The sequence below is a fragment of the Schistosoma haematobium genome, chromosome 1, assembly GCF_000699445.3.
Source record: "Schistosoma haematobium chromosome 1, whole genome shotgun sequence".
Lineage (NCBI taxonomy): Eukaryota > Metazoa > Platyhelminthes > Trematoda > Strigeidida > Schistosomatidae > Schistosoma > Schistosoma haematobium.
The window spans coordinates 76,031,405-76,303,925 of NC_067196.1; the positions used below are offsets into that span (position 1 = coordinate 76,031,405).

General features: G+C 35.0%; 3 protein-coding genes across 6 annotated transcripts; 1 reads left to right on the forward strand and 2 right to left on the reverse strand.

The window, feature by feature from the left end:
• Positions 1–54,263: 54,263 nt before the first annotated feature.
• DHX8_1 (ATP-dependent RNA helicase dhx8) lies at positions 54,264–102,156 on the reverse strand (the record flags this gene model as incomplete). 4 transcript variants are annotated; one of them, XM_051209709.1, is made up of 22 exons in its annotated part: positions 102,123–102,156; positions 96,693–96,827; positions 96,561–96,646; positions 96,317–96,511; positions 96,065–96,267; positions 95,977–96,030; positions 90,528–90,641; positions 89,159–89,525; positions 88,065–88,345; positions 87,718–87,901; positions 86,698–86,908; positions 85,813–85,994; positions 84,176–84,334; positions 82,887–83,195; positions 78,813–78,936; positions 76,965–77,287; positions 71,025–71,237; positions 70,100–70,180; positions 65,873–66,001; positions 64,377–64,573; positions 62,572–62,751; positions 57,669–59,546 (listed from the first exon to the last, which is right to left on the reverse strand). In XM_051209709.1, the coding sequence occupies exons 2-22, from the start codon at positions 96,802–96,804 to the stop codon at positions 59,309–59,311; spliced, it is 3,942 nt and encodes a 1,313-aa protein (XP_051075169.1). In that variant the 5' UTR covers positions 96,805–96,827; positions 102,123–102,156. The 4 variants fall into 4 exon arrangements, with proteins under 4 accessions (XP_051075167.1, XP_051075169.1, XP_051075168.1 ...); XM_035731168.2 differs by lacking the exon at positions 102,123–102,156 and adding an exon at positions 101,223–102,122 and having other exon boundaries at positions 59,309–59,546; XM_051209710.1 differs by lacking the exons at positions 70,100–70,180; positions 71,025–71,237; positions 76,965–77,287; ... (13 more) ...; positions 96,693–96,827; positions 102,123–102,156 and adding an exon at positions 67,853–68,288.
• Positions 102,157–124,343: 22,187 nt separating this feature from the next.
• MS3_00002139 (uncharacterized protein) lies at positions 124,344–168,478 on the forward strand. The gene is made up of 12 exons (XM_051209711.1): positions 124,344–124,537; positions 124,577–124,643; positions 124,679–124,735; positions 124,987–125,030; positions 125,095–125,158; positions 125,195–125,302; positions 125,340–125,468; positions 125,500–125,655; positions 126,816–127,051; positions 161,112–161,181; positions 161,259–161,428; positions 164,437–168,478. The coding sequence occupies exons 2-12, from the start codon at positions 124,590–124,592 to the stop codon at positions 164,462–164,464; spliced, it is 1,116 nt and encodes a 371-aa protein (XP_051075170.1). The 5' UTR covers positions 124,344–124,537; positions 124,577–124,589; the 3' UTR covers positions 164,465–168,478.
• A 114-nt stretch (positions 168,479–168,592) lies between these two features.
• HIVEP3 (HIV type I enhancer binding protein 3) lies at positions 168,593–220,167 on the reverse strand (the record flags this gene model as incomplete). The annotated part of the gene is made up of 14 exons (XM_012944481.3): positions 217,809–220,167; positions 215,977–216,379; positions 215,177–215,390; positions 212,777–212,835; positions 206,076–206,113; positions 193,810–194,143; positions 190,330–190,668; positions 185,737–186,216; positions 184,585–185,354; positions 184,077–184,218; positions 176,277–176,991; positions 172,333–172,828; positions 170,304–170,574; positions 168,593–169,215 (listed from the first exon to the last, which is right to left on the reverse strand). The coding sequence occupies exons 2-14, from the start codon at positions 216,365–216,367 to the stop codon at positions 168,593–168,595; spliced, it is 4,872 nt and encodes a 1,623-aa protein (XP_012799935.1). The 5' UTR covers positions 216,368–216,379; positions 217,809–220,167.
• Between the last annotated feature and the right edge of the window lie 52,354 nt (positions 220,168–272,521).

Below are 272,521 nucleotides of genomic sequence, written 5' to 3' on the forward strand. Positions count from 1 at the left end.
ATTTATGGGGTTAGAGTGTTATACCACCAAGTGACTATTGAACATCCAAGTCACTTCAAAGTCACGGCGCCTTTATCAAAATAGGTTTATGAATTAGTGTTTGGAATCGGGATAAGGAGTTATCGTTAACTAACACCTCTATAATGCAAGCATCCCATACTGGATTCTTAAGTCACAGTCTTAAGTGTATTAAGCAATTTACCAATCATTACCGTCCTTTGGATTAGCTTAACGAGTTAGTATCTCATGATTATTCAGTAGCATAGATCAGATTTACTACTGAGTACCTGATTTAATGATAAACTGATTGAAAAATGAATTGATAACTAAGAATAAAACAAAGAAGTTACATGATGTTACTTGACTTTTCAATGGTTCACAAATTGCTCTTAGTCCATGCGAAGAACTATTGTCGTAAAATGATAATATCCATCGTCTTGTCAACTCCTAATATCTAGCTATTTCTTGTTATAATAACTATCGCTACTTTCGAATATCATCATTTGATTTCTAATTTTAGATAATTCTATATGATATAAGTTTAATGCAACTAAAAAATTATGACGCAATACAACCTGCGACACACGTATGTTGTAGCAGATTAGAAAAACGATGATTCAATCATACATAAACTGTATAAATTTGTGTACAGTTGCATACATTATGGTATTATGACGTTTCGAATGCACACATATATAGTTATGGATTGGTGAAATTAGGTAGTTGGACAGACACGTAGAAGGATGTCAGGATCTGAGGGAAATCGTTATAAATCGCAAGTGATTTTTTATTGACATCAGTGTTTGTTTTCTAGTTCATATATCCTCTAGTTTTATGAGAATAATTATATGTATATGCCAAGCCTTCCTAAAACGTTTTACGTCATACACAGAACTGCCTTAGTTTGACTTTCCCGATTGGTCTTCTTTATTGATTATTTATATATTTTACTTTATCCATATATTTTTCTCCTATTTAGATTTCCACTAGGTTGTATGTTCTTGTAAATTATTAATACCGATTACAGACGGAATGTTTGTAAATGATTCTATTTTCTTCTTGATATTTTCCAGTCTGTCTGAGAGTCCAAATCGGTCAACTGATCAATCCTAGGACACTTTATAAACTGCGATTATGTAAATGTATTTGAATTATCGTTTGGAATTTCCTACAAAGTTAAATAAATATGCTTGAAAACATTGATGATATCAAATTTATATGCAATAAAAGCTTTAAGCTTGATGAAATCTTAAAATTCCGCATTCAAAGTTGATCTTTAGTCATAAGTTAGAGTATAATTTTTTGAACTTGATGGCTAGTTATTAACATCACTTTTCAGTGTGTAAGTTCCGTCTATTCTGAAATCTAGTTTTCATCAGATTACTATGTGTATATGGTGAATTGAACTACAATTGTACAGTATTATTAAATAACATTCGTCCCGAGTTAAATATATTCTAGATTACGTTTTTTGAATAGATACTGTGTATCATCATAAAAATCATGAATACTCGAATGAATTCGTGATTTTTTTGTTGATCGAATGAAGATTTTCACCTAGATATGATATTAGTTATGAAAAAAACACACTTAAAATTACCGAAGATTAAAAAAAAAATAGTTTTAAATATCTGAATGGTATCTACTGACAATCTCAAACAGATTGAAATAATGAAACTTACAATCCACTTAACAATAGTATTCAACCACTGAATAGTTATAATTAATTTGAATCATAACCCTATAAAATAAAGTTCATAATGGATATCTTCTTTAAATGACTTAATAAAACGATAAGAATCATACGACTATCATTAAGAATGAAATCAAGCTATATGAACTTTTTTCTTTCATTAAAACATCAAAATGTATACAGATTCATGAATAACAATAAAAAAAATTTAGTAAATAATAACAGATACTAACTGATAATTATAATCAGTAGTAATATTCATTATAAGTAGTACAAATTGTAGAAAACTTGAAAACATTTTTTTACAGAAGCGAATGTATACCAATACACAACGTAGATAAATTAACATTATATAATAATTAAATATATCGTAACAATAACAGGAATCTATATATTATGTGTGAATAATACAAATTAACTAAATGTTATTATTAGTACAATGGGATATAAGTAATAATAATAATAGTTTCTCCCCTTTTCCCAATAAAAAAAAACTGATGAAAAAGAAAGAATCCAATTCATGAATTGGAACAGTTTTACTAGAAATATGATTAACAATGAAGATCTATTTATGTTCATTAAAATTAAAAAAAACTGAGTTCATTATGTTTTCTAGAATTTTTTCTCTTTTCAATAACTACTTATTATAGTATTATAAGGTTTATGTAAAAACGGTAAGATTTTTTCTTAAAAAGGAATTATAATCAGAACAAATGTATAATGTGAGATAATAATTAAGATTGTTCATGATTAAATAAATAAATATACTTTAGTAGTTGTTTAAATACAATCCTCTATTTATTTTAAAAATAGAAGACGAGATCACAGTGAAGCAATCACAGCGTGTAAAGGGCTGTTATTAAGATGAATTTCTTTTCTCTTTTTCAGTAGTCAATCTATACATGGAAATATGCATAAATATACAAATGCACAAAAATAAGCAACTTTTCATTATATAACACAATAAAGTAATTTTGTCACACCTTACATTTTAAATTATCAATTAGTTAAGAAGAAAACAAGAAAGAAGTGAATTGATCAATTATCAGCTTTCATTTTGGATTATAACTTTTCTTTTCGTTGTTGGTGTTCTGTCTCTTTTTTCGTTTCTTGAATTTACATTGATGCATGGAAGTTGATAATCATTTTTGTAATTTATGATGATGATCAACTCTATGCATGTAGATCTATGCGGTTACATGTAATCAATTAAGTCTTTGTATCCGAATCCGCGTACAAATGATCATTATCAGTTGTTTGGTTAAGAAGACATTATAATACGGTGATAATAATAATATATAAATCCTATATTATATATTATCCATGGTAAAAGAAATTTTTTCAATATTCATTCGATTTCAACAAACTGAAATATAGAATAAAATAAATGCTTTTATGTGTATGCACATATTATAGTGTTAGTATTTCAATCTTAACAAAATAGTAAATTAGTAATCTGGAATCAAGAATCAATTTACAATAAGTATGCAGTTGATTAAGGTGAAATATCCTGCGAATGAATGTCTACCCGGTGGCCTCATTTCTTTAACAATAATTTAATGGCTAACCGGGTCGGCACTCTTCACAAGATATACCAAATTTCTTTTCATACTAATATCTTATTTGGAAAAGATTTAATGAAACACAATAGAATATGATAGTTTGACAAAAAAATATTTGCTTACGTGTATGTTGATCCTTAAGACCATGATTACAAATTAAGATAAATTTTGGAGTAAATATTACATAGTCTCCGAATTTACAGAATTGTCTAAGCAATTTATACAAAATTGTTAGCCGTGACCTGAAATTCACCTGAAACAGTAATATTAACCAATCATATGAAACCTTGACTTTTGATTGGCTAATTGCTTGTTTGATTTTAATTGGACTGCTGTTGGAGACACGCCTACTCTGAAGGACATTGACGATAGAAAGAAAGATCCATTCATCTGTCTATCCATTCATTTATCCACCTATCCATCTCTACATCTGCCTGTATACAAATTTTCAATGCTATTATTGAAAAACAAAACGGGTCAAATTCAGTTCAACACAACGATAATTTTATATTATTTAAATGATGATAGATTCACTGACTTCCTTTAAAGACAACCTAGAATTATCCATTGATAATGTAGGCTTTTCTATCTAAATATTTGGTAAAATATTTGTCATAAAATTGCAATTTAAGGCAATCCACCTACTACATTTGACTCTTTAACCTGAGAGTCAACAGTATAAGAAAGATGTGAGTGATTATATGAGTAAAGACGCGAGAATATGAAACATACTGTTGCAGAAGAGTTGTATCTATAATAAATGAACATAAAAATAAATATATTTTAGTAGAGATTGGCAATGAGTAAGATTAATCGAAACTATAGAACAATGAAAGTAAGACGACTAATTATTCAAGTTAAGAAATTTTAATTCTCAATATTGTGGTAAAAATAAAAGTAAAAAACATTCCGAACATTAATTAGCGCCAGCTAGTCTCGAAGAGACCAAATATTGGCGATTAGAAACTCTAATAGATAACTCTAGATAGACTTAATAGGTGATTACTACAAGTAATTTGTTAGCATAATATATACTGAAGATAGTCGGGTGCAAGTTTTTCAATCAGAATAGTAACATTTAAATACCTACTTAGTTGGACTATCTTAAATAGTACAAAGAACATAGTATGAATTTTCTTCTATCTACTGATAATCATAGGAAGTTTTCATATTAGTTCCTAGTTTAATTCTCTAATGATAATGTTTACATGATTTCGCTGAAATTGTTTCAATAATTCTTAAGTTGGTTTTTTAAAAATTTGTTGCACCATCTTAATGCCATATGAAACGTTCTCCTGTCAATTTGTACACTATGTACAATACGTTTAAAAAAGATTTTAGAATCGGATTTGTTTTGTTTCCAACACGTTTGATTACAGATTAAATAATTTTTGGGTGATTACATCACATTCTTGATTGTATTGACTTTTGTTATTGATAGTCTTTTAAATAGAGCATAGTTTTGTCCAAAAACAAATTAACACTTACGTTACATTCTGCTATAGATTTAAACTGAACGATTTATTTAATAAATGATTCGTCAGAAAATTCTATAGGATTTGGGTTTTATATATATCCTATCATTCATCATTTATACGTATCAAAACATCCACAAAGACTAAAAACGGATTAGGATGCCTACAACTAAGATCATTTAATACTAGTGTTAAAAGAAACACGTTAAGAAACATAATTTTACGACTAGTAAAATAGAATTGTTATTCAGTGGTTTTACATTCATTCCAACAATCTGTATCTGTCAATCTTCTTGACATTCAATGTTTTTATACATAATCAAGTCATTCTGATAAAAAAAAATTAGTAAAAATTGAAGAAACCAAAACATAAGGTGGTTTTTGTCATCATGATTATTTCATGGGAATCACATGATACAAGAGCTAAAATAAACTAATCAATATGGTGAATTAGATGAAGCTTGTATGTAGCTAATTGAAGCAAAGATTTATCTCATTGATGCTATTCTCAGACAGTAAACAAAACAAAGTATCAAAAAAATGATCTTATGTTTGCTATTATATATATATATATATATATATATATATATATATATATATATATATATTAGGAAGTTAGAAGTGGTTGACAGGAAACGCTGGGTATCCTTGTACATAATTCCTGTTAGTTTAGTCTGTCGAGCTCTAACTAGGATCAAACTTAAATCTACGATTTCTTCCTGTCTACCTTCAACCGCTTAATATCAAAATATAGTGCACGCGATGTCAACTCACTCCGACTAGTGGCTAGATCACAACTTGATAAGTAAAATTTGTCAATTCTAAAATACTAGGTAAACATGATATTGGTCATTAATCAACGAGCGGTCATTTGTAAATTTATGTATGTACATAGTGTATGCTTTAAAATATAAGTGAAAAATATTCTGACGACGTAAACTAGACATATCTAGCAAATAATTCGATTACTTTAGTCTAATATATTAGTAATGTTATGTCTTTATCACGCATGAACATTAACTGAGAAATCACTAAAAACTAGACAGAAGTGGATAGTTGGTCGGTCCTAATTAAAAGAAATCCTTATTAATGAAAACTATCGACCACATACTAGTTCAAACTTAATACTTGGTTGGAGATATGGTTGCAAATTGATGAAGCGTTCCAAAATAGGAACAAGCAAAGACTGTTTAATCATGACTTGTAATATATAATTATTCCCCAGTTGATTTTACACCATAATTACAACAAAAATCAATTTATGTAGCCTTCATAAATCCCTCATTTGAACATCAATATAAGGAAAAGAATACATAATTAAATTATTAGAGAGTATTATATTATGTATGTGCAACAGCACTTTATTATCTTATATTAAGCCATTATAATAACAGGTTCACTTGATAGTGACAAAGGAAATAGTTAAACACCAGTCGCCAACAGACCATCATAAAGTTGATCAATTGTGTGTTTGATTCTATACATGTTGCAAATAACTACTAAATCTATCTATCTATTTATTCATCCATTCACACAGGTATTGAACATGTTGACGCCTCTCTTTCATGTATATGTAAAGTCTTACAGAAAAGATGGATTTGAATGTTTGTTTACAAGTCAGACTGAGTAGGAATTTTAAATAACTTGAAATTCAGTAAAACTGAGAATATACATAAGTCCCTAAGTTTGATTAGGTATATTGGATTTAGTAAATTGAATAAATACAATTTTAGTAGTTTAATCCCATTTTACATCCAGATACTAAAGATAAATATTGAGAAAAGGAAACAAGTTAACTGTAACTCAATTAACGATTTATATGTGAAATTGAAATCATGTACGATCATATCCTTTATGTTCATTTTCATTGAATGTCCTAATATAAATTACATTTTACAACAATCCTAAACATGTATAATGTTAATAATGTAAAAGTTTATGTCGTCAAGTTTTTAGTTAGTTTTCGTAGCATTACGACATAAGAACATTTCAGTGCTTGTTTTATTGAATAAAGAAAGAAAAATACAAAATGCTAAGTAATACAATGAATTATTATTATTACTTTTAATTGTCTTGAATAAGGTCATTTGTATTCAGGTGAATGATTGAATGGTTCAACACAACATCGTTTGAAATATGTCGTTTTCTTTTGCATAAACAACAAATGATCATATGTAAATTATAATGTTGTGTTAATTTCACTATTTTGACCTTAAGTTTAAAAGTAGAGAGAAACGTTGATAATAATAATAATAATAACAAACAAAGGGAAAAACAAGATATTATTTTCAGTTCGTTGTTGTTATTACGTTTACTATAGTTTAGGAAGATAGATGAACAACTAGTCTACTAGCAGAATTCTTAAAACTTATAATCATGGGATAAATTCTTGTTACCTTCTTTTCTCTTGTTTTATTTATCGTAGTGCCTTGTTGTTTTCGTATTAATTCATAAGGTTACTTGTTTGCTTGCTTGTTTACTAGTTTTTATTTGTCCTTATAAGGTCGCTGTAAGGACATTTCAAGGTCATGTTACCATGGTTCGTATTGTTCATCAATGATAATAGGAGAAAAAAAAGTAAACGGAAGAAAAGGAGAAAAGGGGACTTTCAGAATGAAGAATAGTCGTTGTTGGAGAAAATTAACAAAATTATATAATTCCAATCTTATATTATCTATGAAATATAAATTTTAGAGTAGTTCGACAACCTTAGAAGTTAAAAAATTGAATTCACATCACAAAATGAGTTTTCGAATATCTATTTATTCAGTAAGATATTTATTCATAGATGATACTCAAGGAATTTTTTCATCACTAAAGAAGTCAGAAGGTCAATAGAAGATGTGAGAATCAGGAGCGGATATGACATAGTGTCAAATGACCACCTGCTTGTGGCCAAGATGAAACTGAAGCATAACAAACACTGGACATCTGGGGAAACAGCAGTACAACGCTTCAATACAGCCTTCCGATCCGATACTAAAAAACTCAAATTCAAAAAAGATCTCAACAACAGCGTCAAAGCCTAACAACATCTACTCGAAGAAGAGAATAATACATTGGAAGACAACTGCAAACGGATTAAAGAAGCACCAACTTCAACGTACCAGCAGATACTGAGCCTCAATCAACAGCATCAGAATGGATGGATCACTACCAAAACACGTGGAAGACTTAGCAATGACAGAGGAAAAAGATGCAACAGAAGGAAGTATGAGACGACTATATGACACAACGAAGAAACTAGCAGGAAAATATATAGTGAACCAGAGAGATCAGTCAAGGATACAGAAGTCAGGTCAATCACCAAGATTCAAGGATAGAGGAACAGATGGGTAAAACAATTTGAGGAACACTTGAATAGACCGGTTCCACAGGATATCGAAGTAGCACACACAGATATTCCTACAGATACCACTGCACCAACGATTACAGAAATCAGGATGGTCATCAGACAAATGAGGTATGGGGAAGCAGCAGTGCATGGAAATATACGAAGACTTCCACATCGGAGGAGAAGTACGGAGTACAACAGATGCAACTAGACAACTTGGATTTCACAGATCAACCAGCTCTCCTATCCCATTCACTCGAACAAATGCAAGTGAAAACAGTCAGTGTATCAGCGATCTCTGAATCAGTAGGTCTCAACACACACAACTGGAAATGCAAGATCATCAAATACAACACGAAGAACGCAAACCCAATCACACTTCATGTAGAAGCTTGTGAGGAGGTGGGGGCGTTCGCATATTTGAGTAGTATCATCGATGAACAGGGATAATCTGATGCAGTTGTGAACGTAAAAATTGACAAGTGTATTAAGTGCAGAATTTCTACAAGTGAACAACATATGAAACTCAAAACAAGTGTCTGAAAGCCAACATCAAAGTCACAAACTGTAAAAACAACATCAACACAATTAGTTCGACTGTGTGAAACTGAAACTTCGACAACTACAACAAACATCATCAGAAATGTACTAGTAGTTATGAACATTCGTCTACGTAAGATACTCAATGTCCGTTGGTCAGATTCCATCAGCAACAACCCACTATGGGAGAGAACAAGTTAAGTTCTATAGGAATAGGAAATTAGGGAAAGACAGTGGTAGTGGATAGGACATACATTGAGGAAATCACTAAATTGTATGATAAAGCAAGAGCTAACTTGTAGTTCTGAAGAGAAAAGGAAAAGAGGAAGACCAAAGAACACATTGTGTTGAGAAGTGTAGGCAGACATAAAAGGAATAAATAACAATTTTAAACAACTGGAAGGTGAGCAGAGGACAGATTTGAATAGAGAATGCTAGTGGGTGGCCTATGATCCTCGATGAGGGATAACAGGCATAATTAAGTATACTCAATAATCTTAAAACTTAAGATTATTGAAAATTTGTCATTTTGTCATTTTTAACTACTGATTTACAAACGTTTATAGTGGTTGCTATTTAGAAAAAAATTAGTATGCTTGTGAGGCAACGCATGTTAGATCGGTTGTACAAAGATATGTTAAACACATATTCTTCCCCAGTTATATCATGTTTTTAATAACGTAAAGTTATACAGTTTTGGACACTTAATAATTCTATATGTAGTATAAAGTGATGTTAATCTTAATTTCTGTGGATATATGAGTACCTCAAAAAATACAGATACTTATTGTTGATCGGCGTCAAATTATGTGACACCCGAATTCAAGTTTTCTTTCTACTCCTATTCAATTATACGCCATAAAACAGTTTAATTGGTCAGATAACTATTGTCTACCACTGAGTATGTATAACTGTGTTGATCATGATGTTACTAATTATAAGTTCAGTGTGTTTGCAGTTGGTGAGAAGCCTTGAAATATAATGAATTCATTTAATTTATAAATTTTGTTCTCAATTTGTCCAAGTATATCAAGTGAACATTGTTGTATGTCAATGATTTTATGCAATCTTATTCACCAGTCTGCCAATATTATTACATTTATACTCATTGAATAGACTTAATTACCTTCCAACTTCTTTTAATAAAACAAAAAAACCATCTCTTGAATTCTCTCCTTAGCCAATGCCATACTGAAAGAAAATGTGAAACCATATGTAAAATTATCTTACTTGCTAAAACAGGTTAGTCATTTTACTTCTGAAAAATAAACAATAACGGTAAAAATCAGGCTTCGCTAACAAATGCTCTTCACCTGATTAGCGACAACTATCGTAAGATGATCTTATGTCTCAATCTAAACTTCAACAAGTTGTTACAAATACACCAAACTAAAATTTCCGAACTATTCTGTATTCTACTATATGTTTTCATGATTCCTAAACAAAATGAATAGAATACAGTTATTATTTGATTGGAACTAGTCAATATACTTGAGTTGATGTCAATTTATGTTCGACAGTCAAAGAATAACAAGGGCTGAACTTGTGAAGGGACGTGTTGAAAAGCGAATTTGTTGTGAACAGGAGGACAAGAAGCCCTGACAAACTACTAAAGCTATTTTTCGGGACGTTATTCCATTTTATTCAGAGCTTGTAAAACACTGACATTTAATTTTGTCCCTTATCTATTCTACAGAACATAAGCTTTCGTTCGATGTATGATTCATTGCCATACCCTTTTTTGTTCCGAAGCTATTGTAATTTAAACTTAATATTTTGCACCCTATTTTCTACTCTAATTCCTCGCTTTGGACATAATCGTATTTTTCCTAATTATTGTACGTTGTGGTCGGGTTATTCACTTATTTATTCATGTACATTTTTAAACTGAACTGAACTGAACGGAAATCAGGAATAGATCGAGTAGTGTTCCAGTTGTCTTGTCTTCTCTCATTCACGTGCTTGTCAGCCAGTCAGGTGATAGAATAGTTTTCTCTCTACCCCACTTCGAACTCACGCGTACTAACCTCAAAGTTAGATCGGTCAGCCTATCCCGCCAAGGTCTTATTATGAATTAGATAAGTATCCTCAGCACTAAGAGTGGGTAGACAAACCCAAGGACATAACAGTATTCTTAACTCATATATTTAATAGTTTGGATAAGTTAGTTGATTGAACCTTCATATTTCAAGAATTTGTCCATGAAATTTCAATATTACTCATAATGATAGACGTATTAGGTTAGTAAAGATACCCAGACTCTTCGGTTACAGTTGGTATGATTATATTAATCTATAATTGGAGTGTAGTGATCAGAACACCAGTGGGGACAATCGAGTGTATTTGACACGAAATTACAAAGCATCTCCCTAAAATCTGAGAACCATATAGTAAATCGTTAATTTGCAAAATATCAATCCATCATCTCAAACTTGACTGTTCCTGTTGCAAACATCAATCCATTGTCTCAGATTTCATTGTTCATGAGTTTTCATACCAACTGCGTTCCGTTCCCGTTCTTTCCTCATTGACTTCCTACTAAAATACATTCTATGCACCACAGGAAATATTAGGTTGTAAATAAAAATATCAATTACAATACTGCATACGTATTCACTTTACATCTTGAGTTTTAATGAAATTTAACAGTTTATAACCCTTGAATTTTCCTTATCCTTACTCTGTATTTGTCAAAACGGATAATGCTATTATTTCGTCTACTTGATTACACATTTTATGAAATTTCCCCTCAATTTCGTGATATAATGTGAAAACTTGGTCCTATGTACATTCGTACCAGATCTTACATGTTGCTAACTGGGATTTAAACAGATAGGCATTTAAGTTGTTTGATTTAATCAATTAGAAATTCTTCGTACACAACAAGATCACATCAGGATTGTTTGTTCATTGTAGGTTATTGACTCTTTTCAAATGAATTTCAATGTTTTATCACTTCATTTCATAAACTTATCACTAATATAAAATGTGGCTTCGTATGATATATTCACCAGATAAATATGAGATTTTCATAATGCTATTTCTTCGATCATGTATACAGAAATCAGTTACAGAATTATGACTTTGAAGAGAAATCGCAAATAACATTACAATGTATGAGGACGGCTCATGGACGAACTCGAAGAAGCATTCCTCTCACCTTTCCTCTGCCTTCTCATTTGCGATTTAATGGGTTCTAGAGTTCAAGTGCTTAAGTTATACGCGGTATATTAAGAATCTAAGCTCTAGATATAACACAATTCCAAATACATATTATACACGACCAAACCATCCAGCTCAGAGAACAAAACTTCATCAAAATCAGCCACCTGAGTTACAAATCATCTCAACCATCTCAAAATCATATGAGCGTAGTACGCTTCTCGTTGTTTGAAAATGGGAGAATTTCTCCAAAAGGCAGGCTCCCACTAGAGAACAACTTTATTTTCCCCACGAGTGTCTTCGTCAGCATCAACAAGTGTAAGATACATACCTCATACATTCACATGCATAATGGGATAGAGAATAGCTGAGCAAAGTGGAAGAAAAATTGTATACCTAATGATAACTGATTTACATTACAGGATCCACAAATACCAACACGTCATAGAAGACCAAAAGATTAAGCTACAAAGGATACTCATGTCAGAACATTTGGAAATCTTGATAACAGCCATCGGGATACCAAAGAAGAAACACCCTAAGGAAGAAACTAATCAGGATCTTAAAATCATCCATGGAAGAAAACACAAACAACTGCGTGGTCAACTTGTCTAAGCAACCACTAATAAACATACAAGAACACCTATTCCGAAAGGGATTAAACTACAATACAAGTGACGCCTCAAAACTAGAATTCTTTCTCAATACTAAAATCATCACTCAAAACTTCCGGAATAAGTGAAGAAACATGATCAAACCATTCAGTTCAGACAATGAAACTCCATCAAAATCATCCACCTGAGCTACAAATCTTCTCCATCACATATTATTCTAAATACGATTAAACAAATCTGCTTTGCTACACATGACTTATATCGAACTGATAGCCATTAAGGAAGATCAACTAAGGTTAATTTTATAAATATATCTGTATATCTAAAAACAAAGTGTTGATAAAAATCTATATTTATGTATCTAAGACAGTTATATAATGAGACTTAATATTCATAGTGATATTATAATTAAACTTACAATATTATTATCAAAACTATTAAAAATATGAAGATAAGGACAGTATTATTTTATATACTGTATAGAATTATTAAATATCATTAACACTAGACATTGAAGAACATCATATTGATCATTCTTAAAATAAGGCATAAGAAAATATGTACACACAAAAGAAAAATTTTAAAGATAGTTTTACATTATTTGCTAAAATATTATCAAATATAAGGAAGTAATTTAGTTTAATGGGAATGTATTGAATAATCCAATACAAATAAATGAGATTTTGATGGAGTTTTGTTCACTGAGATGGATGGTTTGATCATTGAACTTTCATTGTCCTACTGAAAGACATCATTAGCACAAACTTCAGGTAGAAGTAAAGTGTTCGAATTTCTCCATATGTGTTGATAATATCGTTCAGAAGAATAATTAAAGCTCTACAACTAAATCATCTAGCTCAGAGAACAAAACTTCATCAAAATTATCCACCTGAGCTACAAATCTTCTATGCCATCAAAAATAAATAAGAGTTAATCATTAATTCTTATCTTTCATATTTCATTATTAACTAGTTAAAAGTGTAGATATTATTCATGAAAATACTACAATTGAATTTAAAGTATGAATTATTCACTAAGATTCTCTAAGATTTCAAATTTCAACTTAGGAAGATTAGAGAAGTATAATACTTAAAATTAGTAAAGTCAAATAATTATTCATGCTTTATGAAACTCAGTTGATAAAGGTTTATAATAGAAATGACATTTCAATTATCCTTTAACTTTTGTGTGAGTTTTGTATGTAAATTTCATACTACTACTAATATTTGGTTCGAATCCCAGATAAAGGAGGGTTGGACAAGAGGTCAGAAACTTTATTCAGTAGAAAACAACCTTGCTGAAAATACGCTAACCAAAAAAACTAATATTAAATAACTATTTGATAAGTTTGCTACTGAAATTCTTCTTGTTGACTTCCTAACTAATTCCTATAACCCCAGATTACTTCTCCACTTCAAATTGAACAATAAAGAAAGTGCACTATTTGTAAGCAAGAACTCTACTCTAAGGTTAACTGTACATAAAAAGTTGAGTATATTCAGAGTTCAACTTGACTTTTGTTTTGCAGAAACTTCTGGAAATTAGATTAACACTCCAATCAGTAACATGAAGCCACTCTTACTGTGGTTATTTCTTTCATTCTCAAGGAACAGCTACATCAACTAAAAAGTTTGTTGGAATAGGGTTAGTATGAACATCAGTAATACTGTGGTGTATGCTACTTATGCTGGCAGATATAAGTAGTATGTAGGACCAATTAAAAGGGGTTTTCCCTACTCGAGTTCTCGTTCGCTACAGTACTTCTGGCCACATGTATTTAGATTGTATCACACAAGAAAATTTCGTTGAGTCATGGCGAAAATATAGCTAAGTAACCAATGGAAATGGGTAATAACTAATAAAGAAAGTCAGTAATTTTATAAGTATTATACAGAAACTACCTACTAATTTTGAAAATTTATCATCCTTTGAAAAATTCTTTGTAAAACTGGTCAATTAAATTATAATTATCGTGATAACATTGAATAAATGCCAAAAATGGAAAGTAGAACGCAGACATTCATCAGATTTACTTCGATATCAGTGGATAAAATTCTCAGTAACTATATCTATTTGTGTTCTTTACTTGAATACCACTAACTAATCGCTGGATGATAAAGAAAAAAAGGTGAGATCCAAGAATTGCGCATTGTTTTAATCGAAACTCGTTTATCTAGGTTACGAGTTGCTTTTCACAATAATTAACGATCGTTTTAAACCAGCAAATCGATAATATCATTGAAATCATGAACCGATCAACGTTAAGCCACCATTGAAAATCTGGAAGCACTGGACGGTCGTTTCGTCTTAATATGGAACTCCTCACCGGTGCCCATTTACGATCTCGGACACGACACTCAAACCTATGATCATCGGCCACGCGCAATTTCAATGAAATTAAACGATCTCCATAACCCTTTACTGAGAAATAGATATTTCATAATTAACGTCTGATGTAATTAGCCAGTATGTAAAACTAACAAATACATCACTACTTTCCACAAAATGCTTCAAAACGAAAGTGAACTCTTAAGTGATTATCCTTCATAATGTGTCGGTTTATTTGATTTAATATTCTGATCTACAATATCACTTAGAAAAGCGAGTTCCTTTTAAACCTACCCAACGATTCTATTATGATTATGTTTTAAATTTGAAATAATGATTAACCAACTAAATCTATCCAACATAATAGCCAGTTAGTTTGTTTCCGTCCATTGCTGGTACTTAATCTACAATATTTACATAAAATATTATGTAATGCATTTGAAATTTTAATTGATCAACTACTGGTTTTGTACGTTAGCTCGTTCCAATTCTACATTTCTGTCATTGTCAATTACTGTCGATCGCTTTTATTATTAAACGTAAACACATCTTATGTTCTGAGTCTTTGGCTTCTTTTTCTCATCCTCTTCGCTTTAGCAGATTTTCAGAGACATTACTTTGAACGACCTCCCCGTCATACAATGTAATTCTGGTGTAGACATAAACCTATTGAAAAGTGAACGTTCCAAATATACTTGAAGGTGTAAAGATCGTTTAATGAAAAGAAAGGTACCAAATGAAAAATAAACAAAAATATGGGACGCTAAATACCTGTTTTATCAGAATTTTCGATTCTTTAGGGTTTTTAAGTCTCGTAGCAGACATACTGAACGGTTCACGTCTCAAACTTCAATCAATTTCCTCATAAAACATGATAATCATTCAAACTCGTCAATGATATCTATTCCACCGTCAATTTGTTTGTTTGCTAATGATCATAACTTCTTTCTAAATTATTGTCAATTCGTTTGGAAATTATCTACTATTAGGCTCACCATTACTATTTACTTATGCAGTTTATGAAAATTATAAGACTGCATCAGTTGAAAAATTTCCATTTATAAATTAAAATGGTAACATATTTGGTCAAAGTTGACTTAAGAACTTGAGATATTCTGACAAAGTAATAAATAGACTTCTGAACTTGTTATTAGTGTAAGAGAACCAATATATCAAAATCAATAAATATCGTGTGCATAATACAATAATATCAGAGTCAAAAAACAGAAAATATTGGCGAATAATGCATATAACTTAAAAATATTCACGTTTTATTGTTCAATTCACGTCATTTTATTTGAACTTAACCTTAATGATCAGTTTTCACAAATTACATTTTAAATGAGTAGAATAGTTTAATGTATTCTATTTTCTAACTAGAAATAGATCCCAATAATTATGTTCTAAACAAATTGATGGTCAATTTCTTAAAAATTTTAGCCATTCAGTTATCAGTGGAATCCAGGACAAGCGTTTTGTTCTATTCGGAATTCATCAGCTAATTCTATGTATGCCCCAGTCTTAATGTTCATACTGAGACTCAAACCAAGTACTATTCAACACCCAGCCACATATCAAATATACCGAAATCTGTGACTAAAGTCTATTAAGAAACAATCTGCTCAGGTTATTCATACATCAGTATAGAGTGAACAATTACATACCTAAATATCAAGAAACAGGAAATTAAAAAAATCTTTACTAACTTTTAACTTTTATTGATTAATTCACTTGGTATTGTTTACTTGAATCTTTCTATCGATATTTAGGACTGCAATTGACCAGCCTCTTATTGGCATATGTACATACTGTGCGCATTGCCTCGATATTGCCTTAATTCTCAAGCATTATAAGCAAAGATGGATGGTGGTTAGCAGATAGCAAATAGAATGAAACGAGCGTCCTGGATTCTACTGCTAGCCATTATCCACCCTTTTATTGACTAAGCTGAGGAAATGGTTTGAATAAACTGATTATGACTCTATAAAGAAGATCAGTATTCAATGTCAAACATTTCTATTAATTCACTAAAAAGGCTTATTTATATCTATAAAGATTGACTGATATCGGTGTGTTTCACTCTCTAATAATATAACTAATGAATTTGATTAAAGCCATTCTTTTTTTATTACAAAATAAAAACTATAAAGGGATACTAAATATATTTTGTAATCTAATAACTATTTATGTATTATGAAAAAATTTAATTGACCTAAATCATGAACTGATTAGCGATTATAATGAAGTTCATGCGATCGTATGATCTGTAAGCATGATTACATAGAACAATATCATTATTATAAGCAATCTATATGGAATAGAAAAAATAATGTCACATTATCATTTTGTGTGATATTTAGACTATCTTTTATGATTGTTATGTGGTTGAAGGTAACCGACAGAATATCCTACTTGATCACATTTTTGTGCTAGTTGGCACTCATTAATGGAGCGTGCTTGTAACTATCAATGAACTAACACTTTCTGTAGGATTTAAATCTATATAATCTAATTCCATATTCTAAGATATTAATATTGAGCTTTTCAGGTAGTGACTAACCTCCCATAGGACAGATATATTTTATTGATTAGTTTATGATTAAAACAATATTCATCAAGTATGAAATAAATCACTTTCCAAGGAAAATTTCATAGCGAATGAAAACGTTATATCCAACACTGAAACATTTAATGTTTCTAACATAAATCACTTTTCTTCCACGGAAATCTTATAACCTATGTAGATGTATGCATACATTACATTTATTGCATTAAATAAGCTCATAATCCAGATATCTTGCACATTACTGATTTTTGTTGTTGTCAATAATTGCACTGTATAGAGATTTTTGCATTTCAAATAGTTTATATATATATATATATATATATATATATATATATATATATATATATATAAAGTAAATATATTTGATCATAACTGTTCCAGTGATTTTAATCAGATTCTACGTTGTTTCTGATTGACTGATTGACTGAAATCACATTCACTTAGTTAACAAATGCTTCTACTTTTTGTATGAATGGCCATATATTATTCAGTTCTATCAATAGTATTCTCAAATTTCTAAATAACTTCTTTTATAATAAGAAACCGATATAATTTTTGTAAAATGTTTTTAATAAACGACATCATTTAGTGATCTCATTTACAGTTTCTAATACAGAATAATTTCCATTAGGGTTTGGTAATCATCGATTCCAATGAATATACAGCGAAGTGCATCAGGCTATCGTTACGTAAGGCTGCTTTCGCTTGACCCCAATTATTCAACAATTTGAAATGATAACGGCTTACATCACAAACTAATATTATTTAAAATATCACTGAAAACCAGGAGGCGCTAGACACCGTTTGCTTTTTAGTATGAGACTGACCAGTAATATGGACCCACGACTCCGTTTCCGAAAATCGAATACAAGACCTCTGGTTTAGCGCTCAAACGTTTAACTTTCGGGCCACTGGACTCGAACCCTGTGGTGTACTTGTTTAACTTCAGTCAGTTCACAATGTTGCGCAACCATTACATACAATGGATAGTTGTCTCACATCTAACATGTTTAAAAACCACTAGTCACAGCTTCTCCTCAGAACTCCTGGAATATCATCTTAAATTTAGTCCAGCCCTTGGTTTTCAGTGGTGGTCTAAATGTAACCAATCTGTGATATGAAGTCATCCATAAGGTTATTGCGAACTCGAACTGCTGACCAACACTTCATTGGATTTTCTATATAAATTTTTGGAGTTCAGATACAAACCCTGAGATTTTCACAAATATCCACATTCGCGCGAGAGACTAAAGGTCCTGGGTTCGAGTCCCGCGTCCGGAGTCGCTAATTCGCCGTTACGAAGAGTCCCATACTGGTGTGAAACGGCCATCCAATGCTACCAGCTTTTCAATAGTGGTCTAACATTGGTCGTTTCATGATTTCAATTAAACGACTACAACAACCTAAGAATTGAAAGCTAAAATCCAATTAAGAATAAACATTTCAATTCTGTTGACAAATAATTTCCTAGACAACTCCTTCAATGAATATCAGTTCATAGTGAACACCATCTACAAACTATTTCTGAACCAAACAAATCAGAATACAAAATGAAATCTTTATATGAATCCAATCCATTTTATTGATTTATATTGATCATTACCTACCTTTGTCATATTGATAAAATAAAATTGGCATTCCTGTCATTAAAAAAAAGAAGATAATTATAACCAAAAGAAAAAGATTTCTTACTATTAGATATCGTTAAAAACGACGTGTATTTTATCATACAAAATTAACTGTTATGCATCAAGAAATAATAATCATAATAATGTATTACTGAATCTAATTCCTTTAATCAGTTCACAATCAATACGGATATATTATGATTATGAATGAAAATGACATAAGATTATTAAATATTCATTTTATAGAATACGATTGTGAATAACTGTATATGATTACTTATTTGTCTACCTATGACTTTATTCATTATCTAAGATTAAAATGGAGTATGTTTGTAATCGTTAAGGAACTGATACATTCTATAGGATTTAATTCTATATCATCTAATTCCATATTTTAAGGCATTAACACGGAGCTTTTCAGGTAGCAACTAACCACCTATAGGACAGATATATTTTATGAATAGTTAATAACTAAAACAATATGCACTAAGTACAACTGGAATATTCCTGCAATAATACAACATTATCAATTTTAACAATCTATGATGACTGTGAATTGCACATACATGTTGTATTTATATCTATAGTCAAAAATTTCTTCCTAATATCAAACAATCTAAAGTTTTTTAAGCAAAGATAAATAGTGGGACCTTGGACGCGCGTTGCGAGGCAATCTCCATATGATGTACATATGCCAACAAAAGATTGATCAATTGTAGTCCTAAATAACAATGGGATGATACAAGCAAACAACGCCAAGTGAATTTCATCTAAAGTTAATTATATTTGTGATATAATGAGCATAATAAAGCTACATTAGATATGAATAAACTTTATTCTACCTTGTGTACACATAAGTTTTAAAATATCTACCATATCTACTTGTTTATATTACTAAACAATCATAATAAAAAGGTAATTAAAACCTACTTTAACATATCTCATCTGTTAAATTTAAATTGAATTAAAAGTGATTAATAACTTATACAAGTAATGAAAGAAGACTAAAACTCATGTTCTTTTTTAACACTAAGTATATTTTTCTGTGTTGCTATCTTGGCTTACCAATAAAAATGGAAACAATGTAATTAACAAAAGTTTAAAAATTGTTAACATATATATGAATGTTAATAGAATAGGGATTTGTGGAGACTGAAGTAATTTGAATAGCTGAATTCATGATTCGATCTAAGCTAGATTATCAGTGAAAACCTGGAAGCACTAAACAACCGTTTCGTCTTGGTATACGGCTCTTCGGCAATACGTATCCAAGGTATCTCACGCGGGGCTCAAACCCAGGACCTTTTGTCCCGCGCGAAAACGCTTAAACTTTAGATCACTGAGCTGGTATCCAACGGTGTTAATGTCTAACGTCAATTGATTTATGACATATGAATCCTAAAGATTTATAAAGATTATTACTTTTGAAAGCAGTTAACATTTTAAAATGTTTGAAAAGTGGGTATTTTAACACCGTTGTATTCTAAGAACCGGCTGATACATATAAGAAGTTTTCCTTATTGTTCTGGACACCATCATTAGTACCAAATTCAAGACGTTTTCATCAAAAAGTGATATCAACTAATGAATCTTTAAGACCGGTCGGGTATTAGATAGCTTGTTTGTATTAATTTTATACATTGCAATAATACGTATCCACGGGCCTACAGTGTACTGTATTCACAATCGTACTATCTCGTACATAGTATTATATACTTAAACCAATGGGTCAGAATCTAACAGCTTACTCACTGAACTTCTGTCAATCAGATTATGGAATATGATGATCACCGTTTTAGATCACTAAGTGATGAAAACAAAAAAACTTTGAACTCATCGGTATCATATTCGCTGCAAAAAAACAAATTTCCTTAGAACTGTTGATTGTAGAGTGATGAACGTGAACTATTAGTGAATGAAAACTAGTATAAAACATTTGTCCATTAATATCTAGTCTTCAGAATGTTTTCCAGATGATGTTTCTATCCGTGATGAAGAAAACTAAGCTGAAATGTAAAAACACATTCGTTCAGATAATACCATTATGAAATGAAATTTATCTGACCTATGTTGTACATATATTAAGCATAAAACATTTTCGATAATCTCAATAATCATCTATCAGAATCTGTAAAATGTATTAGGATAATGTATCATATAGCTGTGGTAAACGTCTTCTCATTGCATTATCTAAATGTTTCTGAAGAAATTAACTATTTTACACTTTTCACCTTAACTTATATGATTAGCATTTATGGAAGTAAGAATTTTAAAGTTGTGTTTGTATTTTCACTAATTTGATCATGAATTGTAAAACAATCTTAACTAAGTCTAAGACAATCTGTTCAAAATAAATATATGCTAAAAACGATTGACTAATAAGAGTCTTTAACATCAAGAATCAGAAAATCCAAAATCTTACAAATAAAAATTATATTCATTGTATAAACTGGTAGCTATCTGAACTGTGTAACTCAATGGATAGATAACGCTTTAAGAGATTGAAGAGATAAATACTAAGTTCGAGTATCCATGTGAGTACCAACACTCGGTTCCAGGTAAATCCAGCTTATGAGCACTAAAAATGAGAGGTATATGCTGATTTCCACTGAAAGCCTTTGTATAACCTCATTAAAAACACTATAAACTATATTCAAAGATCAGTTACACTGCATACTAGAGAACACACTAAATAAGCTGAATGATTATTCTGTACTATATGGTTTTAAGAGACTGATATTTATTTTTCCGAGTAACGCATATATAATATTGACAGCTTGTTTATTTTCGATAATATTGTCTACCTCTTTGTGACGAAATATCCTTTAATAGAACAAGTAACTTTTAAAAGATTGTATACAGTAAAGTGTAGTAACAAACTGGTGAATATAATCAATGATTTTTAAATTCAACAGTTTTCACAATTTGAATTGAGAACTGATCTTAGCTAAACCTCCATCGGCAACATGGAAGCACCAGACGTACATTCCATCGTACTATGGGACCCCGGAATAATGCACACACATGATCCCACTTTTGGGGGTCAAACCCAGGACCTTCAGTTTAGCTCACGATCTCCAGACTACTGATTTAACGTAAAACGTTGTTAAGGTCAAATATGAATTATTTAAGAGCAGAAATGTTTGTATTTATTACAGTTTTAAACAGAAATGGATAATTACTAGTATAGGGGTTGTGAAGATTACTAAGTTTTTGATTGAGATCATGAACCGATTAATGTTAAACCACCGTTGGAAACCTGGAAGCACTGGACGGCTGTCTCGTCCTATTGTGGGACTCCTCAGCAGTGCGCATCCACGATCCCACTCGCCGGATTCAAACCCAGGGCCTTCGGTCTCGCGCGCGAACGCTTAACCTACTGGACCACTGAACCGGTATCCAATGGTCATAGTGTCTAACATCAACCAATCCACGAAGTTCCGCGACCATCTTTCATTGTACTGGAATGGATAATCTCTGAGTTATCTGATTTCTATTATTATTATTATTATTATTATTATTATTATTATTATTATTAGTGAAAGAGTGAACAGTTAAATGTGTAAATACAATAGAACGTTCACCATTTAGATGGGCCAACCGGTTGATGGTTAGTGATTGATGCACTTAAGCTCACTTTGTGACCTAATAAGGTTAAGTTTACAAAGAGAATAATATCTAACAAAAACAATTATTCATTAATAGTTCTTTGAGAAAAAAACAACAAACAAACAAACAAACAAAAGGACAATAATAAGAGAAGTTTGATTTTCTTTTTTTCGTAAACAAATAAAGTGTCTATCAAAGTTAGATTATGAATAAAGTACACGTTTATGATTCATTAATTTTCATTTTTAGATTAAAAAAAATGAAAGTTTAGGAGAAGAAAATCAAAAGTAATAGTACTAGCCAGTAGTAATAATGAATAGTAGAATGAAGGATGGAGACTATTAAACAATGATAAACATAACTGTGCCATACATATGTACACACATTAGATTTGTAATATAAAATAATTAATAGTAAACAATATGAAACTTAAAAATTATTTTTAATTTTTCTTAAAATGTAAATAAAGTGTTAGTATAAAATCATAAATAGTTGTGCAAGAGTTTATCATATACAAATAACTTGAAATAAACAAGATAACTTAATGTATACTTTAATATATACATATAGTTACATATACTAAATGTGCTGATGTATTAGTTCATTGTTTTATCATAATTCAATTCACATGCTTTATTACAAGAAGAAAAACTCAAAAGATTTACTAAGACAAAATGAAAGTGAAACAAACAGCGACTACATTCACTGATAATAATGATAACAACGGTAACAGTAACGATAATAATAGAAAGAAAAAATTGAAGAAGAGAATGATGAATTATAATAATACTCACATGTAGATGACCTGAAAATGAAAACAACCAAAAAAACAATTTGAGGTCATCAACACTCACATACACATATTGATAGTTATATGAAAACTATTTACTATCAATAATAACAGAATACACTGTAAGATTTTTACAAAAGATTACTGAATGAATCAATAATATGAAGGTGTCCACAGGAAAATTTCAAAATAAGACTTATACACTGTTCTTTTTTTTGTAGAAAAAAACATTAAATAAATCAACCTAATTCATTCTAAGGTAGTCGATTAAGGATTTATCTTAAACAACCATTCAATTCATAATTTACTTATGATCATTATCAGAAAGGATTCTAATTTTTTTATTACTGATAATCTTGAATGAAACTCGAGCATTCTGTTCAGGTTGCTTCGATAAAGCCATTTATCACAAGTGTTCAAAGAATAGATAGTTCTATGATTAGTAATGCAATCGAAGATGTTATTCGTTCTATTCGAGACTCTTCTAATAAATGTATTTGAATTTCTGTGTTAATATTGATGCCGAGACTTCAGCCCGATACCTTTTGCTTAAAATATCTAACGCGTTATCCACTGAATTACTGAGTCTATATAACCCTTTACATGTTCAACAATTAAGATTAGCTATAACCTGATAAGTTAAATACTTCATAGCTGTGATATTTACATCATGCTCGTCTCATAAGTAAGTGGCTATCTGAATTTAGTAATTCAGTGGATAGTACATCAGTAGTTTGAAGGGAAATATACTGGGTTAAATTACTGTTATGAATCTCAGCAATGGGACCCAGGTACATCCAGTTGATGAGTCCAAAACAGGAATAATTAACACACTCCATCTCCTCACAGTTGCTTTTCTCTGGCTGATATAAATTTGGTGGATGAATTCCAATAAACATGAAATAACGAACTGAAGAGTCTTCTTCACACATTTCAGTCAACTAATGAACCTCAGCTTTGGTGTAGATATTTCTCATCCAAGTACTGAAATTCCTCGTATAATGCTGCCATTGCATCATCATAACACTACGTCGTGAAATAAATGAAGTTGGAAGCTTCGAACACTGTACTCTGAGACTGTGATCATATTTGTCCTTAGACCCAGGGTTTTCGTGCTGAATACTGTTTAAGGGTGTCAGCACGAATTGCCGATGAATCAAACGGGGACGAAACAGTTGTTCCATACACCCTTGGATGAAACCCGAAAACAATCACCTTTTAACGACGAATTTGGGCATGGAGTCGGCAACCCCTTGCTAAAAATCGCCAACCAGGATAGACAAATCAAACCATTTAAACTCTGCTCTGCGATTTGAGGGAAGAATTATGACATCTCATGATGAAAGCCAATCTTTTTCGGAAGTCACGATACTGATGCCCCTTTAACAACCAGAGAAACAATTTTTATAGGTACATGGAACGCTCGGGCAATGTGGGAGACAGGAAGGACCAGTCAAACAGCTGAGTAAATCTGGAGATATAACTTGACAGTTCTTGGAATTAGTGAAAACCATTGGACCCAAACTGGACAGGAAAGGGTAGATTTAAGAGAGATAGTGCTGTAATCTCGTCACGAAGAAGAAAATACCCCACACCCTCAGAGAGTTGCTATGATGCTGACCAAAGTAGCACGAAATTCACTTATAGGATGGGAATCTCATGGATCCAATATCATCAAAACATCTTTCAAAACAAAGAATGAGGGAATCACATTGAATGTCATCCATTGTTATGCACCCACTATCGATAGTAGTGACGATAATAAAAGTCAGTTTAACGGGAGGCTGCAGTCGATCTCAGATAAGTATCTAGGAGGGGACCTGAACAACTTGATGAAGGACTTGGACGCCAAAGTCGAAATGGACGACATCAGGTATCAAGATATCATGGGACGACATGGATTTACTGGGATAAAGGAACGAGGGTGGCAACAAAGTTGCAAATTTATGCGTAATCAAAAAAATGGTTATACGCGGCACAATATTCCCCCACAAGTCCATACACAAGGCTACGAGGGTCTAAACGTATCACATTACACAGAAAAAGATCGATCATGTTTGCATCACTAAAAGTTCATAAAGTCAATGGAAGAGATAAGGTAATGACATAGTGTCAAATCACCACCTGCTTGTGGCCAAGATGAAACTGAAGCATAACAAACACTGGACATCTGGGGAAACAGCAGTACAACGCTTCAATACAGCCTTCCGATACGACACTAAAAAACTCAACAAATTCAAAAAAGATCTCAACAACAGCGTCAAAGCCTAACAACATCTACTCGAAGAAGAGAATAATACATTGGAAGACAACTGCAAACGGATTAAAGAAGCACCAACTTCAACGTATCGGGAGATTCTGAGCCTCAATCAACATCATCATAACGGATGGATCACTACGAAAATCCTGGACAAGATTCAAGAAAGGAAGAAGAACAAGAAGACAGCAACAAACAACAGTCAAACAAGAACAGAGATAGTCAAGGCACGAACTGAATACACAGGAGTAAACAAACGAGTGAAAAGAGCATCATAGATGACAAGCTGAAATACGAGGAACACTTAGCAATGACGGAGGAAAAAGCTGTATGAGAACGAAGTTTAAAACGACTATATGACACAACGAAGAAACTAGTAGGGAAATATGGTAAGCCAGAGAGATCAATCAAGGATACAGAAGTCAGGTCAACCACCGAGATTCAAGGATAGAGGAACAGATGGGTAAAGCAATTTGAGGAACACTTGAATAGACCGGTTCCACAGGATATCGAAGTAGCACACACAGATATTCCTACAGATATCACTGCACCAACGATTACAGAAATCAGGATGGTCATCAGACAGATGAGGTATGGGGAAGCAGCAGTACATGGAAATATACCAGTTGAAGCACTGAAGTAACACACAGAAATAAATATAAACATGCTTCATGTTCTATTAAGTAAGATTTGGGATGAAGAACACGTGCCACCAACAGACTGAAAAGAGGGATGTTTCACCAAGAGACTAAAGAAAGATCTGAACAAATGTGAGATCTACATAGACATCACACTACTATCAGTACCAGAAAACGTTTTCAGCAGAGTGTTACTGAACCAGATTAAAAATTTAGTGGAAACACAACTTCCAGATCAACTGACCGGATTCCGTAAAGATCATGGGATCGAATCGTGACACTACTAATAATTGCTGAACAATCAGTTGAATGAAACTCGTCACCATACATCAACTTCCTTGAATATGAGAAGGCGTTGGATAGTGTGGATAGGAGAATATTATGGAAACTCCCTTGACACTACGGAGTATCTGAGAAAATCACCAATACTATTCGGAATTCGTACTATGAACTACAATGCAGGGTGATGTATGGACGACAGCTGAGAGATGCATTCTAAATGAGAATCGGAGTCAGACAAGCGTGCTCAATCTTACCCCTTCTCTTCCTTCTAGTGGTTGATTAGATTATGAAGACCTTCATATCGGAGGAAAAGCACCGAATACAATGGATAACTTAGATGCAGCTAAACGACTTGGATTTCACAAATCACCTAGCTCTCTTATTCCATTCGCTCGAATAAATGCAAGTGAAAACATTCAGTGTAGCAGCGATCTCTGAATCAGTAAGCCTCAACACACACGAGGGAAAATGCAAGATCATCAAATACAACAAGAAGAACGCAAACCCAATCATACTTCATGTAGAACCTCATGAGGAGATGGGGGCGTTCGCATATCTGAGTAGTATCATCGATGAACAGGGAAAATCTGATGCAGCTGTGAACGTAAAAATTGAAAAGTGCATTAAGTGCAGCATTTCTACAATTGAACGACATGCTACAAGTTATGCGTCATTCAAAACAAATTATACTGAATACTGGGATGTCGAGATTTAAACAATTAAAACAGTTAACAAAGTTATCAACAAGTCTACAACATTTAATTCTAGATAATTAAAATAATTCGTGTCACTGAATAAAATTAGGCAGAATTCAGGGAAGAAAATTTTCCTTACGACGAAATGAGTTACTTAAGCTGTACATCCGTATTTATAGTTTTATGCTAAATATACATCGGTAGAAGGATAGAAAACACTGCATCATAAAGTGATTCGTGACTAAAATTTAAATGAGGTTGCGTAATAACCAAAGGGCTAGAGAAGAATAAAAGGATGAACATAATATACAGGTCAGAACTATGAAAGATAATTGTCCACTTGACAGATATATTAAGTATGTAACTAGCGTTGGAAACCAGGACGAAAGTTCCGTCCTATTTAAGGCTTATCAGCCGGACTTATATGGATCTAAGTATTATTATTATTCATATCGGAATTGTAACCCGATACCTTTCGTTTTAAACACTTGACGTATTGTCCATTGATCTACTAAGTCAGAATATAAATAGTAAAATACTTTCAACTATGTTCTTGCCCATTGGTCATTCATACTGTTAATCAGTTTCTTGTTTGCTTATTAATTGCCTTTTGTTTATACATTTCAATGTTTTCGTTTATTTATGTACAAGTTGAAAAATAAGCCGAAAAAAATACAAAGTTAACAATCCCATCTTTATTTATTGTTTATTTTAACCTCATTTTCATCATCTTGTTTATACCTTCATTTCAATTATCATATGTACACATACATATATATATGAACAAGTGTATACGTGTGTATGATTGTATGCTAATTAGTTTATTTCTTAAACAATTGAAATATTTATCAACTATATAATCACTTTTGATGTTTTACGGTTAAAATACACATAGATATACAAGATATTGAGTATAATTTCTTTAACTAGTTAGCGGATACTCTCATTTTAGCCATTCACTAACTTTCACTAATTCGATATTCTTTATTTCTTAAATCTAATTTATGTCAATGTAATTCTTTCTCTTTTTTTCTTTTTTTCAAATGTTCTTAAATCGGTTCAGTTTATTAATAAATTTATTTATTTATTTATTTATTGTAAATAGTAATTATTAATTATAAAAATGAGGATAGTAAGGATCAACTCCAAGTATACAATTAATTAATTCAATAAATAATAACATTAATGAACAAATAATAATAATAATGACAATGATCATAGTAATAGTTATGATAATAATGATATTACAGAAAGAAATTAAAAGTTGAACAATATTAAGTGATAACAATACTGATAACGATAGTTGAACAATTGTTTATTTGATCTAAAAAGAAAAACAAAACAATAAGATGATATTGTTATAATTAATGAAATGTATTCATAAAATAACGGTCAACAATTAGGTTGGGTATTCATAATAGTAATAATAATAATAATAATATCATTTGGGAACAAGAATTTATTATTGGATTGTAACACCCAGATAAAGATATTTTATCGGTTGTTTGTAATATTTTTGAAACAAAAGAAATGAGAATAAATGGTATTTTTAGTAGGTTTACTTAGTTATATACAACTGTTACCCCTCTTAGAGGAAGATAGGCCAACTACTAGTATTCTCCATTCAAATCTGTCCTCTGCTCACCTTCCAGTTGTTTACAATTGTTATTTATCCCTTTTATGTCTGCCTACACTTCTCAACACAATGTGTTCTTTGGTCTCCCTCTTTTCCTTTTCCCTTCAGAACTATAAGTTAGCACTTGCTTTATCATACAGTTTAATGATTTCCTCAATGTATGTCCTATCCACTACCACTGTCTTTCCCTAATTTCCTATTCCTATAGAACTTAACTTGTTCTCTCCCATAGTGGGTTGTTGCTGATGGAATCTGACCAACGGACATTGAGTATCTTACGTAGACGAATGTTCATAACTACTTGTACATTTCTGATGATGTTTGTTGTAGTTGTGGAAGTTTCAATTCCACACAGTCAAACTAATTGTGTTGACGTTGTCTTTACAGATTGTGACTTTGATGTTGGCTTTCAGACAGTTGTTTCAAGTTTCATATGTTCTTTTTTTATAGCAATGCAGTTCCTGCTTTGCTAATCCTTGCCCTTAATTTTAATATCCTATCCTTAATAATAAAGAGTGTTGATGGTAATTTGTATCATTAAGTAGGTTTTAGTAATCTGGTGTATGTTTAATACAATGGTTGGATAATTTATTCTGATCATGTTTATTGTGTCTCGTTTCTTCAAACAGGAATCATCTGTATAAAGATTGTTTTACTTTTCGTAGTGTTTTTTTCTCTTTAATTGTTTAACAACCTAGAAACAAGACATGATTAATTCATAACAGATCTATTATTTTATAGGTTAATTGAAATTCCTGAATTTGTACTTGATATTATAAGGTGATTTACGGAAATTTTTTAAAAATTCACTTTGTATTGGTTCTTTGAATTTTCCCACTGATGTTCAGGACTACAATTGATCATTCTCTTACTGATATATACGTATTCTATGCGGATTGCCTCGATAATGTCATAAGTCATAAACATTATAAGCAAAGATGGATAATGGCTAACGGTAGAATCCAGGACGCATGTTTCGTTTCCTTTGGGACTCGGCAGCTTGATATACATGCATCCTACAGTTTACATTCACTCCAGGACTAGAACCCAATATTCTTTCTGGCATGATAAATAAAAATAATGCCTTTGTCGGTAATTTAATAACATTGATTTTTATTGTTAAATTATCAATCGTTTATTCAACGAATAGCTACTTATGATTTGAATGTAAATAAAAAGATTTAAATATTTTAATAAAATTATGATTATTCATCTATTTGACTAATATTTCAAATTGTCTAGAATGTGTTCGGTTAACTCAATCAGCGAATTAACATTTTTACTAAACTCACCATTGATACAATACAGTCAACATGATTGAATATACTGAAATATTAGAAATGACCAAATTGTTAATTTATTAATGAAACTTATTTCTAGATGTCAACTGTGAATAGATTTTCAAAAAAGAAAGAAAGATTACTTCACATCCTCTTTTTAAAGAAACAAAATGTATAACTTACTTTATATTACCTCATTAAGAAAAAAAAGGTATTAATACTAGTGACTGGCTTCAAGAGGTATTTCCTGGAGTTTTAGTGGGAAGTTCAACCGGGTCTATTGTGAGGTAGTAACTCACTGAAGACAATGTTAGACGTGTGGCTAAATTTTGTGGATTGTTTAAAATTAGACGTTAACACCGTTGGATAACAGCCAGCTTAGTGGTCTAAATGTTAAGCGTTCGCGCGTGAGACCGATAAGTCCTGGGTTCAAATTCGGCGGGGCGGGATCATGGATGTGCACTGTTGAGGAGTTCCATAAAAGGATGAAACCGCCATCCAGTGCTTCCAGGTTTTCCATAATGGTCTAGCTTCAAATGACTCATGACCACAACCATTGAGATTACTATAATATCCACAAAAACCTTTCTGATAATATTTATTTGTTTGTTTAAAATGATAAATATTTACATTAGTTGATTTTAAAAGGAATATTGAATAGACATAGTTTTTTAAAGACTATTCTTATTGTTACAATGTTCAAATTATGTTCAGTATGTATTAAGTAGCGATTATAATCTGCTAATATTAAAACTGAATAAGATGAGAAATTTTTTTTATGGATGATGATCAATTCATTACTTGTGTACATACTACTGCTTTTACCTGTTTATTGAGGTACGTTATTTTTAGTTGAATACAAGTACACTGGAACAAATTCAATGAATGGATTTTACAAGATATATTACTAAATTATTGTATCACTTAATATTTGTTTGAGTTACATACAAAATAACTGTCTACAGAGTTTAGTCAACAGATTAAAATTCAATCTTAGATAAAGTTATTCTTTATTACTAATGGTAAAGGTTTGAATTCTCTTGATATTATTATACAGTAAAGATATGACAATTATTATTTAGTATTGAAACTCTGTACAACCAGGAGATGTATTTCAATTCACTTAAAACGTACATCTTGATATTGAGGCTTCCATTGAAACTAAAACGCAAGACTAATCATTTTGAAAGTCACAAAACTATCTTCCAATCTAATAAATTAATTCAATCATTAACTAGTACAACAAGAATAATATTTATCAGTATAGGGTTGTGGAGATTGTTAAGTTTTTGATTGAGATCATGAATCGATTGATGTTAGACCACCACTGAAAACCTGGAAGCACTGAACGGTCATTTCTCCCTAGTATGAGACTCCTCAAAAGTGTGCATCTACGATTCTACACACAGAATTCAAGCCCAGAACCTCGGATCTCGCATGCGAACGCTTTTGATTACTACTCTTAATAGTAGAAACAATACTTGAATGTTGATCTATCTCATACAGAATAATGTATGATAGACAACTCATACCATTGTTATTTATCAACACTAAAAGTATTCATTTTTCATTTCACTATGCATTTTTAGTGTTCCAATTAACGAACCTTCCTCTTCGTATTTATTGTCATCATCACCAACTTCATCATTATGATTATCAATGTCGTCTTCATATTTTTCTCCTTCTCATTACTAATCTTTAATGTAAAAAAAGGACTGGCATACATTACACAAAATAAAACAAATAAATACACCTTTCTTCAGATAATAACAATTCTGTTATCACTTATTCCCCATGCTATGCTACTCCTTTTGAATCTGATAATGTTGGGAGTGATCTTACACCACACCTGCTGCTGGATGACTCTGTCTCTAACTTAATAGTGAGTTCCACCTCAAGATCAAAAGGTATCGATAATATCAAGAGTGAATTAACCACTATCTTTAAGCAACTAAACGACATGCGTTCTAAAGTTGAGTCACTTGCTAGCTCTTTATCAAAACATGATGATCTAAAACAGGAAATAAAGACACTATCACGACTAAACTGCTTTTGTCAAAAGGTATCGTTCCTGCGGAACTTGATGACATTATAAAAGCAGAATATGTTATCGACTTTATCGCTAATAAAGTTACCAAGCGAATAGTTTCTCGTAATAACGTGATTGTCTATAATATACATGACAAAATCCCCATTAAAACTGTAAGGATTTCGATATTAAAAGCATCTAACCTTCAAGACAGTCCATGCTAATGCATTCGACTTAATAAAAAGCACCAGAAATACTCGTGCCCAGTGTTGTTCAGATTCGACTCTCATATATTAGCTGAATAGTTAAAAGAATCCGAACGGCTAACCTGCATGCTTACGAAGTTTAGAAACGCTCATATAGTCTCAGATAAGACCACCAATCAAAGACTTACGCAAAAACGTACCTTGAACGAAAATAAAGGTGTTGAGATCACAACAAACCACGATGCATCAGCTGCTAGATCCACTGAAGCAGCTACCCTATCTCACGTTCTTCAGTACTCTGATTTATCAATGAAGAGTGATAATTTGCCTGTTATGCCTGTAGTGACATCTGATAACCAATGTACATCTAATGATGACACTAATCAGATATTACCCAGTTTACCATTAGAAGCCCATAAGCAAGTACTTAGTTCTAATGCTACAACTCATAAAAACACTGCCAAGATTAAAAAACCTATGCTACGTAAAAAGAATGTAAGTACAGAACCTTCTGGTTCTAGACCCAATAACAAAAATATTACGATGACCCTACCAAATAAAAATAAGACTATACTTCCTGACACCATGCTTTACCCTACGCATCGTAGGGGAGGTTATAAGGGCAGACTTGATTCAAATGTCTCACAAGACGGCCACTGCAATCATTATGTAAGCAGGCCTAATATTGGACAGACCACAGTAAACCAACGTGCCCCACTGTTACCCTCGAACGTTTTAAATAATAAACCTGTAAGACGTAACTCTTCTCAACACTTTTCCATTGGGCAAGATGGATTACTAGGTTACTCGCCATCAACCCAACACCAACTAGCAGGTGCTTGTCTTAACTGTCCGTCTAGTCAAGTTCAACAAATTAATCCACTTCATCAAAATAATGATTTTGTTGGCCTTCAGAAATCCCTGGTCCCACTAGCAATACAGTTTGTTCAAACGATTGCCTATATAATCAGTCAAACATAATAAACCACAACATCAATAAGGAAGCTCTCGGTTTTTTTGCACCCCATACTCCCTTTCTAAACTTATTACTTATCAATGCACGTTCACTTCTGAACAAAATTTCAGCCTTGAGAACATTAGCTTTTCTAGCCAAACCTTCTTTCATACTTATCACTGAAACATGGTGCTCTCAAGCAGTATCTGATTCAGAATTAAATATCCAGAACTATCGACTCTATCGCTGTGACAGAGAAACGAAGCGAGGAGGTGGTTGCATTATATATGCTTTAGATACCCTAACAACTAATAAAGTTGAAGATATTGTCCTGAATAATTTACCAGAATCAGTCTGGATATCAGTCAACACCCTGAATCATAGTCTACTCTTTGGATGTATATACAGAGCTCCTGATAGTTCGAATAATGGGAACGATCTTATTACCAATGCATTCATACATCCATCTGCTCTAAACTTTAATGCTAAGGTTATCACTGGGGAATTCAATTGTTCTGGGATTAACTGGAGTACCGGTAGTTGTCAGTCATGTAATGATAAGTTCTCGGCAACCATTAACATGCACTGCTGTTCATAGTGAGTTCGTACCCCAACTAGAGGCAATAGTATACTCGATCTAATATTTAGTAGAGATTTTATCCCACTATCTGTAAAAGTATACGATGAATTTGAAAGCAGTGACCATCAGATAGTAGTTTGCGCTCTCCCTATCTATCCCTCTTATAACCGACCCATTAAAAAAACCTGTCAATATAGAGACTAAAAGCATGCTGACTGGGATCTCCTGCATTCACTGATCGAACCTTCAGACTGAGATAACTTTTTTTATGTAATAATCTCATGGATGCTATCGACGAACTTTATCTGATCGTTAACCCTTGTTTATATTCCTGTGTACCTCTTGAAACGTACAGGTTTAGTAAACCTTACAAATTATATATACCAGCTAAATATCGTAATAAACTAAGACGCCTACAGAAACGTTATTTCAAGTCAAACAACTTCACGGCAGCTACACAAATCACAATAATTTTTAATCAAATTAGACAGAAGCACAGGTTAAAAGCCATTAATGAGGAGATACTAGCACTTAATACTAACTCAAAGGTACAAAACTTAACTCTCCTTTTCAATACACTCGTTAAAGCAACTCAAAATGTTGACATACCATGCATTCGGCATAATAGCACTTTTATATACGACTCTAAAACTATACCAGACCTTTTCAGTGGTATTTTTGCGAACGGTGTAGGAATCATAAGTGGCTCTGCTTCAAGAGTTATGTGCGTGACTAGCGACTCAATAAAATCTATCTCCTTCACGTGCATGAAAATAAATGCCCTTAAGCTTTCTAGAGGTTATGGAGCAGATGGGATTTCATCCTTTCTCAACAAATAAGGTGGTCCAGATATTCCACTTCTTCTAAGGCTGTTTACTCTCTCTATGGAAACTGGTTCTTATCTTTACTGTTGGAAAACCGCGTACATCATACCATGTTACAAATCTGGAGATAAGACTGACATGAACAATTATCGGCCGATAAATATTACTCCAGTTATTTCTAGGATTATGGAAAAAATAAGTGATGAAGTTTCCGACTATTTACTCGCTGGGAAATTTACCAATGATACTCAACATGGATTTCTTAAAAATCGATCTTGCATGACATGTTACTTTTACTTCTTTAATTTAGTCTATTCTCTACGTAGCCAAGGATATCTAGTCTTAGTGATATATCTGGACATTTATAAAGCCTCTGACATAGTTAACCACCAACTTCTTATAGGTAAACTCGAATCTTATGGGGTTCAAAATCCTTTGCTAGCTTGGTTTGATTCCTTTCTCAGCAATCGACATCAAGTAGTTAAAATTAACTCTTCACTGTCTAACGCTGTCCCTGTTAGAAGTGGTGTAATACAAGGTAGTGTCTAAGGCCCTCTGCTATTTTTAGTGTTTATCAATGATATTTGTGAAAGTTTTTGTGTGGGTAAGCCCCTTCTATATGCAGACGATCTTAAAGTAGTATATTCATTTTCTCCACATGAGCTGAAAAATATGCAAAATTGCATCAGCATGGAGCTCAACAAGGTAGCACAGTGGTGCTTAAAATGGCAACTGGAGCTTAATACGGCTAAATGTGGATGGATATGCTTCGGCGATACATCACTCAACCTAGACCTTACCACAAGTGGAGAAGTGTTATCTAGGTTACATACAGTAGTAGACTTAGGACTTAGATACTCCTAAGACTTGTCGTTTACAAAACAGATATTGAAACAGACCTCTAAGTCTCAATGTCTAGTAGGCTACATAACTCGAAACCTTTATAACAATGAGTCATGTATTTTAATGTACAAAGTTTGTGTTCGACCTCTTCTAGAATATTGCATGTTTATTCTTAGCAGTGCGTGCATAAGGGATAAATTAAGGCTGGAATCAGTACAGAGACGATTTACACTTCGTATTCTTGGAGCTGATTGTACCATACCAGGATTGAATTTGGTTAAAATCATAATTTGCATTGTTTCTTTTGTACTATTTAAACTGGTTTTAATTCTGGTTATTTATTTACTCTGAAGAAGTGGCTTACATTGAGTTACGAAACGTCAGAAATACAATTTTTCTACTCATTGGGAATATAACAAAAAATATATTTATTATTAAGAAATTTTTAATTAACATCAATCTTATATTGTGCTGACTAGTTTTCAACAAAATTGAAAGAAGCTACTTTAATTCAAAATGCATTGCTTATGGTGAAATTTCGATTATTATTATTAAGCCAATTCACTTACATATATACAATACTTAATAAACAATTAACAATGTAATGTTATACTTAGTAGTATCGAAACGGGTATTCTTGTCAGTATATAGATAATGATCGATAAATAATAAGTTCACTAGGAGACAATATATTTCACTAATTATTAATAATTCCAATGTTTAAGATCATGAGTCAGTTGAAGCTAGGCCATCATGGAAAACCTGGAAGCATTGGAAGGCCGTTTAGTCCTATTGTGGGAATCCTCACTAGTGCGCATCCACGACCTCGCGAGATTCCAACCCAGGACCTACTGGTTTCGCGCGCGAGTACATGACTACTAGACCACTGAGCTGGCATCCAATGGTGTTAATGTCTAACTTCAACTAATCCACGAAACTGAGCAACACATCCACCATTGTCTTCAGTGAGTTACTATCGAAACGGTCGTCCAGTGCTTCCAGGTTTTCCATAGTGGTCTAGCTTCAACTGACTCATGATCTTAAACATTGAAATTACTATAATATCCACAAAACCTATCTAATTATTAATGTCAGTAATACGATAAAGAATAGGATATTTTCGAAATAGTTAAATCTTTTATCTCGCTAGCCAACTTCCGGTTATATTTGAAAGAAACATTGGTCACTACTTCACATTTTGTGATGACGTTTATATATATTTTTTAAAAATTGTTTCCATCACAATGAGATATCAATTGGAGGATTATTCAAAACCAAAGAGAACTAGATGACTAAATGGAGTTGTGATTATAAATTGTTGCTGAGTTCAATTTGAAGAAGAAACATTCATTCAATGTTCCTTACTTCTTTAGTGGTTCTCTGGCAAAAAACCATTTATAATGAAAATTACTTTCAAAAATGATCAAACTAATCATTAAACATTTCATTAGTTGATGTTAACTTGTTATTACCTAGTCGATTATAAAATAATACAAAAATAAGTAGTATGCATTGATAGATATCAGTGTACAAGAACGCTTTTTCTATACATCAAATAATAAAACAAGATTAGAATGACCCAACTATGGAACAACAATATCTAGATCATTAGTCCTTTTATTCGAATCAATAACGTTGTCCTAGATTCGGGAAGGTGAAGTAGTTAGATACATACGTGGAGAGAGAGAGAGAGTAGGAGAGAGATTGAGGTCGAACTGACACGAATAAAAGATATTTTAGATTATATTTACAAAACACAGTGATAAACATATAAGTATTGCATATATTAGTAAGAATAGAAGTATACACTAAATACTTTCAAGTTAGATAATCATAGTGTACTAGATAATGATAAATAATCAAGTTATTTATTAAACTCAAGTAGTTAAATAAAGTGATGTGATATCATTTAATTTTTACCTACATTAATGATTTGTAAAGACTTTATTGTTAAACTCAACGGACTGATATCAGTTAATGGATCATGGAAAACTCGAAATCATTGAGCAAGTAATTCCACTCTACTTCTAAAATCTCAGAACTACAGAGATTTAATGCCACACAAGTTAAAAGCCACAATTTGAGTAATGAAATTTATTTTCAGCTGTTACTTAAATTGATGTGGGATAGATGGTATGTCGCTAGCAATAGAATCTAAGAGGCATGTTTCATCCTATTTGGGACTTGTCAGCTTGATGTACTGGCATTCCAGAGTTGAAATCTATCACAGGATTCGAACCTTGTATCGTTTGCTCCAAATATCATAGCGTTATTCATTTACTTACTGGGTCCATATAGCCATACAATTTTGCAATGTGTATGAGATTTAATTCAATTTGAAATGGTTCGAATAATCCTATTGTTAATGTTTTGACCGAAATTTGACCAGTCTTGGTTGACGTAAGTCCATCCTATATAGACTGCCTCAATACTACCATTATGATACGAGTTAACAAAAATGCACATGTGCTAACCAAAACTGACCAAATATCAATCAAAATATCAACAACGGGATAATATAAACTATTTTAAATCGATACTGAAATCTTTTGAAATAAAAATTAACATTGTTTGTTATGTAAACTTATCAATGTATAATACATACATTCTAAAAGGCCGCGTTTAGTGAAAAATAACTAACCGTTAATCAAACCACCAATAAGTTACAATAGGTGTTACTGTGAAGAAATTAGTAATCTATAACTGTAAAACCTCACTTGTAATTAGTCAACTAAGGAAAACCGCATTCGAGCATATATGTGTAACATTGTTTGCAACTAAGCTCACATGCAGATGCAACAGAATATTGTGTTGTGATAGCCATTTTTTTCATTTAGCAGTACGTTCACTTGTAGTAGGAAGCCGAATAGGATATCTCTTTATTTTATTATTTGTATCGTCTCGTTATTGATGCTAAGGTCAGCAGTTGATCAGTCACTTTTGGCATACATGTTCAGTGGACGAGACCAATTTATTATTCAATCCAAAACTACACAATGGTTTAGTAAAATGTGAAAATCATACATTAAGTGCATTGTTTGCACATCTTTGAAGTTTTTTTTGCAAAGTTCATTGTTCATTCATTCTCGTTATTATCTTGATGGTTTTCAGTTTTCTACTCTCTCGTCTCTACTTCGCTCTTCTCAGTCTTCTGCTTGCAGGCATTCCGATCGGTGCTACATACAACTTATATCAGTCAACATAAATAACACACACCACATATCCATTCTTTGCAGATTGTCTTGATATTGTCTTTAGGTCACAAGTTTTGATTACAGTCGAACAGTGACTAGCATTGTACTCATCAGCTAAATGACCATTTATATTCAGATACTTTAGAATAAAAGAGAACATAAACAAATTAAATATACTACAGTAAACATACAAACAAATTTGTGTTCCTAGTAGTGAACTATAAACTCATTTTATTGGGATCATAGACTGATTGAAGCTAGACGACCATTAAAACCCGAAAGATCTGGGCGGTCGTTTTCTAATAGTATTAGATCCATCAGAAGTGCATGTTCATGACCGCGCAATCAGGAATCACACCTAGGACCTTCAGACTCGCCAGTGACTAGCTTCTAGAGGAAATTTCCGGATATCTAGTGAAAAGCTGTGGCTAGTGGAACTGAAACGTGTTGCGTGTGAGATAGTTATCTACTGCAGGTAATGGGATGTGGTCGGGTAGTGCTGTGAATTACTTAAAATTGGACATGCACGCCACTGGATTCCGGCTTATTGTTATAGAATTTAGGCGCCCGTGAGAGATCGCAGATGCTCATTTCTGAGGAGTCCTCTGCTAGCACGAAATGGCCGTCCAGTGCTTCCAGGCTTTCAATGGTGATCCAACATTGATCGGTTCATGATCGTAATAAAAACTCAACTATCCCCACAACCCTACACTGATATGCACTAAATGTTTGAAATCTAAGTGAATAACTTCAGCCAATAAGTTAAGCTTGTAGACAAAATGTTAGACGTGAAAATTATCATATTTAATATATTTTTTACTACTCAGAATAAATGTCATTAACAAATTTATATTCTTAGAACTTTCATTTCAGATTGATCTTGTCAACGTGATGGTTGGAAGGGATAAAGAGCGTAAAATAAAGTCATACAAATTAATAGATATTCATTATTTTCATGTCTGATTCCAATTCCCGACGTAGTGTGTTCTTCGGCCTTCCTATTTTCCACTTCCCTTCAGGATTCCAAGTTAGTGCTTGTCTCGTCATGAAGTTTGGTGATTTCCTTAATGTATGTCCTATCCACTTCCAACGTCTTTTCCTAATTTCCCCTTCAGCTGAAAACTGGGTTGTTCTCTCCTGCAGTAGGTTGTCGCTGATGATATCCGCCCAACGGATATAGAGTATCTCGCGTAGGCCACTGTTTATAAATACTTGTACCTTCCTGATGATGGTTATAGTAATTCTCCAGGTTTCAGCTCCACACAGTAGAAATATCTCGACGTTCGTATTGAAGATTCTGAATTTGATATTGACTTGCAGACTGCTTTTTGAGTCCCATATCTTCTTCAGTTGTAGAAATCCTGCCCTTAACTTGTCAATCCTTGCCTTCACGTCTGCGTCATGTCCTCCTTGTTCATCGATGACGATTCCTAGATACGTGAAAGATTCCACATCTTCCGAAGCTTATCCATCAAGTTTGATTGGGTTGGTATTCTCCGTGTTGTGTTTGACGATCTTGCTTTTTCCTTTGCGTATGTTGATACTCACTGATAAAGAGGATTCTGCTACACTAGTTGTCTTCATCTGCATTTGTTCGTGTGTATATAAAGTTTTTTAAACTGAAATTAACGATTGTTCACATTTATCCGTAAAGGTTTATCAATTTTCTTGCTCCTATGAATTTCTTCTTAAGTTGTTGGATATATTTGATACATGGGCTATGTAATCATTGAATCTTATTTTTAAAAAGGATCAGAGGAAGAACTAAAACAAATTCAAAGCCGGAAAATTTACAGCAGTAAACGGACGCTTGATAAAACTAAGTTTCAGAAAGTCTAGATTTATTGCTGTGTATCGTGTCTGATACGTGAAATGCTCGCAGAATTTGGTTTGTGAGGTTGAAAATATTTAACAAGAAGTCTTGTTCAACAATAGATTTGTGCTGACTTCTACCGATCAGGGCAGTGTACATGAAATTTCTAAAGAAGTAATGCTATGCGATACAGTTGACATATTCTGATTCCAGTTGGAAAATGACTGTAATATAAAGTGCCAAGGTAATTAGACTTGTGGTCTGTGGAACTATGATGATAAATATTGGTACAAGGAGGCACTGGATATACCTGCGCCACACTTTATCATTCGATTTCTGTGACGTTTGGGATACTGTCCTGGCACCCAAACCGAAGCAGGTGGTTCTCTTACAGGCCACTTCTCGAGCCTTTGACCTACAGGTCTAATCCACAAGGCAGTGGGAGCAACATAGGGAGATACAGTCCCAAGGTAGCCGGTGACCAACATTAGGTTCGTACGTCATCTGTCTCCTCAGGACCTTAGAGCTCATGTACACCACTGGTTTCGAATGAGGGTTTTCCACCTCCCCTTGATGGGTCCTCCATATCCATCAACCCGGTTAAAGCTTAAGACATCCTTTCAATTTCGTAAGCAACACGCTTTTGGAGCAACATCAGTTGTGTATACCTTTGCTCATGTAACAAACAAGCTCACTTGTCTTGCAAATCAAGTTTATTCTGGAGTAAATTGAAAGAATTAATGAAGGATGTCCATACCAAAAATGTAGTTTCATTCCATGAAGTTGTTGACTGTTAATTGAAGGTATACATAGGTTCCCGTCTCAAAATCATACATTTTGATCCTTGTTTTTATAAATTAGTTATTAATTTGTTATAGCTAAAATCATTTACTAAGAATATATATATGAGTTTATTTTTGTTACGAAACTAAACTTGAGGAATTTGGAATTTTACACATATAAACTAATTAAGTAAACCGGTTAACAAACATTTACATTTGCCTGAATAGAAACTATGAGAAAATCTTTCTTATCAATTTAGTAGGTTCTGTAACACATTTGTAATAATAATCAATAATGATAATGTGCCTATTAAATAAACAAAATTGTAAATTATATATTAATTGCGACAACATTTGATGTTAATTCCATTATGTAAGACTAATGGACTAAAATTGATGAGTTATTGAATTTAAATTAAATGGGATAACTGTATCGTATCCCTCATAACACTTGAAGCTCTAAGATTAAATCGTATTTGTTTACTGTTAACTAGTCTCATAATAGCACAAAACAGTTGTTTAATACAATCTTACTTACTCGTAAAGGAGCATAGACCATCCACCAGCATTATCCATCCAACACTTTATTGAGAAATTCTGTCCATTTGTTTCCACTTGCTATTCATTAGTTTCATGTCTGCCTACGTTTGCCAACACAATGTGTTCCTTGGTCTTCCTCCTTTCCGTTACCTTCAGGATTCCAAGTTGGGGATTGTCTCGTGATACAGTTTGATCATTTCCATAATGTGTGATCTATCCACCTCCAACGTCTTTTCCTAATTTTCTCTACAAATGGAAGCTAATTTGTTCTCTCCCACAGTAGGCTGTTTTTGACCGAGATCATGAATACTTCGAGGTTTTCAATAATAGTATAACATCGAGTCATTTAGAGAAATTAAAATTTTGACCCAGAATTTAACAAGTAAACATGTAACAACCTTAATCAGTATAAGAATATCCATAAAAATTTCAACATATATTAGTCACTCTTGTTCATGAGAAAAGTGTAAAGATAATTTGACTGTAAATCAATAGTAAATTAAAGAAACTCGTATCGAAGAGACAGTTTGTTTCCACTATTGTTTTTTTACCCAGGAAAAAGCACTCTGAAAATGTCTGGCAACTAAAGATACGAAATATTATTGTACATTTAATTTTTAATAAAAAAATATGAAAAGAATTTCTTCCTTATGCTTTGATTCAATATTCAATTATTTAACATGAACTGAATTCATTCAACTTATAACTGAAAATACTACGTTAATATATTGATCAGTCAGTCAGTCAGTAACAACGTAGAACTTCGTACATACGTACATGCATCAGTTCGACTTGCCATACCACATTAGCACAGAGATGCAGTTGTCGATTCAAATCCCATAGTGGTAGAGGTAGTAAGAGTTTAAGCAGTAATCGGAAAGATTATGGTTTGAAGATATTATTCAAGGAGTATAATCCAGTACATTAATATGTTGAATAATAACTAAAAGATTTAAACAATGTATAATCATAAAAACAATCTGTATTTTAAATTGATTACTTTAGTTAGTTTCAAATAATGCTTAAGATAAACTATCTGGATGCATTAGATATTGAAATGCTTATTTTCTTAAGTTGTATATTTGTTTTTAAGCTTGGGTATCAAGATAAGTGTCACATACAGAACAATCAAACTGGCTTTAGTTATTTATCAAACCTTATGTTTATGTACTTAGTTTCGGGCTATACTGTTTGGATTCAGCTTAGTGAAACTAATCGCCTACCTAAACAGTAGTATTTTTTAAAGTAGACTTTAGACTAGCAACCTTCCTGTTAAAAATCTAATCATTCATTCAGTGAACAATCATGCACACATTATGGTTAGGATGATATAGAAAAGATAGAATTTCCAAAATACAATGTAGGATATTTAAAAGACAAAAAATGATCATAAAAGTTAAACTTCAAAAGAATTCAAGACGTTTTAAACATAAAACTGTCAATATATGTGACAGGAAAATTAAAACAAGGTTCTTATTTCTGTCACTTATAAGCTATAACTAAAAAATTTCCAAGATATTTAGTTGTACAACCTTAATGAATATATTTAAAGAGTTGGGACAAATTAACTGATATCGGTCCAGTAAAATATTTCGTTGGGTTGATTATAAACTCATATTTATACACCTCCCTCCATTTAATTCCAAATACAATAAATGATGATCAATGTTATAACTGTTGATATGAAGTAGGATACGTAACACACCTTCGAATAGCAAAGACAAATGTGTGAGGATGACATTTATTACCTAAAACAATGATCATTGAATCAAAGTATACAATCCATTATCTCAACATGAAATTCATATTTTTGCCACTTTTTGAAAAATCTTAAGTAACTTATATTATTCTTAAATAGAAAGTGTCCATTTTCATAGGCGGATTGTAGAATAGTACATAACGAAATTCGTTCGTCAGTTGTATTCAGTGTAGTATCTGATATATATATATATATATATATATATATATATATATATATATCAGAACAAGGTACTACATCACCTCAGGACATGAAGATGAAGTTAGCAAATCAATTACTAGAGGAATCGGAACAATAAGGTATCAATGTATAGTAGGACCAAAAATAGAAAATATGGCTTGAAAAACAGGAATGAAATAAAAGAATAAAAATTAAGAAATAATATTTAGATTCAACGCTTAGGAAAATATAAAAGACGAATTCACCCACTTCATCGTGACGTTTTGAACCATGTCACATAACATCGCTAGTCGTTGATTATGACGAACGCGCCGACGTCAATCAGTTGGTCTGCAATTATTAAAACAGCCTAGATACATGATTAATAATGAGTCGTTACAGATCATTTGTCTTTACATTAGAGATAACTTCATTTGAAATGTGATTTACTAGTTTTCACAATACAAAGAAAGATTCGGTTCACTAAAATTAAATTAAAAATCTAGGCTTATAATCACATCTAAGCATGTCTTCCATTGAAATATAAACCACACCTATTTTGTATCGGTTATTTATACTAAACAAGTGTTGAGATTATAATGACTAGTGACTAGTTGAATAATATCTATGCTATTGACTCATAATAATATGATCCTGTCAACATCTAATAAAGGAGTATATTCATTCTTAGTACATTTTTATGGGTCATATAGTCATTAGTTAAAATCAACCTGAAGTTTTTAAATAAAACCAATGTCCTAACAAATCTAAATAATATTGGATTTTGTATAAATCTCAAGTGAAAATGATTTCTAAATATCATAGATAACAAGAATAATTAAATCTCTTCATGAAGAAAACGACAACTTCAGTTATAAGAAAAAAATTAACCATCCTGTCATCTTGACTTCATTTATCATGCAACGAGATTACTTGAATTACGATCGTATTTGTTGATTTTAGTACACAGATTTCTCTATCAGCTAATAATCACTAACCAATAGACATTAACAGATGTTAAACAACAAGTTACTTTCTTTCCAATACTAATATTAACTATGTTGACTCTGAAGACAAGCTGAATCGACTGTGTAAGATGATTAATAAAGATTAGATTTCATTTCATTTTTGATCCCACATCAGTAATCAAGATGTTTATTTATCACAGACCAATCAGTAAGTAATGTTTTCTAAAGAGAATCTAAGGAATTGGATTATCTACACTATTGTACAGTTGTTAAAATCAAAATAGATGGAAAGATAATCATAACTCTAGCCTAATGCTTAAATGTAGAATATCTAAATCAACAAATAGTACACTTACACATATATCAGCAATGTAAAACAAACAGTTGTTAGTAATTTGATGAATGAAATAAAGATTTTAACATTTGTTATCTTTTCTCAAATAACTGTTGTACTTCTGAATCTTTTTCGTTTCAAGTAATGACAACTTGTACAAATAAGAAGATAAACATACTGGGCAACAACATACGAGAAAATTAGTTTTAAAACAACTGAATGAGAATAAAGAGATTTAACTTAATATCTAATTATTGATATTTAGATATCTTTGAAAAAAAACCTGAATGATGATTCCGAGCTGTTCCTATGTTAACTCTAACTATATTGTAATATACATGTTGAGTCATATCAGGATAAATTGTGTAGCAGTGAAGTTGAGTAAATCAAATTTTAATCTACATATCTATACTTTGATACATTCAATTAATGTAAAACGTGATTGTAAATAATAATTTCTAAGCAAAGATGGATTATGGTTAGAATTAGAATCCAGGAAGAGCTTTGGGAATCGTCAACTTGATGTACTTATATTTCGGAGTTGATCTCCAGTCTGAGACTCGAACACAGTAGCGTTCGCTCCAAATACCATCAAGTTATCCACTTAGCTACTGAATTATTATTATTAGCTTTATTCAATATTATATTTTTAATGCAATATAGAATTCTCAGCTCAAACTATTTCAACAAGTCTCCGTTTCTTACTTCTTCATCAATCCTGACAAGAAATATTGAGTGATCTCCAGTTAGAAGTTAGCAGTTCAGTCATCAATCGACATCTAAATAATGTACATTCTTCTCGCTGCAAATTGCCAGCAATCACAATATCTCTAACTGGGTCTTTTGTAACGTGTACAACGAAAGGTTGTACAGTTTTCAGAAATGCACCTGAATAGGTTATGCGATGAACGGCCATAATGGTGTATGAAAACAAGCAGAATTCGATAACATGTTGAAATATCAAGATGTTCAAGCAGGCCACCATTGTCTTGAGCAATATGGTGAATTTTAATTTATATGTTTTGGTTATTTAAATAACTACTTTTATCCAAATAGTGACTAATTTAGTCTAAGATTTATAAATTCAACCAATTCATTCCTACTCTATATACTTCGACTTGCCTGGAGAAATCAATAAACTTCGATCTCTTCAACAGTCTTATCTCTTAATTCACAGGACATTTCATTAGATTTCGAACTAGAGTAAACTACTGTTATTATCATTATGATAAAATCAATTAAAACATAAATGATGAATTGGTCAATTTACATCATTCTAGGTATTCATATTACTGAACTGAATACAAACAATTATTGTGTTTTGTTCGTAAACATTTCATTGAATGATGAATTACTCACAATATAATTGAATGATTACAGCCTTACTTTACAATCTGATTGAGCACATGTTTAAAAATAAAATGAATGTAATAAGAACATCTAAATACCTGCTGTTACACCAATTAATCATTTTAATATATTTCGATTTCTTACCTACAAATAGACAACTTAGTAAGAAAAAACAGGGAGTATTTAATACACTTCAGTCAATAAGGTAATAAGTGGATACAGTTACATAAATTATAAAATATAAAAACTTCCGTCTACAAAGAGGTTTACAGCAAGACTTCTGCGGATGAATGTCTACCCGGTGGTGTACTGAAAAATAGTTACATTATTAAGTAGTACTTAACAAGTAACCAAGATAACACAAACCGAACAGACATTCCCTTCAGATGCTGCTTTTATTTAGAACTATACACAGAATAAATATAAGTATTTGAAACTTACGGCAAAAATTATCAATGTAAAGTTTACCGTCATTTAGAATAGTCTTCAGAAAAAAACTTGCTTATATATCAACTTATAAGTGTCTGCTCATTCGCCATTCAATGACCTTAAAATAAAACGTTTAAATACACATATGTACACATACAGCTATAAGCGTGGGCGCAAGCTTGGTTAATGCGCTAACAGTAATAGCTAGGCAACGATAGAGAGACAACTACATTAGCACCGATACAAATAGAATCGCCAAACAAGTTAGCTAGTTGTACAGTTAGATGAACGGACAGACAATTATGAATGGCCTTAAAATAACACATAACATAATGTGCGTATATTTATGTACATATATGTAAAGTCGACATCGCAGTGGCGAGAACATCTCATTACCGATTTAAGGTCAAGGTGCAATGAAACAAAATAGAAATTGTCCTCAAAAGCTATTCAATCATAATAATTTAAAAACATATGTGTACAAGTCAATTCACTGTAAATTAAGGATAATTTTCCGTCCTGCTGGGTATACTTAAATAACAACTGACCTGATAAGGTCATGCTTCAGTGGGCAGAAAAAACTCAAGTTTTCTGGGGAAGCAAATGAAGAATAAGGCAATTAGAAATGAAGTTATTATAGCTGGAGAAGGACAAATATTATTAATTACATACTTTACTAGTTATTCTTTAAGGGGTTTCAACATTAGTATTTAACCCATTATAATGTTTATTTGTAATGATCTCTAGAAAACTCAAATCTGATTCATTTCAGTTATATAGCTTATAATACCAAGCTGATGCTATGCACATTGTTCGTAATTGGTATCAGAGACCAAAAAAAGAAAACCGAAACTAATGTGTCATATTAAAATGTGATAAATAACTTCAGAAAGTCAAACACTTAAAGTTTAAAGTTAACCACGTAATTATTCCGCTAATCAATATACGAAATGTTTCTTCTAGGTTGGTTTTCACTGATGAAATTGTTGTTCAATTCGTTCAAACAAATCCATATAGGAAACATTTTTTAAACATTCATGATCACAGAAGATAATTCTAAATTAAACCGTACTAACCAGAAAACAAACACACTCTCAGCTGAAGAATAAATTAGGAAATGACACTGAAGGTGGACAGGACATACATCAAACTGCATCACGAACCAAGCGCTAACTTGGGATCCTAAAGGGAAAAGGAAAAGAGAAAGACCAAGGAACACACTGCATCGAGAATTGGAAACAGACATGAAAATAATGAATAGGTACTGAAAACAAGTGGAAAGCATTGTTCAGTACAGAGCTGGATGGAGAATACTGGTGGATGGCCTATGCTCCTTCATGAGTGATATCAGGCGTAAGTAAGTAAGTAACCAGAAAACACGAAGGACAACTAATACCAGTTAAATAATACATCATACAAACTGTATTATTCAAGATCGGTATCTCTTTCTCTATCAGTTAAACAGCACTTACTTACTTACTTACTTACTTACGCCTGTTACTCCCAATGGAGCATAGGCCACCAACCAGCATTCTCCAACCCACTCTGTCCCAATATTCCTTCCTTTCCAGTTCTATCCAATTCTTGTTCATTTGTCTCATGTCTATCTCCATTTGCCGGCGTAATGTATTCTTTGGTCTTCCTCTCCTCCTTTGGCCTTGAGGATTCCATGTGAGGGCTTGTCTTGTGACGCAGTTGGGTGCTTCCCTCAATGTGTGTCCTATCCACTTCCAGTGCTTCTTCCTGATTTCTTCCTCCACTGGGATCTGGTTTGTTCTCTCCCACAGTACGTTGTTGCCAATAGTGTCCGGCCAACGAATCTGAAGTATTTTGCGTAGACAACTGTTAATAAACACCTGTATTTTCTGGATGATGGCTTTCGTAGTTCTCCAGGTTTCTGCCCCAGTAGACAGTAGAACTGTCTTGACATTTGTATTGAAAATCCTGACTTTGGTGTTGGTTGACAGTTGCTTTGAGTTCCAGATGTTCTTCAATTGTAAATATGCTGCTCTGGCTTTTCCGATCCGCGCCTTCACATCTGCATCAGACCCACCATGTTCATCAATGATGCTGCCCAAATATGTAAAGGTTTGTACATCCTCCAAATCTTCTCCGTCAGTTGTGATTGGATTGGTGCATTCTGTGTTGTATCGGAGAATCCTGCTTTTCCCTTTGTGTATATTGAGACCTACTGCTTCTGAGGCTTCTGCCACACTAGTTGTTTTCTCTTGCATCTGTTGTTGCGTTTGGGATAGAAGGGCCAGATCGTCTGCGAAGTCTAGATCATCCAACTGCATCTTAGATGTCGATTGTATCCCGCGCTTCCCTTCAGATGTCGACGTCTTCATGATCCAGTCGATCACCAGGAGAAAGGGAAAGGGTGAGAGTAAGCAACCTTGCCTGGCACCGGTCTTCACTTCGAACGACTTTGTCAACTGTCCTCCATGCACGATTTTGTAGTGTAATCCACCATATGAATTCTGTATGATATTGACTATCTTCTGGGGCACGCCGTAGTGTCGAAGAAGTTTCCATAGTGTTGTTCCGTCCACGCTATCAAACGCCTTTTCGTAGTCAATGAAGTTGATGTAGAGTGATGAATTCCATTCAATTGATTGTTCCACAACGATCCGTAGAGTTGCGATTTGGTCTGTACACGATCTATCCTTACGGAATCCTGCCTGTTGGTCACGAAGTTGGACGTCTACGCAGTCCACCATCCTGTTTAACAATACCCTGTTGAAGACTTTTCCCGGTATTGAGAGAAATGTGATGCCCCTGTAGTTATCAAAGTTGCTGAGATAGCCTTTCTTTGGTATTTTGACCAGACGTCCTTCTTTCCAGTCTGTTGGTACTTGTTCCTCATCCCAAATCTTATTGAAGAGAATGTGGAGTATCCTTGCAGTTGCCGCTACGTCTGCTTTTAGTGCCTCTGCTGGAATGTTGTCTGATCCTGCTGCTTTGCCACTCTTGATTTGCCTGACGGCCATGCTGATTCCTTCAATCGTTAAAGTAATAATGATAGAAATCAGCAAGAGCTATATTGTACAACCAATAATAATATGCAACTAATCTACCAAGAATAATACTCTGATGTCACTAACAATCAAGAAATTCTAGAAATGTGACATTTCTTCAAATGTTCTAGTAATAATTCAATTCAATGTTAATATTAGCAATAACAAACCTTTGAAATTAAACTATTCACTTTAAAAAAATAAAACACTGAAGGAATTTCTGAGCTATACTTGGATTTATTTTATTTATAGGTCATACATAAAAGTTGTAAATATATTCAGATCAGAAGAAATCATAGAATTGAAAATGAATGATTAACAAATTTTCTTGAGTTGATGAAATTATACAGTTGAGAAGTAGATAGTTAATCAGAAGAATATAACACATACATATATGATATTTAAACACTTTATCTAAGATTGATACATATTTCTATTTTATAGTTGACATTATGTAAAGATCATTGTTAGGCAACCACTGAGAACTAGGAGATACTGGACAGCTGTTTCTTTCTAGTATGAGACTCCTCACATCCGAATATAGGACACCGGGCCCTTAGTATCGCGAAAGAATCCCCAACCTGTGTAACACTCAGCCAGAATCTAGTGGTGTACATATCTAACTCCAATCAATTCACAATATCGTGCGAACGCCGTCCATTGTTTTTTGGTGGGCACTTTCTCACTCGAAATATCTAGATCACAATGGTTTTGACTTCTAACTAGAACTTCGGAAATTTTAACTCGAAACTAGTCATCTGTGATCAGTATTTCAAAATAACTAAGGTTAAACATGTGAGCCATTGCAGATCTAAAGGTCTTGAGTTCGATCCTCCAGTGAAGTTTGGATGATTAGTTCTGAGTAGTCTCACACTATGATGAAAAAGCCATCCAGTGTTTTTTGATTTACAATTCATCTAATAACTGAAATATCCTAAACTATTTAGTTTACTTATCACTTTACTTAGTTATTTTAGAAATATTTATTCCACAGGAAAGTTTACATAAATATTTATTATCATACTTAAACTTAAATCATTGGACTAAGCATTGACTTTCCTATTGAACATTATTTTGTCTACAAATTTGTCAACTGATATCTTGAGAATTACTTTTAATTCATGTCAACATTAGAATATTTCACTTGAACCTCAAAATAATCCCGTTGAAAATATCCATTTAGATTAAAATAGACTTATTGTGTAGTGAGCGAGAACATAAATGGGAACAATCGAATGCACTTGAATATGGAATTACAGAACATTTTAGTAAACCATACAGTAAATACTTCATTTGCAAAATGTCAGTCAATCGTCTCAGACTTCATTGTTCTTTCATTTTCACACCAGTTATTCTCTGTTCTCATTCTCTTTCCTTTAATTTTCTTAATGTTCTGCAGCCAGATATTTCACTTTCAGTTTATGACACATACTACTTATATGTGTCGACATCAGTAGCACATTTCAAGATTGATTTAACTTTACTAATAAGCAAAGATAACATTAATTAAATATTTTTATCAATCGTGATTTCCATGTTAATGATGTCCGTCAAAAAATTAAAAAGTAGGTACTTTTCGGTTAGAAAAAATTCATTTCAATAATCTAGTATTATTCAAATCTTTGTGTTTTTTTAGCTCATCTGAGGACTGTTAATAAACAGGTAGTTTGGAAATGATTCATAACTTCATCAAATCAATTGTGTAGTCACAACTATGACGCTAAACCTTTAATCAAGCTTTTCATAGTCGATTTCAAATACAATCTCTAATGAAATCATCTAGTATTTTAAAAGTCGACCGAATCCTATTTGTCACAATCCCCACAAGCATTATGAGTTTGTACAGTTGAACAGACTGTAGATTACTATGAAACCACCATCCAGTTCATGTTACTTGGTTACACCAGTTAATAAGATATAACTAATTGATTCACATGAAAAAAAAATCACAAAAGTCTATTTTTTATTGTTGAAAAAAATCATTATTATTACTAGATACAATCACAATATTAATCACAATTACCATCAATATTATCATCATTATAGATAATGTCACCTCAAAGTTTAAACATTCTATGTAGAATTTCATAAAGTTTTAAATGATTGGCAACAATCGGTAATAGTAACTGCACAAGTAATATTAATGATACTATTCTTGTATTCTAATAGTACGTGTTTATGTATGTATCTTTGTATATATTTGACAATCAGTCACTTCCGTTTTATAAACTCTTCCATCCTAGTTCATTTACTGAATCATTTATTATTGTTTTTATAGTTGCGGTTATCATAGTTGGTATTAGTATAATTCTAGCTGACTGTATATTCCTTTACAAAATTTATATACACAAATCCAAAATGATACACTGTATTTATTACTTTAACATTGTCTTATAATCATTCATGATATTATGGTTGATGTATATATATACACATTAAAACTTGGTTACTGTACACATCATTACATGATTACAAAATAAATAGAAATTTCATCTTATGAATGACTCACAATGAGACTGAATTAAGTTTTAATGCCTTGAGCAAAACTCAGAATAGTAATAACATTAATCTTTTGTACTTTAAGGTCTATTAATTTTATAATGATTTCTATCAGAATAATAATTATTGGTGTAAATAAAGAAATAATAACTTTTCAATTGATAATCTTTAGTCCCTGGAGTTCAACAGTCCTGTAAAGTTATATCTTGATTGATATATTGAGCAGGTTTTCTGGAGATTGTTTTAATTTGAAAATGGTATCACTCATCATTTAAAACTATGAAATGATGGATAGCTTATTTTTTTATAATCTTAATCTTAGACTTCTATATAGTATATACTCACGATTCAGATAAAGATTGAAATCAGAACTTTCAGATTTGTTTGATGTGAAAAGTGGTCACAGATATCATAAAACAATGAATGCCTCAAACTACGAATTGATCGCCTACTATCAACCCTGAAAATTTTGGGTTCGACCCCTGACAAGGTCATGAGTTTTTATTGATCAGGACTTCCACATTATGATATAATAGCCGTCTAGTGTTTCCTGGCTCTCAACAATACCTAAACTGATGAAATCAGTCAATAATGTTAATCAACTAAAATGTGTCCCCAAATAGAAGGCCAAAAACATGTGACCTTGCTGAAATCCACAGAAGTCAAAGGTAGACATCGTAATGACTTACAGTAAGAAAGTTTATATAATAAGTGTTCCTGAAATAATATGTCATGGTCATAAATTTCTAATAGAAAGACTGAATGTATTTCAATTCCTCATATTGACTGGTACGGTTTCAGAAGATCTCGTCAGGATAGTTTTCAAAATACAGATAAATTTTATTGAATGTCTGTTATTAAAATGTCATCATAAGCATTTAAACAAACATAATTTTCGCACTGTTGCGAAAAATATCTATTAACCAATGAATTTACTAAGTTTCCCCTTAATGTTCCGAAAGAACTATATTTCAATTCAATCAACATTAAACAGATATTTTCCCCTAGTATGAAATTACTTAGTAATACACGCTCATAATTAAATCAAGAGTAGGGTCGACAAATTTCTATTTTCATCACAAGAGCTGAATTTTAATGAAACAGTTTATATTTTCAGACTTAATCAATTTGTAATAAATTACAATTTAATAGTTGAATTCATGAGTCAATTAAAGTTAGACCAATATGGAAAACCTGAGAGCACTGAACGGCCATTTCGATCTCATATGGGATTCTCCGGCAGTGCTCATCCATAGTCTCTCACGCAGGATTCGAACCCAGGGTCTGTCGGTCTCGTGCGCGAACGCATAGCCTCTAGACCACTGAACCGGCATGTCTAATTTCAATTCAAATACAATTATCAAAAAATTATCATTATTTGACTGAACCGAGTCAATTTTATTTTATGCTTTATAAATCATACAGTCTATTGAATATAGAAACCATTCTAGATTTCATGAATATTTTGTAGTATATTGATTGAAATGTATTTCACAGATTGAAATCATGAGTCAGTTGAAGCTAAACCACCATGGAAAACCTGGAAGCACTGGACGGCCGTTTCGTCCTAATATGGGACTCCTCAGCAGTGCGCATCCACGATCCCGCACCCCGCTTTTCCATGGTGGTCTAGCTTCAATCGACTCATGACTTCAATCTGCGAAATTTCTAAAATCTCCACAAACCCCTTCTGAAATGTATTTATTAAATATCTGTGTCAATCTATGCATAATACAATCATTCGTTAGCCGAAATGATGATCAAATATTTTATTATCTTAGTTAAATATCTTAATTGAAATAAAATCAACTAATTTTCCTATGCTTTATGATACCAGAAAAGAATCAACTGTTTGATCTAATTTATTATTAAGAAGATTTTATTCAATATGTGCTCTTGTAAAATGTAAAAAGTATTCTAGGAATTCAAGAATGTAAAACAGACTATTATAATTAAGTTTACCATGATATTTCAGCCATGTGTTATGTCTGAAAAAGAAAAAAAGTTATTCAGTTTAATCTTTAAACTTTTAGTTTATTGTATATAAAACAAGTGAGCAATGGTAATAAAAAGAGAGCATTAAATTAATAAATGTATACATAGTAAGGTTAATCATATATGATTGATAAAGGCTAAAAGATCCTGGAACAGGTACCAGAGTTAAAAACAATTTTTTTTAAAAATTTAATCACATTAGAAGGGTTTCTGTGGATATTATAGTAATTTCAATGGTTGAGATCATGAGTCAATTGAAACTAGACCACCATGGAAAAGCTGGAAACATTGGACGGTCGTTTCCTCCTAGTATGAGACTCTTCAGTAATGCGTTTCCACGATCCCATCTATTTGATAGATTTAAGGATGTATATAAATCATTGAATAATGTGAATAGAGTAATACCAAAAACATGATGATTTAAAAAAGATATCACAATAATATCATTCATTGTAGTCATTAATATTAAATATTTTGATTGAATATCATAACTGTTACATGAATTGAATGTAGATTATCTTTATTATTATTTTGAAAAGAACAACATTGTACTTCATTATTTGGCATTATATTTAAATAACATTTAGATGGTCTAATAAACATATACCTATCTAGTACAAATCATTCTATAAAAAGAGAAAACATTGAAGAAAAAAACAATAACTATGAGTCATTGAAATATATATATTTCCCATTTTATTTACACCCAACGTTTTATAACTTATATATATAGTTTTTCCCAACAGAATGCCAAATTCTGATGACGTCAAATATATTATAAATTGCGTGTAATGAATAGATACGTGTACTGAATCACATATTGATAGATGAACAATTATGCTTGCTATATATTCACTAGTTGAACAGTGAATAATAATAATAATCATTCAAATGACCTAGCAGTTCTTTTAAAATTAACTACTTAAAATTGACACTAAAAACAATACTATTAATTGATATTGCAATTTATTGGTTTTCATATCATTTGTAATGGTAAATTCAAACTTTTGAAGATTTACCCATCAACAACAGTAATTCTTAGTTATATAACATTTAAGATGATAACATCATCTGGCTTGTCACTTATTCCTTGTTTATGAGTTTATCTATTAACTAGACATACTCTTGTTACATACTATGAATTAATAAGATAAAAAGATTATGTCTTTCTCATTTTGAATATTCTCTTTTCATCGTATTATTTAGCTTAATCTATAAAACAGGGTAATAACACTTACTTAAACTGGATAAATACAAGCAATCATACATTCTATTCACTTGATACAGCTAAAAACATCATAAACATGTGAAAACATTAAATTAAATAGTTCTACGAAAAACAAATTTCAATTCAAGTATATCTTATGGGAGGTTAGTCGCTACTCGAAATACCGAGATCGTAACATCACTGACTGACACTGTGAGTTTAAATCTAAATAGCGGTATAATTCTACTAAGGATTGTAAATACCTCTTTCTGACAAGTACCAAGAAGCATGAAACCTAGGTTGAGTTCCTTACAGATTAGCTTTAATTGTCTAACATTTAATAAAAATAGTCTATTTGTAGATAAATATCTTGTACACCTATAAAATATGTGCAACGCATCTAATGAATATGTTTATATATTCGACTGTGTACCACTGTTTGTGATATGCTTATTAGTATAAACTAGTTGCCCAAACCAAAGTAAATGAAGTGAGATGCGAGCTCACGATCTATCAGTTGAAAGTCAAATGCATTGAATACCATATCGCCGATTTCCTTTCACAAACAAACTTCTTGTTGAAACTGTCGAGAGAAGTGAATAACCTCTCTATTTATTATTGAGTAACTATGATGCAATCCAATCACTCTTGATGGCGAAACTCTGGAAGATTTAGAATCCTTCACATAACTGGGAAGTATTATCAATGAACAAGGAGGTTCAGATGCAGAAGTAAAGGCAACGATTGGAAAAACAAGGGCTGCATTCCTACAAGTGAAGAACATATGGAACTCAAAACAACTGTCTGTCAACCTATATCAAAGTGAGAATCTTCAATACGAACGTCAAGGCAGTTCTACTGTATGGAGCTGAAACGTGGAGAACTACTACAACCACCATCAAGAAGGCACAAGTACTTATAAATGGTTGTGTACGCAACATACTCAACATCCATTGGCCGGATACGATCATCAACAGCCTTTTGTGGGAGAGAACAAACCACCTTCCAGCTGAAGAGGAAATTAGGAAAAGACGATGGAGTTGGTGGTTAGGACATACATTACTCAAATCATCAAACTGGATCAAGAGGCAAGCCTTAACTTGGAATCCCGAAGGGAAGCGGGAAAGAGGAAGGCCAAAGAAGTAGATATGAAAAGGATGAATAGGAACTGGAAAGGATTGTCCAGGACAGGGTTGGATGGAGAATGCTGGTGAGCGGTCCATGCTCCATCACGAGAAGTAACAGGCGTAAGTAATGATGCTGCATCAGTCAACGTAAATCAAATCCAGTCAGTAACAATGTAGAACTTCGTGCGTACGTACATCAGTTCGAGTTGCCATAACACATTAGCACAGAGATGAAGTAAATCAAAATGCAAAGTAAATAAATCCTCTGATGTTAAATCACACCTAGTCACTTCATGATTTCCGCCTTCAATAAGCTAGGATATGAATTTCGATTTAATGTTCTTAAAATAATTTATTTTTCTTATCATAGCGAGGGATTGCTTCGCTATTTTACAATCAGGAACAATCGATAAGACAGAGTAGTAAAATACGACGGACTTAATCTTATTACCCGCTTTTGATTTGAACTTGCACTGAAGTAGTCTAATGTTTACGATTTGTTCTTAGCTATCGATTTGATGATTGCATTCATTGTAGAAATCAAATGTCATTCTATTACTTAACTACTAAATGTTATGAAGTGAATATCTATGATTCTGCAAAAGCTCTAAACGCCTTTACCCTACACTTTTTTCCAATGTTAAACTGCCTACTGCATATTTTCTAGAAAAACAATTTTTTTTCTAAATGTATGGATTTGTAAAACTAGAGTTCATAGAAAATCTATAATCAATCGCATAATTACGTTTTCAGTAAACTGATGATACGTGAACTATCAAAACATTGTGGTTATCACAATTTAATATAATGTTTAATAATCATTATGAGTATATATGATTAGCTACAAGCTACGGTGTTCAAAACACGTTGAGAGAATTCAATAACTTAAAATTTTGCTAATCAATGAGTTTTGTGCCAAATTTACAGATTTTAAACAAGAAAACTGAGAATTTTTTCAATAAACTCTTTGTCATTACTGAGTTACAACTAAATATAAAATTACCAGTGCATCCTATGAAACCAGCACCATTTTTGTTTGTAGGCCAGAATGTGAGTAACATATTTTATAAAAACCAATAACATCGTGTACATATCATTACATTTATAGACGGGTTAGTGATTCCGTAGCTAAATGATCGTGCGTTAAGTAGCTAAGCCAACAACCCTCCTGAAATCAAGGAACGAATCGAGGGAAATTTCTCCTAAAATTACTAGTTTTCCACCCGTTTTAAGGTATGATCTCTAACCAGAAGGTCCACTTATCGATTTAAAATATGTAGATAACATAGTCCTATATGGCGAAGAGATTGCCATAGGCTATAGTGCATGTGTTGCAATGTTGTGTTCAGGACTGGTCTGTGTCAACGCCTAAACTAATGATGGGCAGTGAAGTAGTTAAGCGCGCTGACTACTTCACGTACCTTGGAATTTCCATCAACCCTGGTGGATTGGTGTCTGATGAAAGCCCGACTAACTTTGGACAACTTGCATCGCTGACGGTATAGGAGAGGCGGGAGTGTAAACAGCCTAAAACTACCTTTATTATCTTATAGCTGTGAAAGTAGAAGATATGTGTAAGCTGTAAGCTTTCAGTAATAGGTTTCTTGAGGTACCGTTCACGTTTCGTAGAGCGATTGGATGAAAAAATGTTACGGTTAAACAAAAGATACTAGGCAAAAGTGCTAAATCAATTGATGAGGTCACCAATTCTTATTGACTGTGATGGTTCTAGTACAAGTTACGTACGTCTAATCATTGTTCAACTCGAAAGACAATTTTTCTGGTAGAGAAGATGGAAGAGAGCTAGGGATGATCGAACCAATACATAGCATCAGTCTATGAAGTCACTGTTCGTAGATGAAGATAGAATCCATCATAAAGACGTAGATCTATCCACACTTTATCTTTAGATCTTAATTTCTATTATTCTTTGGCACATACTTTTTCAAATCGTATTCTTAATGTTCAGCCTCTAATTGTCTACTTTACGATTTCAATTACTTCACTGTCCATCTTGTTAATTGCATCTAGTCGTGCTACTGTGATGTTATATTGGGCCAATGAATATTTGTGTTAAACCTATGTTGATTATGACTGAAAGCACATTACTAAATAAACTAAACCCTGTAATTATGTCAATAAAATTCAACTTCTTAAATTTGTGTTGAATAGCGACACTATTCACAACAAGATAAACAAAAGACAACAAAGAACTATGTGAGAATACACAAAGTTCATGCCCATATAACTAAGACAAAACTTTGGCACAGAGTATGATCACTAAAACACCAAAATATGAAACCAACGAAAAACTATACATATTTTTACTACAAATTCAAGTCGATTACATAGGTAAAATAATAAAATACAAATAGTATACGGATCCTTCTGTAAAAAAAGGAAAGAAGCAGTATTAAAAGAGAAAAAAACAGGACAACGACGCTGTTACATTTCACAATCATTCCCATTAAGGATTTAAATAGTAAATTATGTGAATTCTTAAAAATACACTTGACATCTGTACAAAATAAATAAATATTTGCTTAAGAGAAAAACAAAATACTACATTGAAACAGAAGTTGAACAACAATAAGTTAGTTAAATAAATATTAAAATGTAACTTTAACATGAAATTTCCTTGGAACACGTGAAATACGCCATGAATCTTTCTCTTCAAATTTACTGAACAATGGTTCAATTCGCATTGACTTTTTAGTACGTGATAATTTAGTTGGATCGCCAAATTTGAAGAAATTCGGTGCAAATTCTACTAACCATCTTGGATCGATTGTGGTTACTTCACGCATATACTCTTTAGTAGTCATAACTAGTTCATGATAAACAACCCTAAATGAAATGATTTAACAAAGAGAGTGTGTGTGTGTGTGAAAAAGTGTAATTCATATATATACGATGATATGAAGCATTTTAATAAATTAAATATTATTCTATAAGTAATTATTAGTATAAGGTGATTAAGATCTAAAAAATACTTAGGTTTTAATAAGCCTAATCTAATTGTAAATATCACGAATTAATGATTATTATTTCTTTTCTTTTTCTAATTATTATTAAAATTCATTTATACTATGAATTAGAGTGATATAAACCTATTATTTATAAGAATTATCATATTCGATTATATTTCCCACCTTGAAATTTAGTTACCTACCGACAGTAAACTAAGAGAGGTATCTCTAAAAAAACAAAACGTTTATAATCTAAATCAGTGGATGATAACTAACAAAACATGAGAATATTTAAATTATATTTCTTATTAGTTACGTGTAATGATTAAATCACAGATAAAAACAGAAGTAATTGATCATAATGATGTTTGGATCTAATTAAAGAAATAGAAACCTCTGAGTAAATCAATAATTGAATATTAATGCTTAGAATATATGAGAAGCTTAAGTCGTCATCACCATCGAAAAGTAGATTGGTGTCTATACCACCACATACAATCTACTATCTGGTTGTTAATGATTACCTTGTTAACATCACAGTATGTGGTTAAAAATACCTTGGACTAATATAAAATTTACAGGGAATTTCAAAAGTAAACAGACAATCCGCTAATTTAACTAAGATTTTTACAGATAATTGGTTGTAGGCAGTCAACAGAAACCCATAGACCTAGGTTTCGGAGCAATTGGAACTCGTCAACAAGACGTGCTTGTAGTCTCGAGGAAATTAGTGCTTCTTGTGGGATTCGAACCCGCGCCAGTCCCGTCTCGTACAGCTCATTGGTAAGGCCTCTCAGACTACGAAACTTGATGACTAGTGGCGACATTGCAAATTAATTAATAGAATTCGATTAGGACTTGAAGGACTACACCAATATGGTCACCACTCAGTAACCAATCAATTGTAAGGTATGTACCATGTGACAACTCTTAATTACCATGAGTTCAATTTTAGAAAACATACAGAATCCTATCATCGCCATACCATTTGAATCTATATGATATCAACTACGTATGAAAACAGCTTTTAACCGTAATTTACATGACATAATTATACATATTTTATATAATCATATGTACAATAAAAAAAATCATAAAATTAATTTTCTCTTAGTGATCGATAATTTATTCATCCTCTTTTAAGCAGTCCTATTTTGTTAACAAAACGTTGGTAATAATAATAATAATATTTCATGATATATGTATATAAAGAAAAATTTAATCTCCCCTCAAATAAACTCAAGAATTATTCTCATTAAAAGGAAATATACATACACAGAATTAAGTGATTACTTAATAATTCTACTACAAAGACCATCACTGTTACTTCACAAGTTGGTGTGTGTATCAGTACATAGTAGAACACAAAACATTGTTTATTTATTTACTTATTTATTCGCTTTTTACTCTTCTTGATGCTCTAGTTTACTCTTTCCTCATGAGTAGTAAAAAAAGAGGAGGGGAAGAGAGTAAACAATTTAATGTCAACAAATCGGGATAAGATTTCTCCAATTTACATTGTACTCTGCACCTTTGTGTTTTATTGTTTTGTTGAATAGATTTATTAATTTCCAACCTAAACATATTTATATAGATTTATTAAAACTAGTTCTACACATCCGATGTTATTGGTATCGATGGTTACGCGGAAATAAGTAGGACAAAAAAAGGAGAGAAAAATAATTTAAAATATGGATATTTAGTAGGTCATACATTTATAACCTGAATTAAAGGGTGCCTTATATATTTCATTCATTTATACATTAAGGCAAGAAATTTTATGATATGCCTTACATGTTTTTTCTGCATGCATTTAAGTAAAATACATGACGGTTGAATTCATGAGTCGATCTAGGCTAGACCACCAGTGAAAACCTGGAAGCACTGGACGGCCGTTTTGTCTTAGTATGGGACTTCTCAGTAGTGGGCACCCACGATTCCGCACGTGGGATATATACATATATATGAAGTTAAAATATGCACACGTTTGATTTATATGGTTTTCTCTAGGACTTAAAAAGGAAACCTTTAGAATACATTATTGTAGAAAAAGTTAAATAGATGCATTAGTCCAGGTTTTATTTTGAGAAATTAACAATAAGAATAAATTGTTAACAGTATCATCAAAGAAATATTCAGTTAATTTTAAGTAAGATATAGTAGCAAAGAGTGAATCTACAAAACTAAACGAATTTTATCTCAAGCTAACAATCACATTTATCAAGAACAAATCCAAAAAGTCTCGAATCAGATCAAAATCATTAATTATGTTTAGCTTTTCTTTTTTGATAAAAATACAATTCTGTATCAAACTACTACTAGATATAAGCTAGGTAATATGTTACCCAGTGTGAAATGATAATTAGATTAAGTAACAGTAGATTTAATAATCTGAAACCCTAAAGTTTGATTTCAATATTTCTAAAAATTTAATTGTTTCACTATACATGACTACTGCGCATCAAAGATACGTACAATTGAATACCTGAGATTTTCTTAAATTATTACTAAATAGTAGTTGACTATAGAAGTCGAATACTGTTGTGTAATTTACGCATTTTTCTAGCTAAGCATTTCACTAAATTGTCAGTGTTGCGAATGGCACAGAAAGAGTGATTTTCAACTGCCTTTCTGTATACAATAACAAGATTCTATATCATTAATGGAACAAAGGCATTAAATCAACTTAATTTCTGTTAACTGGAATGTGAATGTCTACTCCATACATTTTTTCAAAAGATGTAGATGGAAATGTTTAGGAAAATTCAACAGAATACATTCAATTTTTATCTAAGAGATAGCATTGATGTCTTAACAATGCATCACACATTTGTATAGACAAAATCAGTAATCGAATAGCTGCAATACAACATAGAGAAACACTGATGGAAGAATGAACTTACCAATCTGGTTGTCTATTAAATAATGCAGATGATGGATGAATATAAACAACTTGTTGGTCAACCAGCGTACGATAACCTTCTTGTGGATCTTTCTTTGCAGCATTACGAAAGAATCCAGACAAAATTGCTTTCTGTGCTAATGCAGTCTTTTTACCGCATGAAACTACATCAAGCTTATGTCTGAAATAAGCAAAAAAAATATGACGTATATTACATAAGAATCTCAATTTCGTATACGACACCCCCGCAGCGAGAAGGACTTTCCTGGCAGCGGCTGTATACGCGGTGGGCATGAGAGAGCACTTCAAGAACAGTGGACTCTCCCCACTTTCGGTTGTACAAGAACATTTGGGGGCGAATGTCCGGCACTTTAACCGGGTTGGTGGATATGGAGATCCTTTCTAGGAAAGTTGGAAAACCCTCATTCCAAACCAATGGTGCACATGGGCTCCAGGATCCTGAATAAACAAATGACGTATGAATCCATTGTTGGTCACCCGCTACCATGGGACTGCATCTCCTTGAGGATTAGACATGTAGGTCAAAGGATCAAGAAGTTGCCCCTTAAGAAAACCCCGTGCTTAAGTCTGAGCAACAGGGCAGTATCCCGGCCCTCACACAAATCAAATGACCAGGTGTGGCACATAAATATTTGGTGCCTCCTTTTACCAATATTTATGTGTTTAAAGAAATACGACTGAAACAACAAAAATCATAGCTGAAAATAAAGTTGATGCTTACAACTTAATAAAATCATCAGTAGATGGTTATGGAAATTGAGTTTAAATTGATATCGTGAATGGATGAATGTAAGACCACGTGTGGGACCGCGGATGCCCACTGCTGAGGAGACCCATATTAAGACGAAACAGCCAACCAGTGCTTCCATGTTTTCAGTGGTGGTCTAGCATTTATCGATTCATGATGTCAATTTAAAATTTAAAAAATGATACAATATGTGAGAAATGTTAACTAAAACATAGAATATGCTCCCTGAAATTCTAAGTATTATTTATAAACGTTTTTTCCTTGACGAATAAAGTTTTACATAATTAACTTTCTTGTGTTTTTCCTAAGCGGATTATTGAATTCACTATAATATTTTGTCAATTTCCTACATAGAATTTATTTTAGTCAATGTTAAATCGGTTTCAACCTGTATTGATATGTCTTTCAATACAAACCTTTTCGATTCCAAACGAGATCAGAAACAGAAAATAATATTTAGGTAGTTAAATAATGTCGACCTTACTCTGGGGATTATTTGCCATAAGTTTTCACGAACTAAAAAAATAAAACTTAATCCAGAAAAATAACAACAGCAGTTTGAATTAAATCCCTATTCAGATAAACCGTAAATGTAACAAAGAAATACATGATAATGTCTTCAAATAACTGAAACATTTCTAAACAATACGAAACAAAACAAGAATAGGATTGAAAGAACAAGATTTATGGTATATCAAAAATATGTGGAAAAAACCATGAATTGAAACGAAAACCAAGAGGAAAATGGACTAATATTAGGTACACAGTAAACCTGATGAACAAATGTTGTTCGACATTGAGCACTGCTATGCAACACAACATTGATTATGTTTCAACAACTACCGATCAGTTCGTGATAATCGAATCTATGGGACGAAATTCCATAATCTTCACAAAACCCTAATCCTATGCTAATAACTACTGACTTTCACAGTAGAATCTTCACAAATTCCCATACTGGCAATATTGACTTACTAATAACAATATGTTATAGTAGGATTAATCCAATACTAAAACAATAAACAGTAAATACCTACCTGTCCATAATACCAAGCAATTGTTTGCGTACATCTTGAGCACGTTTTAATGTTCTTGCTTGCAGAAAATTGTCGTAACACCATGGTGCAGAGAATTTATTATTCTTCCATGCATTGTATACAGCCAATAGAGTAAGGTGATCACCTTCAGGTTGATGAAATTTCGCTTTACGTTGATCAGCCAATTCAGTTTTCTCCTAAATTATTTTTTTAGTATTAAAAGAAATAGCTTATATATTTTGGGGACAGAAGAAAAACATTTTTGAAGTCAGTTTAAATTAGATACTTTAAGCGAGTAGCGAATATGATGTGTTATATATATACAAGGGTTTAACATTTCATCTGGTTTTACCAGTCAAGCATAAGCAACGTAGAACGTGGCACATATGTGCAGTGACCCAAGCTGTCACATCAAAATAGCATAATGGCTAGATGAAATTATTAATACAACTTTCAGAGTAGCAAAAGTAATGACATTATCAGAATTGACGGGGAACGTCAGACATAGGCAAACTAATTCGACAAGGTATAATGAGTTCACAGAAGAAAAAGTATAAGATAAATTTAAAATGAAAAGTGAATACATCTGGCATATTATATTCGGCTACATGTCACGTAACTTCCTCAACTATTGGTTACGATAATCGCAAGGACTTTTTATAAGCAGATAATATGTAACTAATAACACAGCTTAATCTAATAGTCAATTACTTCATAAACTAATGTAAAGTATTAGCCTAAACACTAATGCTGAGGTAATTATGGAAATATACATAAATATTACCAACTAGATGGAACAACTCTGAATCATCACACGATATACAAATTGATTAGAATCTCAAGGAATGTCAAAATTAATTAAATTAGTCAATCCATTCTCTTTATTTCACAATAATATTTAAAAAGAAATGCCCTGGTATGACCGAGAGTGGGGTGGGCCCGCCCTTCTCGAAATGCTCTCACACGGCCACGCGTATACAGCCTCTACCAGGGAAGTCCTACTCACTGCCCTCTCGTGGCGGGGTGTTGTTTACGAAAATGAGAGGACCAATGTCCGGCGCTTTAACCGGATTCTAAACCAATGGTGCACATGGGCTCCAGTATCCTGAAGGAACAAATGGCGTATGTACCAATCGTTGGTCACCGGCTACCATGTAACTGCATCTCCTCACGATGCTCCATTGCCCTGTGGATCAGACCTTTAGGTCAAGGGCTCGAGGAGTAGCCTCCTTAGAAAACCACCTACTCCGGTCTGGGCACCCGGGCAGTATCACAGCCCTCACACGAATCTAATTATTTATGTGGCGCATATCTACTTGGTGCCTCCTTGTACCAATGTTTATGTGTCTAAATAATAAATAATAAATACATAACTAGTGGTTGATACATCCAAAACCAAGAATCGGTTTACACAATAAAACTAGAAAAAATGTTTCATTGATTTCTAATTCATTTTAATACAAACTACCGAAACGAGAAAAAAAGATTATACTAACCTTAGGACGATAGAAAACATTTTGAACAGATAACATTGAAACGACAGTTAATACTTCTTCAGAACATTGTAAATGCACTGACATAATTAACATTTTAGAAAGCATTGGTTCAAGAGGAAATTCAGCCATCTGAATTTAACAAAATGATGAAGAAAAAAATAGTGAAAAAAAAACTGAAGAATAAATTCTTATAGTCTGTCAGCCAGTTCAGTCTTAGACAAAGTAGATCTTGCGAAAATGTATAACCGGTCAAGATGCCACAACAATATAGCCAAAACATGTGTAAAACATAGGGGGGAGAAGTAATATTCACTGTCATGTAAAGCTGAACATGAAAAAGTGTGGTTGAACAACGAATGAGACTGAAGGATAGGAAACTATAGACTAACTTCTCGCTATGTCACTCAATAGTTACAAATATTGATACCAAGTATCAATCAAAAAGTTCAAACTTTCTCGTATAACTCGGAGTGATAGTTAGCGATTATATTTTTCAGTTACGCTGCCTTCAAATTTCTTTCATCCCACCTTAGATGCCAGTTTATTTAGCGATTCGAGATGTATCGCCTAAGCACGCGTAGCACATGTCCCAACAATCTAATCTGATCCAGAGTTATCAACCAACTTATAGACCCTACGAAGTAATCTTATTATTGTCCACCCGGTGCCTCCACCAAGCATGTGGAAGAATTAGAATACACCCACGTTCAAAGAATTTCAGTCTTCTTATATGATATAGTTGTGTAGGTTGTTGAAGTAATATAGTAATATAGTGAACTGCTATACAACAGACTCGCCATTTAAAAAGTACACATATATTTCACCTGCGCTGCAGGTAACAGAAGTTGGTAAAAGCCGAAAAAACTTTATCTATGCCAAGACTACGACAACGAACAAATCACCAGGATGGACATGGTGTGGTACGAACAACCAAACTGCATGGATAAAAGATTGAATGATAGATTAAATTGTGAACAATAGAAAATTCATAACTCAAGTTGATAAGGGAGAAAAACCTTGGATGCAAAAATATTTGAAGCAACGGTTTGAAGAATTGAATAATAACTTGGACATATAATTAGAATATTTCCCGTATATTTATGGTCAATCGATAGAAAGAATGATAGACAATCGAATTCTCTTAGTGTACTATATTCGAAAATAAATGTAATGGTCATTTTATTTGTTCAGTAAAGTACGTTAAATGGTTAGTCCTTGTTACAATTGATCAATCATTGAGAAATCGCCAATACTAAGTTTAGCTAGATATTAGCGTTGATTGAGTCCTACCACCCAATTTGGTGGTACGTCTGGTCTAAGTGATTCGACATCGTATGCACTATCTTTTTCTGTCAAACAATTGGAGAAGTTTATTAGAAAGCTCTGGACCAATTTTTTGCGTTAACTCAACACTAGTCAGCAATTTCGTGGGGATAAACTGCCCCTGAGCCATTCGGTGTCACCGACAGAGAAATTACCACTGAATTATCCAGGTCACAACAGATCTATAGTAGTATTGACTGAGTAGTAGTGTTATGTTCTTTTCTTTAGAAATGCTAGAAAAACAATTCTACAAAAATAAATTTTGACATCATTTACATTACTTATATATAATGCTGAGACAGTAAATTATTCGTAGACAGAGATTCAAGGTTGTGATTTAATAGTTGGCATTTCGAAAATTTACCACATAAACTAATGGTTAACATTTTGGTGCTAACAAAGCAAACCGCATCGCACAAAAAAAGCAACAGACATCGAAGATGAAGTGTTTAAGATGAAAATAACTGTTAATTCAACGATTAAGATATGACTTCGTGTATATACATATATTTGTTTGACACCTTAGACGATACTTAGCTGAGGTAAACTTAAGAACTATTAGTAATAAATAGTTCAATACAAATAACAAATAATCTGAAGTTATTATTCAGGGAGATAAAAAAATTTCATTGCATAATGTACACAAATACTACAAACTTTATAACAAAGAAATGGATGAATTGTAGCTAGCGATGAGAAAAAAGGAGCCCTTTTCATCCTATTTTGGACACGTCAGCCGAATGTGCCTGCGGTTGACACAAAATGTGTTCAGTTTGAGTCCACGTGTAAACGTCGGTATTAGGATGCAGACAAACTCAGCGTATGAGTTCCAAACAAGACGAAATGAGCGTCCTGAATTCTCCTCCTAGACATAGTCCATCCGTTTGATAAAACTTGTAGCAAAGTAGCCATATTGAGACAAGCCATACAGAATGCACATATGCCAACAACGACTGATCAAAATTAAGTCCTTAAAGCCAACAATGGGTTAATTTTAACCCTTTACTAACAAATAAATAAACAACTAATATGAAAGTTGTATAAAAGCATTACGATCTAACAAAAAAAAATTTAAAATTTGTGCACATGCTACACTGAAAGGTTCAATTTCACAAAAAATGATCACATCAAATAATTCTGATAATGAGAAGTAATGTAGTGCACATGCACGATTTTATTTCTTATGTGATATTCATATCAGTAGTTAATGATGTGATGATTTATTTATTTATTTAAACACCAAATATATGTGCACCACACTTCATTATTCGATTTGTGTGACGGTTGGGATACTGTCCTAGCACCCAAAACGAAGCAGGTGGTTTTTTAAGGAGGCTACTCCTCGAGCCTTTGACCTAGAGATCTAATCCACAAGGCAGTGGGGCAACGTAAAGAGATGCAGTCCCATGGTAGCCGGTGACCAACAATAGGTTCATACGTCATTTGTTTATTCAGGATCCTGGATCCCATGTGCACCATTGGTTTGGAATGAGAGTTTTCCAGCTCCCTTAGGCGGGTCCTCCTTACCTACCAACCTGGTTTAAGCGCCAGACATTCGCCTTTTGTCTTCTCAATCTCGTAAACAACATCTTCTCTCCAAGAAGGTAGTGAGTAGGACTTCCTTGGAGGTGGATATATACTCGTGACCATATTAGAGAATTTCGAGAGGGAGAACGGACTCTCCCGCCCTCGGCTGAGATAATTCCTTCCTTAAGTAAGTAACAGGAACCCGCAAAAATAACAACAAAATATTCACAAAAACAATATTTCATCAAAATTATTATTATCCATAATAGACCATTAATAAAAATGTATTGACTTTTTATTATTCTATATCCTAACAATAAAGTGTTTACTAAACAAATTCGCCTAGATTAAGACAATAGTCCAAATCTAGGGCATAATGATGTAGAAAACTAGATCGACAACATAATACTTATCATCTAAAATGGTAACTAATGCTAATACATACACAACGGAGCATTCACCCACTTGTGTTTAAGTGTTCATATGTATATGTTTATGTGCGTGTGTATGGGTTCAAACATACAAGAACTTCCATAAACTAGATTTCATAAACAGAAAAATTCAACAACAAGTAATTGATAAACAAATAAAAGAAAAAAAATGGGCATAAAACGAGAGCAATGGTAGAGAGTGACATTGGTACAGCTTACAAAAATTAGTTCGTCAAAATTAGGGGTTATATTAAAAAGAAGTTATAACTGGATAATATTAAAATTATTTTCATCCACCGTGCTTAATCTAATAATCAGCCTCATTATCAATAGATATTGTATATGTATGAAAAGAATGATGATGATTTTCAATTTTACACAAAAAAAAATATCGAAGGGATTAGAATAATAATGGCAATAATGATAATAATAACCCTGATCTTGAAAGCAGACTGTGATTACTATTGAATGATTAAAATACCAGATTTCCAAGAGGTGAAAAACACTAGAATAGCGAGTACCAATGGAATTATTAATCTTCGGTCTCGCGCGTAAACGCTTAACATTGATCGGTTTGTTATCTCAATTGAGAAAAAAATCAACAATCTTTACAATCATAAATAGGTCTTAAATTGTATAATAGAAAACAGTCTATTTTAACTAATCATGCAATGTTATAGATAACTGTGAGACGTAAAATTTAAAATCCATTGGTTTTATTAGCCGACTATAAATGAGGAGGCTAGAAATTTATTTGATTGTCTTGTAGAAGAAATAGATTTTCACATTTGTTACAAATGAATACATGGCAGTGATAAATACACTTGACCTCATAAACGACAAAACAATATCCATATAAAAAACGTGTTGTATATATTTGAAAATAAAAACCGTAGGAATGAAGAATAAACATCTTAAAGTGTAAAATTAACCATTAAAAATATACCCTTCTTCCAAGACGTGTCAACAATCCTTCATCATCCAGAGCAGATAAACCATGTAAAGTTTCCATAGCAGCGACAAGTGTCTGAAGGATAAAATAACAATAACGCAATAATAATGTATAGTTTTAAGTAATAAAGGTTATTAGAACATATAAAAATATATAATCAATTCATTCAGACTCAAAATCGTTCGCAATGGTACAAGTTCATTCACTCTTTATGTTCCCGTAGATCTAAGTTTCTAAATTCCTCACGAATTTTTTTCGTATAATTTTACCAATATATATTTTCTTCACGAAGTGTATTGTAGATGCCTAGTCTTTCCCATTACCATCAATACTGTTACAACCTCTACTACTTTGCGATTTACTCCAAGAATGTCATCTCGTTGTACTACTGGGGTGTGGCAACATGAACCAATGCATATATTTGCCAGGTTCTAAATTGTATTTGACTGACTGATAACACAAAGGTACGCCATAGACACTTATTAGGCGCGTATAATCAATCAGGTCGATAAAGGCACACAACCTCTAGTGTGCTCTACAAATTACGTTACCGTTGTTCATTAGATGCGGATTCTTGTCTAAAAATATATGACAGAATATTTGCAAACTACGTAGTATATCTTCTATAAGTAACAACTTGATCAAAAAGTAGGTGATGTGAAGGTTTTGACGTCCTAGACGATGAAATAAATGTCAAATGAAAGGGAAAAGCCATTCAGTGTTATAAAGCGTCTCGACACCGTTTGTATGTATGCTAATTGATACATCAAAGTTAACCATCAAGTATTCTAAGTAATCATAATATTGGCTCACAGAACGTAAAAGATAAATAATAGGGTAGACTAATTCAAAAAAAAATTAGAAAACGTTATTATTATTAAGACAATCAAAAAGATTAGGATTCAATTTAATTATTTACCTGTAATGGGGGAGGATCCATAAAGTCAAATGACAATAAATCATTTATACCCATGGCTTTCAACTGTAAAACTGTACTTGCTAGATTTGTTCTTTGAATCTCTGGTACATTGGTCGCTAACATTTCATCTCTGTAGGCTCTTTCAGTATACAAACGATAACATTTTCCAGGACCTGTACGACCTGCACGTCCAGCACGTTGTTTAGCTTGAGCCTGAAGTAAATAAAAAAGGGAATATTATTAATCTCTACTCCACAATATGTTATTTTTACATCAATACGTAATGTAAACTTGAAAACTACAACTCTGCATCCACTGTAAAATGAATTATAAAGCAGATCTCTCGGATGAAAACGTTTAGTTTGTTCTGTTGGAACAAGAACATAAAACAAAACAAAAGTTGGCTGTCTTAGAAAGTGAATTTTGAACCACAACCAGGGGACCAGTGTAACATTTAATTTTATCCTAAACGCAATACGAAACAAGATTGGCAAGAAGCTGTAATTTTCATAATTGTCATTATTGTAATAACACAAAATATCTCTATTCAAATATTCTCGCCATAATTCACATCTGTATATTTTGGTCTGTGTGAAAAAGCAATATTAATGAATTATTTAGGTAACAAGAAGCGCAGTCATTTAAACAAAAAACAACTTTATGTAGCAAGGAGATCACGACCGTTATTGCTACCTTGACGTGGTGGCTGAGCTTGCCTATCATGATGAAGCAACCGAGCTATACTGGCTGGAACAACCGTTCCTCAAAGTCCTACCATGTCAGACAGGTCGGTTGAAGAGCGGTAAGACTAAAGGCAACAAACCCAAGGTCCGAAGGCGAAGTCGTACTGCTGACTGTACAGAGGTGTGACAGCAGTAAGGTGTTTCTTTCAGACAACAAGCATGACAGTGATGCTGCTTTCCCACAAGGAGTGGTGGGTTAGAAAAGGTCGACCCTAAAAATGCACACCTTGCCTTATCCCACGGATATCCGTCTCCGGCGGTAAGGTCTCAACAAGTACGGAGCTAACACAAAAACTACTCATAAAAAGGTCGTGTGTGACCGACCTCAAGCATCTGTCCCTTGAGCACTGCGGTCACTCTCTCAGGTCACTAAGACCGCCTCTAACCCAATTTCCTTTTCAGGTACCTCCAGAAGAACCCCTCCACCGTGTGGGCAACCAGGAAGTGATAACTGCCCTCATACCTCTAACAACACTCAAGATCATTGTATTCATAATCAATCTCCCACTTCAATTCCTATTATTCCCCCTACCTCGACTTTCACCTCTAAACTTCCTTTTTCGGCTTCCCCCTCAAGTGTCACCATAGCCAACGATTCTAGTGCTCAAAACACTGTCCCAGGTCTACTGAAACCTCGCTCCACACTACACATTGGAGCCTTCAATGTACGCACCCTATGTCAAATCGGTCAACAGGCTTCCTTGGCTAGAACCCTACAATCTCGTACCATTGATGTACGCTGTGTCTCCGAAACACGCATACAGGATCCCAGTGTGGTCATTCAGTTGATCTCACCTCGGCAAAATGGACAGCCGACGAAATACACCCTCCATGTACCTGGAGACTCGATAGTCAGTTCTCGTGAACTGGTAGGTGTAGGCATAGCACTAAGCATGAGGGCGGGACAAGTACTGTTAGAGTGGATCCCCGTTAACAGTCGTTTATGTGCTGTTCGGCTAAACGGCTCCGTGAAAACTCAGAAGGATAGGGACACACGTCGTTGCCTTTTTGTCGTTTCTTCCTACGCTCCCATCGACTGTAGCCCGGATGAAGTGAAAGATGAATTTTACAGAAAGCTATCTGAACTTCTTCAGAAAGCTAAACGCTTAGACATAGTACACGTAGGGGGTGACTTTAATGTCCAGATAGGTAGTTTAAACCAAACAGAAAGGCATTTAGGTGGGTATTTTAGTATTCCGGCACAGCAAACAGATAATGGTGGTCGTCTGCTGCAGCTGTACTCAGACAATCGTTTATTTTTAGCAAACACAAATTTTAAGCATAAGGAGAGACATCGTCTGACATGGAGATCCCCTACACCAAACTAACGATGGACTCAGATAAACCATATTGCCATCAGTCATCGTTGGAGAGGCTCGGTACAAGATTGTCGCTCATTCTGGAGTACCTGCTTGGACTCCGACCACGCCCTAATACGAGCACGCATCTGCTTGCGCCTCACTTGACGCAAAAAAGCCACATTAAAAAGACACATTAGAACTGAGTTGAGTAACGAGAAAACCAAAAATAGGTTCCAAGAACAACTGAGGTCACAATTAGGTAGTTCTGAAAACGAGGCTGACCCAGATGTTGCTTGGAAAGATATGCAAGCAACTGTGGGAACAGCAGTGACATCTATTAGTTATTTGAACCAGAGTTACTAAGATCCAATGGATTTCTTCAAGGTCTATTGCACTGATGGATTCTCGTAAACTCATCCCATCAGGCTCTGAACACGATGAAGAGCGACAACAAATCAGATCTAGGTTAAGCAAAAGTCTAAGAAACCACCGTGAGCAGTGGTGGGCAATGAAAGCAAAAGAGATGGAAAAGGTGGTAGCTATAAGGAACACAAGACAGCTCTAAAGACTAATAAAAGAAACTGGAATTAATAAGTCAAGTGTAAGTCAGACTATTTCGGAAAAAGACGATACTCTCATCTGCTCCCAGTCCAGACGTTTAGAACGATGGGCGGAACATTTTAGGGAACAGTTCAGCTGGCCTTCAGCGACTCTACAACTACCCTCCATTCCCAGACAGTGTGAATGGAACATTGAAGTAGGTCCTCCAACTCTAGCAGAAGTTCAAAAGGCTATAGCTAATCTGAAACGAGGAAGGGCAGCTGGTCCAGATGGATTGGCTCCAGAGGTCTTTAAGGATGGTGGTCCAATTTTAGCGATTAGGTTGACTAATATTTTAGCTAAGATCTGGGAGTTAGACGTTATTCCATCTGACTGGTCACAATCACTTATCGTCCCAATATATAAGAAAGGGTCAAAATCATCCTGTGACAACCACAGAGGGATTAGTTTAACTAATATAATATCTAAAATACTAGCCTCGATAATTATCAGACGCCTAACTAAGACTCGTGAACTGCAAACACGAGAGAACCAAGCTGGCTTCAGATCTGGTCGTGGCTGCATCGACCACATATTCACCATTCGTCAGATTCTAGAACACAGGCATACTTATCGACGTCCGACAATCGTGGTCTTTCTTGACTTAAAAGCAGCATTTGACTCGGTAGACCGCGAGATTCTGTGGCAGTGTCTGTCATTGAAAGGCGAACCCCAGAAGTACATAAACCTTGTGAAGGCTCTTTACTCGAACACTACTAGCCGAGTCAGAGCTTATGGAGAACTGTCATCTACTTTTGCAACCTCAAGTGGTGTTCGTCAAGGCTGTCCACTTTCCCCATTTTTGTTTAACTTCATCATAGACCCATTGATGGAAATGACATTCTCGTCGACTGAATTCTCGGGTATTGATCTCCTTCCAGGAGGTCCACTTATCGACTTAGAATATGCAGATGATATAGTCCTGATCGGAGAAGATGCTGACAAAATGCAGAGTCTTCTGGTAGCACTAAGCAACAATGCCAGAATGTTTGGAATGCGCTTCTCTCCCTCTAAATGCAAGTTGTTGCTTCAGGACTGGTCTGCCTCAACACCTGAACTAAGGATAGGGAGTGAAGTAGTCGAACGCGTTGACAACTTCACTTATCTTGGAAGTCTGATCAGCCCTAATGGGTTGGTGTCTGACGAAATCTCAGCACAGATTCGAAAAGCTCGTTTGGCTTTTGCCAACTTATGTCACCTGTGGCAAAGGCGAGACATCCGTCTATCAATAAAAGGACGAGTATACCGCGCGGCGGTTCGTTCTGTTTTAATTTACGGCAGCGAAACATAGCCATTAAGAATCGAAGATACTCGTAAGCTACTAGTATTTGACCACAGATGCCTTAGAAATATTGCTGGCGTCTGTTGGGATCACCGGGTAAGTAATAGTGAGGTTAGACGCAGGGTATTAGGGAATGATGGTAAATCAGTTGATGAGGTTGTGAATCTTCATCGACTGAGATGGTTGGGCCACGTGTTACGTATGCCTGAACACCGATTACCACGACGTGCAATGCTATCCTGTATTGGAGATGGTTGGAAGAAAGTTAGGGAATGCCAAACCAAAACGTGACATCAGTGCTTGAAGACACTAACCTCTAGTCTGAGCCATGTTGGTAGATGCAGACTACTTGGTTGGGGTCCGCGTGACTGTCGTAACCAATGGTTGGAGACTCTTGGTGACATGGCTCAGAATCGATCACAATGGCGTAGGTGTATACACTCTCTGTCTTCCCTTAAACTAAGGTATTAAAATCGCTTCATATCTTTCTTTCTACATACTAATTCTTTCTTCCTGTACTATATCCTTATATGCAATCTTTCTTTTATATATTACCACCACTGACTTAACTACTCCTATGAATCCGGTGTTCATCTTCTGCTAATGCGGTATGGACCGATGCATATATGTGCCTGGTCCTACGTTGTAGCTGAGTGACTGACTGACCAAAGAGATCACTTTTGGGTGATTTTATTCTCAGAGACATAAAATCTCTGAAGACAGACCTCTTCCATGAACCACGTTCATGTTCTCATCATTCAGCTACTTATTTCTAAGTAGTACAAAACACAATTAAAACAACAGAATTATATTGACCAGTATGTGGTAACTATGGAAAATATTCAATCCAGAAGTGAAAAACTCTAGATTTACATAATTCAAGAGTACAGACGAATTATATGACAACAGATTCCAACTTTGTACACAGGCTTCTATTATGCCTGGTAGAATAATGAAACCACAGACCAATATTTCTAATCAATTATGAGTGGATTTTCTACAGTTTTACGAAGTATACATATTCCAATAACAATGGAAGCACATACACACATAAATATTAATTTAAAAGCAGAATTCGTTGACTAGATGAGTTTCAAGCCTAGAAAGGGACTTACTGATCTAAATAGCGAGATTTTCCAATATTAGTAGATAAATCTAGCAAAAATACTTGCCACAACTACCATCAAATCAAAAACAGTAAATTATCATGATTAGATGGGGAAAAATAGGAGGAAATAATACGCAAAAAATTAAGTCAATGAAACCTACATACACTACTTACGAACATAACTTTTAAGTATAATGGTATTTCGAAAAACAGACACCGGGATGTTCTATAGTGTTTATGTTTTCACCTCAATTCCGAAAGCTCTATTCACCTTGTTGATCTATTTTTTCTGCAATAGTACGAATGTACATGTGTGCAGTAAGCTGAATCGATTGTTGGTTGTGCTAAATGCTCCTGGTCAACATGTTAGGAACACAAACCTTATAACAATCCACTAGGTAATTTTATAGAACTTCTAGAAAAAGTTTGAAAAACTAAAAATATTTAAATATAAATTTATTATCAGTTTGGGGTTGTGGAGATTGTTAAGTTTTTGATTGAGATCATGAATAGGTCGACATGCTAACTAGTGACTAGCTCCATGAGGGGATTTTCGAAGTCCTAGTGACAAGCCGTGACCAGTGGAGCTAATCCGTGCCAGGTAGAGACACATATCTAACTCAGATAATGGGTGAATGATTTCATAAGGTCATGGACCGATTGAAGTTAGGAATTAACACTGTTGGATGCTGGCTCAGTGGTTTAGAGATTAAGGGTTCGCGCTCGAAACCAAAGGTCCTGAATTCGGATCCCACGTGCGAGGTTGCAGGTACGCACTGCTGAGGAGTCCCATGCTAGGACGAAACAGCCGTCTAGTGTTTCCAGATTTTCAATGGTGGTCTAACATCGATCAATTTATGATCTCAATCAAAAACAAATTTATAAATTGTAATAACTTAAACTGACCTGTGAAATTGGTGTGACAATAAGTTGATCCATACCAGATTTACTACTGTACACTTTTTGTTTTACAAAACCTGGATCAATAACATAATAAATTCCATCAATTGTTAAAGATGTTTCAGCAATATTTGTAGCAATCACTACTTTACGGGAGCCTGGAGGTGCAGGATCAAAAATTCTCGATTGCATTTCAGATGGTAAAGCTGCATAAACTGGTAAAATGATTAATTCAGGTACTTCAGAGCCTAAAGCTTTCATACGTTCATAAAGAAGTTCACAACCAGAGTCGATTTCTTCTTGACCAGTTAAAAATACTAATATATCTCCTTAAAAAATGAAGGTAATTATAGATTTAAATTAAATAGCATAAAAAGGACATAATATATGTGAGAAAGTATTAAAAATGTATTATTATGTACAACAATAACTGAATAATAGTAAGAACTATGATTCATAGGTGTATTATCATACGAAAGTTACTATTCAGTGAGATTCTAAAGTTAACTGATTTCTGATACACATCATCACCATCATTACACGAAGTCAGACTATTATCTTAAAGGAATTTTGGTGAATATGCTGACAACAGTCATAATAGAATGAGACAATGTTGGAATAAGACGTTGACTCGAATAAACACTTGAAATGTTTTCTAACAAATCAAGTCAGTCAGTTACAACGTAGGACCAGGCACATATATGCATCGGTTCAAGTTGCCATACCTCATTAGCACAGCAAGACGAACACCGGATTCATAAGAGCAGTTACCTCAATGGTGTAATATGTTTCCTAACAAATCAACTGACGATATTTAAACAGATAAACAATAGTTTACTGACTTGACCAATATGCAATAATACTACTATTAGAGTAGGCAAGACATCAATGTGTTTATAACATTGATTATTAGTTAACTGCAATAAGCTAACACACATGGGAGTTTATACATAAAAAGTTAGATTTAGAACAAAATGATGTGCTGAGATCATTTGGGCATTTGTATATTCAACAGATTCCTTATGACCGGAAATTTCATTTTCAACTCAAAACAATGCTTAAACAGAAACTAGAGTCAATAGAAAGGTACCCGTATGAATAGTAACAATGAAACTTAGAACTAGATAAAAAGTAATTTGACATTTTTCTATCATAAGAATCAGTTTATAAACAGTAACTCTGTTTTCAGTCACATAGACCAAGGCGACTACTACTACTCTATACTTTATGCTTAATATTCGATTGTTGATCGATTACGATAGATAGATTTGTTATTGTAATTCTGAAAAGTTGTACAAAGTTTAAATGGCTTTTGAAAAACCTAATTATACATTTGATCAGCATGTATTCCAGCCTATAAACAGCATATCAACTTCAAAAGTATTACCGATAATCGAAAACTGACATTACCATTATTATTTTTAAAGACATTAACAAACTACTTGCAATTGACTAGTAGCTAAAAAATAAAAATTGTAGCTAATCAAATTAATAAATAACAGGGTTCTAAATACTAAAATGAAATTTTACTACAATACTACGACATATTCAAATAATTCACGATCATTTTTTAAACTGAGTAGTGTTAAATGTATGAATTCAGTACATAAAATAAACGCCTGTCCGAACTGTTTTCAATTATACAAGCAAAGAAAAAAACATAAATTCCTCATGAAAATAAACTTCGGTTAGCAATAGGCTGTAAAACAAAAAAATAATTTAAGGTTTTAATAATAATGTTTGAATAGTTTCATGCAATGTTAAGTGTCAATGAATCTATTGATTCAACTGGATTAAACGGGTATATACATGTATGTATCATACTGCTGTGTACAAAGTAAAAAGATCAAATACCTGGAGGTTCAGTTAAATGAATTTGCATAACTGTATTGAGTGCAGCGTCTAGATAATCATTTTCTGGTTCTAAACTATACAATATTTCAACAGGATATGTACGACCAGGTATAGTGAATATAGGCTAAATATATATTTTAATAGAGAAAGAAAACAAAGGATTATTTGCAATAAATAATAATAGTCAATGAGCTCATCAATAGTCTTCAGCAACGTGTAAAACTAGAGTAATTTAAATATTGAAAATATTTATATCTTAACTGTCAGGCTACGAATTAGAACCTTTCTACTTACTATAATTTAACTAACCAGTTAATATTATTACTATCCTTCATATAATATGCATGGATGAGTGTATGAAAATGTATTTGGTTTGTGTAGTCAATGATTATTTTTAGCCAACTTAAGCAAATATTTACAAAATTAACAATCCAAGTTCGTCTATTAATTCAGTTTATTTTATACATATGATGAATGCTTACACCTAGTGATTTAGAGATAACCTACTAACCATTGTAAAAGAAACACTAGTCGAAGTATAAACATGCTAGAAAGTAAAAAATGGTAGGAACACAAAGGTCTCATAGGGTTCATTTACATTGGGATTACTGTCAACTGGTCTAATCACACTCACGAAAGGTTCTGTCAGGAAACAACCTTAATGAACTGTTATATATTAGCAAGAAAGTGGTGAATTGATGGTTTAAAACTACTTTAAATACGCTTGTCTTACTAACTGTCAAGTATTACAAGCCCAAAGAGACATAATACATAAATTAGCACATAATTATATAGTTCATAAGTGAGTATGTGAGTATGTAGTTTACCCAACTACAACTAACAGCTTACAATGTTATCTTTGTACATGAGCCTATGTCTAGTTAGTGAACTGTTTAAAATGGTGTGCTATAAGAGTAAAACACCTGTTATACATTTAGACGTGTTGACAGAAAGGTACAGTCAAATATCTATTATATTGAATCGTTTTCTTACTATAAACTAATCATCTATTTAAAACTAAGTAATTATTTTACTCAATGTTATCGGAATAGAGGATCTTGGTTTTATTATTTACTAGAATCAAGATCAAGTCAGGGTACGTTGATTTGTCTGTTTCCAACCAATCAACGCGAAGGGATGGGTTGAGAAGACATTAAGAGTCTTCTGTAAATTTTATATAAGAGCCAATGATTTTTTCTATTACTATCCTCTATTGCTTTAATTTTAGGAAGATGTTTTCATTCACTTCCAATTTATGTTCTAATTTTGAGACCAATGAAGTGAAGAATTGAATCTAAGGAATACTAAGTAGTAGAGTTATAGTGAATGAGAACACGATTGGGGACAATCGAACGTATTTGAACACAAACTTACAGAACATTTTAGTAAAATATGAGGACCATACAGTAAATACTTCACTTGCAAAATGTCATTCAACTGTCTCAAACTTGACTGTTCCTTTTGCAAATATCATTCAATCGTCTCAGACTTCATTGTTCCTACATTTACATACCAAATGCTTTCTGTTCCCGTTCTTTCCCCCTCGATCTTCATGGCCTTCTGATGCCAGACATTCTATTCCTGACTAGCGTTATATACTACTTATGTCGATATAAGTAGCACACCACAGAATTACAACACTTAATTACCGCGTTAAGCATTTATCATTCGAGCGTTAGTCGTATTACACTTGTAATATAAATTATCACGTATAGACACTATTATTCAGTTGATATGAGTTATTTATTAACTAATTATTACTGTTCAAAATATTTCATGAATTCATAGTCACACAAAGATATTTTAAGCATTGTATTGTGTTTTACAATAAGTTCATTAAATTAACAACTAACTTAATATGTTTATTTATTTATATTTTGTTTCAACACATAGATATTGGTACAAAGAGGCACAAATACATATGCGCCACACAAATCTCATTTGATATGTGTGAGGGCTGTGATACTGCCCGGGTGCACAAACCGAAGCAAGTGGTTTTCCTAGGGGGCCACTCCCCGAGCCTTCGACCTGAAGGTCTGATCCACAAGGGAGTGGAGCATCGTGAGGAGATGCAGTCCCATGGTAGCCGGTGACCAACGATTGGTACATACGCCATTTGTTCCTTCAGGATACTAGAGCCCATGTGCACCATTGGTTTGGAATCCGGTTAAAGCGCCGGACACTCCCTTTTCGTCCTCTCATTTTCGTAAACAACACCCCCGCCACGAGAGGGCAGTCAGTAGGACTTCCCCGGAAGAGGATATATACGCGTGGCCATGTGAGAGCATTTCGAGAGGGAGGAGGGACTCTCCCCACTCTCGGCAGTACCAGGGCATTTGGGGGCAACTTAATATGTATTCAAATATTTGATAATCAAACAGCTCCAATGTTATTTATAAGTCATTATCATCATTAAGATTATTTTACAGATCAATTGAATATAGATAAATCAAAAAATTTTCTCAAGTGATAAATAATTTTGGAAACCGAGTCTCAAACTTATATGGATATATTAATATGTCTACACTTTTAGTCTATTCGCACATAAAGTGTACATCTTCTCTTCATTAAGAACTATGCATTACCTGATAAATTCATGGATATTAGAAGTATATGTGATAGTATCAGATAATCAAATTCATGAATCGTTTTCAAGCTTATTTACATGTTCAGATTTCATTGAAGATAAAATTTACGACCCACTGCTTTATATCCTAGTATTGTTGAATAAGTTATCTTTTTAATAGTTAGATTCATGGGTCAACCTAAGCTAGAACACCATTGAAAACCTGGAAGCGCTGGACAACTGTTTCATCCTAGCGTGGGACTCCTCAGCAGTGCACATCAACGATCCCGCGTGCGGGATCTGAACCCAAGATCTCCGATCTCGAGCGCGGACGCTTAACCTCTAGACCACTGAAACGGCATCTAACAGTGTTAATGTTTAACTCCAATCGATCCATGATCCTGAGGTGGATACCTATCTCCATCCAACACGGTCGTTCTGTGCTTCCAGGTTTTCAATGGTGGTTTAGCATAGATCGACCCATGAATTCAACTATTAAGAAAATCTACTACAATCTCCACAAACCTACATTCTGACATATTAGTTATTGTAGCAAGTTATTACATCGAATACCCCCAAATGCCTTGGTATGGTAGGGAATGGGGAGAGTTCGTTCTCCCTCTCGAAATTCTCTAATATGGTCACGAGTATACATCCACCTCCAAGGAAGTCCTACTCACTACCTTCTTGGAGAGAGGATGTTGTTTACGAGATTGAGAAGACAAAAAGCGAATGTCTGGCGCTTAAACCAGGTTGGTAGGTAAGGAGGACCCGCCTAAGGGAGCTGGAAAACTCTCATTCCAAACCAATGGTGCATATGGGATCCAGGATCCTGAATAAACAAATGACGTATGAACCTATTGTTGGTCACCGGCTACCATGGGACTGCATCTCTTTACGTTGCCCCACTGCCTTGTGGATTAGATCTCTAGGTCAAAGGCTCGAAGAGTAGCCTCCTTAGAAAACCACCTGATTCAGATTGGGCAACCAGGAGGAATCCCAGCCGTTACACAATTTTGCGTGGTGCATACACATTTTGGTGCCCCTTTGTACCAATGTTTTTGTGTCTAACTAACTAACTAAATCATACTAAAAAGAAACAAACTCAAAAATATTCTAGGATAAAGTGTGGTTTGATTGGTCAAAACTTAATCAAACAAATGCAAGTGATAATCAAGTAAACACTGAACAAAACACAATTTGCTTAACTGCATTTATTTAGCTTTCAATGTCGTTCGATTCAGCACTTTTGAGTGCTATTATTTCACTGAATGTTGTACTGCTTCAAAATTACCTTTGATACAGTAGTTTCATCAAGAAATCAAGAAGGTATTAGAGTTACGCACACGTAACAATAACTGCGTTAAGGCAATCAATCACCATATAAATGACATGAGGTTACGTTATCACTTTCAATCGCGTATTAATTATCCATGCATAAATTCTCATAGATTACTGTCTCGAAAAAATGATTTGAATCAAAATAAATTTAGTGCCTTAACACTTACAGCTTCAAAAAAGTACTGAGAAAATTTGACTGAATCAAGAGTAGCTGAAGTGACAATTAACTTCATATCATCTCGTTTTTGAATAGCTTTTTTCAATAAACCAAATAATACATCTGTATGTATTGTTCGTTCATGTGCTTCATCCAACATAATTACTGAATATTGGCGTAAATCCGGATCAATAAGGCATTCACGTAACAGCATACCATCTGTCATGTATTTGATTTTTGTCTCTGGTGCAGTACAATCTTCAAAACGTATTGTATAACCAACTTCTTGCCCTAGACGACAACCAAATTCTTCAGATACCTAGAAAAATACAAAAGAGTGAATGTTGTGTAAAATATGGCGGATGGACAAAGACAATTAAATCAATAAATCCTTTTTTGCAAAATAAAACATCTATGAAAGTTTGTTTCATGTAACTATAGAATAGAGCAGAGCAGGGTAGAGGAAAGTAAAGTAACATAAAACAGAGATGTGTCATCCGATTCGAGCACCTACAACGTAGTAACATCATGTTGTAAACAAATATCAACGATAAAAACGGAAACTTTAGAAAGACGGAAATGAATAATCGGAAATGATATTTTTATATTATGAAGAAAAATCGATAGTGAAGGTACCGTTGACCAACATTTCAAGTCAATGATTTGAATTCGCTTAAAAATTTCAAAAAAACTTAGTTTACCAAACAAAAGATTTCGTTTTTACGCTATTTTTCCTTCCAAATACCAAAAACAACTTTTAAAACCGACTATGAAATCAACAACATTGGACATTGACGTAAACGGTAATTAAAGATACAAGAAAAAATCATAATAAGTTTAGTTAACAAAAGTTTACAACTAGACTAAAATTATATCCTGAACATCTTGTATCGAACTTCCACAATGTTTGTTTTATAATCCAATTTTAATCAGTAATATTGGGATATTATTAGTGTTTAAATGAATGTAATGTTCCTTGTGAACTGATGCCTAAGAGCTCAATTCTTTACTACTAGGATAAAGATTCTTACTAAATCTAAACATTCAATTCTACCCAGACCATATAACTCAATATGTTATACATCAACATTTATAGCAAATAAATCTGTATTGAATAACATAAATACAACTCGCTAACCAAATATAAGTTCATGTAATAGGTTTTTAAGCACACTTCTTTATGTTTAAGCTCTAGTAGTATTACCATCTGTCTGTGTTGGGCTAAGTACAGTATGGTTCGAACTTGCAAACAAACTTAAAGTAAATCATACTAAATGAACAAGAAACTGGAAAACGTACGCGTTTAGCTACAGACATAGCTGCTACTCGACGTGGTTGAGTGCATCCAATGCGACCAGTGTTGACATAACCTGCTTCAGCTAGATATTGTGTTATTTGGGTAGTCTTCCCACTACCAGTTTCTCCAATAACAATCAATACTTTATTATCATTCACTGCCTGTATTTATTAAAAGAAAAACATCACATTATTGATTGCGTGCAAACGATATGAATATGTAACATTAAAATTAAGGAAGCAATTTCGGGACAAAATTTCATGAATAAGTTCAGTACTAATTATTCAATAAAAATGTAATATTATCGCCTCACAGTTGTTTAATAAGTCATAATTAATGGTACTAGAGGGAAAATACTTAAACTCGAGGTATTGAACAGCTGACTAGTCCCCATTTTATCCCGAACGTAGAAAACAAATTACTCAATAAGATTAATAAAGCTGCATAGGTAGTATACAATACGCACATTACTTCAGCTATTGGCTCAGTCAAAAGACAAAAAACTGGAAAGTTCTACCTATAATCAAACAATGCTTTTATGCATTTTTTGTCCATCTGAAAGACTGAACAAACTACAGTTTCCTAACTAAAACTTATGGAAAAACAATGTATTCCCTAAGTAAGTTACGAAAAATAGTGATTACCTCTATATTATTCATTAACCATTCGCTTGAATGAGATGAGTTACAATTAAAAATACGTAAGAATGAAAATGAAGTTCATCTTATGCTACTATAATTTAGCATATGACTTGAATATGAATTTGAGAATTCATTCCGACAGTCATAACCAAATATGCATTAAAGTCTGTTGAATTTGTAATTGCATGTGTTTGTAAAAATACGCAAACGGAAAAAGACTAATTTTGTATCAATTACAAATTTATTTATTTTTATAGAAAGAAAATAATAATAAAACTTATAATAAGCATTCAGAGAACAGTTCTGAGATCAACATCAAATTTTTATGGCTTTGTGAATGCCTTGTTATAAGATTCAAATAATTTCATCTCCACCAATCACACTGAAACCCATAAATTTTCTGGTTCAGTATTACGTATTCTATATTTTAAATCACGGGCTGACCTTAGTTAGATAGTCACCGTAAACCGTGAAGCACTGGGTAGCTGTTTCGTCCTAGCATGGGAATCCTCAGCAGTGCATATCCGTGATCCCTATCAGGGATCGAATCCAGGGCTTTTACGTTTCACGTTGAGTGCCTAACCTTTAGACTATTGAGTCGGCGTCTAATTCGTTACCTTTCTAGCTTCAATCAGTTCGTAATATTCAACAACCACATGTCAGTGTCATTGGTGGGTGAACTCCACTGGTTACAGTTCCTCATTGAAGCTCCTGAAATTGCTCAAAATTAGCCACTAATAAGCAAATAATTATCAGTATTATATGAGGGGTTTGCGAATGTGAACTATAAAATTCTATCTTTACGAATTCCCTACACTCCTACATATTTATTTGGTCTTTTCTGAATAAAATTACATTCACTTGTCATATCTTGTCAAGCACTGAAGGCACTTAGAACGATTTATTTACACAACACTTGGCACTTAACAGCTAACAAATAAGATTGAGTACCTGTTTAATTCGATCGGCATAATGGTATTGAAACTTGGGAAACTAACCTTCATTAGCTCATCTTTTAGTCTGAATATGGGTAAGGCTTGACGCTGTTCAAGAATAGATCGTACAATCTTTTTACCAACAGCTCCAGTTCTTGTACCCCCTTGAACAGCACGTTTCCATTCCGGTACATCTTTAAACTGGTCAGTTGAACGTGAACCTGAAAACTGTGGTTCATTGTCCACTGAAATATATCAGATACATAGAATAATGTGATACAAAAAGATGTCGCAAGTATGTTATCAAAATGTTTACATTTGACTAATAACAAGTATTAATATGAATGCAGTAAAATCAGAATTCGTCAAATGTAATTGATTATAATTTATACTCCGATGAAATTGAAGAATTATAATTATAAAATTTATATGACCGAGTGAAATGATTTTATAATAAGCATGTCATGCACTGATGAAACGCAAACCAGCAACAAAGACGACTGCTTCTTCGAGTACCTTTTGCCTCACTGAGCAGTAGTAATATCAAGAGATAACACCTGAATTGTGACCGCGAATATTTTTTATTTAATAAACAATTAACTCCTATGATATATCTTTAAACAACTTAAACCCCAAAGATAATAAATTGTCCGATAAAATTATTCGAAAATAGTAACTGAAAGAATCAAACTCGGAAGTAGATAGATTTCTACCTCATTGTCCAACAGCCTAGAATGGGGATCTTTAATTTAGCTAGATCTTATTGTTTCCCTGTCCTGACAAAGTCGTGTGGGCATTTTTTAGAGTCGATCTAAAAAATCATAATAAGTCCAAAAATAAAGATCTAATGGTAGACAGGGATTAAAGCCATCTGCTGCATTGTAACCAACACTGAGCTACATAAAATTCAGTAAAGAAATAATTGCATCCTAAAAAGAAATTACTTACAAGTAAACCCCATTGGATCATGCCAATCTTTACCCATCCGTTCAGGAGCAGTCTCTCGTTCAGCTGTTACTTGGTTTTGTCTTTCTTGTTGTTTCATTTCACGTCTTTCCTTTTGTAGAGCTTGTCTCATCATGGCAGCTTGTTGCAATGATCCGTCTGGATTCTTGACTATTCTAACTGGAGACAAATCCATCGCATGTCGACCATGACCCTGGAAAGTATGATTAATATAAGATTAATAAACATAATATTAAACTGAAATATAAAAACTACTTAGATATGAATCAAATAATTACATATATCTATGTCGACCTGTAACAATACTAATGATAATAATATGCCCGTTGTAAAAACAGAATATCTTATTTTACTATAAAAGTAAGCTATTTGGGAATAACTCTGATCAAGTGTTTATATCCATAGAGGATCGGAGAGTAGTGAACGTCATTTTCATCTGATCCTTGAAAACATTGGTATCATATATTTATATCATATTTATTAAGGATCCTCAAGAATTTTATGGGGATTAGCAACCGGGCTGAAGATTCGAACTCTACTCCATCTATTTAGGTTTGGGTAACCATATAGTATTACTTACCTTTACATATAAAATGTGACTTGAAGAAAGACACAAATCTGTACTAGGTAACTAAGTTATACCAGTGATCAAATTACGAAAAGAAATCAAGACTATAAAGTCAATTGTTGATAATCTAAAGCAGTGTGTAAGAGGGACTGTAAGCCACCTAGTTTCTGTCCTTCAGATGGGAAAAATAAATAATTTTTGATGCCAGCTGATATGGATAAAATCATATTGCAAATTCTATACATTTTTCTACCCAACAATTGTTCACCTTTTATTCTCACATCGTATCCAGTTAAATTTCATTTAAATAAAAAAGATTATATTGCTTTCTGTTGAAAAATAAATTTGACAAACTGAAAAACCACAACTGTTGATTATACTTCAATCAGTTATTATAATCGTCAAAAAAAGAGTTTATTGGTTTGTAGACAAACCTTAAGAAATGGTGGTTCATCTTCAACAAGTTCGATTTCAATATCTTCGTCAGATTCTTCATCTTCACGTGGTAAAAGTCCAGTCTCTTCATCGAAATCAGGTAATTCTGTCTTTTCAATTACACCAGCTGACATCATTTGTTTTAATTCCCAGCGTTCTGGACTACTAATTCGTTGAACCTTTCTAAAAATATATAAATGTACACATTATCACCATATTATTATAGTTACTGAGAATAAAAAATAGTAAGTACACTGTACAAGTGGTTTATTCCAAACTAAAACTGATAACCTTATTAACAATAACAAAAACAACATTCATTAATAGAAAGAAATATCAAGCATACCGTTTGGGACCAGATTCAATGTCTTCCTCAAATCCCATTTCTTTGCGTCTACCGAAAAATCCTGGTCCAGAGTTAGCTGCAGGACGATCAGGATTCCGAACACCATCGATATCCTCTTCATCTACGAGACGTATTTTATCTTTATCTAACGATTCACTAGAATTATTGGATTTCTTCTCAGGTAAGCGTGAAGCATTCAAATCAGCACCCGTCTCTTGGTCCACCTCACGCATACTAAGACCAGTTCGAGTACCTGTGAACGAGATAACTTTTACCCAGACCTTCAAGAAAGAGAAGATTTTTGGTTAGAATACAGAATGAATCCATGTTCTTTTTGCAATAAGAACAATGAGGACAATATTGGACATACAACACTCAGTGAACGTAAAGCATGTCGTCAGGTGAGAAGGCTAATATACATGCAAAAGACATAACAAATCAGCAAGATGGTCTTTGACCAAGTGTTATGACAGAAAACGTTGAAACAGCCTGTAAGGTAAGCCTTTAATTAGTACTGGGTTTAGTATTAAATAATTTGGGAAGACTGTGACCCAGTGGTCCAAGGATTTGACTTTTAACTGCAAGGTTAGCTAGTTAAATAACGCTTTAACGAAACACTATCGACAATTCGTAAACAGTAAATGTGGTTCATAGTTTGGTATATAAACATATTAGTCACAGATTTGGATATTATCCCTCAAAATGATTGCTAGAAGGTTGAATCAACTTGAGCAGTGTGAAAGTTACTGTCTGAAAAAAATAATTACCAACACGTGGTACAGTCGAAAAGTCTTCCAATGGTAACAGGACATCACAACTAAGTATATTTTTTAGCAGGCCTTTATACTGCCATGGCTATTAAAATTAAACAAAAGATCTTGGGTTAGATTATGTATGGCGTTATAACAGTATACTATGCGGAATTCCACTGTTCTTTATCTCCTCATGATTTCAGAATAAATCTCAGTTCATGGTTAAGAATATCTCGAAATTAATAATATTGTCGATTTTGTCATCATTATTATTATTAATACTATAGTTTATAAGCAGAGTCAAAGGAGCACTAACTGTTAAGTCGAAAATGTATAAGTTACCTTTTGATTGCGATTAACAACATCGCCAACACTGGCCACACGACCTTCTTGACGTAGCTGAGAAATATGCACCAGACCTTCCCATCTCTTACGAAGTCCATCTAACTGAACAACAGCTCCAAATGCTAGCACATTTGTAACTCTACCACGATAGATATCGCCCACAATAGGTTCTGAAGGAAGATCTTTTAGTCGTTTACTTTCGTAATTTGGACTACTTGAACTATGAGAATACCTTTTAGGTGAAATATGATCAGCTCGTGATCGGTCTCTATGATAAGACGATTTGTTAGCTGGAGAATGATCCTTAGATCGATGTCTGGAGGAGTGGGGCGACGGCGATCTGGATTCTTTCCCATGAGGTGATCTAGTATTTATAAATTAAAATGTAAGTGATAATACTTCCACTTCCAAACAAAATTCAAGTGGGTTTTACAATAAATAGAAATCACGTTAAAGCAAAGAAATATACAGAATAAGTGACGGATAAGATGTTTTTTGATTTTATTTACTCCTGATTCAAGAAGAAGTCATATTGATTTTATGAAAAGACGGTTTAAACAGAATAGTTGAGGATCTCTTTGCAGAAATCAGATTGTTAGAATCTAAAGTCTTACTATTCTTGAAGTAAGATTAAAAGTAAAGAATTTAGGACCTCATCAATTTGGCGAACACGTAACAAAGGTTCATAGTTTATCGATAAGACGTAACTCACTTTCCATTTGAGTCAGTAGTTGGTAAAACAGAGAAACCAGATGAGAAATGTAAATCCTAAGAATGACAATAATAAGACTGGAACTAGTCAGCTGATCCTGCGAAATTGCATCAAAATGTCTTGATTGCCTACTTTACATAGATGTGTTCATAATTGGTATTTTCTAGAAACTAATAGTAATAGTTAAACTCACACATCAAATACCCAAAAAATGAGTGCAAAAGTTTACGACAGTGAACGAGTTTCACTGTCAGTTAAAAACTTTAGAAAAGTGGAGACAATGTGTAAGCTAAACACCTCAAATATCCACAATATGCAGTTGCTTAAATGACAGAATTTTTCACAGCAGTGCAATCAAATATTTATAATTGAAAATTATGGTGAAAACAATTCAACCAGTAGTTACCATATTCTGATTATAGTGTAAGAAAATGGGAATAAGGTTTACTGAAAAACCTGTCTAATAATCTGATATCATAATACGTAATATTTAGTGGATGATGAAAAATAACAATAGTAATAATAAACCGAAATCTTATTAAACAGGAAAATACATAAGACTGATAAGATCAGCTTTAAAGCTCCTCGGAAATCAAATACATAAAAAAAATAGTAAAACTATGAAAATAAATACCAGAAAAATAACTAACTCACCTGGACTTTTTACGATGACCACGATAATCACTAGATGCATCAGGATTTCTTTGATGAGCCCTTCGATTTGAATGTCGTGAACGATGAGGAGATTTAGAATGTGAACGACGAGCACTATTATTATAAAGAGAAGTACAAGTTAAGAATTGAACTTTTTTTTATATACAGTAAATGATTAAAAGATTTATATGTAAAATATAGCCATGAAACAGGAAATGAAAGTTTGAACAAATTTTTGATCGCGTCAACGAAAATTGAACAGAACTAGTTACCAACTTCAGTGGCCTCTAAAAAGAATTTCCTTCGGAAATAAATATCAGAAAAATCAGTATGCAAAATACCCTCCCAAATACTAATTATCCTGGCAGCAAGTACTTTTCTTCAAAAGCAAGGAAAAGTCTGTCAAAATAATTTAGTGCAACAAATCTCTTAATACTAGTCAGTGACTACATTCTAGTTTCCACTCCAGAGTTTGATAAAGCCCCCAACTGTCCTGGTACGGCCGAGAGTGGCGATAGTCAACTCCCCCTCTCGAAATGCTCTCACATGGCCACGAGTATACAGCCACTTCCAAGGAAGTCCTATTCACTGCCTTCTTGAAGAGGGGATGTTTACGAAATTGAGAAGACAAAAAGCGAATGTCTGGCGTTTTGACCGGATTGATGACAAAGGAGGACCCAATTAGAGGAGCTGAAAAACTCTCATTCCAAACCAATGATGCACATGGGCTCCAGGATACTGAAGGAACAAAAGGAGTACGAACCTGGTGTCGTTTGCCGGTTACCATGAGACTGCATCTCCTTACGTTGCCCCACTGCCTTGTGGATTAGACCTGTAGGTCGGGGGCTCGAGAAGTAGCCACCTAAGGAAACCACCTGCTTCGATTTGGGCTGCCGGGCAGTATCCCAGACCCAACACAAACCATTTGATTTGTGTGGCGCATATATATTTGGTGCCTCCTTGTACCAACGTCAATATGTTTAAATATAATAAATCGAGTTTGATGGTACTGAAAAATCCGAGTCAAGCAGACACACTGAAATGATCGACAACATGAGGTAGTAGCTCTATGCTATGAACAATTAAACTGTTTTCAGCTTAAAGAATATATTGTACGACCAACACTCAGTACTGCAGAGTTAAAGTCTTCGATCGTGGATCTGAATGATGTAAATTCATTAGTTAGTTAGAGTCAACATAGAGGCATGTTCGAATTCATATAGGCGAACACTAGCTTTGCTAAAATTGTAGAATCCCATTATTACCGATCGAAAGTAAATACAACCAGATTAACCAAGGGTTTACATCAATCATCTCTAATCATTCAGAATCAGGTTTGCTAAATGTAACATTACAGATAGGAATATATAGAGTATATGACAGTCTTAAACTTGAGAGTATTAATTTCTAAATATGATATGCATTCGATAGTGAAACGCTCGAACATATGGTAATATCACATACTGGTTTGTGAGTCAAACTCCATCTTTCATCAACGAAAATTAAAAAGTTTGGTAAAAAAAGATATGGTTGAGATCATGAGTCAATTGAAGCTAGACTACCATTGAAAACCTGGAAGCAGTGGACGGCCGTTTCATCCTATTGTGGACTCCTCAGCAGTGCGCATCCACGACCTCATGATCTCAACTATTGAAATTACTATAATATCCATAAAACCCTTCTGACATGAATCAACATATACTCACTAGTGACTGGCTTCAAGAGGTATTTCCTGGAGTTCTAGTGAGAAGCAGTGGCCAGTGGAGTTCAACCGGGTCTGTTGTGAGATAGTAACTCACTGAAGACATTGGTGGATGTGTCGCTCAATTTCGTGGATTGGTTGGAGTTGGACATTAACACCGTTGAATGTCGACTCAGCGGACTAGTGGTTAAGCGCTCGAGCGCGAGACTGATAGGTCCTGGATTGCAATCTCGCAAGGCGATGTCGTGGATGCACACTGCTGAGGAGTCCACAATAGGACGAAACGGCCGTTCACTGCTTCCAGGTTTTTCATGGTGGTCTAGATTCAATTCACTCATGATCTCAACCATTGTAATTACTATAATATCCACAAAACCCTTCTGATATAAAAAAGATATGTTGAGTGAACCAGAACATTTATTAATGTATAAGTCCCAAAAATTCTGTAACAACCCATTCCGCAAAAAATGTTTTGACCAAGACAAGCAAACTCGAAAGGTATAACATCAAACAGCCGATAGAAAATTAAGTATAAACGATGAAATTCCACAGAGAAGGCTCCAAGTAGTTTCACTTATATGAAAGACAACAAATCTCCATCATGAAAACTACGAAAGAATAGTCCCGGAATTCGATAAACAGTGCTAAATATATACTTTGTCCCTGCACTTCGAGCTTGAACTGCTAGAGGGAAAAAACATCAAGTATTTATATAAAATTGAGTACAATGTAACTATTTCACGGAGGAATAGAAACAACTTGTTGCCACGTAAGATCGAAAGACAAAGCAATGCAGTACGGGGTATATATCATACCATAGTTCTAAATATAATCTTGCAATCTCACAATAACTTAAATTTCAATCGTTATTAAGAATATCAAATGAACTCAAATTAGGACACAAATATCGGATCTAAAGAAATAATTGAATTCTTTACATTTAGAACTCAGCCCCACTGTATATAAATTATTCAACTACTTAGCACCGTGTACTAAAATCAGCTCTCTAGAGTATGGAACAAATATCTAAATCAGATTTAATGGAAGACATTATAGGAATAATTATGCTACTTAGTTGAAGCAGTGCATATGTTGACTGGTAAGTTGCTAGTATTTGATCACAGATGTGTTAGAAATATTGCTCACATCTGCTGGGATCACCGGGTAAGTAATGGTGAGGTTAGACGCAGGGTACTAGGGAATGATAGTAAATCAATTGATGAGGTTGTAAATCTTCATCGACTAAATGGTTGGATCACGTGTAAGTGTAAGTGAGACTATTTCGGAAAAAGACGATACTCTCATCTGCTCCCAGTCCAGACGTTTAGAACGATGGGCGGAACATTTTAGGGAACAGTTCAGCTGGCCTTCAGCGACTCTACAACTACCCTCCATTCCCAGACAGTGTGAATGGAACATTGAAGTAGGTCCTCCAACTCTAGCAGAAGTTCAAAAGGCTATAGCTAATCTGAAACGAGGAAGGGCAGCTGGTCCAGATGGATTGGCTCCAGAGGTCTTTAAGGATGGTGGTCCAATTTTAGCGATTAGGTTGACTAATATTTTAGCTAAGATCTGGGAGTTAGACGTTATTCCATCTGACTGGTCACAATCACTTATCGTCCCAATATATAAGAAAGGGTCAAAATCATCCTGTGACAACCACAGAGGGATTAGTTTAACTAATATAATATCTAAAATACTAGCCTCGATAATTATCAGACGCCTAACTAAGACTCGTGAACTGCAAACACGAGAGAACCAAGCTGGCTTCAGATCTGGTCGTGGCTGCATCGACCACATATTCACCATTCGTCAGATTCTAGAACACAGGCATACTTATCGACGTCCGACAATCGTGGTCTTTCTTGACTTAAAAGCAGCATTTGATTCGGTAGACCGCGAGATTCTGTGGCAGTGTCTGTCATTGAAAGGCGAACCCCAGAAGTACATAAACCTTGTGAAGGCTCTTTACTCGAACACTACTAGCCGAGTCAGAGCTTATGGAGAACTGTCATCTACTTTTGCAACCTCAAGTGGTGTTCGTCAAGGCTGTCCACTTTCCCCATTTTTGTTTAACTTCATCATAGACCCATTGATGGAAATGACATTCTCGTCGACTGAATTCTCGGGTATTGATCTCCTTCCAGGAGGTCCACTTATCGACTTAGAATATGCAGATGATATAGTCCTGATCGGAGAAGATGCTGACAAAATGCAGAGTCTTCTGGTAGCACTAAGCAACAATGCCAGAATGTTTGGAATGCGCTTCTCTCCCTCTAAATGCAAGTTGTTGCTTCAGGACTGGTCTGCCTCAACACCTGAACTAAGGATAGGGAGTGAAGTAGTCGAACGCGTTGACAACTTCACTTATCTTGGAAGTCTGATCAGCCCTAATGGGTTGGTGTCTGACGAAATCTCAGCACAGATTCGAAAAGCTCGTTTGGCTTTTGCCAACTTATGTCACCTGTGGCAAAGGCGAGACATCCGTCTATCAATAAAAGGACGAGTATACCGCGCGGCGGTTCGTTCTGTTTTAATTTACGGCAGCGAAACATAGCCATTAAGAATCGAAGATACTCGTAAGCTACTAGTATTTGACCACAGATGCCTTAGAAATATTGCTGGCGTCTGTTGGGATCACCGGGTAAGTAATAGTGAGGTTAGACGCAGGGTATTAGGGAATGATGGTAAATCAGTTGATGAGGTTGTGAATCTTCATCGACTGAGATGGTTGGGCCACGTGTTACGTATGCCTGAACACCGATTACCACGACGTGCAATGCTATCCTGTATTGGAGATGGTTGGAAGAAAGTTAGGGAATGCCAAACCAAAACGTGACATCAGTGCTTGAAGACACTAACCTCTAGTCTGAGCCATGTTGGTAGATGCAGACTACTTGGTTGGGGTCCGCGTGACTGTCGTAACCAATGGTTGGAGACTCTTGGTGACATGGCTCAGAATCGAACACAATGGCGTAGGTGTATACACTCCCCGTCTCCCCTTAAACTAAGAGATTAAAATCACTTCATATCTTTCTTTCTACGAACTAATTCTTTCTTCCTGTACTGTATCCTTATATGCAATCTTTCTCCTATATATTACCACCTTTGACCTAACCACTCCTATGAATCCGGTGTTCATCTTGTTGTGCTGATGCGGTATGGCAACCTGGACCGATGCATATATGTGCCTGGTCCTACGTTGTGGCTGACTGACTGTATGCCTGAACACCGACTACCACAACGCGCAATGCTGAGGATGGTTGGAAGAAGGTTAGGGAATGCCAAACCAAAAACGTGGCATCAGTGCTTGAAGTCACTAACTTCTGATCTGAGCCATGTTGATAGATGCAGACTACTTGGTTGGGGTTCGCGCGATCATCGTAACCAATGGTTGTAGACTCTGAACGACACAACTCAGAATCGATTACAATCACGTAGGTGTATATAATTGTCTGCCTTTAAACGGTGAGATTAAAATACTTCTTTCTGTATTATATATTTATACACAATCTTTGTTTTATATATTACTACTATTTATGTAACTACTATGAATTTGGTGCTCATCGTGCTGTACTAATGAGGTGCGGCAACTTGGACCGATGCATATATGTGCCTGGACATACGTTGTAGCTGACTGACTGACTGATTCATATGTTGAAGTCACTGTCCACGAAAATGTCAAATATCAATGGGAAAATATAACATACAACTAGATTCAAACAAGCAAATAAGGAAACTACTAACCGTCTATCTTCACTTTTCTTTTCGTCACGTGGCTTTGACTTAGATAATGATGCTCTAAGAAAATATTTTTATAAACATGAAAATTTACTCCTTAGCACCGGATAACAATAATTCCAAGTCTTTAATCATAGCCAAAGCTTCGACGTCATCTACACAATCTTTTTTATTATTGATATTATCACTATGGAATTCCTCTTCCAGTTCATCAGGATGAACGAATTTGTTACGAATCCCATCCTTTTTATCAGTATCACTGCACGGTTCTACATTTTCAGATTCCACATTCAATCGCTGGATGGAAAATAAACAAGACATTAATGACAGTGAGAAAACAGAATACCTCGTCGTTTGGATCTTCATTTGGCATACACAAAGCAGGTAAAAGTCGCTTTCTCAATTCTAGTTTGTTTTTGACAACATCTAACTCAGAATCTTTCTTGTTAGATGAAGATGTTAATGCCTTCTTTTTAGTAACTTTCTCCTTCTTTGGAAGCATTTTCTCAACTAGGCGTAAAATACTGGCTATTAATGGGTCCTGTGGACAAGAAAACAAATATCAAAGGTAATCTAATAAATGCCCTTACCGTAAACTCCGCGCCTTTCTTTTCCAAAGCACTTTTGAATTTTTCAAAAGTCGGATTTTTCTTAGCCAAATGAATAACAAATTCAGCTGTGAAAGAGTTGATATGATCAAAAAATCCAAACAATCAACTTACCCAGGACTTTGTCATCTAAACCCAAATGATTTGTTAATTCTGTGCAAACTTTTGAAACTAAAGAGAAGTATTCCAGTTGGCGAAAACCAGAGTCGTCTGATTCGACAACCATTACGGTGTTTGATTTACTAAACTCTGAATAAGAAGTAGGAAATCCACTTAATAAAATCTGGTATAAAACTAAGGTAATCTGCACTAATCACAGAATTTAAACAAATATGAAGAGATCTTGCTGGGTCTTTGACTCGCCAGTTTAAACACGTGACCCCATGCAAAATAAAACTGGGCTGCATTAACTCCTTATTACCTTGTGGGGTTGTGAACCAGATTACATATATAATGATTAAATCTGACACAAAGCATTACATGAATGATATTAAGAGATCATTAAAAAATCCTTTACTAGCCAATAAACTATATACCAACTGCTAAATAATTTCTTGCTAGGTAATGTAGCTTTGACTGAAGAAATACATGGCTAGCCTAACGAAAGATTACAAGAGATATAACTTTTATCAGATAACTATACATATTTTATAATAAATAAATATTCGCTCTCCAAAATGAGATTGATATGAAGAAACTTTTCCAAAATTAAAGACGGTATAAACGAGGGAAAATGTCAATCCTCACTAAAATTAGGACAGATAAGTGAATTGGGCCGAAAAAAAAATCTACACAAACAGTTAATTGTCCCAAGCACATAACAAAGACCTTCCCAGAATGAATATCAAAACAGACTACATCGACCTCTGTGTAAAAAAAAGCAAGGTCAACATGACAGCAGGAAAAGAACCTCGGTGGTCAAATTAGACCGTTTCTTGAGGTTGGTTATTAAGGAAGTAAAGTGGCAAATGATCAGTGAACCCTTTCACCAGTATAAACGAATCCGGATTTCGCTTAATTTATGCAACTGACAAGTAAGCTGAAGCCTAGTTTTAGTCTGGAAAAAAGTCCTAGACCTTGGCTCCATTTTAAGTGCAATTTTTGAAAACAAACAGTTGAATTCCACTTTGCGCTTAAAACATCAACAGCCTCAGTAAAGTTGTGAACAAAATCATTTCACTCTGGATTTCGACCTCGGAAAGAGAAAATTGCGATCATTTTTAAAAGTAGGTATGCCCTTCACCATCTTTACGACTGAACTGCTACAACATAGTAGGTCGATAACACAACCTGAAAGTCATAAACTCATGAACACTAGCAGCAAACAACTATCAGTTCAGAAGTTGAGCTACCACGCCAATGACCATGGATACTCAAAACCATCTAGGATATAAAAGTGCACAGTAATAAAATGATACGTTTTATTCAGGTACGAGGAGATTTTCTCGACCTCATTTTTACCTGACCGTGATAGAATTCAGTAATACTACCAATACATATGAATGGTTATCAAAAAGTGTTTTAGTATGTGAATAGTGACAAGTATGTGAAATTCGGACGGGTAGCTAACAGCAATTAGTTAAGCATCAGTGTATTCGTAAAATACATGCTCGAGACTCAATGTCTTGATTTGCCATAGACTATTTATTTATATATATACCTACCGGCTGATGGTGCATACAAGTCAGCTGCAAGTATGCAGTTTAGTATAAGACGGGAAACGATTTAATTGAGATATAGTGATTATAAGTTGTAGGGATCAACTAAGCTTATATGTCGCAACATTAGATGATGTGGTGCAGCAAGATGACTTTTGCTAAATAGGTTTCAACGAAATAATTAACAGTGAGTGGTGCTCATGTGATTACCAGTGAGAACATAGAGGGCATAAACTCTGCAGTGTCGGCTGACACTTGGATGCTTTACAAGGGGGGCATCAGTAGAAAAGGCAGACATACAACCGGGTAACTCAACCATACACACCCTGGATAGTCCCAAAGAAGAAAAAGAAGCACGGCCATCCCTGGATAGGCCGGGATATTCAACGTTTACTAAGATAAAAGAAGAAATGTTGGAGCGTTGTCATCAGCCTTGAACGCTGCAAATACGATGGAACTCTACAGGTCGATACGAAATAAGTGTATAATTAAAATTCCGGAAGCCAAGAGAAAATATGAAATGCATTTAGCATAATCTGCAATCAAGTAGCCTAAGAGATTATTCTCGTACATAAATTACAGAACAAGGATGCACCATTGGATCCCCAGCCTGATTGAAGCAGGGAGTGAATCTGAAATAATGGAGGATGATCGGGAAAACGCGGAGGCAATGGCTAACTATTTTGAGGCAGTTTTCACTCAGGAACTTCTTCTAGACAAAGGACCAGACCCAAATACAAAGTCAAAAACCGTCTGCTCACCGTGGACTTTGATCAAGACGATGTACTTAAGACTCTTAGTACCTTGGACATGGACAAGTCAAAAGGACCAGATGAACTATACCCCAAAATCCTGAAACAAACTGAACAATATATCGTAGCCCCACTAACTGTGATATTCAGTATGTCAATTGGCCACGGTGTGTTACCTGTGGACTGAAAGGATGCAATCGTCACTCCAATACACAAAACAGGACAACGTCCATCGAACTACAGACCTGTCAGCCTCACCAATGTCGTAGTTAAGATACGGGAAAGAATAGTCAAAAAGACCATAATGACATTTGTGGAAGCCAACTTGTTAAACAGCACACAACATGGTTTCAAAAAGGGTTATCTTGCACAACAAATCTCATTATAGCAAGGGAGCAATGGATAAAGGCTCTAGACAATGGGAAACCAGTGGATGTTGTCTACATAGACTTCAGTAAGGCTTTTGACAAGGTGTCAACTAATAGACTGCTATCGAAGTCGGAAAACCTTGGTATTGCCGGACCTTTTTCAAAATGGCCTAAGGATTTCCCAGAAGGTCGTATACAGAAAGTAAGAGTAAACTCCAAGTGCTCCACCTGAAGACCCGTACTTAGTGGAGTACCTCAAGGTTCTGTCCTAGGTCCTTTACTTTTAATACTGTATATAATTGATCTCCCAAGTATAGTACAGTCCCCAATGTTATTATACGCTGACGATGTGAAAATCTGACGAGTAATAACGGGAGACGCAGATGCATGCGCACTTCAGGCATACTTAAATAATGTGACTAACTGGTCTAAAGAGAGGCTGATGCCTATCAACGCGGCAAAGTGTGTCTACATCCGATTTGGGGATACAAAGGTTGATAGGTACAGAATAGAGGAAGTGCCTGTACCCATAGTCCAGTCTCATAAGGATCTTGGGGTGATAGTGAGTCATGATCTCAAGACCACGGCTCGTTGCACGGAGGTCGCAGCTAAGGGGTTTAGAACTCCTTGGGCTTTAAGACGGACATTCACTAAGTTAAATACTACCGTGTTCACTACAGTATACAAAACCTTAGTGAGAATTAAGCTTGAGAACTGCGTTCATGCTGCAAGCCCCTATTTAAAAGGTGACTCGGGTATCCTGGAAAAAGTATAGAGGGCAGCTACTTGTACAATTCCAGAACTGCGGGGTTTACCATACAAAGAGCGGCTTGAAAAGCTAGACCCCTTTACTCCGTCCTATCGCAGGCTAAGGGGATATCTAATTTTGATGTATATAATACTAAGAAATGATTTTGGACCTAACGCATTCTATCTTTTGCTTCCCACTAGATCGGGACATCTCAGAGGACATAGCAGGCGAGTAGAAAGGCCAAGAATGAACAAAATACACGTGGCATACAAGTTTTCACATCGAACCATCAGTTTTTGGAACCTGTTACCCGAAGCACTGGTGTCCACACCTTCAATTGACTCATTCAAGAGAAGACTATACACTCACAGTGGCATAATAGAAAAGGAATAACATAGGCCTTAGGCCCTCTGTCCTTACTACACAAATCTGAACCTGAACAATAACTAGGGACTTAATATTCGGTCGAACAACAGTAGAATGTGAATGTTTCTGGCCTTCGACAGATTTCTACTTTGTACCAAAATATAATATTGAATAAAGCCATTAATAATAATAATATATTTCACGGTCACGTATCAAAACAGAATAAACTGGAAGGTGATAAGCTCATCTGATAAATAATCGAACATCTGTTCTGCCTTACAAGGGGCAAGGAATACATATCTGAGAAGTGTCAAAGAATACTGTCTTAGGACTGCTCTTAAAAGAGAAGCGTGGGAGTTTATTTCGATCGTAACCCTGATGCCTAGGTGTCCAGAACATACAACTGTAAGTATTAAGCCGTTTCGGAAGGGTTCCATTGTCAAAGAATAATCTGTGCGAGTTGAAACGTCCCAATATCCTGATTTCGGGGAAGCAACAACAGAAAACTTTGGGGAAATTGTATGAAAACCCCTAAATTTCCCTAAAATCTAGAGACTGGGATGTCATTGAATGCAGTAACTCTTCTTTGAATCTAAGAGAAAACCCCACTGCCTACGTGATGGTTTACGTCTAGCTAGAAGGTACTTTGTGTACTAGGGGGGCATACAGAGTAACGTAAGCAAAGACTGGAATAGTGAAGAACAAGAGGTGAGTCAACGACCCAGTAAGCGTATATAATGCATCCACACCTAATAACGAAACCAATCGAGAACAGTCAGCGATTTCAAGCAGTGATCTCAAAATCACTGATGGGGCTGATACTTGTTCGGGTAAGGCGTTCCAATCATTGACTACTCGATGAGAAAAACGGGACACCACTTTAAGTTTATTAGATCGTGGTTTACGAACCTTCTTGCTATGACCTCGGAGATTATTAGTGCTGGAGGGAGCAAAAAGATAAGACATATTAACACCCAAATCATAATTAAAGATACGAAATGCCAGTATAAGGTCACCTCGTGTCCTACGGTACGACAAGGGGAGAAAATTTGGGCGTTTTAAACGCTCATCGTAAGGGAGTCTAGAAAGACCCTTTACTAATTCCGTTCCCACACGCTGGACACGCTCAAGGGAGTTAGTATCCTTTACCAGACATGGGCTAGCTGCTTGGATACAATACTTTAAATGTGGTCTGACATATATGGGATATAAAATTCGAAACGTTCTCTCGTCAAAAGATTTGAACGCTCGGCGAAGTGACCATAACGCACGAAAACCTTTGACAGCGGCTGCTTTTCAATGCGTAGTTGTTTTTAAATCATGACTTAATACTACTCCTAAGTCTTTATGCTCTTGAACGCATGGAAGAGGTTTGCCCTCAATAGTATAACGGTAACTATTACCATAACCGATGTGCATTAGCACACTTTTCTTAACATTGATTTCTAAGCCCCACTCTCGAGCCCATCTAACTAAATCGTCTAAGTCAGCTTGAAGACCTCCACAGTGTTATTAACTGCAAGGATTAATATAGGTCGATAGACCTCCCATCCCTACAACTGAAGACTGAAAAGTCAGAAACAACACAATTCTTAAATTAAAACAATCTTGGAATCAACACTAGAAAATTATGGTCCAACTGCCAATACCAACAATGCTGTTGTAGACGTAGCCTTACTTTTGAAACTGCGCTGAATGAATTCTAACTTCAGGTTACTCGAGGACGATGAAATACCTGTTTTTGTTCTATTCTAACATGTTTAAGCTCGTGAATAAATCAACTGAAGATGCAGACGTCAATTCTTTCAGCTGCATCTTCAACTTTTTTGGACAGAAATAAGGAACCTGATTGTTTGCTGGGGTATTTGTATGAGATGTGAGAGATTTCTGTCACTAGGAAGCATTATTATATTTTTCGCTCAGAAGAACCCGAGGGACATAAAATAGTCAATAGTTGTCATCCAGGAATAACACACAAAGCAGTTTTCCCAATCACTTTCGCATAGAGACGACGGTTAATATATCAGATTTCAGGTTCAGATTTGTGTAGTAAGGACAGAGGGCCTAAGGCCTATGTTATTCCTTTTCTATTATGCCACTGTGAGTGTATAGTCTTCTCTTGAATGAGTCAATTGAAGGTGTGGACACCAGTGCTTCGGGTAACAGGTTCCAAAAACTGATGGTTCGATGTGAAAACTTGTATGCCACGTGTATTTTGTTCATTCTTGGCCTTTCTACTCGCCTGCTATGTCCTCTGAGATGTCCCGATCTAGTGGGAAGCAAAAGATAGAATGCGTTAGGTCCAAAATCATTTCTTAGTATTATATACATCAAAATTAGATATCCCCTTAGCCTGCGATAGGACGGAGTAAAGGGGTCTAGCTTTTCAAGCCGCTCTTTGTATGGTAAACCCCGCAGTTCTGGAATTGTACAAGTAGCTGCCCTCTATACTTTTTCCAGGATACCCGAGTCACCTTTTAAATAGGGGCTTGCAGCATGAACGCAGTTCTCAAGCTTAATTCTCACTAAGGTTTTGTATACTGTAGTGAACACGGTAGTATTTAACTTAGTGAATGTCCGTCTTAAAGCCCAAGGAGTTCTAAACCCCTTAGCTGCGACCTCCGTGCAACGAGCCGTGGTCTTGAGATCATGACTCACTATCACCCCAAGATCCTTATGAGACTGGACTATGGGTACAGGCACTTCCTCTATTCTGTACCTATCAACCTTTGTATCCCCAAATCGGATGTAGACACACTTTGCCGCGTTGATAGGCATCAGCCTCTCTTTAGACCAGTTAGTCACATTATTTAAGTATGCCTGAAGTGCGCATGCATCTGCGTCTCCCGTTATTACTCGTCAGATTTTCACATCGTCAGCGTATAATAACATTGGGGACTGTAGGTATATATATAAATAAATAGTCTATGGCAAATCAAGACATTGAGTCTCGAGCATGTATTTTACGAATACACTGATGCTTAACTAATTGCTGTTAGCTACCCGTCCGAATTTCACATACTTGTCACTATTCACATACTAAAACACTTTTTGATAACCATTCATATGTATTGGTAGTATTACTGAATTCTATCACGGTCAGGTAAAAATGAGGTCGAGAAAATCTCCTCGTAACTGAATAAACCGTATCAAGCTAACTGGAAAACTGGTTGGAGTTCTTCTCCATGGTAATTTTATTTTCTTTCAGTTAGCCCAGTAATGCAAATGCAATCGGAAATCAGCTTAGATTGACAGCGAACGAGCCCAGACTTTATGTGACTTCACAATTTTAACTAAAATTAATACGAATATTAAAATTTCTACAATATTGATTTTTTTAAATATTTCTAAACGCAAAATACTTACTAACTATAATTTATTAACCAATGGCTACTAGTACACATCTTACGGCTGCTTATTAAAATATCCCTCCACGGAATCATTTTTTTATTATTATAATCCCATTTTTAGCCCAAATAACCTTCACCTGAATTTTCATTTCAAGCGTGTTAAACATCAAGCCAGACGTTTTAAAATTATTACATGTATTTCCCGACCAAATGCTGCCACCTTCTTTTTGGTTTATCTTTCAGCTTATCAATACCGGGAGGATTCTTATTATTTTTGATAACCTCCGGCGCGCGACAATCACACTCAATCTGGTGTCGAACCAACGTCATTTTGATTCTGGTGGGAGAGTAGTTTAGTGGTATTAATTCGAATTGATCGGATGGCATGGCTCAGCCTAGCAGGCGTGGATTTCTTTGAATGTTGTTATATACCTTTTATTCATACTAAATATATTGTTCTATTTCTAGCTTAAGTGTGTTCTCCATTATATATTGATGGTTGTTACGATGCGGTGAGTTGGTGTAGATTATAATGTAACTTCTACGTAATATCTAATAGATTAGGCAGTTACGTCATGACAGACCTACACCTTTAGGATTAGGTCTATTATTAGAGCGGTACTAATATCATAGTAGGTCATAATTCTACAAATCTATGGTGTCAAAAACAGCTATATTACATCCACACAACTAAGTACTCATCTTCGTATATAGCTATTGTGTCGGTAGGTTATGTGAGGAGGCATTTTCTTTGTAGCTGGAACAATTTCATGGTCAGGGCGTCGTCCAGAAATATAAGAAATAAATCCAGGGTACTTCACAGATCTTAGATAGGATTGACAATTGTCTGGTCGTAACCTGAAAGCACATTCCTCTATATGGTTCATCACGACTGTGGTCCGGTCATATAACTTCTGGCGATGTTACAACTATAAGTATATCGTCTAAACAAATGGCTACACCTGTAATACCAGTTAATATGGCATCCATTAATTGATGGAATATCGCTGGTGCCGTCTTTACCCCAAAAGACAGTCAATTATACTGAAATAAACATCCATGTGTGTTTGTTGCCAGCGATCCACAGCAAAGAAAGTCGGCCCCTACTTGCAGATAGGCTTCGCCCAGATCTAGTTTTGCAAAGTTGCTTCTACCGTTGAAAATAGTAAAAATATCATCTGGAACTGGCAATGGATATTGTTCTAGAGCAGCATTTAATTCTATTTGGAAGTTTGCACAGTCCCGCAGTGTACCGTTTGGTATCTTGGTGACTATTATGGGAGGAGCCCGGGTTGAGAATGATAGAACGCATTGTTTTTCTAGACGTTTTTCCAGACCTTGAAAAATGCCAAGCACTACAATCCCAGCATCTAGATGGGAGGATTTTAATCTCCTCTTCTGATTTTTCGTGTAATGATGTGGATGTTGGGGTCATGGAACCGGGATGAACCTTAATAATAGTAATATATTTCTGCGATGGCAGGTACACGCCATTTTTACAGGCATAATCTACAAATTTCAACATTAGTATGCTTACAGTATGCTTCCCAAGTAGGGTCATTAAATAGATGAAATCAAGAAAAGTAGATAACCGTACATTCGTGCAGATGTCTTGACGCGTTATTGATTAGCTTTATGCTTTGGTGTAACACGGGGTACAGTCTTTACAATATTTTCCAAAGTGAGCATCGCGTCCAAATTGCACACCAGATCCAAGCTCGGCTTAATTGCGTTAAAGTTCTGGTCGTGCCAAGTATTTATGCGATACAACTTTTTAAGTTTATTGCTGTTATAAAGTAGATTTGTAAGAGCGCTTGATGTTAACTGTAACCCTGAGAAAACGCATACGTTTACTTTAAACTGCTTGAACATCAAACCTAATTTTACTGAAGTAGGTTGGTGTCCTGTTTGAGGTGTGTTAAGCATTGATATTCTTCAGCAACTTCCCTAAGCTTTAACGTTGGGTCCTAAGCAAGACAATGTAGCAGTTGCGTACGAATATCAGCATATTTTTCAGATTGTAAACTACAGATAAGTAATAATGATTTGAGCTAGTTCACAGTAAGATTTTTTAATTTGAACCGCTCACACTCTCGATTTAATATTCCAACATGTATGAGAAAATCGTCCTCCTCGTCCATTACTACCTTCGTGCATTGATAACAAGAGTTAAAAATCGAAGACTGGTTGACAAACAGCACATAGAAATTTGTATTTGATTATCCTTTGCAATTATTTGTGACTTTCATAACATCATTCTTAATTATTATTGCACAATTGTTTATACTAATATCCGGTTTCACTCTGTATACTATTACATAAATCTACATGTATTTATCTGAGTGCACTAAAGGATTTATTTTATTTTTCTAAATTGTTGGTTTACTTCAGAGGTCGATATTCATTACACAATTATTTTTACCTTGGTTGAACTCTTTCACCAGGTGTTCATTTCTTTTCTCTCTTTTTTCCATCTAAATAAATATTATTCTTAAGTTTACGAAGTTTGTTATTGAGACAATAACTTGTGTTACACTCAGATTGACTTCTCAGACTCGTTTTATCTTCACTATGCATATATGACTCATACATATTGATATTTCATCATTATTTTCACTTAATTGAGACTTTCATAGCATCACTTCAAACTATGACTGCACAAACATTTATTCTAGCGTCATATCTTACTGCAATAATCAGTTATTTTTTCTTTTTTATTTTTGTTTCTAATTTGACGATATATACATGGTCGTTTATTCTTGTCCTGTGTTCATAAACACGCCTATTAAACTAGTTGCGCATTTCACCTCCCCTTTATTTCTATTCCCTTATTTTACCCTTTCCTCCTTTAAACTCAATTCAACATTCTTCACAATTACACAGAACTTGATTTATTATTATTCTATTATTATTACCCTCTTTTTTCAAATATGGTAAATATAATGCTAACATTATTGAAACTTCTGTATTATTGCATTTTTGAAGAAACCCGGAATGGTTTCTTCACAACACTTATGTACCCATAAAATGTTTGTGAAAAATAATAATAAAGCTGACACATTATGATGATTAGGAGTATTTGAATTATAGTACGAACTGAGAATCCCAGAAATAACGTAATCGGATCAAGAAGTACTAAATAAGCACTAACGAATGTACCGTCTTTAGAATTCGAAATCAAGCATTCAACAAGTACAAAGGAATCATTAGTTCATGTAAACACCACATCCGCCACAGCTTAAATTAGAGTCTCAGTATCTGTAATCGACTGTACGTCTTCGTAAGTTCATTCTGTGTCTGTCCGACATTGTGTTGGATAAAAAGTCTGTATTATCTAGAATATGTTCATTAGCATTAGAATTAACAACCGAAATCGTAACAGACTCACTTGGTTCCTGGGATTGCATACAATCGCCGTGTCGGTTGTGTACCGAAACCACTATCTAGAATTTAAAGCACAGATTTTCCAACACTATCCTCTCCCACGAAATAATGTTGGATCTTTATATCCCCAAGTTATGAATGATGTGGCTTCATTAAAAACATATTTCTCACATTGACTAGAGTAAACATTAGAAGTGACTTCGTGATAAGGATAAACAACCGTTGATATGAAATCATCCGAATTGTAATCAAACTCGAGCTCATTTAGTACATGTACTTCGCATTGAACAAGTTTCCCACAAGAAACCAATGCATTATGAGGACAAATAATATTTGGTATGACATCAAGATTTGATTCTTCCGAAATAATCTCCTCAAATTTATTAAAAATGTCATTGCAGAATAATGGATCATTAGAAAAATCAGCATCTGTCAAAACTAAATCTGGTTTTCGATCATGATTAGGTTCATTCAACATATTTTCCTCAGATTTGCAAGGAATTTCGTCAGAAATAAGTGAATCATTAAGAAAAACCATATCTGGTACAATAACATGAGAAATCTGACAAGTTGATTGATTAGAAAGTGTTGTCTCGCAAGGACTCTGGGTTTCATTTAACTATGAATTGCAATCGTTGATAAAGATATATGATCATTATAAATACTCAGCTTAATAGAATCAGAATTACAAGACTTAATATTAGTTACAGCAAGATGAACGGCGACTCTAATTTATGAACGAGCCAATCAGAAGCGTCCCAGAGATTTCAAGGTTACGGCGCCAACTTCAGTGCTTAATGCTAATGTACGATGGGCTCACAACGAATTTTGTACAAAACGTGATAATTGAGCGGCTATAACAAAATAAAACGGCGAGACTATTGTAGTGGCATTGAACAATAACCGCACAATCCACAAAGCTGAACACGAGACTACTCAGAAAATAGATATTCAATATTCAACGCGGATAAATACCTAACGATGGAGAAGGCGCGAAGAATGAATTGGATGGACTGGAGTTGATCGAGTGGCATGGCTTGGCCATGCAGGCGTGGTCTCTGCTGAATGTTACCTTATATCTTCTATTCATATTAAATATATTGTTCTTTCTCTAGCCTAAGCTTGTTCTACATCATGTATTGGTAATTGATACGATACAGTGAGTTGGTGTAGTCGATGGTGTGACTTCCACGTAAGATCTTATAGATTAGGCAGTTATATCATGACGAATCTACAATTTTGGGATTAGGTCTATTATTAGAGCAGTACTAATATAATAGTAGACCATAATTCTACACTATAATTTGCGAACGAATCAATCAGGCATAAGATTATAGATCTCTCATTTTAACGCAAAAGCCTTTCATCCTTTTGGTTAAATAAACTCCTGGCATTATAGCTGATGTCAGTTCACGATGGAAACCGCGTATATAATTTCTAACAACGGCAAATTATGACAACTATCGCGAACTGGATAATTAAAGCACCAGTAACACTGGCTGCAGCCAGGTACTACAATATATTCGGATGTTTGGAGAGCGTACAGACTCCTAAATAGGCTTGGTTATGTGCATCGTGTCGTTATCCACAAGTAGCATTTTGTGCACTCAACAACCGGAGTGCACATAAACAATATTGAAGCTATGTGGTCGAGGCTGAAAGAGTTTTTGAGACTTTATCATGCTTCCAGAGGCGGACTATTCTGTAGCCGTATGGATGATTTTCTCTACTGCATGCTTTACGATTTTACAACCTCGGAACCTCTTTCTAACCTTGACAAGTTTTCGAGCCACGTATAAGAAATGTATCCACTTTATTTCCTTAGTTTTGTATAATATAGTTTTACTCTACACTAACTGTTTGCTGATTGGCTAATATTTCTCAAAGTCACTTAAGATTCGTCCAAAGGTCATCCATAAATTAGAGTCTCCCCAGATGAATAGTAGTATTACAAACTGACTGAATATGTCCAATATCAATACATTTAAAGCACTTAGAATTACGAAATTTACATAAATTCGGAGAGTGGAACCCGCCACAGGACAAACTTGTGCCCATCTTCGTGAACTGTATCGCAACTCCTCAATGAATTATCTGCATAACCTTGAGTATGCACTGGGTCGGGATGACGTAATGCAGTGGAATTTTTATATCCTCGTGAATCATTTTACGAAATCTTCCTCCTTTATCACATTCGAAATTTGTATACATAACATAGTCTAGCAGTAGATCCTTGAGAGTTGTATAAGAAAGCGAAATCGGCTTTTCTGGTAAAGCAAGAGTTTTTAATAAGCTATATGCTTGTTTTCCGATGAATGTGAGGAAATGTGCTACAATAGTAACATCCTCATCACCTACCTTGGTCATAGCCCAGATTTCGAAACTTTCAAAATAAGCCTTGAAAGCATCAAAATCTGAATCTATGTCCAACCGTTCCATCACAGGCTCAATCGCGATGCCAATATGATAATTGGAAGTATTTGAATTATAGTGTGAACTAAGAATCCCATAAAACAACGTAATGGGATGAAGAAGTATTGATGTGTCCACTGAAATTAATCTTAGGAAGGTCGAAATCTCCAAAGTTGAAACGTATGTGTGTCGTTGTCATATCTGTCTGTCTGAGCCTGATTTAGACGAACAGAAAACCTTCATGAGCAGGGCTTTACAAGTGAGTGGTTACTGCCCCTTTCACGACATATTCTCAGGCCTAGTTGACTGCATTAAGGACTTCCGCTCTTGGATATCACTGACTAAATCACCATGGTCCGTATCTTCCTGACCGCCTTGCACAGTGGTGTTTCCTCCGCGAAAAACGTCTCTTAACGTTCTTTTGAAATGCTTCTGATAAGATTGAGCTCCACATATGGCATATCTAGCACTATTTTCATATCCTCTCACATATGAATTAATGATCGATCAGAGAAACGTCATTCACATTAGAAGCCCCAGTAAACGTTACACTAAGGAGTATTAGAATAGTTTCTTTTTGAAAACGACAGGAGAATTGATGGCCCGTGTTATTCATGGCAATCGTGGTCTCTCAGCTGATCTAACATTCTTTTGAAAGAGTCGACGGATGGAGCTTTAACTACGTGTTGAGGTAATGAATTCCACTCGTTGATGATTCGATGAGAAAGTCGATAGTCAGATGACAAGTAATTCGTTCAGGACTTTTGAATATTTTTGGAGTGTCCTCGCAAATTCTCTGTTTTGGAAGAAAAATGAGGGCAAATCAAGTGCAAATTTATCACTAATCAGTTTGAAAACTGTGATCAAGTGTCCTGTAGTTCTTTGTTATGACAACAGGAATAGGTTTAGCTTGGTCAGTTGAGCATCATACGGAATCTTCTCTACTCCGGGAATCAGCTTAGTTGCTGTTTTCTGAACTCTTTCTAAAAACTCACTGCCTTTTTTTAAGCAGGGGATAGCTGCTTGTATGCAGTGCCCAAGTTTAGGACGCACAAACACTGTATACAAAGTCAAAAACGTCTTAGCGTCGACATGACTAAAGGCCTCACGTATTGATCATCAAGTTCCAAAATCTTTGGTGGATATTGCACAGCAGTTTGCAGTACTGTTTAAGTCTTGTCTAACGATGACTCCTAAGTCATTATATGTCTGGATAACAGGTAGCTCAGTGTTATTCATCGCGTATGTATCTGTACCTTGATGACCAAGAAGCATCACAATACACTTGGAAGTAATTATCGGCAACTGCTAGGTTTGAGACCATCCAGATAATTTCTTCAGGTCATTTTGGATTTCTAAGCTATCACCCTTACATCGTATCGTTATCCATATCTTGACATTGTCGGCATATAGCAAGACCGATGGTGATAGTGAACGAATAAAGTGATTAAAATACAAGAGGAATAATGCTGACCCCCAAACTGTACCCTGGGGCACTCCAATAAGCACAGCTTCCTAGCTAGATAACTTTTAGGTCTGTGGTGGACCAGACAATATATAAAAGCAAAAGATATCAACAAAGTTAATAACAACCAATAGTAATATTAATATATGCAAGTTAAATGTTACAAATACAAAAAATAATGGGACTTTACTTAAGTTCACCCAAAATGATGCGTGTTCGGCTTTGATCTGGTACAATAAATCCACAATTATAGATGCTTAGTAATTCCAAACGTATCGATGATCTCCCCAGCATTGTAATCCAAAGTAAGATATGATGTATTCACTTTCTCAGTCTATGAATGTAAATAATATTTGTTTTAGAACTAAGTTAACTCAATCTCGAATGAAAACAGAACGAGGGATGTGTAAGTATTAATGTATTTGTTAGCCAGAAAGAATATGTCACGCTATGTTGGAATCACAACGGAAAGTGTCTTCAAGGTCATTGACTAAAACAACATGTACAGTCATTTAATGATGAATGTACATACAGTGAAAAATTGACAAAACAAATACAAATAATATTAAAAACTATTTACAAAATAAGCTTGTCGGTCATATCTCCACATAGCTCCCCCCAGAGTGTCCGGAGGTAACACTGGTTACAATAACAATAATAAAAATTTTATACAAAAAGAAATAATATTTACAATAATAACCAATTAACAATGTGGAGATGCGTATGACATGTATGTTAATAATATACAGTGTGTTATTGCGTGAAAATAGCGGTGATGTGGCATAGCATGACAAACAAAAGTAATGAGAATACCGTCATTTAAAATCTTGGTTTGCTAACAATGGTAATAATGTGTAAAACTGTTAATCACCCACACACACAAAAAAAAATTGAACTGTTTATTTTTGTGTACAATGAATAAATAATTAAATAGAGTTTACTCGTTTATTATTGTAACAAATTTTTTTTGAAAAAAAAAAGTGACAAAACGAATAATTGTGGAAAAATGTGATTATATACACTGTAGAAAGGAAAATTTTTTTTTAGATGAGATTGATAGTGTAGGTCCTCGATAATTGTTTGCTTTGATTGTTTTAGTTGTTTTTTTTATATGGCAAAATGTACATAACACTTTGGTTTTTTTTATAAGTCTCCCAGATCGTGTTAAACAAGAGGGTGTAGTGCTAAGTTTTTCCTCTTCCTCTTGTTTCTTAGCAATTGATGGGAGTGATTGTTTGTTCGCAGTATTGTCGTCTGTGGCTTGAGGGGCTTCGTAGAAAGCTGGTTTTATTCGGCCTATGGAAATTGTTTCATTGTTCCCGTTTTTGTTGATAATGAAATATTTGTGAGTGCGTTTTATTACTTTATAAGGACCTTCGTATGGTGGTGTCAGTGGCTTTTAACCGCGTCTACTCGAACAAAAACAAATTTGCACGTTTCTAAATGTTTATCGAGATGGACTCGGTTGTTGTATTCTCGAGGTGGTATTGCTCTAATGTTCTGCATCATTTTTAATAGGCGACTTGCGAAGTGAGTAGAATCCCCGTGCGTTGTAGGTTCATAGTTGACTAGTTGGCCGGGTAACGTTAGAGTTGTACCATAGACTAACTCGGCGGCTGTACATCCAATGTCTTCCTTTATGGTTGAACGAATACCGAGGAGTACAAGCGGTAAGGCATCGCTCCACTTTGATGAGTCAGCTTGCGCCATCAGTGAGCTTGTTAATTGGCGATGGAATCTTTCAACCATGCCATTAGCTGCTGGGTGGTAAGCTGTGGTTTTAATATGGTTGACCCCTAGAAGTTTAGTGAACTCCTGGAAAAGGACAGATTGAAATTGGGAACCACGATCTGTTGTGATTATTGATGGTACTCCATAGTTAGTTATCCAGCGGTCGAGGAAGACTGAAGCGACTGTTTCTGCTGATGTGTCTTTAATGGGGCATGCTATGGCCCATCTTGTGAACCTATCTATTGCGGTGAGGATATGTGTGAAAGAGTTTGATGGTGGCAGAGGCCCAACTAAATCTAAATGCACGTGCTGGAAGCGTTTGTCAGGGATAGGGAACTTCCCAATTGGACTGTAGGTGTGTTTTTGCGTCTTACTGCGTTGGCACTGGAGACAGTTACGTGTCCAACGTTTAACATCCGAGTTGATTTTAGGCCACACAAAACGTTCGATAATGAGCTTTGTTGTTGCTCTGATGCCTGGATGTGAAAGACCGTGCAAGTGCTGAAATATTTTTCGTCTGCAAGCGTGTGGGACAAACGGACGATTGTTGCTTGTTGAAGTGTCGCATCTGAAAGAGAAATTGGTACTGGTTTGAGATCTAAGCTAGACTTTTCTTTGCAGGCTTTTAATTCTGCATCGTCTACTTGTAACTTAGCCAAGGTTTCAAGGCTGATGTCATGATTGAGTACCATCGTATTGATATCCCTCCTAGATAGTGCATCTGCAACAATGTTCGTGTGACCCTTGATAAACCTGATGTCTGTGGTAAATTGGGAGATATAATCAAGTTGTCTTGCTTCTCGTGGGGAATGTTTGTCATACGATGTGCTAAAAGAATGGCAAAGGGGTTTGTGGTCTGTCATAATGATGAAATCACGACCCTGTAGCAAAAAGTTGAAATGTTTTACTGATAAATACATAGCTAAGAGTTCGCGTCCAAAAGTACTATAACGTTCTTGTGCTGGCGATAATCTCTTGGAGAAAAAGGCAATGGGGGTAATCGTGTTGTTTACCCGCTGTTGTAATACTGCCCCTACGGCTTTTTGTGAAGCATCCGTGCATAGGATCAACAGTGTTGTGGGGTCAGTATTCAGGTGTTGGAGCATGGTAGCATTAGCAATCATGGATTTAGCTTTCTCAAATGATACTTTGGCATCGGAAGGTAACTTGAATATTTGGTTCTTTTCTTTCTTGGTACCTGATTTATCGTTTTTCAGTAAATCTGTCAATGGCTGTAGTACATCGGCACAATTTGGTAGAAATCGTCGATAAAAATAACATGTTCCAAGGAAACGACGCAGTGATTTTACTGAGGTTGGTTCTGGATAGCTGGAGATGGCTTTGACTTTCTCTTCAAGTGGTTTAATTCCTTGGGAATCAATGTGGTGTCCCAGGAATTCCAGAGATGAGGAGCCAAATATACACTTCGAAGGGTTGATTACAACACCATAACTTTTGAAACGTTCAAAAAGCGTGTGTAAGTGTTGAACATGTTCTTCAGTGGAAGAACTAGCGGTCAAAACATCGTCGATATAGACAAACACAAAATCTAAACCTCTAGTTACTTCGTCCATAAATCTCTGAAAGGTTTGAGCGGCGTTTTTTAGTCCGAAAGGCATCCTCAAGAATTCAAACAAGCCAAAAGGTGTGATTACGGCTGTTTTCTCGATATCCTCAGGTGCCATCGGTATTTGATGGTATGCTCGGACGAGATCTAACTTTGAAAAAATCTGTTTTCCTTGTAGATTTAAAGAAAAATCATGCAGATGAGGGATCGGACACCGGTCTGGGATAGTCTGGTTATTCAATCGGCGATAATCTCCACATGGGCGCCAGTCTTGATCTTTCTTGGGAACCATATGCAGCGGCGAGGCCCAAGGACTGTTAGATTGTCTGATTATTCCAAGTTGCATCATGTGTTCTAATTCTCTCTTAGCGAACTGCAACTTGTTTGGAGGGAGTCTTCTCGCCCTGGCGCGAATGGGTGGTCCGGTGGTAGTGATATGGTGTTGCACCAGCTGTGGGTTACCTTCCTTTTGGTAATCTGATTTCGTAATGCACTGGTATTCTGTTAGAATGTCGTTGAAGATGTTGTTCACAGGTTTCATTATTCGAACACCATGGATTTCGTTGTCGTTGGAGAGTGTACCATTTACCTGTAAACGTGTGTTTACGTCGATTAATCTCTTGTTGGTCATATCTACTAACAGGTTGTACACACTACGAAAATCGGCCCCGAGGATGGGTCGTTTGACTTGAGCAACTATGAATACCCATGTGAACCTTCTACGGAGCCCGAGGTCTAATATAAGAGATTGCTCTCCGTAAGTTTTGATAACTGATTCGTTAGCCACTATTAGGGACAGTTTAGTGCTTGTTGTCTGCGGGAGAGATGGAGTGGGATGATGCTGATTTCTGCTCCAGTATCGACTAAAAAGTCCGAGCTAGAAATACGATCCCTGACGTGAAATAGGCGGCTAACATGTTGGCCAGTAACAGCTGCCGCCATTACTGTCTGGCCACTTCGTTTCCCTGATAGTTTGGGTTGTTTGTTTTAAAGTTGCACGGTTTTGTGCAACGACGTGCTTTCTCACCATAATTCGAATGATACCAACAAATTCCGGCTGCCCGCTTAGGTGACCTAAGACGATGTCTGGATACTGATCTTCTTCTGGACGTAGATCTGGGAGGTCGAGAATGGATGGTGGAAACAGTCGCCTGCAGTGATGCTAGCTGCTGTGTTAACAGTGTTATTTGTTGTTGGATTTTGGGTGCGTCGCTCATGTTTTCTCTACTTGAGGATTGTATCGCGCTAACGCCGCGACAATCGGGATATATTTCTATCATCTTATCGGCCATGTCTGCTAAATCATCAAGACTGACAGAGGCTCCTGATATGCTGAGGATTTGTCTGACGTTATGTGGTAACCTTTGTAACCACATCTGCTTAAGTAATGCTTCGTCTAACTTGTATGAGCCTGCTAGTTGTCTCATATGTCTAAGCAACTGTGAAGGTCTTTTGTCCCCTAACTCGCACGCGGTGAGTAGTTGCTGTAAGCGTTTTTCATCAGACTGCGAAGTACGGTGGATTACTGCGGCTTTTATTTTGTCATAGGGGTCCGTTTCTGGTACTTTATCTATCAGGTCACCGACTTCCGTTGCTACATCTATAGGTAGTGCACCGACGATGTGGGCATATTTAGTCGCCTGTGAACGTATACCCCTCGCCAAAAATAATGCCTCAACCTGTGCAAACCAGATCCTGGGATTATTAACACCGTATGTTGGTAATCTTAGTTCACAAATAGCGTTGATTGAGTTTAAAACATTATCTTCTGGCTGTGATGAATGAAAGGGGTTGGTTGATGGGCTATCAATATCGATAAGTTTATTAGTAGAGTCCACAATGTCAAAAACAAAAAATGGTGTCGTGCCAATTAATAATAATAAAAAATTATAAAGATATATATAGTAAATGTCTATAAAAAAATAATCGAGGCTCACCAAATAATTGTGGTGGACCAGACAATATATAAAAGCAAAAGATATCAACAAAGTTAATAACAACCAATAGTAATATTAATATATGCAAGTTAAATGTTACAAATACAAAAAATAATGGGACTTTACTTAAGTTCACCCAAAATGATGCGTGTTCGGCTTTGATCTGGTACAATAAATCCACAATTATAGATGCTTAGTAATTCCAAACGTATCGATGATCTCCCCAGCATTGTAATCCAAAGTAAGATATGATGTATTCACTTTCTCAGTCTATGAATGTAAATAATATTTGTTTTAGAACTAAGTTAACTCAATCTCGAATGAAAACAGAACGAGGGATGTGTAAGTATTAATGTATTTGTTAGCCAGAAAGAATATGTCACGCTATGTTGGAATCACAACGGAAAGTGTCTTCAAGGTCATTGACTAAAACAACATGTACAGTCATTTAATGATGAATGTACATACAGTGAAAAATTGACAAAACAAATACAAATAATATTAAAAACTATTTACAAAATAAGCTTGTCGGTCATATCTCCACAAGTCCACCCGTACTCTTTGTTGGCGCCCAACTAGGAAGTCTTCTATCCAAATCAATAGATTGCCTCTAATTCCGACATTTCTTAGCTTATATAACAGCCGGTTGTGCGAAACCTTGTCAAAAGCTATGCTGAAATCAATGAGGGCTACGTCTACAGGTAACTTCTGGTCCCTAAGAGTGCACCAGCTTTCACGAGCGTCTAATAAGTTGATGAGACAGGAATAACCTATTCCGAAACCGTGCTGCTTCTCCGAAAGGATCCGGCTTTCATTGAGGTACTTAAACAGCTCCTTCCGAATAATCTTTTCTAAGATTTTAACAACTACACTAACTAGGCTAACGTGTCGGTACTTCTCAGGTTTATGTTTCGTACCTGTTTTAAAGACAGGACTTACTATGGCGTTCTTTCAGTCTTTTGGTAAAAGACCCTGCGTAAGGGATAGATTAAAGCATATACTTAAAGGTTTCGCAATGAAGTTAGATAATTCCTTCAGTAGCCTAAGATGCAATTCATCGGACCCCGTGGAGTTACTTATGTCAAGCTTATTTAGCAGACCAAAAACATCGAGTTCCTTTATGGCCACGCTGTTCAGTGTTCGTGTGGGCTGATTTGTATGGACTGACGCGAAGGGTGTTTCTATGGTACATAAATTTTTAAAGTAGTTTGAGAATACTTGAGCTTTACCAAAGTAACCCTCCACTGAAGATGAAGCAGTACTGTCTACCCATAGTGCAGGAATATTTCCTCTTCTCTTTGTCCTTTGCTTTATATAGGAATACAGGCGTTTAGGACATTCTATGAATTTCTTGACAATTTTTTCTTCGTGCAACTTTCTAGACTTACGCAGGGTCGAAGCACAAGCATTCCGAGTTTTCGATAATGAGATTTTGTCTCATCGGTCCCCAGTAACCTAAATCTCTCCCACATTTTTCTTCTCTTATGGAGAAGGATGCGGACCTCCCTACTGAATCATGGTAGAGAGTTTCTCAGTCCCTTTGGTCTAGTCCAACGGATGTGTGGTGTGGTAACTTTTAAGTATAAAATTCGAAATACGTCCCAAGCCGTTTCGATTGAGGACTCTGGTTTTATTGTCCAATCTACTGACGATGCTGAGTGCATGATATCTTGTATGTTTTCTTTCCAGTCGTTAGGTCTGAATTGAGCTGACGCGTGCTTGTGATTGACAATTGTACGGAAATCAAAATTTAAAACTGTGTGATCACTTTTACCCAGGAGTGGCATGTAATTGAGGTTTGTAACGTCATCCTCATAATGAGTCAGTATGAGACCTAGTAAGGAGGATTGAGAGTCCGGGTTGTACCTAGTCGCTTCTTTCACATGTTACACTATGGCACATGTGATAACCACATTAACTACTTCCTGCTTGAAGGAATTATCTGACGATTCAGTTCGCAGATTTTTCCAGTCTACCATGGGTACGTTAAAGTCCCCTAGGATAAGACATCAGTCAGTTTGTGACCAAATATTGAGACTGCTTAGCAAGACCTTATTTACCTCACAGATTGGAATGCGATAGACCAAACCAATCAGAAGATTTTGTTCCTTGCATTTCACGTGGCAATGTTATGAACGGGGAATTAAGAAGCCCAGACAATTACGAAAGCTATTTTCTTGGGACGTTATTGCATTTCATTCAAACCCTGTAAAACACTTATATTTATTTTTGTCCCTATCTTATTCTACATAACACGAGCTTTCGTTCTATGTATCATTCACTAGCATACCCTTTTTTGTTCCGAAAATATTGTAATTTAAACATAATATTTTGCACTGTATTTTCTACCCTAATTCCCTGTTTCGGGCATAACTGTATTTTTCCAAATTATCATACGTCGTGGTCAAGATATTCACTTATTTATTCATGTACATTTTTGTATTAATCCGAATTCAGAGAATCCAGAGTTCAGTGTTCCAACTGTCTTGTCTTCTTTCACTTGCGTGCTTGCCAACCAATCAGGTGATAGAATAGTTGTCTCTTTACCCCATCTCGAACTCACGCGTATTAGACTCAAGGTTAAGCCACTCAGCCTAACGCGTCAAGGTCATAATTTAGACTAGACAGATCAAGGTGAAGTCATAACAAGTATCACGGGGTAAAAGCGATTCAAGGTCATAACAACTGGCGACGGAGAATTTTTTTCTTTCCTATATTGATTGATCCAGTACAAAATGCCTGTATCATTGGATGACCTTAAAACTATTCTTCAAATGCAGCAAGCACAAAATGATGCAAATCAAACGAAGCTTTTGGATGCATTGGCACGAATGCTCTCATTACAGTCGTCCTCAACTTGTCAATCAGATAAGTATGAAAGCATAAATTCTATTTCTGAATTCCATTATGATCCTGAAGCTAATGTCATTTTCAGTTCGTGGTTTCACCGTTGTGAAGACATTTTCCGCGTTGAATGCTCGCATCTTGATGACGCAGCAAAAGTCCGCTTACTCTTAAGAAGACTGGGAACACAGGAATATAATGAATATGTGAATTTTATCTTACCGCAAAATCCACGAGATGTATCATTCAAAGATACAGTCCGGATTTTATCTGATATTTTCGATGAACAGTCCTCATTATTTAATACTCGCTATAAATGTATCCAAATAACGAAATCTCCAGAGGACGATTATCTCACGTATGCTGGGAAGGTAAATCGAGAGTGTGAACGCTTCGAGATAAACGAAATCACAGCGGACCAATTTAAATGCTTGATTTTCATATGTGGTCTAAAGAATGAAGAAGATGCAGATGTCCGTACCAGGATGTTGGCACGCATTGAACAAGAACCAAATATGACATTACAAATGGTCACAACCGAATGTCAGCGGTTACTTAATCTCAAGCATGACACTGCGATGGTGCAACAGAAGGTTAAACCTTCCGGTTCTGATTCAATTAATGCGCTCCGATCTATAAAATCATCGAAACAAAACTGTGCAAGCATGAAACAACCTGCCAACCCCCCATCACCATGCTGGTTCTGCGGAGCATGGCATTTTGCAAAATTCTGTCCGTTTAAGAATCATAAATGCCGCAAATGTCATCGCATTGGCCACAAAGAAGGTCATTGTTCGTTAAATAAACGCAAGACTAAACATCGTAGTGAAAATTCAAAGCAACGATCAAACAGTCAAATTAAAACCACGTTTGCAACCTTTAAAGTTGGATTTAAAAGTAGGCGGAAATTTGTAAATTTATTAGTAAATGAAAAACTTATACGACTTCAGTTGGACACTGCTTCTGATGTCACGTTGATTTCAAAGAACACATGGCACAAGTTAGGATGCCCACGCATCCGACCGACGGAACATGTCGCCCGAAATGCGTCAGGAGACATAGTAAAGTTGACAGGAGAGGTTCTATGCAATGTTCAACTTATGGGAAGTAAATTTACAGATGTTTGTTATCTAACAAATCGACACGATTTAGATCTATTGGGATTAGATTGGATTGCACATGTTGATACTTTGAATAAATTATTAGATGAGGTATGTTCTCAAAATGTTTCCTATGAGTCTATCCAAATCCCTAATGATATTTCTAAATCAAATGCCTCCGACGAATCATCCTCTCTGGATATTAACGAATTAAATGCTTCTGATGAAACATGTTCTTATGATCTTTCTGAATCAAACAATTCAAATGTTGTGTTCTCACCATGTCAAATCAAATACCGCCGATTTATTACCTTCTCATAAAATTTCCAAATCGAAGACTTCAGACAAAGTATGCGCTGGTGAAAACGAAGATACTGTTATTGCTTCTATATCAGTGGAAGAAGATGTAAGCAGAATGTTGTTTAATTCAACACAAATTCTTCCAGTGATAGCTGCTCGAATCGCTGAACACACTCGCCGCGATCCTATCTTAAGACGATTATCTACATTTATCCAGCGTGGTTGGCCCCCACGTATAACATCTCATGAACTGAAACAGTATTATCAACGACGCCAATCTTTATCCATCGTAAATGACTGTATTATGGTTGCTGATCGCGTAGTGGTTCCGTATAACTTACGCTCACTCGTCCTGAAACAACTGCATACAGCCCATCCAGGTACTGGAAGAATGAAAGCTATTGCTCGAAGTTATGTATATTGGCCTAATATCGATGAACACATCGAAGATTTCGTGCGTGCGTGCAGAAAATGTGCTGAGGTTTCTAAGTGTCCACGAAAAGCTGAACTACATTCCTGGCCATCTCCAGAAGAACCTTGGTCGCGTATACATGTTGATTTTGCTGGCCCATTCCAGGGTACGTACTTCCTCGTTTGTGTTGATGCTTATTCAAAATGGCCGGAGATTTTTCCTATAAATCAAGTCATTTCGCAACAGACTATCATGAAGCTACGGCAGTTATTCTCCCGTTTTGGAGTTCCAGATGTTCTCGTGACAGATAACGGCACTCAGTTTATTTCTTCCATCTTCTCAGATTTCTGCAAGAGGTATGGAGTCAAACATGTCCGTTCACCTCCGTACCATCCACAATCGAATGGTCAGGCCGAAAGGTTTGTGGATACCTTCAAAAGAGCGCTACTGAAGGCAAAAGGGGAGGGAAAGATAGAGGAGATTCTTGATGACTTTCTCTTGGTCTATAGAACAACTCCAAACCCATCAACACCAAATCAAATGCCCGCAGCAGAAATTATGTTTGGTAGAAAAGTAAGAACTGCTCTCGATGCCATAAAACCACAGCAAAATGACATCGGAAAAAGAAACAGAAAGATGGAAAACCAATTTGATCGCCATCATGGGGCGAAACGCAGAATTTTCCAAAAAAATCAAAAAGTATACGTCCGTGATTTCCGATATTCACCTCCACAATGGACCAGTGGACGCATACTTAAGAGACGAGGAAACGTAATGTATGTGGTGGAAGTTGAAGGACAGAAATGGACACGCCATGTCAACCACATACTGGAAAATGCTGGCACTTCACAGAAAACCGAGAAATTAGACTCAATGTGGAGAATCATTCTGGACAGTTTTGACATAAAATGCTCAGCGACTCAGAAGACTACGCAACCTGAACAAAGTCCTATTAGGAAATCATCACGGAAACGCAGAAGACCAGATATTCTACAGGTAGACCCAAAGAGGAGAACATACGTTTCCGAAGGAAGATATCAATGATGATATCTCAGCACTTACCTGTATATAGTAACTAACCATTTTTTTTCTTTTTTTTAAGGGGGAAGGTGTTATGAACGGGGAATTAAGAAGCCCAGACAATTACGAAAGCTATTTTCTTGGGACGTTATTGCATTTCATTCAAACCCTGTAAAACACTTATATTTATTTTTGTCCCTATCTTATTCTACATAACACGAGCTTTCGTTCTATGTATCATTCACTAGCATACCCTTTTTTGTTCCGAAAATATTGTAATTTAAACATAATATTTTGCACTGTATTTTCTACCCTAATTCCCTGTTTCGGGCATAACTGTATTTTTCCAAATTATCATACGTCGTGGTCAAGATATTCACTTATTTATTCATGTACATTTTTGTATTAATCCGAATTCAGAGAATCCAGAGTTCAGTGTTCCAACTGTCTTGTCTTCTTTCACTTGCGTGCTTGCCAACCAATCAGGTGATAGAATAGTTGTCTCTTTACCCCATCTCGAACTCACGCGTATTAGACTCAAGGTTAAGCCACTCAGCCTAACGCGTCAAGGTCATAATTTAGACTAGACAGATCAAGGTGAAGTCATAACAAGTATCACGGGGTAAAAGCGTTTCAAGTTCATAACAGGCAACGAACTAATTCACACGTCCCGCTCTCATGGGATACACTGTCGATAATGGCAAATGGGATAGAATTCCTCATGAATAGTGCTACTTCCCCTCGTTTACGCTTTTGCATTCTATCGGCCCTTACTAACTTAAACCCTCGAAATCAAGTTCCATACTATCTGTGGACTATGTCAGCCAGGTTTCTGTGACTGAGACTATGTCTGGCTTTGTAGAGTCAATCTGTACACCTAGTTCCGATCGCTTATTGTGTAAGCTTCGGGTATTAGTGTAACAGATCCTGAGCCTATTTAAATGGCTTCGTGCTTTACCCAGAGTGATTTCGGTATTATTCTCTGTCGAAGCCTCAAAATTAACAATTTTTAGGTACTGTTCGCTAGCATCTAACCTAAGTTGTAGTTCTTTTTCGGCTCCCCGTCTTTTTACACGTCTGCCAGTGTCAAATCCTTACGGACAAAAACTGAACCCTTTAATTTATGCCCATTCTTTAAAATTAAGTCCCATTCGTTTGCAGATTTGAACACTACTTTAAGCAGCCTGTGTTGATCAGGTTTCAAGTTCGCTTGACTATCTAATCTATACGCCTTTAGCAAAGTGACTCCAGAGATATTTTGAGGCATAAGTTGATTTAGTAGCTGTTTTGATCAACATAATGTCGTACTCAAAACGAGTTTTCGGTTCAAAGCTTTCACTCTACTTGATTCTGTGAAAAACAACTGACCTGTCACTGTGGTCAGTCTTCAGATTCTCGACTACTTTTGGGAGGGTAGAGTTCTCTTTTATATCGTTATATCGATTTTTCTTACAACCTGTACCTACTCGTCAACCATGGTTGGAATAGCAACCACAGTCGCGTCAAGCATACTATGGTATTCCGGAGGTTTGTCGGCGACTTGGGAATTCAGGTTATGTTTCTTGCTAGAAACCGATCGAGCCTTGCGATTGAGGCTTCTAAGTGTTTCCTGTTGGACGGCGGACAGAAGAAACTTATTTTCTTGAGTCTTTAGCTAAGACAGACCTTTTTGGAGACTGTCTTTCCTCCTTTGGTCGGCGTGAGTCAGGTGTTTTCGAGCTCACCTGAGTTTGCTTCACATCGATTTACATGTCGACAGAGCAAGTGCTGTCCGATGTGTGTGCTAAACCACTTTTTGCAGCATTTACCATTGAGATGGCCTCGGTTAGCATGCTGTTTGCGTCCGAACATCACTGCTGACGAAGCCATACGCAACCGTTTTCACTGAACCGTTTGAAAGCCTCAGGAGTCAAGTTCGTGCCAACTTCGTGGTACCAGCCTTCGCACTCATCGCACTGCATGCCGGGATATCGAAAGCCCGGACGTTGGCAATTGCTTTTTTGCACCGTCCAGTCATCAAACAGAGGCCTTGTTCAAAAAAATTAGGTGCAATAGTACCCAGAGACAAAAATGATCTATGACCAGAAATGTGGAGATTGTTAGAACCAAAAGTACTAACAAACACAATAGAAAAACAAAGTAGTCAAAAGTACCGATGACAAACTAATTTAGAAACAAAAAGATACTCTAACCGAATACTTTAACTGAAATGAATTCAAATAAAGCGTAAACAATAGTGTTGGTACGTAATAAACGATCAAAACAATAGGATTTACTCAGCGAGGAAAAATACCACTGTCCTTCTTAAAATGATTTTGGTGTGTGGTGTCTTTCTCCCATTTAGATTACATGACTGTCAGCGGTTAAATTATTGAAAAGCTGAGCTTCCTGATTCAAACTTTTCCTGCCATGTCTATCAGATGTTGGACATTACACAGTTGTTTTATCTTGTTAACTAGGTGACCCAGGGCTATGGTTGATGCATAGCCTTACGTTTCCCTGGTTATTGAAGTTCTGGTTGTACAGTCGATTGAGGGATTAGGTAACGAATTTACGAGTTCCACTTGACGGCTTCGCATAGGAAGTTCTACAGCATGAGGCGTGGGGAAGGGCCGAAGGTGGAACTGCGGTTCCTAATATCGACCAAAGTATGTCCACTTCTGGCATTTTTAACTCATTAAAGGCAGCTGGTGTAATAATAGGGAAAGGGGGTGAAAATATTAAAAAAATTCGCGAGGAGGTAATTGTTTACTTGTATATTGTTCGCCCTTCTCCCCTCTAACTTTCTAAGTCCTAACTTGTGAGTGTATTTTCTCTTTCATTTCTTCTGGTTTTGCCCCACTCTTGGCCCGTCCGAATACCAATGTGTCCAAACCAATGGTTCGTAACCCACCCTACCCTGCCCCGTATTGCCCATCTGCTTTTCGCACCACTCACTAATCCGGTCCACTCCCGGTGGGTCATTTCTTACTCTTTTGTTTGTACTACTAGTATTCCGTTAAAGTTACCATCCCCGATAGCAATGGCCCTGAGAGGTATATTCTCATGTCCAAAAAAAATTTCTTAACCTATTATAATCTAATATTTTTCCATCTAAAGGGTCTTGGTTCTGGATGGCGATCTCGGTTCAGTCATCGAAATATTCAGAGAAAATCTTGAGAAGGTATGTATGTGTATTTCCTAGTTCACAACTCTTCAGATGCAAAGTAACCGCGATGACGGAGTTGATTTACGTTTACTTGTACATCAAAGCCAGGCCGGATGTGTTATTGGAAGGGCTGGATATAAAATCAAAGAATTACGAGAGGTATTTCATAACCCTTGACGTTTATCGAAAAATTTAGCAATCAGGTCTTCATACTCTCAAAGTTTATCAGATGCTGTGTCCATGCTCTACTGACAGAGTGATTCAATTGGTTGGTGATGTGGGGAAAGTACTTGATTGTCTCCGTTCTATAGCTGAACTTCTTGAGGTAATCTTCGTTATTACATAATTTCCCCCAGGGTGCCCCACCTAAGGGCTCTCGCCAGAATTACGACGCACGAAATGCAGATGAATTTATTTCTCTTGAGTATGGAGGCTGGGGAGTAGGCAATCAAGGTCCTGGATTAAATTTGGTCCGTGGTAGGAACAATGTTGCGAATACGAGTTACCCCCATGTGAGTTTTTCCCTTTACTTCACTTCCCGTTTCAATATATCCTTTTGATTTTCTCTAAATTTGTGGCTCAGTGTTCTAAGAATAAAATAATGGGCTTAAACTAAAAGTCCAAAATGAATAAATGCTAAGAATATTTGGAACTTGAAGTTTAACACCTGTACTCTAATCCGACCACACAGTCCTCTCATACTTGGATTTAAAGCCGACAAATACTAGTGACTGAATTCTCATTTGAATAATCTTGTTGGTTAGTTCCCATAATAAGGTTTCCGTATCCCTGGCTAACCAATATTAAGCGATGGTGCCTGCAATCAAAAAGTTGGAGTTTTCAATGAAGTATTTGCCAAATGCATACGACAAAGATAAATTAAGATAAACGAGTTATAAGCAGCAAACAAGTCCCTATCACTGAGTGCACAGTTAGACTCCTGTGGTCATCTTTGCAGCAGTATAATGCACATTATTCTGATTTAATTTTTTTCAATTAAGACACTTGAAAGCCTTAACTCACCGGGGTGGTTTCAAACCTAACTGAAATTAAGCAGCTCTTTGTGGAGTTGGTATTTATGTGAGTAGTCAAGTTGAAAATTCAACCTAATTAATTTTAGTTTATTTTTACTGGTCCTGAGAGAACGAAATGCCTAGAAGCAGATCTTCGTTTGCATAACCATAAAGTAATGGATTGTTTGAGTAAAATAAGTAAAAATCAAATGAATCCTAAGTTTGATACAAATAATTGGTCAAGTACTTGTTTGCTTGGTTTCGAGAAACATAATAATTAGTACAACTGTTCAATTTCCGTCCTGACGTACAACTCAATAGTTGTATTTCTTTTAACCACCTTTCAAACCCTCACAAAATGTATGAATCTCTATCTGAGCACACTAACCTTAGCTTAACTACTGAATTATACTGATTTCAACATGATAGCAAGTATATTTTTGTCGTGCGAGTCGAAATATATTTAGGCTAATAAAAACTGATTCCGAAAAGATGATAGTGAGATTATTACTTTTTCAAAACCTTTTCTGAATATCTTCAAATTCATAAATTTTCCTAGATTTCATTAGCTCACCAAGTTCTTGAGTGCATTTCGATTACTCGCTAATTTAACAAACAAGTTAAAAATTTTATAGTCTTTTAATTCATTATTCGTGTAGAACAATATACTTACAACAGGGATTTTCGGCGGGGGTGCTTCCGGAGCAACAGGACGCAATGGTGGGCAAACGACCTCTGTTAGTCAAGCACTAGCTGGAGGTCTTCCTCACGCATCAGCAGCAGCCATGCTTGCTGCGACTGGTGGTCAGACAACTGGCGGACACAACCCTGGTACGGCAGGAGATGCTGCTGCTGCTACGGCTGCAGCAATGGTAGCCGCGGGATTCATGAGAGGGTATGTAACGTGACGGTCATGTCTATAGCTAAATAAAATAATTATGTACATAAATACAATTTACACAATATAATCAACCACACACAATAACTTGCGCATGAAACAATTATTATATAATGCACAATTGCTAACTCAACAAACGTGATGTATCGTCTTCAATTCGTATGTACTTACACCATTCTTAGCACAGTATTCGTATGTTTGTTTGTGATTTGTTTTTCTGTGTCTGTAGTCAGTTATATAGCTACTATACTGCATTGTGCACGTTCGTGAATGATGTCGTTAGAGTAGCTGATATTTATGCAATGCATTTGATGCGTGTGCGACAAAATGTTATTAGTGTGTTGTCTGTTTAATGAAACACTAGTGGTCAGTATGACAGCAGGTTTCATTGTCTACTGTGTTGGTCATGCTACGCCATGTGAGTGTGCGAACTGAGAGAAGCAGAGTTTCCTTTTACCGTACTATGAAGACAGAATGAATCGACGTACGTTGTGTGTGTGTGTGTGTTTCTGAGTAATTTAACTTTGTTCAGGAAGATATTAATTTGTTTTGAGTTTCTGTCTTTTTATGAATATATGCATATGATGAAAGTGTCTTGTCAATGAGTTGTTTTGAATGATTGTTCACTTGTTGTGTAATTATGTGTACGTAGATCTTTTAGTATAGTATGTTGAATAGCCGTTCAGCTACTCCGTGTATATGGGATTCACGACGAGTCGTTTCCTGCGGCTGAGATTGAACGAATGCATTGCTATGCCTCTTGTCCATTCCAGGGACTTGTTTGGTACGAATGCAGACGACATGTCACTTTAGTTATTTGTCTTGTGCGTAACAGATATGACTTTTGGGTTAGTCTTGTATGTGTTGAGTGCTGATGTTGATGGTGGTTTTGAAATGAATTTTCGACAAATAGATTTTGCGTTGGTCAGTGAATCGTTGTGTTTAAAGTAGCGTTTGTGTGTGGTGTTCGAGCGATTTTGCATTCTCGGAAAGACTTGGTAGTAGAGAAATACATACATGTATGACATGCAAATTTTCAGTGTGCGTGTGCGCTATGCTCTTTCCTTTCTGTAAATAAATATATATATATATATAGTAGAGAGAGAGAGAGAGAGAGAAACGGATTCGTTTGATTTTGTGCAAATGTGATTCAGTGATGTGGGCTAATGTTGGTTTGTTATTTGTGTGTGATGACTTGCCGTGGAGCTGTTCATCGCATTTATAATATGTGCTGAACAGTTGTTTGCGGCTGAAAGATAATTTGTCGTGTCGCACATGCAGGTTCTTTATTTCTAAACCCTGTCATCACAACCAACATACATGAAGCTGTGTCCTGATTGAGAATAGTCTTGTCCGATATGTTCGTTTCATTTTATCTAACAAAAGTGTGTATGTATATAGACAGTTGTATACACATATAGAGTAGATTTTGTATGTTGATGCTTTATATGAGTGTGTATTTGTATTGTTTGGGCTGTGTCGATTGGTTATGGCGAGTAGCCGTTCAGCTGCCCGTGCATAGTTGATTCACTGTGGGTCGTTTCCTGCGGCTGAGATTGAATGGATGCACTGCTATGCCTCTTGTCCATTTCAGGGACTCGTTGGGTACGATGTGCAGGCCACATGGGATGTTGATTTGTTAAGGTGTTTATGTCGTTCTTAGTAGTGTATTCGTATGTTTGTTTGTGATTTGTTTTTCTGTGTCTGTAGTCAGTTATATAGCTACTATACTGCATTGTGCACGTTCGTGAATGATGTCGTTAGAGTAGCTGATATTTATGCAATGCATTTGATGCGTGTGCGACAAAATGTTATTAGTGTGTTGTCTGTTTAATGAAACACTAGTGGTCAGTATGACAGCAGGTTTCATTGTCTACTGTGTTGGTCATGCTACGCCATGTGAGTGTGCGAACTGAGAGAAGCAGAGTTTCCTTTTACCGTACTATGAAGACAGAATGAATCGACGTACGTTGTGTGTGTGTGTGTGTGTTTCTGAGTAATTTAACTTTGTTCAGGAAGATATTAATTTGTTTTGAGTTTCTGTCTTTTTATGAATATATGCATATGATGAAAGTGTCTTGTCAATGAGTTGTTTTGAATGATTGTTCACTTGTTGTGTAATTATGTGTACGTAGATCTTTGAGTATAGTATGTTGAATAGCCGTTCAGCTACTCCGTGTATATGGGATTCACGACGAGTCGTTTCCTGCGGCTGAGATTGAACGAATGCATTGCTATGCCTCTTGTCCATTCCAGGGACTTGTTTGGTACGAATGCAGACGACATGTCACTTTAGTTATTTGTCTTGTGCGTAACAGATATGACTTTTTGGGTTAGTCTTGTATGTGTTGAGTGCTGATGTTGATGGTGGTTTTGAAATGAATTTTCGACAAATAGATTTTGCGTTGGTCAGTGAATCGTTGTGTTTAAAGTAGCGTTTGTGTGTGGTGTTCGAGCGATTTTGCATTCTCGGAAAGACTTGGTAGTAGAGAAATACATACATGTATGACATGCAAATTTTCAGTGTGCGTGTGCGCTATGCTCTTTCCTTTCTGTAAATATATATATATATATATAGTGAGAGAGAGAAACGGATTCGTTTGATTTTGTGCAAATGTGATTCAGTGATGTGGGCTAATGTTGGTTTGTTATTTGTGTGTGATGACTTGCCGTGGAGCTGTTCATCGCATTTATAATATGTGCTGAACAGTTGTTTGCGGCTGAAAGATAATTTGTCGTGTCGCACATGCAGGTTCTTTATTTCTAAACCCTGTCATCACAACCAACATACATGAAGCTGTGTCCTGATTGAGAATAGTCTTGTCCGATATGTTCGTTTCATTTTATCTAACAAAAGTGTGTATGTATATAGACAGTTGTATACACATATAGAGTAGATTTTGTATGTTGATGCTTTATATGAGTGTGTATTTGTATTGTTTGGGCTGTGTCGATTGGTTATGGCGAGTAGCCGTTCAGCTGCCCCGTGCATAGTTGATTCACTGTGGGTCGTTTCCTGCGGCTGAGATTGAATGGATGCACTGCTATGCCTCTTGTCCATTTCAGGGACTCGTTGGGTACGATGTGCAGGCCACATGGGATGTTGATTTGTTAAGGTGTTTATGTCGTTCTTAGTAGTGTATTCGTATGTTTGTTTGTGATTTGTTTTTCTGTGTCTGTAGTCAGTTATATAGCTACTATACTGCATTGTGCACGTTCGTGAATGATGTCGTTAGAGTAGCTGATATTTATGCAATGCATTTGATGCGTGTGCGACAAAATGTTATTAGTGTGTTGTCTGTTTAATGAAACACTAGTGGTCAGTATGACAGCAGGTTTCATTGTCTACTGTGTTGGTCATGCTACGCCATGTGAGTGTGCGAACTGAGAGAAGCAGAGTTTCCTTTTACCGTACTATGAAGACAGAATGAATCGACGTACGTTGTGTGTGTGTGTGTGTGTTTCTGAGTAATTTAACTTTGTTCAGGAAGATATTAATTTGTTTTGAGTTTCTGTCTTTTTATGAATATATGCATATGATGAAAGTGTCTTGTCAATGAGTTGTTTTGAATGATTGTTCACTTGTTGTGTAATTATGTGTACGTAGATCTTTGAGTATAGTATGTTGAATAGCCGTTCAGCTACTCCGTGTATATGGGATTCACGACGAGTCGTTTCCTGCGGCTGAGATTGAACGAATGCATTGCTATGCCTCTTGTCCATTCCAGGGACTTGTTTGGTACGAATGCAGACGACATGTCACTTTAGTTATTTGTCTTGTGCGTAACAGATATGACTTTTTGGGTTAGTCTTGTATGTGTTGAGTGCTGATGTTGATGGTGGTTTTGAAATGAATTTTCGACAAATAGATTTTGCGTTGGTCAGTGAATCGTTGTGTTTAAAGTAGCGTTTGTGTGTGGTGTTCGAGCGATTTTGCATTCTCGGAAAGACTTGGTAGTAGAGAAATACATACATGTATGACATGCAAATTTTCAGTGTGCGTGTGCGCTATGCTCTTTCCTTTCTGTAAATAAAATATATATATATATAGTGAGAGAGAGAGAGAGAGAGAGAAACGGATTCGTTTGATTTTGTGCAAATGTGATTCAGTGATGTGGGCTAATGTTGGTTTGTTATTTGTGTGTGATGACTTGCCGTGGAGCTGTTCATCGCATTTATAATATGTGCTGAACAGTTGTTTGCGGCTGAAAGATAATTTGTCGTGTCGCACATGCAGGTTCTTTATTTCTAAACCCTGTCATCACAACCAACATACATGAAGCTGTGTCCTGATTGAGAATAGTCTTGTCCGATATGTTCGTTTCATTTTATCTAACAAAAGTGTGTATGTATATAGACAGTTGTATACACATATAGAGTAGATTTTGTATGTTGATGCTTTATATGAGTGTGTATTTGTATTGTTTGGGCTGTGTCGATTGGTTATGGCGAGTAGCCGTTCAGCTGCCCCGTGCATAGTTGATTCACTGTGGGTCGTTTCCTGCGGCTGAGATTGAATGGATGCACTGCTATGCCTCTTGTCCATTTCAGGGACTCGTTGGGTACGATGTGCAGGCCACATGGGATGTTGATTTGTTAAGGTGTTTATGTCGTTCTTAGTAGTGTATTCGTATGTTTGTTTGTGATTTGTTTTTCTGTGTCTGTAGTCAGTTATATAGCTACTATACTGCATTGTGCACGTTCGTGAATGATGTCGTTAGAGTAGCTGATATTTATGCAATGCATTTGATGCGTGTGCGACAAAATGTTATTAGTGTGTTGTCTGTTTAATGAAACACTAGTGGTCAGTATGACAGCAGGTTTCATTGTCTACTGTGTTGGTCATGCTACGCCATGTGAGTGTGCGAACTGAGAGAAGCAGAGTTTCCTTTTACCGTACTATGAAGACAGAATGAATCGACGTACGTTGTGTGTGTGTGTGTGTGTTTCTGAGTAATTTAACTTTGTTCAGGAAGATATTAATTTGTTTTGAGTTTCTGTCTTTTTATGAATATATGCATATGATGAAAGTGTCTTGTCAATGAGTTGTTTTGAATGATTGTTCACTTGTTGTGTAATTATGTGTACGTAGATCTTTGAGTATAGTATGTTGAATAGCCGTTCAGCTACTCCGTGTATATGGGATTCACGACGAGTCGTTTCCTGCGGCTGAGATTGAACGAATGCATTGCTATGCCTCTTGTCCATTCCAGGGACTTGTTTGGTACGAATGCAGACGACATGTCACTTTAGTTATTTGTCTTGTGCGTAACAGATATGACTTTTTGGGTTAGTCTTGTATGTGTTGAGTGCTGATGTTGATGGTGGTTTTGAAATGAATTTTCGACAAATAGATTTTGCGTTGGTCAGTGAATCGTTGTGTTTAAAGTAGCGTTTGTGTGTGGTGTTCGAGCGATTTTGCATTCTCGGAAAGACTTGGTAGTAGAGAAATACATACATGTATGACATGCAAATTTTCAGTGTGCGTGTGCGCTATGCTCTTTCCTTTCTGTAAATAAATATATATATATATATAGTGAGAGAGAGAGAGAGAGAGAAACGGATTCGTTTGATTTTGTGCAAATGTGATTCAGTGATGTGGGCTAATGTTGGTTTGTTATTTGTGTGTGATGACTTGCCGTGGAGCTGTTCATCGCATTTATAATATGTGCTGAACAGTTGTTTGCGGCTGAAAGATAATTTGTCGTGTCGCACATGCAGGTTCTTTATTTCTAAACCCTGTCATCACAACCAACATACATGAAGCTGTGTCCTGATTGAGAATAGTCTTGTCCGATATGTTCGTTTCATTTTATCTAACAAAAGTGTGTATGTATATAGACAGTTGTATACACATATAGAGTAGATTTTGTATGTTGATGCTTTATATGAGTGTGTATTTGTATTGTTTGGGCTGTGTCGATTGGTTATGGCGAGTAGCCGTTCAGCTGCCCCGTGCATAGTTGATTCACTGTGGGTCGTTTCCTGCGGCTGAGATTGAATGGATGCACTGCTATGCCTCTTGTCCATTTCAGGGACTCGTTGGGTACGATGTGCAGGCCACATGGGATGTTGATTTGTTAAGGTGTTTATGTCGTTCTTAGTAGTGTATTCGTATGTTTGTTTGTGATTTGTTTTTCTGTGTCTGTAGTCAGTTATATAGCTACTATACTGCATTGTGCACGTTCGTGAATGATGTCGTTAGAGTAGCTGATATTTATGCAATGCATTTGATGCGTGTGCGACAAAATGTTATTAGTGTGTTGTCTGTTTAATGAAACACTAGTGGTCAGTATGACAGCAGGTTTCATTGTCTACTGTGTTGGTCATGCTACGCCATGTGAGTGTGCGAACTGAGAGAAGCAGAGTTTCCTTTTACCGTACTATGAAGACAGAATGAATCGACGTACGTTGTGTGTGTGTGTGTGTGTTTCTGAGTAATTTAACTTTGTTCAGGAAGATATTAATTTGTTTTGAGTTTCTGTCTTTTTATGAATATATGCATATGATGAAAGTGTCTTGTCAATGAGTTGTTTTGAATGATTGTTCACTTGTTGTGTAATTATGTGTACGTAGATCTTTGAGTATAGTATGTTGAATAGCCGTTCAGCTACTCCGTGTATATGGGATTCACGACGAGTCGTTTCCTGCGGCTGAGATTGAACGAATGCATTGCTATGCCTCTTGTCCATTCCAGGGACTTGTTTGGTACGAATGCAGACGACATGTCACTTTAGTTATTTGTCTTGTGCGTAACAGATATGACTTTTTGGGTTAGTCTTGTATGTGTTGAGTGCTGATGTTGATGGTGGTTTTGAAATGAATTTTCGACAAATAGATTTTGCGTTGGTCAGTGAATCGTTGTGTTTAAAGTAGCGTTTGTGTGTGGTGTTCGAGCGATTTTGCATTCTCGGAAAGACTTGGTAGTAGAGAAATACATACATGTATGACATGCAAATTTTCAGTGTGCGTGTGCGCTATGCTCTTTCCTTTCTGTAAATAAATATATATATATATATAGTAGAGAGAGAGAGAGAGAGAGAAACGGATTCGTTTGATTTTGTGCAAATGTGATTCAGTGATGTGGGCTAATGTTGGTTTGTTATTTGTGTGTGATGACTTGCCGTGGAGCTGTTCATCGCATTTATAATATGTGCTGAACAGTTGTTTGCGGCTGAAAGATAATTTGTCGTGTCGCACATGCAGGTTCTTTATTTCTAAACCCTGTCATCACAACCAACATACATGAAGCTGTGTCCTGATTGAGAATAGTCTTGTCCGATATGTTCGTTTCATTTTATCTAACAAAAGTGTGTATGTATATAGACAGTTGTATACACATATAGAGTAGATTTTGTATGTTGATGCTTTATATGAGTGTGTATTTGTATTGTTTGGGCTGTGTCGATTGGTTATGGCGAGTAGCCGTTCAGCTGCCCCGTGCATAGTTGATTCACTGTGGGTCGTTTCCTGCGGCTGAGATTGAATGGATGCACTGCTATGCCTCTTGTCCATTTCAGGGACTCGTTGGGTACGATGTGCAGGCCACATGGGATGTTGATTTGTTAAGGTGTTTATGTCGTTCTTAGTAGTGTATTCGTATGTTTGTTTGTGATTTGTTTTTCTGTGTCTGTAGTCAGTTATATAGCTACTATACTGCATTGTGCACGTTCGTGAATGATGTCGTTAGAGTAGCTGATATTTATGCAATGCATTTGATGCGTGTGCGACAAAATGTTATTAGTGTGTTGTCTGTTTAATGAAACACTAGTGGTCAGTATGACAGCAGGTTTCATTGTCTACTGTGTTGGTCATGCTACGCCATGTGAGTGTGCGAACTGAGAGAAGCAGAGTTTCCTTTTACCGTACTATGAAGACAGAATGAATCGACGTACGTTGTGTGTGTGTGTGTGTGTTTCTGAGTAATTTAACTTTGTTCAGGAAGATATTAATTTGTTTTGAGTTTCTGTCTTTTTATGAATATATGCATATGATGAAAGTGTCTTGTCAATGAGTTGTTTTGAATGATTGTTCACTTGTTGTGTAATTATGTGTACGTAGATCTTTGAGTATAGTATGTTGAATAGCCGTTCAGCTACTCCGTGTATATGGGATTCACGACGAGTCGTTTCCTGCGGCTGAGATTGAACGAATGCATTGCTATGCCTCTTGTCCATTCCAGGGACTTGTTTGGTACGAATGCAGACGACATGTCACTTTAGTTATTTGTCTTGTGCGTAACAGATATGACTTTTTGGGTTAGTCTTGTATGTGTTGAGTGCTGATGTTGATGGTGGTTTTGAAATGAATTTTCGACAAATAGATTTTGCGTTGGTCAGTGAATCGTTGTGTTTAAAGTAGCGTTTGTGTGTGGTGTTCGAGCGATTTTGCATTCTCGGAAAGACTTGGTAGTAGAGAAATACATACATGTATGACATGCAAATTTTCAGTGTGCGTGTGCGCTATGCTCTTTCCTTTCTGTAAATAAATATATATATATATATAGTGAGAGAGAGAGAGAGAGAGAGAAACGGATTCGTTTGATTTTGTGCAAATGTGATTCAGTGATGTGGGCTAATGTTGGTTTGTTATTTGTGTGTGATGACTTGCCGTGGAGCTGTTCATCGCATTTATAATATGTGCTGAACAGTTGTTTGCGGCTGAAAGATAATTTGTCGTGTCGCACATGCAGGTTCTTTATTTCTAAACCCTGTCATCACAACCAACATACATGAAGCTGTGTCCTGATTGAGAATAGTCTTGTCCGATATGTTCGTTTCATTTTATCTAACAAAAGTGTGTATGTATATAGACAGTTGTATACACATATAGAGTAGATTTTGTATGTTGATGCTTTATATGAGTGTGTATTTGTATTGTTTGGGCTGTGTCGATTGGTTATGGCGAGTAGCCGTTCAGCTGCCCCGTGCATAGTTGATTCACTGTGGGTCGTTTCCTGCGGCTGAGATTGAATGGATGCACTGCTATGCCTCTTGTCCATTTCAGGGACTCGTTGGGTACGATGTGCAGGCCACATGGGATGTTGATTTGTTAAGGTGTTTATGTCGTTCTTAGTAGTGTATTCGTATGTTTGTTTGTGATTTGTTTTTCTGTGTCTGTAGTCAGTTATATAGCTACTATACTGCATTGTGCACGTTCGTGAATGATGTCGTTAGAGTAGCTGATATTTATGCAATGCATTTGATGCGTGTGCGACAAAATGTTATTAGTGTGTTGTCTGTTTAATGAAACACTAGTGGTCAGTATGACAGCAGGTTTCATTGTCTACTGTGTTGGTCATGCTACGCCATGTGAGTGTGCGAACTGAGAGAAGCAGAGTTTCCTTTTACCGTACTATGAAGACAGAATGAATCGACGTACGTTGTGTGTGTGTGTGTGTGTTTCTGAGTAATTTAACTTTGTTCAGGAAGATATTAATTTGTTTTGAGTTTCTGTCTTTTTATGAATATATGCATATGATGAAAGTGTCTTGTCAATGAGTTGTTTTGAATGATTGTTCACTTGTTGTGTAATTATGTGTACGTAGATCTTTGAGTATAGTATGTTGAATAGCCGTTCAGCTACTCCGTGTATATGGGATTCACGACGAGTCGTTTCCTGCGGCTGAGATTGAACGAATGCATTGCTATGCCTCTTGTCCATTCCAGGGACTTGTTTGGTACGAATGCAGACGACATGTCACTTTAGTTATTTGTCTTGTGCGTAACAGATATGACTTTTTGGGTTAGTCTTGTATGTGTTGAGTGCTGATGTTGATGGTGGTTTTGAAATGAATTTTCGACAAATAGATTTTGCGTTGGTCAGTGAATCGTTGTGTTTAAAGTAGCGTTTGTGTGTGGTGTTCGAGCGATTTTGCATTCTCGGAAAGACTTGGTAGTAGAGAAATACATACATGTATGACATGCAAATTTTCAGTGTGCGTGTGCGCTATGCTCTTTCCTTTCTGTAAATAAATAATATATATATATATAGTGAGAGAGAGAGAGAGAGAGAAACGGATTCGTTTGATTTTGTGCAAATGTGATTCAGTGATGTGGGCTAATGTTGGTTTGTTATTTGTGTGTGATGACTTGCCGTGGAGCTGTTCATCGCATTTATAATATGTGCTGAACAGTTGTTTGCGGCTGAAAGATAATTTGTCGTGTCGCACATGCAGGTTCTTTATTTCTAAACCCTGTCATCACAACCAACATACATGAAGCTGTGTCCTGATTGAGAATAGTCTTGTCCGATATGTTCGTTTCATTTTATCTAACAAAAGTGTGTATGTATATAGACAGTTGTATACACATATAGAGTAGATTTTGTATGTTGATGCTTTATATGAGTGTGTATTTGTATTGTTTGGGCTGTGTCGATTGGTTATGGCGAGTAGCCGTTCAGCTGCCCCGTGCATAGTTGATTCACTGTGGGTCGTTTCCTGCGGCTGAGATTGAATGGATGCACTGCTATGCCTCTTGTCCATTTCAGGGACTCGTTGGGTACGATGTGCAGGCCACATGGGATGTTGATTTGTTAAGGTGTTTATGTCGTTCTTAGTAGTGTATTCGTATGTTTGTTTGTGATTTGTTTTTCTGTGTCTGTAGTCAGTTATATAGCTACTATACTGCATTGTGCACGTTCGTGAATGATGTCGTTAGAGTAGCTGATATTTATGCAATGCATTTGATGCGTGTGCGACAAAATGTTATTAGTGTGTTGTCTGTTTAATGAAACACTAGTGGTCAGTATGACAGCAGGTTTCATTGTCTACTGTGTTGGTCATGCTACGCCATGTGAGTGTGCGAACTGAGAGAAGCAGAGTTTCCTTTTACCGTACTATGAAGACAGAATGAATCGACGTACGTTGTGTGTGTGTGTGTGTGTTTCTGAGTAATTTAACTTTGTTCAGGAAGATATTAATTTGTTTTGAGTTTCTGTCTTTTTATGAATATATGCATATGATGAAAGTGTCTTGTCAATGAGTTGTTTTGAATGATTGTTCACTTGTTGTGTAATTATGTGTACGTAGATCTTTGAGTATAGTATGTTGAATAGCCGTTCAGCTACTCCGTGTATATGGGATTCACGACGAGTCGTTTCCTGCGGCTGAGATTGAACGAATGCATTGCTATGCCTCTTGTCCATTCCAGGGACTTGTTTGGTACGAATGCAGACGACATGTCACTTTAGTTATTTGTCTTGTGCGTAACAGATATGACTTTTTGGGTTAGTCTTGTATGTGTTGAGTGCTGATGTTGATGGTGGTTTTGAAATGAATTTTCGACAAATAGATTTTGCGTTGGTCAGTGAATCGTTGTGTTTAAAGTAGCGTTTGTGTGTGGTGTTCGAGCGATTTTGCATTCTCGGAAAGACTTGGTAGTAGAGAAATACATACATGTATGACATGCAAATTTTCAGTGTGCGTGTGCGCTATGCTCTTTCCTTTCTGTAAATAAATATATATATATATAGTAGAGAGAGAGAGAGAGAGAGAGAAACGGATTCGTTTGATTTTGTGCAAATGTGATTCAGTGATGTGGGCTAATGTTGGTTTGTTATTTGTGTGTGATGACTTGCCGTGGAGCTGTTCATCGCATTTATAATATGTGCTGAACAGTTGTTTGCGGCTGAAAGATAATTTGTCGTGTCGCACATGCAGGTTCTTTATTTCTAAACCCTGTCATCACAACCAACATACATGAAGCTGTGTCCTGATTGAGAATAGTCTTGTCCGATATGTTCGTTTCATTTTATCTAACAAAAGTGTGTATGTATATAGACAGTTGTATACACATATAGAGTAGATTTTGTATGTTGATGCTTTATATGAGTGTGTATTTGTATTGTTTGGGCTGTGTCGATTGGTTATGGCGAGTAGCCGTTCAGCTGCCCCGTGCATAGTTGATTCACTGTGGGTCGTTTCCTGCGGCTGAGATTGAATGGATGCACTGCTATGCCTCTTGTCCATTTCAGGGACTCGTTGGGTACGATGTGCAGGCCACATGGGATGTTGATTTGTTAAGGTGTTTATGTCGTTCTTAGTAGTGTATTCGTATGTTTGTTTGTGATTTGTTTTTCTGTGTCTGTAGTCAGTTATATAGCTACTATACTGCATTGTGCACGTTCGTGAATGATGTCGTTAGAGTAGCTGATATTTATGCAATGCATTTGATGCGTGTGCGACAAAATGTTATTAGTGTGTTGTCTGTTTAATGAAACACTAGTGGTCAGTATGACAGCAGGTTTCATTGTCTACTGTGTTGGTCATGCTACGCCATGTGAGTGTGCGAACTGAGAGAAGCAGAGTTTCCTTTTACCGTACTATGAAGACAGAATGAATCGACGTACGTTGTGTGTGTGTGTGTGTGTTTCTGAGTAATTTAACTTTGTTCAGGAAGATATTAATTTGTTTTGAGTTTCTGTCTTTTTATGAATATATGCATATGATGAAAGTGTCTTGTCAATGAGTTGTTTTGAATGATTGTTCACTTGTTGTGTAATTATGTGTACGTAGATCTTTGAGTATAGTATGTTGAATAGCCGTTCAGCTACTCCGTGTATATGGGATTCACGACGAGTCGTTTCCTGCGGCTGAGATTGAACGAATGCATTGCTATGCCTCTTGTCCATTCCAGGGACTTGTTTGGTACGAATGCAGACGACATGTCACTTTAGTTATTTGTCTTGTGCGTAACAGATATGACTTTTTGGGTTAGTCTTGTATGTGTTGAGTGCTGATGTTGATGGTGGTTTTGAAATGAATTTTCGACAAATAGATTTTGCGTTGGTCAGTGAATCGTTGTGTTTAAAGTAGCGTTTGTGTGTGGTGTTCGAGCGATTTTGCATTCTCGGAAAGACTTGGTAGTAGAGAAATACATACATGTATGACATGCAAATTTTCAGTGTGCGTGTGCGCTATGCTCTTTCCTTTCTGTAAATAATATATATATATATATATAGAGAGAGAGAGAGAGAGAGAGAAACGGATTCGTTTGATTTTGTGCAAATGTGATTCAGTGATGTGGGCTAATGTTGGTTTGTTATTTGTGTGTGATGACTTGCCGTGGAGCTGTTCATCGCATTTATAATATGTGCTGAACAGTTGTTTGCGGCTGAAAGATAATTTGTCGTGTCGCACATGCAGGTTCTTTATTTCTAAACCCTGTCATCACAACCAACATACATGAAGCTGTGTCCTGATTGAGAATAGTCTTGTCCGATATGTTCGTTTCATTTTATCTAACAAAAGTGTGTATGTATATAGACAGTTGTATACACATATAGAGTAGATTTTGTATGTTGATGCTTTATATGAGTGTGTATTTGTATTGTTTGGGCTGTGTCGATTGGTTATGGCGAGTAGCCGTTCAGCTGCCCCGTGCATAGTTGATTCACTGTGGGTCGTTTCCTGCGGCTGAGATTGAATGGATGCACTGCTATGCCTCTTGTCCATTTCAGGGACTCGTTGGGTACGATGTGCAGGCCACATGGGATGTTGATTTGTTAAGGTGTTTATGTCGTTCTTAGTAGTGTATTCGTATGTTTGTTTGTGATTTGTTTTTCTGTGTCTGTAGTCAGTTATATAGCTACTATACTGCATTGTGCACGTTCGTGAATGATGTCGTTAGAGTAGCTGATATTTATGCAATGCATTTGATGCGTGTGCGACAAAATGTTATTAGTGTGTTGTCTGTTTAATGAAACACTAGTGGTCAGTATGACAGCAGGTTTCATTGTCTACTGTGTTGGTCATGCTACGCCATGTGAGTGTGCGAACTGAGAGAAGCAGAGTTTCCTTTTACCGTACTATGAAGACAGAATGAATCGACGTACGTTGTGTGTGTGTGTGTGTGTTTCTGAGTAATTTAACTTTGTTCAGGAAGATATTAATTTGTTTTGAGTTTCTGTCTTTTTATGAATATATGCATATGATGAAAGTGTCTTGTCAATGAGTTGTTTTGAATGATTGTTCACTTGTTGTGTAATTATGTGTACGTAGATCTTTGAGTATAGTATGTTGAATAGCCGTTCAGCTACTCCGTGTATATGGGATTCACGACGAGTCGTTTCCTGCGGCTGAGATTGAACGAATGCATTGCTATGCCTCTTGTCCATTCCAGGGACTTGTTTGGTACGAATGCAGACGACATGTCACTTTAGTTATTTGTCTTGTGCGTAACAGATATGACTTTTGGGTTAGTCTTGTATGTGTTGAGTGCTGATGTTGATGGTGGTTTTGAAATGAATTTTCGACAAATAGATTTTGCGTTGGTCAGTGAATCGTTGTGTTTAAAGTAGCGTTTGTGTGTGGTGTTCGAGCGATTTTGCATTCTCGGAAAGACTTGGTAGTAGAGAAATACATACATGTATGACATGCAAATTTTCAGTGTGCGTGTGCGCTATGCTCTTTCCTTTCTGTAAATAAATATATATATATATATAGTGAGAGAGAGAGAGAGAGAGAGAGAGAGAAACGGATTCGTTTGATTTTGTGCAAATGTGATTCAGTGATGTGGGCTAATGTTGGTTTGTTATTTGTGTGTGATGACTTGCCGTGGAGCTGTTCATCGCATTTATAATATGTGCTGAACAGTTGTTTGCGGCTGAAAGATAATTTGTCGTGTCGCACATGCAGGTTCTTTATTTCTAAACCCTGTCATCACAACCAACATACATGAAGCTGTGTCCTGATTGAGAATAGTCTTGTCCGATATGTTCGTTTCATTTTATCTAACAAAAGTGTGTATGTATATAGACAGTTGTATACACATATAGAGTAGATTTTGTATGTTGATGCTTTATATGAGTGTGTATTTGTATTGTTTGGGCTGTGTCGATTGGTTATGGCGAGTAGCCGTTCAGCTGCCCCGTGCATAGTTGATTCACTGTGGGTCGTTTCCTGCGGCTGAGATTGAATGGATGCACTGCTATGCCTCTTGTCCATTTCAGGGACTCGTTGGGTACGATGTGCAGGCCACATGGGATGTTGATTTGTTAAGGTGTTTATGTCGTTCTTAGTAGTGTATTCGTATGTTTGTTTGTGATTTGTTTTTCTGTGTCTGTAGTCAGTTATATAGCTACTATACTGCATTGTGCACGTTCGTGAATGATGTCGTTAGAGTAGCTGATATTTATGCAATGCATTTGATGCGTGTGCGACAAAATGTTATTAGTGCGTTGTCTGTTTAATGAAACACTAGTGGTCAGTATGACAGCAGGTTTCATTGTCTACTGTGTTGGTCATGCTACGCCATGTGAGTGTGCGAACTGAGAGAAGCAGAGTTTCCTTTTACCGTACTATGAAGACAGAATGAATCGACGTACGTTGTGTGTGTGTGTGTGTGTTTCTGAGTAATTTAACTTTGTTCAGGAAGATATTAATTTGTTTTGAGTTTCTGTCTTTTTATGAATATATGCATATGATGAAAGTGTCTTGTCAATGAGTTGTTTTGAATGATTGTTCACTTGTTGTGTAATTATGTGTACGTAGATCTTTGAGTATAGTATGTTGAATAGCCGTTCAGCTACTCCGTGTATATGGGATTCACGACGAGTCGTTTCCTGCGGCTGAGATTGAACGAATGCATTGCTATGCCTCTTGTCCATTCCAGGGACTTGTTTGGTACGAATGCAGACGACATGTCACTTTAGTTATTTGTCTTGTGCGTAACAGATATGACTTTTTGGGTTAGTCTTGTATGTGTTGAGTGCTGATGTTGATGGTGGTTTTGAAATGAATTTTCGACAAATAGATTTTGCGTTGGTCAGTGAATCGTTGTGTTTAAAGTAGCGTTTGTGTGTGGTGTTCGAGCGATTTTGCATTCTCGGAAAGACTTGGTAGTAGAGAAATACATACATGTATGACATGCAAATTTTCAGTGTGCGTGTGCGCTATGCTCTTTCCTTTCTGTAAATATATATATATATATATAGTGAGAGAGAGAGAGAGAGAGAGAGAGAAACGGATTCGTTTGATTTTGTGCAAATGTGATTCAGTGATGTGGGCTAATGTTGGTTTGTTATTTGTGTGTGATGACTTGCCGTGGAGCTGTTCATCGCATTTATAATATGTGCTGAACAGTTGTTTGCGGCTGAAAGATAATTTGTCGTGTCGCACATGCAGGTTCTTTATTTCTAAACCCTGTCATCACAACCAACATACATGAAGCTGTGTCCTGATTGAGAATAGTCTTGTCCGATATGTTCGTTTCATTTTATCTAACAAAAGTGTGTATGTATATAGACAGTTGTATACACATATAGAGTAGATTTTGTATGTTGATGCTTTATATGAGTGTGTATTTGTATTGTTTGGGCTGTGTCGATTGGTTATGGCGAGTAGCCGTTCAGCTGCCCGTGCATAGTTGATTCACTGTGGGTCGTTTCCTGCGGCTGAGATTGAATGGATGCACTGCTATGCCTCTTGTCCATTTCAGGGACTCGTTGGGTACGATGTGCAGGCCACATGGGATGTTGATTTGTTAAGGTGTTTATGTCGTTCTTAGTAGTGTATTCGTATGTTTGTTTGTGATTTGTTTTTCTGTGTCTGTAGTCAGTTATATAGCTACTATACTGCATTGTGCACGTTCGTGAATGATGTCGTTAGAGTAGCTGATATTTATGCAATGCATTTGATGCGTGTGCGACAAAATGTTATTAGTGTGTTGTCTGTTTAATGAAACACTAGTGGTCAGTATGACAGCAGGTTTCATTGTCTACTGTGTTGGTCATGCTACGCCATGTGAGTGTGCGAACTGAGAGAAGCAGAGTTTCCTTTTACCGTACTATGAAGACAGAATGAATCGACGTACGTTGTGTGTGTGTGTGTGTTTCTGAGTAATTTAACTTTGTTCAGGAAGATATTAATTTGTTTTGAGTTTCTGTCTTTTTATGAATATATGCATATGATGAAAGTGTCTTGTCAATGAGTTGTTTTGAATGATTGTTCACTTGTTGTGTAATTATGTGTACGTAGATCTTTGAGTATAGTATGTTGAATAGCCGTTCAGCTACTCCGTGTATATGGGATTCACGACGAGTCGTTTCCTGCGGCTGAGATTGAACGAATGCATTGCTATGCCTCTTGTCCATTCCAGGGACTTGTTTGGTACGAATGCAGACGACATGTCACTTTAGTTATTTGTCTTGTGCGTAACAGATATGACTTTTTGGGTTAGTCTTGTATGTGTTGAGTGCTGATGTTGATGGTGGTTTTGAAATGAATTTTCGACAAATAGATTTTGCGTTGGTCAGTGAATCGTTGTGTTTAAAGTAGCGTTTGTGTGTGGTGTTCGAGCGATTTTGCATTCTCGGAAAGACTTGGTAGTAGAGAAATACATACATGTATGACATGCAAATTTTCAGTGTGCGTGTGCGCTATGCTCTTTCCTTTCTGTAAATAAATAAATATATATATATATAGTGAGAGAGAGAGAGAGAGAGAGAGAGAAAAACGGATTCGTTTGATTTTGTGCAAATGTGATTCAGTGATGTGGGCTAATGTTGGTTTGTTATTTGTGTGTGATGACTTGCCGTGGAGCTGTTCATCGCATTTATAATATGTGCTGAACAGTTGTTTGCGGCTGAAAGATAATTTGTCGTGTCGCACATGCAGGTTCTTTATTTCTAAACCCTGTCATCACAACCAACATACATGAAGCTGTGTCCTGATTGAGAATAGTCTTGTCCGATATGTTCGTTTCATTTTATCTAACAAAAGTGTGTATGTATATAGACAGTTGTATACACATATAGAGTAGATTTTGTATGTTGATGCTTTATATGAGTGTGTATTTGTATTGTTTGGGCTGTGTCGATTGGTTATGGCGAGTAGCCGTTCAGCTGCCCCGTGCATAGTTGATTCACTGTGGGTCGTTTCCTGCGGCTGAGATTGAATGGATGCACTGCTATGCCTCTTGTCCATTTCAGGGACTCGTTGGGTACGATGTGCAGGCCACATGGGATGTTGATTTGTTAAGGTGTTTATGTCGTTCTTAGTAGTGTATTCGTATGTTTGTTTGTGATTTGTTTTTCTGTGTCTGTAGTCAGTTATATAGCTACTATACTGCATTGTGCACGTTCGTGAATGATGTCGTTAGAGTAGCTGATATTTATGCAATGCATTTGATGCGTGTGCGACAAAATGTTATTAGTGTGTTGTCTGTTTAATGAAACACTAGTGGTCAGTATGACAGCAGGTTTCATTGTCTACTGTGTTGGTCATGCTACGCCATGTGAGTGTGCGAACTGAGAGAAGCAGAGTTTCCTTTTACCGTACTATGAAGACAGAATGAATCGACGTACGTTGTGTGTGTGTGTGTGTGTTTCTGAGTAATTTAACTTTGTTCAGGAAGATATTAATTTGTTTTGAGTTTCTGTCTTTTTATGAATATATGCATATGATGAAAGTGTCTTGTCAATGAGTTGTTTTGAATGATTGTTCACTTGTTGTGTAATTATGTGTACGTAGATCTTTGGGTATAGTATGTTGAATAGCCGTTCAGCTACTCCGTGTATATGGGATTCACGACGAGTCGTTTCCTGCGGCTGAGATTGAACGAATGCATTGCTATGCCTCTTGTCCATTCCAGGGACTTGTTTGGTACGAATGCAGACGACATGTCACTTTAGTTATTTGTCTTGTGCGTAACAGATATGACTTTTTGGGTTAGTCTTGTATGTGTTGAGTGCTGATGTTGATGGTGGTTTTGAAATGAATTTTCGACAAATAGATTTTGCGTTGGTCAGTGAATCGTTGTGTTTAAAGTAGCGTTTGTGTGTGGTGTTCGAGCGATTTTGCATTCTCGGAAAGACTTGGTAGTAGAGAAATACATACATGTATGACATGCAAATTTTCAGTGTGCGTGTGCGCTATGCTCTTTCCTTTCTGTAAATAATATATATATATATATAGTGAGAGAGAGAGAGAGAGAGAGAGAAACGGATTCGTTTGATTTTGTGCAAATGTGATTCAGTGATGTGGGCTAATGTTGGTTTGTTATTTGTGTGTGATGACTTGCCGTGGAGCTGTTCATCGCATTTATAATATGTGCTGAACAGTTGTTTGCGGCTGAAAGATAATTTGTCGTGTCGCACATGCAGGTTCTTTATTTCTAAACCCTGTCATCACAACCAACATACATGAAGCTGTGTCCTGATTGAGAATAGTCTTGTCCGATATGTTCGTTTCATTTTATCTAACAAAAGTGTGTATGTATATAGACAGTTGTATACACATATAGAGTAGATTTTGTATGTTGATGCTTTATATGAGTGTGTATTTGTATTGTTTGGGCTGTGTCGATTGGTTATGGCGAGTAGCCGTTCAGCTGCCCCGTGCATAGTTGATTCACTGTGGGTCGTTTCCTGCGGCTGAGATTGAATGGATGCACTGCTATGCCTCTTGTCCATTTCAGGGACTCGTTGGGTACGATGTGCAGGCCACATGGGATGTTGATTTGTTAAGGTGTTTATGTCGTTCTTAGTAGTGTATTCGTATGTTTGTTTGTGATTTGTTTTTCTGTGTCTGTAGTCAGTTATATAGCTACTATACTGCATTGTGCACGTTCGTGAATGATGTCGTTAGAGTAGCTGATATTTATGCAATGCATTTGATGCGTGTGCGACAAAATGTTATTAGTGTGTTGTCTGTTTAATGAAACACTAGTGGTCAGTATGACAGCAGGTTTCATTGTCTACTGTGTTGGTCATGCTACGCCATGTGAGTGTGCGAACTGAGAGAAGCAGAGTTTCCTTTTACCGTACTATGAAGACAGAATGAATCGACGTACGTTGTGTGTGTGTGTGTGTGTTTCTGAGTAATTTAACTTTGTTCAGGAAGATATTAATTTGTTTTGAGTTTCTGTCTTTTTATGAATATATGCATATGATGAAAGTGTCTTGTCAATGAGTTGTTTTGAATGATTGTTCACTTGTTGTGTAATTATGTGTACGTAGATCTTTGAGTATAGTATGTTGAATAGCCGTTCAGCTACTCCGTGTATATGGGATTCACGACGAGTCGTTTCCTGCGGCTGAGATTGAACGAATGCATTGCTATGCCTCTTGTCCATTCCAGGGACTTGTTTGGTACGAATGCAGACGACATGTCACTTTAGTTATTTGTCTTGTGCGTAACAGATATGACTTTTTGGGTTAGTCTTGTATGTGTTGAGTGCTGATGTTGATGGTGGTTTTGAAATGAATTTTCGACAAATAGATTTTGCGTTGGTCAGTGAATCGTTGTGTTTAAAGTAGCGTTTGTGTGTGGTGTTCGAGCGATTTTGCATTCTCGGAAAGACTTGGTAGTAGAGAAATACATACATGTATGACATGCAAATTTTCAGTGTGCGTGTGCGCTATGCTCTTTCCTTTCTGTAAATAAATATATATATATATATAGGAGAGAGAGAGAGAGAGAGAGAAACGGATTCGTTTGATTTTGTGCAAATGTGATTCAGTGATGTGGGCTAATGTTGGTTTGTTATTTGTGTGTGATGACTTGCCGTGGAGCTGTTCATCGCATTTATAATATGTGCTGAACAGTTGTTTGCGGCTGAAAGATAATTTGTCGTGTCGCACATGCAGGTTCTTTATTTCTAAACCCTGTCATCACAACCAACATACATGAAGCTGTGTCCTGATTGAGAATAGTCTTGTCCGATATGTTCGTTTCATTTTATCTAACAAAAGTGTGTATGTATATAGACAGTTGTATACACATATAGAGTAGATTTTGTATGTTGATGCTTTATATGAGTGTGTATTTGTATTGTTTGGGCTGTGTCGATTGGTTATGGCGAGTAGCCGTTCAGCTGCCCCGTGCATAGTTGATTCACTGTGGGTCGTTTCCTGCGGCTGAGATTGAATGGATGCACTGCTATGCCTCTTGTCCATTTCAGGGACTCGTTGGGTACGATGTGCAGGCCACATGGGATGTTGATTTGTTAAGGTGTTTATGTCGTTCTTAGTAGTGTATTCGTATGTTTGTTTGTGATTTGTTTTTCTGTGTCTGTAGTCAGTTATATAGCTACTATACTGCATTGTGCACGTTCGTGAATGATGTCGTTAGAGTAGCTGATATTTATGCAATGCATTTGATGCGTGTGCGACAAAATGTTATTAGTGTGTTGTCTGTTTAATGAAACACTAGTGGTCAGTATGACAGCAGGTTTCATTGTCTACTGTGTTGGTCATGCTACGCCATGTGAGTGTGCGAACTGAGAGAAGCAGAGTTTCCTTTTACCGTACTATGAAGACAGAATGAATCGACGTACGTTGTGTGTGTGTGTGTGTGTTTCTGAGTAATTTAACTTTGTTCAGGAAGATATTAATTTGTTTTGAGTTTCTGTCTTTTTATGAATATATGCATATGATGAAAGTGTCTTGTCAATGAGTTGTTTTGAATGATTGTTCACTTGTTGTGTAATTATGTGTACGTAGATCTTTGAGTATAGTATGTTGAATAGCCGTTCAGCTACTCCGTGTATATGGGATTCACGACGAGTCGTTTCCTGCGGCTGAGATTGAACGAATGCATTGCTATGCCTCTTGTCCATTCCAGGGACTTGTTTGGTACGAATGCAGACGACATGTCACTTTAGTTATTTGTCTTGTGCGTAACAGATATGACTTTTTGGGTTAGTCTTGTATGTGTTGAGTGCTGATGTTGATGGTGGTTTTGAAATGAATTTTCGACAAATAGATTTTGCGTTGGTCAGTGAATCGTTGTGTTTAAAGTAGCGTTTGTGTGTGGTGTTCGAGCGATTTTGCATTCTCGGAAAGACTTGGTAGTAGAGAAATACATACATGTATGACATGCAAATTTTCAGTGTGCGTGTGCGCTATGCTCTTTCCTTTCTGTAAATAAATATATATATATATATAGTGAGAGAGAGAGAGAGAGAGAGAAACGGATTCGTTTGATTTTGTGCAAATGTGATTCAGTGATGTGGGCTAATGTTGGTTTGTTATTTGTGTGTGATGACTTGCCGTGGAGCTGTTCATCGCATTTATAATATGTGCTGAACAGTTGTTTGCGGCTGAAAGATAATTTGTCGTGTCGCACATGCAGGTTCTTTATTTCTAAACCCTGTCATCACAACCAACATACATGAAGCTGTGTCCTGATTGAGAATAGTCTTGTCCGATATGTTCGTTTCATTTTATCTAACAAAAGTGTGTATGTATATAGACAGTTGTATACACATATAGAGTAGATTTTGTATGTTGATGCTTTATATGAGTGTGTATTTGTATTGTTTGGGCTGTGTCGATTGGTTATGGCGAGTAGCCGTTCAGCTGCCCCGTGCATAGTTGATTCACTGTGGGTCGTTTCCTGCGGCTGAGATTGAATGGATGCACTGCTATGCCTCTTGTCCATTTCAGGGACTCGTTGGGTACGATGTGCAGGCCACATGGGATGTTGATTTGTTAAGGTGTTTATGTCGTTCTTAGTAGTGTATTCGTATGTTTGTTTGTGATTTGTTTTTCTGTGTCTGTAGTCAGTTATATAGCTACTATACTGCATTGTGCACGTTCGTGAATGATGTCGTTAGAGTAGCTGATATTTATGCAATGCATTTGATGCGTGTGCGACAAAATGTTATTAGTGTGTTGTCTGTTTAATGAAACACTAGTGGTCAGTATGACAGCAGGTTTCATTGTCTACTGTGTTGGTCATGCTACGCCATGTGAGTGTGCGAACTGAGAGAAGCAGAGTTTCCTTTTACCGTACTATGAAGACAGAATGAATCGACGTACGTTGTGTGTGTGTGTGTGTGTTTCTGAGTAATTTAACTTTGTTCAGGAAGATATTAATTTGTTTTGAGTTTCTGTCTTTTTATGAATATATGCATATGATGAAAGTGTCTTGTCAATGAGTTGTTTTGAATGATTGTTCACTTGTTGTGTAATTATGTGTACGTAGATCTTTGAGTATAGTATGTTGAATAGCCGTTCAGCTACTCCGTGTATATGGGATTCACGACGAGTCGTTTCCTGCGGCTGAGATTGAACGAATGCATTGCTATGCCTCTTGTCCATTCCAGGGACTTGTTTGGTACGAATGCAGACGACATGTCACTTTAGTTATTTGTCTTGTGCGTAACAGATATGACTTTTTGGGTTAGTCTTGTATGTGTTGAGTGCTGATGTTGATGGTGGTTTTGAAATGAATTTTCGACAAATAGATTTTGCGTTGGTCAGTGAATCGTTGTGTTTAAAGTAGCGTTTGTGTGTGGTGTTCGAGCGATTTTGCATTCTCGGAAAGACTTGGTAGTAGAGAAATACATACATGTATGACATGCAAATTTTCAGTGTGCGTGTGCGCTATGCTCTTTCCTTTCTGTAAATAAATATATATATATATATGAGAGAGAGAGAGAGAGAGAGAGAAACGGATTCGTTTGATTTTGTGCAAATGTGATTCAGTGATGTGGGCTAATGTTGGTTTGTTATTTGTGTGTGATGACTTGCCGTGGAGCTGTTCATCGCATTTATAATATGTGCTGAACAGTTGTTTGCGGCTGAAAGATAATTTGTCGTGTCGCACATGCAGGTTCTTTATTTCTAAACCCTGTCATCACAACCAACATACATGAAGCTGTGTCCTGATTGAGAATAGTCTTGTCCGATATGTTCGTTTCATTTTATCTAACAAAAGTGTGTATGTATATAGACAGTTGTATACACATATAGAGTAGATTTTGTATGTTGATGCTTTATATGAGTGTGTATTTGTATTGTTTGGGCTGTGTCGATTGGTTATGGCGAGTAGCCGTTCAGCTGCCCCGTGCATAGTTGATTCACTGTGGGTCGTTTCCTGCGGCTGAGATTGAATGGATGCACTGCTATGCCTCTTGTCCATTTCAGGGACTCGTTGGGTACGATGTGCAGGCCACATGGGATGTTGATTTGTTAAGGTGTTTATGTCGTTCTTAGTAGTGTATTCGTATGTTTGTTTGTGATTTGTTTTTCTGTGTCTGTAGTCAGTTATATAGCTACTATACTGCATTGTGCACGTTCGTGAATGATGTCGTTAGAGTAGCTGATATTTATGCAATGCATTTGATGCGTGTGCGACAAAATGTTATTAGTGTGTTGTCTGTTTAATGAAACACTAGTGGTCAGTATGACAGCAGGTTTCATTGTCTACTGTGTTGGTCATGCTACGCCATGTGAGTGTGCGAACTGAGAGAAGCAGAGTTTCCTTTTACCGTACTATGAAGACAGAATGAATCGACGTACGTTGTGTGTGTGTGTGTGTGTTTCTGAGTAATTTAACTTTGTTCAGGAAGATATTAATTTGTTTTGAGTTTCTGTCTTTTTATGAATATATGCATATGATGAAAGTGTCTTGTCAATGAGTTGTTTTGAATGATTGTTCACTTGTTGTGTAATTATGTGTACGTAGATCTTTGAGTATAGTATGTTGAATAGCCGTTCAGCTACTCCGTGTATATGGGATTCACGACGAGTCGTTTCCTGCGGCTGAGATTGAACGAATGCATTGCTATGCCTCTTGTCCATTCCAGGGACTTGTTTGGTACGAATGCAGACGACATGTCACTTTAGTTATTTGTCTTGTGCGTAACAGATATGACTTTTTGGGTTAGTCTTGTATGTGTTGAGTGCTGATGTTGATGGTGGTTTTGAAATGAATTTTCGACAAATAGATTTTGCGTTGGTCAGTGAATCGTTGTGTTTAAAGTAGCGTTTGTGTGTGGTGTTCGAGCGATTTTGCATTCTCGGAAAGACTTGGTAGTAGAGAAATACATACATGTATGACATGCAAATTTTCAGTGTGCGTGTGCGCTATGCTCTTTCCTTTCTGTAAATAAATATATATATATATATATAGTGAGAGAGAGAGAGAGAGAGAGAAACGGATTCGTTTGATTTTGTGCAAATGTGATTCAGTGATGTGGGCTAATGTTGGTTTGTTATTTGTGTGTGATGACTTGCCGTGGAGCTGTTCATCGCATTTATAATATGTGCTGAACAGTTGTTTGCGGCTGAAAGATAATTTGTCGTGTCGCACATGCAGGTTCTTTATTTCTAAACCCTGTCATCACAACCAACATACATGAAGCTGTGTCCTGATTGAGAATAGTCTTGTCCGATATGTTCGTTTCATTTTATCTAACAAAAGTGTGTATGTATATAGACAGTTGTATACACATATAGAGTAGATTTTGTATGTTGATGCTTTATATGAGTGTGTATTTGTATTGTTTGGGCTGTGTCGATTGGTTATGGCGAGTAGCCGTTCAGCTGCCCCGTGCATAGTTGATTCACTGTGGGTCGTTTCCTGCGGCTGAGATTGAATGGATGCACTGCTATGCCTCTTGTCCATTTCAGGGACTCGTTGGGTACGATGTGCAGGCCACATGGGATGTTGATTTGTTAAGGTGTTTATGTCGTTCTTAGTAGTGTATTCGTATGTTTGTTTGTGATTTGTTTTTCTGTGTCTGTAGTCAGTTATATAGCTACTATACTGCATTGTGCACGTTCGTGAATGATGTCGTTAGAGTAGCTGATATTTATGCAATGCATTTGATGCGTGTGCGACAAAATGTTATTAGTGTGTTGTCTGTTTAATGAAACACTAGTGGTCAGTATGACAGCAGGTTTCATTGTCTACTGTGTTGGTCATGCTACGCCATGTGAGTGTGCGAACTGAGAGAAGCAGAGTTTCCTTTTACCGTACTATGAAGACAGAATGAATCGACGTACGTGTGTGTGTGTGTGTGTGTTTCTGAGTAATTTAACTTTGTTCAGGAAGATATTAATTTGTTTTGAGTTTCTGTCTTTTTATGAATATATGCATATGATGAAAGTGTCTTGTCAATGAGTTGTTTTGAATGATTGTTCACTTGTTGTGTAATTATGTGTACGTAGATCTTTGAGTATAGTATGTTGAATAGCCGTTCAGCTACTCCGTGTATATGGGATTCACGACGAGTCGTTTCCTGCGGCTGAGATTGAACGAATGCATTGCTATGCCTCTTGTCCATTCCAGGGACTTGTTTGGTACGAATGCAGACGACATGTCACTTTAGTTATTTGTCTTGTGCGTAACAGATATGACTTTTTGGGTTAGTCTTGTATGTGTTGAGTGCTGATGTTGATGGTGGTTTTGAAATGAATTTTCGACAAATAGATTTTGCGTTGGTCAGTGAATCGTTGTGTTTAAAGTAGCGTTTGTGTGTGGTGTTCGAGCGATTTTGCATTCTCGGAAAGACTTGGTAGTAGAGAAATACATACATGTATGACATGCAAATTTTCAGTGTGCGTGTGCGCTATGCTCTTTCCTTTCTGTAAATAAATATATATATATATATATAGTGAGAGAGAGAGAGAGAGAGAAACGGATTCGTTTGATTTTGTGCAAATGTGATTCAGTGATGTGGGCTAATGTTGGTTTGTTATTTGTGTGTGATGACTTGCCGTGGAGCTGTTCATCGCATTTATAATATGTGCTGAACAGTTGTTTGCGGCTGAAAGATAATTTGTCGTGTCGCACATGCAGGTTCTTTATTTCTAAACCCTGTCATCACAACCAACATACATGAAGCTGTGTCCTGATTGAGAATAGTCTTGTCCGATATGTTCGTTTCATTTTATCTAACAAAAGTGTGTATGTATATAGACAGTTGTATACACATATAGAGTAGATTTTGTATGTTGATGCTTTATATGAGTGTGTATTTGTATTGTTTGGGCTGTGTCGATTGGTTATGGCGAGTAGCCGTTCAGCTGCCCCGTGCATAGTTGATTCACTGTGGGTCGTTTCCTGCGGCTGAGATTGAATGGATGCACTGCTATGCCTCTTGTCCATTTCAGGGACTCGTTGGGTACGATGTGCAGGCCACATGGGATGTTGATTTGTTAAGGTGTTTATGTCGTTCTTAGTAGTGTATTCGTATGTTTGTTTGTGATTTGTTTTTCTGTGTCTGTAGTCAGTTATATAGCTACTATACTGCATTGTGCACGTTCGTGAATGATGTCGTTAGAGTAGCTGATATTTATGCAATGCATTTGATGCGTGTGCGACAAAATGTTATTAGTGTGTTGTCTGTTTAATGAAACACTAGTGGTCAGTATGACAGCAGGTTTCATTGTCTACTGTGTTGGTCATGCTACGCCATGTGAGTGTGCGAACTGAGAGAAGCAGAGTTTCCTTTTACCGTACTATGAAGACAGAATGAATCGACGTACGTTGTGTGTGTGTGTGTGTGTTTCTGAGTAATTTAACTTTGTTCAGGAAGATATTAATTTGTTTTGAGTTTCTGTCTTTTTATGAATATATGCATATGATGAAAGTGTCTTGTCAATGAGTTGTTTTGAATGATTGTTCACTTGTTGTGTAATTATGTGTACGTAGATCTTTGAGTATAGTATGTTGAATAGCCGTTCAGCTACTCCGTGTATATGGGATTCACGACGAGTCGTTTCCTGCGGCTGAGATTGAACGAATGCATTGCTATGCCTCTTGTCCATTCCAGGGACTTGTTTGGTACGAATGCAGACGACATGTCACTTTAGTTATTTGTCTTGTGCGTAACAGATATGACTTTTTGGGTTAGTCTTGTATGTGTTGAGTGCTGATGTTGATGGTGGTTTTGAAATGAATTTTCGACAAATAGATTTTGCGTTGGTCAGTGAATCGTTGTGTTTAAAGTAGCGTTTGTGTGTGGTGTTCGAGCGATTTTGCATTCTCGGAAAGACTTGGTAGTAGAGAAATACATACATGTATGACATGCAAATTTTCAGTGTGCGTGTGCGCTATGCTCTTTCCTTTCTGTAAATAAATATATATATATATATATAGTGAGAGAGAGAGAGAGAGAGAGAAACGGATTCGTTTGATTTTGTGCAAATGTGATTCAGTGATGTGGGCTAATGTTGGTTTGTTATTTGTGTGTGATGACTTGCCGTGGAGCTGTTCATCGCATTTATAATATGTGCTGAACAGTTGTTTGCGGCTGAAAGATAATTTGTCGTGTCGCACATGCAGGTTCTTTATTTCTAAACCCTGTCATCACAACCAACATACATGAAGCTGTGTCCTGATTGAGAATAGTCTTGTCCGATATGTTCGTTTCATTTTATCTAACAAAAGTGTGTATGTATATAGACAGTTGTATACACATATAGAGTAGATTTTGTATGTTGATGCTTTATATGAGTGTGTATTTGTATTGTTTGGGCTGTGTCGATTGGTTATGGCGAGTAGCCGTTCAGCTGCCCCGTGCATAGTTGATTCACTGTGGGTCGTTTCCTGCGGCTGAGATTGAATGGATGCACTGCTATGCCTCTTGTCCATTTCAGGGACTCGTTGGGTACGATGTGCAGGCCACATGGGATGTTGATTTGTTAAGGTGTTTATGTCGTTCTTAGTAGTGTATTCGTATGTTTGTTTGTGATTTGTTTTTCTGTGTCTGTAGTCAGTTATATAGCTACTATACTGCATTGTGCACGTTCGTGAATGATGTCGTTAGAGTAGCTGATATTTATGCAATGCATTTGATGCGTGTGCGACAAAATGTTATTAGTGTGTTGTCTGTTTAATGAAACACTAGTGGTCAGTATGACAGCAGGTTTCATTGTCTACTGTGTTGGTCATGCTACGCCATGTGAGTGTGCGAACTGAGAGAAGCAGAGTTTCCTTTTACCGTACTATGAAGACAGAATGAATCGACGTACGTTGTGTGTGTGTGTGTGTGTTTCTGAGTAATTTAACTTTGTTCAGGAAGATATTAATTTGTTTTGAGTTTCTGTCTTTTTATGAATATATGCATATGATGAAAGTGTCTTGTCAATGAGTTGTTTTGAATGATTGTTCACTTGTTGTGTAATTATGTGTACGTAGATCTTTTAGTATAGTATGTTGAATAGCCGTTCAGCTACTCCGTGTATATGGGATTCACGACGAGTCGTTTCCTGCGGCTGAGATTGAACGAATGCATTGCTATGCCTCTTGTCCATTCCAGGGACTTGTTTGGTACGAATGCAGACGACATGTCACTTTAGTTATTTGTCTTGTGCGTAACAGATATGACTTTTTGGGTTAGTCTTGTATGTGTTGAGTGCTGATGTTGATGGTGGTTTTGAAATGAATTTTCGACAAATAGATTTTGCGTTGGTCAGTGAATCGTTGTGTTTAAAGTAGCGTTTGTGTGTGGTGTTCGAGCGATTTTGCATTCTCGGAAAGACTTGGTAGTAGAGAAATACATACATGTATGACATGCAAATTTTCAGTGTGCGTGTGCGCTATGCTCTTTCCTTTCTGTAAATAAATATATATATATATATATAGTGAGAGAGAGAGAAACGGATTCGTTTGATTTTGTGCAAATGTGATTCAGTGATGTGGGCTAATGTTGGTTTGTTATTTGTGTGTGATGACTTGCCGTGGAGCTGTTCATCGCATTTATAATATGTGCTGAACAGTTGTTTGCGGCTGAAAGATAATTTGTCGTGTCGCACATGCAGGTTCTTTATTTCTAAACCCTGTCATCACAACCGACATACATGAAGCTGTGTCCTGATTGAGAATAGTCTTGTCCGATATGTTCGTTTCATTTTATCTAACAAAAGTGTGTATGTATATAGACAGTTGTATACACATATAGAGTAGATTTTGTATGTTGATGCTTTATATGAGTGTGTATTTGTATTGTTTGGGCTGTGTCGATTGGTTATGGCGAGTAGCCGTTCAGCTGCCCCGTGCATAGTTGATTCACTGTGGGTCGTTTCCTGCGGCTGAGATTGAATGGATGCACTGCTATGCCTCTTGTCCATTTCAGGGACTCGTTGGGTACGATGTGCAGGCCACATGGGATGTTGATTTGTTAAGGTGTTTATGTCGTTCTTAGTAGTGTATTCGTATGTTTGTTTGTGATTTGTTTTTCTGTGTCTGTAGTCAGTTATATAGCTACTATACTGCATTGTGCACGTTCGTGAATGATGTCGTTAGAGTAGCTGATATTTATGCAATGCATTTGATGCGTGTGCGACAAAATGTTATTAGTGTGTTGTCTGTTTAATGAAACACTAGTGGTCAGTATGACAGCAGGTTTCATTGTCTACTGTGTTGGTCATGCTACGCCATGTGAGTGTGCGAACTGAGAGAAGCAGAGTTTCCTTTTACCGTACTATGAAGACAGAATGAATCGACGTACGTGTGTGTGTGTGTGTGTGTGTTTCTGAGTAATTTAACTTTGTTCAGGAAGATATTAATTTGTTTTGAGTTTCTGTCTTTTTATGAATATATGCATATGATGAAAGTGTCTTGTCAATGAGTTGTTTTGAATGATTGTTCACTTGTTGTGTAATTATGTGTACGTAGATCTTTGAGTATAGTATGTTGAATAGCCGTTCAGCTACTCCGTGTATATGGGATTCACGACGAGTCGTTTCCTGCGGCTGAGATTGAACGAATGCATTGCTATGCCTCTTGTCCATTCCAGGGACTTGTTTGGTACGAATGCAGACGACATGTCACTTTAGTTATTTGTCTTGTGCGTAACAGATATGACTTTTTGGGTTAGTCTTGTATGTGTTGAGTGCTGATGTTGATGGTGGTTTTGAAATGAATTTTCGACAAATAGATTTTGCGTTGGTCAGTGAATCGTTGTGTTTAAAGTAGCGTTTGTGTGTGGTGTTCGAGCGATTTTGCATTCTCGGAAAGACTTGGTAGTAGAGAAATACATACATGTATGACATGCAAATTTTCAGTGTGCGTGTGCGCTATGCTCTTTCCTTTCTGTAAATAAATATATATATATATATGGAGAGAGAGAGAGAGAGAGAAACGGATTCGTTTGATTTTGTGCAAATGTGATTCAGTGATGTGGGCTAATGTTGGTTTGTTATTTGTGTGTGATGACTTGCCGTGGAGCTGTTCATCGCATTTATAATATGTGCTGAACAGTTGTTTGCGGCTGAAAGATAATTTGTCGTGTCGCACATGCAGGTTCTTTATTTCTAAACCCTGTCATCACAACCGACATACATGAAGCTGTGTCCTGATTGAGAATAGTCTTGTCCGATATGTTCGTTTCATTTTATCTAACAAAAGTGTGTATGTATATAGACAGTTGTATACACATATAGAGTAGATTTTGTATGTTGATGCTTTATATGAGTGTGTATTTGTATTGTTTGGGCTGTGTCGATTGGTTATGGCGAGTAGCCGTTCAGCTGCCCGTGCATAGTTGATTCACTGTGGGTCGTTTCCTGCGGCTGAGATTGAATGGATGCACTGCTATGCCTCTTGTCCATTTCAGGGACTCGTTGGGTACGATGTGCAGGCCACATGGGATGTTGATTTGTTAAGGTGTTTATGTCGTTCTTAGTAGTGTATTCGTATGTTTGTTTGTGATTTGTTTTTCTGTGTCTGTAGTCAGTTATATAGCTACTATACTGCATTGTGCACGTTCGTGAATGATGTCGTTAGAGTAGCTGATATTTATGCAATGCATTTGATGCGTGTGCGACAAAATGTTATTAGTGTGTTGTCTGTTTAATGAAACACTAGTGGTCAGTATGACAGCAGGTTTCATTGTCTACTGTGTTGGTCATGCTACGCCATGTGAGTGTGCGAACTGAGAGAAGCAGAGTTTCCTTTTACCGTACTATGAAGACAGAATGAATCGACGTACGTTGTGTGTGTGTGTGTGTGTTTCTGAGTAATTTAACTTTGTTCAGGAAGATATTAATTTGTTTTGAGTTTCTGTCTTTTTATGAATATATGCATATGATGAAAGTGTCTTGTCAATGAGTTGTTTTGAATGATTGTTCACTTGTTGTGTAATTATGTGTACGTAGATCTTTGAGTATAGTATGTTGAATAGCCGTTCAGCTACTCCGTGTATATGGGATTCACGACGAGTCGTTTCCTGCGGCTGAGATTGAACGAATGCATTGCTATGCCTCTTGTCCATTCCAGGGACTTGTTTGGTACGAATGCAGACGACATGTCACTTTAGTTATTTGTCTTGTGCGTAACAGATATGACTTTTTGGGTTAGTCTTGTATGTGTTGAGTGCTGATGTTGATGGTGGTTTTGAAATGAATTTTCGACAAATAGATTTTGCGTTGGTCAGTGAATCGTTGTGTTTAAAGTAGCGTTTGTGTGTGGTGTTCGAGCGATTTTGCATTCTCGGAAAGACTTGGTAGTAGAGAAATACATACATGTATGACATGCAAATTTTCAGTGTGCGTGTGCGCTATGCTCTTTCCTTTCTGTAAATAAATATATATATATATATATAGTGAGAGAGAGAGAGAGAGAGAAACGGATTCGTTTGATTTTGTGCAAATGTGATTCAGTGATGTGGGCTAATGTTGGTTTGTTATTTGTGTGTGATGACTTGCCGTGGAGCTGTTCATCGCATTTATAATATGTGCTGAACAGTTGTTTGCGGCTGAAAGATAATTTGTCGTGTCGCACATGCAGGTTCTTTATTTCTAAACCCTGTCATCACAACCGACATACATGAAGCTGTGTCCTGATTGAGAATAGTCTTGTCCGATATGTTCGTTTCATTTTATCTAACAAAAGTGTGTATGTATATAGACAGTTGTATACACATATAGAGTAGATTTTGTATGTTGATGCTTTATATGAGTGTGTATTTGTATTGTTTGGGCTGTGTCGATTGGTTATGGCGAGTAGCCGTTCAGCTGCCCCGTGCATAGTTGATTCACTGTGGGTCGTTTCCTGCGGCTGAGATTGAATGGATGCACTGCTATGCCTCTTGTCCATTTCAGGGACTCGTTGGGTACGATGTGCAGGCCACATGGGATGTTGATTTGTTAAGGTGTTTATGTCGTTCTTAGTAGTGTATTCGTATGTTTGTTTGTGATTTGTTTTTCTGTGTCTGTAGTCAGTTATATAGCTACTATACTGCATTGTGCACGTTCGTGAATGATGTCGTTAGAGTAGCTGATATTTATGCAATGCATTTGATGCGTGTGCGACAAAATGTTATTAGTGTGTTGTCTGTTTAATGAAACACTAGTGGTCAGTATGACAGCAGGTTTCATTGTCTACTGTGTTGGTCATGCTACGCCATGTGAGTGTGCGAACTGAGAGAAGCAGAGTTTCCTTTTACCGTACTATGAAGACAGAATGAATCGACGTACGTTGTGTGTGTGTGTGTGTGTGTGTTTCTGAGTAATTTAACTTTGTTCAGGAAGATATTAATTTGTTTTGAGTTTCTGTCTTTTTATGAATATATGCATATGATGAAAGTGTCTTGTCAATGAGTTGTTTTGAATGATTGTTCACTTGTTGTGTAATTATGTGTACGTAGATCTTTGAGTATAGTATGTTGAATAGCCGTTCAGCTACTCCGTGTATATGGGATTCACGACGAGTCGTTTCCTGCGGCTGAGATTGAACGAATGCATTGCTATGCCTCTTGTCCATTCCAGGGACTTGTTTGGTACGAATGCAGACGACATGTCACTTTAGTTATTTGTCTTGTGCGTAACAGATATGACTTTTTGGGTTAGTCTTGTATGTGTTGAGTGCTGATGTTGATGGTGGTTTTGAAATGAATTTTCGACAAATAGATTTTGCGTTGGTCAGTGAATCGTTGTGTTTAAAGTAGCGTTTGTGTGTGGTGTTCGAGCGATTTTGCATTCTCGGAAAGACTTGGTAGTGGGAAATACATACATGTGAGGTATGCGATTGAATTTGGTATTTTTTGTATTGTATGAATTTCTTTGTTTTATTCGCTTGCTTGATATACATCTGTTTATTTTGTTTTTGTTGTGTATTTGATTGTTTTGTAATATTGTTTGCTTTTTATGTGCTTTTAAATGTTTGTCATTAGTTTACTTATTTATAATTACTTATGTAGGTTTCTTGAATTACTTATCTTTTATTTTAATGACTTCGTAGTATATTCTGCTCTTAACTTTACACTCCATGTGTATTTCGTCCATTCAATATGCATAAAGTAACGTTTTCGCTTTCCTATGAACGTTTTGTTTTCATGTGTAGCTTGTGTTGTATTATTTTTTTTCATTTTTTCTTCAGGTTACCCAGCCGTATGGCCATGAGTATATTAACTCCGACTACTAGCACTCAGGTCTCTGTGAGCAACAAGGTTAGTGTGATTAAATTCTGTTGTAATCCTTTTTATGCTTTACACTTCTAAGTGTTAATTCTGTTTTTCTAATTAAGATGATAGGTGCGATCATGGGTAGATCCGGTTGTCGCATAAATCAAGTTCGTCATGAGTCAAATGCAGATATTAAAATCAGTAAACAGGAACCCGGTGTTGAAGATCGTATTATTACAATAACTGGAACTCCTGAACAAATCCAAAACGCTCAATTTCTTCTTCAAATGTGGTACGTTGAATATAAATAAATAAATTATTCGAAGCGATATTTTCCTTTTTCTGTGCAACATTGAGTTTAACGTGTTCTGTTAACAGTATTATATCTTTTTTTACTGTTCAAAACTGAAATGTACCAGATCACATGATTATAAATATGTTCGTGAATCTGAATTCGGTTCCCTAGGCTTTCAACAGTTCATTGATGTCGTTGGGATAGTAAGTGCCTTAACCAACCTAGAAGTGGAATAAAACATTGGAGATTGGTGTTTTCAATCTCTTTACTTTAATTATATATTGGTTAATATAAACGAGAAGTTCAAACTAACTGGCGAAATCCAGCTTCATAATGACATTCCGACTTTAGTGCCTCACTAACAACCATAGTTTGCTTAAATCTTCTATTTATGCAACTTCTTATTAATTCTGTTAAATCTACCACTGAAATACTTATTGCTAATTTCCTAGCTGCTTCCTGTAACTCCAGACTACTTTTACACTTCAAACTCGGGACTATAATTTATGGACGAACCAAGCAGATATAAGATGACAGGTCTTGGATTTTGGCGCGAAATTCATCTATTCGGCTAAATAGCGTTTTGACATTTTAGCTGATGTCGAATGTAAATCATAATTCCAAATCCTCACACTGGTTTATGATCCTGATTTAGTCATAGTTAGTAGGCAAACATTCGCAAGATCACTTTAGCGTCTCTCAAAAGTCGTCCATAAATTATAGTCTCACCATTGAGTGTGTTACTTTCATATGGCCTTGGTCTTTTGGAAACATACCGAATAATAATGACAGGAAATTATCCAATCAAAACGTGGCACATGATCCTTCAATTTTTTGAATATCTCTCCCGACCGAACCTGCTACCTTGACGCGGTGGTCGGGCTTGCCTATCGTTATGACCCAACCGAGCTATATTGGCTGGAACATATGTTCCTGTAGGTTCTACCATGCCAGGCAGGTCGATTGGAGAACGGTAAGACTAAAGGTCTGAGGGCGAAGTCGTACTGCTGACTGTACAGACGTTTGATAGCAGTAAGGTGTTTCCCTCAGACAACCAGCATCTGCAGCGATGCTACCTTCCCACAAGAAGGGGTGGGGTTAGAAAAGGTCGACCCTAAAAATGTCACACCTCACCTTACCTCACGGATTTCCGTCTCCGGCGGTAAGGCCCTTTGAAGAACGGAGCCAACACATTAAAAACCTTCCACGAAAAGGCCGTGCGCGACCGGCCTCAAGCAGTTGTCCGTTGGGCTCTGCGGTCACGCTCCCAGGTCTTTAAGATCAACACTAATCCAATTTCCTTTTCAGGTTCCTCAAGAAATACTCTTCCACGGTCTGGGCAGCCTGGAAGTGACACCAGCCCTCATACCCGTAACGGCACACGAGACCAAGTTGGTCACGTACAATCCTTCCTATACCTCTCTTATCTCCATGACTAACCCTCCTCACGTCTCTTTATCACCTCGCACCGCTAGGGCAAACGATTCGAGCACGCGGAACGTTATTCCTGGTTTCCTGAAACCACGCTCTAAACTACACGTAGGAGCTTTTAACGTCCGAACACTGTGCCAAATAGGACAGCAGGCTTCCTTAGCTAAGACTTTAGGATCCCGCGCCATCGATGTGTGCTGCGTCTCCGAAACGCGCATACAGGATCCGAGTAGCGTCATTTACTTGACCTCACCATGCCAAAATAAAGAACCGACTCGATTCACACTTCATGTATCTGGAAGCTTTGATTCTGCTTCCCGTGGCCTCGCCGGCATAGGTATAGCATTGAGTCCTAGGGCAGAACTAGCCCTCTTATAGTGGATCCCAGTAGACAGTCGTTTGTGCGCTGTCTGACTGAATGGAACAGTAAGGATCCGAAAAGATAAGGACACTCGTCGTTGCCTCTTCGTCGTCTCTGCCTACTCTCCCACTGACTGCAGCGTAGATGATGTAAAAGATGAGTTTTACAGAAAGCTCTCCGACCGTCTCCGAAAAGCTAGGCGCTCGGATGTAGTAATAATGGCCGGTGACTTTAATGCTCAAGTAGGTAAACTAAGCGATAGGGAAAGATACCTGGGTAGATCTTATAGCATCGTGGCTCAAAGAACAGATAATGGCGACCGTCTGTTGTGGTTAGTCCAATTCGAATATCTTTTTTTTTAAATTTCGAACAGTATTAATCATAGAATTCGCTCATATGAACACCTCCCTTCTGTAATGCAGTATTCAACGCACAAATCTGGCTGTGCGTCCGAATCAATAATTTAGATACCGAACGATTTGCTTCAAATTTTCGTGACTATATCAACTGTTTATTTAGTTGATACTGAAGAGACAGGAACTTCGGTCAAAATTCGGCATTGCTTATGAATGACCAAGGTTTAATCCCTTTTAGTGAAATGGTGTTAGAAATAAAGTTTCCACATCATAAATGCAAGTTCAATAATATTTGAATGTCTGCCGTGTCCATCAATTGATGCGACAAGGAAATTTCTCATACATTTAGTTAAGTAATAAAGCATAAAGTGGTTGGTAATATATCCTGCCGGTGTATATCTCAAACTATCGCTTCGACACCATAGACGGTATAGACCGCCTTAAGTCAATGAAACTTCCAGTGTATAGATCAAGCAGTTGATACTTCCAACGATTTTACACTTTAATGTTAGGTTAGATGGATGCATGTCGATACGTATCCCCTGTTGCATCATTTGGGAGATGTGGAAGATACTCATGTATTGTCAAGTTTATGCTCGTGATATGCACATTTATCACTCTGCTTCTTTGAAAACTGTGAGTCATTAGTTCAGGTACTTTGTTTTGAACCGCGCCATGTTTGGGGCATTGAACCTATAATTCTTATGTGAGGTTCTTCATCGAAGTTTGGCAACCAATAGTGTATTAGTTATGTACCGGTGACGATCTTTTAGTATTCATCGTGGATGTTTTTCCACATTTACTAAATAAATTTATAATTGCTTTAGTGACTCATTATTTGATCTTTTTGTTTTCAGCGTTAAACGATATGGTGATCAAATCTGATTCCTCACTATCATCCTTGTTTTCTTTTTCCCTAACTCCGTCTCTTGCGGAACTAAATGAAAACCCACATCCTCACTAATTTTATTATTCTTGAATGCTTTATCCAATTATTTCAATTACACAGATATGTTCTATGCAGTTAACTTGTTAATGTTTTGTGTTTTTGTAAAAATTGAAAACACTCGTTGTTTCATTCTTTACGAATAAAAGTCGCTAGTTAATATGAACGTCACTGGAAATAATATGGGTCTTTCTTTCATTCATTTTAAAATGTGTTATCATAATTCTTATCCATTTCTCTTCAGAAATTAAAGTAGCGTTTAGCGCTTCAGATAAAACGTTATTGTTTTACTGAAGTTTATAATTATCAGCAAATCTAATAAACGATGTGATATGTATTAATAATTAAGTGAATACTTATAGGACTTACTTCCATAGTTCATAAGAGTGAAACTAGATTTGTAGTAACAGTTTAGTCAGCCTAGGGGTGTGATCTGAGAATCAGAGGAATAACTCCTTAAGACAAATCAATCATGACCATTATGTGTGCGGTCATTTCTGCAATAATGACTTCCTACTTTATATATCTTACTTCCAGAACTGAAAGTCCATGTAGTATTTCAACGACTGACACTTTAAGCTATTGTGTGGCTGTGCAAAGATAGGATGACTGAAGATCCGTTAAAGGTAAACACGCGTCACCACTACCTAAAAATAACAAAGCTTACATAGTTTCTAGTGTTTGTGCTTTATTGTTACTGAACATCGGAGCTTAACAGTGCACAAATGACTGCTAGTGGAGATTGATTGGATGCTGTAGCGATCGCCCCAACAACAGTAAAACAAACATTTATGTATCCTGAGAATCCTCTTCAGTTGACCGTCTTGTAATATCGAAATACCTATTATCCAATCAGCGCTAGTCGATACTTGGAGAACAATCTATGGATCTTCTCATGTAGAAACTATAAATATACTAACGTTTTTCCTATTGTGCTTCTTACTTCCATTTAACCTTGTTATTTGGAATATAATCTCTTTCCTGTTCAACCGTGTTCTGATCTGGGGACCTGTCGAGTGAATTGGTGTCTGAGAAGACTAAGCAATAGGAATAGCCGGGTTATAACCGTAAGAATGAATTATAACACCTATGTTAAGGTTGTGTAGGGAACAGGTTGCATTAATTTCTGACTAAGTAATTCCATGAGCTGACTCGATTGTATGGATGAAATAAAACCAATCTTCAGTCAAGGACTCAGCATAAGCTACAATATAACATCCTGATTGAGTGACTTATTTAGCTCTTTTCGTGATAAACTGCTCGTAATCATAATTATTAGCAAAATAAAACATTTGTTCTTATACAAAATAGACATGATAAGAGATTATTTTGTACTATAAAGCCAAGAGAAAACCGAAAGAATTTATGTTATTGATTGATTTGTTACTTTTAAATCACCGTACGTGATTAAAGTTCTTCCTCTTGCATCAAATTTGGATCGACAGTTGAAATGATATAAATTTTCGTTTCTGCCAAGACTAATTCTTAGCTTACGACTCTTAACAGCTACCTAAACATAATCCGCCTTGATTAGAGCTATTACGATTTTAAGAGGTAATCTCAATGAATGTAATTTAATGCAATGAGAAGCTTATCAGATCTATACGATATGTTAGAGCAATACATTTCGAACAATTGCACAGTTCTGATAAATCCCGTCTTATCGTTGTATTTTTTGATTTGTCAAAGGGACTAACTTTTAACTAACAAATCTAGTTAGTTTCGGATGGGTTACAGTCGATTTGCTGAACACTGAATCCATACCATATCTCCTTACAAAAACATATATTTCCGTGCTACTAAGGAAATTATCTCTAGTTATCACTACGAATATATGTTATCTATTGTGTTTACTCACTCCGGTCTACACGTGTTTCGTATTCACTAAGTTTAAGGTGTTTCTCCAGTAACGCTTATTTTAAAAAGGCGATTAAGTAATCGAATTTCTTGGTCATTAACGATATCTCAATACAAAGTCGTTTCGCACTTGCCACCTGTGACCTTGCTGCGACGTTCGACTTTTACAAAGAGTGAGCTTACCATGATATATCCAACTGTCTTGCTTCGTCAAATACTACAAGTAAACGTGCGAAGTATACAACTTTTTAAAGGCTGAGTGCAAACTTCTACCCGAGGTGCGCTACATGGCAAGCTGGTGTTTGGCGAGTTCAGCTTGGTCCTTCGAATAGCTGCGCAATATACGAAAATAAATGTGCTAGTGCGTTGATTGTGTGGTGCGATCATCTTCCTAAACGTCTTTTCAGTACTATATATAAAGAGATAGGAAAGTAAACTACAAACTAGGCTTTCTATCTACTTGATTGAAACATTTGTCTTATGTAGTAGATTAATACCGATAATTCAATTCCGCTTTCATAGAGCTTACGAAATAGCACCCTTAATATTTTATAACCTCTTTTCCAACATTGTGTCCCGAATCGAGCTTGTAGAACAGACAAGCGGTGGTGAGATCAGTTATGACATGACATGTAAAACTGAGGATTCGAAAGCTATGAACCCTTTCGACATAACTTTGTCTAACGGTGTTTACATGGGTTTTGTTTCATTATACACCCTAATACTGCCGGAAATCTTGCTTCTACATAGTTACACTTCATTACAAAATCCGAGTCAAGTATTTTGAAATCGATATTTAAGCTCTCGATCTTCAAGACTCATGCTTTACGAGTATGGGTTCATGGTGGGACTGTGGGATCAGCATCGTAACGCCGGTAAACTATTGCGCATTGTCAATTATAATCTAAAAATTATCGTATTTCTCAGGGTTGGCTCCTATTTCTTAGAATTCGTGTTCAGGGTCCCCAAATGCCCTGGTACAGCCAGGAGTGGGGAGAGTCATCTCTCCCTCCCGAAATGCTCACACATGGCCACCGTGTACAGCCACTTCCAGAGAAGTCCTATTCACTGCATTCTCACAGTAGGGGTGTTTTCACGAAATCGAGAGGACGAGAAGCGAATATCCGGCGCTCTAACCGGCTTGGTAAACACGGGGTTCACTTAGGGAGTTGAAAAACGCTAACCAATGGTGCATATGAGCTCCAGGATCCTGAAGGAACAACTGGCATATAAACCAATCGTTGGTCACCGGCTCTCATGGGACTGCATCTCATTACGTTGCTCCACTGCCTTGTGGAACAGACCTTTAGGTCGAAGGCTCGGGGTGTGGCGCCTTAGGAAACCACTTGCTTCCGTCTGGGCACCCGGGCAGTATCTTAGCCCACACACAAATCAAGTGACTTGTGTGGCGCATATGTATTCGGTGCCCCTTTATACCAATATTTATGTGTTCAGATAAATTCTGTGTTCGGGAACTGACTATTGTAGAGGGGCTTTTGTGAGATAAATGTATTTAGATTTCCGTAGAAAATATCTTGTGTTGTGACATCGTCCTACTATGGCATGACATGCGAGCCCTCAATTATTTGGCGCCTAATGTTCGTTTGTATGTGGTTCGCCGCATTCAGGTCTTGAATCAGTTGGTAATCTAAGTGCTTGTTTATAGACCTAGATAAGTGAAGTCGTCTTCGTAAGTTCGGTTATAATTGTCGGATTTGCAGCAGTTCTACTTCATACTTACGGAGTTCATCCCTTTCAAGCTGATAATGCTTGACAATTGTATGCTCGGTCATTATCTCCTTCGTGGCATCAGTCATATGCGTTTGTTTAGACATAAAAAGGCTTCTATAGTACGTGCTGCTTGTTGAAGTCATTCGGAGGGCCAGTAAATTTCAAGAATGGACAACCACATGTTTTTGAATGGAACTTTTCATCAGTTAATCTGGTTAAGCTCATGTAAAATCGAACCCAGAATATTAGTAAACAGCACTTACCATGAATATAGTAGGTCCCATTAATATGAAAACGTTTACTGCCGAACTTTCAGAATGCCAAACACCTGCTTAACATCAACTTACGAAACGAAAAGAAAGCTGAGGATCGCAAAAAATAAGTATCATTGTTTATTTTAAAAATTTTGATCATATGTACAAAAAAACAGTTTATACTGTAATTACAATTGTTAAAGCAGATACAATTAGGGCAGATTTTTAGTTATGTCCATTTGTTCCTGAATTAACGGTTGTTATTGCTGGAAATTCACAAGGTGGAATTATTTTTTCTAATATTCGCATACTCAGTTCACCAGTATCTGGATTAATAAGTTGAAGATTGCCCATATGACTTTGTAAAATACGTTCAATTGTACTATTTGATAATTGAGCCATTTGTAAAATATTTGACATATGTGATTTAGACCGATAATGTTTACATAAATGCCCACTAACACGAAAACCTACATGACACATATTACATTTATAAGGGCGTGGATCCCTTAAATAGGCGTGAGATTTAACTCCATGACTTTGTCGTGCATCAGATTCTGGTTTATTTGAAGTATGTAATGATTTTACATTGTTCTGTTTCATATCCTTATTTAATTTTTCTGATGTAGAAGAATCTTCTGTACAAGTTGTACAACTACTGCTACTAGAAGGAAGCGAACATGATTTATCATTTCGACCATTTTCTTGATAACATGGAGTTGAAGTGGATAATCCTTTAGAGTAATATTGCTCTTCTAAATCTGATGTATTGAAATTTATCACTTGAGCATCAATTGGTTTTACATGATCAGATAAATTTCCTGGAGTGGGTATTCTTTCAGAATTTTCTAATAATAGTAAAAAGAATAATAATAGACTATTAGAAGCATAGAACACTAGGAAAATGCTCTTTATAACAAATATTACAATTTATAATTTACAAAATGAAAACTTCTTATAAATTGTCTGTAGGTACATGCATATCAATATAAAATTGAGAACTATTAGACAGAATTATTTTACTTCCATAAATGTTATGTATGTAGTATAAATTTTGTATAATTTACTAATAGCATGCTGAACAGATTTAGAACTGGTTACAATAATAATAATTAATCAAGTCGATTATTACATAATATATAAGAACAGTGTAGTAAACTTGAAATCAACATCGCTTAACATTAAAAATGTCAGAGATGTAAAACAGTTCAATGGACAAGTCTCAGGTTCGAACTCAACACTATCCACTTCGATAAGTATCACTAAACTTAATTTTCAAAAAGTATGATTAACATGTACTTGTTAAATGAGTTACCAACAATTCGGCTAGCAATGAACAACTATAAATTATATAAAATTATTAACAGATATGCTCTCATTTATAATTGATACTATTGTCTGAATTCTACTAGTTTAACAGCGATCTAATATGAACGATAAACTTATTACCTTCAGAATGTATTTCAGATCAGTTACTTAAATCAGTCCCTTCAGTGGATTTTAAAAAAATTTATAATTAATTCATTTTCTGGGTAGACATCTTACATAGTGTTTGAAAATCTGCAAATAGGGTAATGCCTTTAAATTTTGCAACACATTTATTGTTAGTGTAGCTTGAGTATTCTCAACTGTCACATTTATTGAGATTCCGTTCCACCTATTTCGGCTTAGATAATTAAATAGTATACCTAGACGTCACATAACAAACTAATTTAGTTCATATATCACAGGACGAGGTTAAATCCAGTTACAAAATTACATTCCATAGCATTTTATCATTCCTCTTAGTCTTTCAAAGGATACTCGCCAGTGACTAATACAAGCTTAGGATGAAAGTGCATAAATTAACTTAAAGAATTAATCATGTATGTTCTGAGTGTGTTCGTACAAAGGAAAATGTCTTATGAATTTAAGAGGTCAAACATGGAATACTCACTTGAATCTGGTGTAGAATGACTAAATTTATCTGTCTGTTTTAAAGTTGGTTTATCTGTAGCAAGATTACGAGCCGCTTCAACAGCTGTTTGAACAATTACTTCAGCTGATGACAAACAATTATTTGAAACGTGTTTATCACATATATTTTCTGAATGATTAAGATTATTCGACTGAATTCCATTCATTTTAGTATAAACTGATGGTTCAACAATATATTTTATTAGAGCAATTGGTTCTTGTGGTTTAGCACTTAAATTCATTGGTAAATCCTAAATAGTTAACGAAGAATAAAAGGAATTTGTAAAAAAAGTATTACACCAGATTCAAACCAAAGTTGGCGAATGAAGCAAATAGAGAAAATATTTTTTTAAATTTGAAAATACACCAACAAGAAGGGATTTAATTAATATTAAGTCACCGAACAATCCTATATATATATATATATATATATATATATATATATATATATATATATATATATATAGGTTGAAATAGTTAACAGTAAGTAAAACACAAGATATAAATATATATTATATTTTTCTAGAGAAGGCGATGCTTGAGTCGGCTTACACACGTGAGAAAACGTGTGAGCATAAACTGAAAAAACAGTATTTTCATTGAATAAAGTGGTGAGAATATAATTTATGGACGCCATTTGAGCGACGTTAAAGTGACATTGAGACGACCCACCCACTTAGTAGGGTAGAAAAAGGTTATAAATTAATATGAGTCAGGATTATGATGTAGAGTTAAATGTTAGGTTAGGAATTAGATTTAAGGTTTTCAGCACGAATTAACATCAGCCATAGTGCCAAAATACTATTTAACTATGTAGACAAATGAATTCCGCGCCAATGTTCAAGATATGCCAACCTTAATTTCCCTGGTTTGTCCATAAATCGCAGTCCAGCCAATAAAGTTAAGATATTTCTGCATCAGTTATAAGAAAAATCAAAATAAATTTTTGTTTTGTATACCTACTTAAGCATAAAAAATGACTTCATCAGCAAGGCGTACCAGCAATCTTGATGAGTTCAACTGACATGAAACCCAAGCCCACGGTTTCATGAAGATTACCTTCAACTACATAAAATTTAGACAAACTATTGCACTTTCAAGGTTACGAAGGGCTTTAACCGATGAAATTAGTCAAGATTTCTCCATCTTTGTTCACTTTGTTGATTATCTGTTCACAAGAACTAACCTAGGTAGGAAGTGAAAAATATGCCACAGCAGTTACTTCCGAGCTGTTGGTATAGACCAGTTCTAGGATTTCAATCAAAATCTTCAGAAAACCCTATATTTTGTCAACACCTTGTAACATGACTATAGTGTTCATGTCCATTATGTGAGCAAGATAATTAGCTCATGTCAGTTGTGAATAAGCAAAACATTTTTCTATATATTTAAGTTTGTTGCCTTCACAAAACAAATGGCGAACAGAGTCTACTGGTGAAAATAATTATTATCAACTTAATAGACTAAAAATAATATAATATTTACCTGAATAGCTTGTTGTTTAACTCACTATCTGTACTTATATATCGATATTGTTCATGGTCTTACTTAGAAAATCGTATATTAGACTAACTTTACAAACAATACACATTGGGAAAAACAGATTGTTGCAATTTAGCACTCTGATAAACAATATTCAGTAGCTTTTTTTAGGACATGAGTGGTAAAATGTAAGTTTCAGTGCATACACCAACTGTCAAATTTTAAACAGAACGAAGTGTATATATGAGTTTTGAATGCTAGTTATTACTAAAAATAACACTACCAAACATTAAGCAGTATTATATCCCAAAAAATTACTTAATTCATGTCAAGTATATTACATATTAGGTTATTTGATTAATCCAATTTTTAACAAGAAATCATGGTGAAGTTTGAACAAAATGTATAATTTTCATCTGTTGTGCAATAATGAGAGTTTTATAAAAGTTTTTTTTAATGTAAAATCTGTAGAATAAATAAACACGACGAAAATAATTTATCCTTTTATTAAAATAATAATAAATCACCTGTGATAAATTAACTGCATTAACATTAGGAGCTGGAATACGATTAGATGAATCCACTACATTTGAGCATGTGATATTCGACTGTAAAGTTGAAGCTTTAGACGACATAATTCCTGGTAATGATGATGATGATATTGATGTCGGTGTTGTTGTTGCTGATGTTGATGACAATGATTTAGAAGTAATTCCATGAAAATTAGTACACAATGAAGATTTGACTTGGTTCCTTTTGCTACCAAAAGGGAATGAACGATTGTTGATTGCTCCTGAAAAGTTTCTTCTTTTACACGATGAGGACAATGACGATGATGATGCCGACGAGATATTTGATGATTTACGATAATTCTGACGGTCTTCAAATATACCGTTATTATTATTAATCTCTGAGTCACGAGGCACTTCTCTAGAATGATGATCGAAATCTCGATTAACTACAGGAGTAACAGAACTATTACTCGTTAAAGGAACTTGGGTGAATCCTGAGTCTCGTAAAAACCTGAGGAAAACAGTTAAAAAAAAATAAAAACATTAAACATGATGTTGAGCATTGAATTAATTTGCTGCTTCAAAAATCGACTAATAGTATAATTACACTACCAAAAATCACGTATCATGTTGAGAGACAAAAAAAACAATATCAGTAGTAGTTGTGAATTAGTCTGAAAGCTACGTTATTTCTAAGCTGAATCATCGTTAATGAGTTCAACCTGCAGTCAGCTAAACAACTTTCCGATATTACGAATGAATAGTGGGTATTAATCGATCCCATGTGCCTATATTAAGTGTTTCTATGGTTGTTAGAAAGAACATCGGCCTCGTGACTTCTCAAGAGTCTCGGCTTTCACCATGAGGCGTCATAATTCTTCTGAATGAAGATCTTTCAACTTCAAGGGCACAGTTTAGACAAGCGTAAGTAAGTGGGTATTAGTGATTAACGTGAATGGCCCCTAAATAATGTTATTAATCAGTTGCAAAAGAATGCCACACAATTTTTACGACACTGATGTTGACCAAATTGTTGTGGTTTTTACAAAACAAATCAGAATAGGATGATTTCAGAAGCTTCAAGATCACATATAAACCTATAAATCGCCTCGTTTTCTGTGCATAATAACCTTCGAAGTAAAACTTCTTCCAAACTTTCCGCCATCAGTTTTCTACTCGAGGTTTTGAGAATCATTTTGTATTTCTTGTTTGATAACATCTATTCAAAACCAAGTATTGAATTGTCCTTGAGGTCTGTTGTTATTAACAAATACCAACATTCACCAATTCCATCATTTTGACACAGCAAGATACACCATGGACAGACTAAATCGCTTTATAATTGTGTTCAAAAATAAATAATTCACCAACTTGTTCATAATTCACTAATCTCCCTAACTCTTATCGAATTTCTAATGTAAAGATAAATAAATGTGAACTACATATGTGAGAAAAACTAATAACATTATCGATCATATAGAACAACCACACACAGATATATAGATAAACACACAAATAGACTTGTACTAAAAAGGTCATTAAAACTGTTGTTCATGAGTAGGCATAATGTAAAATAAAGAAATATACGATTTAATGATTGATTGATTAGCTGAATGAATTTTAACTTCTAGGCAAAAATGACAAGATAAAGCATTAATAATGAGTTCATGTTGATTTGAGATATTTTCAAAATTGACTTAATAAAAATCGGCGATTTTTTTTGTTCTAAAGTATAGAGAAACGGCGATTATTCCTGTATTGGTAATGGTTGATCTTGAGTGGTAGAACTAAGACATGATATTAGTCCATTTAGTCGGTTAAATTGAACCACATTACAAGATGAAATCATCTTGAGTTGGATCTGGATAGTAATGACAACCTAATGCTGGAGACCTTGTCATACCAGTGCATGAAGCCATTGACTACCGGACTGAGAAATCTAGATAGATGCAGATTACCTAATTGAGGTCCTCAGGATTATCGTGACGAATGGTTGGAAGCATTAGGTGAGAACCAACAGGATTGGTCATAATAACACAGGTGCACTCACTCCTTGCCTTCCCTAAGATCTCGAGCTTTAAAAAATAATCGTATACTTTTTACTCCATGGATTCATTCCATCTTCTCGAATCATTTTGTCTATGCCGAAACCTTCCTACTACCACAGATTCTGTAGTCACATCTGCTACTCAGATGTACATCTCGATAATTTCATCTCTCTGTACTAATAAAATGTGACAGCCTGGATCGATGCACATATGTGCCAGGTTCTACGTTGCTTTATGAATTAATTGTTATAAACCTTATTTGGCATAATACAAAGTTGGTTATAGCAGTATATACGTATTCACTTTTTGTCTTCCTCAGAACCTTAAGTTGTGATATTGTTTCATAATCTTTGTTCTCCAATTTCATTCATTCTAAGTTGAATCACTTCTAGAAACTTAGCTATCGTTTTCACTCATTTAGACTCTATCCTGATAAATTCCTCCTAGTATTATGAAGTGCAGTAGTTTACCGGATACACGTGTTTTCCAATTTCTACTTTGTCTATGACTGACTGAGGTACTTCGGTTTGAGAGGTCCCAGACCTCGAGTACTAGACCATATTATTAACTACAGTCAAATAATTACTACTTACAATTACCTAAAGACATTTAAGTCATTCTCAATAAAAGGTCTATCGTGAAGCGTATTACTGAAATCTATAAAAAGGAACTGTATAATAACTAGAACCAAAAAATTGTGTAGTTAAAATATGTGACCTAAACCTAAAAAACGGAGAATGACTGAAGTTGAAACTAAGCTTGAATTACAAATAATTTTAAATCCTGACAAGCCCTGGTACAGCCGAGAGTGAGGAGAGTCAGCTCTCCCTTTCGAAATGCTTTCACATGGCCACGAGTATACAGCACCTACCAGGGAAGTCCTACTCACGGCCTTCTCGTAGTAGGGGTGTTTTCACGAAATTGAGAGGACGAAAAGCGAGTGTCCGGCACTTTAACCGGGTCGGTGGGTATGCAGGATCCATCTAGGAAAGTTGGAAAACCCTCATTCTAAACCAATGGTTCACATGGGCTACAGGATCCTGAGGGACCAAAAGGAGTATGAACTTGTTTTTGGTCACCGGTTACCATGGGACTGAATCTCCTAACGTTGCTCCACTGCCTTGTGGATTAGACCTGTAGGTCAAAGGCTTAGGGAGTAGCCTCTTGAGAAAACCACCTGCTTCCGTTTGGGCACTCGGATAGTATCACAGCCCTCACATAAATTAATGATAACTGCTACTGACCTCGCCGTTATCGTGTGGCGCATATGTATATGGTGCCTCCTTGTATCAATGTTTATGTGTTCAAACAAATAAAAATAAACGTTCAAGCTACGGAAATTCAAAAATATCCCCAAACCCCCATGGCAACAGAAATCACGTGGTCATTAGTGATTAACGTCGAAAGGTGATTCCGGGAGCTCCAGTGAGAAGTCATGATCAGTGGAGTTCAAACTTGTCGAACATGAAGCAGTTACCCACCGAAGGCATTAGAAGATTGTTAGACATTATTGCACATTGATTTAAGTTAGAAACGTAAGCTGTCGGATGTTGGCTCAGTGATCTAAATGTTAAGTGTTCACTGCAAAACCTGTATGTTCTCGGTCCGAGCCCTAGCACGTTCTCAGGTACGCATTACTGAGTTTCACACTAGGATGAAATAGCTGTTAGCCCTTCCCCATTTTCAATAGTTGTGAAACTAGGATTAGTTTGTGATGTAAACTAAGGGAATCTAAATGTGTTTGATAAAATTTAGATGATATCGTAATTTCGTCATACGATTAGCTTAGCTCAAAGTTAATTTTTCCATTAGTTCTTGTCTATATCCCCCCAGCAAAAAAGAAACGAGATTCAAATCTTCTAACAAACAGCAAACAAATTTCGGGAATTTAACAAACAACAAGTCATTTACCTGTCATGATGACAACGAGATTTCATATGTTTGCTTAGATTACCGCGTGTTTTGAAAGAAATATCACAATTATGACAAACAAACGGTCGAATATTAGAATGTGTATGCCAATGTTTTTTCAAATGATGATAGGATTTAGTAGTATGCAATGAATTATCTTGACAACGATATCTCCCACGTATAGAAGTGTTAGACCATTGTGAATTAAGTGAATTCGATAAATATTTTTTATGATTGTTGAGCTTTGTAAAATTTATTCGTCTTTTATGATGAATTGGTCGGTATTGACATTTGATCCTGTCGGGCTGATTGGCTGGTAAAATTGTAACAAGTTTGTTGTGTTGAACTTGTTGATGAGATTGTTTGCTATCAACTGAAATTTCAACACCGACACTTTTGCTCGGTGAAATAAAATTACCAGATAAGGATGAAGTGAAAGCAGAAGAAGAAGAGGAAGAATGACTGTAATTAATGGCAGGAATAATAATATTGTTGGCAGATGTACTGGTGACAAGACATGTAGTTACAGTAGGATTTAATTTAGTGAAATTATTTGTTAAATCATTACTGGAAACTAGTAGTGGTAACATTTTTTGATCCGAAGCGTTTTGTCCCGCTCCAGTATGAAATTGGTCTTGTAATGATTTATTTTGTACAGTTGATAATGCATTGTTTGATTTGATTCTAGAAACTTCGGGTACAGGTCTTATTGGAACTGAAAATATATAATTATTAGAAGCAAAGTGTAACTAAAATGAATTAAAACAATCTTTAGCAGAAAACTTAAATACAAAAACAAAAGTTAGATAGAATATACACACACACATACAAAACTCATGAAGAAGTTTTTCAATATAGAAGGATTATAATAAATTCCAGTTAATCAGGTTCTTTTCTTAACCGTTTTAAAAAAAATGAAAGTAACTACATTAAATTGGCAAGTTATGAAATTTAAGCAGAATGTTTTATCATTATTATTTTTATTTACTAAAAGAATGAAACAGTTTGATACAAGTTATCTGTCTTACTGACTTTATCACCAAGGAATCACATGTACGATAGTTTTATTATTTATTCAGAAATGAACATATTTATAAAATATTGTTAGATAGAATTTTCACAATGATCTCAACTCTGCATAGAATTACATATTTGTCAACTCATATGATCTATGAAATGCAGCAGAAATAATTGACGATAAATTACGGGGGTTTTTTTGTTGTTGTTGAAAATTCATATAATTTCTAAAGTATAATATTGAAAAGTTTAATCTCAGTCGTAAGAGATTAAATATTATCAAATCAATTATCATCAGTAATTTCACTTTGAAGGGATTTGAACCCCAGTCATTTTTTTATTGAATTTACTGGTCAAAAAGTGTCACAAAACACGATCGATAGGACTAAGTACACAATAATATTTATTAACTTTAGAGTGATCGACTAGCATTACATTTGTTTAATTCATTTAACGATAGACAAATCTATTTTCTTCAAATTGTCCTACTGTTATGTTTCATAACTATTTTTTAACCAATCAAAAGCAATTGACAACAAAGTCTCATGTTGAATATTCTTCTTAGTCAGTTAACTGTGTAACGTGTCAGCAATTCAAATTTCTATTCATTGGCATATTATAAATATATAGTTATTTTATGCTTAAACATATTTCAACAAACCTATATATGAATATAAAAATTCAAACCAAACAGAGTAATTATTCGGGTTGGCGATTTTCTTAGCAAGGTTGTTTTCTACGAGATGGGGTTGCTGACCCCAAGCCAAACACTCCTCTTTTACCCAGGCTTGAGATCGACAGTAACCTTAGAAGAGCTACAGACGGAGTACAAGTATTTATAAACAATCGTCTACATAAGATACTTAAAGTCCGTTGGTCGGATACCATCAGCAACGACCTACTGTGGGAGAGAACAAACCAGCTTCCAGATGAAGAGGAAATCAGGAAAAGACGTTGGAAGTGGACAGGATATACAACGTGGAAATCATCGAACCGCATCACGAGACAAGCGCTTACTTGTAATCCTGAAGGGAAACGGAAGAGAGGAAGGCCAAAAAACACTGCGCAGAGAATCAGAAGCAGACATGAAAAGGATGAATAGCAACTGGAAAGAACTACCCAGGATAGAATTCAATTCAGAATGCTGGTGAGCGACCTATTCTCCTCCACGAGGGGTAACAGGCGTAAGTAATTAGAGTAATTATGTAAAGTTCATGAAGAAACTGTACTAAAAACGGAAACCTAGAGTAGTATGAAAACTAACGCTCAGAGAGTGATAAAATTAGAATAATACTAAGAGTTAGAAGCCACAAATGCATATATATATGACGTGTATAATTCATGTAATAAAAATAGATAAATTCTTGGAACCATTGAAGCGATACACATAATGATAATTCTTCAAAGTTTCCAAATGAACTTGTATTGCATCTTGTGAACAGTCAATTGCAAAGTTTAACCCTATATGATGGTTTGCGTATGCAAACTATAGTTTAAGTATGTACATTTAAAAAATGGTTAGGAAGGAAAAAATTGGCTGAACACTATAGCAGAGTACATGTGTTTGCTGTCTGATTCTTATTTACGTCAACGAAGAGATTTTTTTCTCAAGAATTAAACTATCATCTCCTGGTTACCATAACAGCGAATTTTTCTTCCTACTGAATACATACTTCAAACAAACTGGCAATTATAATTTTTTAATTTATATAAGAAGCGTAATGTTGAATAATGTGACGCAATATGATAATTATTGTCACCATTGTGGTATGCGGAAGAGTAGACTGAATTATGTATGTTCCACACCGGAATTTATCTTTATCTCTAATTGAACCATAGTGAAAATTAGAAACCAATTGAAATATAGGAACTATTGAATTTTCAAATACTAGAAGCTAACATTATATTGCCTGTGTCCTATATGCAGAAAAATAACCCCTTTTTAGAAAATAAAATTAGTATCAGGAGGGGATTTGTGGAGACTGTAGTAATTTCAATTAACTTATGATCTCAACTATTGAAAATAAAATTAATTTAGACTTAATACAACTCGGTAATCAAGCAGAAATGAATGAACTGACTTTTTAGTTATATATCTTGATTCTGTGAAGACTAATGGTCACCAACCGGTTGCTTTTGCCGCTGCTGACCAAAGTATCTGAAGTAGAATTCGTATATCTAACCTATTAGTTGCAAGTTAAATTTTAAGTCACCGATTTCTACATCTGAAACAGTGATCAAGTAAAAACGATCCACAATTTCCATGAACTCTTCATTTTAACAAAAATCATAGGCTTATTAGTGACCGATTTAAGGAGGAAATTCCAGTAGCTCTAGTGATAAGTTGGGGTCGATGTAGTTCACCCATTTGAATTACATTTGAAAACGGTTACCCACTATGATATATTGATTTAGGTCAGAAATGTGAACCATCGGACAGTAACTCAATGGTTGATGGTCGCTACTAGATCTAGAGGACTATGGTTCAATCTCTGGTGGGATGTGGATATGCACTGCTAAGGAGTCACATACTAAAACGAAACACCTGTCCAGTGCTTCTCGGTTTTCAACAGTTTAGCTAAAATCAGTTCGTGACGTAAACTACGAAAGTCAACGGTCTCCAAGAGTCCCTTACACCTAAAATGAATCTATTCGATTAGGCTAACGAATTTTCAGGTCAATTGAAGCTATTTACAAGGTATTTAAAGCAATTAGTCCCTTTGATAAATTCCGATAATGTAATAAAAAGACGAGGATTATAGTTATGATAATCTTCGTCTTCTTATTACATTATCGAAATATACAAGTTAGTTAACGATAACTGTAAAGACAAATAACAGACTAACAAATAGTGTTTCGAAATTTAGCCAATTAATTCCAGTAGGTTCGAATAAAAGCGAAAATAAGCTTTCCGCTGGTAAACAGACGTAACAAAACACACAGTTTGGTTTCAATCCGAGCTCTAAAAATTTTATTACATTTCTAATGTTAAACGAAATCGTGGCATACGCATTATTTCGGAATGAGTAAATGGTTGGTCAATTTCAAATAAAAAATTGACCAGATTTAGACACTCCAACAGATGATTTCCTATTTTAGAAAACTTATATATCACGTAGAAAGAAGTCATAGAATTCTTACAATAATACATGTTTGAAAAAAGTATTATTGTAGTAAACACATGTCAGTCAGTCAGTCAGTCAGCTACAACGTAGGATCAGGCACATATATGCATCGGTCCAGGTTGCCATACCGCATCAGCACAACAAGATGAACACCGGATTCATAGCAGTGGTTAGGTCAAAGGTAGTAATATATAAGAGAAAGATTGCATATAGAGATATAGTACAAGAAGAAAGAATTGGTTCGTAGAAAGAAAGATATGAAGCGATTTTAATCTCTTAGTTTAAGGGAAGACAGGGAGTGTATACACCTACGCCATTGTGATCGATTCTGAGCCATGTCACCAAGAGTCTCCATCCATTGGTTACGATAGTCACGCGGACCCCAACCAAGTAGTCTGCATCTACCAACATGGCTCAGACTAGAAGTTAGTGACTTCAAGCACTGATGCCACGTTTTGGTTTGGCCGCCCCTAACTTTCTTCCAACCATTTCCAATACAGGATAGCATTGCACGTCGTGGTAATCGGTGTTCAGGTATACGTAACACGTGGCCCAACCATCTCAGTCGATGAAGATTCATAACCTCATCAACTGATTTACCATCATTCCCTAATACCCTACGTTTAACCTCACTATTACTTACCCGGTGATCCCAGCAGACGCCAGCAATATTTCTAAGGCATCTGTGGTCAAATACTAATAGCTTACGAGTATCTTCTACTCTTAATGGCCATGTTTCGCTGCCGTAAATTAAAACAGAACGGACTACCGCGCAGTATACTCGTCCTTTTATTGATACACGGATAACTCGCCTTCGCCATAGGTGACGTAAGTTGGCAAAAGCCAAACGAGCTTTTCGAATCTGTGCTGAGATTTCGTCCGATACCAACCCATTAGGGCTGACCAGACTTCCAAGATAAGTGAAGTTGTCAACGCGTTCGACTACTTCACTCCCTATCCTTAGTTCAGGTGTTGAGGCAGACCAGTCCTGAAGCAACAACTTGCATTTAGAGGGAGAGAAGCGCATTCCAAACATCCTGGCATTGTTGCTCAGTGCTACCAGAAGACTCTGCATTTTGTCAGCATCTTCTCCGATCAGGACTATATCATCTGCATATTCTAAGTCGATAAGTGGACCTCCTGGAAGGAGATCAATACCCGAGAATTCAGTCGACGAGAATGTCATTTCCATCAATGGGTCTATGATGAAGTTAAACAAAAATGGGGAAAGTGGACAGCCTTGACGAACACCACTTGAGGTTGCAAAAGTAGATGACAGTTCTCCATAAGCTCTGACTCGGCTAGTAGTGTTCGAGTAAAGAGCCTTCACAAGGTTTATGTACTTCTGGGGTTCGCCTTTCAATGACAGACACTGCCACAGAATCTCGCGGTCTACCGAGTCAAATGCTGCTTTTAAGTCAAGAAAGACCACGATTGTCGGACGTCGATAAGTATGCCTGTGTTCTAGAATCTGACGAATGGTGAATATGTGGTCGATGCAGCCACGACCAGGTCTAAAGCCAGCTTGGTTCTCTCGTGTTTGCAGTTCACGAGTCTTAGTTAGGCGTCTGATAATTATCGAGGCTAGTATTTTAGATATTATATTAGTTAAACTAATCCCTCTGTGGTTGTCACAGGATGATTTTGACCCTTTCTTATATATTGGGACGATAAGTGATTGTGACAGTAAACACATGTGTAAGTAAAATATAATCTATATTTCGATGATGCAAACGTCATCTACAACAGAGCAAATATATGCAACCGAGAACGAAATAGATTAGAACCCAAATATTTAACTGTTGGGTTACGTGCTTATACCTTTGTTTATTATTATAGCTAGGTTAGAAAACAGAGGAACAAACGAACCTGCAAGTAGCTTGTGAATTTCAGTGTAAAACTAGACTAAGAATGTATATAGAGTATAGCAATATGCATGAATGTTACAGCAAAAGAGACACTGAATTCATATTTTCATACTTAAGTCATTCATATTTAGAAATTTTCCCTGTCTTAGAAAATCTAGTTGAGACGCTCATAGTTTCTAGCATGACGTAGACTAATAACTAGCTATCATGACGATTCTGTCATTTTAAGATAATTGATTTCATGAATGTTGGGAACAAAAAACAAAAAATACCATAAGAAATATATCTCTAATAATATAAGTAAAAGATGAATAAATCGGATATTCGTAAAAGACATTAGTGACTGTTTTCATAGCTCATATGATATTCTTTCAAAAGGTCTGATACGAATCAACAAGTTCAAATAAAAAGTTTCCAATAAAGTTATTCAATTCATTGACGTTATTTAAGGATATGTACAGAGATCAAATTTTTGGAGCGTTGAAAGCAAATATTACCTTGCGGTCAAAATGAAATTAATGTAAATGGTTGTATAATAATAGATTTATGAGTAGTTGTTGAACGCTAAGGTTTCAAATCAAATTCATGATTCTTTAATTTTTTTATTACAAAAGAACTTTAGAAACTAGTTATGTACTTAAATATTATTATTTTCGTAAAATTCCACAGAATGTCAAGATCAAAACTAAACTCAGCTTTCAAACTGCTGGTAAAATTTGTACCTTAATCTTAAACTTTTGCCATGATCAAACTAAATTCTGTAGAAATTCTTTTCATTTAAAGTCACGTGTGTATGTGTGTTTACTATGAAATTAAGAGAAAATTCCAAACTTTAAGTAAGATGGCCTCATGAGTTTGCTTCAAGGTTACACCAATCACAAAAGTACGATTGACAGATATGACAATAATATTATATGATTAATATACGTAAGGCAAAATATTTTCTACATCAGTCAAGATAACTTATCCTTTACGTGGGACGTACGTATCAGTGAGAGACATGTGTGCATATCCTCAATATGGTTGCATGAAATATTTGTCCGTGATGATCTCCCCAAATGACTCGTTGAAATTTCGTTACACTATGAAAATACCATATATATATGTTCAGTAACTGGTGACTTTGGGTGATATAGCTCAGAATATGTCACGATGGCACAGATGCATCCACTGTTTATCTTCTTCTCAATCTGGAATTCCTTTACATACACCTTCCCATTTTGCATTTCCGAACCCTTATTCTCCGCGATTACTCTTTCGCATTATCACTGAAACATTATTCCGATATCTTTTACCATACATTTTTTCATTTTATCTCATTGTGTTAATATGATGAGATGGTGAAGATTTGTAGCTCAGGTGGATGATTTTGATGAAGTTTTGTTCTCCGAGATGTATGGTTTGGTCGTGGAGCTTTCATCGTCATTATGAACGACATCATCGACACAAACTTCAGGTAGAAGTGAAGTATTCGAATTTCTTCATATATGGTTCACAGCTTGTCCTGTAGACAGAAGTAAACAATGACGGGTTAAAGGTAAACAATAACCAATCAACATCGAGGTCTGTGTTGATGATGTCGTTCAGAATAACGATGAAAGCTCCAGGACCAAACCACTGATCTCAGAGAACGAAACTCCATAAAAATGATATGAGAACTTGACCCGACGCATATCCGTACTAAGCTCTACGTTGATGACTGACAGAATGAGGGAGGGAGGGGACTTTAGATGGAATGATAAGATCAATAAATTTTAGCAAGCTCTTTTTAAAAAAAGGAATATACTCACTTGGTTTAGTCGTGTTAAACCCCCCGCTGCTCCATACGCATTTAGCACTATCATATTTTTTAGAACAACTTGGACTATTTGGAGTGGAAATCACTGTTGGTGGTAGCAATAATTTATCTTTTCCTGAATTTACTGATGTATCCTGATGAATGAATAAAAGAAAAGGTGTATAGTGATTAGCATTTCGAAAATTACGACAATAACGTTTTCGAATAATATGTTGCTATATATAGACTGTGTCAAGCTAATCGATCAACTATTCAACTCCTGAAAAACACGGAGGAATTTTGAAACTATGAAAAATCAAAGAGCATTGGATAATTGTTTCGTCCGAATTTTAAACCATTCAGTTGTGATTACCTACCCACTCACTCACCTACTACTCGCTCTGACTAATTATGTTCAAAACGATCAGATCTCACGTCCATGTTCTTCTGTTTATGAGTTTGTTGTATACGCCCCCCCCTGCTTCAATATTAAATTTAATCAGAAATAGAAATAAACTTACTGATTGATGTGATAATATTAAATTAGAGTCGGATCCATTAGTCTCCTTCACATCCTCATATGTATTATTATTAACAGGCTTTGATTGATGATCGTCTGATAATTGAGAAACTGTAGTGTTTATATCAGCACCAAATACACTAGTTGATGTAGGAGGTTGAAGAATGATTGTTTTAACTGGTGGATGATTTGTTGAAAATTCAGGTTGAGCTGTAGGTATAGGTGTTACAAGTGAACTTGTCATAAATGTAGATGATCGTGTTTCAGCCAAATTCGTACTTTGAATAGGATTTATTGTAGATGGATATGGTTCTGGTGCAGTTATCATTGGTATATAAGAACCAATAAATCTAGGCAAAACCATTAACTGAGGTAATATGAAAAAACTTGGAGATGGTTGAGATCCATTTAGTGTCGATGGTGTAGGTGTAATAGGTCTAGGTGAAGGAAAAACCATTGTAAATCCATTCATTGGATTGGATTGATGTGAAATAGGATCTATGTTAGATACATAAGAAGTTAATGGTGTATTTTGTGATGAAATAAAATTCGGATTACCATAAACAACATTAGTAAATTGTATAGGAGTAGGAAGTAATCCGATTCCTGAAGTAGAAGGGAAACTAGGTAGTTGCGTCTCAATTTGTTCCGTTGAAATAGACGAGTAACTCGATGATATATTGATAACTTGTTTGGTAGATTGTGAAACAGTTAATTGTTCACAGTTGATCGAAGATGAAGTCTTCGTTTGATTAATATTGTCCTGAAGTTCTGTGAATAAGCGGAAAACAAGTTCTATTGTATATGTGTACATGAAGAGTACAGAAAAGTATAAATGAAGTATAAAGACTGGTGATCCCTTCGTATTCAGTAGCCTGGATTAAGACCCAGGTATTCGCTTTACATCCTTTCTTTTTCCTAAACTATGCCCTCACCTAGAGGAGAGTTGAGTAGGACTTCCCAAGCATAGGCTATAAACTTGTGACTAAAGGTTGGATCGAGGTAATCCATCCACATATACCAACATAAATTAACCAACTTCAGTCCTGAATATTAACAACGGGATAAACAATTACCAAAAATAAGTATATTTTATTCGAGAAGTCAGCAAAACAAATAAAGTATTTAAAAAAACGATTAAATTTCAACTCACTTGGAGTCGAGTTCGTATTGTCTGTAAATGAACGAGACGAGTTTGACCGAGTATAATTTGTTGAAAGCCTTTTTTTAGGAGGTGGACGAATTTTTCTCTGTACCACAATATTATTAGTATTATTATTACTGTTGTTATTAATACTACTATTCTGTGAAGTAGAGATTGGATTCCAAACATCTGTGGTACAATGAGTTGATAACTTTGAAGGTTGGATAGCAATTAAATGATCTGTAGGGCGACTAAGAGGTACATTATTGTTGGTGGTGGTAATGGTTGTAATGGTTATGTTATCACCTGAGACACATTTATTCAAATCATTCGAAATCTTATCTTCCACTACGGTATTTGAGAATGCATTTAAGTTACTGATTGGTCCAACTGAATGTTCAGTGGATGATACACTAGACACTGACTTATCACTTGTTTCATTCTCTTGTTTAGACATCCAACGAGAATGGTGTTCAGCGATTTCATCACCTGAAGAGTAATTGAAAATAACTAGTTGTGTGATTAATTTTAGATTACGGTCATATCTTTGTTACAAATATGTGGGAAAATAGATTTAAGAATAGTTCAAAAAAAAAAGATTTACAGCAGAAATAATCCCCTTGACAGTAAAATGCCACCTCATAAGTATACAATAGAAAAGAGATTCCCAGTTCGGGTCAGATGTCTTGAATCGCTTTCATTCACCAGTCTTTTTTGAAAAAAATTCATAAAATAATTATAAGTGTAAACTAGACATCATGAAAAAAACTTTCAAGGCTTTCAAATAAAGTGTTTAGGCTGACCGATTACACAAGAATACAGTTTATATTCATTCAGTTCATTTCGCTCAATATCCATTATGAAATTGTTAACCTAAAGTAAAACACATCAACAGTAGAAAAATGATATACAAATCTCAATTCTTAATAAGATCAGCTACAACCTTAAATGGATCATAGCAAACCCACTAACCACCAAGACAAATTATGCTGGTTTACACCTCATAGCTGAAGTGACTTAAACATACAACTTTCATGATCAAATAACTTTCAAAGTTTAAAAAACTACAAACGTAAAGAAGTGAAGACAAACATTTAAGTAGGATTACATGAATCCATTAGATTTAGTTAGGTCCTCATCAGATGCTTACAAACCTATGGCATTTTAAAATTAAAATTATCTCATAGAAGTTAATGGATAGGACATACATTACGCAAATCGTCAAACTGCATCACGAGGCAAGCCCTAACTTGGAATCCTGAAGGGAAGTGAAAAAGAGGAAGGCCAAAGAACACATTGCGTCGGATAATAGAAGCAGATATGAAAACGATGAATTACAACTGGACGGAGCTAGAAAGGATTGCCCAGGACAGGGTTGGATGGAGAATGCTGGTGAGCGGCCTATGCTCCTTCACGAGGAGTAACAGGCGTAAGTAAGTAAGCATAGAAGTTAACATTCTAATACAAGTGAATTTGACTAGAAGTGAATATGTATCATATATGATAAAGCGAAGATTCCAATAAGATTAAAAAGATTGAAAAAATTGTCCCAGATGTATACAGTGTGAGAGAGGAAACTCTAGAACATCAAACTAGTTACTAAAGTTCATAGAGCTAAAAATTTCTGTTGATTACGTGATGAACCGACTGAGCACAGGTTAATGGTGACAAGAGATAAACTGAATTAAAATTAGTTAAGTAGAAATAAATTTGAAAGAACTGAAAATGATGTAATTGAAATATCCTGAACCCAAACTGATTGCATTATACAAAATAACATGTTTTTTAACGAAATTAAAAATCGATAGGTATCTCCTTCATGTTATCGACGACTATGTGTATAGATTTAAATGCATCTGTTAAAGCAGTTACATTGGTGGGACAGAAGAAAGGATCTACGATCGATTGAAAGAACATATTCCAAAATGTCCGAGGTCGGACTGGTCAAAGACTTTCAGTAGTACTATTTAAAGACATTCATCTACTTGAGACAGGATATCAAAATGATAAAATGAAATCCTTCAAAGTGACTAATAAATAATTAAACTCTGATTTTCTGAAATTTGCTAAAGCCATAGCTTTCGCAAGATTGAAACAAAACTCCTGTTTTTAAAAAAGTGACATATCTTTATTAACAGTAATGAAATTATACTCACTCGAGTATCTGTACAGTATTAGAGTTTCCTTTTACCAAACAACAAACAGGTAGCCCATTCTGAACTACCATACACGAATGTTTTACCTAACAAGTTACCATTTCAGAATGCTAAAAAAACGAACGTATACCCTTGCGATTCAATAGATGAAATCCAAGTAATCAGGATCAATTCTCTAAAGATATTGTCAGTTCAATAAAATTTAAGCAAATTAATCCTTTCTTATCTGCTACTTGAATTTGTAACTAACATTTAAGTAAAAATAAGAAAAACAAATTTTCACTTTCATCAGAAGATCTGACGAAACATATGGTAACATTCTGTCGTTTGTTTCCGGAGTCGTTGTGTTACGCACTGGATTAAATCACAAATATCCGAACCGAGTCAGTTTGGTTTAAAAATTAGATGAAGGAGAATACAGATATATGATTGGTCAATATTTCAGCTAATTTTCAAGAATCTGATTGGTCGGTGAACGAACAAAAGAGCGTGGGGAGTGACATAGATGAAGTATGTATAAACAAGACAATAAGTCGGCGTAGCTGGGTTAGAACTAACTATCGATCGTGCCTAGAACATTGATAAACTATATTCAGGCAGATAATGGTGAATAATGAAAAATTATAACTAACAGTAATTTGCAATACACAAATTAAAATCCTTTTTACAATTACTGAGAGGGATACAACGTACAAGTACTAATCGAAACGAATCCATTTATCAGAACTACTCCACTATGATTATCCTTTCACGAAAATCAAATCAAATCTATTTTGCTCTATTGAGTTGCATGCTCAAAGTAAACAATAGTGAAATTTTGATTTCATCCGTAAATAAACTGATCAACAGCCAGTTGAAATAAAATCTTACAAATAATCTGTCAATACATTCTATGCAAAGTAACATCGATAAAAGTAATAAGTTTCGATTATATAATTAAGAATTCGAAAATAAGTTTCAAACTACTCTCACTATAAGATGAGATGTCAAGTTGGATGACATTATACAGATGTTTCGCTGTATATTAAAAATGTTGAAAAACATATTGGGAGCATGCTAACGAAAATAGAGATTTAATATCTTTTAATGTTCAATTATACCGACCCATGATAAGGAGTTTTTCTAATTACGAGTTGATGTAAGAAAACTAGTGAAGCAGTAATCCTTCGCGGATGATGACCGGCAGTAATGATCGGTAAAGGTTTAAAAATAATAAATGACTTTTCTAGTATGGCTAATATATAACGATAAAACTTTTTAATTGGTACTAAGTGTGAACAATCAGTCTTTAAGCCTCCACAAAAGTGAAAAGACATAGGAAAATAATATAAATAAACAAACATGCAAGTTAGTACAAAAATGTTGGCAAACTTCATAGCAGTCATCGTAACTGAGAAATTATTCGTAAGTAAACTCAAACATAAATTTCAGTTTATGCACTTGAATTAGTTTTGAAGTTAAGTTTACATAAGGTCGAAAACTTTATTACTTGTTCATGATAAGTTGATAAGCATTTAATATTAGTTAGTGAAGCAACTTACATCGATCATAGAAAGTAAGAGTTTTCCAAATGCAACTTCAAGCATTTCCATTCATAGATATCGAAAGAATGCAAAAAAGTCGATAGTTCAACAGTGCAACATATTTTCAATTCTGTTCACACCGGCCCATCATAAATATCTTTCAAAACCATCTACAGGGTCAACTGATAGCGGTGGGAGGGGTACAAATCAATAACTTGTGCACTGTGGAGGCGCTAGTAACTCAACTCAAAGCTGGACTCTGTATGTAAAAGTAGCATGTGCAATCTCTCTCTCTCTCTCTCTGCATACTAGTTGTTAAAACCTAATTTTTGATTAATAATTATTAACTCCTGCACGTCTTTTGCTTCCTTGTCTTTTTAATATTAATTAAAGGGACAATTATCGTTCATACATTTCTTCTCAACTTATTATTTTTGTTTGTCCCCTAAAGTTACCCTATCATCCTGTGATCCCTGAAATTTCCATGCCCCCAAAACCATCAGCAACAATTCACATTCCAGGTAAAAAGTAAATGGAAGCAGGTAGGATACATATTACGGAAATCATAAAACTGCGTCACAAAACAAGCTATAACTCGGGATCATCAAGGTAAAGAGAAAGGCCAAAGAGACAGGCCAAAGAACACAATACACTGGTAATTGGAAGCAGAAATCAGAGGGATGGATAGCAATTGCAAACAAATAGAAAGGCGAGGACAAGAAAGAGTTGGCTTGAGAATGCTGATCAGTGGCCTGTGCTACACGAGAGGGAACAGGCATAGGTAAGTAAGTAACTGATAACCATCAATTAGTATATTTAAAATCAACATTGAACACATATTACTCTTCAAACAATCTAAGTAATCTCTTACTAAATTCGTCTTACAATACAGTAAAAAAAACTGAGTAAAAAGCGAAACAAACCTTGAGTTTTCAACTCCGTTATAGTGTTGTTAATATCAGTATTATATGGTGTATCTCTCTTTTCACATGAATTATTCACTTTTGGTGCATTATCTAATTCCATCATAATTTGTCCCATATTCAAAACCATATCATCAGTACTTCCACGAGCTAATGATAGAATGGTTCGTGCAGCCTGTAATTCATCTTGACTACGATCATGATATTCTAATGAATTAGATGTCATATTTATATCATGTGTGTTAAAAATATAATCTTTTTGATAAACAGTTGTTAAATTTGTGTAAGCTTCTTGATTCCCTTTACCGGAATTCACTGAAGATAATGAGGAGGATGGCACTAGAAAGAATGACAATAAAATGTAAATAAATGCTTGTCCATTATTTTGGTTTTAATAAACACTTAAAAAATCAATCCTTAGTTCAATTACATAAAGACTATAAATGAGTGACTGACAGTGTTATATTAGTAATTTGATATCATTCGAGTAATTTTAATTCTATGTAACTCGGTAACTTTTGTAAACTAGTAAATAGATTACAGAAACAATTGTTCCGGCTGAACAACATTGAGACATAATGAATGGTGACGGCTGTTTCATGATTGAAGAACTCAACATTCGAACAGGTGGTTTCAATCCCGCTCTGTTTACTTCGATTTGAACAACTAGATAATGTATCACTGGTCATCACAAACAAAACGATGCAATTCAAAGCTGATAAGATAAGCTAACATGTTACTTATTTATTATTATTTATTCATTTATTTGAACACATAAATATTGGTACAAGAGGGCACCAAATATATATATGCGCCACACAAACAATGAGAATGGGAAGAGAAGAAAAAGGTAAGGAGCTTAATTTCTTATTAAGCTAACATGTTGTGACAAGATTTTTTAAAACGATACTTACCTTTTATTAAAACATTCAAAAAAATACTCAAATGAGTCACTTTCATACAACCAGAAACATTCTGATGGCTTAAATGCAATCTAATATCTATTACCATATTGCCCAATTTCTTTTTATTTTCAAGTATAAAGATTTCAAAATTCATTGTCAGTCTAATCAAACTTATCACGTTTTTTGCACACATTACAATGACTAATATTGGATGGTCGTATGTGTAAGCAAGTTCACACAAACACTCATATGAAAGCCCAATACAAGTGAAAGTATTCCACTTTTAATAAAACAAAACACACAACGTTATTTGCTTGATTTACATACATAGAATAACATGAAGTCAAGCTGTACATTAAAGTGAATGAAACAGAGAAAACCGGGTTGTAGAGCCTTTAGAGTCAACAGTCCAGAATATATCTTAGCGAAATTTCAGAGATAACATTTCATTGTCTTGTTTTTATTATCTTCAACTATTTTTCAGAAGTCAACATGCACAAAAAAATGGCAAAAACACTCACAATAGGAAGGTAATCATAAAATGATGCAGTTTCAAATTCAATACAAAATCTTTCTGAGAATTACATAGCCTAATTAAAAATACCATAACTTTTGATAGATTTTATTCCAGTGGATATATTCATCATATATTTAAAAAATAGTAAACCCTTATATAGCAGAACTTGTAAATTTATCTTACCCCTATAGAAATTGGTATGTACTGAATGCAACTCTATTCAGTTGAGAATACATTTCAACTATTACACAAATGTAACCAAATTTCAATTTAATTATGAAAAACATGATAAAATGTGTAATTCATTATGTAATATCTGATTTGTATCCATCAACATTCTAATTCTTTTTTTCGACACTAAAATGTTCATGTCAACTTCATTATGTGATGCCCTTTAAATAATCAACATATACTAATAAGACAATTGCGAATAAAAATTACAAGTTACAATAAAATGAACGCCATAGTGTATTTGAGTAGCTTTTGCTACCTTTAAAAAAATATACCCAATACAAAAAAGTTATAGAGAATAGTATAAATAAATCACTTCCGGTTAAATTATTCGTTACAACAAAACAAAGATCAATGTCAGGAGAAAAGTTTCTGCAAATTAATGAGTGCTGAACACATAGTTAATCATCAGTTTCTAAATTCAGCAAAAGATCCATTGAAATAAACTTTCACAGAAACACTCGAATAAACAAAAAAAACAGCTACTGAGTTTTAAATAGAAACAATCTTGAAATAATTATGCCAGAGCGTAGTATATTGTATTGTCACAAAAGAAAGAGATAGAATATATATATATATATATATATATATATATATCCGTTGGCCGGATACCATCAGCAACAAACTATCGTGAAAGAGAACAATTCACATTCCAGGTAAAAAGTAAATGGAAGCAGGTAAGATACATATTACGGAAATCATAAAACTGCGTCACAAAACAAGCTATAACTCGGGATCATCAAGGTAAAGAGAAAGGCAAAAGAACACAATACACTGGTAATTGGAAGCAGAAATCAGAGGGATGGATAGAATATTTATCTGTAAGAAAATATAAAAGAGGATGAAACTTCCCTCCTTCACCCATATACATTTAAGGAGAATATTATACTTTGAGTCTGACTATTTATGAGATCAATTTTTCACCAAACAGTAGACTTACATCTCTGTCACTTTGGTACATATTTTTCAACCGGTATAACACAGTTTTGAACATTGTTGTTGCTGGGGACGTTAGTTCCCCAGAAATCACTTGGGAAAGGACCTAATTTTGTAATTTATTTAGAAATTTTGAATTTCTTTGTTTTCGCGCCAAAGGCACTCTTGTCACCTTCATGTCGTATTTCCCACTGGGAAATATCTTAAGTGCTATTGGTCCGTTGCGTCTCTTAGTGTGCTATTTGGTAACTCTCCCCAAGGACGGTTTTGTACTGTATATATACGTTTTGAATTGTGTTTGTTGTTATCGCTCGTTTTGTCTGTTTGCAGAATATACTTCCCCATTCCAAGTTTGGACTTCTCCCTCTAGTTAGCGGGGCTGGGACGCATCAATAGCTAGCTTACTGGTCTTTGGTCACCGAGTCTTGTTTCTCGTTCGCAGATTAAGTGAACTCGTGATGGCTTCAACCCTAATAGTTGTTCTGCTTAACGAGGTTTGAAATACCCAGTAGTGCACAGACTAGTCTGCTCCACATAAATTTTGTTCATGCACTAATAAAGTTATCATTTTTGTAATGCGTGTATATTCGATGTTGATGGTTAACACTGTCATTTAAAGACAGTTATAATGTGAATTCAGTAATTACTAAAATCCTTTTTAAACTTCATTCATTTTGTCCCTGGATTATAGCAAACATGTGTCAAAGTGAGTCAACCACTGAGTTATCACAAATAGTCTATCAACAAACATGAACTCCGATACGCTAAACAAGGAAAAATAATAAAAATTGATGATATGAAAAAAGAGAAGTATTCTAAGAAACTCGGTTTCATTAGTAAACTAGGTTACATACTTAATTTAACAGTTTGACTGATAACAAATATACTTACTTAATATAGAGTCTGTAGACAGATAAGATGATGATGAAGTGAGTGGTAACGATGAAGAAGTGTTTAATTCTGTTAAATATCCTTTTGTATTACAATTATTCATCCCATCAAATACTGTGCTATCATCACCAATCAGTGAATTGGTATCCAATGCTGAAATACACTGTTTCACAGCCAATTTATTTGCACAAACCAAAAATTCAATAGTTTGATTGGGCGAAAGATGGAATTTTAGAATTCCCGTAATAGATGGTTTACGAGGTGAGAAATTAACATCATTTGCTTCGTTTGACTCGTCATTCAAATATGTGATGAAATTGTCTGGTTTTAGAGGCTAACATGTAAAGTTGACAGAACAAATGAGGGGGCAAAAAAACAAAGAAATTTAATTCAGCGACATTTTTTTAAAAGTCTGCAATAAATTAGTTAGCCTCGGACCTTCTGAGGTTAGTTACAAAGCTAATTTAATTTTTTTTTTGAGGGAGATCGATTAGTCGAGTAAAAATATGAATCCCACTGAATGTGGATTACTATTCACATCAACAGATAGTATTGAGGTAAAAAAAATACAATGGGGCTTTACTATTTATTATCATCATCAGTGAGTTATGCAATCAGTTTACCTTACTTTAAGATGACACAAAATCTATGTCCGAAAAAAATTACTTGTTTTGAAGTAATAGAAGGAGTAGAAGTTAAGTTTAAGTGATTCCTGTATAATGAAGGTTAATAGTAGAACTCTGAACAAAAAGGTATCCGTTAGTTATTATATCTGTATTTCTAAACATAATGAATTCTGCTGATCCAAGTTAAGGTTGAAGAGACTATTAAAAACCCTACTGTGATTGGAATAACCAGTTATTAACTATTATACAGGACATTCAGTAAAAATGTGAAAATGATGAACCTAGATTTGATTACTAAATTACACTGAAGTTATATCTGAAATACTAAACTATGAAATCCTTCAGTAAACAGGACACGTGAACTTTTGCGATGTGAATTTCTCGAATTAATCGACATATACAATACATAAACTCAAGAGAAGTACAAAATGAAACTGGACAGAATAAAAAGTAAATACTCTTGTACAATAAAAACAAATAAGTCGAAGCACATTCCCTCAAAACCACAGATAGTCCTCCCTGGTGAGTGTCAAATAGTACGAAATCTAGGTCCTGAGTTTCTTGTCGACTACTTTTAACCAACTAACATTGGTCACGACTATCGCGTGGAATCTTAACAGATAATCTGAACTTCACTATATGAGGTTCAGACCAATGACCAGATTCCATGAACTGATGCCATGTCTTGGTTTGACGCCCTCTAGTTTTTTTCCCAAGAGACTCCTGCACTAGCACTGAAATAATAGTTCAGTTACTTTTCTTTTGCAGAAGAAACTCAGAGATAAATCATCAGCCATTCAAATAAAAATAAATACTCACATAAAACATTTGTAATTTGTCAAAAACTAATTTGGTTTTTCTGTTGATTAAAGATAGGTTTCAATTAGTTAATATTCTAAAATAATTTTTCAGAAATGTTTTCAGCCATACGATCTATTCGAATATGACTCATTTAATTTTGACCTCACTTTGACCTTTCACAATAAGTATACAATTTAGTAAACTCATATGTTTCTGTATTCGCAACAAATAAGGGTAAATTGATTTTTGTCAAGGAAATTAAAAAAATAGTTTAATTATCAGCTGGTTACATGTTTTCCAAATTGTTCTACGTTAGACTACCGCATAGAGTTTGGTGTATATGGTACTACAGAACCTGAAAGTGAGAGAACATTGGGGTTTTTAATTTGCACTCCGGTTTCTAATGAGTTGTGACATTATATCAAAATATCTAATCAATTCAAGACTAACTTCAATCAGCCAAATTGCATTGACATTTTATCTCGATCCTAGTACAGGTTAAACTAATTCTCTACCATAGTTTATATTCCATTTTGTTTATTTGAATCTCAACAAAGTAGCATCCCTAAACTTTATACAGCAAAGTGATTAAATATATATTGTGGTTACTGAGTTCTAGAGTCAGTTTGACGATGTAATGTAAATTATGAAATAATTTTAAGTAAATGAACATACACGTTACATAACAATACGACTACCTCTCTTATATGTAAATAGAAAAGTTAACTACAGTTATTAACGCACTCTTAAATATTCTAAACAATTAGATAGTAATATTCATACAGAAATACATAATACCTTAATTCATTTTCAATTGACTATAAATAACTATTTCAAGATTACAAATGAATGTTAAACGAACAAAAAGTGTTAAAAAGCTTCTGTATTGTTATTTATTTTTTATTTGAACACATAAATATTGGTACAAGCGGGCACCAAATATATATGCGCCACACAAAACAATGAGAATTCGAAGAGAAAAAAAGAACAATAACGAAGAGATTGGAGTAAGGTAGTGTAATAATAATAATAATAGTAATAATAGGGGAACGGAAAGGTACAATCAGAACAAATCTTTCAGTTATGGAAGATACGACCACTTTTTAGGAAGAAAGTAAGAGAAGGTTACAGCAGGATCGCCACAGGCTTCTATTCTCTAGCCACTGTGTTGCACAATCTCTAGGACCCCAGCCAGCCCTTTGTAGCTTTCTTTCATACCACGACACCATGTCATACACTGACCACCTCTCCGCTTTTCCAACCAGTCCCAGAGTCGGCAAGTAATGCACGACGTAGAATTCTCTGGGATGACATTCGTAGAACATGTCCAAGCCACCGAAGTCGATGTTTCAAGATGGTGACACCAATTGGATTATCGTCGCTGCGTCCGAACACACGGTGCCGAACCTCTGCATTACTAACATTGTGTTGCCACTGGATGTCGGCAATCCTTCGGAGACAACGATGATCAAACACAGAGAGTCGTCTAACAACCTCAACTCGGAGAGACCAGGTTTCACAAGCATAGAGCAAAACTGCTCTCACCGACGCATTGTAAATCCGACCTTTTACAGTCAGACTAACATCACAAAGGTGCCAAAGGTGGCCCAGATTGGCATAAGCCGCTCTGGCTTTCACTATACGTGCATTGATCTCATCACTCACGCCATCACCAGCACTTATGCAGCTACCTAGATACACGAACTTTTCGACTACTTCTATCTGCTCACCATCCAGGGTGAGTACAGGATTAGAATCCTGCCAGTCTTGTAGAAGTACTTTGCACTTCGAAGATGCAAAGCACATACCATACCTACGGACACTGATTGCCAACTGATTAAGTGCGAATTGCATGGCTTGGGCATTATCGCACAGTAACACAATATGATCCGCATACTCAAGGTCGAGAAGTCTTTCTCCAGGTAACAGATCCACACCACCATTACTTACATCCATCAGAGCTGTTTCCAGAATGTCATCAATGGCAAAGTTGAAGAGGAATGATGAGATTAGGCAACCGTGCCTAACCCCACTGCTTGAATGGAACAATGGAGAAAGGTGGTTACATGCCTTCACTCTGCCTGAGGTGTTTGTATATAGGGCCTTTAGGATGTTAATAAACATCTCAGGCACACCCTTCTTCAATAGACAATCCCAGAGAACAGTCCCGTCCAACGAATCGAAGACAGCCCTGATGTCAAGAAACACTACGATTGTTGGCCTTTGATAAGTATGGCGGTGTTCTAACATTTGGCGGAGGGTGAAGATATGATCAATACATCCTCGACCAGAACGAAACCCAGCCTGCTCATCGCGAGTCAATCTTTCTCGGGTTTTGAACAACCTACGAAGTATGACGGAAGCCAATAGCTTGGACGCAATCGGAAGTAGACTTATCCCCCGTTAGTTGTTACAGGAACGACGTGAACCCTTTTTAAAGATAGGGACAACTATCGACTCATTCCATGACGTTGGTACACTTTCTAGTTCCCAAACCTTTGTAAACAACGTCGTCAATTCCTTAGTCAAAAAGTCACCACCATCTTTAAAAAGAGCCGGAGGTAAGTCATCTGGGCCAGGTGATTTGTAACGCTTCAAGAGTTGGAGTTCCTTGCGGACTTCCGCCTCATTTGGTGGATCAGTCGTCACCGGCCATGGAGGGCAGGACAGTTTGATCGATATTGCCGGAGCAGCAGGCCAGTTGAACTGCCCTTCGAAAAACTCTGCCCATCGTCCAAGACGTCGATGGATGTTGGTGATTGGCATCCCATCATCCTCGTAGATTGTTTCGCTCACACCAGACTTCTTGCTGCCAGTGGCTCGGATGAGCTGGAAGAGCTTCCGGTAGTTACCAGATGCAGCTGCTGCTTCCAGCTCATTAGCACGCTTCGACCACCAGGCTTCTCGGTCCTTACGCAAGCTTTGCCCAATTTCCTTACGTAACATCCTTCGTTTATGGTCAAACTCACGGTCACCCGGAGTAGACCGACGGGCTTCAATGAGTTGTAAGGAACCTGAAGAAACCCAGTGCTTATAAGCGGGACGTTTCGCAAACCCACAACTGACTGTACCCGCCATTTTCATGGCGTCATGCAATTGCAACCAATGCTCATCTATACTTTTCGGTGGAATGGTAGCTAGCCTAGAAGCTAGCTCGAGTCGATACTTACTAGCAACAGAAGTTGCAACCAACTTGCTAACATCAATCCGTTGGTGGCGGTCACTTCGTTGGCCACTGAAACGTAAGGCAAGATTGGCGCAGACCAAGGCATGATCAGAGTCCAGATAGGTACTCCAAAAGGAGCGACAGTCTTGTACACAACCACGCTAGCGGTAGCTGATCGCGATGTGATCAATCTGAGTCCAGGCTTGAGATGCAGAGGGAGGACGCCAGGTGGCACATTGGCGATGACTACGCCGGAAGTTAGTGCTAGCCAGAAACAGGTTGTGGTCTGTGCAAAGTTGCAGTAGACGGTCCCCGTTATCTGTCCTGTGACCAACAAGTCCCCATCGGCCACCTAAACGACTCTCTTCTGTGCCTAGACGCCCGACCTGAGCATTGAAGTCTCCGGCTAGTACTACAATATCTGTCGAACGCATTTTCTAGAGCAGGACAGTTAACTGGTGGTGCATCCGGGCTGCCATCTGTCGAAGCATAGGTGGAGATGACGAACAGATATAGTTTCTCACGCCGATTTCCTCTCAATTTGATGGAACTCTCTAATCTAACAGCATATAACCGACTGTCAATGGGGATCCAATCGATTAGTGCTGCCTCAGCTCTAGCGCTTAGTGCGACACCAACGCCAGCAAGACCAGACGAAGATGCCACAGGGTCTCCGGATAGACGCACGTAAAACAAGCATTTTGAATCGACAGATGGAGAGCGAATTTGTAGTACTTCACTAGAGTCTTAAATACGGGTCTCGGATAGACAGCAAACATCGATATTAAGACTTTCCAAAGACATAGCCAGACCTATCTGTTGTCCAACCTGCATAAGTGTGTGAAGGTTGAAGGAAGCCAGTTTGAATGGTGCACGTGGTTTCAGAAAAACTGCTTCAGTATTCGTGTTTGGTGGTGGCATACAATTTTCAACCAGGGAGTGACTCGAGAACGTTTAGATAGAACCGATTTTTCACCATAGGCGAGCTGCTGTATAAGTCGAAAAACAAGGATACATAGATTGAGAATAAAAGAGAGTGAATAAATGACGTAAATAATAATAATAATAATAATAATAATAATAATAATAATAATAATAATAAATAACAATGGTAATAATAATAATAATGATAATAATAATAATAATGTGAATCATTTGATTTTTATTTGAAGCGAGAAAAGTAGTTTCCATAGATACAGATAGTTCATCATTTGCGTGTGGGCTGTGATACTGCCCGGGTGCCCAGACCGAAGCAGGTGGTTATCTTAGGGGGCCACACCCCGGGCCTTTGACCTAAAGGTCTAACCCACAAGGCAGTGGAGCACCGTGAGGAGATGCGGTCCCATGGTAGCCAGGGACCAACGATTGGTTCATATGCCATTTGTTCCCTCGGAATACTGGAGCCCATGTGCACCATTGGTTTGGGATCCGGTTAAAGCGCCGGACATTCGCTTTACGTCCTCATTTTCATAAACAACAACCCCGCCACGAGAAGGCAGTGAGTAGGACTTCCCTGGTGGAGGCTGTATACACGTGGCCGTGTGAGGGCATTTCGAGGAGGGCCATACAAGGGCATTTGGGGGAGTTGTACTAACTAACTGACTGACTACTTGGTAGTGCACATTTATACCCTTTATATAGTGATGATTTTGGACGATAAAGCATACAAACTGGTTTTCAGACCACTGTGTTAATATTATGAGAATCATCTTGACAACTTTAGGAAACTGGAAAACTGAAAACTTTTGTTATATCAATCTCTGTTAGTGAACTATTCGTAAAATTAATGGATTATAGGCCTAATCAAGTGATTTACAATAAGAATAACAGACTTAATGGAATAATTTGAATGGAAAATTACAGTAGTTAAAAATCACACATATTTATAAAAACAGGTCAGACTATTCAAGTTATGAGAATCACAATTACATAAGTTTAATTAATTACTAAAAAAACTGTTGAGTAATGACATCTTAATCATTTTCTGTGATCTAATAACCTAAAGTATCTTTTTAAGTTAATCAACAAGCTATGTGGAGGGGATATGTGCTTTATATCCTCAACCATTGACTAACTCGATGTGTGATATTTGCTTATGTAGAAGTAGGTTGGATGGAAAATAGGAGTGGTCAAACCAATATGCAGTACAAATCTATGAAGTCATTGACTCTAGAAATGTTGGTGTGGGCAGCCTAACTGGTTGATGTCCTCGCAATTATCGTAACCAATGGTGGGAGACATGGCACAGAATCGGTCCCAGTGGTGTACATACCTTCACTCTTTATTTTCCACTAGATATTGTGTTTTATCCTACACTTTTATTCTGCGAATTCACACTTTCTTCTCGAATCATATCATCTATGCTCAGTCTTTTCTACTACCGCTGATACTATTACTAATCCCACTACTCTGGTATTTGTTTTCCTAATGCACTCGCATTGTGAAAACTGTGGTAATTTGGACCGATACATATATGTGCTAAGTTTCACATTGCTTATGACTGATTGACTGACTGAATCCATATTCCATAAAATGCAAACGAAAATTGTCTTCGAGTTACGGGTTCATAAAATCGATCATTATTTCTTTTTTTCTGGAGTAAATGTAATTCTTTTTTTTAAATCGTACACATCAAATTCCATGACAACAAGAAATATCACTTAAATGGTTTTATGGTCACCAAATAATAAGAGGAGATCATGGAAATTAAATGGATGAAAACAATATATTATCTACGAATAGAACATTAAACGATAACAAGTTGCGATTCAAAAAGAACATGTACAGATTGAGACATAATAACTTAGTCTATGATAAATAAAACATGACCTCAGTGTATTTGTTTTCCAAAATAAGGTAGTATGAGCTGTACTATATAACAAAATTTCAAGGTCAACTTTAAAACAAACAAAAAACTTGTGGTAGCAATAATATTAACTTTAAGAGACCTGGCTGAGTTAGCATAAAATATTAAATGACATGATGGAAGTTGAGATGAGATTTCAGCATTTTCCAAAAGTATTTTATTACTTCGTATCTAACTTTTTCAATACTGTATAGAACTACAACACATTTAAAATTAAGGTTTCATAAGAGACTGATATCAGTTGGAGAAACATGGAAAACCAAAGAATATTGAACAGCTGGTTTGTTCTAGTTTGTGATTCATTGATCTCCACCCACAACCTCCCATGATATTAAACTTCGAAATGATAACCGTCTAGACAACTGATTCGGGACCCAATGATCACTATTATTAACGTCAATGAATTCGTGATAAACTGCACAATTAATTTCCATTACAATCGGTGATATCTGTTACATTTTCTAGCATGGTTAAACACAACTAATCATAACTTATTTCTCAACTATTTACTAAATCAGCTTGGACTTTAATTTCGTATTCAATCGAAAATATCGAACATCCATTATACGCTATAAGTATACTTTACTCCATTTTTTCTCCTGAGTACACAAAAAATTATCCATTTAAATTATTGCACTTTCTAATTATTAACTCCACCTAATCAATAGCTTAATCGTTAAGAATTCAGCGTTAAAATCATTGAAATATTTTTTTTATTAAATCAACACTATTTATAATTGTTAATTTGGCACAAAACTAAATATAAGTCTGAAAACCTTGTAATCACTTGATCATAACAATTAGGAAAGTATAATATTAACCTATAGGGTATATATAGATAGATAGATATAAGATCAAAGGAATCATAAATTTATCAATATCGAAAACTAATGAAATAATACTAAATGATAATGTTAGTCATAATAAATAAATCGACAAGTAATAGTAAACGATTAAATTTAGCTCTTCTCATTTTCAACAACTATATATATATTGCACAAAAAACACGTACTCTTGTAACACATAAGCATAACATATATCTACACACATATCTATGTATGTATGTGGTCATTCACGCGTCTATTATTAGTAACAAAGTGTACACAAATTTCATAAATTAATTTAACTTTCTTAATTTTATATAGACATAGAAAAGTAAAGATTTCTTATTGATTGAAATTCAAGGACATTTAAATAAATGTTTATTGGTAATTAATTAATTATTATTACTACTATTATTACTCTAGAAAAATAGACAGGCATAATGTTCTCTTTAACTTGCTTTTATTTAATACAAATAATCGATTAAAAAGTGAATGATTATAATCTGAAATTAATTAGAAATATTTATGTATATATATAGTGTAATTTACAGAAGTACAAGGAGAACTTTTCACAATTTTTTTAACATAATAAAAATAGTGTAATGATTGAATAATATGATTGGTTGACGTTTTAAAATTTACACCACATATGATGTGACCTATCAAAGAGGTAGTTGTATAGTGGAATAATAAGATCGCTTTCGACATATAATTGATTATGTAACATGATCAGTGAATGTAGACAATATGAACATGTTAGAAGTATTTATTTTCTTTGATATTTTAAAAGTATTAAATAAGCAACAAATAAAAAGAAAACTAGATTTCATGTAAAAGTTTAGATAAATAAGGTGGAATCAGTGAAACAAGTTGTTAGTGTTTTTTTTTGTTCAATACAAGTTATCACTTACATTGATTGACTAGACTGATTTGACAGTTTCTTTACTATAGAATCTTTAACCAGAGACAATTAGATATACACAACTGAATTTCATTTCATAATTAGTCCATAATATTCGCAGATATAACTAAGACATAAACATTCATTAGTGAATCAGATACGGTAAAAATACACAACACTAAAAGGTTTCACGAAGACACTTGAGGAAAAGCGCTTAGATACGTCGTATAAGTCTTAAATCAGTTATTTGTGTGACTGTTATCATGTACGCAAAATGTAATAGTTGAAATTGAAATGCTTTAGCCATTAAACTACAGTTCTATCCAAAATTATTCACAATAATGTAAACGAATTTATTAATTTTATTCGTTAATATATATGTATGTATATATTTCTTTTTGTCCACTGAATAAAATTTTTTTATTCTTTGTTTAACGTTTGAATATGTGACAATTTGAATGAACTGTAGTACCATTGTGAAAATTTTCTAGATTTAAAAAATAATCTATTTGTTCAAGTAATTCAATGCATTAAATTCTCATTTATTTAATCACATTGTAGCAATACTGCAGACAGTCAGTCAGTCAGGAACAAGGTAGAACTTCGTACGTACGTACATCAGGTCGAGTTGCCACACCACCTTAGCACAGAGATGCAGTTGTCGATTCAAATCCCGTAGTGGTAGGGGTAGCAAGAGTATAAGCAGTAATCGGGAAGATTAGTGTTTGGAGATGTTATTTAAAGAGTATAATACAGTGAAATAAATTTGGAAAGAGGAAAAAAAGGGACATGAAGAATTCAGAAGATTAGAATTTGGGAGAACACAAAGAGTGGATGCACCTGTGCCATTGCAAACGATTTTGAGCCATGTCATTCACAGTCTCTAACCATCGGTTGCTAACATCTCGTGATCCCCAACCAGGTAGTCTACACCTACCAACATGACTCAGTCCACTTGTCAGTGACTTCATGGATTTGTACCATGTTTTGGTTTGGCCGCCTCTAGCTTTCTTCCAATCTACTCCTATACCACTGAACATAGAACGTCGAGGCAGTCGGTGGTTGGGCATACGTAACACGTGTCCCAGCCATCTCAACTGATGAAGTTTCACTACTTCATCAATTGATTTGCTATCCTTACCTAGTACCCGTGTCCTAACAACTGTGTTACTTACTCGATGGTCGCAGGATATACGAGCAATATTTCGAAGACACCTATGATCGAATACTAGTAACCTACGAATATCCTCTACTCTTACCGACCATGTTTCACTGCCATAAAGTAGGACGGAACGAACTGCTGCGCAGTAAACTCGTCCTTTGGTTGAAAGACGGATATCTCGCCTACGCCATAAATGACGCAAGTTGGTAAAAGCTAGTCGAACCTTCTGTATCCGTGCTGAGATTTCGTCACACACAAGAGCACAAGGGCTGATGAGACAATATAACTATCTTGAAATGAAAGTTTAAAAATGTAACATGAATACATAAAGCTATTCAAAGAAGCGTTAATTATTCATGATAATGATGAATCTTAGACAATGATACCGTAAAAAAAGAAACATGATGAACTGTTGATAATGATTCCTGGCTTCCCTAAAAAAGTGTAGTCATTCCAGTATGATAAACAATTCATAAACAAAACATAATGATCAAGCTGAAGATTATTGTCATCACTAAATAATCTCAACCTAATTCACTGAAGTTCAGAGAGTACTGAAGAACCATTATATTCTAGTGTACACTTATAACCTCAAGCAGAATTCAACCCAATAGTTTCTGTCTTACTCCGAAATTGCTTAGTGTGAAATGGTAATAACTTGTAATACCGTTATATATATCAAGCATATATATATATGGTAAATTGGAATTAGTTTTGGCATAAAGCAAATAAAATTTTTATGTTTTCCACTGAAATGCCTAATAGAAACAGACAAATATACGAGAAAATATTATTCACAGATAGATCCACTAATTAGATTTTTGTGTATAATTTTTAAATCAGTTTCACTTAACTTCCTCTTCATACAACTAAACTGATTTATTAGCAGACAGGTTAACTGATTAAGAGTAGAACTAAATATTACAACGATAATCATGATGATGATAATCTATTCACGTATTCAATCAAGTCAATTCATCATTCTCACCATTAAAAAGAATACAAACATCAGAGCTATTGAAGATAACTTCTAACTGGCCAAGGTCAAGATTCAATAGTTAATTGCAATAACAGCCCGACAACTTGACTGATTCTTAATTGTTTTACTTCATTTATTATTTACAATTACCTTAAATAGATCTTTCTACATCTGCTTATAAAAATCTGAATTTTTGATTGTGAACTACTAGAATATATGACATACATTTTTCTCGTTAACAAGATATGTCGTATCTTTTAAAAATGTAACATCAACGTATTCAGCTAGTTATTTTTAAGAGAGAAAAAAAATATCCTTAAGACTCCCACTATTTAATTCTTTTAGTTGTATTCCTTTGATGTAGGTATGTTTAGATAAAAAAGATGTGTAACCGTATTAAGCTGTAATAATGATCAAGACGTAAATTACAAAAACAAACAAAATAATACGAATTCCACGGTGAATTTATTTGTTGTCAGATTTTGTACTAGTTATATTATCATCATGAAAGTGATCTACCGATAATAAGAACAGAAGTTATCTCGTCATATAACATTTAAGAAGAAAAAGCCTCTACAGTCAATGACCAAATTTTTAAAAAAAAATGTAATTTAGAAGAAATTTAACAGACTAATTATAAAACTATAAACTATTTCGATTGAGATCATGAACCGATTGATGTTAGACCACCATTGAAAACCTGGAAGCACTGGACGGCCGTTTCGTCCTATTGTGGGACTCCTCAGCAGTCTCCACAACCACTATACTGATATAAACTATTTGTTTTACATTGAAAAGATCGAAAATATTTAAATTTGAACAGACCAGTAATATTCCTGGTCTTTTTATAGTAAATTTAAATGAGAATTTAGTATATAAATACACAATTCATTCATAAATTACATGAACACTAAAATCAGGATAAAGAAGGTATTACTCACTTTACCAATTATACGAACAAGTAATGAGGTTTGATCCACTAGAAAATGTGGAAAAATGAGAAAATGCATACATATGAAAATAACGTAGGTTGTCAAATGTATACAACTATTGCAATGTAATAAAACTTATCTACACAATTCTTACCGTATCAATACAATAATTGATAATTTTATGTATAAGTGAATAAAATACTTCATTTTCAACCACTGGTTTGAATACTCCAAAAACCGTTCTATACACTTTAATTTAAGTAACCAAATAGTATAAACTCATTGAACCTCGACAACTAATGTGGAACTATTCGTTCAAATTTAAGCGAAAGTTGACATAAAATACTACCTCGATACGTTACTATTCAATAATGATGGTTTTATAATTATGGTAAGTGAAGGTTCTATAACAACCCATAAATAATAATATGTAATAGTATTCCATAGAAATACGTGATAGTATTTAAGTGATTGCAGGGAACAGGTCAATCCAACTTCATATTTACATGAAACGATTAAGTCAACATAATATTCGTATAAATAAACTGTTTCGTTTGAAACTACTTTATATTTTACGAACAAATAGGTGATTGTCAATGGAACTAATCACTAAGGTGCAGAGAGACGTTAAGGAACAATGATTATGATGAGTTGAAGGTTATAACTGCTAAGGTGGAAGCGTTTTTACCTTTGAATCAACAGTAAGCTTAGACGTGTTCAATAACTATCAAAAAGTACAAACCTATGGATTTTTGTCACTATTATAATGAGAATAATTATAAACCAATCCTAGCTGTTAGTATGCTGATCATCTATTTAAAGGTCATTCCATAGAATGTGTATGGGTAATTTCTATATCCATCATTAAAGTGACCTTTCTCCTTTCCTTCATGATCACAACTAATGAAATCTATTCACTAGATATTAAAAGTGCTTTCATGCCGTAAATACATACGATATAAGAAAGCGAGAAAAACTAAACAAAATGTCCACGATTAAAGTAGATGTATATTTTGACCAGACGTATATTCTTTGCATGTACTTAATAGGCCAACAAAAGATAAAGTGCACTTTTTATCTATATATTATTCTCAAATCATACATTTAAGTTGTGAAAACTTTCATGTATTCAGTTTCCAACCATAGTTTTTTTTAAAGGCCTATAACACTATCTGACTACCTAAACTGAACTAGATGATGCAGGGTTTGGATTTGTTGTTTATTGAATGAAAGTCAAGTGATTTAGTCGCTGAACAGACATTTCACTATTTTGAATATTTAGTAATTATTAACTGTTAAGAAGTGATACCAGTTGAATTACTGAAATTCAAAAGCATAAAAACTGATCATTTCCAGGTGTGCTAAGGGAGTTGAAAAGACTATTTTTTAAAAATAACAGCAGTCTAAACACTCGACGTGAAGTCACCGAGTAGCCGACACTTCGCAGTAGTCCGCTCTGCATTGCTTTATGGGCGGGAAACACGGTCTTTGGAAGTAAGATATATGCGTAGGATGAGGCTTTTTGATTATAGGTGTCTTCGAAGTATTACTCAAGTCTTATAGAATCACCAAGTGAACAATGTTGAGATTAAACGTGAGGTATTTACCGAAGGCGTGAAACTAGTTGATGAAGTAGTGAATTTTCATCGACTGAGGTGATTAGCACATGGGTCCCGTACGCCTGTTCATGGCTTACCCCAATAGGCAATATTTGCTGAAATAGGACTAGATTGGAAGTCAGGAACGTCCTAACCAATACATAGTATTGGTTCATAAAGTTATTAACTCTCAGTCCGAGACATCCTAGTAGATGCAGACTACCCAGTTGAGGTCCTTGTAATAACTCTTATCAGTGGCTGCAGACTTCTAGTGACAGTTTAGATTTAGCCTAGGTTCGATCTGCACTAAGAAGGACCTGACACATATGACATTGGCCAACGACCAGTGATCAGTCAATTGTAAATACATTCACTTCTTATCCTAATATCTTGAATTCCAGTTTTCCTTCATACATACCTCTCCACTGTCTTTCGAACTATATTCTCAATGGTTATTCTTTCTTCTTGTTATTGTTACTACATTACTTCAATTTCTCTTGATATTCGTCATGTGAATTTCATCTCATTGTGCTGATATGGTGTGGCAACTTGAGCCAATGCATATGTTCCAGGCTCTAGGTTAATGATGAATGACTGAGTAACCGATTAAAACCAAACTTTCAAATAATCGAGATTCCGTAGTGTTCCACTACCTAAGTGCTCAACTACAACCAACTTCCAAAAAGATAACTTTTCAATTCATCGTATTGAAGATTTTAATTAAACTAAGCTCAAAAATTGAAATTAAGCCTTCTAAAAATCTGAACCACATTCTTAGATTTTCCTGGTCTCACTTATCTAGAATACCTATATATTTTTCACTGTACAATCATCAAAAGTAGAGATAATTATACTCTTCGGTGTTCACTTAACTCCTTATTCGAATTGGTCTTAGGGTAAATAAATGATGTGAGACACTGAAAATCTGATTGTTTGTTCTCGTTCTGTTGATTTATTCTGTTGAACTGTGTGGTAATCAAGTCACACACAACAGGTAGCTAATACTTAGTAAAACCGTGACACTTAACACGATAAATATAACTTCAGGCCAATGACACTAGGTTTACTTTGGTTATTAATTCGTAGTATTAGTAACCAGGTGAAAAACTAGTTTTTCAACAGTATTCATTTATGGCGTAAAGACTTAGAGAAATGTTCACCATTTGCAACTATTAAATGAATTAATTGTGGCTCCTCAATATGTAAACACTAGTAAAACAGTGAAAAACCGATACTCAATTGTTTAGATTGATTCTAAGATTTAACATAGAAATCACAAGCTAAATAAAAACAGTAGCCAGGGAAAGTTTATTTACATTTGATATTTTCTTCTTGAACACAATTTTAATCTACCCTGTTATATGTATTTGCACTAAACAGCGAAACATAGAGGTGATCCTGGAAGAAACTTGGTGCTACCTTGAGAGAATTTAACCTGTATATTTTAGTGGTATGATCAAAGAATTTATTGTTACGTTATTCATATAAAGATGATTAAATCATAAATTAACTACATTATCACTTTTCTATTTTTAAACAAACATGCACCAAGTGCTATATATATTCTCTATGAATAATAAAAATAGTATCTTTATAAGTTACTATTTTAACATTAGTTGTAATTGTTACTACTATCACGGTAATAAGTCTTTTGTGCAAACGGAATTCCAAATGAGACCAAACTCCATAATTCAGTTTATGGAAGAAACGCTGATTTAATAAATTTTAATAACACAAAGTTTTTCTTCATAAATTGGGTTTACTTTCTTTTTTACATGGGCAAGTCTATTTGAGCAAAAATGACAACCGTTGTGACAAATTAAAGAGCACTTTCCACATTAGATAGAAACAATATAATGCTTGAATTAAATGTATTTCAGTTTAAGTTGCAACATCTTAACATAAGAATACCGACGAATTGAAAAGTAACGTTACAACAACAATAAAGGACAATAAGAAAGAGGTAATAAAAAACAAGTAAATAAAGTGTAATTAAATGTACCGAACAGTTAAATATTTAAAATAAGGGGTGAATACATTATTTGTGAGTATACCTAGAGAAAAAGCTCATGCAACTTCATTCTTGGTTTAGAAACTATGTGACAAAGGGCCAACTCTAATGAAAAATACAAACCGAGTAGATCATCTGTTATCGTAATAGGGTACTCAGAAAGAATTCTACCAGTTTATAAACCCCTTTATTTAATGATTAATAAGGTAGACAAGTGTGTCGGGAAACGAAGAGTTTCACGCACGAAGAAACATACTGATGTTACATCCTGTTAGAAATTATGAAGAGAACTTAACTGACCAAATATATTTTCCAACAGACAAGTGATAAACCTTGTGTCCATAATGTCTACAAGTAATTATATACATATATTCAAAACGAAATGAGCACAGAACGAGAAATTCACAAGATTGAATAGATGACCTTTAATAGAGGTCAGCTGTCTTTTATATTCCTGCATTATTACTCACTAGTGTTCGTGATTTTTCTTTAGCTACTATTTCTTAACTCTTATTTCTGACTAAAATATTTTTTATATCAAAACTTTCATGTAAAGTTGGCAAACTAACCACTTTTATTAATGTTTGATAAATGGTTTGCTCCAGGAAATGTAACCTGCGTTAAAGATCAATATAACTGACTGACTTGAATAGGATAACGTTGTTTAAAATAGTCAACTGTACCACTGTAGAGTAAATTTTATATGTGTACATACAGTTAACACTATTATATTGGATTGTATAATACAGCACTGTAAACTGGACTGAGAAATTCATTTGAGAATGTCAGAGGATCCCAAAAATGTTTTCAAAAAGGAACTCTTACTAAATACACCAAAACATGAATTCAGTAAACACTAATTGCAATATATCACTTTATTTAAATGAAACAGAAAGAAAGGAGGAAAAAGCAAAATCGAGTAAAATATTTGACTCTTCACTAGCTGAAGAAGTTAAAACTAACTTAAACTGTATTTCCACTTCACTGATATTAATGACGATCGCAATATCAAATGATGTAATGACTACAGACAATTAGCATCAAAACCACGTGAAAGACAGGTGAAGTATTATATGTACTCATGTTTGCATACGCATTGGCAAACAAACAAGCACATGACTGCACGAATACAAACATATATGTTAATCTCAGTTAAAATTGGAAACATTGATACACATAAAAAGTAATCCAGGTCCAGCGAAGAAATTTTAGGTAAAATCCCCCCGATTACTTCAGGCGTATCAAAACTTGTAAAAACTTATATAAATCATAGATGAAAAAAGCACTAATTTCATTTTAGTTTAAAAATATTTAACGTCACAACAATTATTCATGACAAAATTGAAAACTACCACAAGTCTGCTGAATTCTGCATCTTCATTTCATATGAATCTAAAGTTTAACGTATACATTTACTAACCAGTTAACAAAAGCTAACCCGTATAATAAATCATTACTCTCAAGGAAACAAGGTTAAAAATATGTTTGATTACGGTCTTCTGATTATAAATTTTACTTTGTGATGTAAACTGCATCGAAGTAACAGAGTCGAATACAATTTGTCAATACAAACTACTAGTACTTTACGATCGGTGGACTATTTTTAGCCAAAAGCTCGATTTTCTGAATTAACTGCTTCTAAGATAAACTTACATTTTGTTGTAATAGTTTGAGATTGATGAATATTATTAATTTGTAGTTGTATTCTATAATCTTTCCTCACTTGGTTTTCTATGACTGAGTAATAACCCTCAGTTATAAAGAAAGAACAAATATCGTAACTGAATAATATGAATTCATTTATTTATAGATTCGCCTCAGCTGCTAAAACCATTAGAATTTCTAATATCTTAATTCTTACTTCTGAGATTTACTCAACTATTCTACGTTATATAATCTATCTTTGGTTTCGAGAACAAATATCTGTTACGATGATCCTCTAGAATACTCACATATTTAACCTGCAAATAAGCAGACTTTGAACAATATTAATTCGTCCGTATTTTAGTCTCTTAATATTATTCTATCTTCACATACTAACTAAATTCACTGTAAACGTTTCCGATATAAAAAAACGTGTATTTGTTTTGTTTTAATGAGTAATGATACGGCTTTAGGTTGTAAGTAAATGAGGAGGATCCATGAAATAAATGAAGTCATGTTATTCTGCTACGATATCTGCTCTTTTTTATTCAAGTTTATAAATGAGAAAAATTGTATGAAGTTAATAGAATATTAAAAACATAAGAGACATAGAGTAGGTCAATAAGCATTAATGTGATCGATGCTGAGCCATGTTAACTGTCATTTCCAAACACTTATCATTTCAATGACCTCATATAAGAACTTTACACCTCCCTAGGTAAATGCTCAACCATTGAAAGTTTATAACACCATAAACTAGCTTACCCTCTGCTACGATGCTCAATGATTAGGCTTATCATTCAGGTCTTAAATGATTGGAGAATGAATGACGTACATGCTCATTTCCCCCAATCGCCTAAGACATTTTATTGTTTATTTTGTGTTCATATTTTGCATATCAGCATATTAATTACCACGTGAAAAATTATCCATCTGGCTATTGGTCTCGTCGTTGACTTCTAATCATTAAGGGGCCTAGGTGAATTATACCGTCTGGTACCCATTACTCGGTCACATTATATCATTGCGTTCATCACTCGATTGGTATTTCATTCATCAATTTTAACAATCGAAATTTCGCTTCACACGCAGAAAACTTACTCCTTAACACCCTCTCAATCTAAAACCGGATACCTATCTTTAACATTCTTTTAAGGACACCCATGACCTACTGCCTGTTACCTCAACATATCTTTTTTTCTTACTGGATATATCGTATACCCAATGAATAGAACAGAAGAATAGTATGCAGTACAGATATTTACTTTCTAACAATCCATGCATCTTGACATTTTTCAATAACGCGTCTGAATATGTTACCGATAATCTGTCCACATCACGATTTACTACCTACATTAAGTACACAAATCGGTGATGATAAAAATTTTGTTAATTTTACAGAGGGGAGAAATCATATTATTCAAACAAAGGCTCTTCTAAAAAATTATTTCACTTACCGCTGTCACTATTTTTACGCTGAATTGAGCAAGAGGGAAGCTTAATGTTGTTCAATGATCTAAAACAATTGCAAGTATCAATTAATTAGTATAATGGTATTCACATTCAAGTAAATAAAACAATTTGAAACCAAATGCATCCAACTTATTACATTTTGGTTATTATTGATGAATATAAACGGAATTGTAAGAAAATAATTCCCGAATGTCATCATCTTTTAAAAGAAAATTGACAAAATGAGTAATTCTTTGTTCTTAAGAAGTAATCACATTGGTGTGTGCACAATAAAACAGAATTCCTGAGAAGAAATATTTTCCTTACATATAGGATCAGCAGACGCTGGTCAATATTTAACGCACTTCTGGCTATCATCTAGTAATCTCTGAAGATTGATGTTCTGAGAGATTGAATCAGTTTGATAACGCATCACGATATTGTTCAAACTCAGCCGAAATAAATCGCAGATCTTATATGTACTAATCGACCCAAGAACCCGTAAATCTAACATAAATCCTCTATCGAAACAAGACTATGCACTTTCCTGTGTGTATGTGCGTCTTACCGTTGCTTTCGATTACCAGTAGATTTCTCGTATTGTTTACTCAAGATGACCTTGAACATCAAACATACATCGACAGAATGCATTAATGTGCCATAGATAATTATTATCATTATTATGCGTAGTAATATATCTGATAAGAGCAAATATCAACGCAGCCCTTTGTATCAGCATCGTTAACAGTTTATAAGTCCGAAACCGAGGTTGAAATAATAATTACACCAAATCACCTACATGTTCTCTAAATTGTCATATTTGACCATTATGGACTTTCACTTGTGAAATTACAATGAAAAAACATACATTTAACATAAAAAATTAAATATACTGCTAAAAACGACTATTCCCTCAACTAAATTCTAAGTCTTTATATGAGATCGGCCAAATAAACAATAGGCAATTTTATAAACCAATCAGATAACAACTAGTTATTATATAGCCAATCACAAAACGACACACAAATATTTCGTTTTAGATAAGAATATTAACTTATTAAATAATCATAGCAACTTGGAATTAAAAACAAGTTGAAACTGATGATAATAAAGCATTCATTATATAAGTGAACAAGAAAATGAATAAAATGAATAGATTAATGCAACTATGTAAATTTTGAATAAAAGAAAGTTAAATATCATGAAGATGGTTGACCAAGCATAATAACGATGATAAATCTTGGAGTATACTACATGAAATCCAGCTACGAATTTCAGAGATCAAGTCAACTGAGGCTAGAGTATGACTTATGCAGTGATGAAAATAACTGAATTATAAAAAAATATAACCCATTGTTAAATCTAATTACGAAGATATATTGTATTTTATTAGGTAAAATATTTATCAGTATGGAATTATAAGCTTATTAAATTTTACCGAGATCACCAATCACTCCAAGTTAAAAAGCGATATGGCATACCGATTCCCGGTTGTACGGTCTGGGATGCGAACTGGTGAGGAGTCCTATACTGGAATGAAACGGCTGCCCAGTACTCCTAAGTTTTTAATGGTTACCTAACTTAGATCTGTTTGTGATCTTAGTAAAATAAAATCTTGCTTTAGAAAAAATATTAAATTTCAGCTGTGAATAATATGTTGACGACTAAAATCAAATTACGTCTACAAAGTATTTCGTCATAAATTAATAAGGGCACTCTCAACATCAAATATTCACAATCTTTGAAAATAAAATCTTTTTCCGTTCTGTGAATTCCCTTTTCCATAATTATTTGTTTAAAACTATGCGATCGGTTTATGGTCACAAGTCTCTGAATTCACCGCTCCTGGCTTTATGAAAGCATTCTTACTAATCTATTGAGACTCAAAGCGTGTGAATAAATTACTTTGATGTATAATGATGCGAAAATGAGATTTCTCACTTCACAGTTCATGTTAATTAACTCACTTCAATCATATGCTTAGAATGAAAACAAAGAACAGACCTAAATAATCTATGAGAAATTAAAAAGCAAAAAAGAGAGGTCAGTTACATTATGAGCTATGTCTGACAAAATATCTAATCATTGTATAACAATATTTCGGACCTTTACTTCTAGAAAAAAGAAAAATCTCGACTCAGCTACCTCTTAAGTGATGGTTCTAGATACCATACAGATTACTCCATTATTTAGTAGTTAAACCTATAATATAAAAAAGCTCTATAGGTTTTGGATATTTTGCATGTTGCCTTGTCATTTGAACTAGAATTCAAATACTGTCATTTTAACGTAGATAGATACAATCACCATATACTTGTCAACTGATTACTAGTAATTGGCAACAATTGATACTAATTCAATCCGGTTAAAAGTAAACATTGTATCTAAAAATATACTAAGCTCACTTTGAATTCAATGATTTTCTGCCTCTCTTTAAATGGGGTTTCTGAAAATACTCAGAATTTCCATGTACGCGACAAGGTATGTGTTTGTCAAATCTTCCTTTAGTTTTAAACTGCATTCCACACTCATGACATGTAAAATTTTTAACTTTAACAGACTGATCATCACTTGATCGTTCAGAAGACTGAGACACTGACAGTTTGTAGACAGCTTCATCTAGATAATTTAAAATGAATAAGTCAATGTGATATGATATTACTAAATAAGTTAGTAAGAAAAATAAATGGAGGTGAATTGAATTTTTAAGATTAGATTAATTATTATCTGATGTCAGTTAATTAAATAAGAAAAGTTAAAGAGTATCACACATATGGTTTACTCTCATCCAAGACTCCTGAGCAGCCCTTGTTAATGATTTCCTTGTAAAATATAACTCACCACATTCATGTCTTGTACTAAAACATAACTTCTCTAAGCCATTAGACTGGAATGGTGTTTTTTTAACTCGTAGGAATGAAAGTTTTCTTCAGAGTAATTTAGTCTCCACAAATATATTCAACCAAGATTTATAAACAAATAAACACTATCAGCTAACCAAACAGATTATTTAAGCTGTAAACTAGATGAATCAATATTCTTAATTGTAAACAGATCGTGGTTTAATCTGATTAACTATTCACTTTTCTGTTTATTAGCTACAGGTTAGTCAACTACTTGAACTAAAGTTAATTCTGCTTTTTGAATTAACTACTGGTCAAGTTATTCTAGCAGTCAATAAAGCTAAAAAAACGTTCATTCATACCTGACTTGATCTTGATACTCGATCGATCAGACTTCTGACTAGTAAGACGAGGAATAGAATTAGGATCATCTTTTGACAATCTGCGTTGACGTTTACATGGTGTTTTATCTGATGAAAGACTAGGAGAACGAGCAAATGAATCCAACGTTTCAGAAATAGGTGGAGAATCCTGGTAATTTTTTGAAACCTCCACTTTATATTTCCGAGGGCGACCAGCTTTGCCTCTAGGTTTACCTCTTGAAGACTGAGGTAAAATTCGTTTAGTATATTCACGATGAAATATTATAGGTTCACAGTTTAACCCTTTATTCAAAGTTTCAACCTTTGGATATGAACGACGTCCTCTCCTAGAACCTGAACTAGCTCCAACGAATTCCCGGGGATTCGGCATTTTTCTGTACAACTAAGTTTTAGGAAAATGAAGACAAAAATAATCAATAATATCTTAAAACCAACAAACAAGAACGTTATTAAGTATTATAAACTTCTCTGAGTAATCTAAATGTACAACTATAACTGGTGAATTTAAAAAATCAACTCTTGCAATTAACTAGGAAGTTACCAAACAAGAAACCAAAGGATGTTTCTGTGAAAATGATGCACTTATGTAGATTATCTAATCCAATCTATAAGCTTAATAGCAGAATTTTTACAAGATAATTAGTGAATTTATTGCGTAATCATCAATGATTTGTTAAGTGATATCGACTTATTGATAGTTTGCGGATTCCCGTTATTGATTTCTTAGTTATGTTCATTATTGAGCAACAATTTCTATGAAACCGCTTCACATAAGGATACTAGATATTGTCAACCATAAACTAGTGAATCTAAATCTCGAAATTACCTGCAATATTTAGAATGGTCTCCTGAACGAATTATAGAGTAAAATTAGGATGAAAACAAAATACTAACTTTTTATTGTTCCTCAAACAAATTTCGCAAATTTACTGCGAGGTGAAACTTAACAAAGATGTATCCAAGTACTTTTTAAGTCACAAAATACGAAATTTCCAAAATATTGGAAATTTCAGCATTTTAATTTCATGCGAACCTAACAATGGATAGTATCTCAGTGACCTGTAGTACTTCAGACACGAAGATAAAAACATTCTGCCAAATAGTGGTGCATATGAACAAACCATATGGTAACTAATTCAGATAAAGATTCTAAATATTATTACTTTACACATAATCTAACAATGATAATATATGTAAACGAAGTAACGAATTTGTACAGTATCTATCTTTCATTCGACTGATAGTTTCACTGCAACTGCATCGAACTAAGCATATTGAAAACATAGTATTGTTACAAGTTGGATGTTGTTGTATAACAGATTACGTTATAAATGAATAAAACGAAATTCGAGAGAACTTGCGTAAGTAGCATCTACGCAACTAACCCTATGTTTTGTCAGTTGAGATACCTAACCCAACTTTTAATCAGATTTAATTTGATGTCGAACGCGGAGAACTGAAATATATCCATATGTTTACATCCCCGAAATATAGGCTTAAATGAACTGAATAGTTTGGCGCCGACATAAATGCATTTCACTTGAATACGAAAGCTTTTCGAAAACACGATAAACATTATGTCAATTTCAAGTTTACAGCCAACTTATTATAATTAGAGTCCTTTTATAATTAAAATATCTCTCAATAACACACTTCGACAAGTTATATATCACTCTCCAATTTATTCCGAGCAGAGATAGGAGTAATTACAACATACAATAAATTATAATAATACAAAGTCAGGTAGTTATGAAAATGTCGCTCAGGCCAGCAATTATATAATACAAAAAATACTGTAAGCTGAGACTTACGTTTTAATAGGTTTCATACACAGAAAGGTGAAAGCATGATAAATTGTCAAAATAATGCGAGATACAGTTTGTTCCACCAAGATAAAGGTCAAAGTGGTCTTGAAAATTCAAACACTAATTCACCCGGTAATTCCTTACAATCATCAAGTCACGAATCAAAAACAGATCAACCAGATAGTCAACCTCTATGATCACTGAGAGCGAAAACTGAACCTTGATTCATTGGACTATGGTCAATCACTCAATTGGCTCCGTGAATTGACCAATCAAGCGTTAGTGACCTTGAACTGCTTTACCTGTGTTGGCAGATAGATCTAAATTGTCTGAAGGCTCAGACAATGTAACTAACATCTGATTGGCTTAACCTAATAGGTCTAAAACTTTATATTCTACAAATTGGCCAATCGCTACGAGAATAATATCTATGTAGTCCTATCCGTTAATTATAGCTACGAATTAACACGCATCGGTCCTTGGGCCTTCCTAATGGCCCGATACACTAGGTTGGTGTTCCGAGCGGAATGATTTCATTGCTAGATTATCTGTAAACCAGTAATTTGTCATCAATAATCACAGAAGGCGTATAAAATAAGTGGTTTCATTCTGTAAATTGGATTGCTCGTTTTAGTTAAGGTCATACATACTTATTAAAACTGGTTATGTGATTTAAATGATCAGTATAACGGCATTTGGAATATAAAACTAGTTTGTAGGTTAATCTAGAATGCTTTGGTGATTGATATGCTCTTATGTTAATATGTACTGATGAATTTCTAATCGGATAGTCTTTCAAACAAAATAGCTGTTAAAAACAGCTGATAAAGGATACTATGAACATGAAATTAAAATTCCATTTAAATAAAAACGTAATCAGTATTCACATCTGTCCCAGTTCTCGTGTTCAGCAAGATCTTTATTCTAAAGTCATTATAATCTAAGAATTATTTTTGAATAATTTATGTACTCACTTTGATTTATGGAAGCTGATATAGTGGTTTTATAAGTGCCTAGTTTAGTTTTACGTCCTCTGATATTTATTTCATTTATAAATGCATATTACAGGAAACCGTTTAGAGATGGTTGACCGTATAATTTAAGGTAACCAAATGTTTCAGAATGTTCAATAGATGTGCATGAAATAAACCAATAATTCGAGATTTTCCTTAAAACAAGTGGAGGAACTATAAGTTATGGACGAATTAATGAATTTTAAGATAGTAAGTCTGGGATTTCGGAGTAGAATTTATTCAATCGGATGGCTAAATATCATTTTGGTATTACATTGATCTCAATTCATGATGAAAATGCTAATTCCTCATATTAATTTACAATCCTCTTTGACCCTAGTAAGTAGGTGAATTTTTTCCAGGTAACTTTAACATCGCTCAATGGTAGTCTAGAAATTGAAGTCTCGACCCAAAATTCTGACTAATCCAATGAGCCCATATGTAATGTATTTCACTACAATGCAACAAAGGATAAATTACGCATTATTATTCTTTAAAAAAATGATAAATTGTATCGAATACACTCTGTCGTCTGACGCTCATGAGTCCTTTTCAAATACAAAACACGTTTTCAAACTTTTCAAAACCATGAAAATGAGCAAAAGTATGTCCATTTAACTCCGCCTTTCATCATTAAGATTAAAACTATTTCGGTAAATGGTTTAGAATAATTTATTATGGAACAGTACTTTAAATTAAAAACATTGTATATACCTATTTTCAGATACTAGCGTTATCCAAATTACTCTAAGAATTAGTTCTTAATTACGCTCAATAAAACTTATACTTGAATTTCTGTTATTACTCTTTGAATGCTTCAGCTACATTCTCACGGTTTTATATCTACTAAATCAAATATACTCCTATGAAACTCTGTTACTAATTTTAAAGGTATGTGTATTTATAAAAACAAATGTCTTGAAAATTTTACTTTTTGTGTTTAAGTTCCATAAAACTGTAATCTTTTAAAATAAATCCCAAATCAAAAATTGAATTAATTTGCATAAAATGTTCTAATAATATTATGCCTTTCTGTTTTTGTTTACACGGGAAACAATTTATTTCATTACGTAACCAACTGTAGGCACCTCTACTTCGCAGAAAACAAATACATCAAGTTATTTCAGTAACGGAATACAGGATATTTATGTCCTCAAGAACTACCACTTCCAAAATCTGTTGTTTTCGATCTACAGAATCCTAGGTTGTAGCCAAATTTCAGTTAATGGATTTATTAACTGTTAAACTTTGTTTCCATAATAATCTTTCTCTGACATTATGTTGAATCTTGTACAGGTTCTGAAGTAATGACAAGTTCAATCCAGAAGTTAGATTTTGAGAAAAAATATGTGCTTTAAGTTCTGAACAACTTCAATAGTTTATTTACTGATTATTGTCAATATTTCAAGTTATTTAATAATAGTACACTAACCCAATTCTCGCCTATTCTAGATATTAGTATTTTTAATTTAAGCTTATTTCGTGAAAGCTGAAAATCATTCCAAAAACTATTTTTGTCTAACGCTAGCACTTAGGCATAATTTCTGTTCCATACTATTGTCATACAGCTTAACGTTTATCGATTCAAATTTGAACCAATGACTATCGAGTTAATTAGTTGTTCCAATCAGCCAATCAAAATCGTTAAAACTTTGACTTGTAAATGGGTGGAATTTATAAGTTTACAGCTTTAAAGACAGCTTTGTTTACTAGTTTCTGTTCTCGTACAGTAATTTTTAGGAAGAAGTATAAGATTCATCAATGCATTCTACTTCAACTTACCAAACTTCTCACAGTACAGCTATTATCTTGAATGTTTTTAACTATCTAATGAAAAGTCGATAATATCTTAGAATGATTTTGTGACATCCGAAATATCTTTTACGAATTAAAATAAAGTCAAATATATACATCTCGTTTGAAAAATATATCATAACTTTAAAAAATGAATTGGAAGTCATACTAATAACTATCTGTAAAGCATTTTAGAGTTTAAAAAGTAAGGTACCGAGTTCGAGCCACCGAAATAAAACTCAAAAGATCTACGTACATTCACCTATAAAGTCCTAAAAGTATATATATACTTATTGTGTTATATAATCAAGAGAAGTTCATTCTCAAAAAAACATTGTGATTTAACTGCAACAGTATGAAAATAAATTAGACAACACTTTTAAAATATAGAACTCTTCAAAAAAGGTCAAATTTAAATGCAGATACTCATACATACTTGAATAAATTTTAAGAAATATTATTTATTCGAAGAAACCAAGTAGGAAATAAAAACATGAAATCTCTCTATGCTTAACCTTTCACATAAAGTTTATGTTGGCAACCTTCAATGATGAGAGTGTCCTAATTGTTGTTCAAAATTTAACTTCCATATTTTACTTGCAGCACAATAGATACTGTACCATTTACACTATGAGCGATAAGACTGAAGGATTAACAGATTAGTTGTTAAAATATTGATCTGCTTCATAGTTATCCAGTTTTGTTCGATCTTTAATAAATAGGATTAAAATTCGACGAAGAAAAACACAACTACTTCCGACTTTAATCTATGGTTCACTTAAATAGCTATGTATGACTGTCACATGATAATCAAATGACCAAACTGCAGTATTTACACGCTATAAGATAGCTTCAGTTCATTTCATTCATTTGTGCTTCAAATGACTGCATTACTACGCTGTTATACCATTTTCTATATGTTTCTCTATAGTGATGAATCAAATGCTTACGAACAATTTGAGTTCAAGGATATTGCCTAGTTCTCTCGTTATATTGAATGAAATCGTAATTAAACATCTCGGATTTATTATCAAGCAATTTTGAGTGTAATTTTATTTCGTATTAAGTGTTTAACTGTGTAGAAAAGAACGCTTTAATTGTCTTCTAACCGATCATAATACTTTCATAAACTAACTTCATTTATGTTCATGGTTTCCTGCTTTTAAATACATAGATCCAGTAATTCAAGCAAACACTGATAATGAATGAGAATGTAACGAGATTCCCAAAATTCAAAATCACGTTGCTTTTTGCACTGATAGTGTAATTTCTATGTATAAAGTTCATTAAAAACTATAACAGACTAATTTTAGTAAGAAAGAATTTCAGCCACGTGTTTACACATTCTTAAGATATTCGAACATATAAATTTCTGTTACAACCATTATCTGACTATCCTAAGGCTTTGTTTTAACTTGCTGTTACCTCATTCATCAAAGTATATCAAGATAGACAGTGACTTTGAATGCATAAGATATACCCCGTTCATATTAATCAGTGTATGCTTTACAACCATGTTGATCGATTCCAGTTACTCATTTAGAACTCGAAAACAACATAATGTTACTTATCTGACTGTTTAATTGGATAAAAATAATTCTTTAGTCTGCGAAATCAGTGAAAACTCAACTATTGAACTGTCCAGCTAAGGAATTTCAACTTTATTAGGATCACTTTTCTGAGTAACAAATCTTTCTCAATAACACAAAATATTAGTCGGTCTTTTCGTAGTAAGATTTTATCAACCAACAACTTGCCAAAAATGATGTGACCATATATAAATGTAATGCATGTTAGGTGCCTTCAACCAGTGTCCCTTATACTGTCCAACAAGGATGAAGACCAGACCATTCCAGAACATTTTTCTGGTTAAAATATGATGCAGCTTATTTGAATATAACGATCATTTTCTCAGTTGAAACATCGAAACTAAGGTTTCTTATGAAATTACAAACCGTCAGTAGTACAAAAATGTCAATATTAGAGTTAGCCATCCCAAGTAAATGCAAAGAAGTTACAGTGTTTTGAATAAGCTTTTAAGGTATTTTGTTATTTCAGTATTAATCCTTAGAGTCTACAGTATATTGTATCATCTGTCATGCATACATCTCCAAAAATTTAGAAACTTCTATTTGATAGTTCAGTATCACTATAGAAAACTACCTCACCAAGCTTGGTTTGAGTATAGGAAGCGTTTGTATCAGCATCAGATTTGGACCACCACACAGTAAGACAATATTAAACTAGGTAACTTAAGGTATACTTATAACTGTACTTGCAAGTAAAAACGAACTGCTTCATACATTACTAAAAGTCAGAATCTTTTTAAAAAATATCAACTTTATACTGTACAGATTTAGTCTTAAGATTGAACATATTTTTGCAGTGAAATAGAAAACATACTTCACTTTGATGTCCATCATCTTTGTATATTGATATTTCAATTATACTCTGTAACTTATTGCTAAGACTTTTACACATAAACACATAAATAATCATTAAAATAGCACAATAAATAAGCATCCAACATTTTTTTTCTTAGAGATTTGATGACAATGATTATCAATGAATTTGAAACTTAGATTTCTACACTTTTACATTGTATTTGATTAGTTAACATCAAATATAATATCAGGCCAATCAGATTAAAATTTATTATCATAGATTGAACTATTGTAATTCAATCAACACTAACTACTTGACAATATTATCATTGATTATTATACAACATCCTATCAGTGTAAATTGTTAGTGTTAAGATAATAATCTTCATATATATATATACGATTGTACAGCTTGATAATAAATTCGTTGAAAAGAGATCCCTTCGCTGAAATTCGTGTTTTAATTTTAATGTTTAAATGGGAACTATCTGTCGAGTTAAGATAATAGTTTAATGATGTACTTTATATGAAAATATTATATTCTTCAAAAGACGGAAAATTCTAACTCTAAAGATTTATTAAGCTTTATCTTGATCAATTTACATTCAGATTTGTTTCAGTATAGAATCATCTGTATACCGTTAATGAAAAACAAAATCACACATTATTATTCTTAACTGAACTAAACATAAGTTATATTGGTAAAAACCTATTTCGAATGACCTTGTGATTCACATCCCATTGTTTAAAAAAAAAATTACAAAAATTAGACTATTAATATACACAGAATTATGAGTATACATAATAAGTGTAGACATATATATATATATATATATATATATATATATATGTCATTAAACAAACTACACACTCATATACACATACACACCACTATTTTCATGCTTGTGATTAGGTCGATTGATTTTTTGTTTGTTTAAACAATAAACTAATAAATGCACAAGTTGACGTTCTTTGATTGGTTTAAAGATATTTTTTTCATTTCTATACTTTATGAATATTGATTAATTCCCTGAGTTTAGTTACTAGTGCAATGTGTGAACTAATGACTCAAGAGTTAATTTTTACTTAAAATTCTATATCATCATTTAAATAACAACTAAATATTAAATTATCAAACACTAACAATATTATTACTGTAATTTCGTAATTGTCATTAATTAATGAATTCAGTTTTAATTGCATACAATATCTTAGCTTTAATTAAATTGTGATAATAAATGAAATATTTCTGGGTAAATGTTTTTTAGGATATTCTCAAGAAAACTTGATAGAATTGACAATTAATGATTATCTTCAAAACTTCAAATAGTTGCTACATTTACAATCTGTTAGTAATGTCATAATGTAATAATAATTCAGTGCAAATTGTTGGCAATCATCACTGACTGCTATTTGTTCACGAATAAATTGTTGGCAATCTATCTGATTTTTATAGATATGATCTTGATAAAGTTTGCTAAAAGTATTTATTCACATTGAAAACTACGAACGTTTTCATATACGTTTGGTTATTTTACAATGCTAACTTTTCGGTTGGATAGTTGAGGTAAAGGTTTCAATTTTTCTCACAAAATTCTTTATTCAACAGGGTTAATTCAACGGATAAAATATGTTCTAAACTGTTAAAGTTTTCCCATACATTGCATAGCAGGAATTATCGACTCCCAGATCTCAGACAGAGTACATTACTCTGAGTTAGTCTCTAATGTCTTACACTTCCATTCTCAATCAATTCATAATGTTATCTGGGTATTATCCATTTCTATTAGTGATAGATGTTGCTGAACTTCATCAGCTATGAGAACCCATCACTAGAAGGTATTATATGGAATAATAAATACTTGTGCAATTTCTGAGTGTGTATTCAACTAAGTGAAATTTATTTACTCATTTATTTAAACACATAAACATTGGCACAATGAGGCACGAAATATATATGTGCCACACAAATCATTTGATTTGTGTCAGGTCTGGAATACCGAGTAAAATGAAAAAAATAACCACTCACTTTCAGATAACACTAAAGATTGAACAAATCATTGTTATGAAAATGAACATAGGATTTAAAGTGATAAAATTATAGAATGTGTTCAATTTTCAACTTCCGATCGAATACGATCAAGTTTAGCGAATTGAAAAGAAAATATTTCTTAATGAATGGTTCATTTACTTATCTCTAAAAGAGCAAGCAGACGTCTAAGTAATTCGCCCCCCCCCTATGAGATCATGCTTACATTTAAAATTATACTAATCAATTTGTTAGTTATCTCTATATCTAACCAAAATGCGATCAACCGTATTTCACTTTAACAGCCTACTACTGACTCAGTTTAACCCATTAATCGATGAATCTTGTTTTATCTTCAAAAGTGGCACCTTTGCTCTTAAATTACACAATTTTTTCAGCTCACGCCATGGTTCAGTATGTTTGTATTCTTCCTTCCTTCTTCTATGGTTAGTGAATAGTTCTACACTACTACCAGCATAAATTTTATCTGCAGAAACAGATGAATTACTAGAGATTAAATTATATCATTTTCGATGACAACTTCGTAGGAATTTCGGTTCACAGTATTATGGAAACTAGTTAAAAAATATATCTATAGGAAAAATAAACCCTACGAAACTTAATTTATTTTTAGAGATACTTTTAAACATGATAATTTCATGCAACAGAATTTAAAATGTTTTGGTCAAATTTGTAACAAGCTCACTAGGAGAAACCTCATTCACTTAGATGGAGATTAATGTAAAACGACTAATTGAAATAAAAAGTTTTCTTGTACTTCATTTCTTCCTGTAATTCAGTGACATTAGTTTATCAAAAAAAATTTTCTGTACAGAGTAGTTATAAGTTATTCAGAAGACAAAATATGTACGTGAAATTTATTGTTTCTTGTACAATTTAACCTTGATTGGGTTTTCTTATTATTAAACATCATAATTAAGATAAGTACCTTGTTTTAAATGAAACAAAATTCACTAGGGAAATAACTATGCAACACAGTTATTTCCTTTTTAGATAAATAACGAACTTTTGCAACTAACTTTCAAAACTCCATTCTATATTAAAATTCTAACAATTTATACAATGTAAAACTAATTTAGTTTGTAAATATCAGCTACAAATCTACTAGTTCTTAATTATGAACTACTTTTCTGTGATTGGTTCATATTTACATAGAAAGTGGGGGTGTTATAAATATGAAAAGTGATTTTATTGGCTGATTACTTCTATTGACTATTGTTTCAAGGATAACAGATGATCAGTCAATCATATGAAACATAAAAACCAACTTTCATTGTTGACGCAATAAAATGTTGAATTCAAGTTATAGATAGGGCATTTCTAAAGAAAAATGTAAAATTATTCTGTTTTACTTTTCTATACATTAACCAAACAAACTTATGAATTCTCTAAAAATAAGATAAAACATACATAATGTCAAGTAAAATAAAAAGTTATTAACTCGATTTCGTAACTAGCTTACACAATCCGTGCTCACAATAAATTTCATTGACTGATTATTAGGTCTTGGTTGATGCATAAATAAATGACATAATATCTGAATATCATTGACATAATTAATGGTGGTAAAATTATATATCATAAAAGTGAGTGGGAATGAATAATTTCATAACCGTAAACACCGACGTAAATTATAACAAATCATACCATACCATAGATAATGTTTCAAAATCCAGATAATATGGTTAATTAATACAGATGAAAATATGTTGAAAACATTCATGATAAGATTTCTTTAAAATGATTAGTCCCTTCGAAATGTTCCGTATGAATAAATTACATTTCGCAGATCAACTGTGTTTTATCGTTACATAATTCCTCTTGAAAATACATTCTTTTTGTCTAAAAAGAAATTGAGATTAGTCATCCATTTGACTGTAGAGTACCGACTTTACAATCATCCTTCACACTAGATATTAATTTATTATTTGCAATGTTACAAAGCAAAATAAATTTTAAGTCATTATTGTTCATGAAATCTGAACGTACAGTATACCAACTTGAATTGTCACAGATCATATTAATAGATTAAAGCTGAAAAATGGTAATAGCTTTATCAGAAGCTATTAGCATGAAATAGAAGGACGCCAGTTAAAATAGTTTTGTCAGTTTAGAGTCTAAGGAACTGTTGAACATCATTGAAATCATGAGCTAACCTCTATAACCTCATACTGACAATTATTGTGTGCTCACTAGTGACTAGATTCGAGAGGGAATTTGAGGGTTTCTCATTAGAAGCCGTGACCAGTAGAGCTAAACTGTGTCAGTTGTGAGGCAATCAGACACCGAAGACAATGGATGATGGTCGTGCAATATTGTAGATTGATTGAAGCTGGACGCCATCGGATGCCGGCTCAGTAGTCTGTAAGTTAATTCTTACTTTACGTAAACAAAATCATCCTTTCATTCATAAGCTTTCATTCACTTAGTTCTCTTAGCTTATGTGAACCCTTCAAATCATGTCCAATTATTATGTAACCCAATTTCTAATTCCGGAAACCTTATGTAAACACTTCACAACCACTAAAATTATTACACAATCCATCACATCTGTTTCCGGACTTCATTTAACTACTGCCTCAACCATACCCCTACGTTTCTTGAGTTCCATCTCAAAATGATTTGGCATCTGTTCTTGAACAGATATACAAATATATGTGGTTATTATTGATAATCTTTGTAATTTTAATTTGTTCCGTTATCATTGTCAATTGTTCAACATAATATTATACCTTAATGTTGCCTTCCACTACATATATAGAAGTTGGGCGTTTATGCACGAGACCGTAGTTTTAATTCCTGAGTGTGAAATCGTGGGTTTGCGCTTCTGAGAAACGGTTCCCAGGTTTACAATGGTGGTCTAACATTGATCAGTTAATAATTTCAATGATTCGTCTTTTTGTTGTCGAATTCAGCTACTTAATAATTTAACAAGTAGTGTAACACATTACGCCTAACTTTATTGGCTTGGTGGTAGTCAAGTATGGTGAAAAATTATATTCAGAAGTTATATGGGTAATATGTAAACGTCGAAAATCGTTTGATTTTATCACACCCTGCTTAAATTAGTTTTATAATCACTCAATGTGATCAGTCGTGGTTGCTCATGATACAACTATCAAAGGGTTTTAAATTACGTTCAACTTTTTTATGCTTCATTTCCAAGGGATTGTGGGATAAGGTATTTCAGCATCAGAAAGGGTTTTGTGGATATTATAGTAATTTTAATAGTTGAGGTTGTGAATCAATTAAAGCTGGACCACCATGGAAAACCTGGGAGCACTGGACGGCCGTTTCTTCCTATCGTGGGACTCCTCAATAGTGCGCATCCACGACCCCGCCACGCTTAACGTTTAGACCACCGAGCCGGCATCCAACGGTGTTAATGTCCAACTCCAACTAATCAACGAGATTGAGCGACACATCCACCATTGTCATCAGTGAGTTACTATTTCACAACTGACCCGGTTGAACTCCACTAGTCACTGCTTCTTACTAGAACTGCAGGAGTCATTAGTGAGCATATGTCGATTAGTATCAGAAGGGGTTTTGTGAATATTATAGTAGGGTATTTTAGGTATTTTAGCCTACCCAAATCCCATGGTTACCGAGATACGTAGGCAAAAAATACTGGAGAATTCGAGGAACGATAACAGTTTGTAGATCAAGAAATTTATCATTGAACAATCCTCTTGGCACCTGACCACATAAAAAAACGATCACCTCGATCAATTTGGTAATTGTGAAGAATAACCAATATTATCCTATCTAGTGCCAACCTGATTTTTAACATTATAATTAAGCTTGAGTGAAAAATATGTATGTTCATGTGTAATAATTAAGTAAAGATATTGAAAGCAATTAGTCCCTTTGATAAATTTCGATAATGTAATAAGAAGACGAAGTAAAGATAAGTAAAGACGTAAATTTATGAACCTTAGTTTCACCTTTCCTGAACTAATCTCATCTTCAGTGTTGTAATGACTTGGAAAAACCTTGACACTAACACTAGCACAGCTGTTTATTATGATTGAGGATTAAACTTCCATTTGCTACTTGTTCAGTCTAACAAGACTGAAATGGCTCTATGCAAAGAAGAATCCAAAACTATAGATTAAAACTTTTTTATGCATCAAACACAGTTACACCATTGATTGAGAACGGATTACGATGTAAAATATTGTATGAATAATTTACTTAACTGTTCGGTAGTCAAATTTGAGTAAATTAGCTCAAACAATAGTTAAGGTTCGTTGATCAATGGTTTGACTTATGTATACAAATTACAAAATCAATAGATTTAATAATTTATCGAACAAAAATAAATTACTGATTTACATTGTTGCTTCTTTCAAATATTATCAATTCTTTATGTCATCAATATTTGGGAAAATATGATCAACCGCAAATTCAAAAAAGAGATAAACCTCCGGAAACTATTCCCTAAGTAATGAATCAACTACTGTTTTCCATGACCATAATCGTGACGAGTTGCTTTTAGTCACTTTATTACTATCATGTGCGTTAAATATGAGTGATCAAGTGGAAAAGATGAGACTTTCAGAGTTCTTCTACGTTTAATTATTATGTATACATTTTTTATTGTATATTTATTGGACATTTAATCTACAGTATTTTTATATTATCCGAATTAGAAACTTTCATTTAACTCATTAACTGTTGGTATGCCTTTCATCGTCCACAAATTACATTTAATTAAATTTTTTCCTTATTTATTCAGTTTTGTACCACAAATGACATTCTGATTCCCTTATTATGGTACATTATATTCTTTTAATTGATGTATATTGTTAAGTGAGTTTTTGAGTCACAAGATATAAATTAACAAAAAGTAAATCGGATTATTGTTCTCATATTTTACTTTGTGACCTTGAGAACAGAACGAATTAGTTTAGACCAATAAACGTCGTCTTACCTAGTGAGCAGATATATTGGTTAGGCGGTCAATGTATATATATACTTACTTACTTACTTACACCTGTTACTCCTCGTGAAGGAGCATAGGTCGCTCACCAGCATTCTCCATCCAACCCTGTCCTGGGCAATCCTTTCCAGCTCCTTCCAGTTGTTATTCATTCTTTTAATATCTGCTTCTATTTCCCGACGTAATGTGTTCTTAGGCCTTCCCCTTTTCCGCTTCCCTTCAGGATTCCAAGTTAGGGCTTGCCTCGTGATGCAGTTTGATGATTTGCGTAATGTATGTCCTATCCATTTCCATCATATTTTCCTAATTTCTTCAGCTGGAAGTTGGTTTGTTCTCTCCCACAGAAGGCTATTGCTGATGGTATCCGGCCAATGGATGTTGAGTATCTTGCGTAGACAGCTATTTATAAATACTTGTACTTTCTTGATTGTGGTTGTTGTATTTCTCCAAGTTTCAGCTCCATACAGTAGAACTGACTGTTTTGACGTTCGTATTGAAGATTCTCACTTTGATATTGGTTGAAAGTTGTTTTGAGTTCCATATGTTCTTCAATTGTAGGAATGCGGCCCTTGCTTTGCCAATCCTCGCCTTTACGTCTGCATCTGAACCTCCATGTCTATCGACGATGCTTCCCAGATATGTGAAGGATTCTACATCTTCCAGAGTTTCGCCATCAAGAGTGATTGGATTGCTGTTCTCCGCTTTGAATTTGAGGACCTTGGTTTTCCCTTTGTGTATGCTGAGGCCTACTGATGCAGAGACTGCTGCTACATTGGCTGTCTTTATCTGAATCTGTTCACGTGTACGTGATAGGAGGGCTAGGTCATCTGCGAAGTCCAGATCGTCTAATTGGTTCTGAGCTGTCCATTGTATTCCGTGTTTTCCTTCAGATGTCGAGGTCTTCATAATCCAGTCGACCACCAGAAGGAAGAGGAAGGGAGAGAGTAAACAGCCTTGTCTGACTTCGGTCCTTACTTGGAATGCATCTGTCAGCTGTCCTCCATGCACTACTTTGCACCGTAGTCCGTCGTATGAGTTCCGGATAATGTTGACAATCTTCTCAGGAACTCTATAATGTCGAAGTAGTTTCCATAGCGTTCTCCTATCTACACTGTCAAACGCCCTGTCATAATCAATGGATTTGATGTATAGTGATGAGTTCCACTCAACTGATTGTTCGACGATGATCCGTAGTGTTGCAATTTGGTCTGTGCACGACCGATGCTTTCGGAATCCAGCTTGTTGATCTCGAAGTTGGGCATCTACTGCATCCTTCATCCGGTTCAGCAACACCCTGTTGAAGACTTTCCCTGGTATTGACAGTAGTGTAATGCCTCTGTAGTTTTCACATTTGCTCAGATCTCCTTTCTTTGAGATCTTGATGGGGTGTCCTTCTTTCCAGTCCATTGGCACTTGTTCCTCCTCCCAAATCTTTTTGAATAGAGGGTAAAGTATGCTTGTGGTTACTTCGACGTCTGATTTCAGTGCTTCAGCTGGTATGTTGTCGGGTCCTGCTGCTTTCCCGTTCTTGATTTGTCTGACGGCCATTCTAATTTCTTCCGTCGTTGGTGGGTTGACATCTATAGGAAGATCTGTGTGTGCTGCTTCGATGTTCGGTGGATTCACTGGAGCCGGCCTATTCAGGAGTTCCTCGAAGTATTCTACCCATCTGTTTCGCTGTTGTTGAATTTCAGTGATTGGTTTGCCTTCTTTGTCTTTGACCGGCCTCTCTGGTTTACTGTATTTCCTTGATAGTTTCTTCGTTGTATCGTAGAGCTGTTTCATATTTCCTTCTCTAGCAGCTTTTTCTGCCGTCGTTGCTAATTCTTCCACGTATTTCTTCCTGTCGGCTCTAATGCTCCTCTTCACTTGCTTGTTTGCTTCTATGTATTCAGCTTGTGCTTGGACTTTCTCTGCTCGTGTTCGGCTGTTGTTAATTGCTGTCTTCTTGTTCTTCCTTTCTTTGATCTTGTCCAGTGTTTCTATAGAGATCCATTCCTTATGATGGTGTTTCTTTAGGCCCAGAACCTCTTGACACGTTGAAGTCAATGTTTCTTTGATGCCTTTCCAGTTGTCCTCCATGGTAGTTTCTTCTTCCTTCAGTAGATCTTGAAAGGCTTGGAATCTGTTGTTGAGAGCTATCTTGAATTCATTGAGTTTGTCAGTATCTCGAAGGAAGGCTGTGTTGAACCTTTGTATTGCTGTTTGTCCAGTTGTCCAGTTCTTTTTTAGCTTCAGTTTTAAATTGGCTACAACTAGGTGGTGATTTGAAGCTACGTCAGCTCCTCTCCTGGTTCTCACATCTTCCATTGTCCTTCGGAATTTTTTTTAATGCAAATATGGTCTATCTGGTTCTCTGTAGTGTGGTCCGGTGAGATCCATGTAGCCTTGTGTATACGTTTGTGTGGAAATATTGTGCCTCCTATGACTAATTTGTTGAATGCACACAAATTTGCAAATCTTTCTCCATTTTCGTTCCTCTCTCCCAGTCCATGTCGTCCCATAATATCTTCATATCCAGTGTTGTCTATTCCGACCTTGGCATTTAGATCTCCCATCAGAATGGTGAGGTCCTTTCTTGAGCATTTCTCTATGATTGACTGCAGCCGCTCGTAGAATTGATCTTTAATGTCGTCGTTGCTATCATTGGTGGGTGCATAACATTGGATAATATTCATTAAGATCCCCTCCTTCTTTGTTTTGAATGATGCTTTGATGATTCTGGATCCGTGGGATTCCCATCCTACAAGTGCATTTCGTGCTACTTTGGACAGCATTAGAGCAACTCCCTGAGTGTGTGGAGCATTTTCCTCTTCGTGACCGGAGTATAGCAGCATCTCTCCCGTATTTAGCCTTTTCTGTCCAGCTTGGGTCCAGTGGTTTTCGCTGATTCCCAGTACTGCCAAGTTGTATCTCCTCATTTCCGTTGCTATTTGGCTGGTCTTCCCGGTTTCCCACATTGTTCGGACGTTCCATGTACCTATAAAAATTTTTGCTCTGGTTGTTAGAAGGGGCATCGGCCTCGTGGCTTCCGAAGGAATTCGGCTTTCACCATGAAGCGTCATAATTCTTCTAAATGAAGACCTTCTAACTCTCAGGGCAGAGTTACAATGGTTTGAATTATTTTTTCTGGTAAGCGTTTTTTTAGCGAGTTAGTTTTCTACGGGATGGGGACGCTAACCCCATGCCCAACCCTCCTCCTTTTCCCGGGCTTGGGACCGGCAGTAACTCTAGAAGAGCTACAGGCGGAGTTAATGTATATATATATATATATATATATATAGTCTATCCTTTACTACTCTCTGATTAGATCCTAGAGATAATTCAACTCAGTGGTCTAAAGAGCTACTAAATCTGGCTCAGAATAGAGACCATCCTACTGTAATTTTTTTTCTACTTTTTTTTCATAAAAATGAAAGGAACTTCATTAACTGAAAGGACTCGTTCAGTTGCATTTTTCTTGATGGATTTATTTCGCCTATTATTTGCTACTCTCATTCAGTTATTTTTATTCATTTATTATCTCTTAAAATTTATTATACTCACCTTCCTTTCTCTATCCCTTTACAGTCTTATTTTTCTTTTTATGTAGAGTATATTTATTTTGGAGCCTATTTGTACCAATATTTATGTGTATTTTTTTTTACGAATTTCAAATAAAGAAAAATTACCAATCACTCGTAACGTTAATTTTAATTTTCCATCAATTTGTAAATCAACGATACCGTCACTCATTTTTTTTATTATACAAAGATTTCCTTTGTTTACTTCTTAGTATTTACGATATCTCCTCATCCTCCTTCTTTGTATGACCTTATTTTCAACCTAGAAATACTAATCAATTTTAAATATTTTATGTCTTCTTGTTTCTTAGACTTATTTCTGTGCTGTTCGGAAATTAACTTCATTATTCAAGGTATGTGATATTTTATTTGTAGTAATGTTATTAATTATAACTTTAAACCAATTACAGTTGATGAGAAGTCTTGAAAAATTATGAATTCTTTTCTTAATTTACCGATGCTGATTCTAGTGCCTATATTGAACTTTATTCAGTCTAAAATACAATCAGAAATTATAGCAGAATTCTCGTTCGTTTTTCGTCTAACCTATTTCTGATAACATCGGGAGTTAATTAGTTGTTTGATTTGTAGAATCATGTCAGACGCATGTTAATTCTGTTCAGCAGTTCTTCATTCCACAATGTAACTTAACAAACTGACTAACACCCAATTCCATTATTAACAAATAATTAGAGTAAAACTTATTCAAGTTATCTGTGATTAAGGATGGCAACACTAATGAAATTATTAACTCCACTATACCCGAACGTATATTGCTGACCTCGGGGTTGAAAACACAGTGTTACCACAGGCTATGGTAGATTCTCTAGAGGTTGAGATGGTCGACCACAAAGAATCTCGGGACATACCCATCCACTGGTACACCAGCGAAGAGAAGAAGTCCTCATACCTCCAACCTTTTACAGTCAGATTAGCGTAACCTTAGCGCCAATGATAGCCTAAACTGACATTAGCCATTCTGAGTTCGACTATACATAAAATTATTTGATTTACTATAGCACCATCACTATTCAGGTAAACAATTCCCGATTATTTCTAACAGTTATAGTTGTAGAAATTCCTACTAATCCTTTAGAATTAGTTTACAAATGATGTTTCATACTTTCGAACGCTGATCGCCAACTGATTAAGTATATTTTGAAAATATCACCACATAGTTGATATAACAAAGATCGAAAAGTCTTTTTTCAAGTAACAGATTCATACAATCACTAAATATTTCTTTCAGCGTTGGCTCTAGAATATCGCCAGCGTCAAAGTTGAGGAGGAACGGAGATTATTTGAAGACTTCTCTGATCACATTGAACATTTTGAACAGCAGAGAGATTAATATATTCCCTAAGTACGACAGAGGTGTTCCCATACAAAACCTTCATGGAACTAGTAGATTTCTCAAAACACTCGTTTCTTCAAAAGATGGTAGTTTTGTGAAGCAGATGAATGGCGCCCCTAATACCAAGAAACACAAGCCATTTAGCCTACGGCGAAGAAACAGTCGACGAATCTACGTCCTTAATGAAAGCCTTCTTCCTCGTTGTGAGTTACGCCATAATTAGTTTTTTCAGCCTGTGGAGTATTACGGGAGCTAATGTCTATGATGTGACAAGTAATAGAATGAAACCCTACTACTCTCAGTTTCTCATATTTTCTCAAGAAACCGACCACTTATTTGTTCAACATTTCTCTTCCATCTTTGAATAAGGTGGAGTAGATCAAGTGTTTTGTGACGCTTTGAAATCTTGACTTACTTATGGACCACTGATTTTTAAATCCCCAGCAGCGGTTGGATCAAAGTTGCTGGGACGACTGGAAATATTGAACTACCCTTCAAAGTTCTCCCCACAGCATCTGGGTTGTCATTAGGGATTACTAACTATTGTATCATCAATCATACAGATTGTTTCACTAATGAAAGGCTTCTTGTTGCTAGTGATTAGAAAGAATAAGAACAGCTTTTAAGGGTTACTGAATCCACTTAGTGCTTCTAACGAAATAGAAAGGTTTGACCGCCGACCTTCTCCTTCTTTCATTGGCCGTGTGACTCTTTATAAAATAATTTCTCTATTCTTCAATCTATCTAACCTTCAATAGTTTTGGATGAAACATTTGAGTACATTGTTACGGTCGCTATTGCTGAGGTGAAGAAGTTAAACAATAACTTGTATAAGTTTAGCAATGGGAATGTAGTTATTAAACAGGAAGTGTGAAAACAACTCAATAAAGGCATAAATATATTTTAGCACGGTGACATAAAGTAATCAGTAGTAATTTTGAATGTCCAACGAAGCGAACTTTTAAATTGGGTAATTATGATTTCCAAGCATTATTCAGCTTCTGATGACAAACCATTTTTTCCAGCACTTTACTATTATGAAAATATTGCAGCTGCGAACGCGTTCCATTGAATAAATGGATGTTGAATAATCTGTGTCGGTCAAACGGTGGAGGGGAGGGACTAGATCCCTCTTTCTAAACAAAAATTTGACTTCAAATAGTTAGTAAGTTTGTGCTTAACCTGTAGGTACTGTATGGCAGATTAGAGAGATGTCTACATGTCTGACAATGATAATCCACCGATGTACATTAATAAAAGTTGTTAATAATAGTTAAGAGGCAAAAAAAATCTAAGCGAAACCAAAGATCGAAATTCGAAAAGAATATAGTTTCAGATGATCTAAATTCTGTCAGTAATTTGTCGTGAAGTTTACATTACATCTTATAATTTGAAAAGTTGCGTTAAATTTTCATTTTGAATGAATAAAGATATATACTGTTTAAAACGACATGATAACAGTGAGGACACATGAATGTCCTTAAAATTGATCGGAAGTGCAATTTTTAATTCAGACTTCATAAATCAGAAACATATGAGATGCATCTTATAAGTATGAATTGGTTTAATCTCTTCCTGAAGTGTTATATTTTCAAGATGTGTGTCTTAAAATCAAACCTGTCGCTGTAATCATTCCCTTGATCTCTCTATTTGCGGAAAGCATAGAGAAGTTTCTTATATTGTGACTGAGAAAAGAGTTCAGATATCATGTATATTACCAAACCATTGAAATATAATTAACATTTGAATGAGAATATAGACTCTCTTATCGAGATAAACCTGATTAATCAATCCATACGAAAAGGTCAATCAATAATCTAACCAAAGGTCAACGGAATAAATAGTCAAATTAAATACAAGGATAATTCAAGGTAATGAAACCTACGAGGATAGCCAATCGCAATCACAACCATTAGATTAAACACCTTTCGAGTAACTAAAAAGCTAGCTCGTACGTAGAGTAAGTACTGGTGTTGTGCAGTACGACAATGGAAACTCCGTAATTAAACTATATTGTTCAGAGAACAAAAACTATTTTAAGTTGATTATTTGTGGAAAGGCTATTGTGTTTATCTCTTAAGGTATCAAAACTGGGAATTAATTTTTCAATCTTTAAAATCCACCTATCACATAAATCTCAAGTTTTAGGTGAAAGTCTTAAGGATCTTCTCCATATAAGTTTCTACATTAAGTAATAATAAAATAAATGTCGCCTAATTATGTGCCCTGTTAGGAGTATACACTACTTTACTCCAATAACTTTGCAAATTATGACCGTCAGAACCATCAGTAACAGTTTATACTACTGAATCACTAAAAGCAGATTATAATTGTTGATATTTTTCGCTTTTGTAATTACTTAAATGCTATTTGATGTGAGTGACAATATCACTTACTGTATAATAAATCACTCTAGTGTCCGAAGGTCAACAATTCATATAGTCGAACGAAATCCGGGTAATATGTCAAGATTATTATTAAATCCCTCTTTTTCTAAGAGACATAATATAAAATGTTACTTGTTAGATGACGTTTTGATATAAAAACATGAAATCGAAAAAGATGTCAGGGTTTTACTTTCATACAGGCTATTCGCTGTACTAATATGTCTATATTACACAACTATTGGTGCACAGACACAAAAATAATCACGTTTTCTAAGTTTAAGTGACATTTCATTTGTATACTGGTACATTAAAACGCTTATCCATTTGATATGAACCAATAACAATATATAAACCTACCGATCAATAGGTCTTCATATTAACCTCAAGAGGATTTAGTTACTAGCTTTTGGTTGCATCCTTTCTTTTTGATAAATGGTGTAATTGAGGATCATCTGGTCGTTCGATCGAATCATTCATTGCTACATATCATATTGTTCATATGTTGATTATTATTCCTAATATTTAAAGTAATTTATCACGTTAAAAATGTTGAAATTCAATATTTCATGGAGTTTTCAATTATGGTCAATTTCTCTTTGTTTACAGATTTAATCTTTTTATATTTTTCAATTCCTTACTCAGGAGTTCAAATCAATCTGATTATTTACTACTTTTCAAAAAAGGCATTATTAATTAGGACGGGTGTGTTATTCTATTATCTGAAATAGTCAGATTAAGCAAACTTTATTATGTATATAAATTTGATGCTTGAAGTTTCCAGTTGTTATGCTACTTTTTGTTACGACTGGAAAGATTTTTAACCACAAAGAAAACTGCTGTTAGCATATATGATTCAGATGATCGTTTACTGTCAAAATATCCTATCATTTTATACAAATTTATTAGAGGAAACACAGGATTCAACATTGATAATGCTGTCTAGAGTGAATTGAAAACCCTCATACTAGTTGGGAAAACAGAAATATCACGTAGTTTAAAAACAATAGAATACCTAAATCTGTCTAACTAAAGAATAAAATACTTATAACGTTGAGATTAGAATCCCACTTTCACCTTTATTTCAGATTCACAGCGCCTATAGGTATGATTAGTGTAAAGTGGGGAATATTTTCACAATACAACCCATTCACTAGATCGACTGCCTCAAATAAATATTTAGTGAAATAGCAAATTAATATATATCAAGGAGACGGACAGTAATGACACAACCACTATTTATTTTCGCGGTAGACCACTCCACATATAAATAATTAGAGGTTATAGTATCACTGTAAAACAAAATAGTTAGTAAAACTGTCATTTACTGTGTAATCTAATGACTTGATTACGGAATAAACAGACAATAAACAACTAACTTTTTTGTAAAGTCTCAATTGACTCGCCCAAAAAAACACGATATTGTACATAAATGTGAACAGACATGAATCTGAAATTTATATATCCTGTTTCTTAGATTTGTTCATTAAAACTTTAAAAAGCTGCGAATTTACATAACCAGTTAGTACTGACCACCAAGATGATGTAATGGGCAACTTCCCAAATTATCAACTGAATCTTATTCAACCAATTTTATAAATCAGCATTCATTTTCTTACCGATAACATAAGTTATAGAAATTCACATAATCACCTTTAATCAATGAGCTCAAAAGAGAATTTATATTGATCATTTCTAAAACCAAAACATTCTCCTGATCAAATGATCTCACAGTGAAAAACAACTTACATCCAGTGTACGTTTTTAATCTCTCATCACTATACTTGTGAACCGATAATAATTAAATATTAATGATTTTTTTCATTCATTTTATAAAACCATGACTTCAAAGGTTTAGAAGGATTTGTTCTTAATATAGTTTTTTTCATTTATTCATATTATTAACTACTATTTAGCATTGAGTAACTTGCACTGATCTATTTATTTAACCTCTTAATGGGAAATTTATAATTCATACACTACCCTTTATGTAATCTGTAGACAATTTGTTCTTATCAAACTTCTAACTGCTTCCTAGTCGTTCAGAAATTTCCGATACATACATTAATAGTACCATTATACAAGGTTTTATACACCATAATCAATGAAGTTCATTTCGAACCATCATAAGAAACAAGAAAAGGAAACAACATAAAAGTTAAAATTGATCAGTATTTATACGTTGGGGATAATGTCACTAAAAGAAAAGGGTGAAGTTGAAAATGACAACAAAACTGACAAGAGAATAAAAACAAATTTTTAACAAATGAGTGATAATCAAACACCCAGTCGACATAAAATTCAAGTAAACATCGTGAGTGATGGTCAGTGGAATTTCCTCATATTTTCAATTATAAATTACAATAAAGAGGGAATGTAATTGACAAATGTTAAGATATGACTATTTTACCATGATAATAAGAGGTTCACCATATTTTATTTCTGAATATAAAGGTCATATCCAAAGGGATTGATAGTGAAGGACTCTGCGAAACAGAATCAAATTAGTATTCATTGCTTGTTAACTATTTTACATACTTTTATGTTATCCACATTGTGTTTACTATCGACAAGATGTCTATTAATCGTACTTGTGAATACTTAGCATCCCTACGAACACACCCTTCGAGGAGCATGTTCAACCAACCTTATAGATACCCTTCATCCAGTCCGTACAATGTACCTGCTTAAAAAAGTACGTACAACGTACCAAGATACGTACCTAAAGTATATTTGGAGGTGACTTTAGAAGGATAGTGATCGACTTTTGATGGGTCTTAGGGACATGTGGTGTCATACACAGAAAATAGTTTGAGAGCAATAAATATTCTCTATAGCTCCATATCGTTCTTTTTATCAATCCTGCCTGAAAATTCGTCACCTTAGAATGGGAGATGGATGGAGAGATGATGAATTCATGTTATTCTGTAAATATTGTCGTTCTTACTCTCCTTGAATTTTGTGACTGTTAAATTCACGAGTTAGTCTAAGATAGACCACCGTTGAAAACCCGGAAGCGCTGGACGGCCGTCTCGTCGTTGTACGGGACTCATCATCAGTGCACATCAACGATCCCGCGTGCGGGATCTGAACCCAGGATCTTCGGTCCCACTCACAAACGTTCAACCACTATACCACTGAGTTGACATCCAATGGTGTTAATATCTAACTTCGATTAATCCTTGATCTTGCGCAACCGTTAGTCCATTTTCTGAGGCAGTTAACTGTCCCGCATCCGATACGGATTGGACTCCACTGGTTACAGATTCTCACTAGAACTCCAGGAAGTTCATCTTGACGCTAGTCATTGGTAAGTACATCGTTATTGTCAGAATGGGGGTTTATGGAGATTATAGTACTGTAACAGTTGAACGCATGAGTCGATCTAAGCTAAAGCATCATTGAAAACCTAGAAGCACTAGACAGCCGTTTCGTTCTATTTAAACCTATCGGAAGAACAGGATGTGTCATATTATTGTCATGGTTAAATACTGAATTTAATAGATTTAAATCTGTACTAATATTGAATTACAAATGAAATATTCTAAACCAGTATAATTTAATCTCTCCAATTTCATTATATATATATATATATATATATATATATATATATATATATATATATATATAAGGAAATAAATAAACCTGATATTTTCCTGTTGTTATACATATAATTTCCCTCTTCTTCGAGTAGATCATATAAGTGTTGGAACCTGCTGCTGAGAGCTATCTTGAATTCGTTCAGTTTCTCAGTATCTCAAAGGAGAGCTGTGTTAAAATTTTGTGGCGCTTCTTGTCCGGTTGTCCAGTACTTATTTAACTTCAGTTTATCTTGGCCACCATCAGAAAGAAAATGCCTCATGCATGTATACGCACACACGAAGTTTCATCAAAGCTGTGCAAACAAGAACGGAAAGCACTAGTAGGATAGGAAACTTAAAGTTCTAGGATCACCAAATTACTCTTCAGCGCATCGGAAGCTGTCATCCAGTGCTACATTCCCACCAACGATAACAGTTTAGACGATAAGGATCAATTTTTCGAAAATCTGAAGCTGATTGTGTAGAAGTGCTCAGAAAAAACCTGACAATACTGAAGTGAAATCCGAACTACAAGGCCAGAATGGACAACACCGTGTATTAAGGTATTTTGAAAACACGTGGACTGGGTGAAACGGACGTGAATTGTGAGTTAATTGTTAATCAAAAGAATGATCATAAGTAATACATCATAGTGAATTCATACGGTGAACTACAGTGCAAAATCATGTATGGAGGACAGTTGTATGATTCATTTCAAGTGACTGGTGTCAGACAAGGCTTCTTACTCTCTCCATTTCTCTTCCTTCTGTTGATCGACTGTTTTATGAAAACCTCCACACCTCCAAGGAAGCACACAATACAGTAGACAACTAGGATTCATTTGGGCGATTTCCACTTCATAGATGACCTAACCCTTCTACCTCATACACACGAACAAATGCAGACGAAAACTCCTAGTGTACCAGCAGCAGACTCTGTACCAGTAGGCCTCAACATTCACAACGGAAGAAAGCAATATTCCCAAATACAAAACAACAAGCACCAAACAAGTCACACTTGATGACGAAGTTATGGAACAGGTGGAAGCTTTCATGTACATGGACAGCATCACTGATAATCATGGATGATCTGATATGGGTATGAAAACTCAGATTGGTAGTACACGAACAGTATTCCTACCTTTGAAGAATATCCACAACTCGAAACAAGTGTCATAAAACAACAAAGTTACAATTCTCAACACCGACATTGAAACAGTTCTATTGAATGGAATTGAAATTTGAAGAACTGCCAAAAAACATCAGAACGGCGCATGTATTAATAAACAGCTGCCTACACAAGATACTTCACATACATTGTTTGCAGACCAGCTCCCAGTTGTGGAGGAAATTATGGAGAGGCGATGGAGATCGATAGGGCACGTTTTTGTGGAAACCATCAAACCACATCACAAGGTAAGCTGCAAATTGAGATTGTCAAGTGGTGAACTGAAGAAGATATGATATCGGGAATCGGAGTCAGAAATCGAGAGAATGAATAAGACTTATCAACAAGTGGAGAGGCGATATGAAGACAGAATTGGTTTTACACTCCAGGTCTCTAACCTATTTCCTAGCATGGGACTCCTCAGAAGTGCCCTTCTACGATTTCGACCCGGGACTCAACCCTGGACCTTCGATCTCACGGACAATCAAATTGATCTCAATCATAAACTGACTTTAACCGATTCATAATTCCAATGAAAATGAAACCCCTAACGCAATCGAAAGCCCCAATGGTCAATCAATATACCCTATTTTGTCAATCTACTTATGTTTAGTGAGTAGTATACTTTTAAATTCACAGATATTACCTTTTATTTTCTTAATATCACCGTTTAAAATTTTGTTTATATGTACTTAGATTATTCAAGAAAATTTCACGTAATTAAACGAACAGAAACGAAATTGATCTTACAATTTTTGTTGTGAATCTGCTACAACCATTTGGTTTTATATCAGAATAAACAAAATAAGATTACAATTTAAAATCCAAATAGCGTATATTGAGTTAAAACTAAACAAAGTGTTTATTTTGTTTAGCCACTGGTTTAGCATAGATTAATTGAATCATGTATTCAACATTAACCGATATTTATTGCGTAATTATTTAGGACAGCGAAACAATGAAAAGTCATTGACTAATTGAGAGGATTTGACAGAAACATCGATTATATATATATATATATATATATATATATATATATATATATATATATATATATATATATGTAATGGCATATGTAATGGCGTATTAAGCACCTATTCAGTGCTCTCTCTAGATTTCAATAGCTCTCCAGATAATGTCAATCTGTATGAAATCTTTTGGAAGTTTAGAAGATCCCTTTTCTTCAATCTTGAACAAATCATCTAGTCGAATAGAATATGAAATTAATAACAGTAAAAAAAAGGTACTTTGTAATTATAATGAAAAAGTAATCATTTAAAATTCCCATGTACACACAAGTTATTTCTATTAGTGATCAGTTACCTAAACAAACAAATAAATATGTTTTGAATCCAAAGTTTAAGGTTTATCTATTTGAAACATTATTTGAAAACGTTATTCACTAAATCAAATCGATACATTAAATAATATCTTGATGGAGATGGAAGTAAATATTGCTCGCAGAAAATATGCTATAGATGAATTAACAGAAGACTTTAAGTGTCCACTTCATGGATTATGTCACAAATATAACTAAGGTAATATCAGACAAGATTTGTATCCAACTTCTCAAAAGCCTAGAAAATCAATCGTTTCAAAATAAGCTTCCAATTGAACCAAATAGATATGTTCATAATTTTTCTGTGGTAGATGAAACTGCATAAAGCATATTGATACATACATCCAATTTGAAAACTTAGATCGTCAGACATCAGATCTAGTTCCGACCTCTGATCAAGAACTTGAACTTTCCAAATCAGATCAAATTGATTACTGCTATCAGTTTATGAACAGCAGATATAACTACAGAAGCATTTTAACTAAAAAACACAAGGAGGCTGTCAATGAACTAATCAATTGCGAGGATTCGATCATGACGAAACCTGACAAAGGGACAGGAACTGTCCCACTCAACAGAAAAGTCTATAATGACAAAAAGAATAACATCTTGGATGTTCAACTAAAATTCCAGAAACTAATTGATCAAAAAGATGTCAGTAATAATATAGAGAATGAACTGACTAGTTCTTTAAAAAAGCTCACAGATCAACAGGTGATTCCATCAAACATATACGAAACAATTAAGCCGATAGTTACCCATACAACCAACATGGAGCAATTGTTTATGGTGATATACCGTGTTAACAGCAGTCTGCTTAAATCCGTCAGACTGTGAGTCCTGAAGATGGCTAAAGCAATTGCTATTCGGATTGAAATGCCAGAACTTTGCATCCAAAAGAAATATACCCTAACCAACTTTGGGCCTAACTAGTTAATAATCAATTTTATGATATGGTGACGTGATTTGATTAATGTTCATTTTCTATATCTTAAACTTATCAACACTTTATTATTAGCATCCACCCCCATCTATTAATTTGTACCCAATTCATATTATCTTTCTCACCCCATGTTGACCATATTTATTCTGATCACTAATGTCACAACTTCATTTCACTTTTAAACTGATTCAAGTTAACACTTCATATTAGTCAACCTCAACATTAACGATTTAATTTGATTTGATAGGACAAACAACAAACCTTAGTTCATATATTATAATTTTAAATGATGTACTTTGCCTCAAACCTGGTCACGTTTTGAACTGTTAATTTGGATATATAATTGTAGAACCTGACGAGGAATTATTAAAAAGAATATTCTTCGTTCATATTAATTGTGTTTTACTATAATGGGAGTTTTTCAGTGATTAACTAATTTGTTTGTAAATTCAAACTTTTATATATCTTAGCCTTTAAAGAAACTTAAAGTATAATTAGGAATCTAGAATCAATCAATCATTCCGTCAATTGTCTGTTACCTATTTGAATTGCATACTTACTATAGTCTTGAATAATACCAAGAATGAAGTTGTTTACAGATTAAACTAGTTAGGCCAGGATTTATCAAGTGATTATAACGATAAAACATTTATAACAGACGATATTTCCTCAATTTAACTTGATTTGTCATATTTATTTTAAAGTTTCAATTGATAAAGTATACACAATGTAACTTTATCGTATTAAGTCTAATATAATTGGATTCACTAGTAATTCCCATAACAGCGGGCTTCCGTTTGAAAATCAATACAAATTATATAATGATATAATTTTTTAGAGTCTACCTACCATTCAGCTATTGTTTAAATCTTATTATTTCATATTTCTTATGATTGCTAGAATCAGTTAATCACTTTTCAAGATAGCCAGTTCTGAACAACATATTCGCTAATTTTTAATTGTTGTACAATAGTAATGTTAGTTCTCAATGGAAACAATCAGTAACAAATTGCGATTAATATCACTGTGATTTTCTTACAAAATTATTATCGACAATGTGTTTGCGCGGTAAAAATACAGTACAAGGACTAGCTAAATATAATCAAGTAAACTACATCCGAACATTTACGCGAAACAATAAAATGACTTGTTTTATCAGGTAAAGTAGGGTGTAAAGACAGACGTGCTCGGCATATCAAATGCTCGTTTTCATCTCTAAAGATTGTGCGTAACAGACAAATCAACACCATTTCTAATTCATAACACTACAGTCTTAATCTTGAAACAAAATATTAACCTGATGATGAGACTATAAATTTTACGGACGAACTAATCTGATGATGTCCCTTTGGACATTTGTGTGAAATTGATTGATCCAAATAACTACAGAGCACCTTTGCATTATAGTTGACGCCAGTTCGTGATGCGAACTGTATGCGTAAACATCGAATTCTAGCTAACACTGAACACCGAAATGTTACTAGGAATAAATGATGATGGGATTCTGGAAAGTTTGTTTGGGTCGTTTTGAGGATTCGAGAAGATGGGAAATGTCTAGCCATGAGGATGAGTTTATATGTGATTGTTTAGTTGATTTGTGGTTAGAGTAACCTGTCATGTGAATATATTAACTGATTAGTTATATGAGATTTGTGTACCTTTTGTAAAATGTTTATTTTCTTGTTCATCGATTATCGAAGAGTGATTTCTGATTTGTTGAGAAGTGGTTGAAAATTTATTCTGGTTGTTATTAGCTCATCCCTATGTTGTACTTTTATTTCAGTTTGAAACATAATAGTTTATCCCTTTTGACTGAAATTTAATGAGGATGCACATAGCCTTCCGAAGTATAATCTAATCCATTTCATATTATCTTATCATTAATCATACCCGTCACATATGTCAGTGGTTATCTGGATTTAATAATTAAGTGGATAACGTGATGGATTGTGAAGTGAACAGTGGTGGATTCGAGCCTCACAGTGAACGTCGGATCTGGTTTACAGGTACACTGTACTGACGAGTCACAAATAAGACAAAATGAATATCTTGAATTCCACCTCTACTGTATTTCGTCTATTTCATACGATACTTCCACCTTCCTTTTTCACCACATAAAATGCATATTATAAATACATTCACATATTTTTTCAGAATGTCTACAACTAAGAACAAGATGTGTTTCCATTAGTGTAGAAAAAACGACCATGTTAAAAGTATCAAGTGTCCACTTTATTACGTATTGATTTTGCAGAACACGTGAATTAATTAGTTTCTAATTCGATTACTTTTATTTACATAATGTTCGTAAAGAAATCATTTTATCAATGGTTCACTGAATAGTAGGGAAGATGGTAAATTAATAATATAAGAGTAGATAACGATTTTTAGGCACAACTCCTTCATATCGATTTAGTAAAAATGTTAACTGCTGTAATTTCTTCTTCGTACGTTTTTAGAGAATTTAATAATAAAGATCATGTTGGTGATGATGAATTTTCTACATAACTATACATGGTTATGAGAAAGCTTTACGAAAAAAATTAAACATTGTTGTGGATGCGGAGGAATAGACCAATAATTATCATGTTAAGTCCAATGGTGTCCTTGGACTTTAAATGGACATTTCCTATTGGTCGATATCTGTTCACTTGTTGAATATTGTACAAAATGTTGTTTTCTATTTTATGGTACGATGTGGTATGCTTGGTTAGTATATAAATAGAGTATGTTTGAAATATAATGATTCATATCTCAGAGGCTGTGACTTGTGTTCTGGACTCAACTGACTGGGCTAGACAGGGAAGCGAGACCAATCGAGACTCTAGGCCGTCCGTTCGTGTTTACGTGTCACTGTAATCGGTCGATAAGTACGCTGCTCTCTAATTTTCCAGTCAAGGACACAACAATTAGCACAGGGTAAAAATCGAACCCAAGTCATAACGAACATAATTTAATTAATGAGGTTATGTAGCAATATTTCTACACTCTAAGCATCTTAAAACTGATAATCGTCATTGAAAAATAAGTTAACTTCCGAAAATCACAAAAGTTCAACGTATTTTATTAACTCCGTTCTGAAGTACTTCTACTTATTGAGGAATGAAACGTAGGTTCGAAATTATGTGGTCACTTTAAAAATCTCTCAAGCTCGTCTCTCTATTATACTTTTAACGTTCATATTGAACTGGATTAGATGTTTCATCATCTGAATATGAAAAAATTCTGACTGGAAAGTCAGTTTTATGGGAGATGAATAGTAAATGAGCAACGAAAAGTATAAACTCTGAGAGAAAATTGCTGGTAATCATCAATATTATAAGACATGCCTAAATGAAACTGAACTTTCTTTCATCTTTCTACATTTGGTCAAATTTAAATGTTATGTAATTTAGTGTTCGATACTTTCTCTGAATACTACTTACATATATACTTATATTTATATATACTACAGACTTTATGACATTAATTAATGTTCAGTAAACCATTATTGTTAACCTAAAAAATGGACAAGATGATTGGATGGTAATTAATTTGATCAAATGAGAGAAAGTGCACTTGATCATGAATTCATGAAAATAATTTACAATTTTTACAATAATCATTCATTAGAAGACACCATAAATATTGTGTGTGCATTTGAATACGATATTACAGGAATGATGAATAAACGAAAAAGCAAATGAATAAATAAATTTTTAATTGGTTTTCATCATGCCCAACTTAATAGTAGAGAGTGAAGTAGTTTCATCAGATTTAGTGGTTGTTTGTGTGTGATAAAATCTTGGTAGTGATTTGAGAAGTTGTGTTCCGATTTGTCAACTTGCGTCAGTTGTGGTGCAGGCGAAAAATCTGTAAGTCAAGGAAAAGTCGTGTATGGCGTACAGTAATTAGTTCTGTTCTACTTTGTGGCTGTGAAACATGGTTTATGAAAGTGAGAGAAATGAGTATGTTTCAGGTCTTTGATCAGAGATATCCTGGAAGTACTGAGCGTGCACGGTGAAGCGATATCCTTGATGTTAATTGATCCACGATATCGTGTGATGATCAACCAATGTTATTTGTGATGACATTCTCACTCATAACATGACTGAATCCTACTAGTTACGACTTCGTACTACGGACTAAAGCAAGTCATTATTAAGTGTCACTGTCAAACTAAAAGATATCTAAAAAAGCTTTGAATAATGGTATTAATCAATCAAAACAACAATGGTCGCAATCTTACTATCAAACACTATAATGTCATCTTTTTTAGATAGTCGTATTGTATGACAAAATCAGCAATATTGTCCCATCTATCATTTTCATCTCCATTCAAGAAAAATCAATTTCATGACATCAACTAGCTGACCAGTCAAAACCAATGAAAATTGAACATCTGTTTCTTCCCAAAGAGTTACTAGTAAACGCACGATTATTAGTTGGTTGTATAAATTGTGAAATCCTGACCACTCTAATGACAGGTTTTGCATTAGAGATTGGATTTCATGTGAGAGAGCTATGTGCATTTCATTGATAAAGACGTGATGGATGAAGTTTACTTCATTTGTCTTTTATCTCTTTCTTGTCTGTCGGGATTACGTGACGAAAATTGTTTGTAGTTGGATGCATTTTAACAAATTACCTAACTAAATGATTTTCTCAATTCACTACGAACCTTTTATGTCTGTCACCTTTCCATCTTATTTTAGCTCTCTACAAGAATTTAGAAAATGAATAGAAATAAGACAGTTTGGTGTATTTATTGTAACTAGAAATTCGTATATTCCCATCAGTGTGAAAAACAAAACAGAATAGAACAGTTATTAGGACCAAGTGATGGTATTTGTAACTGAGTAGTGGAATAATAACATACCAGACTAACTCAATACATATATCTCTGGAAGCTTAATTTCTCAGACAAAATTATTTTTACCGACGTTTGGCTGTTGAATTCATTCATTCAACAAAGATACAGAATTACTTCATACAAAAGAATCCAAAGTGAATTATCTTGGAGAAGTTGAGATTTTGAAAATTATGGCTTACTATAATTTGGATGAAACTGTTTTCATTAAACAGTGAAATGTCAGTAGAAAAAACTTAGTTTTCTTTCGTTTTTCATTCACTGGAAAATACAACATTTTTAATAGCAATAAATATCATTTGCCAAATACCTAAGTTTTTCAAATCATTAAATATGTACTTGGAAATTGAATAACCATACTGAAGCTTATATTTATCAGACAAATATTTAGAGACAATTAATTTAGACTTAATTGGCATTTTTTTCTTTTTATTCAAACCTTTCATAAATTCACTCAATCTGTACAACTATCGTTATTGACTTGCAAATGTTGTTTAAACCAAGATGTTAACTTTTGTGTATAGATACATGTGTCATACTGATCATATTTCAATAATACACTTGTTACTCACCTCACTCAATATTCACTCTCGGTTAATACACCATGTCTTTAAGACAAATCTGTCCATGTACATTATAGTTGCTCCTGACCACGCTTGATTGATCTTCGTCTCCACTACAATGTCATTACATATATATATATATATATATATATATATATATATATATATATATATATATATATATATATATATATATAATCGATGTTTCTGTCAAATCCTCTCAATTAGTCAATGACCTTTCATTGTTTCACTGTTCTAAATAATTACGCAATGAATATCGGTTAATGTTGAATACATGATTCAATTAATCTATGATAAACCAGTGGCTAAACAAAATAAACACTTTGTTTAGTTTTAACTCAATATACGCTATTTGGATTTTAAATTGTAATTAATTTATAAACAATGGCATTTCTAATGATAGGTTTTTCTTTACTAAGTGATTATATTGAATGTTGACCATGTTTGTGGAGAGTGAAATGTGTAAGGTCAGTCTGTATGAAATTTGATGTATTCTTGAAATCACAAGTGAATTAGTTTTCAATGATATTACCACATACATGTTTCCAATGGACAAATGAAAGAATGAATGAAGTGTTGTCTTGAGAGATATCCCAAAGCAAAGGATTTTGACTAGTTTATCAGTTTCTTAAAATAAAATCCCTGTGTGAAAATTCTTTATTTATTTGGACACATCAATATCGGTACCGGGGGGCACCAAATACATATGCGCCACACAATAACGGTGAGGTCATTAGCAGTTATCTTTGATATGTGTGAGGGCTATAATACTGTCCGTGTGCCCGAATTGAAGCAGGTACGATTTACTTACTTACTTACTTACTTACGCCTGAAACTCCTCGTGAAGGAGCATAGGCCGCTCACCAGCATTCTCCATCCAACCCTATCCTGGGCAATCCTTTCCAGCTCCTTCCAGTTGTTATTCATTCTTTTAATATCTGCTTCTATTTCCCGACGTAATGTCCTATCCATTTCCATCATATTTTCCTAATTTCTTCAGCTGGAAGCTGATTTGCTCTCTCCCACAGAAGGCTGTTGCTGATGGTATCCGGCCAATGGATGTTGAGTATCTTGGATAGACAACCATTTAAAAATCCTTGTACCTTCTTGATGGTGGTTGTTGTATTTCTCCAAGTTTCAGCTCCATACAGTAGAACTGACTGTTTTGACGTTCGTATTGAAGATTGTGACTTTGATATTGGTTGACAGACAGTTGTTTTGAGTTCCAGATGTTCTTCAATTGTAGAAATGCGGCCCTTGCTTTGCCAATCCTTGCCTTTACGTCTGCATCTGAGGCTCCTTGTTCATCGATGATGCTTCCCAGGTACGTGAAGGATTCTGCATCTTCCAGAGTTTCGCCATCAAGAGTGATTGGACTGCTGTTCTCCGTTTTGAATTTGAGGACCTTGGTTTTCTCCTTGTATATGTTGAGGTCTACTGATGCAGAGACTGCTACTACACTGGCTGTCTTCATCTGCATTTGTTCATGTGTATTCGATACGAGTGCTAGGTCATCTGCGATGTCCGAATCGTCTAATTGGTTCTGAGCTGTTCATCGTATTTCGTATTTTCCCTCAGATGTCGAGGTTTTCATAATCTAGTCAACTATCAGAAGAAAGAGGAAGGGAGAGAGTAGACAGCCTTGTTTGACTTCGGTCCTTACTTGGAATGCATCTGTCTGCTGTCATCTATGCACGACTTTGCACTGTAGTCCGTCGTATGAGTTCCGGATAATGTTGACAATCTTCTCAGGAACTCCATAGTGTCGAAGTAGTTTCCATAACGTTCTCCTATCTACACTGTCAAACGCCCTGTCATAATCAATGAAGTTGATGTATAGTGACGAGTTCCACTCAACTGATTGTTCGATGGTGATCCGTAGTGTCGCAATTTGGTCTGTGCACGACCGATCCTTACGGAATCCAGCTTGTTGACCTCGAAGTTGGGCGTCTACTGTGTCTTTCATCCGATTCAGCAACACTTTTTTGAGGATCTTCCTTGGTACTGACAGTAGTTTGATACCTCCGTAGTTCCCACATTTGCTCAGATTTCCTTTCTTTTGTATCTTGATGAGGTGTCTTTCTTTCCAGTTCGTCAGCACTTGTCGCTCCTCCCAAATCTTAAATAAAAGGTGAAGCATGTTTGTAGTTACTTCGGTGCTTCAGATGGTATATTGTCAGGTCCTGCTGCTTTCCTGCTCTTAATTTGTCTGATGGCCATCCTGATTTCTTCGGTCGTTGGTGGAGTGACATCTATAGAAAGGTCTGTGTGTGTTGTTTCGATGTCCGCTGGATTCAATGGAGCTGGTCTATTCAAGAGTTCCTCAAAGTATTCTACTCATCTGTTCCTCTGTTCTTGAATTCCAGTGATTGGCTTGCCTTCTTTGTCCTTGACCGGTCTCTCTGGTTTACTGTATTTCCTTGATAGTTTCTTCGTTGTATCGTAAAGCTGTTTCATATTTTCTTCTCTAGCAGCTTTTTCCGCCATCGTTGCTAGTTCTTCCACGTACTTTTTCTTGTCGGTTCTAATGCTCTTCCTCACTTGCTTGTTTGCTTCTGTGTATTCAGCTTGTGCTTGGACTTTCTCTGCTCGTGTTGGGTTGTTATTAATTGCTTCCTTCTTGTTCTTCCTTTCTTTGATCTTGTCCAGAATTTATATAGAGATCCACTCCTTATGATTGTGTTTCTTTAGACCGAGAACCTCTTGACACGTTGAAGTTAGTGCTTCTTTAATACTTTTCCAGTTGTCCTCCATACTAGTTTCTTCTTCCTTCAGTAGATCTTGTAAGGCTTGGAACCTGTTGTTGAGAGCTATCTTGAATTCATTGAGTCTGTAAGTATCTCGAAGGAAGGCTGTATTGAACCTTTGTATTGCTGTTTGTCCAGTTGTCCAGTTTTTCTTTAGCTTCAGTTTTAAATTGGCCACAACTAGGTGGTCATCTGAAGCCATGTCAGCACCTCTCCTGGTTCTCACATCTTCAATTGTCCTTCGGGATTTTTTGTTGATGCAAATATGATCTATTTGGTTCTCTGTAATGTGGTCCGGTGAGATCCGTGTAGCCCTGTGTCTACGTTTGTTTGGAAATATTGTGCTCCCTATGACCAATTTGTTGAATGGACACAGATTTGCAAATCTTTCTCCATTTTCGTTTCTCTCACCCAGTCAATCCATGTCGTCCCATGATCTCTTCATATCCGGTGTTGTCTATTCCAACTTTGGCATTTAGATCTCCCATCAGAATAGTTAGGTCCTTCCTTGGGCATTTCTCAATGATTGACTGCAGCCGCTCGTAGAACTGATCTTTAATGTCGTCGTTGCTATCATTGGTGGGTGCATAACATTGGATAATATTCATTAAGATCCCCTCCTTCTTTGTTTTGAATGATGCTTTGATGATTCTGGATCCGTGAGATTCCCATCCTACAAATGCATTTCTTACTACTTTGGACAGCATTAGAGCGACTCCCTGAGTGTGTGGAGCATTTTCCTCTTCGTGACCGGAGCATAGCAGTATCTCTCCCGTATTTAGCTTTTTCTGTCCAGCTTGGGTCCAGTGGGTTTCGCTGATTCCCAGTACTGCCAAATTCTATCTCCTCATTTCCGTTGCTATTTAACTGGTCTTCCCGGTTTCCCACATTGTTCGGACGTTCCATGTACCTATAAAAATTTTTGCTCTGGTTGTTAGAAGGGGCATCGGCCTCGTGGCTTCCGAAGGAATTCGGCTTTCACCATGAAGCGTCATAATTCTTCTAAATGAAGACCTTCTAACTCCCAGGGCAGAGTTAAAATGTTTTGAATTATTTTTTCTGGTAAGCGTTTTTTTAGCGAGTTAGTTTTCTACGGGATGGGGACGCTAACCACATGCCCAACCCTCCTCCTTTACTCGGGCTTGGGACCGGCAGTAACTCTAGAAGAGCTACAGGCGGAGTTAGGTACGATTTAATTTAGCCTAAACCGTATTCCATACCACTGTCACTATTTATTATTCTTAGGCATGTCATTAGTACAGTGTAATAAGTTTCTCGTAATCATAGAATTTTTCCTAACGGTGTTTATGAATACAGAAGATGATTTCAATTTGGTTACCGAAGAAATGACGGCTGAACCGTCATCGAAAATACAGGAAACGTATATAGAATGTGAATGACAGACATTTATTTATTGAATTTGCGACAAAATTCAGGATAAAAATTGAGATAAAGTTATGCGTGGTGTTGGAAGGGCCTTCTATAGGTCTCCTGGTTCCATCCCCACAATCGTTTGTTTCCAAGGGTTCTTCATCTCCCCATTCCCATATTTCCTCAACAGTCATCTCATTAAAAAGGAAAAAAGTTCGTTAGATTCTAGGTTAGTAATTTAAATGTGAACCAAGTCTATTATACCAAGTCTTAGTTCGACCGTGTCTTCCATTTCACCTCCGTAATCACTGAACATATTGGATAATAGAATCAGGGAATTGTAGTTGTGTGTCCTGACAAGAAAACGAATGAAATATAGCATTTCAGTGATAAGCGATCCACGTTCTCCCTTCGCCATTTTGACTTGGAGCAAGATGATATATGTAATGCAGTCTGTTGCCATGAGAATATTCGTTTATGTTGTTATCTCTGTCATTGAATCCTTCCGAATAAATAGAAACATCATCTTCTCCATGACTTAACGTTGCTTCCAAATCCACAATCATTCTATGGTTGGTATTCAGTTGGATTCCTTGTATTTCTTCATCTATAGAGGTGGAGGCTTCAGTATGAGGCTGAAGTGCTGAAGATAACTTCAACAGTGAGGTATCGTTCTGATACTTATGGAAATTAGAATCACGAACTACGTAATGGCAGTATGTCATCCTTTCATATTTTTTTGATAGCGGTTGGAACGCTCGAAACAATATACCTAGTACTTTGTAAGTCACCTAAGTTCGTAGTTTAGAGAAAGGGTGATCACTCGAGGAACATTTATGTTTTACATCACTGTTTAGAAAATAATAAGCAATGACTACCATTTTAAAACTGATCATTTCATTGGACGATACGAGATGAAAGAATTTCTAGTAAAAAAGTATGATTAAAATAACTCTTTGTGTCATTTACGGTAGAGGGGTGAGATTACAGTTACTGATATACATTCTAAAAACAACGGATCGCATAATCGTAACAGAAAAATATAAAGTGATCACATAATTATTCAAGATTATTTTTAAGTTAAATCAAATTAATATATGAGTATCAATAAAGTATGTAAAAAAATGGTTTAGAGCCGATATATTTAGGTAACTTTGATTATTTATTTCTAATTGCATTTTCTGTCTTGTTTAGCCTTTGACTTTCTCAACTAGCTGTCAGTCTATAGTTTCAACTTATCTGCTAATATCAAGTATGTTTCATCTGATGATATTCTTTTATTGCTGAACATTGTGGAAGCTATTATATATCTTCACAAATCAATTTACCTATGTCTATCCAATTTATATATTAGGCTCATTTGCTACTCATATGCAGTGAGAAATACCTTTGATTAAGTTAGAAAACATATCTTAAAATGATTGAGCTTACGAGAAATAAACAAAATCAAAAGATTTTTTTACAAAACACTAAAGAGTTATTTCCATCTTATTGTAGTTTTCAGACTACAATTTCTCCAAACAACTGACTGAAACAGTCTAAATGAATATTTGTCGAATTTAGATGAATAGTTTGACAAAAACTGACTACCGAATTTATAGAAAATACTAAATGTAGGAATTATTTCTAAATAATCTCAGGAATTAGAATTTAAACAGTTCAGATTATTTCTCCTGAAAAAGTCTGAATCCGTTTCTGTGATGAAATATTGGAATTCTTTTAATTTCAATCTCTGAGAATAATTTAACCAATTTTTTTACATTCGACTGAGTCAATCATTAGAAAAATTATTTATTTCAATATTGATAACCTCAAAATCATCCAAATCTCTCCGTATGATAAACATAACGACTATTGGTATAGGGGTGGGGGCGAACGTCTAATAAATATGATGCAAAATGCCGTGAGATTTTAAGGCCATTAATACTTGTTAAGTATCTGATACTTTATTATTATTATTATTATTATTATTATTATTATTATTGCCGCTACCATAACCAGTGTAATAATCCAATTGTCATACGTGTATATTCGTATTGATAATTGTTCTCGTGCGTAGTTTAAACAATCATTTTAGTTAAGTTATTAATTACACTTTGTTTATCAAAACAATTCAGTGTTAATCAGTATCAAGGTTATTATGCATGTATCTATGCGTGTATGTATGTGTGTGCTGTCATTCTGTAACTATGAGAGAAAATTCAACATAATCACTTGTAAAAAGGAACAAGAAAGATAAGTTCCATGTATAGTATCAAACTGGTAACAATCTCACATATATATTGTTTTGTAAAATAAGAAAACCCTTTAATATACTAACGATTATTAATAGTCATACAATCACAAGGCCCTTATTCAATTTGATTTTTCCGATTAAACATGTACGCATGTATTTCGTTTGTGTTTTTTATTATTATTAAAAACCTAGTTATTCGTGAGAAAATATGACGAAGGCATGCAAAGCTTGGTGAGTAATTCACTTTATCTATTTGCTGTTTGCAAAAACAGGTAAATGCACGAAAGAATTTTTCCTAATAATTTTAAACTATGACTGACGAAATGAAGAAATCGTTTAAGTTGTTATATCCTAGTGAATGTTAAATTATAGATAACTACTGCGAGCCATAATATATATATATATATATATATATATATATATATATATATATATATATATATATATATATATATATATATATGGCAATATATTTAATTTGACCACTCGAACATTATACGGAAGCTTAGCTATCGCTGGAATCAGCTTAGTTGCAGTCGTTTGAACGTTTCCCATCAACTCACTGTCTGTTTTTAGACAGGGGATAGCTGCTTGTATGTAATAGTCGAGTTTAGGACGAACGAATACTGCACACGAATTCGAAAAGTATTCAGCATCGAAATGGATAAAGGCCCTATGCACTGACCATAGGTTCTACAATTCTTGACGGTAATCGCACGGAAGTGTGTAGTAGTTTTTTAGGTCTTGGCTAATGATGACTCCTCGGTCGTTGTGTGTCTGGACAACAAGTAGCTCAATGTTTTTCACTGTGTATGTATCTGTACCTTGATGACCAATTTACATCACAATGCACTTGGAAGCATTTGTTGGACACTGTCAAATTCCAGACCATTCAGATAATTTCTTTGGTCATTTTGAAGTTGTAAACTATTACCTTTACATTTTATCGCTCTTCGTATGTTGAAATCGTCAGCATATAAGAAAACCCATGGTGATAAGAGACTAGAAAAGTCATTCAATTGGTTTCTGTCCTAATGAATTTTCTGAAAACTTAGTCCCCAGCTTTTTCCAATCAACATTAAATTTCTCCAAGATTAAATATTAGCCACTCGATGACCAAGTGTTAAAACCATCATCTAATGATGATGATTATTGCTATTCTTCAAATGTTTTCTCCTCTCTTATTGATTTTTTTAATTTAGATAGTTTCATATAGAAAAACTAATATGACATATCTTGCCAAATTAAAATATGAACTGAGAAATGTATATTACAGTTAAGTTGAATCTTAAAGAAAGATTGATTGACTGACAGAATTATTTTGGTTAATATGTTTTATTAAATAATTCATTAAAATATTGATTCAATAGTTGAGATCATGAGTCAATTAAAGCTAGACCACCATGGAAAACTTGGAAGCACTGGACGGCAGTTCCGTCCTACTGTGGAACTCCTCAGCAGTAAACATCCACGAACCCACCTCGCGGGACTCGAACGCAGGAGCTGTTGGTCTCGCGCGCGAGCGCTTAGCCAACTAGACCACTGAGCCGGCCGGCATCCAACGGTGTTAATGTCTAACTTCAAGTAATCTACGAAATTGAGTGACATATCCACCATTGTCTTCAGTGAGTTACTATCTCACAACAGACCCAGTTGAACTCCACTAGTCACTGCTTCTCACTAGAACTCCAGGATATACACCGTGAAGCCAGTCACGAGGCGGGGTCGTGGATGCGCACTGCTGAGGAGTTCCACAATAGGATGAAACCGCCGTCCAGTGCTTCCAAGTTTTCCATGATGGTCTAGCTTCAACTGACTCATGATCTCAACTATTGAATCAATATTTTAATGAATTATTTAATAAAACATATTAACCAAAATAATTTTGTCAGTCAATCAATCTTTCTTTAAGATTCAACTTAACTGTAATATACATTTCTCAGTTCATATTTTAATTTGGCAAGATATGTCATATTAGTTTTTCTATATGAAACTATCTAAATTAAAAAAATCAATAAGAGAGGAGAAAACATTTGAAGAATAGCAATAATCATTATCATTAGAAATTTGTATTTTCCAATGAATGAAAACACAAAACAGAATAAAATTATTTTTACTGACATTTTTACTATATAATGCCAATGGTTTTGTTAAAGTGTTTGTAAAGCAGAATTTACAAAAATCTCAGTTTTTATACGCTATAAAGTAATTATATATCGTAATATACTAAATGGAGTAAATAGCGAAATGTTAGTGAAAAACTATTTTGTTTAGTTTTTTCCACTCATTGGAAAATATAAATTTTTAACAATAATGAATATAATTTACTCAATGATCTAATTTTATTAAATCATTAAATCTGAATTTGAACTTCGAACAGCTAGAGCAACACTAGTATTGGTGAGACTATAATTCATGGACGATTTTGAGACTCTGGATAGACATTGAGAATGTTCACCTTCTTACTGGAGCTTAATGAGGGTTATAAACCAGTGTGAGGAATTAGAATTATGATTTACGGTTGATGGTTATGGTTAGGAACTAGTTTTAGGGTTTTCACCACAAACTAATATAGTCTAAAAAGCTAGAACGCTATTTAGCTAAATGGATGAATGAATTTCACTCTATAATATAAGATCTGTTATCCTAAATCTGATTGGTGCATCCACGAATTACAGTCTCGCCGTTTAAACATGTTCACCACAAAAGATTAGTGCATAATTCTTCGTAAGCGCAGTTAAATAGTACACTCTATAGCATTAAAAAAGCAATATGGCTAATTATTTCGTTGTTTTTCATTATTATTACTATTGTAAGAAGTAATTTCCTACAGAGTCAATTCTAGACTATTTTGTAGATTGTTGAACATAGAGTTTTATCTTAGCCAAAATCAGAACAAGTAAGTTATTTGACTTGATGTACTTAATCTGTTTCGAACAGTAAATAGAGGATAGGAAAAATGAGTCAACAAACCGAATATTATCAGAATGAGGGTTTGTGGAAATTGTAGTAATTTAATAGCCATCCAGTGCTTCCAGTTTTCCAGGGTGATCTAGCCTAAATTGACTCGTGAATTCAACTACTAAATTACTACAGTTTCCGCAAACCCTCATTCTGATAATAATCATCATGTGCTCACTAGTGACTGGCTTCAAGATGTGTTTTCTGGAGTTCTAGTGAGTACATGTGACCAGTGGAGTCCAACCATGTCTGTTGTGAGGTGGTTACTCACTGAGGACAATGGTGGACGATCGTGCAATATCATGGGTTGGTTGAAGTTAGACATTAATACCGTTGAATGCCGACTCGGTGATCTAGAGGTTAAGCGTTCTCGCGCGAGACCAAAGGTCCTAGATTCGTATAATAATAATATTGTTATTATTATTATTATTATTATTATTATTATTACTGCAAAGTGTGTTCAACAAACGAATGGGGGGTTTGTTGTGATTGCGATAATTTATTTTTAAATAGTTGAATTCATGAGCTGATCTGAGCTAGACCATCAATGCTTCCAGGTTTTCAATAGTGGTCTAGCTTAGAGCGACCCATGAATTCAACTGAGATACAGCATTTCTTAATTAAGCTTAAAATACTAGTCTAAGTGAGTTTATCAGTACATTTTGAGATAGTTTTTTACGACGAAATTTTCAAACTCCTTTCTTAATTTTGATATAACTGCAGTTAACATTACTTTTGATTACTTTTGTTAGATGTCACACCATTTTAAATAATTGACTCTAAATCAATTAGTTTGTTAGTTATACACTATCTTCATCAGTTAGAATCTCTTATATCACAAACTGATTTCCGTTAGAAAACTACTGAAGACCAGAAAGATCTGAAAAACGTTCGATCCATCATGGGACTCCTCAGCTGTACTCACCTGTGACTCTAACCAAGAATCGAACTCAGGATTTTCAGGTCTCTAACTGAGAGCTATAAATTCAAAATTTTTCCCAATCCCATATATTAACAATTCATCATGGTCTCACTGACTAACTCCAAGACGTGATTCCTGGAGTTGTAATGAGAAGCTGTGATTGGTGTAATACAACTGTACAGAGCGTGGTACAAATATAACCGGTGATAATAGATGATGGTCGTTTAATATCTTGAAATAATTGGAGTTCAGAATGTAAACCTTTGGATGTCTGCTCAACAGTTTGAAGGTTAGGCGATCGCGACGAACCCTTAACTTACTGAGTTTGATTCTTGATGGGGAATGTGCATGCATATTGTTGAGGAATCCCATATTAAGATGAAACAGCTGACCAAGATTTCCTGGTTTTCAAACGTCTAGTAACTGAATTCACTCAGTGATATGAAACTAAAAATGTAACAATCTGTACAACCCTTTAAACTAACGGAACTTTTGTTAATCTAGATTCTACAAAATATTTGTAAACTGAAGACTGAAGGATTATTTAGCTAACATTATTTATTTTCCTTTAATGTAACTTCAGATTTATTTTGGGGATAAATGTGTAGAATGTAAAAGTACATACAACGTATCAGCACACAATCAAACAAACAAACAAACATACATACATAAATATCCAGAATTGTAGAATGAAAATATACAGGTTGAATTTTATACAGCATTCATTGACTTTCTTGTGACAGACAATAGCGATGTAATGTCCATTACCTAGTTCAGTTTTCGATAAATTACTTTTTCATTATAGCGTCACAACTTTTTTGGGGAAGTGCAAATTCTTTTAACGATAATGCGATAGATTTTTTATTGACCATATTTTAAGGTTGGGATATGTATCAATTCTTATTTAAAAATGCAAATAATATGTATGATATCTGATAATTGAGAATTCACGATATTGCGCAACCATCTTCGATTGTCTTCAGGGGGTAACTGGCTTACACCTGACACAGTTGATCGATTGGAAGTCTATCATACTGTCATTCAGTAAAGTTTAAAAAGGTTGATAACTATCATAACTAATTAAAGAAATAAACTCAGATTACTAATTTGTATGCAACGATACACATATCCTTGAAATCCGTACACCTATGTTAAGTTATCACGCTTTACCGAAATCCCTGCTGCAACAAAGTTCACTCTTTTCTTTCTCTTTTTTCTGTCTATTATGGGAAAGATTGTAAGCGTAAAAAATTATTTTATACAGATAATAATCAGTGTATAACAGTACTCCATATTGACGCAATACATTGCAGACTGTCCGATCGTATATTAACTTGATAAGATACTAATATGAGAATTTAGGAGGAAAAACAAAGAAATGCTTAAAAAAGCCGCGTTAATGAAGAAAATATAAATCATGCTACTCTAGAGATTGTTTGAAAATATTTGAAGTATTATGATGTGTTTAGAATTAAGAGTCCAATTTATTGGTCAAAAGATAAAATTATAGCTAAATATAGACTGAAATTAACATTACATTGAAATGTTATTCTAAAGATTCTGTTTGGTTTAAGAAAACTCAAGGAACAGTACACAATTTTTCCCATAATTTCAATTGTTTCCATCCCAATTCCTTAAATATCTGAGACAATTTTTTTCATGCTGGATCTCACCGACTACGATTCTCCAACCAAATCTACTCGGAGCAGTCTTTCCCAGTTGTTTTTAATTGGTATTCATCCTTTTCACGTCTATTTCCGATTCCCAATCCAAAGTGTTCCTTAGTTTTCCTCTTTTCTTTTTCCCTTCAGAATTCCAAATTAGGGAGTGCTTGGTGATGTAATTTGTTAATTTCCACTATGTATGTTTTATCAACTTCCAGCATATTTTCCTAATATCCTCTTCAACTGGAAGCTGGTTTGTTCTCTGCCATAGTAGGTTGTTGCTGATGGTTTCCAACCAACGGAAATCGAGCATCGTTTATAAATACCTGAAAAATTTTGATGATGAGTTTTGAAACTCTCCAATATTCCGTGTAACCTTGGTAAATGGGTGTATATATTTTCTGTTATATCACAATGAATAGAAAATTGTATTTCTGATGTTTCGTGGCCTAATATCAGCCATTTCTTCAAAGTAAATGAGAAAGATTTGATTTGATTTGCACTTATAAACAATGCCATATTCATATGCTATAATTTTAAACTATCTGTTTTGCCCTAAAGCTCGTCACGTTTTGGATTATTAATTTGGGCATATAATTTCAAATTATTAGGAAGAATATTCTTCTTCCAAATATCTGTTTTAACATGATGGGAATTTTTTATCTTCATACATTGGAAAGGATCCTGCAACAATTCTGGAGGACATAATAGTTAGTAAACTAAAAACGATTAAAACCAATTAGATAACAGCAAAGGTCATCGTGAAAATGTGGGCATGTATTACAAGTTACCCCCTGATGTTCCCGTGGATTTCAGATGTTATCGTGGTGTTTTTTTAAGTCGCTAGAATCAAGCAGTCAAGTTAATTAACTCATTGAAACTTGACTTTTTTACAGTCGAGATGTCTGTGAAAACCCCTTCTATAGCAAATTACCGGACTAAATATTTAAATGGCAGTACTACGAGAGGTGATTTCTTGATGAACAATGACCGGGATCTTTTATTTGTGTGGAAATTTATTGTTTTTGAAGTCTCGTAACAGGTTAAGATTGAACTTCATCACTTCTGGTAACATGATTGATCATCGACTCGTGATATGAAACACGACTTAATCGTTGATTAAACACTTAGAGTAATGACGAAATTTACTTATGACATAGAGTCTCAGACCAAGATGATTATATTTTTACTGTCTATAATCACAAACCTACATTGTCATTAAAAATTATCATGGTGTGAAGCAACTGCTTTGTAACTGACACAGAGTAGTTTACAACTGCAAACTTGTGTTTGGCTATTACTATTAATACATGCACACTATTTTAGTCAAAGTTTGATATTGATGTACTTAAGTATGCACTGTGAACTCGATTTAAAGAATTCCAATCCAGTTTTACAACGATTGTGTTTGGGACAAAAGTCAGTTTACAAATTTCTAAACATTTTCTATCGATATATAATCGATGAAAAAATTTATTTTTCGAACTATCAAACCAGTCTTTTTATTTTAGTGGGGCAGAAAGAAGAAAACAGTTTGCAGAATTAAAGTCTGAGTTGCGAATTATTAGCACAGAGCTTTAACGTATCAGCGTTAATAATCATTTAAAATAAGAGTAAACAATTTTCGTGACGAGGTTATCTAATGTTAGCTTTAGAACCTTGACGTTTAAACATTTAGTCCGTTTAGTTGTAGTGTAGATGTATTTGCACGCCTGATCATGAGATAACATGAAATCATGTGCCACACTAATTAACTTTACGGCCGGAAAGCTTGATATATCTAGGAAACTACATGTATCTCCCTACAAGTTAATTGAAATGTAGTAAATTAATCTTCACTAATGAAATATAAAACTTCTGGTTTCTTGTACTGGCTTAATACTCTGATTAGTTCCGCATTATATGGGATACTTAACGCTTAACCGCTTTGGAAGTCATCCAAAATGGAATACTATTTAAGGATGGCTTGCGATCTTTTTTTAAATCAGTCCAATGAATTTAACTTCCAAGTGTAGGGACTAATGAAATATGTGAAATACACACGTTAGGTGCATTTTATACAATGACAGTGTCTCGGTGGTGAACAGATTAGTATTATGTATTACGTGGATCACAGGATAACTAACAAATTTCATTATTAAATGATACCCAAACCAGCTGAACTATGAATAAAATGATTAAGACTGCACCAGTGTAGTATATTTAGGATGCACCACGAGCTTGTCACTAACAGTAACTTGATACACGAGTGGGTAGATTCTAAAGTGGAGTTCCGAGAACATACTGTTGACCACAAAGGGATTGCATCACATACTTATATTATGAAACCCAAAACGGTTGGAGATAGAACTGTTATGAACACTTACACCCATCAGCAATACCGATTTATCTTTCCGTACTGTTGGAAATATGAAAAAAAGGTGAACATTCAGTGAATAGTTTATCATACATAATCTTTATCAAAATATGTAAGGTCGTTAAACGTGATCGTAAATTATGATTGCAATATTACTGACTGTTGTTCTACAAAGAGGGCACTTGTATGGTTCAAGAATTTGAGACTTCCGGTTTACGTACAACTGAGGTATCTGAGTAACTAGTGAAATAACGTTTTCAATAGGACTAATCCATAAAAAGATATTGTTTTTGAAGTTATTTGTCATTGACCCCGTAAATAATAGGAGTTATTATAGGAAAACAGAATTCTCATTTACCTGTTGAGGATCCTTGTTACATAATTGTTAATTTTCTGAAGAACTTAGTGGTACAACGATCTTTAATTCTGTTGCTGTTTAGACAAATACACTGCATGTTGAACAGAAACTGCTCCGATCGTCTAAGTTAATTAATAGTACTGCTGACAGATGCATGTGATTTCCACTGCTATCTTCTGTAATCCTTAAGTAACTGACCAAACAGTAATCTGAAATTTGCTAATAACTACAATACTCATATGTAAAAACAACAAGTGGACATTTAAAAACAACATATTGGTGCTCCCAACGTTCACTACGGTTTCTTTTACTTCTCTGATGAATGTATGTCATCTGGATTTTTGAGATTCCTGTTTTCCTTATTCGTTGAAAATCTTTAAAGTCATGTTCAAGTTTTACCTAACTGACGAACTTTTAGTCGAGCAATTGCTGTCGAAATATAGCGTCCAGGTCTACAAAAGTTGTATTGGAACTAGTTGATGTAATAGTACTGTTAATAGCCATAAGTAGGAAATACAAAAATAACGCAAACATTTTTTAACTGCAGAAAACAAAGGAGCAAGCAACAATTGAAGTGATCCCATCAATAAGAATGCATTATAAGTTATCCAACGGCAACACATGCACGTACACTGGGAATTCAAGGTAACATACAATCCAACGGACCACTTCGTGTTATTCAAATACAGAATACCCACTATCACTTTAGCATTTCAGGGCCGTGTAAAACAAAGTGAGGTAATTTTAAACAGAGGGTGACTATTTAGTTATGCCGAAATGTGAATTAGAAAAATGTTATTGTGGTTATTCTTTGAAGAAAAAGTTAACATATCATAATAACAGTAATTTATATCATACGGAATTCTTATGATGGATTAAACTGCAAAGTCGCGCACGGAGGACAGTTGGCAGACTCGTTCGAGGTAAAGACCGGTGTCAGGTAAGGTTGCTTACATTCACCCTTTCTCTTTCTCCTGGTGATCGACAGGACCATGAAGACATCAATATCTGAAGGGAAGCATGGGATACATTGGACAGCTAGGATGCAGCTGGACGATCTAGACTTCGCAGATGATCTGACTCTTCTATCGCACACGCAACAACAGATGCAGGAGAAGACGACCAGTGTGGCAGCAGTCTCAACAGTAGTAGGTCTCAACATACACAAAGGGAAAAGCAAGATTCTCCGATACAACACAGCATGCACCAACCCAATCACAATTGACGGAGAAGAATTGGAAGATGTAAAAACCTCTACATATTTGGGTAGTTGTGTTGGATGCGGAGGAATAGACCAATAATTATGATGTTAAGTCCAATGGTGTCCTTGGACTTTAAATGGACATTTCCTATTGGTCGATATCTGTTCACTTGTTGAGTATTGTACAAAATGTTGTTTTCTATTTTATGGTACGATGTGGTATGCTTGATTGGTATATAAACAAAGTATGTTTGAAATATAATGATTCATATCTCAGAGGCTGTGGCTTGTGTTCTGGACTCAACTGACTGGGCTAGACAGGGAAGTGTGACCAATCGAGACTCTAGGCCGTCCGTACGTGTTTACGTGTCACTGTAATCGATCGATAACACAGGGTAAAAAAACGACCTCAACATAAAGCCATAACAGTAGTATCATTGATAAACACGGTGGATCTGATGCAGATGTGAAGGCGCGGATCGGCAAAGCCAGAGCAGCATATCTACAGTTAAAGAACATCTGAAACTCAAAACATCTGTCAACCAACATCAAGGTCAGAATTCTCAATACAAATGTGAAGACAGTTCTACTGTATGGGGGCGGAAACTTGCAGAACTACGAAAGTCATCATCCAGAATATACAAGTGTTTACTAGCAGCTGTCTACGCAATATAATTCTGGTCCGTTGGCCAGACACTGTCAGCAACAACCTACTGTGGGAGAGAACAAACCAGATCCCAGTGGAGGTAGAAATCAGTGAGAAGCACTGAAAGTGGATAGGACACACATTGAGAAAAGCACCGGACTGCGTCACAAGACAAGCCCTCACATGGAATCCTGAAGGTCAAAGGAAAAGAGGAAGACCAAAGAACACATTACGCCGAGAAATGGAGATAGACATGAGAAAAATGAACAAGAATTGGATGGAACTAGAAAAGAAGGCCCAGGACAGAGTGGGTTGGAGAATGCTGGTCGGCGGCCTATACTCCATTGGGGGTAATAGGCGTAGGTAAATAATTTAGATGATCTAATGGCATCTTAGCAATTTCAAAACTAATCTGTTGCACGCTACTACCTACTTAATTAAATATACAAATGACAAAATATACGATTTAATATCCATTTAAAAATTCCTGAAGAATATTATCATATCCCATGATCGTTTTGTGGTAACTAAAACGACTAACTTTGTCAAAATAATGATTGATTGTATGGTAGCAATGTTGATCTGTAACAATTATATTTAAAAATCAATATATTAACACAAATTTAGTTAACTTTACAACATGATGGTTGGGATTTAATGTTTCAATACATGATTACTAATCAGATGTCAGTTACATATATGTCAACACATGTACATACTGACATACATACATACATACATACATACATACACTATCACTGATTCACCAAGTTTATTTAGTATTAAAAAAATTGTTTAGACTATAGTTCAAAGTTGTCAACTACTCATTCAATGTAATCTGAATATGTTTTGACTTACCAAATAAATTGATTTTTAAGAGTGACAATAGTTAAGATTAGTTAGGATATATTAGATATTATTTCTCTCTGATAGTATGAGACATGATTTTTCCCGATAAGTGCCTAGTAGAAGTTAGATATATCTTAAAGTGTATGATATATTACATTATATAAACAATGTTTAAAAAACGTTTCATTTGCTGGAAAATATCACATAGGACGTAAGATATTTCCTTGGGTCACCAATAAGTATTAATGTAGTTAATATTTCCTACAAAATGGTGCTTCTTTATCACCTTGGTCAAAATGCGAGTCTGTTATAAGTAGTAATACAATGTGGTTAGGGTTTCGAGAACTCGTTAACCATAAACCATACCATAAAGTAGTTTTAGTTCGGTTCTGAAAAAAATTCAGTTTTACCATGTCTTTCGTATTCATTAGGCAATCGAATAGCTTTCGATCATGCACAAATAATAGCAATATAAAAGTCATCAGGAAAAACCCTTCATTTCTGTAAGATCTGCAAACGAGACAGAATATTATATTTTTTTTACAAAAGCAGGACATAACTAATTTGATATCTGTGTACAAGTCATTAATGTAATCGATTTCAGCGAGTAATATGCTTTAAAGAAGGTGTAGACCGGATTTCAGAAATCAGTATCAGCAAAAATAAATACTGCCGGTCACAAGCCCACACAAAGGAGGAGGGTTGGGCATGGAGTCGGACACCACATTCTGCAGAAAACAATCTTGCTAAAAAAGCACTAACCAGAATAGACAATTTAAACCATTTAAATTCTGTCCTCCAAGTTGAAGAAAGAATTATTACTCCTTATAGTGAAAGCCAAGTTTCTTCGCAAGTCACAAGGCCGATACCCCTTCTAACAACAAAAGCAACAATTCTTATAGGTACATGAAGTGTCCAGACTATATGGGAGACCGGAAAGACAAGTCAAATAGCTGCAGAAATGAGAACATACAGCTTGACGGTTCTCGGAATCCGTGAAACTCATTGTATCTAAGCTGAACAGCAAAGGTCAGGTACAGGAGAGATGTTGCTGTACTCCGATCACGCAGAAGAAAATGTTCCACACATTAAAGGAGTTGATCTGATGTTGTCCGAAGAAACAATAATGTAAAAGTATTTATAAACGATTGTTTACTCAAGATGCTCAATGTCCGTTGGCAGGATACCATTAGCAACAGCCTACTGTAGGAGAGAACAAACCAGCTCCCAACTGAAGAGGAAATTAGGAAAAGACGTTGGAGATCGATAGGACATACATTACGGAAATCATCATACTGCATGATAAGACAGGCGCTAACTTGGAATCCTGAAGGTAAACGGGAAAGTGGAAGGCCAAAGAACACACTGTGTTGAGAATTGGAAGTAGACATGAAAAGGATGAATAACAACTGGAAAGTGCTGGAAAGGATTGTCCTGGATAGGGTTGGATGGAGAACACTGGTGAGCGGTCTATGCTTCTCCATGAGGGGTGACAGGTGTAATTAAGTATGTAAGTAAGTATTCTTAAGTTATTCCCAATCAGTTAGTTACAGTCTTTCATACTCACAGCCATTTTTGGCTTGATCATGTAAAATTGTTACTTTTTTATTTTATGGTATGATGCGGTCTGGTTTGCTTGTATATAAACTGCGTATGTCTGAAATACATGATTCATACAGTGGACGCTGTGATTGTGTTCTTTACTCAAACGGGAAGGGTTAAGTTATAAGAATCAATATGGACACAGAGTTGACTCTAGACTGCTCGTACTGATTAACGCGTCATTGGTTTGGCACAGGGCCAAATTTCTTATGAGTCGGTGTTCTGACTGGCGATATTGTCACGTGATAATTGACCGGCTATAGGACATAATATACCTTCCATCTGGGCTGCTGAGAGACATTATATTAGTCATAACACAATAAAACTGTAGCTCAATCCGAGTACATTTACCTGATAAATAAGTTGTATTTAAAAAAGCGTTAGATTGTAATTTGAAGTCAAAAACTTTTACCCTGTGGAAAGACATTCAAATAAACTAAATTATTTAAAGGTCACACATAATTAAGATCAAATCATGCTTTAAGTTTTGATCGAAACATTTTTATATCTATAAGTTGTGTTAAAACATGTTGACAGGTTAGTAAATGGCTACAGTTGTGACTGTTGTCTGATTTCCTGTTGTATATTTTCCAACAGTAAATTACAAAAAAAACTATTTATTGATAATTAACCATAAATATTTAGTCAATAAGGAGGTGTAGACGATTATTACTACTAGTTTAGCATGAAAATCCATCAAAATTCATAATCCGATGAAAAAAGCCGTGCAACAATGGATAATTATTAGATATTTAGTATTTACCATTTATATAGATATATGTGTGAACAGTAATATACAATTAAGGACGGTCAAATGTGTTCCAGAAGTATCATAGAAACAATTTACAAGATCTATCCTTAGCCCATTACAAAATATACGTTAGAAACTGGTCATAAGATTAGTTCATAAATTTTGGTAATATTGAAATTAATTTTAACACTGAATGGCGTGAATTTATACTATTCTTCCCTCCTATGATACATTTTTTAAAATATTTCTACCACCTTTTTTTTTGAAATGCATGTTAATTTTTCCAAAGGAGGTCGTATATAGACTCTGTTAGTTTAGGGTATATATAGACACACTAAAGTACACTGGGAAATAAAGAAAGGAGATTAGTAGATTATATTTTGGAATAACACTAGCCACAACACATTTGAATGACTCATTAGTACGGAAAATGAACAGACAGGTGATACATGTGATATTCATGTTGAATGTTTATTTGAAATGATTAAAATCTATTGATTGATTTACCTGACGTGATTTTAACAGGATAGTATTATAGTGAATGAGAAAACCAGTGGGACAACCGAATGTAATCGAATACAAACTTGCGGAATGTCTTAGTAAAATCTCAAAACCATACGGTAAATACTTCATTTGCAAAATGTCAATCGATTGTCTCAGGTTTGATTGTTACTTTGTTCCCACACCAATCATTCCCTGCTCTTGTTCTCTTCTCTTCGATCTTTTTAACACTGCTGCCACGTATTTCACTTTCAACTGATTAACATACTACTTATACCTGTCGACATCAGTAACACACACCATAATATTATTAAATTTGTATATTTCATGGTGTGCATAACATTGGTGTTGGATGTAATGAGTTTTTGGCTAGATAAGGTTTATGCCAAACTTTTTGCGATAAGAATAGTACTTCAAAATGATTTCTTATTAGTTAGGAGTGATTATCATCATGAACATATATATAAAAGTTTAGAACTAGGGTGTATAGGACAGCTGCCTTGTTATAGTTTGGATCTTTTAAGTAGTGAGTATTCACGAGGATTTAAAGGAAAAAACTCTGAGAGATCTATTGAGCCTGATGGTTACTGTCCAAATTTAGTGTAGCTCAGGTCCTGTCAACAGGTTATATTAAGTTGTTTATGTATAATCTTATCTATTTCATGGATAGTTTATGGAAACGATTTGTAGTGAAAAAAATATATGTATAGCCACTAATAATAAACGTATTTTTATTATATCCCAATGAGTACCTTGGTACTTTTTAAACTTGTGTTAATTTAATGTCGGTTATTTATTTACTGATGTATGGGCGAGAATAATAATGATTGGTTGTTGGCTTCGTTAGACTAGTAGACAGTCTGACAGGCGTTAGATGAGTAATATATTCTCCTGTCCTTATTATGATTATTGACTGATTGTTGTCGATTTTTGGTGTGGAAATATATTCACGTTGTATTCTGGCTAATCATGTGTTCTTGATCTGAGTTATGTTGACGTCCTGCAGAATGGACACTGGGCGAGAATCTAGCGTAGATATTCACCCTACAATTTCTAAGAAATGGGTGGTAGGGAAGCATAAGAGCCGTGCAATTAATGTCAACCTTAACGTTCCATTCATGCAGACGAAGAACCCCGAGCGTTATAACATTTACTCTGAAGAAATGTCTTACATTAAGTCACGAAATATCAGGAATAAAAATTTTCTACTCCTTGGGAAATAAAAGAATATTATTATTATTAACTCACTACCCAATGCTCAATTTATTTGAGACTATCAACCTTAGTATGGAAGCCCATATGTATATCCCTGTTGGTGAAAACTTGCCTGACAAATGAGCTTAAATTTCAGCAATGAGTTGGACATGAGATCACAAAAATACACTTACTGATGATTACTCTCAGGAAATTGATCTACGTAAGGCTATCAAGTACTGATAAATTCCTCTCAAACATATAAGGCTAACACGTGGTTGCTGAACGAAATGAGACGACATTGAATTAACATATAATAAGTAACTGACAGTTAATGTAAATTGAAGAAAGAATTATTACTCCTTATAGTGAAAGCCAAGTTTCTTCGCAAGTCACAAGGCCGATACCCCTTCTAACAACAAAAGCAACAATTCTTATAGGTACATGAAGTGTCCAGACTATATGGGAGACCGGAAAGACAAGTCAAATAGCTGCAGAAATGAGAACATACAGCTTGACGGTTCTCGGAATCCGTGAAACTCATTGTATCTAAGCTGAACAGCAAAGGTCAGGTACAGGAGAGATGTTGCTGTACTCCGATCACGCAGAAGAAAATGTTCCACACATTAAAGGAGTTGATCTGATGCTGTCCGAAGAAGCACCAAGTGTACTTATACGATATGAATCTCACCGTTGTTGCTACCTTGACGTGGTGGTCGGGCTTGCCTATCGTGATGAAGCAACCGAGCTATACTGGCTGGAACAACCGTTCCTTAAGGTCCTACCATGTCAGACAGGTCGGTTGAAGAGCGGTAAGACTAAAAGCAACAAACCCAAGGTCCGAAGGCGAAGTCGTACTGCTGACTGTACAGAGGTGTGACAGCAGTAAGGTGTTTCCTTCAGACAACCAGCATGACAGCGATGCTGCCTTCCCACAAGGAGGGGTGGGGTTAGAAAAGGTCGACCCTAAAAATGCACACCTCACCTTACCTCACGGATTTCCGTCTCCGGCTGACAAACAGAAATACGTGGAAGACGAAGCAATGACAGCGGAAAAAGCTACAAGAGAAGGGAATGTGCAACAATCATGTGACACAACGAAGAAACTGGTAAGGAAATAGAGCGAAGTAGAGAGACCGGTGAAGGACAAAGAAGGCGAGCCAATCAATCACTGATATTGAAGAACAGCGGGACAGATGGGTAAAGCACTTTGAAGAACTCTTGAATGGACCAGCTCCACTGAACCACGACCGGACATCGAAGCAACACACACAGAGATATTCCCATAGATGTTATCGAACCAGCAATCGAAGAAAACATCATGATCATCAGGCAAGTCAAGAGTGGGTAAGCAGCAGAACCAGACAACATACCATCTGAAGCAGTAAGGTTAGACATAGAAGTGACTGC

Bases quoted from the DNA above. Each gene is read 5' to 3' on its own strand.
- MS3_00002139 (XM_051209711.1), top strand. From the start codon at position 124,590: ATGAGGCGTGGGGAAGGGCCGAAGGTGGAACTGCGGTTCCTAATATCG. The intron at 124,644-124,678 runs GTATGTCCACTT...AACTCATTAAAG, and splicing joins GGTTCCTAATATCGACCAAA to GCAGCTGGTGTAATAATAGG. The intron at 125,656-126,815 runs GTGAGTTTTTCC...TTATTCGTGTAG, and splicing joins CGAATACGAGTTACCCCCAT to AACAATATACTTACAACAGG.